Below are 212,576 nucleotides of genomic sequence, written 5' to 3' on the forward strand. Positions count from 1 at the left end.
GTGACAACAATGTATTTTAATAGGTGATCCACTGAATGTTTGTTACTTATTCCATTCCTATAACTGTTTGTAACACTGAAGATGTACTATTAGTTTTAGTATGAAATATCTGTACTTTTTTAATTAAAAATAAAATAAAAAATTTCAAAAGCTATCCAGGTGCCGACATTAGTAGTGACCATAACCTTGTCTTAATGAAAACAGAACTGAAACATAGGAAACAAATTTAAAGATACAAACCAATAAGATGGAATCTTGAAAAATTAAAGAGTAAAGAAGTAAAGAGAGGATACCAAGAGGCAACTGATCATAACATTCCAGAAAACATAAATAGTCAGAATAATATTGAAAACCAATGGAATATGATTAAAGAGTTGATTACAAATTCATCAAATCAATTATTGAAAAATGCAGAAAAAGAAAAAAGAAAACATTGGATAACAGATGAAATACTTGGCCTTATGGAATTGCATGGCCAAGTATTATGAAAGAAGAAAATATAAAAATGCTGTTAAAGAAGATATTGCCAAATACAAATATCTTAAAAATCAAATTACAAGAAAATGTAGACAAGCCAAAAAAGATTACCTGGAAGAACAGTGTAATAGCATAGATGAATTATTTAAAGAAGAAGACATAGAGAAAGCCTATAAAGAAATTAACAAACTGACTTTCAAATTTAATAAGAACAGCAAAAACAATGCCAACAAAGATGAAAATGGAAAATTACTAATAGAATCTGTGGATATGTTAATGGAATGGAAGAATTATCTTGAAAATCTCTATAATGGTGATGAACTTTATGTTATATCAGCATAGAAAATCAAAATGAAGATAATCTAGGACCCCGAATAATGCGAGAAGAATTTGATAAAGCACTGTCCGAAATGAGTAAGGGAAAAAGTCCAGGTGTAGACAATGTTCCTATAGAACTGCTACAAAATCTAGGTGATGAGACAAAAACCTTACTCTATCAATTAATAGTCCAAATCTATGATAGAGGAGAAATACCAAAGGAGTTTATGAAATCAACCATAATACCAATGCCAAAAAAGGATAATGCAAACAAATGCAGCCAATTTAGAACAATAGCTTTAATCCCACTTGTTAGCAAAATTCTGCTAAATATTATTCAAAATAGAATTTATTCAAAAATAGATTGTCGATTGGATGAAGACCAATTTGGATTCAGAAAGAATAAAGGAACAAGAGAGGCAACTCTGTTTAAGAACAATAATAGAGAGAAGATTAGACCTTAGTCAAAATACTTACAATTACTTCCTTGATTTAGAGAAAGCGTTTGATAAAGTAAACCAGCAAATACTCCTAAATTGTCTAACTAATATTGGCATAGATTTGAGGGATAGGAAAATAATTTATCAAATTTACAAAAATCAAAATGGATGGATTAAAATCAATGATAAGGAGAAAATAATAAATATCAGGAGTGGAGTAAGACAAGGATGTATACTTTCACCACTTTTATTTAATTTATATATTGAAAAGGCCATTCAGGAAACTAAAGATAAAATAAATAGTGGCATAAAGATAAATGGTGAGCAAGTCATGTGTATAAGATTTGCTGATGACGTAGTCCTTGTAGCAGAAAACAGAAGAATGTTAAAAACAATGCTAGAATTACTAAATAATAACCTTGAAAAATATAAAATGAAAATCAACACAGATAAGACTAAAATAATTGTTACAGGCAAAATCCCTATCAATACAGAGCATATAGACATCAGCGGGGAACAAATAAAACAAGTGAAAGCTTTAAATATTTAGGTAGCCTAATAACAGAAGATGGCAGAACAAGAGAAGACATAAGATCAAGAATAAACAATGCAAAAGCCCAATTCTCTGAGATGAAAAGCACTTTAATAGGAAACCTCAACCTACAATTGAAAAAAAAATTAGTAAAGACATTGATATGGAGCATTGCACTGTATGGATGCGAAACCTGGATTCAAGATGTAAGAAGATTGGAGGCTTTTTGAAATGTGGTGCTGGCATCGCATGTACAAAATAAAATGGACAGAAAAAAATCAAACCAACACGTCCTGAGAGAGATAAATGAAACAAGAACTCTAATAAAATCGATCAAAATTAGAAGGGATAGGTGGTTTGGACATATACTTCGACATGATGGACTTGTGAAAATAATAACTGAACGCAAATAGAGGGGAAAAGAAGAAGAGGCAGACCAAGGGAAAGCTTTCTTGACCAAGTCAAAAACAGCACTGGTTTGAGGAGTTACCAGGAGGTTAAGCCAATGACAGAGCGGAATGGAGGAAATTGCTGCTGAGCTACTAGTCCCAAGACTGATGTAACTGATGATGTTAATTAAAAGTTATTACTGTGATCTTACGTGTTCTTTTAATAACATATGGAAGTGAAAGTGGACTTTGATTGAAAAATTAACCAAATTGAGGATTACGAAAAGAAAAATGCAATGATCTTGCTCAGTATTACCATTCTATATAGAAATCACAATACTTAAACCAGAGTGCACACTAAGGTGACACAAAAATCATTAAAAGATCCCAATGGCAACAGGTAGGTCATTACAAGAAGTAACTCAAAAATGGACAGTTATTCTGAATGGTATCCCAGAGATGACAAGAGTTATAGCAAGATCAAAAATGGTGGGAGATTAAAGAGATGGCTGGAACTTGGTGGCATGGAAAAGATCAAGATAGAAAACTGAATGGAGGGCTTTGGTAGAGGCATTCATTCAGCATTGGATAGAAAATGTCTGAAGAATATAATTTAAATTTTATATTAAATTTTGCCTTTATATGGAAAGCAGAATAGCTTCATCATTCAAGGAACCTTATGATTTCCATTATCAGTATCTACATTCCTTAGAGCATCTAACTTATACTGCTTTTGAACAGGTGAAGAAAATTAAAGCATAGAAATGTTGGAAGTTTTTTTTCCACTTGGTCTATAAATTATATATTTAGTTTAACCCTTTATGCAAGTGTAAGCAAACAAAGTTTGCGCCTGAAGTATCTTTAGGACTGGATCAGCTCGTGGCAAAGGTGGACCGAGTTCTCATCACTTTCCTTAGTATCCCATAATGCAAAATACATTATGTGACCCTTTCCATAATGCATAGCATTATACATGCTATGCATTATGGAAAGGGTCACTACCCAGACTGGTTTTGACCTTTATTGAGGTCTCTTCAGTGGGAGCCAGACCCAGAAAAAAAACTTCCAACATCTTGCTCTAATCCAGAGTAATTTAATAATAAGGTATGATACCTTTTTTTGGCAACTGGCGTATGGAAATATGACGTCCGCATTGCTTCAACCTTGGTATCACCTCAGGGTCTGGCTCTCGCTGAAGAGAGCTCAATGGTTGAAACCAGTCTGGGTAGTGATCCTTCCTGTAATGCATAGCATTATACATCTCTGCAAGAAGATGTGCTTTGCATTATGGGATACTAAGGAAAGTGATGAGAACTCAGTTCCACCTTTGCCACGAGCTGCCCCAGTCCTGAAGATACTTCAAGATGCAAACTTTGTTTGCTTACACTTGGATAAAGGATTAAACTAAATATATAATTTAAAAGGTGAAAGAAATGATAGTCGTAGCGGGAACGAATGATTTGAAAGGAGATAAATTTGATATGGAGAGGATATAAAGGAATTATTAGAGGTAGCAAATGAAAAGAGTGACAGAGTTAGGATAGTGAGTCTGTTGCCACAGTATGACAGAGAAGAGTCATAATCGGATAATTAGGAGGGCCATAATCGCAAATGACTTTATGCGCAGGTTATGCAGACGGTGTGGAGTTTGTGGATGAGTGGAGCGAGTTTGATAGGCAAAAGGATTTGTACAACATGGATGGCTTACATTTGAATGGATTTGGTGTGCGAAGACTGAAGAAAGTGTTGCTGAGTGAAGTGAGAGTGGATGTGCAAAATCAGGGAAACTAGAACTATAAAGGAGGGGAGGAAGTGGATATGCAGACATCGGCAACACAGTTGACTGTAAGAATGTTTATAATGTGCCAGTACAAATGACAAGAAATCAGAATGGGATAGTTAGTATAACGCATCAAGACAGGGGTGGGACAAATGGACCTCTGCATTTCATGTATCCTAATGCCAGGAGTACTAGGAACAAGAAGGAAAAATTTTTGGCCTTCGTTGGCTTTTCCTGGCCACAGGTTATTGGCATTAGCGAAACATGGCTGACAGAAGATGATATAGTTAGTGGGATAGAATGTGTAGGATATAGTGTGTTCAGGAGGGACAGAGAATAAAATGTGGGGAGGAGTGTTATTGATGATAGCTGATGAACTGCAACCAAGGAGAATAGAAGTTGTATTTCAGGATAGTGAAAAGAGCTCATTTGAGGCTATTTGGTGTGAGATTCAGACTAACTGAACAAAATGTACAGTTGGGTGCTGCTAGCTATAGACTAGGTGATGGAATAGATGGTGGAGATAGTATGCATAGGCAAATTGATGAAATGAGTGGAAGGAAGGTAATTATTATGGCGGATTTCAACTATGGTTACATTGATTGGAAGGAGGAGAGGACACAAGAGGAAGGAACTGGATTTTATTTAGTTACTGAGGGATAACTATCTGAGACAGCATGTAATTGAAAATACTAAGGGTTCGAGAGTGCTTGACCTAGTAATAGCATCTGAGAATTTGACTAATGAATATAACCATGTTGCCACCTATTGGTGAGAGTGATCATAAGGTCTTGACCTGGGAGGTGGTGAAATGTGCGAAATTTTCGATTAAGACAGAGTACATGTGGAATTACCCTGGCAAGTAGGACAAGCTTAGGAGATTGCTTGGTTCAGTGCCATGGCATGTAAAACTGCAAGGGCTGGATGTTGATAGGGCATGGGAAGTGGTCAAGAAGCATTTGCAGGAGGTTATGGCTGACTGTATACCTAGAGTCAGAATAGTAAATCAAGTAGGAGTTAAATGGATGAATAACACCATTAAACTTTTTGCAAAAAAAGAAACAACTGTAGAAGGAATTTAAGGAGAAAGGTGACATGCAGGCACATGAACGGTATAAAGCCCAGACCAGAAAGGCAACGAGTGTGGTGAGAAAAGCAAAAACGGTATGCTGCTAGTAAAAGAAAAACTGTACACATCAGAATGATTTTAAGGAACAGCGACGTTAGGGAGGTCACCGAATCAGTCGATATAGTGGAATTACTGAGTGATCACTTTGCAAGAATATATCATCCAGGTGGTGACATTGAAGGAATGAAGGAACCATTAGTTTATATGGGAATTGTGGTGAATGAAGTGGAGGTGAATAGTCTATTACAGAACCTTAATGTGAATAAATCTGAGGGATTGGATGGCATATCAGCACGGGTCTTACGTGAAGTGGCTAAAGAATTGTCGGTGCCCTTGACCTTATTATTTAATCTGAGTCTCGGGTCTGGTTTAGTCCCAAAGGGGTGGAAAGAGGGGAAAATAGTTTCACTGCATAAAGGTGGATCCAAGACTACTGTTGCAAATTACCGATCGATCAGCATATCAGGAGTCGTTGTCAAGGTCTTAGAGAAAGTATTCAAGAGAAAAATACAGAAATTGATTGATGAAAATGAGATACTGTATGGGGGGACAGCATGGTTTTGTGAAGGGTAGATCATGCCTCAGTAACTTGCTCAGGTTTTATAAAACAGTGATGGCTGAACTGGATAAGGGTAATGGGTTTACAGTGATACTGCTGGACCTGGCTAAGGCCTTTGAGAAGATACCACATGGAAGTCTAATCCGTAAACTGCAATATATGGGAATGGATATAGGGTTGGTGAGATGGATAGGAGGATGGTTTACTCAGGAGTATAGTCAAAAAGACGGCTGGTGACTAGTTGTGTGCCACAGGGTTCTGTTCTTGGACCACTGCTGTTCAATTTGTTCATTAACGATATAGGAAAGGATCTGAGAGGAACGGTTCATTTGTTTGCTGATAATGCTAAGTTGGGTAGAGCAATAGCGAATGCAGAAGTTGTCAAAATTTTGCAGGATGATTTGGATAGATTGGAAGTATGGGCTAAGGAGATTGGATGTCAATTTAATGTTGCAAAATGTAAGATTATGCATTTTGGGAGTGAAAAGATAGCAGCAGTATATCACATTGGTGGAACTGTACTCTAAGAGATTGATGAGACCAGGGACTTGGGAGTGTTGGTGGATAGGGAGTTGAAGTTTGGGGGGGGGGGGCACATTGCAAAAGTGGCTAAATCAGCTCATCAAATCGCTTCAATGCTGAAGAATACTTTGACGAGCAGAGATAAGCAAGTTATTGTTCCTCTTTATCGAGCCTTGATAAGACCCCATCTTGATTACTGTGCCCAGATCTGGTCACCTAGGTTTCTTCTTGATTGGGAGGAGGTTGAGAGGATCTAGAGGCGAGTGACCAAGATGATAGCAGGTCTACGGAATGAACCTTATGAAAACAGGTTGAAGATTTGTGGGTTGCAGAAATTGGTTAATAGGCAGAAAAGGGGAGATATGATTGAGACATTCAAATTGCTGAAGGGTTTCTATAGGATTAATTCAGAGGATATTTTTGAGAACAGGACTGGTGGTGGGAGGACTACGGGACATCCATGGAAGCTGGGCAAGAGGGTGGTTAGTAAGGGTGTTAGAGTGTGTGAATGTCGAATAGTTGTGATGGACATGATGTTTAGGACCTTCCTCAATGAGTCTAAGGACTCCTTGGAGTCGCCCGTAATAATAGAAATATCCACTTATGATAGGGCATCATCTACAAATATAGTTTTAAGAACTATCACCTGGAGATAAGCATGACTTACTCTTTTGATAATAGTAGATGATTTCAAATTAAACATCTTTCCTAAGTTGGATTCTGATCTTCTTATTAACATCTGACCTCTATTAACTTATATTGAGGTTATCATTCCATTGTATAAAGCTTTGATAAGTTCTCATATGTACTGTGCCCAGATTTGATCACTGGGTTTCATGTTGACGAGGATATGTTAGAGATGGTTCAGAGAAGATTCACAAAGAGACTCATCACGGGAGGTACACACTATGATACATAAAGTTCATCCAACCATTCCTTAAACTGATTCAATGTGTCTACATTCACAACACTTGAGCAACACATTCTTACTCATTAGTCACTCTCCATGCAAAGAACCTACTTCTTGCCCCCTCTACTTACATCCTCCTTATATAGTTTCCAGGAATGGCCTCTTGTTCTAACTCTCTCCCATTCTATGAAAAATCTTTTCCATGTCAACCTGATAACTACTGACCTAAATTATGTCTCAATCATATCTCCCCCCCCCTCCTTGTATTCACGAGGCTTTTTTTCTCTCAGATAGAGAGATATTTATATTCTCTCAATCTGTCCTCGTCCTCCACATTCCATACTATTGCCAACTTTTGTGAATCTTTTCTGGACTCTTTCTAACATCTTCATAAACATGAAAACCCAGTGATAAATTTGCTGTATAGTAATCCACATGAGACTTTATCAAAGTCATATACAATAGAATCATAATCTCAGTAATTGGTAAGCTAGTATGATTTTTTGATGCTGGTACTATACAAGTAATCTCCTTATATCATGGTTTATTCATCCCACTGAACTGAATTACTTTAAGTTGGATTTGCTGTTTAAAAATTGAAAAAAAAAAAAAAGTATTTACATTAATAACTGCTTATATTTCAGGTCATGGAAGCTGTGAGACTCCAGTTACATTTTTCAACAGGGTGAGTTTTTGCCATCCTTGAGCTATAAAATATTAGTATGGAACATATGTCTTTAGATTTTACATAAGTCACAAAAGATTTGATTATAAATTTAATGGCTGCTGTGCTTATAGTTGAAGATCTTTAACTGAATCTCTTAACTAGTATTGCTTCATTTATGGTATAAACTTTTGTGTTTTGCAATGGCATGGGAACCTGAAGTCATTTCTAGAATTTCATTCAAGTAATATAAATTTTGTCCTAACTGAAATTTAAATAGTTACTATACAAGACCTTCATTAAGCTGCATATGGACTGCTGTGTTCAGATTTGGTTGCATGGTTTTGAGATAAATTTTGGAGAAAAGACGGTGTGTCTGGAATGTTGGGTGCGAGGAGGGTTGATTAGGATATTGCAATACCCTGAGCTATGGGTTTAGATATTGGCCTGTGTATTATGAAAACATGCAAGGGAAATTAAATAGCTTGGTCTTCTAACCAAATTGTTTTGTGTAAACTCTGGTAAGAGCTTACACAAAACAATTTGCAGCATAAAAAGTCCAAGGCAGAGGTAGCAAATCATACTAATGAGTATTTCAAGAGTACTGATTAAGGTACTGACGTTTGCAAACGAATTTAGAAATGGATAGCAGTAGATTTTGCTTTAGTAATTTACTCCCTTTTTATAATAATGACAATGGTATTAGATGAAGAAAATGGCTAAGATGATACTTCTAAGTTTTGCAAAGGCATTCTACTGGATACCACATCTAATTCTATTAAATTAGAAGTAGTGATGTATATGAAGCTGGTGATATGAATAAGGTGGTTGGGCACATCAGCAGTACATGGTGGAATTGAATCCAGGGTGAATGGCTGGTGTACCTTAATGATCTCCATTTAATTTTCCATCAATTGTTATAGGAAATGATATTAAGCTAACATCCACTTATTTAGTAGAAAACTGAGTTGACCAATGGTTCAGGATGATAAAAAAATGCAAGACGATTTATAACTAAGAGTTTAATATGGGGAAAGTTGTAAGGTCACATACTTTGGATTGAAGAGATCAAAACCTGTATATTGCACTGATAGAAATGGACCTCAGGCAATTGAAGCCAGGGGAATGTTTGGGGACAAATAGTTGAAATTTAGTGGGAATATTACAAAAGTGGCCAAAATTGCTCATCAGATTATCTTGAAGTTAATCACATAAGCAGGGATAAGGAAATTGTAATTATCCCTTGGTTATAATGCTACATCTGACTACTGCACACATTTGATCTGGATTCAATAGAGATGAAGTGGTGGAGAGGCAAGTGACAAAGATTGTAACATAATGCTTATGGAATGCTTCCTATAAGGATAGATTTGTAGGTCTAGTAGTTACAAAATCTAGTAGACAGATGAAAAAGTGGATATGATGGAAACATATTAATTGTTTCATAGGAATAATAGAGTACCACTCCTATGAAGTGACTTTAATTTGAAATACTTAGTAGGAAGGGAGGGAATGAAAGGTCACCTGAAAGTTGTGCAAGATTGTGGCTAGGAGTGAATTCAGAATGGATGAGCTCAAAGAAGTAGGATATGTGAATAATGGTTAGTGCAGCTTCTCATGATGAGACTTCTTGGGAGTAGCCAAGAAAATAATCAAGTTGCATATGATTTAGCAGTTTGCATATGCTCATGTCTTTAATGGTCTAGACTCTGTATAGATTTTGAAGAATTTCTTGCTATAATTCAAAGACTACATCTAAAATCCTTAGTAGGCCATGTTATATTGAGAGGATTAAGTTTTAGCATTCATGGTATGAGCAACACCAAAAGAACAAAATAAATGAATAATATAATGAGCAACATGTTAGATACCAAGCAATTTTATTAACTTGGTTTTGATCCTTTTTCCCCAAGTAAGCAAACAAGCAAGTAAGCCAATTTTACACCTGAAGTATTTTCAGATCTGAGGCAACTCATGGTAAAGGTGGAGTAAGCTCTGATCACTTGCCTTAGTATCTCCCATAATGCAAAGCACATTTCCTTGCAGACATGTATGATGCGATGCATTAAGAGAAGGGCTACTACCCAGACCTGTTTCGACCTTTATTGAGATCTCATCAGTGGGAGCCAGACCCTGAGGTGGTGATGCCAGGGTGTTGAAGTAATGCAGAACTTAGTTTTTACCTATATGAATTGCCACAAAGTGTTTTGACCTTATTAAATAAAAATCTCAGGATGAGAGAAAGATGTAGAAAAGTAAAAGATTTTTATTTAATAAGGTCAAATACTTTGTGGCAACTCGTATAGGTAAAAACTAAGTTCTGCATTACTTCAACCTTGGCATCACCACCTCAGGGTCTAGCTTCCACTGATGAGACCTCAATAAAGGTCGATACAGGTCTGGGTAGTAGCCCTTCCTTTAATGCATGGCATCATACATGTCTGCAAGGAGATGTATGATGCCGTGCATTAAGGGAAGGGCCTTATACAGTGCTTTGTATTATGGGAGATACTAAGGCAAGTGATCAGAGCAAGTGATATTACTCCACCTTTACCATGAATTGCCTCAGACCTGAAAATACTTTGGGTGCAAACTTGGCTTACTTGGAGAAAAAGGATTAAAACCAAGTTTATAAAATTGCTTGGTATCTTTGAATGTATAATATACCCAAGGTAAAAAAAAAATACTTTTCTATTTTGAGTAACAAATAGTTTGTTGGACTTCAAACCAGCATCTCTAGAACATGTAGGGTATTCAATCAAATATCTTCAGACAATATTCCTTCTAATTTTGGCCAGCACATGGAAAACATTTTGTCTGCAGTAGTTTGTATGTAGGTTAGGTGTTGTTTTAATACATTTGTCCATCCACCAAATTTAAACAAATTTGCATTTTTTTTCTTGTCTATTTTCAGTAGTAACATTTTGAGGATTTAATGCACTGAAACTGCTAATGGAATATTTCTCATATTTAGCATAGCTGCCTTTCAAGCATTTAACCTGGATTTGATTTCCAGCAATCACTTAAATTTTTTGATAAAGAGCATAGGTTTGCTGAAAGAAGATAGTGTTTTAGCAATCTGCATACTTTTTATAACAAGGTGACACATGCATTGGACTAGGGGATGCGTATACAGTAATATATTTATATGCCGCAAAATACTTTGATTAATTGCCTCATGACAATCTGGTAATTAAATTGGAAAAAAAAAATGGTTGGATGATAGATTAGTGTGTTGAACTAGAGATTGTCTGAATAGGTATCAACATGTTGTGTATGGGGAGTGATATCCCAGAAGAGGAAAGTCACTAGTGATGTGTGCCCCATGGGTCTGTTTTGGTGTCACTATTTAATTTAATTGAAAATGACACTGGAATGAGCTTGAATGGTAATATGCAGTTGTTTACAAGTGATACAAAGTTGGAGAGAGCCATGAGAAGAACATCGAAGTAACTTATTTTTTTGCATGGAGAGTGGCAAGTGATTGGAATGCATTGCCTGAATGTGTGGCGAGTGTAGAGGCAGTGAATGCATTTAAGTCAAGGTGTGATGAACTATGCAAGAGAAAGTGAGACTGAGTCTCTTGACTCTGGAGGTCTGATAATATATCAATGTTTCCCTTGTTTTCATCTGGCTATAACATGTAAAACTGCAAGCATTACATTAATTTGATTAAATCTGCATCTACAAACATGCATCGCCATTTACACAAGTTCAGGTGACTGTGCTGTCTAGACAGTATAGTCACCTGTTGACAGTAGACACTAACCAAATATTTATTTTATTTTGTCTGTAAATTGCATGTTTTCTGATATTTCATGCACATACTTTTGTTTGGTTATGCATTTTGTAACAATGATGCTGAGGTAAAATAAGGATGAAAATAAGAATTTCTTGTCAAGAATAATATAGTAATTGGTTAATCAGATAATTCTCAGATCAAGCTAGCTTAGAAACATGACTGTTTTGATGTTTCTGGATGTTAAAAAAAAATATTCACACCTATTCACTTTTTGTTTGAGAAAAGTCTTTATATTGAAATTAAAAAGTGCTAATTAAAATAAATTCAAAGAATTATTCAATACTAGGGATTCTGCTTTCTCTCTTTGCTAACTTTTGACATTGGTTTCAACCCCCCCCCCCCCCCCCCCCCCCCCACACACACTTGTCCTAGTAAGATAATATATATAGTAGCCTGTATCTTGATATATTGCTATTGGTATCTTTGTTTTTGCCAAAAGCAATTTGACTTTTTTTTTAGGTGCGTTTTGTAACAATGATGCTGAGGCTAGATGGATTTCAATCAAATCCATATTTAGAAATTTAACTAATTTTACTAATTTGTCAAACAATCGACCAACCTTTGCTGACAAAGGTTGGTCGATTGGTAGAGCCTCTGCTACTAATGGCTTGCAAAAAGTTAAGCAAGTTTGAGTGTGGTTAGTAGTTGGAAGGGTCAATCATTCGATGCTGTTGGCACCCTCTCCTTTGAGTCTTTGGACTCTCTGGAGGTGTCGCATAATAATAATAATAATAATCTCAATTTTAATAAATTGAACCAGTTTAAATGAATAAATTTTTTTTATCCAATTTTAACTTCCATAATCTTCTATTTCAGAAAAATTTCTGAAGACTAAAATAATCTAAAATAACAAAACATCAGCTTGTTTACTGGAAGAAATCTGCAATTACTATAAAACTAATTCACCAGTCTCATTAAGAAAATAACTGCACCAAAGTTGGAATATGGCTCTGCCACTTGCTGATCAGTGTCAGTTCATCCACATAAGACGAGCTAGACGTAACTAATTAGTGTATTAAGTTAGAATGGGTTAGAATAATACCGGAGAAATTACTAAATAAGTGACAAGTATGATTTATCACATGATTCAGTTTTTGTAGTACATTCAAAAATTGACTGAGTGTAAATTAAAAAATTCTGGAATCGAAAATTTTGTGCTCACATTTACTGGGCACGTGCGCTCCTTTTTTGACTTGTTGGCACACACTCACAGCTTAGTGGGAACATTGACTGTAGAAACAGCTTAAAAATTGTATGAACTGGATTTGAGGCTACATTGAGTGGTCAGTGTATTTAGTGCTCATAAAATTGATTGAGGTGCTTAAGGGTCAAAGCTGTATAACTGAGAGGAGACCTCTACATAGCCTTTAAAGGAATTCGAAGAATCGACCAGGGCTTCTGACCCAATATCAAATCCACACCTTCTCGTGGTGCACCCTGGTAGGTATCTACCTGGATACTGAACGAATGAGGATGGGCTGGCAATTTAGGATTAGCTGACCAAATTGTATTCTTATTGGCTTAAACCACAATATTAAACGATGGTGAAACATGATAGAATTTCATGCCAGCTGGGGAGTTGCCTGGTTAAACAAGGCCCCTGTTGTTTTTGCCAGGGAACCAGGGCGAACAGCGAAAAGTCAGTTACTGGAACAAATCCTAAAACACACCCAACTCAATATCACCAGAATTGAAAATGGGATTGGTACTATCAACATAAGAAGCCTGAATGGCAAAGAAATGGAGCTAACTGAGGAATTAGATAAGTACCAGATCGACATAATAGGAGTGACTGAAACAAAAAAAAAGACAAAAACTGGTGAGATCTTTCTGAGCAATAAATACAAAATGTTATATTCAGGCAATGACAATCAAGGAAAAGGAGTAGTAGCCATAGTATTCAACACTAAATACTAGGCTAATCTTCTTGAATGGCAGGCAATTTCAAGTAGTGTGATGTGGGCAAATATCAGAATTGGGAACTGGACAATGAGACTATTTGTACCTATGGTCCCACAGAAGCTTCTCCTAAGGTAGAAGTGGAGGAATTTTTTGAGGCTTTAGAAAAAGCAACTGACACAATGAAAAAAGGAAAAGTTGGTCCTTGTTGGAGATCTAAATAGTAGAGTAAGAATTGATTGTCAGATATACAAAAATATTTTGGGAAAATTTGGAGAAAAGAGCAAAGCTAATAATAATAATGGAAAATACTTCTTGGATTTCTGCTCAGGACATGGACTGAATATTACTAACACCGTGTTGCAACATAAAAATGTGCAAAACTTCACATGGAAAGAAGAGGCAAGGAATAAGAAAAGTCTCATTGACTATATTGTTGATAATGATGTTTTCTGTCTGGTGCAGGACACTAGAGTGTACAGAGAATTTGAAATTGGAAGTTATCAACATTTAGTCTTAAGCAGGATAAAATTGAATTTCATATTGAAAAGAAGAACATGTAAGAAAGTTTTAAAATGAATAAAAGTTGAGCAACTCTCAGATGTGAACTATAGGCTAAAATATACAGACATTATTCAAGAAAAAATGAAAGAGTTTGAGAACAGGAATCAAACCTTGGAGATTCAGTGGCAAGCTCTGCAGAAAACATTGATTGATTCTGCCAGAGAGGCATGTGGTGAGGTTGTCTGCAAGGATTAGAAGAGGCAGTGAAGTAAAAGAAGAAAGCATATTAAAAGTTCCTGGGCAAATAAGTCAGCTTGTGCTCTTAGAGAATACAGAGACAAATGTAAGAAAGCTAAAAACTGTATAAAACTAGTTAAAAAGTCAGGGGAAGACTTTGGTAAGAACATAGAAAATAAATATCGAGAGGGTAGCAAGATATTCTGGAGGTTGTTGAAACTCAGAAATGGAGGAAAGAGTGCCGTAAAAGGAATTAGAGATGATAAAGGTGATATGAAAACTGGTGAAAAAGATATCCTTGAAGTATGGAGTAATTACTTCAAAAAATTGCTAAATGCAACTAGCAGTGATGATAGCATAGTGATAAAAAAAAAAAAAAAACACTGATCAGGCATGCAATCAGGAATACATATCCATGCTTGAAGTAGAAAAAGCCATAAAAAGTCTGGAATGTGGAAAGGCAGCTGGAGTAGATGATATTAGACCAGAAATGCTCAGTATGGAGGTATTAAAGTTTTACAGTGGCTACACTGCATAGTTCAGAGGGCCTGGACAGAAGGACAAATTCTAGATGATTGGAGCAAAGCTTTCATAGTACCCATATATAAAAAGGGAAATAAAACTGATTGTGAGAATTAGAGGTATTTCACTGCTGAGTGTTCCTGGTAATAATGAAGACACCCAGGTGTATGAGGAGGTGGTACTAGAGCAGTTCCACAAACTAAATAAGAATTTGGCAATAGGCCTGATGGGATATTAGCATGGATGCTAAGAGTGTTCAGCTGAAGTGGCTATTTTCCTTTGACCAGGCTATATAATTTTTGTCTCAGAACACAGAAGATTCACAGGAATGAAAAGAATATATGGTAATGCCATTGCACAATGTCAGTACAAAGACTAATGTATCCAACCATCGACCTATCAGCATCATCTGGAGTTGTGAAGAGTTTGGAAAAGTTGGTTGGGGCTCACATACAGAAATGGGTTGAAGAATCTATACTTTGCAATGAAGAGCATGAGTTTACTTAAGAAATGTCATGTTTGAGCAACTTACTCATATTCTATAATGATTTTACCATTGAGTTAGATGAGAGAAATGGATACACCATGATACTTTTGGATTTGATTAAGGCTTTTGACAGAATAATGCAGAATGAAGGACTGTTGCATAAATTAAAGAATGTGGAATTGGATTATAAAATATTAGCATATGGATATGAGGATGGCTGACAGATCAAAAAGTGGTATATGGGGAGATGTGAGTCTTCAAGATTTAAGGTAACCAGTGGTATTTCACAATGATCAGTCCTTGGTCCACTGTTGTTCAGTCTGTGTACATCGATAACAATGGGAAGGATTTGACAGCTGTTTGTTGTCCAGGAATGCAGCTGATATGCAATACTTGCAGAATTGGTTGGAATTGTGGACATGAGAAAATGGATGTCATTTCAATATCAGTAAATGTAAAGTCACACTTTAGTGTGATTAGATATCTAATATCATATTATATTGGTGGGATTATGCTAGAAGAAACTGATCAGGCTAGGGATCTTAGTTTTAGTAGACAGGAAGTGGAAGTTCAAGGGCCTTATAGCAAAGATCAATGCAAATACAACTATAATTGCAATGCTGAAACAAACCTTGACATGTAAAGATAAGGGAGTCATCTCTTGCTTCTTTACATGGCCTTGATATAACTTCACTTGGACTATTATGCTGGGGGTCCTGGTTACCATAGTGATTCTAATACAGTGCAAAGGAGTTTTAAAAGTGATTTATCAGGATTGCAGAATACTAATTTTGATGACAGATGGGGAATTTGTAGACTTCAGACTCTAGCAAATAGGAGAAAGAGGGTTGATATGATTGGAACTTGCAAACTTCTGAAAGGGTCAGAGGTGTTTTGAATAGATGGAATTTTTCATTTTAAGGATGATGTATATAGGATGTAAGGGTCATCCTTGGAAATTAAGAATCTCATTCTCAATTAGCAGTCTTGATTCCAAGGGAACTGCTTGACTGAACAAGTTCTTAGTGGTGAACATAAGCATCGGATATAACTGGATAGTGGCACACATGGGTGATCCTCCTGGACCTTATGCCATATTATGTTGAATACTTTGGCAGTGAGACATCTTCTCAAGCTTATGGAAGTCATGTTCTCACTAGAACTTGTCACTTGACAACTTGCTGTCACATCTGCTTTCAGCCATTTTTGTGGTTGACATCCCATGCAGAGTTACCACCACCATTGCCTTATATGCAGATGACATGGCAATAATAGTATGCAGATAATAGCACTGCAGTGCTATTCATTAGATGAGTATCCACAGAGGGAGTGGTCATATTTGACACCCCAATTTCATGGCAATCATTAGCCAGATATTTAGGGATGCAAATAGATTCAGTGAGTGGAGGACAGGTAATTATTATGGGGCATTTCAACTATGGGAACATGGATTGGAAGGAGGAGAGGATACATGGGAGGAGAGGATACATGGGAGGAAGGAAATGGATTTTATGCAGTTACTAAGGGATACATACCTGAGACAGTATTTAATAGAATATACTAGGGTTCAAAAGTGCTGGATCTAGTAATTGCATGTGAGAATTTGCCTATAACGAATATGACCATGTTGCCACCAATTGGTGAGAGCGATCATATGGTCTTTACCTGGGAGGTGGCCAAATGTGTGGAATTTTCAGTTAAGCTGGGTCTATGTAGAATTACAGGGCTGGTAAGTATGACAAGTTTAGGAGATTACTTGGATCGGTGCATGGTATGGAAATGCAAGGGCTGGATGTTGATAGTGCATGGGAAGTGTTTGAGGGAGGTAATGGTAGACTGCATACTTAGTCAGGAGAGTGAATCAAGCAGGAGTAAAATGGATGAATATCATTACAAGCTGAAGCTGCAAAAAAAAAAAAAAAATGTGGAGGGAATTTAAGGAGAAAGGTGACCTGCAGGTACATGAAGAGTACAAGGCTCAGGCCAGAAGAGTAACTAGTGTGATAATAAAGGCAAAAGCAGATTATGAAAGGAAATTAGCAATGTAGGCTAAAGAAAATCCCAAACATTTCTTTTGATATGCTGCAAACAGGGCCGTCGCCAGATTTGATCATGCCCTGAGGCAAACGATTAATTAAATATCGCCCCTGATGGATTATAAGATGAAAATATAAGAAAATCTCCAATTGCTGTTTTGGTTACAAGAGAAACATTAATGCAAAACAATTACATAATAATATTAATTAAATGTTTGCTGTACTGGGATATCGTGCAATAAAACTGTTTATAAGCCCTTCTAAATTTAAATTATTAGCTATGTCTGCCTCTATCGATATAGTTGCTAGACCACCCAATCTTCCTTGGGTCATTGCTGTTTGCAAATAATTTTTAACCAGTTTAAGCTTGGAAACTTCTTTCCGCACTTGCTACACTAACAATTCCTGTTAGTGATGGTGCTACCGCAATATGGCTGAACGAGTGCCCTTATTAAGCCATGCCGTGTGAGGGAGGCTGCCTCTATGCTACACCTTGTTGACAATACTGGTTGCAAGCAAAAGAAAAAATTTATGTGGCAAAATGATTTTAAGGAATGCCGATGGTAGGAGGTAACTGAATCAGTCAAAATAGTAGAATTACTAAGTGAACACTTATAGCAGGGGGTCTGCAATGCATGGCCCCGCTGGCCATTTTGAAAAAGCAACCACTTAACATTAAAATGCGATTAAATAAATAATTTCAATGAAGCCCGTGGGCCACTAAGCTATACTGCGATATTTAGAATTGTAAGATGCTTTCCAGATTCACAAGGAACGCTGTGCATTTGATATTTCACATAAAATCCTATAAAAATAAATATTAAATAGAGATGCTTCTTCAGTCATCTACCAGTGCCAAGCGGTACTTAAGTACTAGTACTAACGTTGCAGGTAGATGGCTGAAGCAGTAGGTCGTTTGAGTGCACTGCCTAATGCCTTGTAGATGCATCTCGAAGATTCTCGATACTTCTTTATTTTCATATAAATACAAGAGGATCTCATCCACAGTCAGTCGTGAACAGTGTGATATTCCTGTATAAGGCGCATGCAGGTTTGTCGTGTCAGCCATAGCCTATTGTGGTTTTATGTTGCCAGACTTTTTTCATTAGTGTGAGACATATTCAGTGGATAATAACCATTACATGGCCATTTTGGATGATTTTTTTGGGTTTACCTTCCATCACTATGGCATCTACGAGTAAAAAGCGTAAATCAAGTGATTCTTGTATGGTTTTTAATGAAAAGTGGACCAATGTGTACTTTTTTGTGCCAATTGATGATAAGCCAGTGTATTTAATTTGTTGTGAGTCAGTGTCGGTATCAAAAGAGTACAATATAAATCGACACTATGAGACAAAGCACACGTCCAATTTCGATTACCTTAAAGGGCAGCTTTGTGGGAACCATCTCCAAATTGATTTAAAATGCCAGCAGGATACGTTTAAAAGGCAGAGGGAAGAGAGCGAAGCGTACATAAAAATAAGTTATGTAATAGCTGAAAAAATTGCTAAAATATCAAAAGCCTTGGACGGAGAGTTTGTGAAAGAGTGTCTCATCACTGCTGGGGAAATTCTCTGCCCAAATAAGGAGGTGTTTAAAAAACAGTTTGTCTGGAATAACTGTAGCACGATGTCTCGAAGAACTTGCTGATGACATTGAAGGAACTTAAAAAAAAAAAAAGATTTAAAAAAAAGCACAGATGTTAAGGATACAGCACAACTGGCTATCTTTGTCCATGGCATTGATCAACAATTCAGTGTGACAGAAGAAATGCTAGCGCTCATACCTATGAAGGGAACGACGGAAGGCACTGCTATTTTTATAGCCACCAAGAAAACATTCCAGCATTTCGACCTCAGCTAAACCAACATTGAGGGTGTAGTAACTGATGGTATCCCTGCTAGGGTGAGAAAGAACGAAGGGTTTGTTGCGCTGCTATGGAAAGAACTGGAACTAGATGGAAAAGATTTCGTTCATTACCACTGTTTAATTCCACCAGAAGAATTTGTGCACAAAAACTATTGGATTTGAGAATGTCATGAAAGTTATTGTGACTGTCGTCAACATTAATAGGGCAAGAGGATTGAATCATCATCATTTCCAAGAGTTTTTGACCAAAGAGTGCAAAGCGGATCATGGCAATGTGGTTTATTTTAGTGATGTGCATTGATTGAGCAGAGGGATTGTTCTTAAGAGTCTTTGACTTAAGGAGCGAAATACATCAGTTCATGCAAACCAAGGGGAATCCGATTTTGGAATTTAACAATCAGAAGTGGATGACAGACTTTGCCTTTGTGACCAACATCTCATTGCATATGAATGACCTAAATATGCAACTAGAATCCAAAGATCAACTGGTGCACACTCTGTTTGATCACATCAAAGCTTTTGTGGCCAAGATCAAACTTTGGGAGGCACAACTCGCAAAACAAGATTTAACTCATTTTCAGCTTCTTTCTGAGTCCAACTGTTCGTCTCTTGATGAATACACTACAAAATTAGCTGTGTTGCGAAGCAAGTTCGAAGAGAGATTTAGTGATTTTCGTAACCAACAGTCTTCTTTGGATTTATTTCCAATGCCATTCAGTGTCAATGCTGCCAAAATGCCAGTCTCAGTACAAATGGAGCTGCTTGAACTCCAAAACAACTCTTTTGAGAGAAAAATTATTCAATGTGCCCTTGCTTACATTTTACAAAGGCTACATTTCTGAGGATGCATTCCCTAATTTTTGCTGCATGCTTTGAAGATGTGTACTTTGTTAGGAAGCACATATTTATCTGAGCAGTTCTTCTCCAGAATGAAGCATGTGAAGTCCAAGACAAGAACTCAGATTACAGACCAACATCTTGAAAATACTCTGCACATAGCTACTTCCAACATCAACAAACTGGTCTAGGAAAAACATTGCGAAGTTTCCCATTGACATTGTAAAAATGAATGTTTTCTTCATTAAATTATTATTATTATTTTTTTTTTTTTTTTGAAGTATTGATTGTATTTACTTATCATGAACCCGAATCCTACCTACGCTCTTAAAGCTGAGTTTATTTTTATAGGATTTTATGTAAAGTATCAAATGCGCAGCGTTCCTTATGAATCTGGAAAGCATCTTGCAATTCTAAATACTGTAGTATAGCTTTGTGGCCTGCTGGTTTCATTGAAATGTTTAATGCAGCCTGCACTGTCTGAAAGGTTGAAGGTGCCTGACTTAGAGTATATCATCTAGATCAGGGGGTTGCCAAACTTCTTTGACCGTCGAACCCTTCAAGAGTTTCTTGATGTTTTATTGACCCCTTCTATTTTACTATTACGTAATTATAATAGGACAAGCGAAAAATATGCTTATGTTAGTTTTTAGATTGTTTATTTTATAGTTATAGTGTTTATTGTATGTATAATATAGTATATATTATTATATTACTATCACTAGTAATATCACAGGTATTACTAGTGATATTAATATACTGATATTAATAAACTACTGGTATTAACATCACTGGTATTACTACCAGCCCTTCTCAATTCTTTAACATAGAGAAGTTTAGTTCGTGAATGAATAACTATTGAATTATAATATGTATGTTGATGAATTTTAGAACATTAACGCTCACTTTTATGTCGATGGCAAAAATGAGACTGGATTGAATATGTGTAAGTATAAGTAAATAAGCAACCGCACGTGTTGCCAGCTGGGCGGGAACCACGGACATCCGTTTATTGGTAAATACGTCATTTTTGGCCTACTTCATTGGCCTCTGTAACCATTTTCTTGATCTTGCTCCATCTTACAGGTCTTATTCATGTCACTGTTCCTACGATTCACTCTTAATTGCGTTGTCATTCAGGATGGAGGTAATCCAAGTTAACCGAATTAAATATTACTCATACAATTATGTCTTATATTTTTCTCTCGACCCCCAATCGACCACTTTGGTGACCACTGATCTAGATGGTGATATTGCAGTGATGCGAGGGCCAAAGGCTTATAGGGGAATTGCGGTAAATGAAATGGTGGTGCATAGCATGTTACAGAACCTTAATATGAATTCAGCTGTGGGATTGGATGGTATACCAGCTCGAGTTTTATGTGAAGTGGCGAGAGAATTTTCTGTGCCCTTGAACCACATTGTTTAATCTCAATCTCAGCTCTGGGTTAGTCCAGAGAGAGTGGAAAGAGGGGAATATAGTTCCATTGAATAAAGGAGGCTCTGAGACTGATGCAGCAAATTACTGACCGATCAGCATATCAGGAGTTGTCGAAGTATTGGAGAAGTTTGGTCAAGAGCAAAATACAGGAATGGATAGATGGAAATTGGGTACTGTATGGGGCGAGCAGCAGCATCGTTTTGTGAAGGGTAGGTTATGCCTCAGTTGCTGACATTTTATAATATAGTGACAGCTGAGTTGGATAAAGGTAATGATACTTCTGGACTTTGCAAAGGCCTTTGACAGGAATACCACATGGAATTCTAATCAGCGATCTGCAGCACAAGGGGGAGAATGGATATAATATTGGTGAGATGGATAGGAGAGTGGTTGATGGAGAGATATCAGAGTAGATTATTTAGGAGTAATCCAAAAGAAAGCCTGTGGTGTTCTTCAGGGTTTTTGGATTGCTACTGCTTAATTTGTTTATTAACAATATAGGAAAGGATCTGAGAGGAACTGTTCAGTTATTTGCCGATGATGCAAAGTTGGGTAGAGCAATAGTTAATACAGATGATGTCAAAATTTTGCAGGATGATTTGAATAGACTGGGAAACGAAGAATGGACGTCAGTTTAATGTGGTAAAGTGTAAGGTTATGCATTTTGGGGCGAAAAGATTACAAGCTGTATACCACATTGGTGGAACTGTACTCCAGGAAATTGAAGCAAGAGACTTGGGAGTGTTGGTGGTTAGGGGGCACATAGCAAAAGTGACTAAAGTAGCTAATCAGATCACTTGGTTATTGAAGAATACTTTGACAAGCAGAGACCAGCAGGTTATTGTTCCTCTTTATCGAGTCTTGATAAGACCCCATCTTGACTACTGTGTGCAGATCTGGTCAGCATGGTTTCTTGGTGATGAGGATGTGGAGAGGATCTAGAGACAGATGACCAAGATAGTAGCATGTCTATAGAATGAATTTTACAAGAACAGATTGAAGATTTGTGGGTTACAAGAACTGGTGGATCAGCAGAAAAGAGGTGATATGATTGAGACATACAAATTTCTGAAAATTTTTTTACAAATTAATTCAGAGTAAATTTTTCAGAACAGGTGTTGTTGGAAGGAGAACTAGGGGGTCATCTATGAAAACGGAGTAAGAGTGTAGTTAACAAGTGTGTTAGAGCTAAGTTTTTTTGCTTGGAGAGTAGTGAATAAGTGGAATTGGTTGCTAGAATCTGTTGTGGGTGCCATTACTGGGAATGAGTTCCAAGCAAATTGTGATAGATATTGTGCAAATGTTGGATAGTTTTTGATATTGTGTTTAGGGCCTCCCTTGATGAGTCTGATTCCTTGGAGTTACCTGTAGTAGTAGTAATAATAATAATTATAATAAAATAACTAGGTAAGATTCACAATCCATGTTTGCTTAATTATACCCATTAACCAAATGACATTGCTAGTTAAAAGCACAGAATTTAACTACATCTGTACAAGACAGCAGATTCAGATGTTATCAAACTAGAGATAATCCAGACAAATGCTTAAAAATAGTATTCATTGCACTGTTTGTAAGAAATGTACAGCTTCAAAGAAGCTGTAAGGTTATCTAACTCCAGGTTTTGCGTAGGAAGGTTATTCCTGAGATGACCTTCCAGAAGGGCTGCAGAATTCTTTACAAATGCCGCCTTAATCTGTCAAGCAGTAGACTTCAGCAAACCCTATAAGACAAATGTCTCACAGCTATGCTGAACAGGTAAGTTTTAAATGACTATTAGAAACACAACAATGGGGAAGTCAAATGCTCAATAACTTAAGTCCATTACGATCTACCACCTGGTAGATTATTCCTTTAAGAATAATAAAAAATCAACAATTGCTTTTGCAACTTGACAAAGGGATGAGCCATAGGTCCAATCTGTCCATTGTGCAGTAACAGTTATCATTGTCCTAGCTGGCAGACCACAGTAGGCTTTAAATATTATTAAGCATTTATCTGCCCCACTGTGGGGTTTCTACTAGTGATTAGAACATTAATTGTTCAGTAATTTGGGACATCTATCTTCTTTATAGGGTCATGTTGCTAATCTACTGTTTGACAAATTAATTGGTTGTGCTGCGTGGTGGTGGAATTTGCAAAGAATTTTGTATCCCTTTCTCATAGGGAGGTTTAATGTTGGGGAATACCAGCCTTTTGGCGAAAAGCTGGTATCCCCAACGTGTACTTTTCTTACAAGGTATGGTGCACTTTGTAAGCATTTGTTCTGGATTATCTGTAGCTTGATGACATTTGAATCGGCCATGTTGCTTCATGCAGGTGAACCATGCATCTGGACTGACCTGAGCAGCATCTTGTATGAGTAGTTTAAGTTACATGCTTATCCTGCCATGTTGGTTGAGTAATGAGTATATTTGTCCTTATTGTCCTGTTTGCTTTTGAGCAAACGTGATCAAAATGGGTTGTGAAGCACTTTATTATTATTATTATTATTATTATTATTATTCTGACACCTCCAAGGAGTCTGAAGACTCACTTAATCTAGTTTTTTCCCCTAAATATTTGGCTAGTAGTTGCCATGGAATGGGGGTGCTATATCTAGCACCATTTTTCCCTCTCTGGAGGGAGAAGTATTAAAATTACTCTGCAAACTTTTAGTAAATTAATGCAGCCATTATTTTAAAATTATAGGAGATGCTTTATATTGATGCTAACCCTAAAAATTGTCTCTTGGACTTATAGCAACTGCTGTGTAACAGTATAGCCTTATTCCATTTAATCCTATGTGATGGGTATCTAAAGTAGTCTGCTTGTCATGTTTGCTATAAAAATGAATGCTATTTGTTTAAAGTGGATTAATGTATCTTCTGGTGTGCCAAAGTTTCTAAATTATAGGCACAGGGACTTCATTCACTATGCATCCTAGAGTAGTTTCTTTATCCATTCTTCTAAGGACAGTTAGTTGAATGTAAAATTACAGATGGTGTAGATTATTTGTTAAACATTTTGGTTACATTATTAGATGCATCTTAAATACATGGAATGGGAATAGTTTGTGATCCCATGTGGTAGTAGAAAAGCTTGAATATTGTTTTTAGGGGTTGTAGCCACTAGCTAAATGGTGTGGCAAGGAAAGTTTTTGATGTATCATTAGAACAATTAGCCTTAACTCTTGCACTTTAGTATTTTCAAGATGCTGTATTGCTTAACTGTGTGTGTGTGCAGTTTCCTATAAACCAAAAAAAACGCACATTTAAAATTTGTGTTACGAGTAATGTCTAATGTAGGTGTTAGCTGATAAAATGTTTACTCATAAAACCTGAACCATGGTTCAAATCATTTGCATAGTGTAATACCATTCCTATATAGAAAATGGTTAGCACGAGAAGAGCAGGAACCCATTGCAATCTGATCTAGTTGTTTAGCATTTGTCATGTAAAACAGCTTTTATGTACTATGAATACTTCCAAAATATCAAAGTAATGGGGAGAGGGGGATGGTGGAAGAGCAAGATCCTCTGCAATTTGTGAATTGGCTTTGCTTGACTGAGAGTGAGGAGTGGTTTCTTTGCATGGAGGGGGGGATTGAACCGTGGAATGCATTGCCTGATCGAGTGGTGAGAGCGAGAACGGTCAATGAGTTTAAGGAGTGGTATGATAGACTTTGTTTCTTAGGGGAGGATCTCCCCTCGATGAGTCTTGACAGACTTTATGTTCTTAGGAAGGACCTCCCACGATGAGTCTTTTGACTCCATGGAGGCCTGAATAATAATAATAATAATAATTTCCAGTTGGATTTTATGGTTGTTGTGACTTGACGTGTATGGAGAGATTACAGAGCGCATAAGATGAATAGTGAAGAAATGGTTAGATGGACTGAGTAATTAACCATATCAATATGGATGAAATATCAGTGGTATTACAATTTTAGTTATAGGAATATAAATTGGAAAGCAAAGTAAATTCTTGAATGATTAATACCTTGGATAATGTAATAGATGCAACATGAGGTTTTCTGTCAAATTTTATAATAGCCTCAGATGTAGTTGCAAATGAATTCATGTTTGATGATCAGAGTACTTACCGGGGAGATTGTTCAATGTAGAATTTCAGCTAAAGGTGAACAGTAGATTGCAGAGAGCTCTTCAGTCTTTTTTGTTTGACCCACATATGAAAGTTTTAAGACTTAAAGTACATTATTGCTGTGTCTGGATAAGAGGTTTTAGGAATCTGACAGGTTTTTTAGAATAGTTGAAACATATAGTTTATGGGATAGCCAGTGAAGGAGGCCATTCCAAAGAACAGAGGTAATGGTTGAAAGCATAGAAAAAGTTGGTTCTCTAAGTTTGGAACTGGACCATAAACAGATTTTGACCAGCAACTGTTCTTGTGGCTTGAAGAAATTTGAGGAAAGATGGTGGCCAGTTCAGCAGAGAGCATTGTGCATGGAAGTACCTATAGAAAAAGCATGACCCAGAAACTTTAACATCTCTTAGAAAGGGATTGCAGTGAATCTCTGAGCAAGATCATCAATTAGCTAGATTGTCCTCTTCTGAACAGCAAGCAACCTTAGAGGCTTTGAAATATTGCTCACTTTGGTGCACCATCTCAAATGTTCTCTGGTTAGATATATTTGGGATTTATCTAGTTTTTGCAGCATATGGGTTAGAAGTATCTCAAGTAGAAAATTGCAGATTTCTGCCAACTGCAGAAGCTGTGGCTGACGTGGGTTTGTGCCAAGAAAGGACAGATGCAAGTCCAACCAAGAAAGGAGATTTGATCATAAGACTATTACACTTTTTTTATATAATCTTTGTCAAGTAGCTTTATTTTATCCTCCTACATGTTTTGCCAATTTTTCTATTGGCATCCTCAGGGAATACAAACTAGTAAGCTAAAATGAAGGTTACAGACTAGTTATAACTGATGGTTCTAATTCATACCAAAAAATGGGTATTGTGCGTGACAATGTGCGTGTCTCGTTAACGATTTATTCGTTATGGCTCATGACGTAATTGTTATGAAAGTTAATTTCTTTGATGTTTAATGATCTGATAAAAGTTTTCCAAATTTCTGGTAAAATTAGACCTTGATTCTTGTTTAGGTTTTCAGTTTTATGGGCGACTGTAGCTGCTTCTTTAAAGGTTCTTGAATGGTAGTTATCTTCTATGTATGGCATAAGGCTCTTATCCCACTCAGTGTGATGGTTAGTAGAGGCAAAGTGGCATGAAAGGCCTGAAATGTCTTGTCTGTTATTTCTGACATATCCTATGTGTTCTTTCTTTCTCGTTTCAAAGCTTCTAGAGGTCTGACCTACGTAACTAATACCACATGAGCAAGGTATGTTATATACTCCAGAGTACTTGTAGAATGGGTGAGGATCTTTCAGTTATCTTAAAGATTTCCGAATAGTGTTGATTGGTTTGAATGCCACTCTGATCTTATGTGGTTTTAAAAGGTTAGCTAATTTTTTGGAAATGTTGCTGACAAAAGGAATCGTAATTGTACTGATGTATTGGACGTCATCACGTTGTTGATGTGGTATATCAGTAAAGAGAATCTTGTTATAGACTTTTTGGGTAACCATTTAAAGAAAGTTCTCTGGATATTGTGGTTAATTCCGTTAGTAGGTCATCCTTGTCTGTCGTATACTGTATAGCTCTTTTCTTGAGACTACGGATAATGCTAAGTTTCTGAGCTATGTGATGAGCTGAGTTGAAATGGAGGTAACGTCCAGTATTTGTAGGTTTTCTGTATACAGATAGGTTGATACTATTATTGGTTTGTTTCTTTATTAAAATGTCAAGGAATGGCAGTTTTTTATCTTTTTCCATTTCTAATGTGAATTTGATGGTATTGTGGAAACTATTGATTTGGTTGAGGTAATTCATTAGTTCTTCTTTCATATGATCCCAAATGATAAAGATGTCATCTACATATCTGTACCAAATTTTCGGTTTTGGAATGATCTGGGATAAGATTTTTTTCTCTAGATCTTCCATGAATAAGTCAGCACAAGGAGGGGGATACCCATAGCTAATCCAGTGAGTTGTTTGTAGATTGTTTTTTGCCAAATAAAACAGAAGTTAAACAGTGATTGAACAAAGTAGTGATGTTTCTTGGGAACAAGTTGTCTAAGATGTTGATGACTTCAACCACTGGAATGTTAGTAAACAGAGATGTAATGTCCAGGCTTGCTAGTATATCCTCTTCAAAGATAGGGATGTTTTTTATTTTATCTATAAAATGTTTTGAGTTTTTAATATAAGTATCAGAGACGTGAATGTGTTGTTGTAAAATCCACCATTGAATGGGTTAGTGTCATCTGAGTTCTGGTATAGCACCATCTAATTAGTTAGGTAACCTTTCAGTTTTTTTTTTTTATCAGAAAATTGCTCTTTTCTAGTTGTTAGAATTTAATTGAGAAATTACTGTAGTAATTTCTCAATTAAATTACTACAGTAATTTAATTGAGAGCAGGCAGGCCTCTGTGCCAGACCTGATCAACCATCTTAGAAATGTCTATCAAGTAGATGAGTTTCTCTATACTTTTCTATGACTCGAATCCAAAGGTGGATGGTATAGACTAGATTCACTATGGGATAGTGCTAAAAATTCATATTATTATTGGTCACTAATTAGCTGGTTTGTCTCCAGGTGGTGAAGTTATTATTATTATTACGGGTATCTCCATGGAGTCAGTAGACTCATCGCGGGAGACCCAAACTAGCAAAACAATATCTGTCATATCTCTTCTTGAATTCATTTACAGATGAAGAGCTCACAACAAAGTCAGGCAATGAATTCCACTCATTCACCACCCTCCAGGCAAAAAACCTTGTTCTGACACCTTTGTTAACCACACTCTTCTTTAATTTCCAGAGATGACCTCTTGTTCTTCCATCACTATCACACAGCTGAAACATTTCCCCTGCATCAATCCTATAAAAACCTTTTAGTAATTTGAATGTTTCTATCATATCCCCTCTTCTTCGCCTATCAGCCAATCTCTGCAATCCACAAGCTCTCAATCTATCAATGTAGGGAGCATTTTTTATATCACTCACCAACTTGGTCACTCTTCTCTGAACCCTCTCCACAGCCTCCTCATCTCCAAGGAATCCAGGTGACCAGACCTGAGCACAGTAATCCAAATGTGGAAGTATCAATGCTTTATAAAGGGGAATAATAACCTCTTTATCTCTGGATGTCAGTGTGTTCCTCAACAACCAAGTAATCCTATGTGCAATCTTGGACACCTTAGCAATGTGTCCTCTGAACTTCATCTCCTTATCTACCAATACCCCTAAGTCCCTAGCCTCATCAATCTCTTGGAGTACCTTTCCATCTATGTAGTACACAGCTGGTAATCTTTTAATCCCAAAATGCAAGACTTTACACTTTTCCACATTGAACTGACATCCATTTTCTTTTGCCCATTTTACCAGCTTATTTAAATCCTCCTGCAAACTTTCAACATCAGCTTGATTTTTTATTGCACTACACAACTTTGCATCATCAGCAAACAACTGAATATCTCCCTTTAAGCCATTTCCTATATCATTCATATACAAATTAAACAACATTGGCCCAAGCACAGAGCTCTGAGGCACACCACTGGTCACCTGCCTCATTCTGGACTCGGCTCCTCCATACACCACCTTATGGTATCTCTCCCTGAGCCATTCTCCTATCCATATCACCAATTTAATATCCATTCCCATCTGCTCCAATTTGCGTAACAGTGTTCTATGGGGTATCCTGTCAAAAGCCTTAGCAAAATCCAGAAGTACCACTGTGTAGCCAGTTCCTTTGTCCAACTCTGATGTTATTCTATTATGGATAGTTAATAGATTGCTAAGGCAGGATCTACCTTTAACAAAACCATGTTGGCCTCTATAGAGTATCATATCCTGATCCACCCATTCTTGAATTTTGTCTTTAACCAACTTTTCCAATACTTTTACCACTACTCCTGAGATGGTGATTGGTCTGTAATTCAATACTGCAGTTTTAGAGCCACCCTTATGCAAAGGAACCACTTTGCCTAACTTCCACTCCCTAGGGACCATACCAGAGTTCAAACTTAAATTAAATATCCAGGTAAGAGGGGTTGACAATTCATTTGCACATTCACGCAACACCCGAGCTGATATTCCATCTAAGCCTACCGCAGTGTTTGCATTTAAGTTTCGCAATATATTTAATACCTCTGATTCTTTAGCTTCAATTCTCACATTAGGTATTGCTATAGGTATAGAGATATCCTCACTTGGGTGATAGACTTTTGAGAAGTGATCACTCAGTAACTCGACTATTACATCTGATTTTGTCACCTCAATACCATCAGCACCCACTAAGGTTATCCTTCCGAAGTCATTCTTCCTCTTACTTGCCACATAGCGGAAGAACTCTTTGGAATTACCCTTGATCTCTTTGGCTAAGGTCTTCTCATAATCTGATTTAGCTTTTCTTACTATGCTGGTAACCTTCCTAGCTTGAGCCTTGTACTGCTCATGGGTGTCCTGATCGCCCTTCTCCTTGTAAAATCTCCATAACATTTTCTTTTTTTGTAGTTCAAGCTTGATACTACTGCTCATCCATCTAATGCCTGCCTTGTTTGACCTCCTGACCATGGGGACACAATCTGATATTGCTTCCCTCAGATACCCACTGATTTTATCCCAAGCACTGCTAACATCTTTCCCTTGCAATATGTTCTGCCATGGGATGGCTGCAAGCTCACTCCGAAGCTTGTTATAATTGCCTAACCTGTAGTTTCGTACATACCCCTTCTTAATAGAAAAATCCACAGATTTTGCAACCTCCCAAGTCAATACCACATGATCGCTTTCACCAACTGGAGGTAACGAGGTCACCTTACTTATGCACATAACCTCTGAACCAATAACCAGGTCCAACACTCTCACACCACGTGTCCCTTCAGTTACGTGCTGTTTCAAGTAATTATCTCGTAGCAGATGTATGAACTCCATTTCCTTTTTGCTACGTGATATTTCCTCCTTCCAATTGATATCACCATAATTAAAATCCCCCATAATAATCACTAAGCCTTCACTCATTGCACTAAGTTGCTGATGCATGAATTCAATATCTCCCCCTGTACTCCCTGGCCTATAGCAGCATCCAACTGTATATTTGGTTGCGTTGGTCACTATTTCGCACCAGACTGCCTCAAATGAACTCTCATTCACATGTCTATCATCATGATATACTACTTTCTTTGGCTGCAACACATCAGCTATCATCAACAGTACTCCTCCTCCTGTTCTATCTTCTCTATCCTCCCTGAAAATACTGTACCCATCACATTCAATTCCAGTGACCACATCTTCTGCTGACAGCCAAGTTTCACTAATGCCTACAACTTTTGGTGAGATTTCACTGACTAATGCCAAAAATTCTTCTCTCTTATTTCTAATGCTTCTAGCATTGGTATACAAAAATTGCAGATTCCCTCTAGATCTTGTACCGGCTTTAGAACTGATATATAAGTCACTAACTACCGTAGTCCTATGCCGATTTTTTCCCCCTCTCTTCTGCAATTTATTCTGCCTGTAAGGATCAATAAATACACAATCAGTGCTAAAGTTTCTCTCTCTTACACTCAACCTTTTCAATATTAGTTTCCCTGCCCAATAACTTCAACCTGTTCAGAAAACAATAACTTCTTCAATCTCTTATGTCCTTCCATGTTAAGATGCAGTCCATCTCTAGCATACAACTGCCTTTTTCCTTCAAACACACTCCAAACATCAACAAACTCCAGACCTCTTTTTCTGCACATTCTTGCAATCATATCATTCATTATCATTGCTCGTCTACTTAACTCGTAATTGTCAAAACGAGGCAGCACACACACTATTCTCCCATTGACACTTTTCCTCTTCACAATATCTAATAATGTTCTTAAATCTTTTCCTACCCGATTTATACTACCTCTCAGGTCATTCGTACCCACCATAACTATCATCTTGTCTGTTTCATGCCCTCTCTTTATTGCTAAAGCCACTCTTTCTATTGTACCATCAGCCAAGCACTCCTCATGCTGAGGCTATAATCTTCTCTATAGATTTTAAAGAGAGCTGAATAAGAGGAATTGAACAATATTTTGTTGGTAGACTTATCACCCTTTATTGGAATGGGCTTGCATGTAATCTTGTTTTTATTGAGTAGGATGGATACCAGTTGAGTAGAAAAGATTGTGGCCAAATGACTCGGCTTTGGAACACAAGTTTTTAGCACAATGGGGTTGATAGCATTAAGATGCCGTGTGTGTGTGTCCAAATGATTCAGAATTCCCGATTTCTTTCTCACTGAAGAGTAGTGGGACAGATAAGCAGCTTAGTAAAGTGTGTATGTGTGTGGGGGGACTTGCTTTGGTTGTCATTTTACTTTGTCTTTTGGGTGATGTGCCATCTGGATTTAAGAGTAGTGAAAACATGGACAGACAAATTACACCCAATGGCCTTGGTGAGGGATCAGAAGGCTTGACTACTATTTGAATAGGCGAGTTTGCAGCACTTGGCCCTTTCAGTCTGATGTGGATTATTTTATTTTTTGCATTTGCAGTATGCTAATTTCATTCACTGTTAATATGCTCATAGAATGCTGAATTGTTTTCTTGGACTCTGTTGGCACACTTGTTGGTTATCCAACAAGTGTCAATTTTTTTTTTTTTACAGTCAAGTAATTATAGTGATTGGAAAGTTTGGGCGGAATGAGGAATGGAGGTCTTCATTTCACTTAAGCTTATTTGTTATTTGATCTGATCCGGAGAATGCAAGCAGTAGTTGGACCATGGAAAAGAGAAGTAAAGATATGGAGATAATCCCATTTGACACCCTTGCCAATGGGCATCAGATTGTCAGCTCTGTTGTTTTGGCTACCAAGAGAACTGACACATTTAGTGTATCTAGAAGGGAAGTTTGTTGAGAGGTTAAAGTTGTTGGCAGGATGAGGGGTTATCTGGTAGGTAGAGAAACTGTGTTAAGGCATTGATGATTGTAAATACTTCATTATCATTCCTGCCTGCTTCATTAATAGAGCTGGAGAAGGGAAGCCAGTTTGAGTTGTGGGCATTGAAGTCCATCAGGAAGATAACCTTAATATTTTGGTATTTTAACTGCAGGAAATTGAGCTTAAGAGATAGGCAAAAAAATCAGTGGTCATCAGTATTTGGGGAGCACGTCCCCAGTAATCTTGGGCCAAAACCAATCAGAGGAAGGAATCAACATTTGCATTCTCTCACAGTTCTTAAGAATGCAACCTTTTTGGTAAAAGGAACTGCAAGGTGAAATTTGGATAGCTGAGGTGGACAGTTGTTGAGGTTACCAACTAACATTCCTTGACGAATGTCTGGTTTTGGATGAGGAGATGGTAGTGTGTGTGCACGTACACACACACACACACACACACACACACAGTGACAATTTAATTCCTGGAACGGCTGCAGAGTGTTGCCCATGTGGTGATTTGGTTGGAGTCATGTGAGTAATCTTTGTACATGTTTTAACTAATGCGTGTAAACCTCAAGCCGATAGAGCTATTTGCTAGTTGGCTATTGTAAAAATGAGAGATCTTTGTGTAAACTTTGGCATAAAAATGTGTGATTGAAATTTGGAGCAGCATTTTTAATATCAAATTTTGTGTGAAAATCAGCAAAACTGCTACCGAAATGTTGAAGCTGTTGAAAGTGGCTTATGGTGTGGATGTTCTGTAAAACTCAAGTGTCTTTGAGTGGCATAAGAGGTTCAAAGGCTGGCGAGAAAATGTGAATGACAACCTCAGGAATGGGCAGCCAAAAACAAAAGTGATAGATGCAAATGTGAACAGTGCAAGATTTAGTATAGTCTGACAGAAGATTAAGTGTGCAATTAATGGCTGATGAATTGCAAATGAATAGAGAAACAGTCAGAGTAATTTTAACTGAAGAATTGGGTATGCGAAAGATTTCTGCAAAGTTTGTGGCTGGGATCTTGACAGATGAACAGAAGCAGCAGCATCCTCAAGTTGCAACTGGTCTTTCTGTAAATAAGTGTTTCTGAGAGTAATTATGGGTAACGAAACCTGGTGCTTCCAGTATGATCCTGACGCAAAACGCCAGAGCATGCAGTGGGAAACCCTCAGTTTGCCATATCTCCCCCCCCCAAAAAAAAATTAGGGGTGGCTGTGTTGGAGCACGGTTGGAGGGGTTTTATGTGAATACGTCACGCTATATGTGAATTGGGAAGTGTAAATAAATGAAAACAAGTGTAATAATCGATTATAATTTTATTTATCATAGGTCTTTGGTAAGAGAAGTAAGATACAAACAGTAGACAAGATACATCCAAGTTTCTTGAGAAAATCAAATCAATACAAGTGTTACCTATCATGGTCACTGTGGTCTTAACGTAAGTGAGATTAAACTCTTATTCCATCCATAAAGTCCTGCAGTGATCGGTTTTGTGACATATCGAAGTCACCGGTGGTGGTGATGATGGGCGTATGGATCTGGCTGGACACTGGGGATTATTTTCTTTATGCTTTTCGAGTATTGCAGCAGGGATCGATAGATACAACCTTCTATCACTGACGATGAAGCGTTCGGATGAATGTACACATCTCCGAAGACAAATTTAGATGCACCGTTGATCGTCATGTCATCCAGGCATGTATCTCCCGCTGATGGTTCTTCGACTCTAGGTTTATGACTGACATCAATAGTAACGATATGTTAACAATCAGTGAAGCTATTGAGATTCCTGTATGTGGCGACTCCACCGGCGGTGCGTTTGGACGATGAAGTTTATGGTTGATTGCGTCACCTTTCCATGCCTGTATTGTTACATGCATTAAGTTCGAAACCAGATTCATTATCCATCCAGGTTTCACTGATGACCAAGTAGTCAGATCTGTTCATAATGGACTCAGTTTCGATATCTTTGGCGTACTCCACCAAACTCTGTGCGTTGATCGCTGAGACAAGTAAGACTCTGCCATGAGTTTTTGCCGTTGCCGTGATCATCTACGTTTAATAATTGGACTTCCTCTGTGATCGCAGCAGTCAACGATTGTTGACCACAGAAATTGTGAACTCGCTTAGCCAGCATCGGCAAGTGGTGTTTCTTCATTCTCTTGTATTCATTGCGTATCTCTCTGACAGTGGGTGCTGAATTTCTGTAACCATTATAAAATTTATAATCGTCTCTCTCATTAGTCAAATACAGTCCGTCGATAGAAATTACTCTTCTCAGTACACCAGTTGATTTTGTTGACTTTTCATACTGAAAGATTACTCGATCGAAAGTGTCTCCTTGTGAATCGTTATGGCACATGCAGGCTCGGCGACCTCTAATGCTCTTCCATTGTCACCGATCTTCCAAAATCCAATCCATCTTGTTCAATCCATCTTCCGAAGCAGTGGCATAGTCGCTTACGTTATTTACATCCATGGGTTCGTGCCCCACCACTGCTGAAGTGCTGGCGCCGTCAGCTGCGCTGTACCACTTCCAATTTCTTTCACTCCTGATACTTCCTTATTCATTCCGACCCAGACATTGGGATATTATTGGAGAGCTGATGAGCTGCTCTTTCCTGTCCTATGTGTTTGGCATTTTTCTGGCTGGCTTTCCGGCGAGTATAGATGGAGATTGTGAAATTTAAAAATTTTTCAACTTCAGTTCCCATTTTCTTCACCAACACTGTATTGAAATTTAAGAATTATGGATCTTGAGAGCTCTTGATCGACACACAAAAACGAACGTCATACCATGACAGAGTGCGAAGTTATACTGAGTGGAAGTTTCCGAGGCGTGGTGATTGTACACAAAATGGCGGAGCTGCCACCCATGGGGAGTGGCAAGCTATATGAAGATCACTGACGAATCTTTATTTCCTCAGCTATAAATTGATATAAGTTTGGTTTGGCTACCTTTAATATTTTAGAAATTATGAAACCAAACCTTATCGAATGATTTCGTTACTCAACTTTTCATCCTGTACCCCCCCCCAGTACTGTTCTGAATTTAAAGACTTATTCATATCAATAAACCATGCATGTCACATATGCAGTTCAAGACCATACTTGTGTGTTTCTTTGGTCACAAGGGGATGGTCTACTATGAATTCGTTGAACAGGAACAAACAGTCAACCAACAATGCCATTTAGATGTGCTGAAAAGATTACGAGATTCTGTTTGGATAAAAAGACCTGTGTTGTGGCTGGCAAGTGGATCATCCATCACAACAATGCACCAAGCCATATTCCACTCATTGTGAGTGAGAGTTTCTGGCCAAAAAATCAATTATCGAATTAGGTCATCCGACTTGGCTCCCTGTGATTTCTGGCTGTTTCCAAAATGGAACACTGCTTCTGACATTGCTGATATCTGGCATAATGTGATAAAGGAACTCGAGAGTATTCTGGAAAAAGAGTTCCAAGCCAGTTTCCAAAAATGGGAACACTGTCTAAACCAGTGTACAAATACACATGGGGTCTACTTCAAAGGCAGCAGTAGCCACTGATGTATAGTTCCGAACATGTTTTTTTACAGGTGCATTCCAGGTATTAAATTGTCACACCTCTTATATAATATACATCACTATTAAAAACATCCATTGGTAAAATGGATATCAAATTATTATGTAAGAATTGATACTTTTTTTTTTTAGAAGTTTGTGGGCTGCAGTAAAACTTTCAAGTTGTCCTTTATGCACAAAAGGAGAGAAAGAATAAAGGCATGCATTGTCGAGGTAAGACCATTGTACTGCCCACACAGGAAACTGTCTTTTGTCCATGCATGGCCTCTCGTTGACCCTGCATATCACTATATTTAAATTATCTCAAGGCATGAACTGGCAGAGTAAAAAGCTTTCAGATTCATTACTTACAATGCTGTGCTTGGGCCATCGTTGTTTAATTTGTATATAAATGATATAGGAAATGGCTTAATTCAGTTGTTTGCCGATGATGCAAAGTTGGGTAGAGCAATAAAAAATCAAGCTGATGTTGAAAGTTTGCAGGATGATTTAAATAAGCTGGTAGAATGGGCAAAAGGTAATGGATGTCAGTTCAATGTGGAAAAGTGTAAAGTTATGTATTTTGGAATTAAAAGATTACCAGCTGTGTACTACATTGATGGAACAGTACTCCAAGAGATTTATGAGGCTAGGGACTTAGGGGTGTTGGTAGATAGGGAGATGAAGTTCAGGGGACACATTGCTAAGGTGTCCAAGATTGCACATAGGATTACTTGGTTGTTGAGGAACACACTGACATCCAGAGAGAAAGAGGTTATTATTCCCCTTTATAAAGTGTTGATACTTCCACATTTGGATTACTGTGCTCAGGTCTGGTTACCTGGATTGCTTGGAGATGAGGAGGATGTGGAGAGGGTTCAGAGAAGAGTGACTAAGTTGGTGAGTGATGTAAAAAAATTCTCTCTACATTGATTGATTGAGAGCTTGTGGATTGAGAGATTGCAGAAGTTGGTTGATAGGTGGAGAAGAGGGGATATGATAGAAACATTTAAATTACTAAAAGGTTTTTATAGGATTGTTACAGGGGAAATGTTTCAGCTGTGTGATAGTGATGGAAGAACAAGAGGTCATTCCTGGAAATTAAAGAAGAGTATGGTTAACAAGGGTGTGAGAACAAGGTTTTTTTGCCTGGAGAGTGGTGAATGAGTGGAATTCATTGCCTGACTTAGTTGTGAGCTCTTCATCTGTAAATGAATTCAAGAAGAGATATGACAGATATTGTTTTGCTAGTTTGGGTCTCCCACAATGAGTCTACTGACTCCATGGAGATACCCGTAATAATAATGTACTGTCTGGTGATTTGCCTGGTATTACCAGCACTGCATGTGAGAAGAGAGAGAGAGATGTGATAAAATCTGAGTGCCTTGCAGTGTGGAATGGTGAAACTGTCTGCCATTCAGAGATCTGATTGGCATTACCTCCAACTAGGGAAGGTATGCCTTTGTGTAAGATCCAGATAGATAGTTACAAATATAGGACAGTATTAGTTTTTATAATTAATTATATATATTGCAGAAACTGTAAGAGATTAGCAGGGCTGAGAAGAGAAAGCAGCAGGTGGTCTGAAGTAATAAAGACTGAGTGAACAAACAAGAAAAACAAGTAGGAGAAAATCATGTACAGAGACTCATTGATCAGGAGAGTACTTAATGAAAGTGTGACAAAATCATGTTTCCTTTGTGCAAAAAGTTCACTACATTAGTCATATCATCTGGATGCAAAAGAAAGGTAAGGCAAAGGAACTAATTGTCTTGGCACAAATGATTTCACAGGCAAGAAGTATTCTATGAAGGAGGATGTAAAGGATTTGTCGGAGGCAAAACTGAAGAGTGAGAAGATTGCAAGTCATCACTATCACAGCATGGCAGGAGAACTGAGGAGGAGGACATTGCTATCTAATGAATCAATACATATAAAAAGACTTCTAATGGGACTATATTGGTGGTATTAACTTCTCAGTTTACCGCAAACCTACCAATGCAGGACGTTGTTTACATTTCACTTCCTCCCACCACATTTCTCAGAAACTTAGCATTGTGTACATGCTGAAGAACCATGCTTCTCTCCTTACAACAGAACAACAGGACCTCCAGGAAGAACTATCCCTGATATCCACCAACCTTACCATGAATGGATTTCCTCGAAGACTCATCCACAAGATACTTTTCTCTGAACCCCGACAAAGACAACAAGATGATATACGTTATATTTCTACCATTGTCATTCCATGCTTAGGGACAGTTTCCAATAAGATTGCTAGACTCCTTAGACCACATAAAATAAGAGTGGCCTTTAAACCCACAAACGATTAGACAATTCTTAAGATCTCCAAAAGATAACCATCCTTTCTCCAAATATGCTGGAGTTTATAACATACCCTGCTCGTGCGGCTTGAATTACATCAGCCAAACTTCAAGGAGCCTTGAAATTAGGCAAAAAGAACACATAGGTGACATGAATAATAACAGAGAAGAAAAATCGGGGTTAGCTTTTCATTTCTCAAGAACGAACCATACCATAGAGTGGGATAGAAGCACAATTCCTTACATGGAGGAGGACTTCTGCTCCCGAATTTTTAAGGAGGCCACAACAGTTGACCGCTGTATACAAAACCTTAACAGGAACCAAGGACTAATCTTGCCCGTGATCTGGAAGACCCTTATCAGATCCTTCAACTCGCCAGAACTGAATTATAGTGCCAACTATAGAACGTTCCTAAATAACAAGTGATATCATGCACGCTCTATGCATGTATTGTACGTGTTCTGTTCTTTGTTTAATATAACTGGAATCGATTGATTATAGTTTGTAACAGTTTTTTACTTTTTAGTGCCTTACATCAGTTATGTACCCTGAAGATGCCAACAGCCTTAGTTGTGAAACTACTTGGTATAACATAGTTGTTTATTATATGCACTTGATCAATATAATCCCATTAAAAATCTTTCCAAGTTATAGACCAGTTAGTATCTCAGGCAATGCAATAAAATTTCTGGAAAAATAGGTCAAAAAGAGAATTCAAGAATGAGTAGATAAAAATATGAAGCGCAATATGGTTTTGTGAAGGGTACATCATGCATTAGTAACTTACTGATTTTTTTTTTTTTTTTTTTTTTAATAATAGTAACAGCTTAGTTGGATAAAGGAAATAAAATATTCTGCAAGTTTTTTGCAGTGGTGAGATGGATTGGGGGACTTTATTTGAATTTATTGTTCAGTTCATTTCAGAGGTAAAGAGAAAAATAGCAATCAAATATACAGTGGGAGAAAATACAAGTTGTATTTTCTCCCACCATGATCTTATTAGCACCTCATAGATTCCACTCATTCTCCCTTCAAGCATGATTTGGTAGTGTAGATAACAATATTATGCAACTGCTAATCAGAAGTCGTAAATTCCATTTTCTGGAACTGCATTGTTGCTGTTGCCTTAAAGATTGTGGAGTTTTCTAAATCTCCACAATATGCTTAACACTTTACCTTAAAGGGTATCATCACTCACACAGCATGTTAGAAGATTTGGGGGTGGGGAGAGCTGGAACCCCTTTAATGATCAAATGCAGCCATAGTCATGCCAGTCTGTTTATATTTGAAGCTGGATTGCTCCAGTTATGTAATTTCTCATCTGTATCCAACCTTTATATTAAAGTCAATTGTGGAATAAGATAATATTATATATAATTTTATGTTAGTTAGAATGTTTGATTCATATCCATGATGGTACATTGATATATTGTAATTATATAGAAAGAAATTCTGCATGTCAAGTAATTCACTTTATCTCTAAGAAGATCTGACATTAATTCTCTTTGGAATTACAATCTGTTATTCTAGTATTTTGTATATCTTATTCTTAAATTCTAATTATACAAGATAACTATATGGTCATTCTAGAAATTGGATTATATGGGCTCAAAGAAAAATTTCTCTCAGTTGATTTAAGTAAATTCATTTCTGAGGAATGGCATTAAATAATACACAAAACAAATTGAACATAGTACTCAGCTAAAAGTTCTGTAGTTTCAGTTGCTATGTTCTCCCCAGGACCTTTTGAATGGGCAAACCCCCGGCTGGTTTTACTGACGGCCCGGCTAATTAATGTTGTGAATTGACATGACTAAATAATGAGCAAGAATGGAAAAATAATTTGACATTTTTTAATTAATAGTGATGAGAAATACGGAGAGTCTTGATACTCGTGAGACCAGCTCAGTGTCTTGCATTGCAAGCCAATCTCGAGAGCTTCGGATTTTCACTTTGATGCACACCAATCCTTAGATGGAAGACAAAAATCAGGATCTCGAATACAACAGTATCAGTTGCAAAGAAGATCTTTTACGAAAGAGACATAATTTTGATGTTTAAAAGAAATAAATTGTGAAAATTGAGCGAATTCGAATCGAAGCCAAAAATCAATGTTAAAAATCTACATTAATTTTTCTTAATAATGGTTTTTGTCCAAAGATCGTGAGTCAAGTATTTAATATTTTATTTTGTAAAAGAAAATAGGTCTGCACATCAAATATAGTTATGATCTTGGGGAATTCTCAATTCTCGAGGACTATGATGTCAGTCTCGAGTGATACCAATTCCCATTCCTAGTAATTAATACTCATAAATAGTAAAGTAATGATGTAATTTTTTCATGTAGTACTGTCATATCCTGTACACCCCTTGAGGGTACATGGCAGGAATTTGATGATGATGAAATAGTAAAATTATGACATAATGCGTTATGTGTCTCGGGTATTACTGTCAGTGCACAATTCAGTGATTTGTTCTGATTAATTTAAACAATGATATTTTGTATTTATTAAATGACCCCATAATGAGTAAAAAGTCAAGTCAGAAAACCACACTCTTAAGTTATTTTAAGAAAGATGAAACTGATAAGCATAGTGGCAAAGACACAAACCAGTTTTAAAATGTGCGTCTAAACACTGCTTATCGGGTATTAACAGTGAGTGGTTTAAAAAATTCCATTGGTTAGTGGTGAAGATAATGGAATGATGTGTTCCACATGTATGAAATAAGGAAAGAGACGACCCCCAAACAAGGAAGTGACTTGGGTAACTATGCCATGCACAAGACTTCGAAAAGAAAGCTTCGTTGACTATGAACAAAGCAAGTTACACACTGATTCTTGTTCAGAATTGAAAAAAAAAAAACGTATACTGGAAGAAACTGGAATAGGGCAAATTGAAAAATCAATTTCAATTTTGAATAACTTGCAGAGAGATCCTTTTCTAGGAGCTTTAAGATCTATGTATTGGTTACCGGAAAATGAGTTACCACATACTACATTATTTGAAATATTGCTTGAGCATTGCAAGGCTATGGGCTGTTCCTACTTAGAACGTCTTAACGTTGGTAAAAATGCACATTATACCTCAGAAAGAATAATGGATGAGTTGATTGATATTTTAGCATCAGAAATTAGATCTGAAATACTGAAAAATATACATTCTGCAGATTATTTCAGTGTTTTATGTGATGAAACTACTGACATCTTAGTTTTAAAACAGCTGATTGTGTACATTAAATATGTTTGTCAACTTAGAAAAGAGGTCAGGGTTAGTTTTGTATCAACTTGCAATATCATTGATGGCAAAGCTGAGACTATAACTAACAAAGTAATTGAAACTCTTGACAGTCTAGGCTTAAAAACTTGTAATCTGGTGAGCCTAGAATCTGATGGAGCAGCTGTCATGATTGGAAAGCAAAAGGGAGTTGTAAAACTGCTCAAAGATAAAACAGATGGACTCATGGTCAACTGTCATTGTGTAAACTACTGACTGGCTCTTGCTAGTGCCCAAGCAGCTGCTGAAGTGCCTTATTTAGTCATGTTTAATGATATCTTAAGGCAATTGTTTTTCTTCTTCCAACATTACTCAGTCAGGATGGCTAGTTTAACCCAAATCTAAAATATACTGAACAGTCCTCAGATTAAACTGAAAATGGCTAGTGGCACTAGATGGCTGTCTCATGATTCTGTAATACAGTCTCTCAGAGAATGCATGGTGAGTGTTATAGTTGCATTGGAAAGAGAGGCCACCGAATGAAATAATATCACAGCTGAAGGTTTAAGTAAATATATCAGAATATACAATTTCGTAGCTTCACTAATGATGCTTTCAGATGTGTTACTGCATTTATCGAACTTGTCTAGATCATGGCAAAGGCAAGATGTTGATGTAACTGAAATAGAGCTCTTAGAAGCCAGAAAACTATCCATCATGGAATTGGAAGACGCTCTTGGCAGTCATTTTCAAAATCTCATCAGCATCTTTCAGGTGAATGGTCAGACCTTCACATTGATTATTCAGATTCTAATGTTATTACGTTTAAGACTACAATATATGATAAATACATAGGTACAGTTATTAAACACCTAGAAGCAAGATTTCCAGATATGCCAATCATTTTGCTTTTCAAGACTCTTCAATGCAGAAAGTCACCGTGAGGCTTCTGAGATTCTTTTTGATTATTATTCTAGAAATGGAAGTCCTGAAATTTTAAACTATGAAAGTACTAAACTAGAATGTGCAGTTGCATCAAAAATGATTAATGGACAGTCATATAAAAATCTAGATCCAAGACAAATACTGCTGAAATTAGCAACAACATCTGAGCTCAGTCTTTTTCAAATTTAGCAAAACTAGCTGCTGTTGGACTGGCCATACCTGTGAGCACAGCTAAATATGAAAGGGGTTTCTCTGCATTAAGAAGGATAAAAACCTGTATGAGGAATCGCATCAGTCAGAAAACTAAATAATCTGATGCTGATTTCACTGGAGGGACCAGATCCACCAGATTTTAATTACGAAAAAAGCTGCTGACGACTGGGCTTCTAAGAAGAGAAGAATTAAGAAAATAAGAAATTTTTTCTTATTTTCTCATTAAGTAATGAGAAAATAAGAAAAATTCTAGTCTTGTTTGTTATAATTACTATATAAAATATTATCCTTGTTTGAAGTAATTTCTAATAAAATTACTATTTTAACTTGTTATGAAAAAGGGTCTTTCTTAACTCATTCAAAATTTTTGTACACCTGGCTAATGCTTCATTACCACCCGGCTGGTAAAAATTTCTGGGGAGAACACTGAATTGACTATATGGAAACTTCTTATGCAACATTTCGTCAATCTCTTTATCTTTCTTTTTGTTTGTTTCTACTCATTCATTCATTGTCTTATTTTATAAATTCCTCAATACAATAAAAGCCTCACTTGCATGTGTCTTCTTTCAGTAAGCAAGTTTCCTTAAACATATCTTTCTCCCATTTTTCTAAAGTAGGCACGAGGAATAATTGCTCTGGCAATAAAAATGTATTTTACTGGGCAGTTCCAAATGCATTTCCAATAAAAAGAACTTGACTGCAGATTCCATCTTACTCCTGGGAACACATTTGCTTTTCATTAAGCATATAACATTCCCACTAATATATAAAGGCTTGATATATAGTACCATTCTTCAATTAGTTCTTTATTGAAGAGTACTTAAAGATGTATGTAAACCTTTGCTAAGTTCATAGAACTTGACTTGGTGGTTTATTCTGCCTTCTTGGCTCTCCTTCCTACTTGTTTTCTTGCTAGTGTTCTAGTTATTCAGCAATCCTTTCCCCCAATGAGGGAATTCTAAGTATGTATTTTTGACTGTAGATCCTTGTTTGTGTTCACAGGGCTGGTTTGCCTGTTCTGAGGGACAAAAACCAGAATTTCTGGGAGAAAACCCTCTATTTCTGTATGAGACTGGCTAATTCACCTTTAGTCGAAAGAGACCAGATAAAGGTTCCTCACTTCATAGACAGGAATCGAACCCAGGTCTTTCTGACCAAAGGGCTTAGTCTATACTGATTGAGCTATAGAGGCGTAGCAGGGTAGTTTTGTGCCTTATTAATATCTAATAAGTTTGATGTTAATCAAACTTCCTTAACATTAATAGGGTGGGTCTAAAATTAATATTGCTGCTGATGCAAAACTGGGGAGAGTAACAGTTGATAAAGGTGATGTAAATATCCTGCATGATAATTTTAAATAAATCGGCATTTTGGGCAAAGGATAATGGTTGTCAATTTAATGTTGCAAATTGTATAGTTATGCACTTTGGGATAAAAAAGGGTACATGCAGTGCATCATATTGATAGTACTGGATTGTTGGAAATTGAGGCTAGGGACTTACAAATAATGCTGCACAGATTTGAAGTTCAGAAGGCATATAGCAAAAGTTGATAAAATAGCTCAAATGATTACTTAGATGCTGAAAAACATGAAGTAAAAATAGGTTATTATCCCTCTTTATAAGGTTATAATTCAGTTGCATCGTGACTATTATATGTGGATTTGGTCACCTCAGTTTTTTGGGGACCAGAAGGTAGTAGAAAAGATTCAGATGCAAATGACTAAACCGATGACAGGTATGTGGAATGCTCTCTATATGGATTGGTTGATGGCATATGTGGGTTATAAAGTTTAGTTGATAGCAGAAAAGAGGGGACATGATAGAAACATTTAAGATATTAAAGGGGTTTTATGAAATTGATGCAAAGGAAATATTTCAGTATGACAGAGAAGTAGGGGTCATCCGTGGAAGTTGTGTAAGAGTGTGGTTAGTAAGGGTGTGTCGACTAGATTTTTGCATGGAGAGTAGTGAATGAATTGCTAGAATTAGTTGCAAGTTCCCCAACAGTGAATGAGTTCAAGGAGAGATATGCTTAGTATATAAAATAGTTTGGGTCTCATGATGAGTCTCTGGACTCCATCGAGATACCATTATAATATTAAGGGAATGCCCACTGGAGTTGAAAGAGTAACTCTGTTGGCTGTTCCAATCTGTCAACAGGAAAAGAGCTTGAAAAATGGAAGAAAATTAGTGCTTTTGCAATAAGAAGTCAGCCAATTGAAGAGAACTGGGAAGTTAATGTATTGGGTGTGGGAGATAGAAGGCAAACTTGGATAGAGAATAGGAATATTTATTGTGCAGATTTATTAAGGTCTTATTTCATTAACTTATCATTTTTATGAATGTATTGTACAGGAGATAAGATTTTTTTTCTAGATTTTCTAGAAAAAAAAATTTCTCCATTTCACAGTATCTGATGTTTGTGAAAACATCAGATACTATGTGACAAGCTACTATTAAATAGAATGGGATGGGTAGTCATTTGGTTAATAGAAGCCAGCAAGTTATGTATGGAGATGCAAGATAACACAAGATTCAATTTTATTGCTTCCCTTTAATTTATGATAAAAGTTTGAGAGATTATTTACTGCAGTCAAGAGAGCAATGTTATGAAGTCTCATTGTAATGTTACAAGAGGATTTCATTAATGAGTTGGAATTTTAAATGTTATTATTATGCCAGCCTGGTTAGCTGAGTGGTTAGCTTATCTGCTCTCCAGCCAAGAGGCTGTGGGTTCGAATTCTGCCTAGACATGGATGTTTGTGATTATCTTCCACCTTAATACATTCATACAAGTGAATAAACACTCCCCAAGATGGACTGGGTAACTATGTGGATAGTAGACCCAATCCTCCCCTAGTGGGAGAGGCCTTCACCCTATAGTGGGTAGAAAGCAGGCTGAATATCATCATTATTATGTTGACACCTCCAAGGAGTCCAAGAACATTGAGGGAGGGCACCTATTCTACAACTGTCTCCACCACTCAGTCCATCAACTACAGCAAACCACATCTATATCAACACAGTCTACTGCCCACCACCAAACCTACTATTTTCATAGACAATCGCAAACATACATGCCCATGGTGGGATTCGAACCTGCAGCCTTCTGGCTGGAGCGGATACACTAACCACTCAGCCAACCAGGCCAGCACAATAGATTAAATTGGCAAATAGTTTAATTTGGAATGTCTGTTTGCCAAGTGTAAACCTATGGACTTTGACTCGAGGGGACAGAATGAAATTATTATTACATCACACCTCCAGGGAGTCCAAAGACTCATCGAGGGAGGGCATCTACTCTACAACTTGTCTCACTACTCCACCAACCTTCATCATCTAACACCAATGCCATCTACCGTTGACTACCACCACTAGTACTTTCACAGACAATCGCAAACATCCATGCCCACGGCGGGATTTGAACCCGCAGCCTTTTGGCTGGAGAGCGGATATGCTAACCACTTGGCCAACCAGGCTGGCAAAATGTATTGCATTAGTGAAATTCACTCTGGAAAGTGAGGGAGGGTCTGGGGGGGGGGAGCAGAAATTGTGAGCTTAAAGTTCTGGGACACATTAAAGCGTTAATGGTTTTCAAGAAAATTGCTGCCATAGTACAGAGGATGCTAACAGGTACTGATAAGATTGTTTCATTACATAAGGTGCTGATGAGGCCAAATTTGGTTTCTTCTGTGTATATCTAATTACCTGGATATCTGAGTAAGGAAATCTTAATAGAAGACAGTAATACTATCTCAGGACTCTGGAATGTTAAGAGGACAGATCACATGCATGTGTACTGTAGAGATTGGCACATAGAAGAGGTGAGTGAGACATTAAGTTGATCAGCACAGTTCATCAATATATAGAAAATATTGTATAGTGTAATAAGGAAAACAATTTTTTTTTTTCAAGGAGAGAGTAATAAGTGGAGTGCATTGCTAGAGTGGATGGTGAATGTCTTAACATTATCTTTCCAATGTGATGTTATTTGTTGTCTGTGGAGTTTGTCTTTTTTGTAATTATTCTTTCTTCCTATGGCCAAGAAAGAATATTAGGATAGATGAAATTATAATGCTTTGTTATTGATTTTGAAACTGATTTTTAAAATATCATGCATGTTAGTCTTTCAGAAGTGCAACATATACTGGTTTGTAGGATACTCATTTCAATAATACTGTATTATTGAAATGAGTATCCTACAGTAAGAAACAGCACAGTAAGAAAATTTTTCATAATGGACAAACAATGGGGACAGGTTTTTTACCTCCACCTCAATAAATGTTATATATCACTTTTATGATACAGTATATAGATGTTATAAATATGCAAAAATGCTTCTGTAACCTTTCCTTCAAGAAAATTTGGGAAACAATTTTAAATTACTTTTAAATTAAAAACTTAGTGTAACAAGTTTAAGTGAAAAATGTCCTTTGGAAACCTGCTCAAAAATGAAACAACATAAATGCATCATTGCATTTTAATAAAAATGTTAAATTGTTTCTTTGGCAGCCTGTTTTTCTAAAATAAAAACTCCATCCATCAAGTCATTTCATTAACTTGAACATTGTCTCATCTTTAGTGAAATTGTATGCATACTCCTTATTGTGGATCAGTCATACTACTTATTTTTGAAGTGGGAAACCACAGAAGTCACTTAAGGGTGAAAGATAATTGAGGAGAGATCACTAAATTTTTTTAAGAAATGCAGAGAACTGGAACTTCTGACTTGTTGTCCAATCCTCAACTTCTTGTGAAGTGCCCCTTTAGTAGTTGTCTCCACAGATACTAAACAAACAAGGGTTCACTCTTTCAGAATAGTGATGGTACAGGATGAAATCCATGCCAGATGGGATGTTATCCAGTTAAATAAGGGTACACTACTGTTTTTGTCAGAACTAGGAGGAACAGTGAAAATCAGCTACTAGAACAAACTTCAACTCAGCAGCAGAATTCAAACTAGGCAATATCAGTGTATGAGGTATTAGTGAAGTTGAACTGGCAAAAGAATTAGAAGTACTGCATTGACATAATTGGGATTACAGAAAAAAAAGACAAAACAGGTAAGATTTTTTTCTAAATAATAAAGGATTCAAGCCATAAGGAGAATGAGAGAGTCAACTGTAGTGTTCAACACTAAATACAAAGATATAATCTTTTATGGCAAGAAATATCAACTAGTGATATGCAAATGTCAATATGGTGAATTGGACAGTGACTTCAAACTTGGCAAGAAATTATTCTCATTTAATCCTTTAGCCAAATGTAAGCAAACCAAGTTTGCACATGAAGTATCTTCACAGCTAGGCTATTGACTTCCGATCCATTGCTTCTGTATCCCATAATGAAAGTACACTTCTCTTCAGAAGTGTGTATTACTGTGGTGCAGTATGGCACAATGACCACTATCCAGACCAGTTTAGACCTTGATCTCATCGGTGGGAGTCATACTCAGGAACTTTATGTGGTATCTCCATGCAGTCCTGAAACTCATTGTGGGAGACTAAAACTAAATATTTTGCACACAAAACCTCTTGTACCTCTCCTTAAACTCCATTCACTGTCAAGAAACTCACAACTATTCCACTTATTATCTATTAATTTCTTATCCAGTGCAATCCATTCTACTTATTCACCACTCTCCCTGCAAAAAATCTAGTCTACGCACACACCCCTACTAACCACACTCTTATACAACTTCCATGAATGATTCCTAGTTCTCTTTGTCATATATTAAAAATTTCCTTTGCATCAGTTTTATATTAAAAAAAAAAAAAAACTTTTTTATAAAACTGATGCAAAGGAACAGACCTGTCACCAGTTTGGTCAAAGGTCTCTGAATCCTCTCTACCACCTCTTGAACCCCAAGAGATCCAGGTTACCAAATCTGTGCACAGATTTGGTAACCTGGATCATAACTTCTGTCTTTACTTGTTAGCATGTTTTTAAACATTTAAGTAATCCTTCGAGCTATTTTGCAATTTGCCTTCTGCACTTCAACTCTCTCTCCACCAATATCTAAGTCCCTAGTCTCATTGATTTCCTACAATCCAGTACCATCAATATGATACACAACATGCAACCTTTTCAACCTTTTCAACTACTGCTCTCTCCCCAATTTTGCATCAGTAAACAACTGATTATCCTCCCTGAAACCTTTCCCTATATAATTGATATACAAATTGGAGTAGTGACCCAAGTACAGAACCCTGAGGTATCTTACTAGTCACCTTCATTCTTAATTCCACTGTCTGCCAGCCACCTACCTCATCCATGCTATTAGCTTCATATCCATTCTCATTTGCTCAAATTTTTGTAATAGTTTCACATGTGGTATTCTGTGAAATGTCTTTAGGAAAGCCTAAGTATCATGGTGCAGCAATTCCTTTATTCAGCTCTGTCTGCTGTCACTTCATTATAAAATGTAATAAATTACTAAGACAGGACCTTCTCTTTAGAAAGCCATGTTGCCTGCTACTTGTTTCTGGCTATGGGAAAGGTGCCCAGGGAATGGAAGGAAGGCAAGATAGTGCCATTGCATAAGGGCAGTAGCAGACTGTGTCTAATTATAGGCCAGTTTGTGTGCCATCAGTAGTTGTTACGATCTTGGGGAAATTAGTTAGGGACCATATACGACATTGGGCAGATGAGGGTAATGTTATCTGCGAGAGTCAACATGGATTTGTGAAGTTTTAGTAATACGCTCTTGTTTGAGTAATATGCTAGCCTTTTATAATAAAGTTACAAGAGCAGTAGATGAGGGAAAGGCATATACTGCCATTTTCTTAGATTTAGCAAAGGCATTTGATAGGGTGCCACATGATAAGCTGATATTTAAGTTGCTGCACATGGGTTTCAATGTCAGGTTGGTCAACTGGATTCAGGACTGGCTGTCCGATAGGTATCAGAGAGTTGTGTATGGTGGGGCAGTTTCAAGGAGGCAAATGATTGATAGAAACCTGAAATTCGAGGGGACATATTGCAAAGGTGGTGAAGGTAACACAGATGATTGCTTCAATAATGAGAAGGATGCTGACCTGCAGAGATGAGTTATCATTCTGTTGTATAAGACCCTGATCAGACCACACTTAGACTATTGTTCTCAGATTTGGTCCCCAGGATTGGAAGGGGATAAATTAACTGTGAAAAGGGTACAAAGGTGGATAACAAAGATGATTTCAGGACTGTACAATGTTAGTTATGAGGATCGGCTGAGGGAATGTGGACTGCAGAGTTTGGTGGATAGAAAGAGAAGTGATATGTTATTGAGACTTTTAAACTGTTGAGAGGCAGTTACAAGGTTGACACTAGGGAGTTCTTTTGCTTGATTGAACAGCAGGAAGGAGTGATGACAAGGGGCCATCCCTTGAAGTTAGGAAAGGAAACTGTGAGCAAGAGGATGAGGAGTGGTTTCTTTACATGAAGGGTGGTTGAACCGTGGAATGCATTGCTTGATAGAGTGGTGAGAGCGAGAAGGATCAATGAGTTTAAGGAGTGGTATGATAGACTTTGTATTCTAGGAGTGACCTCACACGATGAGTCTTGATAGACTTTGTGTTTCCTATGAAGGACCTCCCGCGATGAGTCTTTTGACTCCTTGGAGGCCTAAATAATAATAATAAAAGGAAATCTTAAACTCGCTATTGGATTTTGCCTTTAACCAACTTTTCCAATACTTTAGCGAACACACCTCGTATATTAATTAATTGGTCTGTAGTTTGTTAGGTCTGTCTTGGAGCCATATTTTTCTTGCATCTTTTGATGCTATTACTATATCCAACACTCTCAAACCCTCTAAAGTTGATCAAAAGAAATATAAAAACAGATGAAAACTGAAGTAAAATAACTCATTGAATGTGAATTTTTTTGCTTAGTGTCATGGGCATCTTTAATACAGGATCATAGAATGGCAATTAAATAATAACAGCAATTATAAAAAGTGCCACCTAAGTAAAGGTAATGCAAAATAACTAATTATGGTCAATTTCCTAACTTATATGTGTGTATATATATAAAGTTAGGAAAGATTAGCAAATTTTAAAAGTACTATCACAAAAGGGATAGACATAAATCATCAGATCTCATCTTCATCTGGATGATTCTGATATTATGATCAGTTTAGATGTTGATTCCTTGTTTACTAATATTCCTTTATTGGACACCATTGAATTACTTAAAGAAGAATTTCCTTCGGATGTTGTTTAAATTATTTGAATTTGTTATACATTCTGGTTATTTCTCCTTTAAAACCAGATTATATCAAATAAATCGAAGGAATAGCCATTGGCAATCCTTATTTCTCTTACTATAACCAACTTTTTCAGGGAACACTTTGAACAACATATCTTTAATAAATTTCACCTAGACCAACACATTGGCACAGATTTGTGGATATTTTTTTAGTTTAGAATGGCTCTTCCTCTGAGTTGCAGCACCACAGTTTCTTTCCATATTAAATGCACTTCATCCCAGGATCCAATTCACCTTAGAAATAAATAGTCGATTACCCCTTTTTAGATCTTCTAATTCTTTATTAACCAGATGAAAAGCTTAGTTTTCAGTTTTGGGAAGATTCATATAGGCTGCTCTATTCATGCTGAATCTCACCACCATCCTAGTCAAAAGATTGGAACTGTTAAGACTTTAGTATCATTGTGCTCATTCTTTATGTTCTTCAGATAAACTTTACAACACACTAAATCTACCTTTTTATCAAAAAAAAGTTTTTAACAGTTATCACATCTCTACCTCTTCCAATACAGAAAACATGACTTCTTCCCATCCCTTATATGCATGACATTTCTCAATGCATAACGAAAGTTTTTTTTAAACACCACTGAATATTTGCCTTTCGCCTCATCAGAAAAATCTCCAACTTGCTTGCATCTCCTTAGGAGAAGCTTCTACCTGTAAGTATTCCAGGTATCTACCAGATTTTTTGTGCTTGTGGGTTATCTTATTTTGGACAAACTGGAAGATCTGCTTTTATTTATCTATGTCTTGATATTAAATATCATGAACTTGAAGAGTCTGCACTAAACAGTTTATTGCGACAAGTCCTTCATGAAAGTTATTTCCTCATAGAATGTCTTTATAAAGAAACATTTGAAACTTTACTTCATTGTTCTAACTTAAACAGATCAGTCTGATGGTCTGTTTATTCCCTTTGTGAGAGAGAGTACTTTTTTAAAATTTTAATCTGCTAATCTTTCCTATTTAAGTTTCCTAACTGTAACTATAAAACTATTTGTTACAGTTAGGAAACTAACTGTAACACACAATATATATATATTTATAAGATTAAAATTTAACTGACTAGAACCTGAGAAAGTATAACAAAAACCTTTAATAAATCAAGACTAGTTTCATTGGTATTCCGACTTCTTCAGGTGAGTAAGAAATAACATAAGATTTATAAAAAAAAAAAAAAAAATAACAAGATAAAAAACATTGATATCAATATTTGATATATATACAGGGTGTTCGGGATAAATTTGACAGTTTCGTAAGGAAAAAGAAAATCTTCTTTGTATCTATTAAATTTAATGAATTGACAAAAAAACATTACAGGCAGAGTTAATTACAATACTATCAACAAGATTTACTCAAAATAACCACCATTAGCATCGATCACAGCTTCAATTCTGCTTCGGAACCTTGAACAAGCTGATGCTACAGTTTCCCTGGGAAGGGCCGCAAAAACTGTTTTAATTTTATCCATTAACTGGGCTTTTGTATTACTGGAAGTGCAATTGGTGTCTTTTTCAACTGCGCCCCATACAAAATAATCCATGGGGTTAAGGTCTGGGGAGTTTGGAGGCCAAACATTTGGACTGGTGAAGTCGTAGAAATTTTCAGACAACCATTTTTGACTTTTCCCAGAGGTGTGGCAAGGGGCCGAATCCTGCTGCCATACATACGGCCTACCATTGGCTACCCTTGTTATCCAGGGCTTGACTACAGTTAGCAACTCCACGAACAAAGCCCGAATTCCAATGCCAGGGTTCTTCAACACCTGTTCCTGCAGATTTGCGAGGAATTCTGCTGTACGAACGCAATCAGATCGTCTGCTAGGGATCTTTCTTCTTGCTACATCCTCGTAGTCACCATTGCAAGTCTCTAGTTCATGCCTGATTGTTTTTACTGTATTCAGGGAGCATTGGGCAGCAGTCGTAATATCCTTATTTTGATGGCGGGCACGAATCATCATGATACAAGTTATTCTCTTCCATGATTCAGGTGGGTTCCAGCTATCCATCCTTTGACATCTTGTATATGAATGAAGAAGGGTCCAAACTTTTAAATGAAGAGAAGTGTGTGTTAATACATGTAACTTACGGAAAAATATAATTAATTATAAATATGTCAAATTTATCCCGAACACCCTGTATATATCAATATTTGAGAAAGCCTTAATATGGAAGTATGAAAGTTTCACAGTGGTTGCATTACATGATTCACCAGATGGCTCATCTATAAAAAGGAGAAAACAATGTCAGAGGAATTTCTCTATTTAATCTTCTACTTTGTGATTCATGTGAGCAAACTGAGAAACTAAGAAAAATTGTGGAAGTGAAGCCTGAACAAAATCTGTTCTTATCCAAGCTTCATTTCCACAATTTTTCTTAGCTTCTCAGTATGCCGGATATCAGGATAATATTGTCACTTTAAGACATATATAGTTGAGAAATCAGTCACTGATTTCTCAACTATATTTTTCAACAGGTAGCATAGAATCATTAAAAATGAATATATGAAAAAGGAACTTGACATTAGTAGCATTCAAGAATGTGTGAGAATAGCTAATCTCAAGTAGTATGCTGCCATATACAGAATGGGTATGGAAAAATTAAATAGAGATGAAGTGATCTTTCACCAGAACAGAAGGGAAAAAGACCAGGAGTTAAAAAAAAAAAAAAAAAAAAAAATTACGCAGATTCAGTTAGAAGTGAATTTTAAGAGATCTGACAGCATTGAAGTCCTGACAATAAGACTGATTTGAGGAAAATGGCTAACATAAGTTAGTACTACAGGAAGTGTGTACATTACTATCATTTATTCAATTTATATCCTTTCAAGATGTGTATCAGGAATTTGAAGGTCAAAAATTTCCACATGATTGTATGTGTGATATAATTTTTTTTTGGATCCCTCATGTGGAAGGGAATATTCTTGATCTTTTTGGAGGTGAGGAGTGATAATCTTCTTGAAGAATCAAATTTTCTGTTTTGATTTTATTATCATCATCATCCCAAGACTCATTTAGGAGATCCTTTTGTTCATGTACACAGCACATCATTGCATACCTTAAACACACTCAAATTCTCTGCAGACACCACCCTCTAAGGCAAGGCATTCCAATCATTCGTAACTCATCATCATCATCATACGTATCAAGGATTTAGGCCTAGTATGGCCTGTTCCGGCCTTAGAAGTCATCGTTGAATCGTTTAAGAGGACGTCCTGGTTTTCTTTTTCCTAATGGCTTGTACTTTAAGGCTTGTTTTGGTAATCTTTCTGTTTTCATTCTTTGAACGTGTTCCATCCATTTATGCTTATATTTTTTAATTTTTTCAATTACTGGTTCTTGGTTTAATTCTTTCATAATATCTTCGTTTCTTTTGTGATCAAACAGGGTATACTTTGCAGTTTTTCTCATAAACGTCATTTCTGCTGTTGTTAATCTTTGTTTGTCTTTTTGTTTTATTGTCCAGATTTCGCTTCCATACATTAAGACCGGCAGGGCTAATGTATTGTATACTTTTAGCCTGGTTTGTTTTTGAACTAGGTTTGGTTTAAATATAGAGTTAATTACTCCTGTTATTTTTAAATATTTTGCAATTTTTATGTTTATATCTTTTTCATTTTCATAAGTGATCATACATCCTAGGTAGTTAAATGAATTCACCTGCTCTAGGATCTTGTTATCTAATACTATTTTAGTTCTTGCTGGATCTTGTCCTTTAAAGGCCATAGTTTTTGATTTTTCTGTTGATATCATACCATAATCTTTGGATATCTCATTTAGATTTAAAATAGCTTTCTGTAAGTTTATCTTCAGAATTTGTAATTATTATTTGGTCGTCTGCAAAGAGGAGAGTGTTTAAGTTAACTGTAGGTGAAAGTTTAATTCCTTGATGTAAATTTTTACTCCATTTTATTATTATTTCATTTAAGTAGATATTAAAAAGAGTTGCTGAGAGGGGGCATCCCTGTCGGACCCCTTGGTTTATCTCTCTTGTATATGATAACTCATGATTTAATCTTATTTGTATTTGATTATTTTCATATATACTTGTGACAGCTTTTAGGATATTATTTGGTATTTGTCTTTCTTTTAATATGTTAAATAATGTTTCTTTTAACTTTGTCAAATGCTTTTTCAAAGTCAATAAATGCAATATGTGTTTCTAAATTATATTCTCTTCTTTTCTCTATTATTAATTTTAGGCAGAAGGCTGGGTCTATACATGATCGTCCTTTTCTAAATCCATTTTGTACCTCTAGAATAAAGTTTTTGGAATATTTCATTAGTTTTGTTATTTAAGATTCTGCTGTATATTTTGTAACATGAATTTAGTATACTGATACCTCTATAGTTTTTAGGGTCATCTCTATTACCTTTCTTAAAGATAGGAATCACAATTGCTTTTTTCCATTCTATTGGGGGGGATACCAGTTGAGTAAATTTTATTTAAAAAGAATAAGAGTCTTCCTTTGAATCTTGTTCCTGCGTATTTATATAGTTCTGAACCTAGCAACATTTCAATGGCATCCCCATTCCTGTGCCAATTCAATCCATCTGTACAAGTCTTCTTGTAAGGCCACATCTTTACTACTCTTCATAGTTTGTCCCAACTTTGAATCATCTGCAAACAATCGAATATCCCCCCCCCCCAAATCTTTGCCGATATCATCAACATACAGGTTAAACAGCAATGGCCCTAAAACAGACCCCTGAGGCACACCACTAATGATTTTCTTCTACTGGGATATTCCCCCCCCCCCTCCATACACAACTTGCTGATACCTATCAGATAACCAGTCTCCAATCCAGTGCACTAATTTAATATCCAACCCTATCTGACTAGTTTGACTATCAACTTATGTGGTAATCTATGAAAAGCCTTTGCAAAATCTACGTATACTACTGTGTATCCCTCTCCTCTGTCCAAGGCAGCCATAATCTTATTGTATTATTTATCTACTTTCTTATTACAATAAGATTATGGCTGCCTTGGACAGAGGATAGGTAGGCCTATAAATTGATGCTAGAGTTCTGTCATCTCTCTGATGAAGTTGCACACTCTTCCTTCCATAATCATTATTTTTTTTTTTTGCTGGCTACATATCAAAAGAGCTCCATAGGATTCTTTCTCAGCTTCATTAGCTAACTGCTGCTCATACTTCACTTTGCTACCCTTACCAGCCAAGTTGCCCTCTTTGCCTGTTATTTGTAATCCTCATGGAATTGATTATTATCACTCCTTTTTTGCTGCCTCTATAATGCCTTTTTCCTCTGTATTGCATGCCTAATCTTTTCATTCATCTATTTCACACCCATCTTATTTAACCTTCTGACCCTTGGAATACATTTAGACATTGCTTCTACTAGACAGTCCTTGAATATTAACCAAGCTGCATTGATCTCCTTCCCAGCCAACTCTTCACTCCATGCTACACCTGCAAGCTGTCTCCTGACCTTCTCATAATCACCAGCCTTGTACTTCCACATATATCTCTTCCTCACAGAGGTCCTCACGCTACTGGCAACCATCCAGGTAATCATTTCATTGTCACTCACACCAACTGGAAGGTGATTTGAGACCTCATTTATAATTACGTTATTTGATGAATGATAAAATCCAAAACTCTCAATCCTTACATGCCTTCTGTTACATACTGCCTGAGGTAGTAATAGTTGTCCTTCAAAAACTCATTTTCTTTACTTCCAGTTGCTATCTCATCATCCTAGTCTATACTGCCATAATTAAAATCACTCATAATGATCACCCTTTTCTTATTTGTTTGACTAAGTTGATTATACATTTCATAGTCATTACCATCCACATTGCCAGGTCTATAACAACATCCAACTAAGCATTTCATTCTGTTCACCTCTATCTCACACCACACTGCCTCAAACCACTAGCACTTATTTCCCTCTTGCATCTCTACTTTCTATGGACATAACTCTTTCTCTGTCATCAATAGCACTCTCAATCCCTTTGTACCCTTTCTATTTTCATGAAACACATCATACCCTCCCAATCTCTATTATTGTCAGGATGTCATCTTCATCCAACCATGTCTCAGTTATTCCAACGATTCTTGGGTGAACAGACTCAATTAATGCAATCACTTCATTTTCCTTGTTTCTTACTCCTCTAGCATTTGTATACAAACAGACCTCAGTTCATTTCTGGATCTCTAGCTAGTTCTACTGATATCCCTTATTTGATATTACTTCTCCATGTTTAACTCAATCCATTTCTTCTTTTTTTCTTTATTCATCTTAGAACCTTCTTCAAATCAACGGTTTGACCTTGACCTCAGGCATCTGCCTTTTTTTTTTTGTCTATACGGTTTGCATACTCTTGGCACATCAACTTTTCTCATGCTGTGTTTTCCTGTCCAGCCTGAGCCTCCCCATTTCCCTGCCTATCTTGCACAACTGTTTTCTCATTCTCTATACTCATGCCACTCAATTCTTCATTCATAACCACCTCTTCAATCTGTCTTACTCTCCTGTTCTTCCACATCACTTCCCACTTGATCACATTTATTCTCTGCCCTCACTTCTTCTTCTTCCCAGCAGCACTCCACCAAAACCATTCAGTTTTGGTCCATATACAGTTCACTTCAAACTTGATTCCAGGAAAACAAATTAACCACACATTAACAAACTGCACTCTTTTCTCCTCACACATTTCTGCTAACATATTATTCATAATCCTTGCTCTCCACATCATCTCACTACTGTCATACTTAGGCAACAGACTTGCTACCATTCCTATTACACTGTTATCTTTTATCCATCTCAACAACCTCCTGATATCCAATCTGACATGTTCTTTCTGCCCAGTCAAGTCATTTGTCCCTATTACAACTACCAACTCTTTTGCTCACTTCTCATATCCAATGCCTCAATCTACTCATTTTACCTCCAGGAAAACAAACCTAGTGCACTTCTCGCCCAGCACACCTTTAATAATTGAATCGCCATACAATGCCACGTGTGGGTCCTTCGTTACATCTTTTATACCAATATTATTCATTTTCATCATTTTCACTCTTCAAATCATATCTTGAATCCTCAACTTCATTACGTATTCATTTCATCTCTTGCTTCATCTTAAATAACTCAACTTTTAAATCTTGCATCACATTTTCACTCTCAATTTCGCCCTTACATTTAACTGCACTTTGTTTTTTAACCTCTTCTACATTCATATCACTTTCATCCTTTTTACCATCGATTGTTAAGTTTATCAGATCACTTGTTCTGTTTTTCAAAACTTTTTTACCATTTTTTCACTATTTTTTACTCTGTTCCTCTTTTCTATCAGATTAGTACTCTTCCTTCTCATGCCATTCTCGCTACTAACACTTTCAGATATCAACACGTTAGCACTCAAGTCCTCATTCAGCTCACACTTTACATGGGTACACTCTCTCTCCTTCCTTCCATCTCCTTTAAATATCCATAATTTATCTATATAATTGAATGAATACATATAGCACACCTCACATTTTACTAATATCATTATATTGTTATTGTGAATATTTACTTTTCTTCCGATAAATTTTTAATTGGTCTTTGTATGATTCTACTTTTGACATGCAGCCTATAGCTTAAACTGTCCACATTGTTTCTTTTGATATATTATTAAATGTAAAAGAAAAGCAATGAAATGAAACTTGATTCCACTTGATTACAAATTTCTGTGCAACTGCTAATAAATTGTATTGAATTCATAAATACATAGTTTTGAAAACTGGATTCAAATTTATAATATTTTGAATAACTGAAACAATACTGTTGATGTATGACCATTGCACTTTGGTTCTTTTAAGACCTGAGAAAATTAGTAACTTTTTATTAATAAATTGTTATGCATTCTTGTGCAATATATAGTAGGATTAGTGTCTCAAGCCAGCTCTGTGAAGTATTATTCCAATTGTGGTCACCTTTGGTGTACTATTTGCAATTTCTTGAATGGACATTTTTCTGGCCATTTTAAACAAAATTCACTTTTTTCCATTTTAAGTATACTTAAAAGGAAAAATGCTTATGAAAAACCAAAACTTCAGAACAACTGAAGCATTATCTAAAATCCTTTCTTTTAGGCTTACACGGTGATCCGAATGCATTTTTGAAAATTATGGAGACAACTACCGTGTTTGAATAAAAACTTTAGTTTAATATAACTAAAATCTACATTCGACGTTTCGACCTTTATGTCAAGGTCATCTTCTGAAGCATACAACTATACACAAGAAACAAGCTACACTACAATCAAACTGGTTTGTTAAAGACACTGACCAACCACTACAACAATTGTTGGCCTGACCTCTAGTGGGAAAAAAAAACAAATTATACATCAACGCTAGAGTCCTATTATTATCTGTTGGTTGTAGCAATACATACGTTGGGCACAACAAGTATCTATCTATATACATATATAACATCATGTACACATTCCAGCCAGTTGGTATGGAATGGTTTCTAACACTAGCTGAGGATTGGCTAGAGTCCTGACTTATGCTGGATCTTACATATTAGGTAGGCTGAATGTGTGCCATCCAGATGCTTGGAATTTTCATGCCATCTTTGTTGTTGATATTTGGGTGGTTTATCAGGATTTCACAAGCTTCCTTAAATTTCCTTTCATACCAGGTTTTTGTGGGGTGTAAAGAGCAGGTGCTTTTCCGGTTGATTTGGTGTAAGGTGTTGACTGCGTGGTCTGAGAAGCCTGCTTCCCATAATGGTTATATTTAATGTGTCTAATGTGTTCTTTCTTGTCTATTGGGATTGTCCGTCCTGTTTCACCAATGTACGGTAAGTTACAGGTGCAGCGGATGCAATAGACTCCAGGATGTGCTAATGGGAGGAGAGGATCCTTAGAGGAGTTGAATATGGTTTTAAGTTTAGTGGGTGGTTTAAAGGTGGCATTGAGGTTATAATGTTGTAGGATTCTGTTGATTTTTTCCGATAACCCTTTAATGTATGGGATGGCTATGGTTTTACTGTAATCTAGATTCGTTTTTGTTGTAGTTTTATGGAGTATTTTATTAATAGTATTTATTTTTGTTATAGCCATTATTTATGAATGTGTCGCTGATGATTTTTAGTTCTTGTTTCAGGGCTTGTTGATTATAGCAAATTGTTGTAGCTCTGTTTTTAAGGTGTTAATGACTCCATATTTTTGTGATGGCTGGTGGTATGAATTAGCATGTATGTATTGGCCATTGTGTGTCGGTTTTCGGTAAACCATGAAGGATAGACTGCCTAAAGGAAGACGTGTGACTAGTGTGTCTAGGAACGGGAGCGAATTTTGGTTTTCGATGGTAAATTGTATGCGTTCGTGTTGTTTGTTCAGGTGGCTAAGGAATGTGTTTAGCGTCTGTCACCCCTTGCGGCCAGATCGTGATCTGGCCGCAAGGGGTGACAGACACTAAACTCATTCCTTAGCCACCTGAACAAACAACACGAATGCACACAATTTGCCATCGAAATCGAAAACCAAAATTCACCCCCTTTCCTAGATACACTAGTCACACTTCTTCCTTTAGGCAGTCTATCCTTCACGGTCTACCAAAAACCGACACACACACACACACACACACACACACACACACACACACACACACACACACACACACACTGCCAATACATACATGCTAATTCATACCACCACCCATCACAAAAATATGGAGTCATTAACACCCTTAAAAACAGAGCTACAACAATTTGCTATAATCAACAAGCCCTGAAACAAGAACTAAAAATCATCAGCGACACATTCATAAATAATGGCTATAACAAAAATACTGTTAATAAAATACTCCATAAAACTTCAACAAAAACGAATCTAGATTACAGTAAAACCATAGCCATCCCATACATTAAAGGGTTATTGGAAAAAATCAACAGAATCCTACAACATTATAACCTCAATGCCACCTTTAAACCACCCACTAAACTTAAAACCATATTCAACTCCTCTAAGGATCCTCTGCTCCCATTAGCACATCCTGAAGTCGATTGCATCCACTGGACAATCCCTATATGCAAGAAAGAACACATTAAATATAACCATTATGGTGAAGCAGGCCTCTGAGACCATGCACTCAACACCTTACACCAAATCGACTGGAAAAGCACCTGCTCTACACCACACAAAAACCTGGTACGAAAGGAAATTTAAGGAAGCCTATGAAATCCTGATAAACCACCCAAATATCAACAACAAAGATGGCATAAAAATTCCAAGGATCTGGATGGCACACATTCAGCCTATCTAATATGTAAAATCCAGCATAAGTCAGGACTCTAGCCAATCCTCAGCTAGTATTAGAAACCATTACATACCGACTGGCTGAAACGTGTACATGATGTTATATATGTATATAGATAGATACTTGTTGTACCCAGTGTATTTCTACAACCAACAGATAGTAATAGGACTCTAACGTTGATGTATAATTTTTTTTTTCCCACCAGAGGTCAGGCCAACAATTGTTGTAGTGGTTGGTCAGTGTCTTTAACAAACCAGTTTGATTGTAGTGTAGCTTGTTTCCTGTGTATAGTTGTATGCTCCAGAAGATGACCTTGACATAAAAGTCGAAATGTCGAATGTAGATTTTAGTTATATTAAACTAAAGTTTTTATTCAAACACGGTAGTTGTCTCCATAATTTTCAAAAATGCATTATCTAAAATATTGAAGTGTCATTAATATGTCAATATTTATGCATTATTATTTATATTGGTACTTCATGGAGTCGAGAATCATCATGTGAGACCCACTTAATCCATTAATACAATACTTATCACATATCTCCTTAAACTTATTTACTGTTGGGGTGCTCATAACTACCTCTGACAATTCATTCCACTCATTTACCACTCCAAGTAAAGAACCTACTAATACTAGCAGTACCATTATATAACTTCCAAGTGTGACCTTGTTTTCCCCTTACTCCCCATGCATTGAAACATTTCTTCTGTGTCAATCTTATAGAATCCCTTTATCATTATTTGACACCTCCAGGGAGTCCAAAGACTCATCGAGGGAGGGCACCTGCTCTACAACTTTAGTAACTGATATGTTTCTATCATATTCCCTCTACTTCACCTGTCAGCTAAACTTTGCAACCCACATATGCCTTCAATCTACCTACATAGGGAACATTCCACAAACGTGTCACTAGCTTGGTCACTTGTCTTGGATCCCCCCCTCCAACCTGCCTCACCTCACGATTCCCAAGAAATGCATGCACAATAGTCAACATGTGCCCAAATCATAGCCTTATAAAGAGGGATGATAACCTCCAATCAATTATAAAGAAGGATGATAACCACCATCTGTAAACTAATACCATCAATATGATATGAAGTATGTAATTTTATTCATCCAAAACTGCATTACCTTACATTTTGCAACACTGAATTGACAACCATTTTGTCTTTTGCATACATTACCATTTAAATTTATTTAAATTTCCCTGTGAGATATCTATACCTATTGTTACTACTATTGCCCTCCTTAGTTTTGCATCATCAGCAAGGAACTGAATATCCACCTTCAAAATCTCTATATCATTAATTTGCAAATCAAAGAGTGGTGGCCCTGGGGCACTCCATTAGTTACCCTCATTTACCTTGATTCCACTCTTCTATTACATCCTCTGTCAGCCACCATACACCCCCTTATCCATGCTGCCATCCTCATATGCATTCCCATTTGCTCCAACTTATGTAATAGTTTTCCATACAGTATTCTGTCAAATACCTCTGCAAAGGCCAGGAGTATCATGATGTAGCAATTTCCTTTATCCAGTTCTGCTGTCCCCTATAGAATATCATATTCCTATCCATCCATTCCTGAATTTTACTTTTAACCCACTTTTCTAATACTTTAACCATCACTCTAGAGATATTAATTGGTCTGTAATTTGTCACTTCTATCTTAGATCTGTCTGTGCGGTTTGCCTAGTGGCTTTGTGCTTCGCAACCATGTGCCTGGGGAAGGAGTGTCCTAGGTTCGATTCCCATCAACGACGTGAGGAGCTTAAGGATTTTCCTTAGCCAAAGCCAAGTTAGCGAGTCTTGGGTGTGGACAGCAGGTTTTTTTCTGCCAGTTAATCTGGGGATTTTCATCCTGCAAACTGGCCCTGTGAACACGCACGAATTACAGTCATGAACACTACCCTTAGGGGATGCAGCAAGGAGTGACAAACCGGCCGTGTTAATTTTGTCATGAACCCCTCATTAGGGGACTCTACCCATCCTAAAGGGATGGATGAGATCAATCAATCAGTCATCTTATTAGAGCCATCTTTAGGTAATGGAACCATCTTACCTTCTTTCCCACTCCCTTTGAACCTTGCCAAAGCTTAGATTAAGCAACTTTTTCAGAGGCACTGCCAGTTCATTTTCATATTCTTGTAGCACATGAGCTGACATACCATCCAGGTCCACAGCTGTATTAAACATTGATATTTTTCAGTATACTGAGTACATCCAGTTCATCCACCTCAATGCTGCTCATATCAGTCTGTCAACTCAGTAATTTCAAAGTCACCACCTGGATGATACACCCTTGTGAAGTGATAACTTTAACTGTACTATTTCTTCTTCTTCTGTTACTTTCCATAATCAGTATTGAGTAAAGTTATCTTTACATAATCATTCTTTTCCTTATTTGTAGCAAAAAAAACTTTTGGATTTACTTTTGCTTGCTTAGCTAATTTTCTCAAAATCTGATATAGTGTTCTTAACATACTAGTTACTCTTCTTGCCACTTCTATCTTAGAGCCACCTTTAGGTAATGGAACTATCTTACCCTCAAAGATTGGAATCAGAGAGTTTCATGCAGAATATAGTAAACTATAAAAGTATTGGCAGTTACTAGTGTGAGCTAATGCAAGTAGTCCTAGTACGTAGTACAATCTCAGGCAACTCGTTGCAAAGGCTGCGAAAGTTCTGATCACTAATCTTGGTATTTTCCATAATGTAAAAACACATTTCCTAGGAAATGTATGCTGTTATTACATTATGGTGGAAGGTCACTACCCAGACCGGTTTCAGCCTTTTTTGAGGCTTCATCAGTGAGTAGCTAGACCAAATAGATACCAAAGGATATAACGAAAAGAACTTATATACTCTGTTATACAGGTTGTCAAACAGGTGCAACCATTAAGTTACTTAAATATAATGAGCCAATAGGCTTCATTTTGGCGATATGAACATTATTCAAATTAAGGGGATATTAAATCCCACATTGTTTTAAAACCGAATAAGAAACTCAAAGATTGGAATCAGAGTTTCAAGTGCCTATTGACTCTATATTTAAGTAACTTAATGGTTGCACCCGTTTGACAACTCATATAGCAGAGTATATAAGTTCTTTTTGCTATACACTTTGGTATCTATTTGGTCTAGCTACTCACTGAAGAAGCCTCAAAAAAAGGCTGAAACCGGTCTGGGTAGTGACCTTCCACCATAATGTAATAACAGCATACATTTCCTAGGAAATGTGTTTTTTTTACATTATGGAAAATACCAAGATTAGCGATCAGAACTTTCCCCACCTTTGCAACGAGTTGCCTGAGATTGTACTACGTACTAGGACTACTTGCATTAGCTCACGCTAATAACCGCCGATACTTTTATAGTTTACTATATTAGGCATGAAACTCTCTGATTCCAATCTTTGAGTTTCTTATTCGGTTTTAAAACAATGTGGGATTTAATATCCCCTTAATTTGAATAATGTTTATATCACCGAAATGAAGCCTATTGGCTCTTTATATTTAAGCATCTTACCCTCTTTCCACTCCCTTTGAACCTTGCCAAAGCTGAGACTTGGATTAAGTAACTTTGACAGAGGCACTGCCAGTTCATTTTCACATTCTCATAGCGCATGAGCTGACATACCATCCTTTATATTGCTTACAGGCATGCCGATCACCATGTTATTTATATTCCTTCCACAATGTTTTTTATTTGCAATTCCTGCTGTACATTGCTAGTCACCCACTTAATCCTTGCCTGGTTTATCATCCTGACCCTGGGTACGCACTCTGATACCACCTCACTCAAACAATTCTTGACTGCTTTCCATGCACTAATGACATTCATTCCATGTAGCTTCTTATGCTTGCACTGCTCCAAGTTGCAATTCTGATCATTGATGTTATTTTTGTTTTACATATTAGTATGTGCTTTTAAGGATAATTTTAGTTTATGTTCAAAAGCTCATTTTTATATTCAGGTTATGGAGGAAACAAATACTGAAATTAGTTGGCCTTCCCGACTGAAGATAGGAGCAAAATCAAGGAAAGGTTTGTTCTTAGCATCAATAGTTATGTAAAATAATTTATATATATGATATGATCAAGACTGCGCAACTTAAGAATCTGAAACATTAGTAAACTTAGTGGATTGTACCTGTTCTAGGTGCAGAATTCAAGATGGGCAAAATCTCTAATTTTTGCCATTTAGGGGCCAAAATATTCCATTCTCAAAACTAAAGTCACCAATAACTTATGATTGGATTCAACTGAAGGTACACACTTCAAATTGGAAGATGTCCTCCAGGACATTATATAATGAACAAAGGTCTTGACTTGACTTTGAACAGGAAATGGGAGTCAAGTGTGCTGATAATAGTAATTTCAACTGTTGGCCTTCAGGGTGGCCACATGCAACATTATCTCAGAAACACAATGGGTGATGTGATATTTAAAAAAAGCACTGCCAACATTAGGCATGTGGCCAAAACAACTGATGTTGAGAGGCAGCAAAGAATCAAGTCCACTAGATATACTATAATTAATGAATCAAATGACTAGAATAAGCAGTGAATAGCAGAAGATACTAGCTTGAATATGGTACAACAGCAATGGCTGTTTAGGGTCTTCATGTTTCAATGAAAAACGTGCAGTTGTGGATAAAGGTATATCAACATTGGAGATCAAAGAAATAAAAGGTTTCATGGGGTCCAAGTCTTGATTGCTGTTATTTCATGCAGACAGAATGACAAGGATTTTTCATAATAATTACAGCCAAGTTAGATAAAGGTAATGGTTAAATGTGATGCTACCAGACTTTGAAGAGGCATTTAACAGATTGATTGGAGATCTTCTTCAGTTATTTGCTGATGATGCAAAGTTGGGAAGAATTATAAGTAGCACTGCTGATGTTAAATTCGTTCAGGAAGATTTGAATAGACTTTATTTGGACAAAAGAGTGGGGTTGCAGTTTTAATATCAATAAGTGCAAGGTGTTGCATTTTGGAGTGCAGAAATATAAGGCTGTGTACTACATCGATGGTGCCATACTGTAGGGAGTGGATGAGATTTGGGAGTGATAGTACACTGAAGTTTAGAGAGCATATTGCTAGGGTTTCAAAGGCTGCACATCGTAGTGCTGCTATGATAAGTACTCTAACATACAAGGATAAGGAAGTGGTTGTGCCACTGTATAAGGCACTGGTCAGACCACACTTAGACTATTGTACTCTGATCTAATCACCTGGTTTTCAATGTGATATCGAGACATTGGAGAGGGTCCAGAGATGAGTGATTAAGATAATATCAGGAGTTTGAAATGCTAGCTATGGAGAGAGGTTGAAGAAATGTGGATTGTAGAGTTTGGTGGATAGGAGGAAGAGAGGTGATATGATAGAGACATTTAATTGACATTTAAAGACAATTGATATGATAAGTTAGTGATAGGATTTTATTAGATTAATCCAGAGGGGATTATAAAAAGAATAGAAAGTGAGAAGGGAAGAACCAGAGGTATCCCTAGAAATTATGTAAAAGTGTAGTGAAAAGGGGTGGGAGGAGTACATTTTTTACATGGAGAATTGTCAATGAATGGAATGCATTACCAGAATGTGTGTTAATGCAAGGAGTGTTAATGATTTTAAGATTCTATATGATAAAAGTGTTGTCAGTTGAATGAACCTCCCACAATGAGTGGAGACTCCATGGAGGGTGTAATAATAATAAATTGCAGAAAATGAGGATGGATACAAAGTTTATGTGGATAATTGTTTAATTTGTTTATCAGTGATATAGAAAATGATTTGGATGGAAATATTCAGTTGTCTGTTGACATTGCTACACTGAGAAGAGCAATGGTAAACAAAGGTGATACAGAGATCCTGCAAGAAGGCTTCGAGACTAACAGTAGTATGGGAAAAAGTAAATGGCTGTCAGTTTAATGTGGCTAAGTGTAAGGTGATGCATTTTGGGAAGAGATGAAGCTATGTAGTATATTGATGAAAATGAACTTCAGGAACCTGAGACCAGGGCCTTGGGTGTGATTGTAACAGGGAGTTGGTCTAATTAGAGGGCATATTGTGAAGGAAACGAAAACCACACATCAAATAGAGGTTAACGTTCCCCTATGTTGTTATTATTACTTGACACCTGAAAGGAGTCCAAAGACTCATTGAGGGAGGGCACCTTTTCTACAATTCAAGCTACCAACTACAGCGAACTGCATCATTTACACCATCTACTGCCCGCAATCACCACCACTAGTATTTTCATGGAGAAAACAATATATCATAAGAATAGGCCTTAAGACGGGACCAACGGAAAATAATGTAAATGGCAGGAAAACGCAAATTGCGGGAACGTAAAAACGGGGTTTTACTGTGTGTGTGTGTGTGTATATGTATTCAAGATACCAAGTAATTTTATATGAACTTGGTTTTTAATCCTATTTCCCAAGTAAGCAAGCAGACAAGTAAGCCAAGTTTGCACCTGCACATAGTGCAAGTCTGAGGCAACTTGTGGTAAAGGTGGATTAAGTTCTGATCACTTTCCTTAGTATTTTTCCCTTAATGTAAAGCACATCCCCTTGCGGAGATGTATGATGCTATGCATTAAAGGCAGAGGTCACGACCCATACCGGTTTCAACCTTTATTGAGGTCTCATCAGTGGGAGCCAGACCTGAAAATGCTAAGGTTGAAGTAATGCAGAGCTTATGAATTTTACCTAAACAAGTTGCCACAAGGTGCTTTGACCTTATTAAATAAAATCTCAGTATGAGAGATAGATGTAGAAAGTTTTTTAACTTGGGTATAATATACCCAAGTTAAAAAAAAAAACTTTCTACATATATATGTATATATATGAGGGCAGTCTGAAAGTTCTCGGCCTCAACCATAGATGGCAACACTATTGCCATATATGGTTGAGGCCATTTTTATGCCAATAGTGTTGGCATAAAAAATGCAATTTCACATGAATTAGCATCCATGTGAAATTGCAAGTCATTTTATCAAGTAGTTAGTTTTATACAGCTGTCTGAAGCAAAAGTATTGTCTGCATCCCTTGAAATGGATAAAATTGAGTATCATTTGGTTGTAAAAGAAGATTTAATGCCAAAAGAAATTCATTCGAAGTTCATAAAAGTTTATGGGCACTCTTCTCCTTCATTTTCGACAATTAAGAAATGGGTTGCCGAGTTTAAACGTGGCTGTACCAGCCTGGAAGATGATCCACGTGAAGGACGTACAAAAAGTGTAACAACAACGCCAGAAATCATTGATCAAGTGCATGATATGATATTGGATGACCAGCTAGTTAAATTGTGTGAAATTGCTGAGACTTTAGGCATTTCAAAAGAACATGTAGGATATATATTTTGCATGGAGAATTGCAAATGAAAAAGCTTTGTGCAAGATGGGTGATGCGCTTGCTCACAGTAGATCAAAAATGCACTTGCATGAAAATCTCTGAACAGTGCTTAGACTGTTTTAACAAGAATAAAACTGATTTTGTGCATAGATTTATTACTATGGATGAGACTTAGATTCACCATTACACACCAGAATCCAAACAGCAGTCTAAACAGTGGACAGAAGCCAGTTGTTCAGCACCAAAGAAGACAGTCGGTTTCATCAGCAGGAGAGGTCATGGCATTGGTGTTTTGGGATGCTAAAGGCATTTTGTTTATTATCTTGAAAAGGGTAAAACAATAACCAGGGAATATTATTCCAATCTTTTAATTAGACTAGATGAAAAAATTCGTGAGAAAGGACCCGGTTTGCAGAAGAAAAAAATCATCTTTCATCAGGACAATGCACCTGCCCACAAAGGTGTTTTGGCAATAGGAAAATTAAGGGATCTGCACTATGAATTGTTGATATATCCACCCTATTCCCCAGATTTGGCTCCCTCTGACTTCTATCGCTTCCCAAAACTAAAACTCTTCCTTGCTGGTCAGTCTTTTTCTTCGAATCAAGAGGTGATTGCAGCTGTAGAGGGATATTTTGCAGATCTTACTGAGAACCACTACAGGGACAGGATAATGGTACTGCAGCATCGTTGGAATATATGTATTAGTCTTAAGGGAGATTATGTTGAAAAATAAAAATAATTTTGAAATTATAAATTCGGTTTTTCATTGTTAGGCTGAGAACTTTTCAGACCGCCCTCGTATATATGAGATGCTGTCCACAATTATTTTTAAATAACACTATAGAGAGCAAGCAATTTTTTTTTTAAATGTAAATTCCTCTTATGACCTTGGCAAGACTAATACTTAAGCAGGAGTTTCCACACTGTCTTAAAATGCCAAACAATTAACCTTTTAAGCTTCTTGTTAGACCACAACTCTTCAATAAGCAGTAAGATTATTATTATTACATCCTCCATGGAGTTGACAGACTCATCGTGGGATGTTCATTCAGCTGACACCATATTTATCATATAGAATCTTAAAATCCTTAACACTCATTTCCATTAACAACACACTCTGGTAATGCATTCCATTCACTGACAATTCTCCATATAAAAAAATCTACTCCTCCCACCCCTTTTCACTACACTTTTACATAATTTCCAGGGATACCTCTGGTTCTTGCCCTCTCACTTTCTACTCTTTTTATAATCCCCTCTGGATTAATCTTATAAAAACGTCACTAATTTAAATGTCACTATCATATCACCTCTCTTCCTCCTATCCATCAAACTCTGCAATCCACATTTCTTCAACCTCTCTCCATAGCCAGCATTCCAAACTCCTGATATTTTCTTAGCACTTATCTCTGGACCATCTCCAATGTCTCCACATCACATTCAAAACCAGGTGATCAGATCTGACCACAATAGTTCAAGCGTGGTTTGACCAGTGCCTTATACAGTTGCACAACCACTTTCTTATCCTTACATTTTAGAGTACTTCTTATCATAGCAGCACTTAGTGGTGCAGCCTTTGCAACACTAGCAGTATGTCCTCTAAACTTCAGTCTACTATCACTCCCAAATCTCCTAATATCATCCACTTCCTGCAGTATGGCACCATCAGTATAGTACACAGCCTTATATTACAGCACTCCAAAATGCAACATCTTGCACTTATTGATATTAAAACTGCAACTCTACTCTTTTGTCCAAGTAAAAAACTAATTCAAATCTTCAGCACTGCTGAACATCAGCAGTGCTACTTAATTCTTTCAGCTTTGCATAATTAGCAAACAACTGAAGATCCCCAGTTAGTCCATATCATTTACTAACAAGTTAAACAGCAGGGACCACTGGTTATCCTTCTATTTTGAGACACTGCTCCATCATGCACAAATTGCTAGTATCATTCAGAGAGCCAATCTCTGATTCATCTAACCAATATACTATCTATTCTCATCCTCTGTGGCTTGTACACCAACTTATGTGGTAATCTATCAAATGCTTCTGCAAAGTCTAAGAATATCACTGTCCCAAATGAGTCTTTGACTCCATGAGGTCTTGGGGTAATAATAATATGATGCTTACTTATCTAGCACACTTGTCACCTTATCATAAAATCCAAGTAAATTACTGAAACATGACCTACCCCTTACAAATCCATGCTGACCATCATAAAGAATGCTATGTCCACCAACCCAATTCTGTATTCTATTCCTTACCAATCTTGTGGAGTGGTACTATTTTGCCTTCTTTCCACTCCTTACGAACCCTACCCACTGCAAGACTTTCATTAAATAACCAGGTCAAGGGCATAGCTAACCGTGGTGCACATTCCTTAAGAATATGTGGTGATATGTCATCCATTCCCATAGCATTATTCACATCTAACCCAACCAACATGTGATACACCTCTCTTTCTTTCACTTCCAATTCTTCTAATACATGACTCTTCTATATATTGCACCAGATCATTTACACCAGTGTGATATATGCTGATAAAGTGCTCATTCAATAATTCCTCTATATCCTTTGCAGCTGTTGGTATGGTGTCATGACTATCCACCAAGGTTAATCTGCTGTGATTATTCTTCCTCTTGCTTGCCATGTAGCAGAAAAATTCCCTTAGTTAACCTTGGCCTAACCAGCCAATCTCCTCTCATACTGCACCTTTTCTTTCTTTACCATGCTTGTCACCTTTCTAGCCTGTACTTTATACTCTTCATGGACCTGAAGAATAGACCTCCTCCATAACATTTTCTTTTCCAGCACAGCTTGCTTGATTTCACTGTTCATCTATTTCACTCCTACTCTATTTACTCGCTTTACCCTTGTATGCACTCATACATTGCTTTTGTCAGATATTGCCTTGTGACTTTCCATGCATTGTCAACATTTTTTTTGCTCAGTTAATCTACCCTATGTACTAATACAACTGACTACAGAGCTTCCTATAATCACCTGCTTTATATTTCCACATGTATCCTTTTCGGCAATGACCTTTTCTTGTTTCGTCACTTCTTAAACAAGTACCTCATGATCACTCTCATGAACCAGTGGCTGTGTCAACACTTCATTAACAACTACATCTTGTGAAGTTATGATCAAATCCAACACATTAAAGCCTCTAGTTGCTTCATTCACTTGCTGCTTAAGATACTTCTCTCAGAAATTCTATAAACTCGCTCTCCTTGTTCTCATACACTATCTCTTCCTTTCAATCTATATTCCTGTAATTAAAGTCTTCCATCAGGGTCATCTTCTTTTTACATACCCAAATAATTTGCCTAAACATTTCACAATCATGCATTCCCTGGCCTATAACAGTCTTCTATCAGATATACTAACCTGTTTATTTCAACTTTACACCATACGGATTCAAAATCTGTGCATGCACTACAAACTTTCATACTTTGTAGACACAATTCCTCTACAATCAATAACCGCACTCTCCCTTCTCTTTTCACATCTCTATCCTTCTGGAAAATTATTATTATGCAACACCTCCAGGGAGTTCAAAGACTCTTCGAGGGAGGACACTTTCTCTACAACTGTTTCCACCACTCAACCTGCCAACTACAATGAACTGCAACCACCACCATCATCATCTACACCAGTGCCATCTTCCGTCCACCACCACCATTGTTTTCACAAACATCATTGCCCATGGTGTGATTCGAACCTGCAGCCTTTCTGCTGGAGAGCAGATATGCTAACCACTCAGCAAAACAGGCCGGCTATTCTAGCTGTTATGCTACACCTCTCTCTTCAGTTTCACCACTTCCCTGATCCTGACTGCAATTTTCATTCCTACCTGTCTCATCCTCACCTTTTTGCATTCCATCATCTTGCACTGCTGCAACCACATCTTCAACCTCATATCTATCCTCTTCCTGCTGTGAAATCTGATTTGTGCTATCCTGTTTCACAGGTAGACGGTGATCATTTACTACATTAACTTCTTGACTCTGTGCCTTCTCAGAAGACAATAGCCTTTCTAAATGCCCAACACCAAACCCATTCATATGTGATCCATGAGCTTTATACTATTCCAACTTCTTTTCAAATTCACTCCACAGATTTACAAATTGAACTCACTTTGCCTCACACAACTCAGCCATCTTACTATTCATCATCTCTGCTCTCCTTCTCAACTCACTATTGTCATATCTGGGCAACATGCTTAAGACTTTCCCAACAACACTATTCTTCTTTACCTGCTGCAACAATTTCCTGAAGTTTCTATCAGCATTATTTTTCTCCTCAACGAAGTCATTTGTGTCCACCTGGTTTTCCCTTTCAGTCGCTTTCAGCTGTAGGTGACTTGGTAGGCATTGCCCACAAAGTATTCCTGGTGAGATTTTTATAGGGTAGTACATGATTGCTTTCCCCAGCTCCCCAATTTTATCCAGGACTGGTATATGGTTGGGATGTATTCGTGGCTGTAATCCATGTGTGTTCTTGGGGCTGGTTTGCCTGTTCAGGGGGACGAAAAACCAGTTTCTTTGTGAAAAAAACCTCTACCTCCATATGAGACTGGCTAACTCACCATTAGTCAAGAGATTCCTTCATTATTCCACCAGGAAAGCATGTTTTGTGCACTTTATTAGCAATAACACTTCTAATAATAGTCCCCATATACTGATATACGACTATCCTTTAACTCTTTATAATATTAACTTCCTCCTTCTCGTTATCATCTGCCAATCTCTTATTTAGTTGTTTACTATCCTCTTCCAAATGTTTCATTTTCACTAAGTCCTGCCAAAGCTCTTCTACTATGGTACCAACATTTGCTCCCATTTCCAATTGCTCTAATCTCTCTAGACACTTTTCACATGTTAACGCTTTTCTTCTTCTCATTTACCCAAACACTCCACAAATCTTTCACATTTTTTGGTCTCGTATATTGTCTCGCACTGATAAATATCAAAATACAGTCTCAAAATTTTACCTCCCCCACCTTACACTGTATTTAACAACATGCCATCTTCTATATTCTTCATTTCTACCTGTATCTGATGATATCAAATGTCATCTCTCTTTGTGTTTCAAAAAAAAAAAATTTAGTGTTTCAAGTCCCCCCTCCCAAATCAGTAAAAGGGTTAAATCTGAACAACCCCTAGTTGGTCTAAATCATGTTTTTACCAATTTTCCCACAAAGTAGTAAGCAATTGTTCTTCTTAGCCATTTCTCAAATATGCTTACATAAATCTTTCCTAGAACAGTTACAACCAAAACTGTTATTATTAAGTGAAACTTTCTGGGAGTTAGGGACTTGAGAAGCCACATATCATTCAAACTAAGCATCTTGCCTTCTCTTGAATTTGTTCACACTACCTGCAGTCACTACCTACAAGGCTTTAATAAGGTGTATCTGGACTACAGTGTACAGATACACATCATCTGTACACTATAGTACAGCTACAATAAGTCTGTACATCTGTATACTGGACTCCTGCATTCCATGGGGATGATGCTGTGGAGAGAATCCACAGCTTCATCCACAGCTTTGGAATTCTCCTTATGAGGATAGATTGATGTGCAGGCTTCAGAAATTAGCTGATAGGCAAAAAACGATCAGATATGTTAACATCTAAGTTATTGAAGGAGTTTTATAGGATTGGCACTGAAGATTTTCTTTAGTACATGGTAAGAAGGGAGAGAACAAAGGGGTCACCAGTTGGAAGCTGTGTAAGAGTGGTTAGCAAGAGTGTTAGAACAATTTTTTGGTTTCAGGGTGGGGAATTGGTGGAAGGGGTTGACAGAGTTAATTGTGGTTGATTCATCAGTGAATGAGTTTAAGGCGAGGTATAATAGGTATTGTCAATAGTGGCTGATATGTGAATAATGAATCTCCCATGATTCTTCTAACTCCATAGAGATACCTATGTTATAATAATAAGAAGATGACTGATAGATATTAGACAGTAATTTTCTCTGGAATAGTCCAGGAGGGAAGTATGTAACTAACAGTGTTCCCCAGGGCTCTGTACTTTGGCACCTATTTGATTTGCATATTATATATAGGAAATGATCTGAGTGGAAATATTCAGTTTGCTGATGATGCAAAATTTAGTACAGCAGTGGTTTATAGAAATCTTGCAGGATGATATCAGTAGAATGGAAGTATTGTCAAAGGAGAACTGCAAAGTGTAAGATTATACATTTTGGAATGAAAAAAAAAAAAAATTATCAGCTGTGTGCTAAATTGATGGAACCGTATTCCAAGAAATTAATGTGGGTCTTGGTGGATAGGAAGTTAAAGTTCAGAAGACATATTGCAGAAGTGGCAAAAATAGTTCAGTAACCAGGTAATCATAAGATTACCTGGTTACTGAAGCACACCTTGACAGGCAGAGAGAGATTATTATATCTATTTATATGGTCTTGATATGGGCCATCTGGAGTACTATGCACTAATCTGATTACCTGGGTTTCTTGGTGATGAAGAATGGGAGAGATGGCAGTCCTATGGAATGCTCATGAGGATAGATTGAAGAGTTGAGTTACAGAAATTAGTTGAAAGGTGGAAAAGGGAAGATAAGATACATTATTTAAAGATTTTTATAGGATTTATAGAAGAAAATGTTTAGTACAGGATTATGTTTGTGGGGGAGGGGACATAGAGGTCATCCCTGAAAATTTAGCATTAGTGTGGTTATCATGTATGTGAGAAGTGAATTTTTGGTTGAAGTAGTGCATGAGTAGAATAAATTGATAGTAAGTTGTCTTTTGTGGGTGCCTTTTCAGCAAAGCATGACATTGTGTGAATATTGGTTAGTGCTTGGTGAAATGTTCAGGGCATACCTTAGAGTGCAGACTCCATTGTTGCCCATGCAATAATAATAATAATTTCACATCAATACCAAGACTATGCTTAGCCACAGCAATGTATGGCAGGTTAAATAATGATCTGGATCATCTTTTCCTGATTTATCCTGTATCTTTATCCAGCTAGAACACTTGTAGCTGGATAAAGATTATTTGGATGCTGAACACATTGATGAGTAAGAATAGGGAGGTTATCTCTCTTTGTACCACTGATTCTGCTACTACATCTCGACTACTGTGCACATATTTGATCACTTTTGGTTTCTTGGAAATATAGGTGGAGAGGATTTAGAGACGAGTGAGCAAGCTTAGGGATCGGTGTATAGAGTGCTCCTTGTGTGAATAGACAGTGAGTAGTGAGTGGGTCGCTGAGTTTAAAGGGACATGATAGAACCTTAAGATACTAAAGGGATTCTATAAGATTGCCATAAAGGAAAATTTTCATTTTTAGAAAAGAAATTTTAGATTTTTTGCGTGGAGTGGTGAATGAGCAGAATGTGCTGCCAGAGATGGTTGCAAGCACTCCAACAATGAATGAATTTTAGGAGAGGTATAGTATGTGTTGTGTGAATAATGGTTAGTGTAGGTCTCTCATGATAAGTCCATGGAGATACCTGTATGTTAATAATGTGCTATGTCACAGGTCATGTACTCTAGGAATAGATAAAAAAACATGGTAATGACTTAGATTAGCTGTTCTCATTCACCAACTATCACTCCAGTGAACATATTTGGAATGTTTGATATGGACCCACTGCCCAGAAATCTGGAGTTGTGGGATTCACTATCCAATGATAGAATGCCTATGGAATGTTTCTGGAGATTCTAGAAACAAATGAAATTACAAACTGATTTATTCTTTGTTACCTTATGCATAAAGTTGATTGACAGTTTCATCCTGTGGAAGCTGATGTTGATAACATTTCCATTTGTGATTGTCAAAAGTAAGTTGCATTTTTCAGAGTAAAACCATCCAGCTTTGGTTTATTTTGCTTTGTGTCTTTTTCACTTTTGTGAAAGAGATTCCATCACCTCCAATGCCTGTTACTTCGAACACTTCTCTAATATTTTTCTTCACCAATTGTGCTTATGTCCTTAATGTTTTAGATCAGTAGAGAATTTCATTTTGTGAACTTTGCCAATTGCACAGATTCTTGTTCTGCTTACAGTTTCTTTTTTTTTTAGCATTTAATATCATGGGTTTCAGCAAAGTTTTGAAACAATTAGTTCTTTTGAACTTGCTATCTTCTATAAAACGACTTTCATTGGAATTTTTGACTTAAGTTACTGTTTATCATCTAACAGCATTCTTCCTATTAGCTGTTTGGAAAACTATTAATTGCATCTTTTGTATTTGAGTGAACAGATGATTGTTGTTATTCCTTCTTCATATACATTTCTCATTATATTTTATAAAACTTCAAAACTCAGCCTAGTAGGCTGAGTTGTATTTTTGACTGACTATAAGAAAGTGTGCAAGAATGACAGTGAAACCCATAGTGCAAGTAATGGTAAGATGACAAGCATGGCTGATAGGAAAAAAAAAAGTTTGTGTGACGCAGTAAAACTAGAAAGAGAATGATACAAAAAAAAAAAAAAAAAGATGCAAGATTTGAAAGCTGAGTTTGTGAAGATGAAGCAAATGCAAAGTGAAATTAAGGGAATTGTAGATTATTATTATTCTTCAGGCCTCTATGGAGTTGAAAGACTCATCGAGGGGAGATCTCCCCTAAGAAACAGTCTATCATACCACTTCTTAAACTCATTGACCGTTCTCGCTTTCACCACTCCATCAGGCAATGCATTCCACGGTTCAACCACCCTCCATGCAAAGAAACCACTCTTCACCCTCTTGCTCACAGTTTCCTTTCGTAACTTCCAGAGATGGCCTCTTGTCATCACTCCTTCCTGCTGTTCAACCAAGCGAAAGAACTCTCCCAGTGTCAACCCTGTAACCACCTCTCAACAGTTTAAAAGTCTCAATCATATCACCTCTCCTTCTTCTATCCACCAAACTCTGCAGTCCACATTCCCTCAGCCGATCCTCGTAACTATCCTTGTACAGTCCTGAAACCATCTTTGTCATCCGTCTTTGTATCCTTTCCACAGTTAATTTATCCCCTTCAAATCCTGGAGACCAAATCTGAGAACAATAGTCCAAGTGTGGTCTGATCAGAGACTTATACAACGGAATGATAACACTCTTATCTCTGCAGGTCAGTGTCCTTCTCATAATTGCAGTAATCCTCTGTTACCTTCACCATCTTTGCAACATGTCCCCTAAACTTCAGGTTTCTATCAACCATCAACCCCAGATCTCTTGTCTCCTCTACTTCCTCCAGCATAACTCCTCCCATAGAGTATGCTGCATCCCATCGATGTTTCCCAAACCTCAAGACCTTACGTTTTGCTGCATTAAATTGAAACCCCCATTCATTTGCCCATCTATCTAGCTTATTCAAATCCTCTTGCAGGGCTACCACATTTGCACTATTACTAATAATCCTTCCTAGCTTCGCATCATCCGCAAACAACTGAATATCCCCTTGCAATCCACTGGCAATGCCATTGATATAAAGGTTAAACAATATAGGTCCTAGTACTGAGCCCTGTGGGATCCCACTTGTAACCCTCTGCCTCCTTGAAACTGCTTCACCATACACAACTCTCTGATACCTATCAGACAGCCAATCCTGAATCCAGTTGACCAATCTGAAATCCAGATCCATGTGCTACAACTTAAATATCAGCTTATCATGTGGCACCCTGTCAAATGCCTTTGCTAAGTCTAAGAAAATTGCAGTATATGCCTTTCCCTCATCTAATGTTCTTGTAACTTTATTATAAAAGGCTAGCATATTGCTAAAACAAGAGTGCCCTTTCACAAATCCATGTTGTCTCTCACAGATAACATTACCCTCATCTGCCCAATGTTGTATATGGTCCCTCACCACTTTCTCCAGGATCTTAACAACTACTGATGACACACAGACTGGCCTATAATTAGACACTTCCAGTCTGTTACCACCCTTATGCAATGGCATTATCTTACCTTCCTTCCATTCCCTGGTCACCTTTGCCGAAGCCAGACTTTCATTGAAAAGCCAGGTTAAAGGCACTGTCAGTTCCCTTGCACATTCTCTCAAAACTCGTGGTGAAATACCATCCAGTCCCAAAGCTTTACTGACATCCAGAGTACTCAGTACCTGAAACACACTCTCCTCCTGTACCTCTAAACCTCGAACCAGCCCTATCCCTCTAGCATTAAAACTGACTCCTCTAGGGTTAAATACTCCAATCAAGTGTTCATTGAACAATTCCACTATGTCCTCTGCATTAGTCACTCTATTCCCATTTTTAATCCCACAATATCATTCTTCCACAGTCATTTATCCTGCTACTGGCCACATAGCTAAAAAATTCCCTAGGATTTTCTTTGGATCTTAGGGCCAATCTCCTCTCATATTCCAGTTTCGCTTTCCTTACCACACTAGTCACTCTTCTGGCCTGTGCCTTATATTCTTCATGCATCCTCTCTTCACCTGTCTCCTTATATCTCTTCCATAGCCTCTTTTTCGCATGCAATTCCTGTTTAATATTGTTTGTCATCCACTTTACTCCAAATTGTGTCCTCTTCTTCACTCGTGGTATACAACTTACCATTGCTGCTAACAAATATTCTTTCACAATTTCCCATGCACTAATTTCCCATCTCCCCTCCATGAAACTTCCCGAAGTTGACGTCTAAGACTATTATAATCACCTGCTTTATAATTCCGCATAAGTTCCCATCTCTTTGATACTCCTGCATGTCTATTCATTTTCCAAGTCAAAACCATATGGTCACTCTCTCCAACTGGTGGGAGAGATGTCAACTCAGTTATTATCAACTCTTCGAATGCTATAACCAAATCCAAAACTCTTGAGCCTCTTGTTCCCTCTGTTACATGTTGCTTAAGACATTTGTCCCTCAAGAATTCTAGAAATTCCATTTCCCTATTGCTACATGCATCTTCCTCTCTCCAATTTAAGATGTGTTGAGAAACTCAAGGATGCATTGCATGGGGGTTTCAATTATTAAAGGTGTGATGAACAAGATGTATAGGGCAAGTTTTGTTTTCCAGAAGTTTGAATTGAATAGTGATTGGGACATTAAATATGAGGAGTAAGCAGGCAAAAGAGCTGGTAGTAGGAACAAATTATGTGTTTGGAAATAAGAATATAACATTGGGTATCAGGAGGTTAAGAAGAATAAAAATAATAGTGTGATAGGAAGTGTAATCATTGTGTTGTATTGCCTAGTTATCACAGTGATGAAATGATGCAGAGAGCAAAGATTATGAATAGTATTTTCACAGAAATGTGTGAAGAGAAAGGAATCCAGTTCATAAATGTGTGGGATGACTTTGAATAATGAATGGAATTGTATAGGAGTGATGGTCTTCATTTGAATGCTTTTGGTGTGAGTCATTTGGAGAGGCTGTCTGGAAGGGAGAGTAACAAGTATAGAATGGATATAAGCAAGTAAGAAGCAATGTGGAAGAGCAGAAGAGTGAGGTAAGCGAGATTGAAGTGGTGGCTGTGAATGGAGAAGTGGGTTGTATAAGTGTAGAGAATGAGAGAACAAGTGTGCAATAGAGGGAAACAGGGACTCAAGGTGAACAGGGGAATACAGAATGAGGAAGTGAGTAGACAAAGGACTTGGGACCTAGAGGGAACAGTTAGGTTTGAAGAGGATTCTGAGTTGGGTATTGAGAGAGAGAGAGGAATGGCTCGAGGAAGGTATGAAGAAGTTGTGTCTAATATGTAGTATCAGTGAAAGTTGTTATAGATCAAGAAATAAACTGCTATGTTGTATGCAAATGCTAAAAGAAACAAGGGGAACAAAATTATTTCATTGATTTGAGTTCATTCACCCAAAAATTGTTGGAATAAGTGAGACTTGGTTGGATTAGGATGACATCCTGACAAGAATAGAGATGGAAGGGTATGAAATTTTTAATGGAGACAAACTGTATGAAAGGTGGTGGAGTAGTGTTGTTGATGATAGAAAAGAAGTTATGCCTGTTTAAGGGAGAAATGAGCAGTTTTTTGAAGCAGGATGTTGCTGTAGACCTGGTATTGTGAAGAGTAGTGACAATGAAATGTATAAGCATATAGAAAAAGGGTGATCATTATGGAGATTTTAATTCTCATCATCCCAATCTATATTGGAATGACGAGATAGTATGAAAGTGAAGAAAATGTATTTCTCAAGTTTTTGATGGACAACTTCCTCAGTTATTAACAGTGGGTATGTGAGGATTTGAGGTCTTGGATTTGATCCTTTGATCAAAGAACCTCATAAATGAGGTGTCCAATTTCCCTCCAGTTAGTGAGAGTGACCATGAAGTGATTACCTGGTTGGTTGCCAGTCATGTGAGGATTCTGCGAGGGAATGGGTATATGTGGAACTACAAGGCTATGAAAAGCTCAGGAGGCAGCTTGCACTTTAGCATGGAATGAGTTGGGTGGAAAGAAGATCAATGATGCTTCAGTGATATTTAAGAATTATCCAGTAGAAGCAGTGTCTAAATGTATTGAGGGCTAGAAGGTTAAATAAGTTAGGTGTGAAATGGATGAATGCAGAGATTAAGCATGCAACACAGAGGAAGAAGGCATTATAGAGGGCAACATAAGATGAGTGGTAATGATCAGTTTCATGACAAATACAAAGAACAGGCAAGACGGTGACTTTGTAAGGGCAGAAAAGGTGTGATATGAGCAGCAGTTGGCTAATGAAGCCTAAACAAACTGTAATTACAATATGTAATCAGCAGAAAAAAGAATGATAATGGAAGGATGACATTGGTCAAAGAAAATGATGAAAATATAACTGCTTCAGAGGATCTAGTTGATATATTAAATGAGAAGTTCATAAATGTATTTCATCCTTGTGAATGTGATGTAGAGTTTTGAGAGAACAATGGAAGGGGAGGAGGTGAGACTGAATAAGTGAACAAGAGGTATATAGGGATTTAAGAAAACTTGATGTTAATAAGGCTGTGGGATGTGATTATATATCACGATGTTTTGAGGGAATATGCCACCAAGTTGATCTGCTTTGGCATACTTGTTTAACATAAGTCTTACACTGAATTAAGTTCCAAGATTTTAGGCAAGATTGTACCACTTCATAAGGGACGCGACAGAACACAATCTTCAAATTATAGGTCAATCTGTGTATCAGGTGTAGTGGTTAGTGAAAACCAGGATCCAGAATGGCATCTTTGCTGGATAACATGGATTTGCTAAAGGAATGTCAGGTTTTAGTAATTGCTTCATTATTACAATAAAGTGATAGGATAAAGGAGATGAATACATAGTAGTGTATTTCAGTTTTACAAAGGCTTTTGATAGACTGCTACATAAGTTGATAGTTACATAGTTGATAGAACATGACTGGGTTGAATATTATATTAGTGCATTGGATTAGAGATTAGCTGTCAGATATCAAAGTTTTGTGTGGGGGAGCAATATCCCAGAAGAGGAAAGTCACTAGTGGCATGTCTTGAGGTTCTGTTTTAGCAGGTCATAACCTGCATGTTAATGATATTGGGGATGTGTGAATAGGAACATTGAGTTGTTTGTAGATGATGCAAAGTTGGGGAGAACTATAAGTGGAACAATCTTGTGGCATTACAAGAGGACTTGAATAGACTGAGTAATTGGGTATGCTTTCCTGGTGGAACAATGAAGCAAATAACTAATGCGTTACAGAAAAGGAGACTGGGTGTCAAAATTAGTTGTGGTCATAAATGACTTAGTTGTGTGAAAAAAAAGTTGATACTGTCCGACCACAGATAAGAGATCCATCGACACTTCTGCACATGGCAGAAGAAGGCGAATCCATTCCCATAAGAGGGTAATCAATGCGTGTCGTGGGATGAGTGTTTATTATTATATGTCAGAAAATTAACTTTTCTTTTATGAAAATTCTAAAAATTGATAACTATTTTGCTTGTATAACAGTTGGAAAATTTTACGTATAAAGCACGTGATTTCGCGTGTTGGTGACGAATTCGGACATCGCCTTATTCCTTTCTCCCCTTCAACATGAATTTACTCTTCTTGGCAATCTGCCAGCCAGGGTTCTCGCATCTGTGGTCAGATAGTAGAGACTTGAAGTTGTTGCACAAAGAAAACTAGTGTTGTAAAAGTTGTGGGTGTGTTGCCCAGATATGAGAACAGCAAATTGAGAAGGAGAGCAGAGATGATGAATAGTAAAATGGCTGAGTTGTGGGAGGCAAAGGAGGTTCAATTTGTAAATCTGTGGAGTGAATTTGAAGGGAAGTTGGAGTGGTTTAAAGTTGGATTGCATTTGAATGGGTTTGGTGTTGGGCATTTAAAAAGGTGATTGTTTTCTGAAAAGGCACAGAGTCAAGAAATTAACGTAGTAATTGATCAGTCTATTTGTGAAGCAGGATAGCACAACTAAATGGATTGTATGACAGAAGGAAGATGGATATGATGTTGAAGATGTGGTTGCAGCAACAGTAGCACAAGGTGATGAAATGCATAAAGGTGAGGATGAGACACGTAGTAATGAAAATCAGTCAGAATCAGGGAAATAGGAGTAGTTAGATTGGGGGGGGAGAGAGAGAGTGAGGTGGTATAGGAGACAGAATAGAGAATGTTGGTGCTGGTAGAATGGTCTCAAGGACACAGGGATTGTTGCATTTGTACACAAATGTACAAAGTATTTGAATAAGAGATGAGTTTGTGATATAGACTCAGTATGCCCAGAGATAATTGGAATAAGTGAAACTTGGTTGTCTGAAGAGGATGTGATGTCAGAATAGAAATGAGATATATAATTTTCTGGAAGGATGGAAATGTGAAAAGAGGAGGGGGGGGTAGAGTGCTGCTAATGATTAGAGGAATTGTATGCAAAGTGTATGAAAGTTGATAGTGCATGCACAGATATTGAATCTGTTTTGGTGTGAAGTTGAAATAAACAGGTTAGTATATCTGATAGGATGCTGTTATAGGCTAGGGAATGCAGAGAATACCGATTTTGAAATGTTAAGGCAATTTAGCCAGACATGTAAAAATGTGATCCTGAATGGGAGACTTTAATTACAGGAATATAGAATGAAAGGAGGAGATAGTGTATGGGAACAAAGAGAGGGAGTTTATGAAATTTCTGAGAGATAATTATCTTAAGCAGCATGGGTTTGAAGCAACTCGAGTCTTTAATGTTTTGGATTTGGTGATAACTTCACAGGATGTAGTTAATGAAGTACTAATATTGCTGTCAGTTGGTGAGTGATCATGAGGCGCTTGTTTGGGAAGTGATGAAACAAGAAAAGGTTACTGCCGAAACCAATATGCAGAAGTATAAAGCAGTTGATTATAGAAAGCTCTGTAATCAGTTAGCATCAGTATGTTGGGTTAGTTAGCATCAGTATGAGCTAAGCGGAAAAGATGTTGACAATTCATGTCAAGTCACAAGGCAGTATCTGACAAAAGCAATGTATGACTGCATACCAAGAGTTAAGTGAGTAAATAGAGTAGGAGTGAAATGGATGAACAGTGAAATCAAGCAAGATGTGCTAGAAAAGAAAATACCATGGAGGATGTCCAAGACAGTTGGTGGTAATCAGATCCATGAAGAGTATAAAGTGCAGGCTAGGAAGGTGATGAGTAAAGAAAGGAAAGGTGCAGTATAAGAGGAGATTGGCTGGTCAGGCCAAGGTTAACTGGAATTTTTCTGCTTGGCAAGCAAGAGAGAATAATCATGGTTAACACTGGTGTATATTCATAGCAGCAGAATAAGTTGCAAAGGATATGGTGGAATCATTAAACGAGCACTTTATCAGTGCATATCACATGGTGTAAATAATGCATTCATTCTTCTCATGCAATTTCTTGGCTACCAAATCAGTGTGTTTGGATACTTTGTCCCCCACCATGATTACTCTTTTTGCACTCATATTTATTTGGTGATACATTTCTTTGTCACTGGCACTTGATCCACCTGGTTTGTAGCAATACCCCCACTGTCTGTTTAATTTTGTTAGACTCCACCTCACACCAGATTGCTTCAAACTAACTGTCACAAAAAAAAAAAAACAACGTTTCAAGTGTTGCAGTCATAGGTCGCAATTCTCCAGATTCAAGCATCTGATATAACCCCTCCTCTCCTATCTTGTCTATCCTTCCTAAAAATACTGCACCATTTACACTCAATACCAGTTAGTATGTCTGCTTCTGATAGCCAGGTTCACTAATGCCTACAATATGAGGTCCTAATATATTAACCATGGCAACAAACTACTCCTTTTTTTCTGGTACTCCTAGCATTTGTGTACAGACATAAGTTATCTACATGCTCTTTTGTATACTCTTGTCTGTGGCCTGCATGATACAGTTTGACATCTTGCAGATCTTTGTTCTTATCTAGTTCCTTATTTATGCAGAAATCTTTACATGTGCTTGATAAGTCTGAACCTGACGAACACAGAATTGTTCCCTGTTCGTAATCATTTTCATAATAATAACCATTCCATCATTAACAGTTACCTAACGTTGTCTCTCTCTCTCTCTCACACACATTCTCACAATTTCTTCCATCAGAATTCAGTTTCCCTGAATGTGTTAGGTCTCATATCAATTAATAATTTTTCAAGATTTGTGATGCCAAATGCATTCAAGTGTAGGCCATCCCTCTTATACAAATTCAATCTTCCTCAAATTCACTCCACATATCCAAATACTTGCATCCATTCCTTCTACACAGCCTACACAGAATTGTTTACCAATGCGATCCTTCATAATTCATTTCCATCATATCTAGATAATATACTAACAATTAATTTTTACTTTCTCGCTTCTTCCAACTACCTTTTTATATCCTCTCTCATGCTGAATTTGCTAGTTAACTCATTGATACATACCAGAATTATGTCTTTTGCGTTTCCTTTTCTGATTTTCAATTGCTTGCATGATCTTAATTTTTGCTCTTAGAAAACTTGACTTTATAACCTGTTCATCAATGACATGTTTTATGATATGATTCCATGCTTTGTTTTCCATTTTGCTGCTCAACTTCTTTATTATTCCCGTGTTCCTCTAAATGCTGCTCAACGTTCTGTAATTCCCTCATCACCTGTGTAATAATCTGTTTAAACCTAGCAGTTTCGGAGGTTAAAATATTTTCAATATCATCTTTAGTGGAGAAAACCTTGTGTCTGTTACCATTTTACAGCCAAATTTAATATTACATTAAATGTTATAAAGACACTAATACTCTTAAAACATAAATCTACTCTAATCAAGCTGCTCTTTTACATTGTTTCTTTTGTCTGATAGAAAAAAAATAATCAATGTAAAAGAGCAGTGGAAAAATGGTTAAGAAAAGTGTTGAGAATATAAAATAAGTGAAATGAGCAATCTGACAAACTTATCAATTGATGGAAAGAAAGATGAAAGCGATATGAATGTAACAAAAGTTGAAAAATAGAGTACAATTAAAGGTAAGGTGGCGAGCAGTGTGCTGATGGCAAACAAGCATGTATGCCTGACAATAACATTGAAAGAGTGAATAACTGCGAAAATGTGAAGCAAGATATGAAAGCTCAGTTGGTTAAGATGAGGCAAGAGATGAAACAGATGTGGAGTGAAATTGAGAGAATTCGATATATAGGAAGAGTGAACATGATAAAAATGAATGATATTGGTTTGAAAGAGGTCATGAAAGACATATAAATGGTATTGTATGGGGATTCAGTTATAAGAGGTGTGGTAAACTAGAAGATGCACAAGATTAGTTTTCCTGGAGTTAAAATGTATAGTGATTGCGGCGTTAGATATGAGGAGTAAACTTACAAAAGAGTTGGTAGTTGTGATAGGGACAAATGACTTGACTGGGAACAAGGAACTCACGATTAGATATCAGGAGTTTGTTGAGAAGGATAAAAGATAATAGTATGATAGGAAAGGTAATCAATGTGTTGTCCAGGTATGACGGTGATGAAATGAAGCTGAGAGTGAAGATTGTGCATGATATGTTAGCAGAAATATATGAGGAGAAACGGGTGCAGTTTGTTAATGTGGGGAATGAGTATGAAGGAAGAATCGAACTGTATAAGAGTGATGGACTGCATTTGGTTTTGTGTGAGTCATTTGGAGAAACTGCTGCTGGAAGGTAGAGAAATGAGTACAGAGAATGAATCTGATAAAGTACGAGGCGATGTGAAAGAGCAGGAGAATAAGAAAGGAGATATTGAAGTGGTGATTATGATTGAAGTGGGTAGCATGAGTATAGAGAATGAGAGAACAAGTGTGCAGGAGAAACAGGGAAACAAAAGGCTCAGGATAGATAGGGGAATGCAGTGTGAGAAAGGTTGATGTGCTAGTAGGATGTGTGTAGACAAACAGGGGAAAGGAGGTGACCTGGGATCAAGGGAAAATAGTTGGATTTGAAGAAGGTTCTAAGATGAATAAGGAGAAAAAGAAATGGAGAAGTTGCATCTAATAAGTGGTATCAATGAAACTTGCTATAGATCCAGGAATGAGCTGTTATGTTTGTATACAAATGCTAGAAGTATTAGAAACAAGGGAAAAGGTTGCATTCAGTGAGTTTGTTCACCCAAAAAATGTTGGAATAAGTTAGACATGGTTCGATAAAAATAACAACCTGACAGGAATGGATGGAAGATTATGATATATTTCAGGAAGATAAAAAGGCCAACTTTCTTTAAGAGTGGTAAAAAGGGAGGTGGAGTGCTACAAAAGGAATTATGTCCATACAAAGTTGGTGATTATGAGAAGGTCAGGAGAAGGCTTGCAGGTGTAGCATGGAATGAGGAGCTGGCTGGAAAGGAGATCGGTGCAGCTTGGGTGATATTCAGGAACTCTCTAGTAGAAGCAATAGCAATGTCTAAATGTATTCCAAGGGTGTCAGAAGGTTAAATAAGATAGGTGTGAAATGGATGAATGAAAAGATTTAGCATGCGATACAGAGGGAAAAGGCATTATAGAGGCAGCATAAGAGGAGTGATGATAATAAATTTCATGAGGATTACAAAGAACAGGCAAGGAGGGCAACTTGGTTGGTAAGGGTAGCAAAAGTGAAGTATGAGCAGCAGTTAGCTAATGAAGCTGAAAAAGAATCCTAGGGTGCAGAGCTGGCGCTAGGGTCTTTGCCGCCCGCATGCAATGTCTAGCTAAAACGCCCCTGTAACAATCCGGGCTTGTGTGGTTCTTTTATGATAATAAAAATTTAAATTATTTGAAATTCCTTAAATAAATTTTGACAGAACAGCCACATGTTGGTTCGCTAAATGTAACGAACAAGGGGGTGTTGACTAGGCAGGATAATTGTTAAAAACCCGAATATTCAAAAAATTCTCAAATTTAAAGCAAATTATGATAAAGCTACTTCACTTTAATCGTTGAATGTAATGATACAGGGATTATAGTCTTCTCACCGACCTGAATCGCTAACAAAATTAAAATGAATTTTAATTAAAGTTAAAATTTATTTGAACTAAAGTTTAAAAAATTCTTTCATTTTACAAGTTACTAAATTCTTAGTAACTTGTAAAAATTTTTTAATAATTTTTATAAGTGGAACTATCTTTTAGGAAAATAAAAGAAACTCAAGATAGATGAGAAAATAAGAAAAGAATTCAGAAATAATTAGAACATTTAATATAAGTATTCAAAAAATAACATCTTTACAGAATAACAGAAATTAAATTACATAAATATACTTGAAATTTTTTTTTAAAATTAAAATTTTAGGGTTTTTGATTGTATATTCATAAAATTAGAAATAATGGTCTTAACCTCTAATTCCACACATATATCATTTTCAATAGCTATTAACGTCAAACTGACAAGCCTTTTTTTGTGACATACTTGTTCTTAAGTAGGTTTTAAATTAAAACCTACTTTTAATCAATTTCAACTTGGAAAGGGAACGTACACCGCTCGCTGCACTAACAGGTAAGGTTAATAGTATTCTTAAAGCAATCGAAAAGTTAGGAAAAGATAAATTATTGGACAAAATAAAATTAAGAATATTGAAAGGGTTTTGAATATTTAAATTATCCTTCCGAAAAATATCCCGAAAAGTACATAACTTGTCATATAGTTCTATTGCATTTACGTCTTTATTGTCGCCGTCCTTCAAGAGAATCTCTAAATCGTCATAATTTTTTCGTAAATCTTTGTTATTAATTTGTAGTAATCTAGACAAGAAATTGAAATTATCATAATATGTTTTTAGTTGTTCAAAATGTTCTATTAATGAACACATTGCAACGTCTAGAAATGTATAAAACACATTCACTGTAAATTTATCTTCTGCCGATTGTGGCATTTCATCATGATGCTTGTAGTCAAATTTCCGTGTCTTCTTTTGTCGTCGGACTTCCATACCAGTTTTAAATTCTTGTTCTCCGTCCACCTCTTCACTCAGTTCTTTTGCCGTTTTAGAACTTCTTTAAAATTTGTATCTGATCGATACTTTTGTAAGAATATTTTAAAGTTTTCGATAGACTCTAAAGCAAATGTAATGTTCATATTTTTGTCTTGAAGCATTTTACTCACAGGGTTTATTCTGTTAAGTAAATCATGCCCAGTCATAAGAGAACAAATAAATTTTTAGTCCTTTATTTTAGCATATAATGTTTGTGCTTCATGCTGAGTTTCTTTATTAAAATCTTCATTATTTAAAATTTCAAAAAGTGCATCGTAAATTTCTCGTAACTGATATCATAGAGGGCAGATTGCATTAATTTTACTTTCCCATTGCGTATCTGATGGCTGTTTCAATGTTAATTTTTTTACGAACTTTAAAAGGATTGCCCAACGTTTGTAAGAGAATGAAAAGAAATTGTATATTTCTTGAATAATTGCAAAGAAACTAATCGTATCTGCATTCACTTTGGCTGAATTATTAATGATTAAATTTAGAGTATGAGCAGCACATGGCATGTAAAAAACTCGAGGATTTTTGTTTTAAAGCAAAGCATATTTTTTCCCCTTTCATATTTGCCCCATTGTCATACCCTTGACCTTGCATGTCTTCAATGGGAATGTTCCATTTTTCCAGTTGTTCCATTATTGTTGTGCATAAATCACGTCCTGTGGAATCTGATATATCTGCAAAACCTAAAGTTTTCCCTGATCTTAACATTTCCATTGTCACAGGAAACAAAGCGAATAATAATGGTAATTTGTTCTGTTTTATTTACATCAGGTGTGCAGTCTAAAATTATGGAATAATATTTAGATTTTCGAATTGATAATAAAATTATATCCTGATTGCATTACTTAAAGTTTTCAATATTTCATTTTAACTGTCTTTACTCAAATAGTGTACTCTATTGTTTCATTGTAGGGTCCTTTCAACATGATTTTCCATAACGGGATCAAACTTCGCAAACAGTTCGACTAATTTTAAAAAATTGCAGTTATTCCTTTCATATAATTTATCAGATGATCTGCGAAAAGTTAAATTTTGGCTACCAAGGAATTTTATAATTTCAATCAAGCGTTCTAAAACACTCATCCAATGTTTCTTTTCCATCGAGTCTCTCAATCAGTAGTAGTTTTGTTTTTTAAATTTTTATCAACTTCCTTCCATTTTAAGAAATTTTTCATGCGAGTTAAACTAGTCTCACGTATATGCAAAGTTGTACTTACATTTCTCCAATCGTTATAGCCTTCTACAAGACTACTTGATTCGGTAGGTGCGAAAGGTTTGCAACAAAAGCAAAAAACAGAATTTAAAGTTTCGGAATAAATGAGCCATGTTCTTGGCACGAGGTCACCGTTTTCCATTTTTCAATTATAATATGTGTTGCCAAATTTATGACCATATATATCTCTGGGATATATTATATTTTTCTTTTCAACAGGCCCCATTTCAATTAAAACAACTCGTAATTTTTCATCAATATTTCCGCATTCACCTGGATCTTCTAAATTTACAAAGACTAACAATGTGTTAGTTTTGTGGTCAACTACAACTAAATCTTCTAACTATTTTTCACTTAAATCATGCATCTTGTTATCTTGTTCAATAGTTGCAATAGTACTTTCATGCAAACTGGATGATGTACACAGTTCTTCAACTCTGATTTCTGATGTATCGAGTTAATTATAATCTGCATCAGAATATTTTAACAAATTTATTAAGAGCCCCAGTTTGTTTCTTAACATCTGCTTTCGCAGCATGATGCTTACGATTTTGGGCACCGGATAACTTTTTTAAATTTGATTCCATTTCTATTTTATACCCACAAGAAATTATTACACAACATGACACAGAGACGAAATAATAGTCTGCACTGCGCTACTGTCAGTAGCCTACTGAGATGCGTACCATATGACTGGTTAACTAGCAACAAATGTTTTGTACGAAAATTCGTTTCTGCACATAAAAACCGTTCACCATTTCAATTTAGATAGACTGCAGTAGAAACAACATTCTTTAGGCAAGCATTTAGCCTGTTTTCGCTGCAAAATTGTAAACAGCTGGCTGATCAAAGAGGCAGCAATATACAATTTTTTTAAATTTTTATTCGGTGTATCTGGCCAATATTTATTTTAATATTGATCATTCTAAGATTTTTTTGTTTTCATGATAAAAATTTTGTTTCTTAAAAATGAACTTATGAATGGTGCCCCCTTCGTAGCGGTGCCTGCATGCCTGCTTCCTCCGGCCCTGCTAGGGAGCTCTTTCGATATGTAGCCAGCAAAAAGAGATTATGGAAGGATGACACTGATTGGAAAAAATAGTATAAGAACAACTGCTGCGATAGATATATTGGAGATACCTGATGAGCAGTTCATAAAGGTGTTTCATTCTTGTGTGAATGTGACATCATGGAGAGTTTGAGAGCAGTTGATGAAGAGGAGACTGGCTATAAGGGAGCAAGAGGTATAGGGGGAATTGAGCCAACTTGATGTTAATAATATGCTAACCATTCGGCTGGCCGAGTGGTTAGCGTATCTGCTCTCCAGCCAAAAGGCTGCGGGTTCGAATCCCGCCGTGGACATGGATGTTTGTGATTGTCTGGAAAAACTAGTGGTGGTGGTGGCGGCGGTCGGCAGTAGATGGCGTTGGTGTAGTTGGTGGATTGAGTGTTGTGCAGTTTCATCAGGGAGGTGATAGAACTCGAGCATCAATTTATAGGCCTATCTGTATGCCAGTTGTGGTTAAAGTGCTGGAGATGCTGGTAAGAACTAGGATCCAGAATTGGGTTGATAACAATAGTATTATCTTTGATGGATAGCATGGATTTGCTAAAGGGAGGTCATGTATTAGTAATCTACTTACCATATTACAATATGGTGATGGCTTCATTGGACAAAGGAAATGGATACACAGTAGTATACTTAGATTTTGCAAAGGCTTTTGATAGATTACTACATAAGTTGATAGCCAAACTAGAATGGATGATGTTGGATATTAGATTAGTGCATTGGATCAGAGACTGGCTATCTGATAGGTATCAGCAAGTTGTGCATAGGGGAGCAATACCCTGTAAGAGGAAAGTCATTAATGGTATGCCTCAGGGGTCTGTTTTAGGGCCATTGATGTTTAACCTGTATGTTAATGATAATGGTGAAGATTTGGATGCGGATATTCAGTTGTTTGTAGATGATGCAAACTGCATCATCTGAAAACAGCTTGCATCATCTGATGCAAGTTGGGATGAACTATGAGGAGTAGAGCAGATCTTGTTGCCTTACAAGAGGACTTGAATAGATTGAGTGAAATGGCACAGAAGTGGGGATACCGGTACAGTATTGCAAAATGTAAGATTTTATAATTTGGAAAACAAAGATGGGATGTCGAATTTACACTTGGTGGGAATATATTGTTGGAGGTGGAGGAAATAAGAGATCTTGGGGTGATGGTGAATAAGTATCTAAAATTAAGAAGACATGTTGTCAAAATTGTGAGGACAATATAATGAATTCTGGGAATGATGCTGAAGACATGACTTGTAGAAGTAAGGAGATTCTTGTTCCATTGTATAAGGCTTTGATTAGGCTACACATACTACTGTGCACAGATTTGGTCACCTGGTTTTCAAAAGGATAAAGAGATTTTTTAAAGGGTTCAGAGGCGAATTCCGATCTCTGGAATTCTAATCTGAGGAAAGGTTGAAAAGATGCAATTTAGAGTCCAGTACATAGGAGGAAGAGTGGTGATATGATAGAGACATATAAGTTGGTAAAGGGTTGTTATAGGATCAGTGGTGAAGAGTTTTTTCATAAAATGGTGGGAGATAAGGGGAGGTTATCCCTGGAAGGTGTATAAGGACGGTGTGAACAAGGGAGTTAGAAGCAGGTTTTTTGCATGTAAAGTTGTAAATGATCGGAATGCCTTGCATGAGAGTGTGGTGTCTGCAGAGAAATTTCAGTGTATTTAAGACGCAGTATGATCTGTGTGTATGACAAAAGTATCTCATGAGTCTGGTCTGACTCCATGGGATCTTAGGGTAATAATATCCAATAGAACACTGTTTTTCCAAGGACAAACAATAAAACAGATTAAATATAACAAAGACGTGCTATGCATTATAGGATACTAGCGCAATTTGTGATATTACTTGTCATCATATGCAAATAGCCTATTATAATGCTACTTCATATGTTCATGTTTGGATAAAAGATGAAAACAGGAGTTAGGTTAACCACTTTCATATGGATTTAGAAGAGTTTCTCCCAGAAATGTTGTCTTTTTTTGAAAAAGGCAAACCACTTAGTTACCATAAAAATATTTATGGTGGATTGTGTAGCATAAAGTGATCTCCTGTGAGTGTCATTACTCCATGGAGGTACTATTATTATAAAGTAATCTGTCAATGATTCAATACTGTTGATGTAAACATAAATCATTCTCTCTTTCTAAATCTGAAATAAGTGTATTGTTCATTTTTTTTTTTTTAAATTAGTGTATTAATTTCATTTTACAGATCCCCATGTAAAAATTTGTGGTCCTTCAGAAGATGTAAATTCTGCCAAGGAACTGGTCCTGGCTGTTTTTGGTATAAAGGTAATTTTAATATAGGGTCTATTTTTATATTGCTTATTATTTCTTTGACGTCGTGTTTGCTCATTAATTTCAGTGGATGGACATCTAATAACATCTAGCGTTTTTAGTTTAAAAGTTCATTGTTAAAATGATATATATATATATATATATATATATATATATATATATATATATATATATCATAGAATATCAAATGCATGTTTCCTTATTCTAGAATGAGGATCTCCTGAACAGAAATATTCTGCTGTGCAGTATTATACTGCCATTTGAATAAGCTGTATTTTAAAGAACTTGTACAACTTCAGTTAATCCAATCTTACTATTTAATGTAATCATGAAAACTTATTTCATGTGTTTATTTTATATGGTAAATAATTAGCCACTGATATTGGTCCTTGTAGGACCAATAAACATATGACTACAGTTATTAAATAAAATTTTGTCAAAATAGGAAGAATGGATGATGGTGGTGATATTAATAGTGAATGTATGTATGTACGGGGATGATCAATATAGGAATGGAATAGATCAAGGTGTAAGTAGGGTAATTGAGACCCAGTGGATATATTTGGTAAGTGGTAATGAAGGTGATTTGGCAAGGACAGGTGTAGTGGGAAAATCAAAACCAACAAGTGGCTGGGATAGGACTGGTTATAGAACTAAAAGTGAGCTGTTGTTTGTTTACAAATGCCAGGCATATCAGAAATTAAAGAGATAATTGTTTTGCTGATTTTGTTCAGCACAAAATCATTGGAAAAAATGAAACATGGAATAGAAATGGAAAGGTACCTGTAAAAGGTACCTGGAAAGGTATCTTTAAAGGTACCTGTGGCACGATTATAAATATTAAATTACACGATAACCACAGTAATTAACTTTAATGAAATAAATGTACAGATTTTTTGTACTGAAAATAGAAACAAGCAATCCAAGGAACCGGAATACGAAGTACATACAGCAGCTGGTGGTTTACCAATTAAAAACTGTTGCTGCATGCTAGAATTAGTATTAATAAATATTAATGAAAATTTTATTAAACTATTTTTGATAGTTACATAAGATAAGAATCTCCTAACTTTTGGGAGAGAGTAATGATTGTTCAGATTCAGATTTGGCAATTGTAAAAAAGGCTTCGCAACTTTCTTTGAAAAGGCATTCATATTTAAACCTGTATCGATGGAGAAGACGAGCTTTATCCCACTGGATCTTGTGTTTAGTGTCAATACTATGCTGTGCCAGACCAAACTTTTGAGGTTTCATGTATTCAATATAATATTGATGTTCATTAAATCTTTTTTCCACAGAATGGCCTGTGTGCCCAAAGTATGTTTGATTACATTCACAAGGTATTGGTAAACGCCATCTAATGATCTGGGGTTGATCTCTTGATCAACCCCAGATCTCTTGTCTCCCCTACTTCCTCCAGTATAACTCCTCCCATAGAGTATGCAGTGTCCCATCGAAGTTTCTCAAACCTCAAGACCTTACATTTTGCTGCATTAAACTGACACCTCCCCCCATTCATTTGCCCATCTATCTAGCTTATTTAAATCCTCTTGCAGGGCTACCACATCTGCACTATTACTAATAATCCTTCCCAGCTTCGCATCATCCGCAAACAACTGAATATCCCCTTGCACTCCACTGGCAATGCCATTGATATAAAGGTTAAACAATATAGGTCCTAGTACTGAGCCCTGTGGGACCCCACTTGTAACCCTCTGCCTCCTTGAAACTACTCCACCATACACAACTCTCTGATACCTATCAGACAGCCAGTCCTGAATCCAGTTGACCAAAATGACATCCAGACCCATGTGCTGCAACTTAAATATCAGCTTATCATGGGGCACCCTGTCATGTGCCTTTGTAAAGTCTAAGAAAATTGCAGTATATGCCTTTGCCTCATCTAATTTTCTTGTAACTTTATTATAAAAGTCTAGCATATTGCTAAAACAAGAGTGCCCTTTCATAAATCCATGTTGTCTCTCACAGATAACATTACCCTCATCTGCCCAATGTTGTATATGGTCCCTCACCACTTTCTCCAGGATCTTAACAACTACTGATGACACACAGACTGGCCTATAATTAGACACTTCCAGTCTGTTACCACCCTTATGCAATGGCACTATCTTACCTTCCTTCCATTCCGTGGGCACCTTTGCCAAAGCCAGACTTTCATTGAAAAGCCAGGTTAAAGCCACTGTCAGTTCCCTAGCACATTCTCTCAAAACTCGTGGTGAAATACTATCCAGTCCCAAAGCTTTACTGACGTCCAGAGTACCCAGTATCTGAAACACACTCTCCTCCTGTACCTCTAAACCTCGAACCAGCCCTATCCCTCTAGCATTAAAACTGACTCCTCTAGGATTAAATACTCCAATCAAGTGTTCATTGAACAATTCCACTATGTCCTCTGCATTAGTCACTCTATTCCCATTTTTATCCCACAATATCATTCTTCCACAGTCATTTATCCTCCTACTGGCCACATAGCTAAAAAAATTCCCTAGGATTTTCTTTGGATCTTAGGGCCAATCTCCTCTCATATTCCAGTTTCGCTTTCCTTACCACACTAGTCACTCTTCTGGCCTGTGTCTTATATTCTTCATGCATCTGCTCTTCACCTGTCTCCTTATATCTCTTCCATAGCCTCTTTTTCGCATGCAATTCCTGTTTAATATTGTTTGTCATCCAATTTACTCCAAATTGTGTCCTCTCCTTCACTCGTGGTATACAACTTACCATTGCTGCTAACAAATATTCTTTCACAATTTCCCACACACTAATGATATCCCGGCCTTCCAATTCCTCCCTCCATGAAACTTCCTGAAGTTGACGTCTAAGACTATTATAATCACCTGCTTTATAATTCCACATAAGTTCCCGTCTCTTTGATACTCCTGCATGTTTATTCATTTTCCAAGTCAAAACCATATGGTCACTCTCTCCAACCGGTGGGAGAGATGTCAACTCAGTTATTATCAACTCTTCTGATGCTATAATCAAATCCAAAACTCTTGAACCTCTTGTTCCCTCTGTTACATGTTGCCTAAGACATTTGTCCCTCAAGAATTCTAGAAATTCCATTCCCCTATTGCTACATGCATCTTCCTCTCTCCAATTTATACTACTATAGTTAAAATCTCCCATAACAATCTTTCTTCTTGCACTTGCCAAACTTAGCTGTCTAAACATCTCCTGGTCCCCATCCTCTGTGCTCCTGGGTCTGTTGCAACACCCCACTAAATATCCTGTCTTGTCTACCTCACACCATACGCTCTCAAAATCATTTGTCTCACTTCCTTCCAAAGCCTCCACTCTTAGAGGACATAGGTCATCACTTATCATAAGCAGTACCCCATCACCACGCTTTCCCCTCCTATCCTGACGAAAAATGCTATACCCAGTGACTTCTATTCCTGTTGTTATATCCCCTTCTGTCAACCATGTCTCAGTGATCGCAATAATTTTTGGCCAGGCTGATGCTATCTGCGCAACCAATTCCTCTCCCTTATTCCCGATACTCCTGGCATTAGTATAAAGCATATAAATGCCATTATTTCTTTAAGCCCAGTGGAGTCTAGAAGGGATAATGCTGGGTATAGAAATAATACCCAGCATTATCCTTTCTAGACTCCACTGGGCTCAGTGTTACCTGACATCGTCTCCCTTCTCCCAAGTATTCATTCCCACAAGAGGCCACCCCCTGCTATCATCCTCCCTGGAACACACTGACTCGTTCAGAACAGCAATCTCTCCAGATGCCTACGTCCTTCCTCATTCAAATGTAAATGGTCTCTCGCATACAATTCCTCTCTTACCTGAAACGCACTCCAAGCATCCACATATACCAGTCCCCTCTTGTCACACATTCTCACTATTATGCCATTCAATATCACCGCTCTTCTGCCCAGCTCATCATTATCATACCTAAGCAACATGCATACTATTTTTCCTCTCTCTGTCTTCTTCCATACAGTCTCAAGCAAAAATCTCATATCTCTCACTGCCTGATTTACATTACCACTCAAGTCATTCGTTCCTACCATCACAGTCATCTCATCCACCCTTTCACTTCTCTTAATTGCCATAGCCACCGTTTCTATTGTTCCTCCTGGCAAACACTCCTCACACATCCTATCTTGAACACCACGGATCATTGAGTCGCCATACATTATACCGCTTACCATTCCTTCTCTCCTATTGTTTCCATTCTCTCCTCTTTCATTCCCATAGGTCTCTCTCATTCCCTCTCCTCTACTGCTATTCTCTCTTCTAGCATTCCCATACCTCTCTCTCCTACTGTTTCCATTCTCTCCTCTTCTAGCACTCCCATGCATCTCTCTCATTCCCTCTCTCCTACTGTTTCCATTTTCTCCACTTCTAGCACTTCCATATCGCTCTCTCATTCTGTCTCTCCTACTGTTTCCATCCTGTCGTCTTCTAGCATTCCCATACCTCTCTGTCATTCCATCTCTCCTACCGTTTCCATTCTTTCCTCTTCTAGCACTTCCATCTCTCTCTCTCATTCCGTCTCTCCTACTGTTTCCATCCTCTCGTCTGCTAGCATTCCTATTCCTCTCTCTCATTCCCTCTCTTCTACTGTTTCCATTCTCTCTTCTAACACTCCCATACCTCTCACTTATACTCCCTAAATTCTCTCTCTTGAGGGAGAGAAGCACATGTTATGTGTTCTATTAATTTTATGGATGTATCTGCCAGTAAAGGTAGGTTTTTGATAAACACTGGTTGATAGTGTTTTTTTATGAGGATAGAAAGGACAAGAAGGGAGGGGAAAGTACTGCTGAAGGTAGCAGGGAAATTATGTCTACATAAAATAGACATGAAGGAGGGCAATATGGGAATGGTTTTGAGGCAGTGTGATGTGGAGGTTGACAGGAAGTGATATTTAGTTGAATGTTGTTATAGGCCAGGGAATGTGAAGGATGATGAAGAAATGTATAAGCAACTTCATAATAAAGATACCGAGAAATTATATACTTGGTTTAATCCTCTTTCCCAAGGAAGCAAAACAGTGTTTTGTTTCCTTGGGAAAGAGATGTGAATGCATTAAATATATTCACATCTGAGCTAGTTGTATATAGAGGCTAATGCCTTAGTATCTATCCCATAATGCAAAGCACACGCTGTTTCAGATATGTATGATACTATGCATAATGGAAGGGCCACTACCCATACCGGTTTTGCCCTTTATTGAGGTCTCGTTAGTGGGAGCCATACCAGGGAGAGATACCAAGGTTAAAGTAATGGAGAAGTCATATACAGGGTGTTCGGGATAAATTTGACAGTTTCGTAAGGAAAAAGAAAATCTTCTTTGTATCTATTAAATTTAATGAATTGACAAAAAAACATTACAGGCAGAGTTAATTACAATACTATCAACAAGATTTACTCAAAATAACCACCATTAGCATCGATCACAGCTTCAATTCTGCTTCGGAACCTCGAACAAGCTGATGCTACAGTCTCCCTGGGAAGGGCCGCAAAAACTGTTTTAATTTTATCCATTAACTGGGCTTTTGTATTACTGGAAGTGCGATTGGTGTCTTTTTCAACTGCGCCCCATACAAAATAATCCATGGGGTTAAGGTCTGGGGAGTTTGGAGGCCAAACATTTGGACTGGTGAAGTCGTAGAAATTTTCAGACAACCATTTTTGACTTTTCCCAGAGGTGTGGCAAGGGGCCGAATCCTGCTGCCATACATACGGCCTATCATTGGCTACCCTTGTTATCCAGGGCTTGACTACAGTGTTTAGCAATTCCACGTAGCCATCTGAAGTCAACCTGAGGCCCTCTTGGAAAAAATGCGGAGGCATCACATTGCCTTCAGAGGATACACATCCGAAAACCATCACAGTTTGGGGAAATTTAGTCTGCATTACACGAGGAATGTCCTTTGTACTGTATGCAAGCCATCTGTTATTCTGCGTGTTGTGTTTTTGATCCTGGCAAAAGTTTTTCTCATCGGAAAAGAACCAGATTGTTTGTGGTTCCGCAGGATGTTTCACTCTGCTTAGAAGTTTCTTCGCGTTTATCAAACGTTTTTCACGGGCCTTTTCTGTAAGTAGCTGACCTTTGCGGCGCTTGTATGAGTAGTAGCGGAGGTCTTCATCGAGTGCAAGCTTCATAGTAGAGGCTGCAACATTCATTTCACGTGACAAAGCCCGAATTCCAAAGCCAGGGTTCTTCAACACCTGTTCCTGCAGATTTGCGAGGAATTCTGCTGTACGAACGCAATCAGATCGTCTGCTAGGGATCTTTCTTCTTGCTACATCCTCGTAGTCACCATTGCAAGTCTCTAGTTCATGCCTGATTGTTTTTACTGTATTCAGGGAGCATTGGGCAGCAGTCGAAATATCCTTATTTTGATGGCCGGCACGAATCATCATGATACAAGTTATTCTCTTCCATGATTCAGGTGGGTTCCAGCTATCCATCCTTTCTGACATCTTGTATATGAATGAAGAAGGGTCCAACCTTTTAAATGAAGAGAAGTGTGTGTTAATACATGTAACTTACGGAAAAATATAATTAATTATAAATATGTCAAATTTATCCCGAACACCCTGTATATTATACAAAAGTGGTTTAATTACTTACTAATAACAGTGGTATTCTTTGTGCTTGTCAGCATTGGTTTGTGAAAGGGCGGTCATGTTTTTACATTCTTATGTATAATATTATAACAAGGTGGCCAATGTATTGGACAAGGGAGATGTATATTCATCGGTATACGTAATTTTTGCAAAGGCTTTTTAATAGATTGCCACACCATAAGTTGATCACGAAATTGAAGTAAATGGGATTGTATGATTGACTGGTGAGTTGATTAGGTGAATTGCTATCAGATAGGTATCAGCAAGTTGAGTGTGGGAGAAGTCACTTGTGGTGTGCTGCAAGGGTCAATTTTGGGATCATTGTTATTTAATTTGTATATTAATGATGTTGGGATGGGTTTAACTGGTGATATACAGCTTTTTGCAGATGATGCAAAACTTAAGAGAGTGATGAGGAATCAAGCAGATGTGGCTTTACAGGACTTCAATAGATTGTGTTGAGTAGGCAACAGTATGGAACTGTCATTTCAGTGTTGTGTAGGGTTCTGAAATTTGGTAGGCAACAACAGGATGAAACTTAGTAGAGAAATTTTGGAGAAAGTTGGGGATGAGGAGACCTTGGAGTGGTAGTGGACAAAGATATGAAGTTCAGAGATCACATTGTGCAAGTTGTTTAGACATCACATCAGATTATGACAATGTTGCAGAGAACCTTAACTTGTAGAAATAATGAGGTTGTGATTCCATTGTATAAGGCCTTGAACAGGTTTCATATGGATTATTGCGTACAGATTTCATCTTCTGGTTTTCATGGTGATGAGGATATGTTGGAAGGGGTTCGGAGAAGACTGAGATTTTAACTGGCCTTTGGGATGTAGGATAAGAGGATAGATCGAGGGAATGCAGTTTGCAAAGCCTTGTGAATAGGAGGAAGAGAGGTGATATGATTGAGACATTAAAGTTAAGGGTTGTTACCAAGTTAATGTTGAAGAAATTTTTTGTCGAATGGGAGAAGGAGATAGCATGGGACATACCTCTGAAGTTTTATAAGGAGGGCATGAGCAGGGGCATAAGTAGGTTCTTTGCATGGAGTTATGACAAGGGGCCATCCTTTGACGTTACGAAAGGAAACTGTGAGAGGGTGAGGAGTGGTTTCTTTGCATAGAGGCTGGTTGAACCATGGAATGCATTGCCTGATGGAGTGGTGAAAGCGAGAACGGTCAATGCATTTAAGGAGTGGTATGATAGACTTTGTGTTTCTTAGGGGGGGACCTCCCCTTGATGAGTCTTGATAGACTTGTGTTTCTTAGAAAGGACCTCCCATGATGAGTCTTTTGATTCCATGGAGGCCTGAATAATAATAATTATTATGGTGAATGCAGATAGTAGCTGCGGTTTTAGGAAGTATGGTGTGAGATAGAGATAGACAGAATAGAAAATTGAGTTGTTGCTGCAGATCTGGCAATGTGAGGGGGCAATGAAGGAAACATGTGGGCAAATTGATCTGTCTAATAAAAGAATGATCATTATTGGTGATTTCTATTATGACAATATAGACTGGAATGAATGGATTTGATGGGCTTTGTGTGCAAATTATTTGCCTCTAGTGATGAGTCTTTTGACTCCATGGAGGTCTGGTATTAATAATAATAAAATATTCATTGTTTGGTCACCAGTTCCTTTTTTTCTAACTGTGAAAATTTGTTTTTTGCACACATTCCGGATAAGTTTACAGATCCGTTTCTCAAAAAATGAGAGGATATTTCTTTAAATTAGAAAACTTACCCTTTTTATAAGTAGGTGATCAATGGAATGATTCCCCATGAATATTTATTGCCCATAAATAATGGTAAAGATTACCATTTTTGACTATAATGTTAATAACATAAACATTTCCATTAAATTTAACATTAATTTAATTAAAAGAAGGCCTTCATAAATTATTTTTAGGCCTTCTTTCATTTTTCAATACTTTGCAGACCACACTACATTAAAATTTCATTGAAAATGATCAACATTGGAGTATTATATAAAAGATAGTACAAGTAAGGTTTCATAATTTTAAAATGGCCACTATCTGCACTTCTAAATTAGTAGCTAAATGCTCTCCAGAATTCTCAACAATTTTGAAAAGTTATGATAGTTAAATTGAACCATAACTACACCTTATGTAACTATTTTCTCAATAGTTTTTTTTTTTTAATTTCATTTTTGTTATCCTTGTATGTTTTTTGCCATAAAGTAACAAACTTGAAAAATACCATATTCAAGGAGTAAATGAATTTCTTTAAATAAAAACAGAAAAATTATTTTATATAGCTAAGCTTATTTTGAAAATAAGGAGTTCAAAATAAGGAGTTCAAGTACTAATCATTGGGTAATGCCTCCTGTGATGAGTACTTGAACTCCTTTGGAGGTGTCACATAATAAGGCAGAAAGGAAAGAGGATTGCTGATAATGGTAGCAAGAATTATGCTCATACAAGATTTAAGATGCAAAAGGAACAAATAGTAACTGTGGTTTTGAGGAAGTATGGTGTGAAATAGAGACAGACAGAATAGAAAATTGAGTTGTTGCTGCAGATCTGGTAATGTGAGGGGCAGTGAAGGAAACATATTTGCAAATTGATCTGGCTAATAAAAGAACGATCATTATTGGTGATTTCTATTATGACAACATAGATTGGAATGAAAATGTGCCCACCACCACCCTCAAGGGTTCACTTTAGTGAGTATGGGAGTGGCAAACCAGAGGTACCTGATGCTGGACCCTGCCTTACTTCATGTAATATACATCTGTTATATTATCTATAGACTGGTCCCTACCCTTTCTTTTCTTCTTGCTCCCCCCCCCTCCCTCCAGTGCTATTAGAGTATTTGAGGGCTAGGGACAAATCTATCCTATTTTACTATTTCTTTTCATCTTAAGCAATGGGAGTCTGTCTTCTCTCCCAGGCATTTACCTCACCTTAGTAGGCTAAAGTTAAACCGCACCTGGTCAGTGTGGGATGAATTGGAATCAAAGCCCCCCCCCTCCAGATATGTGGAAAGGGTCTCTGCAACCCTATCACTTTTTCTTGCAGTGACTCCAAAGTCCTAATGTTTGTGCCTTATGTTACATCTCATGCTGCATCGATTGTTGTGCAGAATAATCATAGCTGCATTCAGGGCCTAGGCAGAGGGTCCTGTTCAAGAAGTATATTTTTCTTTATAAGTTAATGGGAATGAGGCATACAGAAAGTATGGGATAAATCTCACAGGTGAACTTTATATTGGCACTGGAATGTATGGGGTTTAGATGGGTACTCTTGTATAGTCTGTAAAGAGATGGAAAGGTATAAAACTGACATCCTGTGAATTACAGAGACCAGATGGAATGGAGAAGGTCATTTCAAAAGACAGTATGGTTTTTTCCAAGTGGTTAGTGTATCCACTCTCTAGCCTGCAGGTTCAAATCTGCAGGTTCAAATCCTGCCATGGACATGGATGTTTGTGATTGTGTATGAAAATACTAGTGGTGGTAGCTGGCAGTAGATGACGTTGATGTAGTTGCGGTTCGTTGTAGTTGGTGGAGACAGAGTTGTAGAGTAGGAACCTCCCTCGATGAGTCCTTGGACTCCCTGGAGGTGTCACAATAATTTATTCAGGAGGTGACTCAAAATATTGTGAAGTATCTGTATCACTGAGTGAAGTTGAGGCAAGAGCTTTTCTTGGTTATAATCCTGTTAATGAAAGGATACTTTATATTGGACTTGAGGCTTATCTTACCAATGTGTCAATCATCATAGCTTGCATCCCACACAGATAGGCCCGATGAAGAGTGAGGAGTTGTTCTATGAAACCTACAGACTGTGTTGGACTGCCTGCCAAGAAAGGATATACTTTTCATTGTTAGAAATTTTAATGCAAAAGTGGGAAAGAGTATGAGTGAGTCCTGAGTGTGGGATGTTTGGTCTTGATGAACATAACACCAGTGGTAGAAGGCTGTTGGTATTTGCTCATGCTAACAGATTAGTTATTACCCATACCTGCTTTCAGAAACACCCACAACAGACCTATACTTGAACATCTAACATTGATAGGCCAAGACACCAGATTGATTACATCTTGACTCTCCAATGGTGGAAAACAAGTATCTTCAATGTGCATACTTGTCCAGGAGCAGACTGTGGTAATGACCATCAGCTAGTATCAGGCAAAGTAAGACTAACACTCTGAAACCTTCCAAGTCATGCCCATCCTGCAAGACTTGTCAGAGTAATCCCTAATGGGTTCACAGAAGAAACTTCAACATGGTTGGGCAATCTTTTTGAGCCTAGTGAGAACTCACCTAAAATCTAGTGGGAAGGGATCAGGGTTATAATAGAGGATAGATACAGCCAAGAAGTATCTAGGCATGATTTAGAAGACCAAGAGACTCATCAGTATAAGATCTAGCATGGGATCTGATCGAAAGGAGGCAGTTGGAGAAACAAAGAGGCATGACGACTGAAGAATTTAAAAGATTACATAGATAAGTGAGAAAAGCCATGAGGACAAGGAAAAGTTTTTATGCTAATAAGTGTGCAGAGGTAGAATTCCAGATGAAGAGGAATTATAATAGGATGTTTCATTTCGTATGACCTAAAGTACAAGTTTAAGATCAAATTGAATGTCATCAAAGACAGGAATGGAGCAATGCTAATGGAAAGAGTGCTGTGAAGAGCTGTACAGCAGAGAGAGAGAGAATAAGGGAAATTTGGAAATGCACTCTTACCAAGAAAATTTAGAGTTGGAACCTCCTTCACTTAGGCATAAGGTTGAAGGAGCAGTTAAGAAGCTTTATGGAAGTTTTTTCACTTGTCTATGCTACTAATTATATATTGGGTTTTATCCATGTTGGAGGTTTAATGGAATATTATCAGTGCTGAGAAAGGATTAAAACTAATTTTAATACTTCCAATATTTCATCTCTGTCACAGAAATATCTTCAGGGATCACAAAAAAAACTTTTTGTAACAACACAAATACAATACAGTAGTGAGTAAAACTAAAGTCCTATCTTGGTGGTGCACCCTTTATGGGCATTTATAATTAAAAGAAACACGTATTAACCACAGTGAAAATTATTTAATTGTAAATATCTCATCCTAAGTATCCTAGGACATCATCAGTACAGTAGTTTTAAACAATAATAGGAATAACATACAGTTAGGGCACATGATTACAATAGAATCTCATTAAACATGCTACAGTAGTACAAAAAAAAAAAAAAAAAATTATTTAACACAATTTTGTATGACAATTTCCCATACTTTAGGAATAGTAAGAACGTCATTGTGGTTTAAATTTAGTCTGTGTAGTAGGGCTTCAGAACTTTCCTTGTATAAATGTTCATCTTTATATAAAGATCTATGTAAAAGTTTAAACTTTTCCCAATGGATCCTATGGTTTGGGTTTTCAATTCCGTGCTGAGAGAGGCCAGATTTCTGCAGTTTAAAAAGACGAATGTGGTCTTGATGTTCCGAAATGCGTTTCTGAACAGACCTACCAGTCTGTCCAAAGTAAGATAATTTGCATGAGCATGGAATCTCATAAACGCCAGGCAACATCAAAGGTGAGAGTTTGTCCTTAGGAGAAGGTAACAAGTTGTAAATTTGGTTGATGGGTTTGTAAGTAGTGGCAAAATTGTATTTCTTCATAATTTTAGAAAGATGTTCTGAGATGCCTTTAACGTAAGGTATGGGAATCCTATGGACTTCTTGTCTGGTTTGATGTGTGGAGAAGTGACTACTGATGATTTTTTTAGTTGTTTTAGGATTATATCCATTTAAGATGGCTGTATTTTTGATTACTTCAATATTCCTGGTTTAAAGATTCTTCAGAGGAGCAGAATTTGTGTGCTCTGGAAACTAGTGATTTAATAATGCCAGATTTCTGAGATGGATGATGAGCAGAAGAATCGTGAATGTAGCGACCTGAGAACGTATGCTTGCGAAAGACAGACGTGGCGATGGAACCGTCTTCTTTTCTTTGTATGTGTAAATCCAAAAAGGAGATATCCTGTGGAGATTCTTTTTCTAACTTAAAGTTGATGCGATGATGAAGAAGGTTAATTTTATCTAGAAACAGTTGTAATTCATGTTTGGGATGATCCCAGACTGCAAATACGTCATCGACATATCTTAACCAAATTTTTGGTTTGGGTTCAAAAGTGACTATTTTTTCCTTAAGGTGTTCTAGAAACAAGTTTGCTAGGTTTGGTGATAAAGGAGCTCCCATTGCTGTTCCTTCTTCTTGCTTGCAAATTTGACCTTTCCAGGTGAAGTAACCTGATGAAATAACAAACTTGAACAATTCTACTGTATCAGACTGAAATTTTTGAGTTAGTAATTCTATTGTTTCTTTATGGGGAATGTTTGTGAAGAGGGAGACAATGTCAAAGCTGATTAACAAGTCAGTTTTTGATAGTTGAATGTCTTAATTTTTGTGTGAAACTCAGTAGAATTTTTGATTGAAGAAACTGAGTGGCCTATGTGAGGACGGAGAAGGCTAGATTAGAATCTTGATAACTTGTACGTTGGACAGCTGATACTGTCTACGACGGGTCTAAGTGGAACATTAGGTTTGTGTAGCTTAGGTAAGCCATAAATTCTAGGAGGTCTTGCATGGTATGTCTTAAGTTTTTTAAGTTTTTAAGTCTTGAGGTAGGTCTGTTCAGAAACGCATTTCGGAACATCAAGACCACATTCGTCTTTTTAAACTGCAGAAATCGTGCCTCTCTCAGCACGGAATTGAAAATCCAAACCATAGGATCCATTGGGAAAAGTAAACTTTTACATAGATCTTTATATAAACGTGAACGTTTATACAAGGAGAGTTCTGAAGCCCTACTACAAAGACCAAACTTAAACCGCAATGTCGTTCTTACTATTCCTCAAGTATGGGAAATTGTCATACAAAATTGTGTTAAATAATTTTTTTTTTTTGTAGCGCGTTATGCACTTTTAATGAGATTCTATTGTAATCACGTGCCCTAACTGTATGTTATTCCTATTATTGTTTAAAACTACTGTACTGATGATGTCCTAGGATACTTAGGATGAAATATTTACAATTAAATAATTTTCACTGTGGTTAATACGTGTGTTTCTTTTAATTATGATCTCACCACAGGTTTCGTTATTTAAAAAAGTTTTACCCTTTACGGGGAAATGACAGCGCAGAAGACAAACTTATTAGGAAAACTGCAATTAAAACTGGGTAAGCTACGAGCTAGAATATCTTTTTTAAAAAAGTGCAGACTTGATAATCTTATTTCAACATTTGCAAAACTAAAGGAAGCCATCAAATCATCTCCAGGTGCCCATAAAATCTATCAAAAAAGCAAGTCATTCCTTACTACTCAATCAGTTACGAGTGTCTAAGCATGATCTAGCAACAAACAATTTAAATATTACAGAACTAGGAACAGACTTGTCAAATACGTTAAATCAAGAATTGCTACAATTAATTATAACTGTCTCAAAGAATTCGGGGAAAAAAAGCTTTTGATAACAGCAATAGTGCTCTACATATTAAATAACTTAATCTATTAAATCGATCACTAACAAATTACCAACAGAAAAATGGATAGTCAATTTATCTAACTCTCCACTAACAAAAGATGAATTAAATGTTCTAGCAAGAGGCCATAAATTTGCGATTTCACCAAAGTGTTTCCCATATTTAGACTTCATACATAATATAGAAAGAAATGTCAAACATCTCTCCAGTATTGAAGCCAACAGACTTCGATTCGAAGTAGCTAAAGTGATCTACAATGCCAAACCTTCAGAATTAAATATCCCACCATCAGAATTGAAAGCTATTATTTCCTTAAAACGTAACAAAAATATAATCATTACTAGAGGTGATAAAGGAAATACCACTGTTCTGGTTCTTGATACCAATTCATATGATCGTAAAATGAATTACTTCTTCGAGATTGTAATACTTGCGCCAAATTTGATTATGATCCTATGAAACGTCAACTCAGAAAATTAAATAAGCTACTTAATGAAACTTCCTCCTTAGATGAAGAAACAATCAAAAAAACTTAAGACATACCATGCAAGACCTCCTAGAATTTATGGCTTACCTAAGCTACACAAAACTGATGTTCCACTTAGACCCGTTGTAGACAGTATCAGCTGTCCAACGTACAAATTATCAAGATTCTTATCTAACTTTCTCCGTCCTCACATAGGCCACTCAGTTTCTTCAATCAAAAATTCTACTGAGTTTCACACAAAAATTAAGACATTCAACTATCAAAAACTGACTTGTTAATCAGCTTCGACATTGTCTCTCTCTTCACAAACATTCCCCATAAAGAAACAATAGAATTACTAACTCAAAAATTTCAGTCTGATATAGTAGAATTGTTCAAGTTTGTTATTTCATCAGGTTACTTCACCTGGAAAGGTCAAATTTGCAAGCAAGAAGAAGGAACAGCAATGGGATCTCCTTTATCACCAAACCTAGCAAACTTGTTTCTAGAACACCTTAAGGAAAAAATAGTCACTTTTGAACCCAAACCAAAAATTTGGTTAAGATATGTCGATGACGTATTTGCAGTCTGGGATCATCCCGAACATGAATTAAAACTGTGTCTAGATAAAATTACCCTTCTACATCATCGCATCAACTTTACATTAGAAAAAAGAATCTCCACAGGGTATCTCCTTTTTGGATTCACACATACAAAGAAAAGACGGTTCCATCGCCACGTCTGTCTTTCGCAAGCATACGTTCTCAGGTCGCTACATTCACGATTCTTCTGCTCATCATCCATCTCAGAAATCTGGCATTATTAAATCACTAGTTTCCAGAGCACACAAATTCTGCTCCTCTGAAGAATCTTTAAACCAGGAATATTGAAGTAATCAAAAATACAGCCATCTTAAATGGATATAATCCTAAAACAACTAAAAAAATCATCAGTAGTCACTTCTCCACACATCAAACCAGACAAGAAGTCCATAGGATTCCCATACCTTACGTTAAAGGCATCTCAGAACATCTTTCTAAAATTATGAAGAAATACAATTTTGCCACTACTTACAAACCCATCAACCAAATTTACAACTTGTTACCTTCTCCTAAGGACAAACTCTCACCTTTGATGTTGCCTGGCGTTTATGAGATTCCATGCTCATGCAAATTATCTTACTTTGGACAGACTGGTAGGTCTGTTCAGAAACGCATTTCGGAACATCAAGACCACATTCGTCTTTTTAAACTGCAGAAATCTGGCCTCTCTCAACACGGAATTGAAAATCCAAACCATAGGATCCATTGGGAAAAGTCTAAACTTTTACATAGATCTTTATATAAACATGAACGCTTATACAAGGAGAGTTCTGAAGCCCTACTACACAGACCAAACCTAAACCGCAACGACGTTCTTACTATTCCTAAAGTATGGGAAATTGTCATACAAAATTGTGTTAAATAATTTTTTTTTATTGTACTACTGTAGCACGTTATGCACGTTTTATGAGATTCTATTGTAATCATGCGCCCTAACTGTATGTTATTCCTATTATTGTTTAAAACTACTGTACTGATGATGTCCTAGGATACTTAGGATGAGATATTTACAATTAAATAATTTTCACTGTGTGGTTAATACGTGTGTTTCTTTTAATTATGATCACACCACAGGTTTCGTTATTTAAAAAAAAAATCTATGGGCATTTGCAGGTGGCCTAGGATGTAAAGAGGGAGCTCTGATAATGTTTCCCAAATTTTGGGAAGTTTAATGCAACCGTATTTTGTTTAAATCAGGTTGATTCCTGAGTGCAGATGATTCAAAGAACAGTCTTTTTTTGAAATGCTTATAGAGGGCGCACCACCTAGATAGGACTTTTTAGTTTCACTTCCTATTGTATTGTATTTGTGTACTGCATCTGCACTCAGGAATCAGCCTAATCTAAACAAATACGGTTGCATTAAACTTCCCAAAATTTGGGAAACATTAATTATCAGAGATTCCTCTTTACATCCTAGGCCACCTGCAATGCCCATAGAGGGAGCACCACCTAGATAGGTCTTTAGTTTCACTCACTATTGTATTGTATTTGTGTGTGTGTGTGTTGTTACAAAACATTTTTTGTAATCCCTGAAGATGTCTCTGTGACGGAGACGAAATATTGGAAGTATTAAAATTAGTTTTAATCTTTTCTCAGTGCTGATAATATTCCATTAAACCTCCAACATGAATTCTTTACAGCACTTAAGCTTCAACACACGGATTGGTTTTTATCCTTTATCCAAGTGTTAGCAAACAAAGTTTGCACCTGAAGTACTTTCAGGACTGGGGCAACTCATTGTAGTTTGTTTGCTTACACTTGGATAAATGATTAAACTAAATATATAATTTATAGTCTAACCAAGTGAAAAAAACTTCCAACATCATGGTAAAGGTGGTATAAGTTCTCATCACTTGCCTTCGTATCTCCCATAATGCAAAGCACATCTCCTTGTAGACATGTATAATGCTAAGCATTAAGGGAAGGGCCACTACCCAGACTGGTTTCAACCATGAGGCTCTCATCATACTTCCAGCTTAGTATTGCCACCTCAGGGTCTGTCTCCCACTGATGAGACCTCAATAAAGGTTGAAACCGGTCTGGGTAGTGGCTCTTCCCTTAATGCTTAGCATTATACATGTCTGCAAGGAGATGTTCTTTGTATTATGGGAGATACTAAGGCAAGTGATGAGAACTTATACCACCTTTACCATGATGTTGGAAGTTTTTTTCACTTGGTTAGACTATAAATTATATATTTAGTTTAATCCTTTATCCAAGTGTAAGCAAACAAACTTTGCACCTTCAGGACTGGGGCAACTCATGGCAAAGGTGGACTTAGTTCTCATCACTTTCCTTAGTATCCCATAATGCAAAGCACATCTCCTTGCAGACATGTATAATGCTATGTAGTATGCCAGTTTCCAAAAACTTAGTCCACTTTTGCCATGAGTTGCCTGTCCTAAAGATATTTCAGGTGCAAAGTTTGTTTACTTGCATTTGGGTAAAGGATTGAGCTAAATATATAATTTATAGTCTAACCAAGTGAAAAAAACTTCCACATCTTTCTCTAATCCAGAGTAATTTAATAATAATGTGTGAGACCTTTTGCACACTTCTTCTGACTTCTTCCAATCTAGGCCATGATACTGTCTTTCATATCCTTGTAATGAAATCTAAGAAACTCTTATCCCTCCATCCCCTGTGGCCTTAACTCTGCAGGGATTCCATCTTCACCAGGGCCTTGTTAAGCTTCTTAATTACAATAATATATATTGTAATTAAGAAGTAATTGTAATTAATTATATATTGGGTTTTATCCTTTATCCAAGTGTTAGCAAATAAAGTTTGCAACCTGAAGTACTTTCAGGACTACCACTGCACAAGAAGGAAGATATGAAGGATTGAAAAACTATACAACTATTATTTTAATCTTTCATGCAAGATTTTATTTAAGATCATTATTAATGAGATTGAGTCCAAAGTTGCAGAGATGTCTGAGGAAAAAGCAGGTTTTAGGAAAGGAATGGGTACCAGACTTCAGATCGTTTGACTTAGAGAGATCATTGAAAAGTATAACGAATTTAGACATTCCTATGGTAATGTGTTTCATAGACTACTCTAAAGTTTTGACTGCATTCAGCATATGAAATTGTGGGACATAATGACATTAATAGGTTCCTTAACACATCAGGATGAAAGTTAACTTTTACAGTGAGCAGGAAGCCACTGAAAGAACAGGTGTTTGATTAATGGACTGACTTCAGGTTGCAAGTATCTCTACTTTCTCCTCAGTTATTTAGTATCTATACTGAGGATATCGTGCATGAAGTATTGGATGAGCTTAACACAGTAATTAGGATAGGTGGCAGATTGATCAGTAGTCTGAGGTATGCTGACAGTATTCCTTTGTAATGACAAGGAAGAACTGGGATGAATCCTTAAAGTTAATAAGATCAGTAAGAACAGAGGATATCATCTCATTCCTAGCAAGACAAAGATGATGGTTCTGAAAGGAAATACAAACAGGGAAGCTCCTGAGAAACAAGTGTACCTTACAGAGATAGAATTGAAGAAGTCAGCAAGTTTGAGTACCTCGGATCCATTATTAATGTGATGAATTTCTGTTCAGAAGATTAGGAATGGATAAAACAACAGATCCATCCTTCCAGATTTGAGAAGTTTTCCAACAAAGACTAATGGGTATGAAACCTGGAACCTAAAGAAATCAGATAGGAAAAGGATAGCTGGTTTTGAGATGTCGTGTTACAGAAGGCTGTTGAGGATATCTTATACTGGAAGGTAGTAAAATGGATGGATGCTAGAAAAGATTGGCAGAACTTTAAGTCTCCTTAAAGATTGACAGAAAAAAGATGAAATACGTTGAATACATTGCAAAGATGGAAGGAAGACTTCTCAGACCAGTAATAGAAGATAAAATTCCTAGAAAAAGAAGGGGTAAATCCTCAATGAGGTGGATGGATGGAGTGTCTGGAGTGACTGTCTTCAGGGAATTGATGCCTTCAGAAAGGCATATGACAGACGACCACTTGGTGAGGACTGGTGTGGAACAATACCAAGGAAAGGAGTGTCCATATAGCATTTGTTATCATACCATGGATGTTATCCATCCATTCATCAGCATCCAGTGAGCTGATGAATGGATGGATGAAAATGTGGCACCTTGGAGACGGAATGAATTTCTCAGGTTTTTTAAGAGACAGCTTTCTCACGTAGTACGTGATGGCTTAAGAGGATCTTGGATTTAACCATCTACTCACAGGAATGTTATAAATGGGATGTAGAGTTGGTCAGTGACAATGGAATTGGTCACCTCAGTAACATCCAGACTTTGAACTTCTCTTACAAAGATATCTGTGGAACTATATGGTTAGTGATTAACAGTAAGGATATACTTTGCAGATGTATCGTGGAATGAGGAATTGGAGATGAGGAGAATGCTGCTTGGTTCTACTCAAGAAATGTTTAGCAAGGCAATGACTGAATGTATTCCGAAGGTCATGAAATTACGTTAGTGTAGGAGAAGGCAGCACAGGATGAATGATGATAATCATTTGCATGAAGAATACAAAGAGCAGGCAGGGAAGGTAACTTGCTTGGTTAGGGAAGCAAAAATACAGTATTAGCAGTTATCTAATGAAGCCAAAAAAAAAAAATCCTGGAGATTCTTTTGATATGTGTCCAATAGAAGACTGATTATGAAAGTATGATATAGGTTGGCTAAAATGGTAAAATGATAACCACTTCAAAGTTGGGATGTTAAATCAGTAAGAGGTATTTCATCTTTGTGAATGTGACATGTAGAAATTGTGTGTAGTGCAAGAGGAGGAAGTGACAATGATGGTGAGTGAGGAGGCATTAAGCTTGATATATCATCACTATCCTGAAGGAATGTTCTAGGGAATTACTTGGATGTACTTTTTTTTTTTTTAACATGTCTTACACTGAGCCAAATACCAAAGGAGTGGGAAAAAAGGGGGAGGGGGATTCTACTCGGTATATTTAGAAGACCAATGAACAGCACTTTCTCCAGATACCCAAATCCATTCAAATTGAACTTGCTCCACATCTCTTCTGCATGACCTATGCACTGATTGATTTGTGATAATGGACCTTATTTTCAACTTGCCCTTTATCATACTGTGGTAGTAGACTTGCTATTTTTACTTATTTGTTGTTTACTCTTTCATGTATTCTCAATCATATCCTTCTTCACCTGTCATATCATTTGAACTTGTCAAAATCATCTTCATTCTAACAGCCACTTGAACATTCTTAATCACTTCTCCAGGAAAACCTAATTTTGTCATGCTCTCCTCAGGCATTCCTCTCATCAGTCTTTTACAAAATTTTCTCACCTTACCCACACTCTTAACATTCTGCTTTCTCTTCCCATAAATCTTACCATTCATGCTTTTTTGTCATACTCTTCACACACTTTCTCCAATTATTCTATCTCACATTTTGTCTCATGAAAGACTTCACATGATTCTAAATGCCTGGCCTGAGAATGCGGTGTCTGCAGAGAATTTGAGTGTGTTTAAGGTGCAGTACGATGAGCTATGTGTATGATAAAAGGACCTCGTAGATGAGTCCTTGACTCCATGGGATCTTGGGGTAATAATAATAATCTGCAGACAACTGAATATCCCCCTCCAATCCATTGACAATGTGATTGATAAAAAAAAAACAATACTGGTCCCTGTGGCACCTCACTTGTAACCTTCCTTCTGCCTCCTTGAGATCAGAGTTTCTGTTGTTCCTTCAGGCAAACACTCTCTGATACCTATCAGATAGCCAATCCTGAATTTAGTTGACTAACCTGACATCTAAACCTATGTGCTGCAACTTTATCAGCTTATCATGTGGCACCCTGTCAAATGCCTTTGCAAAACCCCAAAAAATGGCAGTATATGCCTTTCTTATCTTTATTATAAAAGACAAGCATATTACTAAAGCAAGAGCGCCCCTTAACAAATCCATGTTGATTCTCCCAGATAACATTACCCTCCTCTGTCCAGTGCTGTATATAGTCCCTCACTAATTTCTCCAACATCTTAACAACTGCTGATAAAACACAAACTAGTCTATAATTTGACACTTCCAGTCTGCTACTGCCCTTATGCAATGGCACTTCTCTTGCCTTCCTTCCATTCTTTGGTATCTTTCCCATAGCAAGACTTTCATTGAAAGCCAGATCAACGGAGCTGTTAGCTCTTTAGCACATTCTCTCAAAACCTGTGGTAAAATTTCATCCAGTCTCACAGTTTTATTGACATCCAGAGTACTCAGAATTTGGAACACTCTCCTCTTGCACCTCTAAACCTCAAACCTGCCCTATCCCTCTAGTATCAAAACCTACTTCTCCAGGTTGAAATACTCTAATAAAGAGTTCAATGAACAACTCACTATGTCCTCTGCATCAGTCACTATTCCCATTTTTATCCAACTATGTAATTCTTCCACAATCATTTCCCCATCCTACTGGCCACATAGCTAAAAAATTCCCTAGGATTTTCTTTGGATCTTTGGGCCAATCTCTTCTGATATTCCAGTTTTGCCTTCCTTACCATACTAGTCACACTCCTGGCCTGAGTCTTGTATTCTTCATGCATCTGCTCTCCACCTGTCTACTTATCTCTTCCATAAGTTCTTTTCCGCCTGCAGTTCCTGTTTGATATTGTTTGTTATCCATTTTACACCAAATTGTGTCCTGTTCTTTACTCGTGGAATATAGCCATAATAAGCTGTATTCCCACAAGAGGCCACCCCTATTACCATCCATCCTGGTACTTCTAGTTTCCCTGCATTGATGCATTGACTCATTCAGAGAACAGCAATCTCTCCAGATGCCTACATCCTTCCTCATTCAAATACAAACACTTGCATACAGTTGATTGCTGTCCTCAAATGCCTTCCAAGCATCCATGTATTCCAAGCCTCTCTTCTGACACATTCTGGCTATCATGCTGTTCATTATTAATGCACTTCTACTCAGCTCGTCATTATTAAACTTGGGCAACACACACACACACACTACCTTCCCTCTCTGAGTTTTCTTTGTACAACCCCAAGCATGGATCTCAATCTCTTGCCACCTGATCTACACTGCCTCTCAAGTCATTCGTGCCCACCATCACAATCATCTCATCCACCCTTTCACCTTGCTTAATTGCCATAGCCACACTTTCTATTGTTCCTCCAGGCAAACACTCCTCTGGCATCTTATCTTGCACACCACAGATTGGGTCTCCATATATCACACCTTGTAATTCCATGTAAGACATAGGATTAGTTTTTAATGCTAGGAATAAATCAATTTTTACTCATAACTTTTGTTTCTGAAAAATACCCCTGTATAGTGCAAAAACATGTTTCCCAACAGATGCCATACTATAGATTCATACAAAAACCAAGTACATAGACTTTCTGTACTGCATTCAGCAATACAATAAAAAGCTGAATGCAGTACAGAAAGTCTACATACTATATTTAGTGATAGAGTAATTAGTGCAGCTAGAATGAAAATGACCCTGTATAATGAAACACTTCCTGTCTCCCCTCCTACAGACACTACTGCATAGCCTCAAAGTAGTTTTATTGTTGCACTAAATGCAGTGTCCTAACAATGTATTTCAAATTTTCAGTTGCAGAAAATGTGGTCAACTTGTTTCTAAATCACTGGATGCAGAAACCAATTGCATGATGTAAAGCAAACTTTCAAATGCAACAACAACCAAAAAGTGTTTGTGTATAACTTGAAATTAGAATTATATTTGTTTTCTCTATCATTAAAGAGTTCAGAAATGCAAACTTTCAAGTCAAACACTACCAAAAATATTGAAACCAGAATGCTATAATATATGTTAAACTTTGTTTGGGAGGGTGGGGGGAAGAGTTTACCCAACACATTGAGTACATCAGATGAGTCTTTGACTCCATGGGGTCTTGGGTAATAATAATAATCAGGAGTTGCCACCTGATATGCATCCAAGACACCCTGGTGGGAATGAATGTTAACCTGAGTAAATATATACTTCATAACTTTGTCTGGTGAGTGTGGAAGATGTTGCACAATTGTGAAATTGAGTTATAACTAGGTTGAGTGTACAGGAGCATTCTGCATGTACAAATGCTGTTTGCTGGATATCAAATTTCTGCTTTAGATATTTCAAGGTCTTCAATTATTATTTTTTGTTTGTGTTAAAGCATGTGTTAAAGCAAAGTTATCCAGAATGGTGAACATCTCTGATATTCACCATTCTGGATAACTTGCAGATACTTCCATTTGCCTTAAAATAGAGGTGCTGTTTAAGTTATCAAAGCAAGATGTCTGAGGACATCTACATAGCCTATAAGTGGATTGGCCAGGGCTTCTAATCTAGTTTCTAGCCCTTGACTTTTGTTAATTGGTATCCATCTTAATACTGAATGAGCATAAATAAGGATAGGTCAACAATTTGATTTAGTCAGTATTGTATTTGATAACGTAAACCACTTGTGATTAGGATGGCGCAACATAATCAAATTATATTTCAAAATTATATGCTTATTTAATCCTTTATTCAAGTTTAAATAAACAGTTTATATGTGAAGTAATAATTAAGCTACTTTTGTATAGAGGCTGTTGACTTTGCATTAATTGTCCCAGTATCCTTATAATGCAAAAACATTATGGGAAGGGCTACTATTAAGGCTGGTTTTGATCTTTTTTGAGGTAAAAAAAGTAAAGGGTGTTCATTATAGGCCTAGAATAATTATCATATGCAAGTGTGCCTGATAGTATTAGGCGAAAGAAAAGCCAGATGGATAATAAAAGATATAAAAGAGCCGAGGTGTTTTTTCTATCATGTAGTCAAAGGTTATATTTTCTTCTTTTTCACCAGTCTCATGCAGATGAGCAAACAAAAGACAAATTGAAACTGAAGTGTAAGGATGACTGATACCCACATGGTTATCCTTACCTAAGTTAACTACCTTGAATTGGCATTCTCTGTCTGGGATTGCTCTCTGGTCATCCTTGCAATTGACCATAAGACCACAGTGAACTAAGAGGATGGAACCATTAAAAAGAAAAACCTCTCATAGTAAAAATAAGCAATTTTACCTCTCTGGTAAATATTGCATAATGTGTGTGGTTTGCACCACCTAGCCAAAAATTTTGTATCTACTAAAATACTTCTACGTAGGAAAATCATGTGACTGAACAATAAAATTTCCATACTACAATATTTAAACCATTTGCATGTCATATTGCTGGTTTTCAAATCCATGTTTTTCCTAACTTTCCATAAATGTATTCCCACAATTTTCATTCATTCATCCAATTCACATGGAGGGAGTACTGCAAAAAAAAACTTGTAATGGAATGCCCAACACATTACATAATTTGTTCCAAATATGTAGGTCAAGAAGGCAGTTATAGAATGAATGTTCTACTATTTCCAATCTCTAACTGATGTCACAAATTGGAAAGCACGAGGTAGGTTCTAAAAGTTTCTGACCTGACATACAAAATTTGCACCAATTTTAAAATGCCGTGCCTGACAGATAGCACCATCTATGGTGAAGTTAGTGTACCAGTTTCAACTCTGCATCATTCAGTTGGAGGTATGCATTTGACTAACACATGACATGCTAAGTGGCTGTAATGTTAAAAATTCAGTACTGCACTGTGATAAAGTTTTTCACCAAAGAAGGGCTTTTTCCAGGTGCTATCAAACAGCAATTGGATGGTGTTTATCATGGGGAATCTTCTCCTTCATATTCCACCATGAAGGAATGACTGAAACAGTTTTGCCTAGGAAGAAAGAAAGAAAGCATTGAAGATGATCCCCCATGATGGTCGGCCTGTGGAAGTGATGACTGAGAAAAATGTCTCTCTTGAGGAGGAACTGCTCAATTACAGATGGCTGAAGCTCAAAGAAATCTCAGCAGGGTTAGGACTTTCTATAGCAACTGTCTTTTACATCATTCATGAGAAGCTTCACATGATGGTCAGTGCAAGGTGGGTGCCCTGACTTCTCTCTTCAATTCAGGAGCATCATGTGACCTGCTCCTTTAAGCTTTTAGTGCTTTGCTGAGGGAATCAGAAGTGCTGGAATCAATTTTCACCAGGGATGAAACCATGGCCCTTTATTATGATCGTCTTTCAAAGGTTATCCATGGAGTGGCACAAACCAGGTGAAGCACTACCGAGAAAAGCGAGGGTCACTTAGTCCACCAAGAAGATCATGGCAACAATCTCTTGGGATTGCTGGGGAATTCTCTTGATTGACTTCAAGGAAAGGAATACCACTGTGAATGCAGAATATTATGCTTCACTACTGCACAATGCCATAAAGGAGAAGAGATGACAAATGCTGAGTCATAGTTGCAAGTTTATTTTTCACTTGGTTAGAGTATAATAAATTTAGTTTAATCCTTTATCCAAGTGTGAGCAAACAAAGTTTGCGCCTGAAAGTATCTTCAGGACTGGGGTAAGGTGGTACAACACCAGGACACTCCTTGCAAAGGTGGAGCAAGCTAACAACACTCCTATCTCAGTATCTCCCATAATGCAAAACACATCTCCTTGTGGATATGTCTAATGTTATGCATTAAGGGAAGGGCCACAACCCAGACTAGTTTCGACCTTTATTGAGGTAGAATGGGAGTTCATGTCTTTCATCATCAGCCTTTAGAGTATAAAGATTGCTGAGGGTCAGCAGGTAGTAATAGGGGAAGTTGAAGAAAGGTAGAGTAGGATAGTAGGAAGAGGCCTCAGTCAACCTGTTCAGCTGTATAACCCAGAGGGTGTGGCTAAAAGGTCTGTAAAACATAATCTCCTTACACCTGTTAGAAAAAAAAAACTTAAAATTTACATTTCATTTTACCCGAAAAACATAACTTTAGATTACATTAATCCAGGTGTCTAGAGATGTCATCTCGTAACCCCCTAAAAAAAAAAAAAAGAAAAATGTTTGTTAAAATCTTAAACTATGCCTTACAAATGAAAGAAATAAAAAAAATAATAAAAAAAACTGCGATAACGGGATCTGTATTGAGGTGGACTTTATCAACCAGAGAACTGAGAGTTGGGGGAAGAGCCCGGCCCGAGTGATGCAGCCCACAAGGAGCTGCACCGCCTCGTTGTAGGCCTTCGCCGCTCGGGTTCTCAGGTCTGCCCCCTCCTATGTGGACTAAGTGTGAATACACAGAAACAAAACCAAAAGAAAAAAACTTAGAAGAAGGGGCTTTTTTTTTAAAGTCATATTTGCCCTCCAATTTTTAATCGCTATCTCAAAGTCTTTTACCACGTTTTCCATCACTGTGAGTATGTGTACTGACTCTTCATCATTTAGTTTCCATATTCTCTTCAAGCTTTCATTCCATTTCATTCGGTGGTAATGGAAGTTATCCCATTTTATCCATATACTAAGACTATCTAGCTTGCCTTTACATTGCAAACAAGCGTCTCCTTTTTCCTGTATAGCTGTGTGGACTTTGTTCCTTATCTCGGGTTTGTCCCTAAGATTGAGTAGGATTCGTCTTGTTATATTCAAATTTTCGTATGGGGGTTTTTCTCCTTCTACCGCTTTTGTAATGGGGTCCTTTTCTGATGAGGTTTCTTCCTCATTTTCTGTGTTGTTTCACGTTATCTCATTTCCTTCCTCATCTTCCTCCGAACTCGAGGCTTCTATTTGGTTTTCAATGTCTTGTTTATTTCGTTTCATTTCTCCTTCTTCTGGCGTGATGGGTCGTTTTGTTGAACTGGTATTGATTTCCATTTCCTCTGTTTCTGTGCTGTTATTGTTGCTTTCCATTTCAATGGTGTGAGATTTCTTAGCGTTCTGTTTCTTTTTCTTCCTAGTTTTTCCTCCTGCATTGTTCCCGCTTATTGCCTGGTTTCCTAACGTAGTTGTCGTGTTAGCTGGGGGTTGTAGGGCTGGAAACTCTTCTGATTCAGTTGTTTGTGGTTCGTTTACTGTTTGGCCGGTAGCTTGAGAGTCCTGTGTTGTGAGCTTAGGACTGATTACTGGAATGGCTACTGCCGTAGGTGTTATGGCACCTCCTGCTCTTTATGCAAGGGTCCTGTTAGGACAAACGTCTATTTTGTGGGATGTGTTCCCACATTTACGGCATGGTGACTCACATTGATTCAATGTGTGTTCTGTCGATAAGCAGTTGCGGCATGTGTTGTTTTTTGGGCAGTGAGTGCTAAGGTGGCCCAAAGCAGTGCACCAAAAACATTGTTTTCTTACGCCTGGATAATTGACTATTACTCTTGCTGAGCCTAAAAAAATCGAGTTGGGGACCTCTGTTTTCATCTCGACTGAAATGCTCACTTCCCCTGATTTCCACTCTGGGATATCCGCATCTTCTCCGATTGTTATATTTTGGACAGTCCCCACTTGGAGAAAATGGTTTTAATGATTTCTTCCCCTTTCTCTAGATATTCTAGAGGAAACCTGTCAATTTTTACGGATTTTAAAATACTCCCGACTAGGAAGGGTAGGTATTTTTTCCCTTCATATTCTACGCCTTTAAGGAGCGTTTCTCTTGTCTCTATGTTCTTCGTTACTATTTGGAATCGTCTCCCCCCCCCGTAAGGGGTAAGCCCGTAAATGCTTTTGTGACGTTGAGAAGAGCTCTCACGAACGTCGCTTTCTCTATGTTTGGGTCAATTTCGATCCCGAGAGTACAAACTCTTGGTAAGAATTTAGACATTGTTTAAAAGCGAATACTTTTCCCACGGAAAAAGAAAGTTGAGTCCCCGAAAAGGGAAGACCTGAAGACAGGCCTGTACCATTTGGCACGAGGCCGCAAGAAAAACCACCAAAAGAAAAACTATAAGGTTTCTTACCAAAGGATACTGGAATAGGAGCTCTCTCGGGATCTTGTAAATGGCAACTGGAATCCAAAGCAATGGCACCTTCATTGTAACAGGACTGGAATAGAAGCTCTCTCTCTCTCGGGTTCTGGTATTGAGGTCTCTTCAGTGGGAGCCAGGCCCAAGTGGAGATACCAGGCAGAAGCATTAGCAGGTCATCTCTACCTATGGGAGTTGCCAAATGGTGTGCCACCCTTTTTTAATAAATTACTCTGGATTTAGAGAAAGATGTTGAAAGTTTTATTTTTCACTTGGTTAGAGTATAATAAATTTAGTTTAATCCTTTATCCAAGTGTGAGCAAACAAAGTTTGTGCCTGAAAGTATCTTGAAAGCAAGGAGATGTGTTTTGCTTGCTCCACCTTTGCAAGGAGTGCCCTGGTGTTGTACCACCTTACCCCAGTCCTGAAGATACTTTCAGGTGCAAACTTTGTTTGCTCACACTTGGATAAAGGATTAAACTAAATTTATTATACTCTAACCAAGTGAAAAATAAACTTTCATCATCAAAATTAGCTCATGCTAGTGGTCGCCGATACTTTATAGTTTACTATATTCGGCATGAAACACTCTGATTCCAATCTTTTGAGTTTCTTATTCGGTTTTAAAACAATGTGGGATTTAATATCCCCTTAATTTAAATAAATGAAGTAATTATTCCTAACACATTTGCATATGCCATAGTTTTATTGAAATGAATGCTGATCAGCATGTAACACTAAAGCAAAGGATAAAATTTAACTGTTACTAAAGCATGACCTCCCATGCTGCTCTCTCTTTCTCGAAAGCCTTCCATTCAATCCACATTTGTATTATCTCTATCCAGCCTCTCTAATACTTTCATCACTACAGTTGATATATACACACTGGCCCATAGTTTGACACTGACTTGAATTCTCCCTTATGCAGTGGCACTGTTTTTCCTTCTTTCCGCTCTTCTGATATTGTTACTGTTTAGCCAGACGACTTCTGTTGTGAACAACCAAGTCAAGAGTACAGCCAGCTCTTACACATTCCCTTAATATATGTGGTGATCCCATCCAATCCCACAGCATTTTTAACATCACGGTTACTTAAAATTCTAAACACTTCCCATTCTTGTACTGCCAATTGTGTGTCCTCCATCTTATTGCTATACGACACTACTCTTAGCCCCCTCCCCTTACATGAAATACATTAACAAAATACTAATTAAACACAAAGTTTCATGCCGAATATAGTAGAAACTATATAAAGTTCGGCGATTCTAAGCATAAGCAAATACCTGGATATTGCAGCAACTGACCCTAAAGGTAGTGCAAGCTGAGGCAACTCATGCCTAAGGTGGAGCAAGCTCCGATCACTATTCTTGATATTTACTCATAATGTGAACTTAGCTCCTAGGAGCTAAGTTCACATTATGAGTAAATATCAAGAATAGTGATCGGAGCTTGCTCCACCTTAGGCATGAGTTGCCTCAGCTTGCACTACCTTTAGGGTCAGTTGCTGCAATATCCAGGTATTTGCTTACGCTTGGAATTGCCGAACTTTATGTAGTTTCTACTATATTCGGCATGAAACTCAGAGTTTCTTATTCGGCTAAGAAACGATATGGGATGTAATATACCTTAACTTAAACAAGTCATATGTCGCCGAATTGAAGCCTTTGGCTCTTCATATATCTAACTAATTAAACATTTCTGCTATATCTTCAGCAGATGGGACTCTTGTTCCATCTTCAACAAACTAAAGTTAGCCTTCCATATTCACCCTTCTACTAGCAACATAACTATAGAATTCTTTAGGGCTTTGCCTTCAGCCAGTCTCTTTTCATATGTCAATTTCTCTTTCCTTACTATATTTGTCACCTTTCTATCTTGCACCTTATATTCTTCATGCAGCTGATGGGTACCCTATTCAATGCACTCTGGAATGAATGGATTACATACTTCATATCATATTGATGGTACTATGTTACAGGAAATTTAGTCTAGGGATCTGGAGATTATGGATAAAGATTTGAAATTCAGAGGACATATTGCAAGAGTTGGGAATATAGCTCGGAGGATTACGTGGATATTGAAGAACACATTGAGAAGTAAATATAGATTCTTATCCTTTCTTTTAAGCTTATACGGTGATCCGAATGTATTTTTTTTTGAAAATTATGGAGACAACTACCGTGTTTGAATAAAAACTTTAGTTTAATATAACTAAAATCTACATTCGATGTTTCGACCTTTATGTTAAGGCTTAAAAGCCAAACAAAACATAATAATAACGAAATCGGATAAAGGCAATGCCACTGTCGTTATTGACAGGTCAACATATGTACTACAGATGAATCAACTAGTAGCCGATAACAACACATATAAGCTAGTAAATTATAACCCAACAAAAAGGATAAAGGATAAAACAGAGAAACTACTCAAGTCCGTCACGTCTTGGCCACCAGACACGGTTAAAAAACTCAAACCCCACTACGCCTGCCCCCTCCTGAATATATGGGGTCCCGAAAATACACAAACAAAATGTGCCCCTTCGACCAATCGTGGAATAGACAGTCCCAATTACCACTTAGCCAAGAAATTAGCGGCAACACTCAAGGAGTTGGTAAGTCATTCCCCCTCCTACATAAAAAAAAACACACACAACCCTTTATAAACAAAATTAAAAACATAACACTCAACAAAGATGACTTATTAGTCAGTTTCGACGTTTCTGCCCTTTTCACTGATGTCCCCATCAATGACACAATTCTCCTACTATAGAACAAATTTCCGCCCAACATTACGGCCCTCTTTGCCCACGTACTACAGTCCGGTTACTTCGTGTGGCAAAACAAATTTTACCTACAAAAAGAAGGTACAGCCATGGGCTCACCACTATCTCCCCCCCTCCCCAATCACTAACTTCTACATGGAAACCTTTGAGCAAAGGGCTTTTGATTCCGCCACTAAGACCAACAGTCTGGCTTAGATACGTTGACAACGTGTTTGTGATCTGGCCGCACGGGTGACAAACGCTAAACACATTCCTTAGCCACCTGAACAACATCACAAATGCATACAATTTACCATCGAAAATCAAAATTCGCTCCCGTTCCTAGACACACTAGTCACGCGTCTTCCTTCAGGCAGTCTATCCTTCACGGTCTACCGAAAACCGACACACACACACACACACACACACACACACACACACACACACACACACTGGCCAATACATACATGCTAACTCATACCACCACCCATCACAAAAATATGGAGTCATTAACACCCTTAAAAACAGAACTACAACAATTTGCTCTAATCAACAAACCCTGAAACAAGAACTAAAAATCATCAGCGACACATTCATAAATAATGGCTATAACAAAAATACTATTAATAAAATACTCCATAAAACAACAACAAAAACGAATCTAGATTACAGTAAAACCATAGCCATCCCATACATTAAAGGGTTATCAGAAAAAATCAACAGAATCCTACAACATTATAACCTCAATGCCACCTTTAAACCACCCACTAAACTTAAAACCATATTCAACTCCTCTAAGGATCCTCTCTTCCCATTAGCACATCCTGGAGTCTATTGCATCCGCTGCACCTGTAACTTACCGTACATTGGTGAAACAGGACGGACAATCCCTATACGCAAGAAAGAACACATTAAATATAACTATTATGGTGAAGCAGGCCTCTCAGACCACACGCTCAACACCTTACACCAAATCAACTGGAAAAGCACCCACTCTTTACACCACACAAAAACCTGGTATGAAATTTAAGGAAATTTCATACCAGGAAATTTAAGGAAGTTTGCGAAATCCTGATAAACCACCCAAATATCAACAACAAAGATGGCATGAAAATTCCAAGGATCTGGATGGCACACATTCAGCCTACCTAATACATAAGATCCAGCATAAGTCAGGACTCTAACCAATCTTCAACTAGTATTAGAAACCATTCCATACGAACTGGCTGGAATGTACAAGTATAATCATGATGTTAATATATGTATATAGATAGATACTTGTTGTTACGCCCAATGTATTTCTACAACCAACAGATAACGCTAATAATAGAACTCTAGCGTTGTTATATAATTTTTTTTTTTTTTTTTTTCCACCAGAGGTCAGGCCAACAATTGTTGTAGCGGTTGGTCAGTATCTTTAACAAACCAGTTTGATTGTAGTGTAGCTTGTTTTCTGTGTATAGTTGTATGCTCCAGATGATGACCTTGACATAAAGGTCAAAACATCGAATGTAGATTTTAGTTATATTAAACTAAAGTTTTTATTCAAACACGGTAGTTGTCTCCATAATTTTCAAAAAAATGCATAGATTCTTATCACTCTTTACAAGACTATGATTTGGTCACATGTTGACTATGTGCACATATTTGGTCAGATGGATTTCTAGGGGGACTGGGAGTTGGTGGAGAGGATTCAGACTAGCGACTGCTCGTGACAGGTCTGTGGAATGTTCCTTATAAAGATAGATGGAAAGTGGTGTGTGTATTTCAGAATTTAGTTGATAGGCAGAGTAAAGGGGATATGATAGAAACTATAAGTTACTAAAGGGATTCTATAAGATTATCATGTGGTAATCTCCTAAGTAAATCTCCTAATCTACTTGGAGAGTGGTGAATGAGTGGGATGAATTGCCAGAGGTGGTTTTGAGTGCCCCAACAATGAATAAGTGTAAGGAGATGTATGATAGGTATTGAGTTCATGGATAGTGTGGGTCTTCTTTTGACTTCACTTAGTACCCATATAAATAATAAAATGCCTGAAATTTGTGCTAATTTCAACTTCATACCAAATGACTTCAAAGCCACTATCGTTATTGCTTTCTTCAAGTTTCACCTTGAGAGGACACATCTTTCTGAAATCATTAATAATACCCCCACCTTTTATCTTTTATGTCTTGTAACAAATGTTATAGCCATCTCTATTCTTGTAAACATGTCATCCTCTGTTAACCATGTTTCACTGACAATGATTTGTGTACTGACTAAGTGTAACAAGACCACAAATTTTGCATCTGAATATAGAAGATAAATATCGGGAAGGTGGCAAACTTTCCCGGAGGTTATTGATAATGCTTAAAAATTGAGGAAAGATTACTGTAAAAGGAATCAGATGGTAACGGCAACAGATCATTATCATCTGATTAGATGATAAAGGTCTGTCACAAGAGGAATCGAATCAGGAGTATGTATGAATACTTTAGATAGAAAACGCCATCAAAAACCAGAAATGTGGAAGTGACAGCTGGAGTATGATATTCAACCAGAAATTCTCAAATATGAAGGTATGGTTTTTACAGTGGCTGCATTGCACAATTTCAGTGGCCTGTTCACAGGCCATCAAAATGGTCTGCGACTCTGTTGGCCTAGGTTGAATTCTAGCCATCTATAAAAAGAAAAGGAAAATAAAACGAAATGAAAATTAAAGAGTTATTTTCTTAGTGAGGAAGAGAGTACTTCTATGGTCACTGTGCCAGTGAACCAGCAAACATCATTCCTCCACTTAATGCCAGGCCTGATAAAAACAAGTGTACCAGCTGCCCATCATCCCCCTGCTTTCTCTTCTTTATTTATCCCATTTACCTCTGTCTTCTAGAATAGCCTTCCTCCAGCTTTTTCATAACAATTTCAATCTCCAGCTCTTTCAGAATGTCAATGGATTCCTTTTTTCTCAATCCTTATTTGCGCCTCGCATGTGACACTAATGCGCTATATGTTCTTGTAGTTCTTGTGTGGGATAAGTATTAAAAAAAAAAGTGCAAGCACCCTTAAGAGGCTAAGAAAAAATTGTAGAAGGGAAACTTGGAGAAAAAGCTGGAGTTCAGAGCAAATAGTGGTTGAGATCAGATTTTCACTTTATGACAAATAGTTAGTAATGGGAATATAACAATGATATGTATTTGAGTTTTGAAGATCTGAAAAAGCATATGACAAAATATCAAGAGAAAATCTGTCCAAAATGCTCAATTATACTCCATAAATGGTACATAATATTGAGCAGTATGTAATCTACATTTTATTTTCTAAAGTTAGAATTGGAGGTAAGGAAGATGCTTTAATGCTAAAAGAAGTGAGACATTGGTGAACCTATCTCTGCTGCAGTTCATCTATATGGATTGCATCATGAAGAAAAGTGGCATTAGATCTGAATCATGTCAAAATTGTAAATATTGAACCCAGCTCTTTACTTTATGCACATAATGTATTCCCTAAGGAAATTAGTAAAATAGAAGTCTGCAGAATTTTCTAACTAAATTTAGTAGCTAAACGTTTTAATGGAATATGTAATAACATATTTATAGATACCTATATGGCTAACAAATTATTATTACATGACATCTCCAGGGTGTCCAAAGCCTCATTGAGGGAGGGCACCTACTCCAAAACTCTGCATCTCCACCACTCAATCTAACTACAATGAACTGCAAGTACTTTAATCATCTACACCAATGCCATCTACCACCACTAGTATTTTTACAGACAATCACAAACATCCATGCCCATGATTGGATTCGAACCCATAGCCTTTTGGCTGGAGAGCAGATATGCTAACTACTCGGCCAACGAGGCCAGCGAAAGTTCCTCTAGTCAGTGATTAGGCCTGAACTCAAAGCCTATCTTCAGGCAGCTTGGCACTGAGGAGTGCAAACATCACTTTGACTGAGCTACACAGGCTCTATGAACTAAAAAATACTGAATTTTATTAAAATCAGATATTTCATCAGGAAGGAAGACCAGTAACTGTATTCAAACCATGAAACATAGTTTTGTGTAGCATGTGCTTACTGGCTCATGTCTTGGTTACAGTTGAGTTGACAGGATTATGCTATTGGAATTCAAAGGAATGGTTGTCCAAGTTTTATCATCTTTATATGAACAGTTAATAGTAATCACTTTCCAAACTTGGAGATTGGCATATAGCCAGTGGTTCAGGTTTTGTAGTGTTTCTCCCGTGTATGTATAAATATAATCTGTATCTATAAATATGTATCGGATTTTTCATTAAAATGTTTAGATGGAAAATTCTGTAGACTTCTATTCTACTGGATTTGTTGAATACATCATGTGCATAAAGTAAAGAGCCAGGTTCAATATTTCCAATTTTGACATGATTCAGGAAAAGACAGAATGAAGAATCTTTATCTAGTTCCACTGAACTCTATGCCTAATGTCAGTAGCATGAGAAGTGAGGCTGGATTTGTTAGATTCCAAAAATTCAATATAGTCTTGATGTTCATAGATGCTAATCAAGAAAGAGTTTGTCAAACTACAAAGCTGGTGATTATGACAAACTTAGAAGAAAAAACTTGAAACAGTGCCATGACATAAACTTCCCATGCCCTAATGACATTCGTTCCATGATGAAAGTCATTAGTGCATGGGAAATGGTCAAGGATTGTTTGAACAAGGCAGCATCAGAATGCATACCCATGGTCAGGAGGATAAATCAGGTAGGGATTAAGTGGATGACTAGCAATATAAAGCAGTAGCTGCAAAAATAAAAAATAAAAAAATTGTGGAAGGAATATAAACAAGGTGATCAGCATGCTCATGAGCGGTATAAAGCATGAGCAAGAAGGATAACTAGGATGGTGAGGAAGGCTAAACAGATTTAGAGAGGAAAATTAGCTAAGTAAGCCAAAATAAATCCAAAAGAGTTTTCTTGCTATGTAGCAAGTAAGAGAAAGAATGATTATGGAAAGATAACTTTACTTAGTGCTGATGGCAGGAAAATGACAAAAGCAGAAGACTTAGTTTAGTTACTAAGTTCAGTTAGTTCAGAAGACTAAGTGATCACTTTGCAAGGGCATATCATCCAGGTGGTGGTGACTTTGCAGTTACTGAGGTGACAGACTGATATAAGCATTGAGGTGATGAATTGGAAGCTCTCGATATGTTGAAAAATGTCAATGTGAATATAGCAGTGGATCTGGATGGTATGTTTTTGTTTGTGTGCTATGAGAATGTACAAGTGAACTAGTAGTGCTTCTGACAAAATTGTTTAATCTAAGAATCAGCTCTGGCAAGATTCCCGGGGAGTGGAAAGAGAGTAAGATAGTTCCATTACAATAAAGGTGGCTCCAAGGCAGGAATAGCCAATTACAAATCAGTTAGTATCTCTGGAGTGGTGATCAGAGTTAGAAAAGTTGGTTAAAAGTAAAATGCAGGAATGGGTGGATAAGAATAATACTTTATAGGGAGCAACATGGCTTTGTAAAAGGTAGGCCTGCCTCCTGTAAGTAATTTATTCACATCTTATAATAATGTGAGAGCAGAATTGGATAAAGGAAAAGGCTACACCATGATACTGCTGGACTTTGCAAAGGCATTTGACAGAATGCTGCATGGAAAACAATTACATAAATCAGAGCAAATTGGAATGAATGTGAGGCTGGTTGCATGGATAAGGGAGTGGTTTGATAGACATCAGAGCATGGTATATGGAGTGGAATCAAGGCAAATGGGGATGACTAGTGGAGTGTCCCAGGGCTCTGTACTAGGACCACTACTCTTTAATTTGTATAGTAATGATATAACAGAAGATTTATATAAATCATCTTGTAAGATATCTACAACTGAATGTAGATATCTTACAAGATGATTTATATAATTTCGCACTGTAGGCAAAGCACAATGATTATCAATTATTGTTGTAAAATGTAAGGTAAGGTGATGCACTTCAGGATGAAAAGATTATGCACATCGTATCATATTGATTGTACTTGTTTACAGGAAATTGATGGGGCTAGGGATCTGAGGGTGATGGTAGATAGACTTGAAATTCAGAGGACATATTGCAAGAATTGGCAAAATAGCTCAGAGGATCACTTGGATACTGAAGAGCACATTGACAAGTAAAGCAGGGGGGTTATTATCCCTCTTTATAATGCTATATTCAGGCCACATGTCGATTGTGCACAGATTTGGTCACCTGCATTTCTTAGGGAGCAGGAGATGGTGGAGAGAATTCAGACAGGTGACGAAGCTGACAGGCCTGTAGGAATGTTCTCGGAGGTTAGATTGAGAGTGTGTGCTTTGCAAAGTTTAGCTGACAGGTGGAGGAGAGGGGATATGATAGAAACTTATAAATTACTAAAGGGACACTAAGATTGACATAGAAGAAATTTTTCAATACATGGCAGAGTAAGAGGGAAAACAATGGATCACACTTAGAAGCTGTCTAAGAATGTGGTTAGTAAGGGTGTGCAGACTAGGTTCTTTTCATGGAGAGTGGTGAATGAGTGGAATGAATTGTTAGCACTCAACAGTGAATAGGTTTAAATAGATGTATGATAGGTATTGTGTTAATGGATAGAGTGGATCTCTTGTGATGAGTCTTTTCACTTCATGGAGTGCCCATGTAAATAATAATGAAGCAGAGCGGCCAGCCAGTCTGTCCAAAGTAGCAAAGATGACATAAGCAGGGTACTTGATATGCACTTGGTAAGGAGAGAGGTGGTGCTGCAACATGCTACATGGCAGGAATGGGCGGATAAGAATGATACTTTATAGGGAGGTAACTGCATTTTGACTGTAGTTACCGGTCTTTCTCTCTCTTCATGTTACATTGAATGAAATATCACATTTTTTAAATAAATGTCTATATTTTTTATACATGTATAAGGTGTATAAGTATCTGTAAATTGAATAACTGCTGTAATAATAGGAAAACTGCATCTTGAATAGTGAATTTATAAAGCAAGTAAAACATTTTACCTATTTAGAACAAAAAAATAGTGAAAATGGAAACTAAATATTGGAAATCGATCTTGGAATAAAAAAGATAGTGTGGTTGGGAGCCAAATAAACAAATTTATATGGAATTATAGAGAAATTAGTCGATGTCTAAACTAGTTGTATGCAAGTGTTCAAATCAGTTTTAACTGATGGATTTGAGAGCTTGGTTAGAAATAAAATATTAAATCAGACCACTGATATGTTGGTTCTGAGAAAAATTACGGGGGTGAACGAATGACATTGGTTGCAGAACCATATTGAAGATGATATTCAGGAATGTGAGGGAGAGCAACATCTAGGCAGACTGATACAGTAAGAAGTTCCTCAGAAGACTGAAATATAAAATCCAGTGGTATTGGAGTCTTGACAGATAATAGATTTGGAGGAAAATTGTCATTGGGAAGTTCGAAATGTGAACTTTTCATGTTGCACTCGGCCAGCCAGGCCGGCTGGCCGAGTGGTTAGCATATCCGCTCTCCAGCCAAAAGGCTGCAGGTTCAAATCCCGTCATGAGCATGAATGTTTGTGAGTGTCTGTGTTGGTGGTGGTGGTTGGCAGTAGATGGCGTTGGTGTAGTTGCGGTCAGTTGGTGGATTGAGTAGTGGAGACAGAATTGTAAAGCAGGTGCCCTCCCTCAATAAGTCCTTTGACTCCCTGGAAGTGTCAAATAATAATATATCAATATAAATATCCTGATCATCACCCCTTCCCCCCCCCCCCCAGGTATACTTGGAATTTGTAATTTTTCAGCACATGATAGCACAAGGAATCATCCCTGGCAATTGAGCATTATTAGCAAGGGCATAAAGACTACATTTTGATCTTTGAGAATGATTAAGTAGTGAAGTGGATTCAGTCATGAGTGCTTTTTCATTTAATGAGTTCAAATTTAAAATGACAGATATTGTGTGGTGTTAGTTCTTGGTGAAATGTTTATTGGACCCCCTGTGACGAGTCTTCATACCACATTGAGAAGCCTGTGTAATTATAATAGTAATAATGAAAGTTTAATAACTTCAGTATTCATCTGTTACTGAAACATCTTTGGAGATACTATATGATAATTATTATAATAGGAATACAGCACAAAGTGAAAGGTTATACTACTGAAGTTTAAGGGGATGCCCTCTGTGGGCATTTCTAGATTGCCTTGGTTATTGGGTATGAGGTTTAAGAATTGTAAGAATTTGAGGTTTGTTTGGTGTTTTAAGATTTTCTGATTCTGAAGAAAAGTCTATGTTTGTATTTACTGTATTAAAGTGTATCAGTTTCTATGCAAGATGTCCAACACATGGTCTACTAGACTTTACTGATCATAATTGTTAGTTTCTCTGTCATTTGTGATTGGATTGCTAGCTTCCTCTATAGTCATTCATATTATTATTATCATTATTATTACCACGGGCTACTCCAGGAGTCCTTAGACTCATCGAGGGAGGCCCTGAACATCATGTTCACACAGCTGTTCAACATTCTCACAGTATCTATCATACCTTGCCTTGAACTCGCTCACTGTCATAGCACCCACAACAGACTCTGGCAGCTTATTCCACTCATTTACCACTCTAAAAGTAAAGAACCCAGCTCTAACACCCCTGCTAACCACGCTCTTGCCCAGCTTCCATGGGTGTCCCCTAGTTCTCCCACCACCAGTCCTGATCTCAAAAATATCATCTGAATTAATCCTATAGAATCCTTTTAGCAATTTGAATGTCTCAATCATATCTCCCCTTTTTCGCCTATCAACTAGTTTCTGCAACCCACAAATCTTCAACCTGTTCTCATATGGTGCATTCCATAGACCTGCTATCATCTTAGTCACTCGCCTCTGGATCCTCTCAACCTCCTCCCCATCAAGAAGGAACCGAGGTGACCAAATCTGGGCACAGTAGTCGAGATGAGGTCTTATCAGGGCTCGGTACAGAGGTACAATAACTTGTTTTTCTCTGCTCGTCAAGGTATTTTTCAACAACCAAGTGAGTTGATGAGCTGATTTAGCTACTTTCGCAATGTGCCCCCTAAACTTCATCTCCCTATCCACCAACACTCCCAAGTCCCTGGCCTCATCAATCTCTTGGAGTACAGTTCCACCAATGTGGTATACTGCTGCTAATCTTTTCACTCCGAAATGCATAACCTTACATTTTGTCACATTAAATTGACATCCATTCTCCTTAGTCCAAAACTCCAATCTATCTAAGTCATCTTGCAAGACTTTGACATCTTCTGCATTCACTATCGCCCTACCCAACTTTGCATCATCAGCGAACAAATGAACTGTCCCACTTAGACCATTCCCTATATCGTTAATGAACAGATTAAACAGCAGTGGTCCAAGAACAGAACCCTGTGGCACACCACTAGTCACAGGCCGTTTTTTGGACTCGACTCCTGAATAAACTACTCTTTGATATCTCTCCATCAACCACCCAGCTATCCATCTCACCAACCCTATATCCATTCCCATATGTTGTAGTTTACGGATTAGAATTCCATGTGGTATCCTGTCAAACGCCTTTGCCAGGTCCAGCATTATCACTGTAAACCCATTTCCCTTATCCAGTTCAGCCGTCACCCTGTTATAAAACTTGAGCAAGTTACTGAGGCATGATCTACCCTTCACAAAGCCATGCTGTCCTCTGTACAGTATCTCATTTTCATCAATCCATTCCTGTATTTTTCCCTTGACTACTTTCTCCAAGACCTTGACAACGACTCCTGATATGCTGATCGGTCGGTAATTTGCAACCATAGTCTTGGATCCTCCTTTATGCAGTGGAACTATTTTCCCCTCTTTCCACGCCTTCGAGACTAAGCCAGACCTGAGACTCAGATTAAACAACATGGTCAAGGGCACTGATAATTCATTAGCCGCTTCATGCAAGACCCGTGCCGGTATACCATCCAATCCCACAGATGTATTCACATTAAGGTTCTGTAATAGACTATTCACCTCCACTTCATTCATCACAATTCCCATATAAACTAATGGTTCCTTCATTTTTTCAACGTCACCACCTGGATGATATACTTTTGCAAAGTGCGCGCTCAGTAACTCCACTATATCGACTGGTTCAGTGAACTCTTTACCATCGTCATTCCTTACAGCTTCCATGCATCAGATTTTTGTCAGTGCTGGAGTATCCCACTGTTCTGTATTCTTGCACATGCTCCTCTGTGTATACATTAGTGAACTCTAACCTCAAATGCTATATATAGTTTTGTTGACAGCAGTACTTTTCAGTCTTCTTTCAAGAAATCCTGTAATACTCAAGTGATTCAAACTTCAAGATCTTCCGAGACCATTTTCAAATTCAGTTCTCCACACCCTTAAGTGGAGATAATGTAATGAATTTCAGTGCTATCAAAACATAGTCCTGTCTTTCTCAGAAGATCTTACTTCACTTTATTTTTGATGTTCCAATCTCCAGTCAAGATCAATTTTCTTCTCGAGTTGGGTTTACTTTCACACCTAGTCCATTCTCATATTAAAACACCACATTGATTACCTCTAAGGACATGGCATTATTTTTCTTTGAAAACACTTCTCTCCTACTCATATTGCACTGTAAATCCCACATGTGACTGACAGAATGTTGTTCTCGCATTTGTGGTGGAGCACCGAAAACTTCTGAAGAATTTTCCAGAAGTGGAGAGTCTACTTCATAAATAATACTCCCCTCTCTGGTTCCTTGCAGTTGCTTTCCTATACTGTTTTTGAATTCTGTTTTATTAGACAAATTTTTAGTGGCACTTGTGGCATAATGTTTATTAGACACATATTCACAGGAGTATAACAATTTTATAATTTTATTATTGCAAATATTTCAACCAGAAACTAACTGGTCATCATCAGTGCATCAGCATGATCACAAGGTGAAGCTATAGCAAAGAATATTAATCCTAATTATAGAACTGAGCCATGTACCAGATGCTGTCCATCCACTAGGTGGCATCCACCCAGTATGTGGCTCAGCTCTATAATTAGGATTAACATTCTTGGCTCTAGCTTCACCTTGTGATTATGCTGATGCACTGATGACCAGTTACTTTCTGTTTGAAATATCTGCAGTAATAAAAATTATAAAGTTATTATAAATTCTCTTAATACCAATAAGGAAAGATGTATTAATACCAATTAATACATCTTTCCTTGGTTCATGTAAGAGCATTCACTAGTCGACGTTCAATATGCACTTCATCTCTGAACTTATCAAGCAAATTTCTCATTTTCTTCTTTTGTTCCATCTTTCTATTATTTGAAACAGCCTTCCTCATATCATTTTTCTCTAATGAATATAATCATTAGCAGTCCAGAGAACACATAGATTCCATCTTTCATCATGTTCAGTTATCAAAATATAGCAGTTAAGTTATAGATTTTGTTACTTTTTTTTGTATATGGAGTTGATATAAAATAAACACATGCATGATTTATCCTGCTGACAATTGGATATGCAATCTAATATTGCTTTACCTTTGAACTACAATCATCCTTATGTTGATGTTTCTCATGTCTTGGCACTGTTCTAAGCTGCCTTCTGAGTTTTTTTTATAATCACCAATTTTATAGTTCCACATATAAGCCTTAATTGAAAATTCCACATGCTTGGCCACTTTGGTTAAAGGCAAAGAGATTATCTTAAACAAATTCTCTGACGCTAACACATACCGTTTTAGATAATTATTTCTAAGCTACTGCATAAATTCCATTTGCTTCTTCCCATGTGTATACTGCTTCTAGTCTATCCCATAATGATTTTCCCTTTGTAAATTGAGCTAATTTGGCAATGCAGATCATCCATATCTTCTTTTGTCCTTGTCTCCTTTATGGCTCTTATTTCACATTAAATAACTTCAAACAGGCTGCCTCGGTTTGACCTTCCTGCTCAACTTCTTTCACTAGCTATGATTTTTCTGCTATCATTAATATTACCACCTCTTCTACAGTCCTGTTCTTTCCATTCTTCCTGAAACCTGATCAATTATATTATTTCTCTGTGACAGTATCTACCTCTGTCAACCAAGTCTCACTACTGCCTATATTGTTGGATATAGGCACTAGTTCAAACTAACCTAAGAAAAGGCAAACTTCTCATTCTTGATTCTTCTCTTGTTACTATTGAACTGCAATATCACTTAGTTCAAGTATCTTTAATGAGTGTCCTATTCTGCATTCTTTAATATTCTCATTCTTACTCATCTGCATTTAATAACTTTAGTTTTCCTGATTTTGTATTCATTTTGTTACTGAAAATAACTTTTCAGACACCTAACTCCATTACCATCTATACTCCATGTTCACATATTCTCTTTAAATATGTTTAAAACTGCATGCCAATCTTCCTACCCATACTATGGATTAATTCATTTGCTATATGGTTCTCATTTCATTCATGTTACACCTTGATGAGAGACTTGCAAACTTTACTTTTTGTTTCTTCTGATAACTTTACTCTCATATGCATTCTTTCCACCTTTTTAAACCATTTGTTTGGCCAAAACGAACTTTTCTTTCCCATTTTGAAATCTTAATATTTAAACTAGGTTAGGGATTTGAATCAGGAGATAGCCTTATGCATCATTTAAGCTTGCTGATCATATTTAGATTTGTTACAGATTATCTGATATTCTCATATAACAAATTGGTATACTGGATTAGAGAAGTGTATTATATCTAATATGGAAATGTCTTGTTTGCTTGATTAGGATTTTTATTTGTAGGATAATAGAGTAACTATGAAAATGGATGTCTCTTTTACTGATCATTCATACATCATTGGAAGAGGTGGTGGAAAAATTCAAGAAATTATGAAAGAAACAAAATGCCATATTCATTTTCCAGATTCAAATCGTACAAGTTCAGAAAAGAGTAATCAGGCAAGATTTTTTTTCAAGGATGTTGGTTTGATTTATTGAATATAATTATTCATGGCAGATTACTCATGAATCTTACTCAGCCCTAAGTTCTTGCATTTGATATTTAAAAATTTTCCCTTATATTAACCTATTTTAAGAGAGCTGCTTGTTTTATATAAATATTAATTCTTTATGCATTATGGAAGCAGTAATATTAAAGTAGCCTACATTAAGTATGATGCTGGCTACATAAGGCAAGGTAAGTGTTTGAGAGATATTAGAAAATGTAAATGAAATTGTGAGGAGTGTATTCTCCTAGTATGAGGTTCATAAGTTTGAGCGCGGTTAGTAGTTGGAAGGGGACAATCGTTCGATGCTGTTGGCACACTCTCCCTCGATGAGTCTTTGGACTCCCTGGAGGTGTCAAATAATAATAATAATAATAATAATTAGTGACAGTGAGTTTGAATATAGTTTGATCTCTGGGACTTGATCATCAATAATCTTTGTTTAGTTCATTATATGATTTTAATTCAGTGTGAAATGTTTTTTTTTTTTACTTTGTTTTTAATTTAAGATATATATGAATGAGTCAAAAGTGAAATTAACAATAGACCTCCATAGTCAGTACTCATTGCAGGAGGTACCCAATGTTGTTATACACAAAGCTCATCAAACTGCTGTGCTTAAACTCACTGAATGTCTGCATTTGCTACTCTCAGGCAGCTCATTCCACTTTCCATGCATAGAATCTGCTCCTTGCTCACACAGCGTGTCTGGCTGGAAGAGTGGCTGTAAACACAAGGACTACATCAGATTCCACCAATATAGCCACTTAAGACTTGCTGACCATGCTTTCGACACCCACCACAAGATATGCTGCAAGTACTCTATTATGCTGCAGCAAATATAAACATGAAAGGCTGTTCTTTGAGTCTGCCTCATCCCTGAAAAACTTTCCAAACCTCAAGAAATTTGGGTGCATGAGACTGCCCCGAATTTGGGAAGCATTAATACTTAGATCTTCAGCCCAACAGCCAAGACTACAATTGAGCACAATAGGGGGTGTCATTTAGGGCTCTAGACTCAACTTCGGTTGCCTTTCTTACACCTCATTTGCCCAGTGTTAGTGCCTCCATGCACATATCATTATTTTTTGTGATCTCTGATGATGGCAATGTACCAAAATATAGGAGAGCATTGACATTTTTATAATTAGTATTTTAGTATACGTTATTTCGGATTAAATTAAAAAAAAGTTACTTATACATCGGTTACTCATACCTACCAGAATCATTGTTTAAAACTCAATTTTGGATTATTATCTCAAGACCCCATGGAGTCGAAGACTCATCTAGGAGGTCCAGGTCATACACTGAGTTCATCATACCGTGCTTTCAACACACTCTCAGACAAAGCATTCTAATCATTCACAACTCTGCATGCAAAAAAACCTGCTTCTCACTTCCCTGCTCACACCCTCCTTATATAGCTTCCAGTGATGTCCTCCAGTTCTCCCCTGATCTCCCACTTTTTGCTGTAAAATCTCTCCAACAATGATCCTATAACAACCCCCTTACTAACTTGTAGGTCTCTATCCTATCATTCCTCTTCCTTCTATCCACTACACTCTGTAAATTGCATCTTCTCAACCTTTCCTCATATTCAGCATTCCAGAGATCAGAAATTAGCTTAGTCAGTTGCCTCTGGACCCTTTCCAACATCTCTTTGTCCTTTTGAAAACTAGGTGCACAGTAGTCCATGTATGACCTAATCAGCTTTATACAATGGAACAAGAATCTCCTTACTTCTACAAGTCAGTGTTCTTCACATAATACCCAGAATTAATTGTTGTCCTCACAATTTTGGCAATGTGTCCTCTAAAATTTTAGATCCCTATCCATTGTCACCCCCAAGATCTCTTATTTCCTTCACTTCTAACAATATTCCCAAGAAGTGTAAATTTTACCCCTCCAATCTTTGTTTCCTAAATTTTAAAACCTTAGATTTTGCAACATTTCACTGGCATCCCCATTCCTGTGCAAATTCATTCAATCTATACAAGTCTTCTTTTAAGGCCACATCTTCTCTACTCTTCATAGTTCGTCCCAACTTTGCATCATCTGCAAATAACTGAATATGATTTGCATATCCCCATCCAAATCTTTGCCAGTATCATTAACATACAGCAATGGTCTTGAAACAGGACCCCAAGGCACACCACTAGTGATTTTCCTCTTCCTGGATATTGCTCCCAAATACACAAATTGCTGATACTGATCAGATAGCCAGTCTCTGATTCAATGCACTAATCTAATATCCAACTCCAACTGCTCTAGTTTGACTATCAACTTATGTGGTAATCTATGAAAAGCCTTTGCAAAATCTAAGTACAGTAAAACCTCGCTTAACGTGAATTCGATATGCGTGATAATTAGTTAGTGCGATTGAGTAAAATGATACTATTTCCTGATTTAAGCAAGTAATTAATCAGTCAACCCAATTTTTTTACATTATGTGAAATTTTACGTCGCATGAAATTTTTTTTGTTGCCAATCTGCAGTGAGCGGAAAAGCTGGAAGCCATCAAGAAACATGAAATAACACTAGTAATACATAGATTGTGTGATACCTGGGATACAGTGAGTCTACAGTTTGGACTATACTAAATAAGAGCAAAGAATACAAAGAACAAGGAGAAGTTGCTACTGCTTCTTTAAGCATACAGATCACCTGAAATAGAAGCCATGTAATGATTGAGATGGAGTGTCTTCTATCACTCTAGACCGAGGATTATAACCAAAAAAGAATACTCTTAGTAAAGGGAATATTCAGGCAAAAGCTCTCAATATTTTTACCTCATTGAAAGAGACCAAGTTTCAAGAGGAATGTGAAAGCTTTATTGGGAGTTTAGGATGGTTTGACAGTTTCAAAAATCGAACTTGACTACATAACATAAGAATAACCTGGAATCTGCTAGTGCTGATAAAGATTCTGCAGCCAAGTTTCCTGAAGAATCACAAAGGATAATTCAGGAAAGTGATTGACTATCGGCAAATACTTAACGTCGACGAAATTGGTCTCTTTTGGAAGTGTATGCCAACAAAAAGTTTCCTAGCTAAAACTGAAGCATCTCACCCAGGATACAAAGTATCTAAAGATCGTCTTATGCTTTTATTATTAGGCAGTGCAGAAGGTGACTTTAAACTGAAGCCTATGTTAAATTATCATGTTCAAAATCCAAGATCTAACATTATTGAAGAAATCAGCACAATTGGAAAAGAACTTGGATTTAATGAACTGGATAATGAAGATGTGAGAAACTTGCTCGATTCCCATTCAGAACAGTTAAGCGAGAATGATCTTCAACTAGAAGAACAGTGTGCATATGAAGAAGAAAATAAGGAGTGCAAACAAAAAGAGAATGGCACAAGTCCACCGCAAATTGCATGACAAGATGAAAAAGTCGAGCACGATTCAAACACCTTTACTTAAATTTTATTGTTAAAAAGTAGCTAAATTAAATGTTTAGACATTAAATAAAAATTTAAGCAATTGATTGATTTATTAGCTTTGATTTTATCCTCTAATAAAGCTTGTGCTGTAAGTTTTTTTTCAAAATTTGTTATTGATGGATGAATTATAATTATTTCTATTGTTTATTGTATTCGCTTAATGCGATTTCACTTAGCATGCAATAATTGATGGATTAATTAATCCCATTAAGCAAGGTTTATTTGTATACTACTCTGTCTCTCCTCTGTACAAGGAAGCAGTCACCTTATTGTAATAAGTAAATAGATTACTAAAACATGAACTATCTTTAGCAAATCCATGATGTCCATCAAAGATAATACTATTGTTGTCAACCCACAGAAGTGGTCTATAATTGGTATCCGGAGAGTTTACCGAAAAACAGTTAACCGAAAGACAATTCATCGAACTCAATTCATCGAAAAAGCAATTCACCAAATAATCAATTCATCGAAAATCATTTCATCAAACAACAATTAATTGAAAAAGCAATTCCTCGAAAGGCAATTCTCCCAAAAAGCAATTCACCGATTAGCAGTTAATCGAAAACACAATTCATCGAAACGCAATTGATCGAAAAACAGCAATTCGTCGAAAAATCACAATTCATCGAAAATGCAGTTCACTGAAAAATTAATTATAAGGTATGTGGGATGAAGATGTGTGTGGAATTTTTTTTTTAAATTGTTTTGTGAGAGATATATCTTTCAGGTAACTTATATACAGTAAACTAGTATTTATCCGACTTCGTTCAGAAAGCGATTTTTTTTGTGGGGCATACTGGTTGCAGTGAATGATATCCACCAAGGCGGATATAGTTGAGATGTTAAATGAACATTTCATAAAGGATTTCATCCTCGTGAAAATAACGTCCTACAGAACTTGAGGTCAGTGGGAGGGAAGAGGAGGAACACTTATGGTAAGTGAGTTGGAAGTATGAATGAGGAATTCAGTAAACTGGATATCCACGCAGTTAGCCTAGTGGCTTTGCGCTTCGCAACCATATGCCTGGGGAAGAAGTGTCCTAGGTTCGATTCCCGTCGTCGATGTGAGGAGCTTAAGGATCTTCCTCAGCCATAGCCAAGTTAGCCGGTCTTAGGCGTGGACAGCAGGGTATTTTCTGCCAGTTTATCTGGGGTTTTTCATCCCGCAAGCAGACAAACTGGACCCCTGAACACACAGGGATACAGTCAGGAATACTTAGAGGTATAGGGCTGACTATCTTATCCTCGTATTTTGGTTACGAAATCGAAGCATGCCTGGAAGGTTGTGGGCCTTAAAGGCCTGTTAAAAGCCATTGGGATAGTAAACTGGATATCAATCAGCATGTAGGACTTGTTGATATATCAACATGTGTCTTTGCGATATCTCAGAAGAGGAAGTCACTGGTGGTGTGGTGAAAGGACCAGTTGAAAGTAACAAGTTGTACGAAGGAGAGGGGACTGAAAAGTTCTGATAAACACCTAGAAGAAAATTATGTTAAAGCATTCTGATATAAATCACAAGGAAGACCATGTCTTAAAAACCCTTCAACACCTATGTTTCCTGAAAATGTAATAATTATTGTTTTTCATTTAGGATATGTAAGGAAACATGTTAGTGGTTTTGAAGAAATCCTAAATGATATTAGCAATTCCGCTCTGGTTGGATGAAATTTTTAATTTCAATCGGACTAGATTTATTGTGACAAAATTTGGTAGAAAGAAATGCCTTCTTCAGAGATAAATCGCTATCTGCACAAAGAAGCAGGATGTACACTTACATTAAATGTTCTAAAATGTAAAAAAATAATTATTACGTTTTAATGACCCCCTTCCATCTGTTGACTGTATCATGAGTAACGTTCAGTATTGTAATTGAATATTCTAAACAATAGTTTGCAAGAAAAATGACTTTTCGATGAATTATGAAAGAATTCATCGAAAAATTTTCGGTGAATTGTTTTTTTTGGATGAATTGCATTTTCAACGAATTGTCGTTCGATGAATTGCCGTTCAAGGAATTTCCATTCGTTAAATTGTCGTTCAATGAATTGTTAATTCGGCGAATTGCTTTTTCGATGAATTGCATTCGATGAATTGTCTTTCGATTAACTGTTTTTTGATGAATTTGCCTGTAACCCTATAATTTGCTGTCTGTAATTTGCTGCCTGAGTTCTATCACCTCCCTTATGAAGTGACACAATCCTGCCCTCCTTCCACTCCTTTGGAACTTGGCCCAGTGCAAGACTCATTAAAAAAATGTGCCAATGTAGATGTCAACTCCCTGGCACATTCCTTTAGAATATGTGATTATATGTATTATCAAGTCCTACAGCCTTATTAACATTAAGTTTGTTTGTTCAATTCCCCATACACTTCTTGCTCGCTTAGTCAGTCTCCCCTCCCCATCATCATCAACTGCTCTCATTCTCTACATAATCATTCTTTTTTTTTTCTCTCTCTCTTTTCTCGCTACATATTGAAAGAACTCCTTAGTATTCTTTTTGGCTTCATTAGCTAACTACTGCTCACACCTCACTTTTGCTACCTTTTATCAACCAAGTTCCTTCTTTGCCTGGTTTTTGTAATCTGCATGGAATTGGTTATTACCACTTCTCTTATGCTGCCTCCATAATGTCCTTTTTTCTCTGTATTGCATACTTAATCTCTTCATTCATCCCTTTCACACCTACCTTATTTAACCTTCTGACCCTTAAAATACATTTAAACATTGCTTTTACTAGATAGTCCTTGAATCCCCAAAGTTGCATTGATCTCTTTTCCAGCTAACTCCTTATTCTATGCTACACCTGCAAGCTGCCTCCTGAACAACTCATAATCACAAACCTTGTAGTTCCACATGTACCCATTTCTCACACTGCTGGCAACCACCCAGGTAATCACTTCATGGTCACTCTCACCATCTGGAGAGTGATAATTACATATTTCTGATGAGATGATCAAACCCAAGACCCTTAATCCTCATTTGTCCTCTGTTACATACTGTCTGAGGTAGTTGTCCAAGAAACTCATTTTCTTTACTTCCAGTCACTATCTCATCATCCCAGTCTATATTGCCATAAATAAAATTGCCCATAATGAGCATCCTTTTCTTATTTACTTAGCTAATTTGATTATACATTTCATAGTCACTACCATCCATATTTCAAAGTCTATAACAACACCCAACTAAGTATTTCATTCTGTTCACCTCTATCTCACACTATAGTGCCAGTGGTTTTGAGGCAGTATTTCAAGGATTTGGGGTATTAAGGATTTAAAATAAGTGGATTTTTTTTATAAGAAATTTGGCCAGTAAGTGGAATTAAAGATTTAAACAACTGTTTGGCTAAATTAAAAGAGAAGTCAGTGTTTACAATGGGGTGGAGAGGGTCATTGGGTTTATGAATTTTATATATTACCTCTGCTTTGAAGAAGCATGATTCCTCTATCAGTAGCTTTCCACTTTTTCTGCTTATTTCAAAAGATTCTGGCCTTCCATTTCTAGTTTAGCCATCATCCATTTTCTGATATGTACCTGTAAGAGATGTTCAGGTTACTTTGACAGCATTACATTAACTGTGTTTCGTGAGGATAGAAGGGGTAAAAAGGGAGGGGGAGTGCTATTGATGATAAAGAGTTATGTCCATAGAAGGTAGAGATGCAAGAGGTAAATGGGGCCAGTGGTTTTGAGGCACTATGGTGTGAGATAGAGGTGAATAGAATCAAATACTTGGTGGGATGTTGTTATAGACCTGGTAATGTGGATGGTGGTGATAGTGAAATGTATAATCAACTAAGCCAAGCAAATAAGAAAAGGGTGATCATTATGGGTGATTTTAATTATGGCAATATAGACTGGAATGAAGAGATAGCAACTGGAAGTAAAGAAAATGAGTTTCTTGAGTTTTTGAGGGATAACTACCTCAGACAGTATGTAACAGAGGGCACAAGAGGATTAAGGGTCTTGGATTTGGTCATCTCATCGGAGGATGTAATTATCAATGAGGTATCAAATCATCCACCAATTGGTGAAAGTGACCATGAGGTGATTACTTGGGTGGTTGCCAGCAGTGCAAGGACCCCTGTGAAAAAAGGGTATATGTGGAACTACAAGGGGGGGGGTGATTATGAAGAGCTCAGGAGACAGCTTGCAGGTGTAGCATGGAATGAGGAGTTAGCTGGAAAAGAGATCAATGCAGCTTGGGGGATTTTCAAAAAATATTTAGTGGATGCAATGTCTAAATGTATACCACGGGTGAGAAGGTTAAATAAGGTAGGTGTGAGATGGATGAATAAAGAGATTAAGCATGCAATACAGAGAAAAAGGGCATTGTGGAGGCAGCATAAGAGAAGTGGAAGTAACCACTTCTCTTATGCTGTAAAAAGTAAAAAAGTAAAAAGAATTCTTTCGATATGTAGCCAGCAAAAGAAAGAATGATTATGGAAGGATGACATTGATTGGAGGAAATGGTATAAAGACAGCTGTTGCAGAATGTGTGGTGGAGATACTTAATGAGCAGTTCATAAAGATCTTTCAATCTTGTGAATGTGACTTCATGGAGAGATTAAGAGCAGTTGATGATGGGGAGGAGAGACTGACTGTAAGTGAGCAAGAGGTGTTTGGGGAGTTGAGTAAACTAGATGTAAATAAGGCTGTGGGACTTGATAATATATCACCGTGTATTCTGAAGGAATGTGCCAGAGAGTTGACACCTGCCTTGACATATTTTTTTAATACAAGTCTTGCACTTGGTCAAGTCCCTAAAGAGTGGAAGGAGGGCAAGATTGTGCCACTTCATAAAGGAGGTGATCGAACTCAAGCATCAAACTATAGGCCTATCTGTGTGTCAGGTGTTGTGGTTAAATTGTTGGAGAAGCTTGTGAGAACTAGGATCCAGAGTTGGGTTGACAACAATGGCATAATCTTTGATGGACAGCATGGATTTGCTAAAGAGAAGTCGTGTTTTAGTAATCTACTTACTTATTACAATAAAGTGACTGCTTCCTTGGATAGAGGAGAAGGATACAGTAATATACTTGAATTTTGCAAAAGCTTTTGATAGAGTACCTCATAGTTTGACAGTCAAACTAGAGCAGATGGGGTTGGATATTAGATTAGTGCATTGGATTGGAGACTGGCTATCTGATAGGTATCAAGAAGTTGTGTATGGGGGTGCAATATCCAGGAAAAGGAAAGTCACTAGTGGACTGCCTCAGGGATCTGTTTTAGGGCCATTACTATTTAACTTGTATATTAATGATATTGGCAAAGATTTGGATGGAGATATTCAGTAGTTTGCAGATGATGCAAAGTTGGGACGAACCATAAAGAGTAGTGAAGATATTGTGGCCTTGCAAGAAGACTTGAATAAATTGAGTGATTGGGCAAGAAAATGGGGATGCGAGTTCAATGTTGCAAAATGTAAGGTTTTAAAATTTGGAAAACAGATGGGATGCAGAATTTATGCTTGGTGAGAATATATTGTTGGAAGTAGAGGAAATAAGAGATCTGGGAGTGATAGTGGATAAGAATCTAAAATTTAGGGGTCACATCGCCAAAATTGTGAAGACAACACAAAGACTTCTGGGAATGATGAGGAGGACACTGACGTGTAGAAGTAGGGAGATTCTTGTTCCATTGTATAAGGCTTTGATTAGGCCACACATGGACTGTTGTGCCCAGATTTGGTCACCTGGTTTTCAGAAGGATGAAGAGATGTTGGAAAGGGTCCAAAGGCGACTGACTAAGGTAGTTTCTGACCTCTGGAATGTCGAGTATGAGGAAAGATTGAAAAGATGTAATTTGCAGAGACTAGTGGAGAGAAGGAAGAGGGGAGATATGATAGAGACCTACAAGTTGGTAAGGGGTTGCTATAGGATCAATGGTGGAGAAGTTCTACAGCGAATAGTGGGAGATCAGGGGAGAACCAGAGGTCATCCCTGGAAACTGTATAAAGAGGTGAGTAGTGGAGTGAGAGGCAGTTTTTTTCGTGCAGAGTTGTGAATGATTGGAATGCCTTGCCTGAGAGTGTGGTTTCTGCAAGGAGTTTGAATGTGTTTAAGACCCAGTATGATGAGATGAGTGTGAGATAAAAGGACCTCCTAGATGAGTCTTTGACTCCATGAGGTCTTGTTTAATAATAATAATTACATGATTAAATTTAGATTGTTATTAATCTAATATCAACAATTTTTCTCCAAATCAATCTTTTACTTGTGAGCACTCCAGTATTGTCATGTCTAGCACTTTGTGCTTCTAAAGCAGCGCTTCCCAAACTGGGGGCTGCAAGTTTTGTTGAGGGGCCATGAAATAATGAAAAAAATTTTGAATGTATTAAGACCAAGTATTTTTTTTTTATAATCTTAAAAGAAACATATTTAATTTCTATTATTTATTATTTCTTTTTTGTTATTTTTTATATTTTAATGGAAAAAAAATCGCACATTGGTGTTGGTTCACAAATTTTGCTTCCTGCATATTTCTGCACTTAATGAATATTAGTAAATATATGCTTATTCATATATAGATAAAAAGCACAAAAAAGCTTGCAAACGCAAAATCTTGAATATAAATTGTATTGAATATAAATGCAATAAATATTATAATAATATGTCTGTATTAAGATTTTTTTTCAGTGGGGGGGGAGGGGCATGAAATATTTTAATTTTTCCAAAAGGTGGCCTTTACATCCATAAGTTTGGGAAGCACTGTTCTAAAGCACATTTGACTGAATCAATCCACTGTCTGGGTCTCTTTCCTGTCATCTTGGCATCAAATGCCTTTCTTTTGCTAACCTTTCTTCACCCATTATATTTAAGGCCATGCTACCTTAGATTATCTCTGTTGGCACATTCTTGAATTTTAATGTATAGTTCCTTCCTTAATGTCTTCATTTCATGATATGATTGTGCCATTGGTTCACTCCCCTGATTTTTCTGGGAACCCTCATATCTGTGTTCTTTAGTCTTTTATTAAGTGATTTATTTCTAACCCAACTTTCAGATCCTCAACTTAAAACTGGTTTGAACAATATCTTGAATACTGATAATTTGGTGTTTTGGCTAATTTCTCTCTTACTCCATAAAATTTATTCAGCTGACTGCCTGCCATACAATCTTTGCTTGTTCTGTTGTCTATTTCCAGATTTAACTTGCCATATTCACCAAAAACTGAACTTAAATAGCTGAAATATTTTACTTGTTCTATGGGATTTTTATTCATAATGTAGCTGAAGTTTTCTATGCTCCTGCTTATTTTCATAGTTTTGGTCTTTTTAAATGCTGATTTTCATCCCAAATTTGTTACAGATGTTATTTAGTTAGTGAATCCTGGAGACTTACAATAGATATGTTTAGGAATACAACATCTGCATAAAGCAAAGAGCTAAGTTTGGCATCTCCAAATCTAATATCAGGCTTGATGCGACTTTCTTTCATAACATGATTCATATGGATGATGAATAAGAGTGGAAATAATGTGCATCCTTGTCTTGCACCTGATTTTACATCAAACTATTTTTCTGGATTTCCTTCAGTTCTAACTACAAACTATGTATTGTTCTGTATAATGGTCCAATCACCCCATGTAATTGCAGTGTTTTGAAAAGCTTTTCTCTGGGCACCTTTTGTATGCTTTTTCCTGATCTACAAAATTTAAGTACAGATCTTTGTCATATTCCCACGATTTCTCAACTATTTGTCTTAAAGTGAAAATCTGATCTTGACAACATCTATTTGACCTGAACCCAGCTTGTTCTGAGTTTAGGCCAAACAGATTCTCTTCCACAATCTTTCTCAACCTCTTTTCAAGTATGCTTGCATAAATCTTACCTGGAACACTTAGTAGAGAGGATCTTCTGTAATTCTCAGTGAGAATTATAGCTGAGCCTGTAAACTGAATGAGAATTTCTCAGAATCAGTTATATTCCCTTTTTTATAGATGGGTACTATGAGAACTCTGCTCCAATCATTGGGAATTTGACCTTCTGACCAGGCCCTCTGAATTATGTTGTGTAGCCACTGCAAAACTTATATACCTCCATACTTAAACATTTCTGGTTGAATATCATTTACTTCAGCTACCTTTCCACATTTCATGTTTTTGACAGCATTCTCTACCTCAAGTATTGATATTTACTCCTCTTTGCATTCCTCTTGAAAATTTCCTAGTACAGTTCTGTCACTGCTTGGTTCATTTAAGTCTTTCCGAGTAATTACTCCAGACATCTAGGATATCTTATTTTCAGTTTTCATGTTACCTTTATCATCTTTGATTTCTTTTACAGTACTCTTTCCCCTAGGCTTCCTCAATAGCCTCCAGAACATTTTGCCACCTTCTTGATATTTATTTTCTATATTTTTACCAGTCTTCCCATGACTTGTTTAGCCACTTTTACACATGCCTTAGCTCTTACATTTTTCTCTATATTCTTTTAAGGCATGTGCCAACTTATTTGCTAGGAACTTTTGGTATGCTTTCTTCTTTTTCAGGACTGATTCTTTAACTTCTTGTGTCCACCATGGTGTTCTTATTTTTCTATCCTCACAGACAATTTCATCACATAGCTCTCTAGTTGAATGAATCAATGATTTCTTTAGTGTGCCACTGAGACTCCAAGGTTTGGTTTTCAATTTATTTCATTTTTTCTTCAATAACGTTTTAGTCGAGTCTACAATTTACTTGTAAAAGCTGCTCAACTTTAATTCTTTTTAAAACTTTCTTATATACTGTTCTTCTCAATGTGATATCCATTTTTATCCTACTTACTGCAAAGTAATGGTCACTTCCAATTTCAAATTTTCTGTACACTCTTGAATGAGCATCAAGATATCACTATCAACTACGACATAATCAATGAGTCTTTTCTTATTTCTTGTCTTCTCTCCATGTGAACTTGTGCACATCTTGAAACATGGTGTTATTAGTGACATGTCCTGAGCAGAAATCCAGTAAATACTTGCCATTATTATTATTTTTACCCTTTTCTCCAAATCTTCCGAAAATGTTCTTATATGCCTGGTGGGATTCATTTCTTGCTCTGCAGTTCTGATCTCCAACAAGGACAACTTTTTCCATTTTCTTCAGCTGCCTATTCTAATGACTCAAATTCCTCCTCTTTTTCCTTGGAAAAACCTTTTGTGGAACAAATTAGTTTCATTGTCCATGTCCTTATTTTGAAGTTTGCCCACATAACTACTTGAAACTGCCCTCCAATCAATAAGTTTATCTCCATGTTTGGTGTTGAAAATGCTATCACTACTTCTTCCTATCCTTGATCATTATAACATCCTATTATTATCATTTAGTAAGATCTCTGGTCCTCTACGTTCATACAGATGGAAAAATAAAAAGAGGTAGACTCCAAACTCAATATTGGAAATACATCAGTAATATTTTCCCCGTTTTCCCCCCAACTCTCTGTATCAGAGATCTGTCAGTTAGCATATAACAGAGAAGCCTGGTTTTCCTTCACAGCATAAGAACCTCTAAGTCCTATCTTAGTGTACACAGACTACTTATTTATTTTGATTGGTTTCTCTATTTATAATTTTAAAATTATAAATAGGGAAATGTCTGTCTCAGTTTTTTGTCTCAGTAATGCCAATTGTGTCCACATGGTACTCTTCCAATTCTTCTGCAAGTTCTGTTTCCTTTCCATTAGTACTCCTTATGTTGATGGTTCCTGTCTTTAATTCTTCTGATGTTGGGTTTATTTTTCTTCTAGATGTTGAGTTGGAGCTTGTTTCAGTAGCTGACTTTTCACTATTCGCCCTAGTTCCATGATGAAAACAGTGCGGGCCTTGTTTAACTAGGCAACATCCCAGCTGGCATGAAATCTCATTGTTTTATCATCATATGCATTTGTGGTTTAACCTAATAGAGTACAATTTGCTTGGCCGAGTCCCAAATTGCCAGCCCATCCTTGTTTGTTTAGTATCCAGTATATACCTACTAACAGGGTACATGATGGTGAGGATTGGACATTAGGTCAGAGGCCCAGTCATTTCTCTGTATTCCTGAAAGATGATGTGGAGATCTCCTCCCAGGTATTTGGCTTTGGCGCTATGCTGGTTTATATCTAGTTTAGCCTATGATAATTGTACAAACGGAATTGCTGAGTATCACTGCCTCATCATCTTAATGATGAGATTGTTGTGATAGTGAGTGTTGAACTTAGTTTCACTATTTATCTGTTTTTGTCATCGTTGTCTTTTCATAATTAGTTTCTCATTGCTATAACTATATTCCAGTATTTTCAACAAAATGGAAGAAGTTAGATATAGTGACTTTCCATTTCTTGTAAATTCTTTCTCATAATTATTACTTCAAATGTTCTATAACACATGCATTCAAATGCAGCTTGCCTTTACTCCTTGGCTTGCTGCTGTCATATCTAGCAACAGTTTTAGATGTTAGATTAATTCACTTGAAAAAAAGAGAATACCATATTAGTTTTTGCAGCAGGGTTCCCAGACTGTAATCCTTGGGACACTTGTGATACCAATATGCCACAGGTTTTGAAGCCTTCATAAGGGGAATTCTATTTTTTAAAAATGCAGTAATAAAATTTTTACCATCTTCCTAACTATACACTGTCTTTCACCTGCCATAACAGGCTCTTTAGATCTAACATTTTTCATGTTTCCTAGGTCATCTGGGCCCTTCATATCTGTGCATTCCTTTAACATGGTGCACATGTACTGCTTTAGAAAGCATTTTTTTTTTTAATTGAAACCTGCCTTTGATCAGTTCTCATATAATGTTGGTCTTGCATCCTTTAATATTTCCTATTGTAGAATTTCTACTTTCCTACTTTCAACCACTAGTTGCTTTAATGTCCCAGTTTTTTTTTCACCACACTTGATTTTGCTTTTTATTTGGCTACTTATTTGTTCTAAACCATATTCATTACTGCCACACCCTCTTTGTTCATGCCAAGTTGCATTCTTTTCTATTTTCTCTTTACCATTCAGTGATCATACTTCCTACATATCCTAATACTTTTATTCTCCTCATTCATCCTAATAGTCCAAAGTTCCTTTATGCTTTTGAATGCATACATTATAGCAAATTTTCTGAATGAAATCTGGCCTAATACCTGTTATTTCTCATGTTGGCAACTTACTTAAAGCCAATATCTTGTATCATGACATGTGCAGCTAGTAATAAGACTGAATCCAAATTATGGAAATTACTAAAAGCATTTGCAAAACATGCTTTTAGTAATCTTTAGTAGATCTTTATAATTTGGTGAGACTTAAACATTTGTCTCATCATGTCTGATAGAAAACTTAGTGGAACTTCCAATTGCCACTGCTGCACACTGAATGTTTAGCACCATAACACAGGTGCTCTGGCTGGGCTTTTTAACTTTAGTATTTGGAAATAATTAATATTTCTCTGTTCTGAAAGTTCTTTAAACAAATTGGAATCATTCTTTTTTGAATTATTGGCATCTGTTTTAAAGTATTGCAGCTTATGAAACTTAAATTTTAACAATTTCTGAATGATAAGTTAGGAAGTGATTTTTAAATTTTTTTCTGTTTATTAATATGAACTTTTTGATTATTTAACTGCAGGTATCAATTGTAGGAGAAGCTTGTGATGTTGAGAAAGCACGTTGCAGAATTAGAGTAAGTTCATACAGAAATATTCGTACTTTTTAAAAATTTATTTAATAGTTTCTATATTTAGTGGTTAGCTGATTAAACCTTGAATAACATTCTGAAGGAATTTTTATAGCAGCCAGATCAAATCCTGCCGTGGGCATGGATGTTTGTGATTGTCTGTGGAAATACCAGTGGTGGTGGTCAGCGGTAGATGGCATTGGTGTAGTTGCGGTCAGTTGGTGGATTGAGTGGTGGCGACAGCTGTAGAGTAGGTACCCTCCCTCGATGAGTCCTTGGACTTCCTGGAGGTGTCAGATAATAATAATAACACTTTAGTCGGCTAAATACAATGCATGACTTTAACAGAAGTTCTAAATAACTTATGCTATGAAATGTAAATGACTTGCTACTGAAAAAAAAGAAATCATTTGGATATCACAAACCATGGGGATTCGAGATTGAAAATTACTAAATTAGTACTTCAAATAAAAACTCTTTGCAGCAGACATCAAGCTCAAGCATCTCATTAACTTGGATTTTATTTTCCCGAGTTCAGTTCGATTTATGTTTTATGATATACAAAGTGTAATATAAAATTTATATTCATTGAAGAAAGTCAAATTAAAAACAGTTTTACCTATGTTCCTTTTTTATTTAAAGTATATATATTTATATTATACTTTTTCAGAACTTGGCTGACTATTATGCTAGAGGTGGGGGCATCAAAATCTTTGAGGCGTTGAGGTGGAGCATGATCCAAAAAACGGGAAATGCTGTGTTGGACTATGAGTTATTGGCAAATGAAAAACTGACTGGTGGGAAAAGAGCATAATTGCAGGAGCAAATGACTATGAATCGCAGAATGGAATCAAGTGAGGAATGAGGAAATGAATGACAGATAATGTAATTGTCAGGATGCAAGATTTAAAAAATGCATTGATCAGAATGGGAAGTGAGATTTGATTTAGTGTATAGTTAAAAATACAAGAAATGAATGAGCAAAACTATATATAGATTGACAGTTCAGTTAATCAATGGTTATCTGGGAGTAAATGCAAGTTCCTGAGGCCTTCAGAGAAAGAGTTTGTTGAGTAGTCATCAGTGATATGATGCATTGTAAAGTACTACTCATGCAAAAGAGTGAGTGAAATTTCCCATAGATGTAATAAGCAGGCACAACAGACTTGTCCAGTCCTGAATCTGTTAAGCTGGCTCCAGAGGTGTAAGTAGATTTGAATTCTGGAGGTTTCAATGCTATAAGGCAGTAGTTATCACGATCATCAGTTGACTTTTTGGGTTTTGGCAAGGCTGTATCTTTGATTCATGCCTATGTTTTGGGAATGGTTCATTTATTATTCTTCATTGCATAGTCCATGAAGGACAATACATGGATATTAAGAAATGTTCCTTATACTAATCCTACGCTCAATCTTTGATTGACACTTTGCTTTTAGCTCTTTAAGTGAAGCTCTGGTAAAACTTTGTGTTGTCTATCCAGTTTATTCTAGTTCTCCCTCTTTTTTAGAGTTCCTGGAATAAGTCCTTCAATAACTTGCATTGGTAGACCATTTGATTTTCTGATATGACCATCACACAAGTTTCCTTCACATCTTACTTATGATATCTCTTGGAATAGCAAAATAACTGATTCTTTTTACTAAAATAAAGAGCCAAAAGGCTTCAGTTTGGTGATGCAAAATTATATAAATCAAGTGGATATTAAATCCAGCATTATACAGGGTGGCCATAAAATAACTTTCCCTCTTTAGAGGCGTCTGTAGCTAAAACCAATAAACGAAATGAGACCAAATTTTATATTGAGTCTTTTGAAGGCATGGGGAGATGATATCCTCAAAAAAGATTTAGTATCAAAAGTCGTTGATAGGGGAAATTTTGGCACTGGCAGAGCCAAAAACAAGCGGATAATTACATTAAAGGCAAATAAAATAATATAATAATAACATTTCGATGGTGTAAGCAACAGCCGTGTCACTCATTCCAGCTGGATATGTGGTGCATTACATGATAATAAGAATAATAATAATTAAACTAAAATGACAACTTGCGAGAGACATAGAAATTAATGTAGTGATTGAACTCACAGGAAATAATGTTTTATTCATCAGAATCAGGGTCCCCTGGACCATATACACGATTTTCAATGTGCTGACCTTTCTTTTGTACAACAAATTGCATCCGGTGTGCAACATGCTCTACAGCTGAGCGTAAGGAGTTGGATTGGATGTTCATAACAGCCTGTTTTATGTTCTCTTTCAAAACATGCAAGTTGGGAACAGCACCAATATACACAACGGATTTCAAGTACCTCCACAGCCAAACGTCACATGGAGTGATGTCCAGGTATCGAGGCGGCCATTTCGTCAGAAAGAACTGACTGATAACCCTCTCATTACTGAAATGCTGGCATAAAAGGTGCTGTACTGAACATTCAGTGTGTGGCCATGCTCTATCCTGCATAAAAATTATGGAGTCCAAACATTGTCTTTGCTGCAATACAGGAATGACAAAATTTTCCAGCATTCGTCGATAAATCTCTCCAGTAATGGAGCAGGTTACAGGACCCATAGGGGTAATATGCTCAAAAAAGTATGGTCCAATTATGAAATTGGCTGCGAATGGAGAATGCAGTGGTACTTGCTGGATCGCTCGGAGATGTTCAGATGCCCAAATTCTGCAGTGAGTGTTGACTGACCCATTCAGATAAAAATGAGCCTTATCACCCCACAATATTCTCCAAGGCCAGTCATTGTCGACCTCCATTTAGGCAAGAAACGTTAGCACGAAGGTCATGCGCTTATCATAATCTGCGGTAGTTAGTGCTTGCACATGACTGAACTTATACGGATAGAAGTGAAGCATTTTCTGTAAGATTTTCCAGACTGTACCATAAACCATATCAAGTTTGCGAGCTATGGTACGAGCGCTTGAACCAGTACTGGTCCCTGTGTCATCGAACACCGCAGTAGCAATGTCTGTTACTGTCTCTGCTTTCCGTCCTCTGCCAGGTCTAACTCTAGTGATCCAGTTTCTTCAAACTTCTTAATCATAGCTCTCAGTGCTACAGATGACATAGGACATGTACGCAGGTTATGAAGCCTTCTAAATTCCCAAAGGGCCACTATGGCATTTGACTGTTTAAGGTAAAACAACTTAACAAGTAAAGCACTCTGAGGCAAGGTAGGATGCATATTGAGCACATTTGTCAGTCATTCGAATAACTGCCTGAATGTTCCCAATCCCTTTTTTAAGTGGAATTGGTGGCACTGCTGTCACTTACGCACAGTAAAATTTGCATAATCCTTTTTACCTGCATTTACTGCAAATATTTGACTGCTTTTGGCTCTGCCAGTGCCAAAATTTCCCCTATTCGTGACTTTTGATACTAAATCTTTTTTTTGCGGAATTCATCTCCCCGTACCTTCGAAAGTCTCAAATTCCGTATATTTGTTTTAGATACAGATACCTCCAAAGAGGGAAAGTTAATTTATGGCCACCCTGTATAATGCTGGCTTTAATATCCACTTGATTTATATAATAACTGATTCTTTGTCTTACTTCAAAATTTGTAATGTGATTAGTGTATCATATCTTTAGTTGGCATTTTAAATGCCAACAGCCTCTTCTCATCTTCTTTTAGGATGGTCCAAGTTTCACTTCCATATAGAAGTACTTAATTAAACAACCAGTATATTAGTAAGGCATAATCTGTTGGTAATTGTGAGCTTGTTATCTGTCCATAGTGGTTAAAGTACTTGGAGTGTTGTTGTTGCTTTTGCAAATTTTGTTCTAATATCTTGTCTTGATTTGCCATCATTATTAAAGATATTGCCCAAGTATTTAAACTGATCTTCTATGGATGAGATTTTTTTTTTTTTCAATTTCTGCCACAGCACTTGCTTCTTGGTCAATAGTTCAGATTATTGTCATTGTTTGATTTTTGCTGAAGCATTGATTTTTGCTGAAGCATTTCAGCTGCAGTTTTACTCAAAAGAAAGCAATTTCATGCACACTCTGTTCCTTGTGGTCAGCCATCACAAAATCACCACACTTGCTTATAAGCACTAACAAAAAAAGCAGCCAGGACAGTGAACCAGTTCACACAGGATGACTACTTGCCAGACTGGCACAGAAAACTTCACACTCATAATGCCTAGCTGCATCATCCATAACTAGAAATTGTGCTCGTAGCAAGGACAGATTTCGGTCATTTTTGGATTTCCTCTCATATGTACCAAAAGGCTTAGGTATTATTCATTATTCCATAATAAAGCTTAATGGTATATACTGACACCTAGAGGGAAAAATACATTAAGCTCACTAATGTTTCACTGGTTTTCTACCTAGCATCATCATCAGAACACAATAATTGATAGGCACATACACAGTATGAAACCAAGTAATTGTAGAAACAGTTTAAATTGTAACTGACACCATGTCCTTACATCGGCCCCCTCCAGGTCAGATTACTGCAGAGTTAATTTAGAGAAGTCTGGCAATTACTGTATTTGCCGGTGTATAAGACGTACCCCCTTTTTTGTACACATTTTTTAGGAAAAAAAACTTTATCACTGAATATTATAATGAATTTACACTATTTCAAATATAAAGTAATAAGTAGGTCCACTTTCAACAAATACCTAATCTAACTAGGAAAGAATATCCACTTTTTAATCTTCTTTGTCAAAACCCAAAAATTCATCTCCAGAGCTAAAGAAGAGACACTTGAAACCTCTTCTAAATCAGAATTTGAGTCCTCATACAACAAATTGTCCTCTGTACCATCGAGTGCATTAGTAATGCCACACTTCTTAAATGATTTAACCACTGTCTCAGTTTTCACAGCATCCCATGAAGTTTTGACCCACTCACAAACTTACGAAATGCTAGGCTTCTTCCTGATGGCGTAACCTCAAAATCTGAAGACTGCATCCAGCTGTTCCACTTCTCCTTCATAAATCCCTTAATTGGTTATTAATACAAACATCTAAAGGTTGAAGCTAACTAGTTAGACCTCCTGGAATTATAGCTAACTGAGTTTTCAAATCCTTGAGTTTATTTTTAATATCTTCTGTTCTGTGAGAATGAAACTGATCCCATACTAGCAGGGCAGGCTTCAACAGTCTGCCAGGGTGCCAGTTTTTTTCCATAACTTCATTCCTCCTCCATCTATCCAGCCTTTTGCGTGAACATGTACAAACACTCCTTTAAGCAGTTTTTCTTTGAGTAGAGTCTTCCTTTTAAAAATCAATAGTGGCAGCAATTTTGTTCCATCAGCACAGCAGGATAAAAAAAACCATGTAGTGAGTTTTTTCATGCCCCGAAGTTCTAACAGTAACACCTTTTGTGCCCTTGGAATCTACAGTTTTGTTTGAGGGTACATCAAAAGTCAGTGGAACCTCGTCCATGTTTCCTATTTGCGCAAGTTCAAAATTTTCTCATTTCCTTGCGTTAATGACGAATCGATGAAATTCAATAATTTCTTCTTCATATTCAGCTGGCATTTTTTGTGATATTTTTGTTTTAGTCTGCATACATAGCTGGTTTCTCTTCATGAATCTTGATGTTGATCCAGTAAAGTTGGCAATCACTCTGTTAGTGGCTATCGCTTTCGCTTGATGAATAATCATTTTTGTAGACACTGAAAGTCCTGCTTTTCTGTGTTCTAAAATCCAAGTATTCAGTTCTGCCTCAAGTTCTGGCCATTTTGCAGTTTCACTTTGCAGGTTGCTTATGAGTTGCTTTTTTTAGATCCTCTTCCTGATTCTGCCAAGTTCTTATAATTTTCTCAGTTGGGGGTGGCCCGAAATGCCTCTCTGCAGCCCTGTTTCCATGTTCTTTAGCATATGCAATCACACGTAGCTTGTATGCAATATTGTAGCAATGCTGACGTTTTTCAGCCATAATTTGCCAAGAAATTTAGAGAAAATTTAACGCCAGAAAATTATCACCGTTCACAACAACCGCGGCAACATGTGCATCCACTGAACTCTATGTAACTGGAATGCTCTCACACATCCCAAGGAAACAAGAAAGAAATTGCTTAACTTGGAACAGAGAAAATTTCCAGAAATGAAAGTAATAAAAAACTGAGTATCGGCGTATGAGACGCACCCTGTTTTTCAGACCTATTTTCAAAGAAAAAAAGTACATCTTATACGCTGGCAAATACGGTAGGTCTTAAAATGTTAGTCTCCCAGATCTTTGGTAAATTAATGCAACCATACTTGCTGAAGTTGGGAGAGTGCTTCATAGCTGATGCTAATAATAGTCTCTCAGACCCACAATGACTTATGTAATAAAGATGTTTTTCTCCATCTGATCCTGTGTGAAGGAGTATCCAGAGCATGATATTACAGTCTCTTAACTGATTTTCCATCTGTGCAAAGTACTCTAATTTGCAGACATAAGGAACTTTATGCACTTCTGGATGTTAAAGAGGATATAGTAAACATTTATCTAAATCACTTTCCTTCCTTACAGGCAACTCTCCTTCATCTATTAAAAATTCTTTACATTTTAAAACATTAATAGAAAATTTAACTTGGATTCTGACATTATGGTCAGTTTTGGTATCACCTCATTTTTCACAAATGTATCTTTTAACAAAGACCCTTGACCTTATCAAGCCACATTTCCCTCTCTCCTGACATATCTGAATTATTCAGATTCACCATATATGCAGGTTATTTCCTATGGAAAGGAAAAATATACAAGCAGCTAGATGGGACTGCTATGGGTCCCCCCCCCCCCCCCCAGGCAAACTTCTCTGTGGAACATTTTGAAAGCTAAGCTCTCAACACAAAAATCAGTAGTTTGGCTACACCATGTTGGTGGTGTGTTTGCTGTTTGGCCTCATGGTCCAGACACATTAGATATATTTTTGATGCATCCTAAAATTAACTTCACCGTAGAAAAAGAAATTAGTAACAGTCTCCCTTTTTTGGATACATTAGTGACATGATTTCCTAATGGCTCATTATCTTTCTCCATTCATCTACAGAAAACACACTTACACTGGCAGGTATTTACATAAGCAATCACACCAGCACCCTTCCCAGCAGTACAGCATCCTCAAAACACTTGTTCACCAAGCCAGGGCTTTTTGTTCGAATTACACAGCAATTAAAACGGAGTTCAGAGACCTATTCAACATCTTTCTAGCCAATAGCTACAGCCCATCAAAATAGATAAAATATTACATGCACCCCTCATTCCTTCTACACACACAGGATCACAGTAAAACCATTCCTATTCCATTTGTTTAAAGGTACATCAGAAAAAAAAATAGTCAAAGTTTTTTGCAAACATGATCTCCATACCACTTTCAAACCTTTCATTCAACTAGCTACTTTTATACGTTCTTCTAAAAAAACTACGTCCTTTTTAACATCTAGGTGTGTATGAAGTTCTTTGTGCATGAAATTAGTCTACTTTGGACAGACTGGTAGATCAGTTAACATGCCTTCAAGAACATAAAAATTACACCCGAGATCATCTTTATTACATAGAAGTTATTATAGGTCTGAGAGGCTATTGTTTGCATCAGCTATGGAGCACTCTCCCAACCTCAATAAGTATGGTTACATTAATTTATCAAAGATCTGGAAGACTTATTTCAAGACCTAATAGCAAGACTTCTCTAAATTAATTTTGTAATTATCAGACCCATAGATGGTACCATGTAAGGATATTAGCTGTCAGTTACAATTTAAATTGTTCCTACAATTACTTGGTTTAGTGTTGTATACCTGTTACATTATCATTGTGCTGTAATGCTGGGTAGAAAACTGCAAAATATTAGTGAGTTTAATAAATGTAATTTTTCCTCTTGGTGTTAGTCATACTGTTAGGTTTTATTACAGATTGATGTAGGAGGAATTATTCATAAGAGTGAGAGGGAAAGAACTAAATCATCTCTGTAAGTCATAGAAGTGCATTGTGTAGGATTGTTCATATTACATATGGATGATATATTGCCAGAAAGTACTTGTGTAAATCAATAAGTGTAAAGACTCGGGCGAAGTGAATTTTTTGGCAGCTTGGCTGGCCGAGTGGTTGGCTTATCTATTCTCCAGTCAAGAGGCTGCGGGTTTGAATCTCGCCGTGGGCATGGATGTTTGTGATTGTCTGTGGAAATACTAGTGGTGGAGGTCAGTGGTAGATGGTGTTGGTGTAGTTGCGGTCATTTGGTGGATTGTGATTGGTGGAAGCAGAGCTGTAGAGTAGATGCCCTCCCTCGATGAGTCTTCGGACTCCCTGGAGGTGACAAATAATAATAAGACTTGTCAGTTCACTTCCTGCATGGATTTTGGTGGAAGTTTTGAATTATTGCTGAAGCAACTGAGACTATGATATTAGCCAGTGTATTATGTCTGTTAACTTTGTTCTCTGACCAGTTCGCCTGGTCTGTAGAATGAAAAACCTAGTTTCTGTGAGAATTTCTATTTCCATATTACCATGGCACTCCTTTAATATTAGTCACAATGAAGGTAATAATGTAATGGAGGAGAAACATTTAAAAAAAATTAATACTTGAAAATTTAATTTGGGCTATCTTATGTTTTTATTTAATGAAAATGACCACTCTGCCTGTTTCATGAATATGAAACAGCTGTTGCGACAATGGTGGCCAGTTGTTGCTTAAGAAGGAAAATACCTTTGCAAAATGAGGTATGTGGACATTGTTAATGTACTCGGTACATTTCTTCATATGACTAATTTCATTAGAATGAAATATCCTAATTAGATGAACATTAAATATCTATGTCAATTCCATCAGTAGCTTGACTAGCTTCTCTATACAAGCCTATTCTTTGACATTTTGCCTTCTGCTGGGCACGTAACAAAAGTGCTCTTCAGCATTTTTCTTTTATCATAGTGCTAGTTGATTATAAACTACTGCTACAAACAGTCCATCTTAACTGTTGATTATTTCGAAGGCCTTTATGTGATCCAGTATTTCTTTCCAGAGTATGCATAATTATTGCCTAGTCTTCTTGACCATCTGCAGCTTACGATTCCCTTTGCCTCATGTATCTTTCTTTGCTATGTCAACTGTTCTCCTAATTTTGAAATTAAGGGATCAGTTGACCTCTTCATTCTCCAAGCCATGGATTTTCAAGAAGTGTCAGGACCTTTTGGTATTACACTTCCTATTCAACTTTTGCATAGATGATCAAGGCAAATAGCAGACGAGAGGATGGAAACAGTAGAAGAGAGGGAATGAGAGAGAGGTATAGGAATGCTAGCAGACGAGAGGATGGAAACAGTAGAAGAGAGGGAATGAGAGAGAGGTATAGGAATGCTAGCAGACGAGAGGATGGAAACAGTAGAAGAGAGGGAATGAGAGAGAGGTATAGGAATGCTAGCAGACGAGAGGATGGAAACAGTAGGAGAGACGGAATGAGAGAGAGGTATGGGAATGCTAGAAGACGAGAGGATGGAAACAGTAGGAGAAACAGAATGAGAGAGGGATATGGAAGTGCTAGAAGTGGAGAAAATGGAAACAGTAGGAGAGAGGGAATGAGAGAGATGTATGGGAGTGCTAGAAGAGGAGAGAATGGAAACAGTAGGAGAGAGAGGTATGGGAATGCTAGAAGAGAGAATAGCAGTAGAGGAGAGGGAATGAGAGAGACCTATGGGAATGAAAGAAGAGGAGAGAATGGAAACAATAGGAGAGAGGGAATGGTAAGAGGTATAATGTATGGCGACTCAATGATCCGTGGTGTTCAAGATAGGATGCGTGAGGAGTGTTTGCCAGGAGGAACAATAGAAATGGTTGTTATGGCAATTAAGAGAGGTGAAAGGGTGGATGAGATGATTGTCATGGTAGGAATGAATGACTTGAGTGGTAATGTAAGTTGGGCAGCGAGAGATATGAGATTTTTGCTCGCGGCTGTATGGAAGAAGACAGAGAGAGGAAAAATAGTGTGCGTGTTGCCTAGGTATGATAAGCTGATCAGAAGAGCGGTGATATTGAATGTGATAATAGCGAAAATGTGTGACAAGAGAGGACTGGTATATGTGGATGCTTGGAGTGCGTTTGAGGAAAGAGAGGAATTGTATGTGAGAAACCGTTTACATTTGAATGAGGAAGGACGTATTCATCTGGAGAGATTGCTGTTCTGAACGAGTCAATGTGTCCCAGGGAGGATGATAGCATGGGTGACCTCTTCTGGGAATGGATACTTGGGAGACGATGTCAGGTAACACTGAGCCCAGTGGAGTCTAGAAGGGATAATGCTGGGTATAGAAACAATGGCATTTATATGCTTTATACTAATGCCAGGAGTATCCGGAATAAGGGAGAGGAATTGGTGGCACAGATAGCATCAGCCTGGCCAAAAATTATTGCGATCACTGAGACGTAGTTCACAGAAGGGGATATAACAACAAGAATAGAAGTCGCTGGGTACAGCATTTTTCATCAGGATATGAGGGGAAAGCGTGGTGGTGGTGGGGTACTGCTTATGATAAGTGATGACCTATGTCCTCTAAGAGTGGAGGCTTTGGAAGGAAGTGAAACAAATGATTTTGAGAACGTATGGTGTGAGATAGAGGTAGGCAAGACAGGATATTTAGTGGGGTGTTGCTACAGACCCAGGAGCAAAGAGGATGGGGACCAGGAGATGTTTAGACAGCTAAGTTTGGCAAGTGCAAGAAGAATGATTGTTATGGGAGATTTTAACTACAGTAGTATAAATTGGAGAGAGGAAGATGCGTATAGCAATAGGGGAATGGAATTTTTAGAATTCTTGAGGGACAAATGTCTTAGGCAACATGTCACAGAGGGAACAAGAGGTTCAAGAGTTTTGGATTTGGTTATAGCATCAGAAGAGTTTATAATAACTGAGTTGACATCTCTCCCACCAGTTGGAGAGAGTGACCATATGGTTTTGACTTGGAAAATGAATAGACATGCAGGAGTATCAAAGAGATGGGAACTTATGTAGAATTATAAAGCAGGTGATTATAATAGTCTTAGACGTCAACTTCAGGAAGTTTCATGGAGGGAGGAATTGGAAGGCCGGGATATCATTAGTGCGTGGGGAAATTGTGAAAGAATATTTGTTAGCAGCAATGGTAAGTTGTATGCCACGAGTGAAAAAGAGGACACAATTTGGAGTAAAGTGGATGACAAACAATATTAAACAGGAATTGCATGCAAAAAACAGGCTATGGAAGAGATATAAGGAGACAGGTGAAGAGAAGATGCATGAAGAATATAAGACACAGGCCAGAAGAGTGACTAGTGTGGTAAGGAAAGCAAAACTGGAATATGAGAGGAGATTGGCCCTAAGAGCCAAAGAAAATCCTAGGGAATTTTTTAGCTATGTGGCCAGTAGGAGGATAAATGACTGTGGAAGAATGATATTTTGGGTTAAAAATGGGAATAGAGTGACTGATGCAGAGGACATAGTGGAATTGTTCAATGAACACTTGATTGGAGTATTTCATCCTAGAGGAGTCAGTTTTAATGCAAGAGGGATAGGGCTGGTTCGAGGTTTAGAGGTACAGGAGAGTGTGTTTAAGATACTGAGTACTCTGGATGTCAGTAAAGCTTTGGGACTGGTATGGTATTTCACCACGAGTTTTGAGAGAATGTGCTAGGGAACTGACAGTGCCTTTAACCTGGCTTTTCAATGAAAGTCTGGCTTTGGCAAAGGTGCCCAGGGAATGGAAGGAAGGTAAGATAGTGCCATTGCATAAGGGTGGTAACAGACTGGAAGTGTCTAATTATAGGCCAGTCTGTATGTCATCAGTAGTTAAGATCTTGGAGAAAGTAGTGAGGGAACGTATACAGCATTGGGCAGATGAGGGTAATGTTATCTGTGAGAGTCACCATGGATTTGTGGAAGGGTGCTCTTGTTTTAGCAATATGCTAGCCTTTTATAATAAAGTTATACAAGAACATTAGATGAGGGAAAGGCATATACTGCAATTTTCTTAGACTTAGCAAAGGCATTTGACAGGGTGCCACATGATAAGCTGATATTTAAGTTGCAGCACATGGATCTGAATGTCAGATTGGTCAACTGGATTCAGGATTGGCTGTCTGATAGGTATCAGAGTTGTGTATGGTGGAGCAGTTTCAAGGAGGCAGAGGGTTACAAGTGGGGTCCCACAGGGCTCAGTACTAGGACCTATATTGTTTAACCTTTATATCAATGACATTGCCAGTGGATTGCAAGGGGATATTCAGTTGTTTACGGATGATGCGAAGCTGGGAAGGATTATTAGTAATAGTGCAGATGTGGTATCCCTGCAAGAGGATTTAAATAAGCTAGATAGATAGGCAAATGAATGGGGGGTGTCAGTTTAATGCAGTAAAATGTAAGGTCTTGAGGTTTGGGAAACATCGATGGGATGCTGCATACCCTATGGGAAGAGTTATGCTGGAGGAAGTAGGGGAGACAAGAGATCTGGGGTTGATGGTTGATAGCAACCTGAAGTTTAGGGGACATATTGCAAAGGTGGTGAAAGTAACACAGAGGATTGCTGCAATTATGAGAAGGACACTGACCTGCAGAGATAAGAGGGTTATCATTCTGTTGTATAAGTCTCTGATCAGACCACACTTGGACTATTGTTCTCAGATTTGGTCCCCAGGATTTGAAGGGGATAAATTAACTGTGGAAAGGATACAAAGGTGGATGACAAAGATGGTTTCAGGACTGTACAAGGATAGTTATGGGGATCGGCTGAGGGAATGTGGACTGCAGAGTTTGGTAGATAAGAGGAGAGATGATGTGATTGAGACTTTTAAACTCACTGGGGAGTTCTTTCGCTTGGTTGAACAGCGGGAAGGAGTGATGACAAGAGGCCATCCCTGGAAGTTACGAAAGGAAACTGTGAGCAAGAGGGTAAGGAGTGGTTTCTTTGCATGGAGGGTGGTTGAACCGTGGAATGCATTGCCTGATAGAGTGGTGGGAGCGAGAATGGTCAATGAGTTTAAAGAGTGGTATGATAGACTTTGTGTTTCTTAGGGGGGACCTCTCCTCGATGAGTCTTGACAGACTTTGTTTTTAGAAAGGACCTCCCACGATGAGTCTTTTGACTCCATAGAGGCCTGAATAATAATAATAATAATAATCACTTTCTGCTTTACTCAGAATATTGTATTGCTTGTTTCCTATAGCTCTTCTGCAAGAAGAGCATCAGAAGGCTGAACAGCCTTGATAGCAATAAGGCTTTTGCTCCTGATATCCCATCAACCATACTCAAGAGATATGCTCCTGAACTCTTATTCAGGAGAACCTGTTTATCATCTGTACAATTATTTTTTTTGGATTCCATGGATTTGCAAGACTCATCATTCAAGGTCAGTTTTAATCAGTAAAAAGTCTATTGTACCACTTTTTAAACTTATCCACTGTTTGCACTTTCACAACCTGCTCAGGCAGCTCATCCCATACTCCTAACTTCTCTGTATGTTTAAAAAAAACCTCCTTACCCTCATATTCACTATCTCCTTTTGTAATATTAAGGGTTGCCCCTTGTCCTTTTCTCCCCTTGTTCTACCATATGAAATATCTCTTCAGTTTTTAATCCAGTAATAACTCGAATTCAAATGCCTCAATAATACTCTCCCCTATCTTCTATCCACAAAACAACATCGCATGACTGCAGTTTATCCTTATAATCAAAGTTGTACAGTCCTGATATAATTTTTGGTGTCTCTGTACTTCTTCCAAGTTACTTTATCCCATTCAAATCCCGGTGACCATATCTAAACACAGAAATCAATGTGGTCTGTTCAGTGCTTATACAATAAGACTGCTGCCCTTTTATCTCTCATGGTGTGTATCCTCCTTAATATTGCAGCAGTTGTATGAGATGTCTTCATGACCTTTGCAATATATCCTCTTAACTTAAATGTCTATCTACAAACATCCTGAGATCCCTTGGTTCCTCCACTGCTTCCAGTATAACTCCATCAAGTGAGTATGAAGTATGATCCATCTATAGATTCCAAATTTCAAAACCTTACAACTAGTTGCATTAATCTGATATCCCCATTCATTTTGCTTACTTTTCCAGCTTATTCAAATCCTTTTGAACAGTCAAAACATTAACACTATTTATAATAACGCTGCCAAGCTTCACATCTGCAAACAATTGAATATTTTCTTAGTCTCATGACAATATCATTAACATAAGGATTGAACACAGTACTGAACCCTGTTGAACTCCACTTGCAACATTCCAATAGTAGTATGCCCACAGATACGAGACCCTTCAACACTTCTGCACATGTCAAAAGAAGGAGAATCCATTCCAATAATAAGGCAATCAATCCGTATTGTGGGATGAGTGTTTATTATTACACGTCGGAAAATTAACTTCTCTTTTATGATCATTGTAGTTTTTAAAATGGTAACTATTTTGCTTGTATTACAGTTGGAAAATTTTACATATAAAGCACATGATTTCATGACTTGGTGAACAATTCGTGATCTCCTTATTTCTTTCTCCCCTTCAACATGAATCGACTCTTCTTGGCAGTCTGCCAACGACACCTCTCACTTATGTGGTCGGACTATACTTCCTGATACTGCTCTGCCATATACAACTATATCAGAAAGCCAATTACTAATTCGCTAACCTGATATCTAAACCCATATGTTGTAACTTAAAAACAATGTCATGTGACATTCTGTTGAATGCCTTTTGTGAAATTTAAAAAAAAAACCATAGACAGCATATTCCTTAGTCTCATCTATTGCTCTTTTTACTCAATTGCAAAAGGTAACCAGATTGCTAAAATGCCACTTAAATTCATGCTGGCCTGCCTAAATATTGTCCTCATTTGCCCAATTTTATGAGTTCTTACCTATTTTTTTCAAAATCTTAACTACAGAAGAAATACAAACAGGCCTGTAGTCTAACATCCCAATTCTATCACCACTTTTATGCAGCAGTGCTATGTTACGTTGATTCCACTTTTCAGGAATCTGTCCTGTTTTAAGACTTTCATTAAACTGCCAACTTGATGGCATGGTCAGTTTCATAGCACATTTACTTAATTGTTATTATCCAGGCCTCCATGGAGTCAAAAGAATCATCGTGGGAGGTCATTTTTAGGAAACACAAAGTTTATCATACCACTCCTTGAACCCACTGACTGTTCCTACTCCAACCATTCTCTGCTCTCTCAGGCAATGCATTCCAAGGTTCAACCACCCTCCATGCAAAGAAACCACTCCTCACCCTCTTGCGCACAGCCTACTTTCGTAACTTTTAGGGATGGGCCCCCTTGTCATCGCTCCTTCCCGCCGTTTCACCAAATGAAAGAACTCTCCAATGTCTACCCTGTAACTGCCTCTCAACAGTTTAAAAGTCTTGCTCATATCACCTCTCCTTCTTCTATCCACCAAACTCTGCAGTCCATGTTCCCTCAGTCGATCCTCATAACTCATATTGTACAGTCCTGAAACCATCTTTGTTATTCGCCTCTGTACCCTTTTTTACAGTCAATTTATCCCCTTCAAATCCTGGGGACCAAATTTGAGAACAATAGTCTAAGTGTGGTCTGATCAGGGTCTTATACAACGGAATGATAACTCTTTTATCTCTGCTGGTCAGCATCCTTCTCAATATTGCAGCAATCCTCTGAGTTACCCTCACCACCTTTGTGATATGCTCCCTGAATTTCAGTTTTCTATCAATCATCACCCCCTCCAATCGAGTATGCATCCTCCCATCGATGGATCCCCAACCTCAAGACTTTACATTTTGCTGCATTGAACCGAAACCCATTCATTTGCCCATCTGTTTAGTTTATTCAAATTCTCTTGCAGGGCTGCTACATCTGCATTATTACTGATAACCCTTCCCAACTTCACATCATCTGCAAACAACTAAATGTCCCCTTGCAATCCATTGACAATATGGTTGATATAAAGGTTGAACAATACAGGTCCCAGTACTGAGCCCTGTGGAACCCCACTTGTAACCTTCTGCTTCCTTGATATTGCCCCACCATACACAACTCTCTGATACCTCTCAGTCAGCCAATCCTGAATCGATTTGACTAACCTGACATTTAAACCCATGTGCTGCAACTTAAATATCAGCTTATTATGTGGCACTCTGTTAAAATGCCTTTGCAAAATCCAAAAAAATGGCAGTATATGCCTTTCCTTCATCAACTGCTCTTGTCACTTTATTATAAAAGGCAATCATATTACTAAAGCAAGAATGCCCCTTAACAAATCTATGTTGATTCTCACAGATAACATTACCCTCATCTGCCCAACGCTGTATATAGTCCCTCACTAATTTCTCCAAGACCTTAACTACTGATGACACACAAACAGGCCTATAATTAGACCCTTCCAGTCTGCTACTGCCCTTATGCAGCGGCACTATCTTACCTTCCTTCTATTCTCTGGGTACTTTCCCTGCAGCCAGACTTTTATTGAAAAGCCAGGTCAACAGAGATGTCAGTTCTTTAGCACATTCTCTCAAAACCCGTGGTGAAATACCATCCAGTCCAACAGCTTTACTGGTATCCATAGTACTCAGTATTTGGAACACGCTCACCTGTAAACCATGAACCTGCCCTAAAATAAATCCTCCCCAGTGAGGAATCGAACCTCGGTCTCCTGCATGACAGCCGGGTTGTGAAATTCCATTTAGTCCCCATGCATTATTGGTATCTAGCACATTCATTTTGAATATAATCTTCTTCATTCACTTCTGATGCTTCATCTCCTCATTATTCCTCTAGGAATAATGCCTGCTGTACCAGGATAAAACACTAATAAACTGATCATTAAATAGCTCAACTATGTCACCTGCATTGGTCACTATTATTGTATTACTCACCAATGTATTATATTCAGCTGGCATCCACCTCAACGTGGATTCAAGCTCATATAGTGCCATTTCCAGGGCTCAAAAAATTTTGTGCAGGCCCACCTGTCAAGCAAATACTTCACTTATCATGTTGAAGTTTATTTTTCACTTTGTTAGACTATAATAAATTTAGTTTAATCCTTTATCCAAGTGTGAGCAAACAAAGTTTGCACCCGAAAGTATCTTCAGGACTGGAGCAAGGTGGTACAACACCGGGAAACTTGCAAAGGTGGAGCAAGCTCACAAGACTCCTATCTCAGTATCTCCCATAATGCAAAACACATCTCCTTGCGGATATGTATAATGTTATGCATTAAGGGGAGGGCCACTACCCAGACTAGTTTTGACCTTTATAGTCTAACCAAGTGAAAAATAAACTTTCAACATCTTTCTCTAAATCCAGAGTAATTTAATAAAAAGGTTGCACACTGTTTGGCAACTCCTATAGGTAGAGATGACCTTGCCAATGCTTCTGCCTGGTATCTTCACTCAGGCCTGTCTCCCACTGAAGAGACCTCAATGAAGGTCTGTCTAAAGTAATGGAAAAGTTCAGCATTTGCCTTCTTAGAAATCTGGATAACTGCTAATAAATGACTGCCAATATGGATTCCACCCATCAAAATCCATAGCATAGCTTCTTGCCTACATCATCACCCACCTCTGAATGGTTTAGAGAAACCTGTACTGTTGCACTTATCATTTGCAAGGCATTTTATAAAGCTTAGCATCAAGGACTTATTAGCAAATTTCCATCTCATTCTCTGTCTTCCACCTTTTGTAATCATCATTTACTCGACAACCCCACATGGGCCAAGGCGTTCTTCTGAAGATTTCGCCAGCTACCTTTATTTCAGGCTTTGACATGCCAGTTTTTTTCATTTATGGCTTGAAAATCCTTTTCAATGACATCTTCCAATTGTAATCTTGGTCTTCCTCATTTTTGCCTTGCTTGGGTTTTTGCAAGAAATAATTTCTTTACAGGATTGTTATCATTCATTCTTGTATGTGCAGTCCAGTTAAAACAATTAATTTTAAGAAATTCGATTATGTCTGGTTCTTTAAAATATCTCTAGAGTTCAAAGTTGAAGCTTCTTTTCCTTAATATCACCAAGGTTGCTCCTGAGTATTTTTCTTTAAGAAAAACAGCAATTTGCTTTTACTCATTCTTTGTCAATATCCAGGTTTCTGAATCAGATGTCAACACAGGGCAAATCAAAATTTTATAGAGCAGGAATTTATTATTTCTGGATATAAACTGCGATTTCATTATTTTCCTAAGACCATAGAAACTTTTATTAGCAGCAATAATTCTTTTCTGTATTTCTGATGAAATTTTACTTTTGCAGTTCAATTCAGATCCCAAGGCAGATAAAGCTATGGACACTTAAATGTATATGATCCTATTTCAATAAAGGGCAGATTTTTCTGGTATTTGTTTCTGGTGCAATGCATATATTTAGTATTATCTTGATTTATTTTCAGATGCATGTCAGAGTATACAAAAGAACATATAGGTAAATTATTATATCTGTACATGAATGCTAGGAGTATCAGAAACAAAGGGGTAAAGTTTGTTGCCTTAGTCAATGTGTTGGGACCTCAGATTGTAGGCATTAGTGAGACCTAGCTGCCAGAATCAGACATACTAACTAGTATCGAGTTTAAATGGTACACTATTTTTAGGAAGTATGGATAGGAGAGGAGGGGGCATGCTGCTAATGATATCGGATGACTTGAATCGTTAGAGTTGAGACCTATGATTATAGTACTACTAACAGTATTTCATGTAGCAGAGTTTGAAGCCATCTGGTGTGAGGTGGAGTCGAACAAGATCAATTACAAAGTGGGATGTTGTTACAGACCTAGTGAATCATAAAAATGCATCACCAAATAGACAAGATGAGTGTAAAAAGAGTAATCATACTGAGAGACTTTAATTATTCAAATATTGATTAGGTAGCAGTAGAATTTTATGAGAAGAATGAAAATGCATTTACTGAGCTGTTGCAGGACAACTTCCTCAAACAGCATGTGACAGAAGGAACTCTAGGTCAAAGAGTGTTAGATTTGATTATAGTGTCAGAGGGTGTTTCAGTTAATGATGTAACTATTCTGCTTCTGGTTGGTGACAATGATCATTTGGTACTCACTTTGGAAGTGAATAAGTTTATGAATGTTCCATTCAGAAAAGGTTACATGTTGAACTACAAAGCAGGAAATTATGACTGAGGAGTATACTGAGTTCAGTGGAATGGAATCGGTTGATGGATGGGAAGAATATCGACAGTGCATGAGATGCGTTTAAATAATACTCAAATGATGCAATATCAGAGTCTGTCCTGAGAGTTCAAAGAATAAATAGGGCAGGAGTCAAATGGATGTGTAATCTTAGTAAGCATGAGATTTGTAAGAAAAGGATGATGTGGAAGGATACCATGTGCATAAGAATGATGTGCATTATGAAAATTATAAGTAGCAGGCTAGAATAGTCAACTGTTGTACCAAAAGCTGAGTATGAAAAACTGGTCTGCATGCTAAAGACAACCCACAAGAATTCTATTGATATGCTGCAAGTAAAAGAAAGAATGAATCTGAAAGAATAACTTCTAAATGCAGAGGATGTGTGGGTTTCAAATGCAGAAGAGGTTGTTCAACTAATGAGTGCCCATTTTTTAAAAATCTATCAACCTGGTGTATGTGACATTGAGCTCGTTGCTACGTCTTCACTGGATGAAGAAACTCGGGTATATGAGGATGAAGTTTCAGAGCTGTTGCACAAACTGAATAAGAATTCAGCAGTAGGGACTGATGCGATATCAGCTGAAAGAGTGTTCAGCTGAACTGGCTATTCCTTTGACCAGGTTGTTTAACATGGAAGATTCTGTAGGAATATAAAGAATGTCTATTGCACAAGAGTGGTGCAAAGACTGATGTATCCAACTATCGACCAGTTAGTATTTCAGGAGTGGTGAAGATTTTGGAAAAATTGGTAGGGCTCACATTCAGAAATGGGTTGAGAGTGAATCTCTACTTTGCAATGAGTAACATGCGTTTACTACTAAGGGAAGGTCATGTTTTAGCAACTTGAACACATTCTATAACAATGTTACCATTGAATTAAATAAAGGGAATTGATACACCATTATACTTTTGGATTTTATTAAGTCTTTTGACAGAATACAGCATGGTGGACTGTTGCATAAATTGGAGAATATGGGTTTGGATTATAGAACATTAGCATGGATAAGAAGATTGCTGACTGACATATCAAAAAGTGGTATATGGGGAATGTGAGTCTGCAAGATTTGTGGTAAAAGTGGTGTATCATGAGGTTTAACATGAGTCTCAGAACATGGTCTCAAAATCTCAAGAATCTGCAGGAATGGAAAGAATATATGGTAATTCCAGTGCACAAGGGTGGTGCAAAGACCGATGTATCCAACTGTCATTAGCATCTCAGGACCAATTAGCATCTCAGGAGTGGTGGTGAAGATTTTGGAAAAATCGGTTAGGGCTTGCATTCAGAAATGGGTTGACAGTGAATCTCTACTTTGCAACAAGCAACATGTATATACTAGGCACACATTAGTAAATGCATATTGCTTATTCATGTTTCAGCAACTTGCTCACATTCTGTAACAATTTTACCATTGAACTAGACAAGGGGAATGAATACATCATGATACTTTTGGATTTTGCTGAGGCTTTTGACAGAATACAGCATTGTAGATTGTTGCATAAATTGGAGAATGTGGGTTTGGAATTATTAGACATATATTTGACAGATGACAAATATAGCTTATTCCTATTGATGCTGTCAAAGGTTGCTCTGAAGTCTACAAATAAAGGATGAATATCAATACCATATTCAATAGTCTTTTGAAGTTATCTGTCTTAAACTAAATATTCGATCAACTGTAGATTTTTCTTTATGAAAGCGACATTGGTAATCCCTAATTTGTTCATCAACATATGGCAATAGCCTTTCAAAAAGTATATTTCAAAAAATTTTATGTGATGTGAGGTGAGCGGCATGAGTATAGAAAATGAGAGAATGGGTGCGCAAGACAGACAGGGAAACACGGAGGCTCAGGGTGGACAGGGTAAAACACCATGAGAAAGATGGATGCTCCAAAAGGATGTGAATGCAAGTGTAGACAGGAAAGGAAGGGGGATGCCATGGGATCAAGAGAAAACAGTTGGATTTGAAGAGGGTTCTAAAATGAATAAGGAGAAAGGGTTGAGTTGAGCATGGAGAAATCATGTCGAATGGGTGGCATCAGTGGAACTAGCTACAGATATAGGAATGAGCTGCTGTGTTTATATAGAAATGCTAGAAGTGTAAGAAACAAGGCAGAAGAAATGGTTGCATTAATTGAGTTTGTTCACCCAAAAATTTTTGGAATAAGTGAGACATGGTTGGATGAGGATGACATCCTGACAGGAATGGAGATGGAATGGTATAATGTATTTCATGAAGATAGAAAGGGGAAGAAGGGAAATGGAGTGCTATTGCAATATGATAGAAAAAAAGTTATGTCTATACAAGGGGGAAATAATGGTGGTTGTGTTGTGTTTCGTAAGGATAAAAGGGAGGGCGACTGCTATTCATAGAGAAAGAGTTATGTCCATACAAAGTAGAGATGCAAAAGGGAAATAGTGCCAATGGCTTCGAGGCAGTATGGTGTGAGATAGAGGTGAATAGAAGGAAATGCTTGGTTGGATATTGTTATTGATCTGGTAATGTGGAGGGTAGTGACTATGAAATGTATAATCAAATTAGTCAAGCAAATAAGAAAAGGGTAATCATTATGGGTGATTTTAATTATGGCAGTAGAGACTGGGATGATGAGATAGCAACTGGAAGTAAAAAAAATGAGTTTATTGAGTTTTTAGGGGGCTACTACCTCAGACAGTATGTAACAGAGGATACACGAATATTGAGGGTTTTGGATTTGATCATCAGAAGATGTGATTATAAATGAGGTGGTTGGTTGCTAGCAGTGTGAGGACCTCTGTGAGAAAAGGGTATATGTGGAACTACAAGGGTAGTGATTATGAAGAGCTCAGGAGACAGCTTACTTGCAGGTGTATCATGGAATGAGGAGTCAGCTGGAAAAGAGATCAATGCCGCTTGGGGGGGGGGATGTTCACAAACTATCTAGTAGAAACAATGTCTAAATGTATTCCAAGGTTCAGAAGGTAAAATAAGGTAGGTGCGAAATGGATGAATGAAGAGATTAAGCATGCGAAAAAAAGGACATTATGGAGGCAGCATAAGAGAAGTGGTAGTAACCAATTCCATGAGGATTACAAAAAAGCAGGAAAGGCAGGTGACTTGGTTGGTAAGAGTAGCAAAAGTGAGGTATGAGCAGAAGTTAGCTAATGAAGCCAAAAAGAATCCTAGGGAGTTATTTCGATATGTAGCCAGTAAAAAAAAAAAAAAGAAACTGGAAGGGTGACATTGATTGGAGAAAATGGTATAAGGAGAATTATTGCAGAAGATATAGTGGAGATACTTAATGAGCAGTTCATAAAGGTCTTTCATTCTTGTGAATGTGACTTCATGGAGAGATTGAGCGCAGTTGATGATGGGGAATAAAGTAAGACTGACTGTAAGTGAGCAAGAGGTGTATGGGGAGCAGAACAAACTTGATGTTAATAAGGCTGTGGGACTTGATAATGTATTGCCACGTATTCTGAAGGAATGTGCCAGGGAGTTGACATCTGCCTTGACATATTTTTTTAATGTGAGTCTTGCACTGGGTCAAGTTCCTAAGGAGGGCAAAATTGTGCTGTTTCATAAAGGAGGTGATAGAACTGAAGCATCAAATTATAGGCCTATTTGTGTTGTCAGGTGTTGTGGCTAAGTTATTGGAGACTCTTGTGAGAACTAGGATCCAGAATTGAGTTGACAACAATGGTATTATATTTGATAGACAGCATGGGTTTGCTAAAGGAAGGTGATGTTTTAGTAATCTACTTGCTTATTACAATAAGGTGACTGCTTCCTTGGAGAGGCAGAGAGTCATTAGTGGTGTGCCTCAGGGTTCTGTTTTAGGGCCATTACTGTTTAACTTGTATGTTAATGATATTGGCAAAGATTTGGATTCAGATATTCAATTCTTTACAGATGATGCAAAGTTTGGATGAACTATGAAAAATAGAGAAGATATTGTGGCCTTACAAGAATTGAATAAATTGAGTGATGGTAATACATGGTAATACACAGTGCTCCAGTTCCTAAGGAGAGCAAGATTGTGCTGCTTCATAAGGGAGGTAATAGAACTGAAACATCAAATTATAGGCCTATCTGTTTGTCAGGTGTTGTGGCTAAGTTGTTGGAGAAGCTTGTGAGAACTTAGATTTTGCAAAGGCTTTTGATAGATTACTGCATGATAAGTTAATTGTCAAATTAGAGCAGATGGAGTTGGATATTAGATTAGTGCATTGGATCAGAGACTGGCTATCTGATAGGTATCAACAAGTTGTGTATGGGAGAGCAATAGGAAGAGGAAAGTCACTAGTGGTGTGCCTCAAGGTTCTGTTTTAGGGCCATTATTGTTTAACTTGTATATTAATGATATTGGCAAAAATTTGGATTCAGATATTCAGTTCTTTACAGATGATGCAAAGTTGGGACGAACTATGAAGAATAGAGAAGATGTTGTGGCCTTACAAGATTTGAATAAATTGAGTGAATGTGCACGGAAATGGGGGATGCAAGTTCAATGTTGCCAAATGTAAGGTTTTAAAATTTGGGAGACAAAGATGGGATGCAGAATTTATGCTTGGTAGGGGTATATTGTCAGAGATGGAGGAAATGAGAGATCTTGGGGTGATAGCGGATAAGGATCTGAAATTTAGGGGACACGTTGCCAAAATTGTGAAGACAACACACACATTCTGGGAATGATGGAGAGGACAGTGACTTGTAGAAGTAGGGAGGTTTTTGTTCCATTGTATAAGGCTTTGATTAGGCCACACACATTGGACTACTGTGCCCAGATTTGGTCACCTGCTTTTCAAAAGGATGAAGAGTTGGAAAGTGTCCTGAGGTGACTGACTAAGGTAGTTTCTGACCACCGGAGTGTCGAATATGAGGAAAGATTTAGTAATTTAGTCTAGTGGATAGGAGTAAAAGGGGAGATATGATACAGTTAGTAAAGGGTTGTTATAGGATCAATGTTGAAGAGGCTCTACAGAAAACAGTAGGAGATCAGAGGAGAACCGGGGGGGGGGGGGGTAAATAGTATAATTTAAAGTTTAAACAAGAGAATTAATAAATACAAATCATAACCGTCTGGCTATTCATAAAACTCAAATAACAGAATTTATTTATTTACCCCCTGAAGATGTAAATCCTACGATTTACGAAACTTGTTGGGAACTATTATTTCAGTGTTTTATATAACTGAATAATAAAAAAAATGTGGTGTAATCACCGAAATATATCTTTTGAGCCAATTAGCCATAGAAGTCTACGCCTGCAATTTTGTTTTTATTTTTTTTTGGGTATCCCCTCGTATAGAGACTGACTTTACATCAATCACTTTAACATAATATTAAGCACACTACTTTTGGGATACTAAGGCAATCGATATGAAGTCAGCCTCTATATGCAAGTACCCTAGTTGTGAAGATACTTCATGTAGAAGTGTCATTTGCTTACATTTGGATAAGGAATTGAACAAGAACATAATTTCTTAGCAGGCCTAATTTAATGAATTTTTTTTTAAAAGAATTCTTCTGATGGATTGGCATTAAATTTGACTTATGTATAAAAATGGACTTATTATTCCCCCCCCCCCCCCCAATAGCATTTTTATTGAATATCTGGATATTGAGTTTAAATTGCTGCATTGCATTTATAGGACCTTCTCCCTATATTATTCATGTTCGAGCTACCATCTAGTCTCAGTGTTCCACATACTGTAGAGTCCCATCCAGCAGTCTCATACATACAAAGTAAATATGGCTTTTCAATTGTCATTCATCATTCCAATTCTTCAGGTCCTGCTTTAGTATCAGTGAGAGGGTGCAACAAAGATTATCCTAAACTACGGCAAGGGATTTTGCTTTTGATGGAATATTTAGCTGGATGGAATTCGGTAAGTAAAATCACTTTTTTTTCCTCCTCATAGTAATCCCACTTGCCTTCCTAAGCAAAAAAATGTTGTGTTCATACATTGTAGTATGTGTTCATTGTTGTTATAAATGAATGAATACTTGTTGCAGGCACTTTCATTCCTTAGTAATAGGAAAATAGAAAATTAATCCACTAGAAGGAATGATATATGTTAATTCAATTCAGAATGTATGTTAATTCAATATTAGTGTATGGTGAACAAATAGAGAAACTGAATTAGCAGTGAAAAATCATCACTGAGTCATTGCATGTCCTTGGTCAATAATATAAGTAGTTCCAAAGTGACTTGGGAGATGTCTAGGCATGTGCAAGTCTTAGAGAAAGGAAGTGATGTGGAATTACAAAGCAGAAGATTTTAAATGGTCCTAGAAAACTAACTTGAAGCAATGCTATGGTTGGTGAAGGCATAGAGAGTAGTAGTGCATGGAAACTAGTTAAGGACAAGATGTTAATAATAGTGGCAAAGTGTATAGCACAAATGAAAAAAAAAATTGGTGGGTAAAACGAATGACCACTGATATCGAACAGTAACAATGAAAAAGAGATTATGAAAACAGTATACATTGTAAGGTGGTGAGCAGTGGCATGAGGAATATAAAATTCAAGCAACAAAGATGATTAGTAAGAAGAGGAAATTAGAATGAGAGGAGAGTAAGGATTTTTTTTTAAATGATCAGCAAGAGAAAGAATGATTGTGGATGAATGATCTTGCTAGACAGAATAGGTGGTCAAGTGACCAAAGCACCTGATATGGTAGAGTTGTTAAATGAGTACTTTATTAGTGTTTCATTCTGGCGAGGTGAGTTTTATTCCAAAGTGGGAATTATAATTAGGAATTATAGACACGTTAACACAAGAATATTTTAATATTTGCCAAATATTTCAGTCTGAAACTAACGGACTATCTCCAGTGGCTACATTGGAACCATTTTTAACAAGGTGGAATACCAACAATTGATCATTCAAAAGTAGAATGAGCCGCGTGATGTTACATTGCTAAGTATTAAAGAGTAAAAATTTCATCACAGTGATGATTACATTGTAGGTATTAATTTACAATTTCAACCTTAATTCATAAATAATATTAGACTAATGTAGGAATTAAGTCTTAATTAAAAAAAAATTAATGTGTTATCCTGATTAAACTTTCCCATATTTTTGATAAGAATATATAGTCATTTCGATTCAAGTTATGGCGTTGAAGTAATGCCTCAGCACTCTCTTTGAATAGGTGTTCAAATTTATAGCGACTTCTGTGTAGAAGTCCAGTCTCGGACCAGAGGATGTTGTGGTTTGTTTCTATCCCATGCTGAGCCAATCCAGACTTATCGGATTTGTTGTGCAGAATGTATGATTGATGTTCTTGAATTCTTTTTTTCTATAGAGCATCCTGTTTGTCCAAAGTAGGACAGATTGCAGTTACAAGGAACTTGATACACACCAGGCAGAGACATAGTTGAGCGTTTATCTTTAGAAGAGGGTGAAATAGGTCGCTATTTTGTTAATAGGTATATAAGTGACTGTTAAATCATATTTCTTCAGAATTCTTGAAATTGGTTCTGAAATTCCAGAAATATATGGAATTGGAACTGGCCATATTGATTCTTTTGTTGTTTTGGATTGGATTGTAGGAATCAAGCAGATGTTGTGTACTTTTTTCGGAGAAGCCATTTAATTTCATGTGATGTTTGATAGTTGAAAGTTCTTTCTGTAATTCATGAGGAGTTGGACAATTGGTTCTAGCTCGTCGGATTAAACATTTTATGATTCCTGTTTTTTGATAAGGATGATGAGCAGATTGTTTGAGAATATAACATCCAGTGAAAGTGGGGTTTTCTGTAAACAGTTGTTAGAATACCTGAAGGTGAACAGATGAGGAGGATGTCTAAAAAGGATAACTAGTTGTCTTTTTTCAATCTCCATGGTAAACTTAATACGAGGATGTAAGGAATCGATTCTGGCTAAAAAGGACGGTAAGAAATCTCTGTTATGAGGACACACTGAAAAGATGTCTATATATCTCGCCCAAAAGGATGGTTGAGGGAATATAGATGAAAACAGGACGTCTTCTAGATATTCCAAATAAAAGTTGGCTAGAGCAGGTGAAAGTGGACTTCCCATGGCTGTTTCTTCTACTTGGTTGTACAATTTGCTTTGACACAAGAAATATCCAGAATGCATCACGAAATCAAATAATTTCATATCTTGTAGGAAGATATCAGCAAGTAATTGTAAAGTCTCTTTGAGAGATACATTAGTATACAGAGATTCTACATCGAAGCTCACCAAAACATCAGTAGGTTGTAATGAGATATTTTTTAATTTATTTAGGAAATCTGAAGAGTTTATCAAAAAAGAGTGTGATTTGCCTATATGTGATTTCAATAATTTTGCTAAATATTTGGCTATGCAATAAGTAGGTGAATCAATACAGTCCACTATAGGACAAAGAGGAATATCTGTCTTCTGGATTTTAGGTAGACCATAAAATCTAGGAGGTCTTGCAAAATGTGTTTTTAACCTTTCTATCGTGTCTGCATCCAAATTTATCACCTCATCTAGAAAGGAATTTAATTTCTTCAGTTGCCTGTTGGTGGTATCATGATCAAGTTCTTGGTATGTTGAGCAATCTTGAAGTGAAAGAGAAATTTTTCTTCTATAGTTTGAAGAATTCATAATTACTGTCACTTTTCCTTTGTCTGCTTTAGTGATAACAAGTTAACTGTTGCTTCTTAAGGAATGTAGTGCTTTCTTTTCAGAAGGAGATATGTTGGAAGGAGGAAGCTTGCCTTTAAGTAGCATAGAAGCAACTTCTAGGCAGAGAGAATTAGCCTTTTCACTGGAGAGATGACTAAGGTTCTGTTCGATATTAACCAGGAAATCTAGATATGGAATATTTTTAAGGAAATTTTTAACATTCATCAAGTTTCTGATCTCCGTACCTTTATCTCCGCAAACTTAGACCCACATCTTTTTGACATAGTTGTTAATGTGGCTAAATGCTCTATACCAGCGCTTCCCAAACTGTGGGCTGCGGCCCCCTTTTCAAGGCCCCCCCTCAACAAGGCCATAGGTTTTGTTGAGGGGGGGGCCTTGAAATAATGAAAACAAATTTAAAATGTTTTAAGACTAAGTAGATTTTTTTATTTTAAAAGAAACGTATTTAACTTTTATTATTTATTATTTCTTTTTTGTTATTTTTATATTTTAATGGAAAAATTCACACATTGGTGTTGGTTCACAAACTTTGCTTCCTGCGTATTTCGGCGCTTAATGAATATTAGTAAATATTGCTTATTCACATGTTTCATTTCAAAGCAGTGATTAATTGTACTGTATTTACTTCGAATGCTCTCCAGGGAAGCTCCAAATCTTCCTGTCCCCTTTCATCATGCGTTCGTAATCAGGGACTGTTGATATTGATTTTATATACATATCAAAACTCGTTTTATATTATCACTGTCATCCGAGCTAGTTTTCTGTTACCAATAAAAGTTTTGCATATACTTCACACATGAAAAAAAAGCTTAAACAAGTTCATGTGGGGGAGATGAGTCGCTTGCAGTTGTAAACAACACGCCCTCCCTAACAGCCACTATACTGCAAAGGCAATAAAAACAATTCTTTTATTATGCCAGTGAATAAGGTATGAGGAGTCTGTGTAATATATTTCTCAACAAATAGTGCAATTAGAGACAACTGGGATAAAAACACACTAATTAATGAATCACATGTCCCCCTCATAGAAACTATGCTGTATAGACTGAAACAAAACCATACGTTGCATGGGCAAACACAGTATCTAACTAAAAACTATTGTTATTAATTAGATATGTGTGAGTTCGATTTCCCAAGGCAGCAATAAAATTCAACCAAACGTGTTAAAATTCATAAATGTGTTAAAACTGAGTAATATATATATATATATATATATATATATATATATATATATATATAATGAATGTTATGGCAGTTTCACATATGGAATTCGGTTGAAGAGAGTTAGCATTTCAACTCAATTGTCAGCTATGCTTTTATCTTTCGGGTGCGCGATCTTTTATTAATACCGCACCAATCATATGCACGTTTTAATAACCTGCGTTTGCTGTCTGTTTCGCGTTAGGCTTAATTACTGTAAAGGGAGAAAAGTCACAAAAGAGAAAAATGTTCCTGGTCCGGGGATTCCCTTATTCAGGTAATATTCACTAATTTCATGTTATCAGTCTGTGGTGTGCCAGTATCGGTAAGTGATATTATTTGATCTATTCTACGTTAAAAAATTTAACCCTAAGATGGATAAGTGGCTGATAAAAAATTAAGAAAATTCCTGCGAACAATCAGAAGAAGCAGAAAGAGACTCAAAAAAAAAAAAAGACAGTATTTCGTATTTTACCAGACCAGCCCGCATAGTCTTCAGAACCCAAACGGTAAGAGGCAAAAAATGTAATATATGCATTTCATTTTTACAATATTCACTGTGTATGTTTTGTATTGAATATAAATACAATAAATATTATAATAATATATCTCTCTATTACGATTTTTTTTCGAGGGGGCCGTGAAATATTTTAATTTTTGCAAAGGGGGCCTTGACATCCAGAAGTTTGGGAAGCACTGCTCTATACAATGTTCATATAAAAAACAAAATCAACATCTAACCACAAATTTGATTTTCTTGTTTCTAGACAAATCGAGCCTTTCCAAGTTTCAGATAATTGGATCGTCAACGTGTCCAGTCACCCTTTAACAAGTAGTGAAACACTCATCCTCTCAAAAAGGACATGATTTTGCTATATTTCCTTAAAAATATTCCGTATCTAGATTTCCTGGTTAACATCGAACAAAACTTTTATTCATCTCTCCAGTGAAAAGGCTAATTCTCTCCACCTAGAAGTTGCTTCTACAATACTTAAAGCTAAGCTTCCTCCTTCCAACATATCTCCTTCTGAAAAGAAAGCGCTACATTCCTTAAGAAGCAACAGTTACCTTATTATCACTAAAGCAGACAAACGAAAAGCACAGTAATTATGGATTCTTGAAACTATAGAAGAAAAATTTCTCTTTTACTTCGAGATTGCTCAACATACCAAGAACTTGATCACGATCGCACCAACAGGCAACTGAAGAAATTAAATTCCTTTCTAGATGAGGTGATAAATTTGGATGCAGACACGATAGAAAGGTTAAAAACACATTTCGCAAGACCTCGTAGATTTTATGGTCTACATAAAATCCACAAGACAGATATTCCTCTTTGTCCTATAGTGGACTATATTGATTCACCTACTTATCGCATAGGCAAATCATGCTCTTTTTTGAAAAACTCATCAGATTTCCTAAATAAATTAAAAAAAATCTCATTACAACCTACTGATGTTATGGTGAGCTTCGATGTAGAATCTCTGTATACTAATGTACCTCTCAAAGAGACTTTACAATTACTTGCTGACTTCTTCCTACAAGATATGAAATTATTTGATTTCGTGATGCATTCTGGATATTTCTTGTGTCAAAACAAATTGTACAAACAAGTAGAAGAAACAGCCATGGGGAGTCCACTTTCACCTGCTCTAGCCAACTTTTATTTGGAATATCTAGAAGACGTCCTTTTTTCATCTATATTCCCTCAACCATCCTTTTGGGTGAGATATATAGACATCTTTTCAGTGTGGCCTCATAACAGATTTCTTACTGTCCTTTTTAGCCAGAATCAATTCCTTACATCCTCGTATTAAGTTTACCATGGAGATTGAAAAAAGACAAGTTATCCTTTTTAGACATCCTCCTCATCTGTTCGCCTTCAGGTATTCTAACAACTGTTTACAGAAAACCAACTTTCACTGGACGTTATATTCTCAAACATTCTGCTCATCATCCTTATCAAAAAAACAGGAATCATAAAATGTTTAATCCGACGAGCTAGAACCAATTGTTCAACTCCTCATGAATTACAGAAAGAACTTTCAACTATCAAACATCACATGAAATTAAATGGCTTCTCCGAAAAGAGTACACAACATCTGTTTGATTCTTACAATCCAATCCAAAACAACAAAAGAATCAATATGGCCAGTTCCAATTCCATATATTTCTGGAATTTCAGAACCAATTTCAAGAATTCTGAAGAAATATGATTTAACAGTCACTTACCTATTAACAAAATAGCCACCTATTTCACTCTCTTCTAAAGATAAATGTTCAACCATGTCTCTGCCTGGTGTGTATCAAGTTCCTTGTAACTGCAATCTGTCCTACTTTGGACAAACAGGATGCTCTATAGAAAAAAAGAATTCAAGAACATCAATCATACATTCTGCACAACAAATCCGATAAGTCTGGATTGGCTCAGCATGGGATAGAAACAAACCACAACATCCTCTGGTCCAAGACTGGCCTTCTACACAAATGTCGCTATAAATTTGAACACCTATTCAAAGAGAGCGCTGAGGCCTTACTTCAATGCCATAACTTGAATCAAAATGACTATATATTCTTATCAAAAATATGGGAAAGTTTAATCAGGATAACACATTAATTTTTTTTTAATTAAGACTTTTAATTCCTACATTAGTCTAATATTATTTATGAATTAAGATTGAAATTGTAAATTAATACCTATAATGTAATCATCACTGTGATGAAATTTTTACTCTTTAATACTTAGTGTTAAATTGTGAATGAAACTATGTTGTGTAATTTAATTTTTTTCATTCTCATTTAACATTGCTTATTATGTATTAATCATGATTTGTATAAAAATTATTTATTATTCCTTAATTTAGGATTACTATTTAAATATTTATTCTAAACTTAACCTACTATTAATTTATTAAACAATAATATCTGTATAATTTATGATAACTAAAATATATATATATATGATGTAACGAAAAGTATTATTATAATTAATTCTATACGTAATGAAAAAGCTGATTAAGTAGCTCAAATATTCTGTTTATTCTTATTTGTGAAAATTTAACGTTATGTAATCACTTATGTAGTAGTAGAGCATTGTATTACATTAGCGAAATGTTTGCGTTCATTTGTTGTCGTGGAGACGCATGAAATAAACAAGCACGAGTCGAAGAGAACGTGACCTTCGGACTGAAAAGAGAGGAAAAGAAATAGAAGATTTTTAATTAGAGAGAAGAGAGGAAGTTTTTGCGGAGCAGGAAGGAAGGTAGGATACAAGCAAAGGAAGTGGAAGAAAATTATAAGTTCTCTAGGGCAGAAATTCATGAGAATAGTGTTAGAAGTGAGCCAAAACATAGTGAATCATATACTTAGCTGCAAGTGAGGTCAGCTGTGTTATAAAGGAAAATTAATGCCGTAACCGGATAAATAAAGAACTGGACATTCAATGGAAAATTCTGATTAGTTCCAGTTAGTCTAGGATTACGTCTTAATTCTATGTTGCCCTGAGAAGAATTATATTGAAATTAACTAGTTTGAGAAAAGTAAACAAGGAAAGATATCAGTGCCTTATTGATGTGTTTTTTAGAGTAGTGAAGCGCGATTAACAGTAGTTCAGTTAAATCGTTGGAGAATTTTTATTAATGTGTTCCACTAACGTAAATAAGTTAATTCATAAGTGTGCTCACAATTGATGTATTGAAGATTGTGTCTGGTAAGAGTAGTCATACTTGTTTGTTTATTCTAACATTAACATATCTTCGAAGTTCAAAGTCCGAAATAAGATTGCTTGGAATATTGTCTACCTTGATTAGTGCTTCCTGTGAATTTAAACATTAAGTACAGCTGATAGATATGTGGAGACTGATTAAATAAGAAGTTTCGTTTTATTAACTTGAGTTAAGAAAGCTTGTGATTTTGAAACTGTGAATTGTATGTGAAAGTTTAGAACATTGAATTGGCATGAGTGACTTAGCAAGATGTATTAAGTTAATTGTGTTGTTTCATTTTAAAGCAGAATTCTTGTATTTGTTATATATATCATATATTAAATGTTTTATTTTGTTAATCTAAATATTGTATTTGCCTGAATTCCTTTTTATTGCACCGTTCATAAATATTCGAATCTTGCAGGAACCCCAAGTGGAATAGTAAATAATTCGGCCTAAATAAATGAGGAGACTGCTAACTTAAATTAAGAATTGATCCTACTATTTTATATAGACTAATCTAAAAATAGGGTGGCGCAGTATAATTATAAATTTCCCTACTTTTGGATCGGTGATCAATTTGTAATTAGTTCTTATATTGATAAGAGTGACTTGAACCAAGATGGCGGATTTAGAACATAACATGAAAATAGAACGTCACGACAAATGGCGCAGTCGGCAGGATGTGATTTAATCGATAGGAATTAAATTTAACAACTATAAGTTAAGAAATTGAATTTAGTTTTGGTGATAACAATCATAGAAATGCTCCCTGAAATTTTAGAAAGTAAATTAAATAAATCACAATGAACTGGTTATAATCTGGAGTCAGGCAAAGATAAAAGTTTATTTTAAAGTAGAAAGATTGTATTAATTGAATTAGTAATTTATTAATCACTATGGCTGTTACATCAAGCTCTGAGATGAATGATAGTGAATTCTTTCATACGGTAAACCCGCAACAGGTTTTTCCCCAATTTTCAGGTGAAGAATCGGATGATGTACTATTTTTCTTTACCTATGTTGAAAAACTTAGAGAAATAGCAAGTTGGACTGATTTTCAATTGCTAGTTTTGATTAGAAGTAAATTAAGAGGAGTTATGCTGGAGGAAGTAGAGGAGACGAGATCTGGGGTTGATGGTTGATAGAAACCTGAAGTTTAGGGGACATATTGCAAAGATGGTGAAGGTAACAGAGGATTGCTGCAATTATGAGAAGGACACTGACCTGCAGAGATAAGAGGATTATCATTCCGTTGTATAAGTCTCACTTGGACTATTGTTCTGAGATTTGGGCCACAGGATTTGAAGGGGATAAATTAACTGTGGAAAGGATACAAAGACGGATGACAAAGATGGTTTCAGGACTGTACAAGCATAGTTATGAAGATCGGCTGAGGGAATGTGGACTGCAGAGTTTGGTGGATAGAAGAAAGAGAGGTAATATGATTGAGACTTTTAAACTGTTGAGCAGTGGTTACAGGGTTGACACCGGGGAGTTCTTTCGCTTGGTTGAACAGCAGGAAGGAGTGGTGACAAGATGCCATCCCTGGAAGTTACGAAAGGAAACTGTGAGCAAGAGGGTGAGGAGTGGTTTCTTTGTGTGGAGGGTGGTTGAACCGTGGAATGCATTGCCTGATGGAGTGGTGGGAGCAAGAACGGTCAATGAGTTTAAGTAGTGGTATGATAGACTTTGTGTTTCTTAGGGGGGACTTCCCCTCGATGAGTCTTGACAGACTTTATGTTCTTAGGAAGGACCTCCGACGATGAGTCTTTTGACTCCATGGAGGCCTGAATAATAATAATAATATAAAGTATTCTGCAGAGAATTTGAATGTATATTGCAAGGTATGAGGAGCTGTGTGTTTGACAAAGGGACCTTCTAGAGGGCTCTTTGACTCAATGGGGGTCTTAGGATGATAATAAAACTTAAACTTTATTTATGAAATTTCCACTGTGTGTGTGTGTGTGTGTGATGTGTATTTAAAATAGTGTAAATAAACATAATCTGCTTAATGAGTGATGCAAATGAACAGGCCAGTGGACCAGGTGATACTTATGTAAATAGATCTGAGAACAGAAATGCCAAGTTGAACAGGGAAATGAAGGTGAGCCAGGGAGGTCAGGGATCCATAGTGTGAGGTGAATGGATTCTGAAAGTAGTGATGAAATATGTGGATAGCCAGCATCAGAATGGAATGGCCTGGAGGGTCTGAGAGATATGAGACGGAAGGTGAGCAGACAGGAGCAAATATGGAGTAGTCACAATTGGTGGAGGGGGTCAGCATGAGTAGGACTGGATACACAAAGAAATTAAGTATGCTTATTTCTGATACACCTGGCACTCATCAATAAGGGTGATGAAATTGTTGCATTGATTGAGTTTATTATGCAAAAATACTTGGAATAAGTGAGACATGGTTGGATAAAAATGACATCTTGAGGGAATAAAAATGGAGCAGTAAGATTTTTTTGTGAAGATAGGAAAGTCAAGAAGAAAGGGAGACTGCTGCTGATAACAGCAGTGGAATCATGTCTGCATAAGATTGAGATACAAAGGGTGAAAAAGGTGGCAGTGGTTTTGAAGCAGCATGTTGTGAAGTGGAGGTTGATGGTCTCTGCTTTTGTCTGCCTTTTACAGGATGCAGAAGGCAGAGACAAAAATATATAGGAACTTTACTTACGAAAAGTGATTATGGGCGATTTCAATTATGGCAGTATAGAGGGCACACGAGGGTTAGTCTTAGATCCGGGTATATTATCAAAGGATGTGATAGTGAATATGGTGTCTGATCTTCCCCTGGTTTGTGAGTGACCATGAAGTGATCACCTAGGTCATAGCCAGTCATGTGGAACTATAAGGCTGATGATTATGAAAAGCTTAGAGACAACTTGGAGCTATAGCATAAAAAGAGGAATTGATTGGAGATGGGGAACAGACTGATTGAGGGGCATTGATCAAGAATTGTTTAACAGCAGTGCAATGTCTGAGTTTATTCCAAAGATGAAAATGCTAAACAAGGTAGATGTAAAATGGATGAAGAGATTAAGCACGGAATCTGGAAGAAGGCACTGTGGAGGCAACATAAGATGAAAGTTGGTAATGATCAGATGCATGAAGAGGACAAAGAATAAGCCAGTAAAGGTGACTTGGTTGGGAAAGACATCAAGAGTGCAGTATGAACAGGATTAGCTATTCAAGCTAAGAAAAATCCTAGTGAGTTTTTTTCAAACTCACTAGGATTTTTTTCAATATGTATCAAGTAGAATAAAAAATGACTATGGGAGAATGATGTTAGTTGATGACACTGGCATATTTGTTAACTAATGTGGAGGATATAGTTGAAGTATTATATTAGGAGGACAGCTTATCAGCATATTTCATCCTCATGAATGTTGGTTGGTTTATGGTCTATTGGCACAAAAACAGCAAAGGTCATACTGTTCCATAGTAAAGGTTACAGTAATACCTAAACAGCCAAAGAAGAATTGTAAACAATATGCATGAAAGTTGCATCATAAGAAGCTGGAGTGCAGAGGGGTATAGTGGAGAAGGGATTAAGTAAACTTGATGTTAATAAAGCAGTTGGACTTGAAATTATATTGCCATGTGTTTTGAAGGAATGCTGTGTGGAATTAATGGCTCTTTAGGCACAGATCTTTAACAAGAGTCTTTCAATGTCGCAAGTTCCAAAGGTGAGAAAAATTGTTCCACCTCGCAGTTGTGGGGGGGGAAGAGGGGGAGAAGACTGAGGCTACAAATTATAAGGCAATCTGTGTCTGGGGTTGTTAAGATGCTAGAGAAGTTGGCAAAGACTAGTATTCAGAAATGGGTTGATAATAGCAATATTCTTTGATGGTCAGTATGGGTTTGTTAGTGGAAGGTCGTGTTTTAGCAATCTGTTTATGTATTACAAAACTGATAAATTCATTGGATAAAGGATATGCATATACCCTATGTGGAAAAAAAGTGTCCAGTCACCAATGCTGTTTAGACATTACTGCATTTATAGCAAAATCAATAAGGAGTTGGCCCACCTTTGGCCACAATTACATTATACACTCTCCTTGGGACACTTTCAATTAGATGCTGGTAAGTAGTTGCAGGTATAATTTTCTATAGCTCCTGTAAAGTAGTGGTCAGTTCTGACACAGAAGTTGGAAGTGTCCTAACCCAAATCTTCTAGTTCATCCCAAAGGGCCTCTACAGGATTGAAGTCGTGGCTTTGAGCTGACCAATCCAAATTCTGTACACCCATATCCTCAAATCAGGTTGAAAGTATGCACCATTCCATGGTGCATGCTTCATGGCATGGTGCATTGCTGTGCTGAAACAATTATTACTTAACACCTCCAGAGAGTCCAAAGACTCATCGAGGGCACCTACTCTACAACTCTGTCTCTGCCACTCAATCCACCAACTACAATGAAACGTAACTACCATCATCTACACCAACGCCATCTGCCACACATCATCACCACTAGTATTTTCACAGACAATCGCAAACATCCATGCCCATGGTGGGATTTGAACCAGCAGCCTTTCCGTTGGAGAGCGGATATACTGACCCAGGGCAGTTCCTTGTGGGTTTGCACCACCTGGGTGCAAAATATTTGTGCTCCATCTTCCACAAATAGTTCAGTGTATTATTTATTCCCTATTTTTTATGAATGTTGTTGATTATACCACCCCTAAATCGTGCAGCCCGAGTTCATTGCACCTCGGTACGGAACAGGCATGCACTGACCACTTAACCAACTAGGCCAACACAACAAGAATTGCCAGTCTCCATAAAACTGGTAAAGCGTAGGCAGTGCAACATTGTCTAGGATGTACTGGTACTTTGTGCCGTTCATTTCCATCCACAAGTCGGTCCATTCCATGAGAAACATCCCCAGACCATGACACTGCCACCACCAAATTTAATAGTTGAGATGACATGTTGACAAATACTGTTCACCTGGCATATTCCACACCCAGCAGTGATCATCAGATTTAATCTTTAATTAGTCACATGGGGTCTATTTTACTCCAGCGTCATTCAAGTTTGATTTCTGACAAAACCAATGATGGATTTTTGTTGCTATTTTGAGTAGCTGAGTTTCTTGTTGTCCCTATGCTGATCATTGGTGCAATAATTTGTGGAGTAAGGAGTGATTTATGGCATACTGTGACCCCATGCACCTAATTATGTAACAAAAGAAAATGGTGCAACTAATTAAGGGTTGAAAACAGTGTAGTGTGATTTGTCACTCCATACCACTTAATTCCATCGATGATGTTCTTTGCACCAAGTAAGTCGCTTGCATTCATATGAGTTATTAACAGCTTGTATGCAGTGGCTCAGCCATGGAAATTTAACTTGTGCAATTCCTTAGTCTTCATGCACACACTCATCCTTGTTACGTCCTGCAGTTCCTTGGTGATAACTTGTGCAGAGGAATGACTGCACTGGTGGATGACATGTTTCAAAGCTCTTGTCCCTTTCCATCAATTTATGCAGCTTTCCTGAAGAATGTTTCTTGGTAGTTGTTAGTTCCCTCACATTGCCATTTACTAATATCTTGAACAGTTGACTGTGGGTGTTGCAATTGCATGCATTGGAGAGGTTGCTGATACACCCTATAACACCTCTTTGGAAATAAGTAAGCTCAACATGCATGGCCATGTCTTGCAAGTAGTCAATATACAGTACTGTGTGACATCTGAGAAGCTCACCCATGGAGGTTTTAAAGTAATTCTGTCACATGCGATCTATTGTTATGTTCCATTTTTGCCGTGGAATGGGTGTCCAGACACTTTTTTTCCACATAGGGTATAGTGGTGTACCTGGATTTTTCAGACCTCTGATAGACTGTCACATGACAAGATACTAGCTAAACTGAAACAGAAAGGATTAGATAACAAACCAGAGTTGGACTGCTAATCAGCTGTCAGGTATCAGCAGGTTGTGTGTGGAGGAGTGGTGCACCAAGAATCTGCTTTGAGACCATTATTGTTTAACTTGTACGTGTCCTTATATGGATCCTTATGTGTGTCATTGTGAACTAAGATAGCTTTTCCTCAAAAACTTAAAATATTTCTCCATAATAAAGCTTAACAGTATAACATCAAGAGGAAAAAATACATTTATTAAACAGTAATATTTTGCTGTTTTTCTGCCCAACCTCATCAGGTTGGGTAGAAAAACAGTGATAGGTACACAGCAATAAACCAAGTAGCTGTTGTAAACCAACAAGGACCTTAGGTGTCAGTTACGATTTAAATTGTTTCTACAATTACTTGGTTTAGTGCTGTGTGCCTGTCACAGTTTCATTGAGTTTTGATGCTGGTTCTGTAGAAAACCAATGAAATATTAGTGTTTTAATAAATGTTTTTTTTCCCCTCTTGGTTTTAGTTATCATGATTGCCATTCTCCTTGATAGGGGATGACATATTAAGAAAGGAAGGGTGTTAGTTATACTATCGAGCTTTTTTATGGATAATGAATAACACCTAAGCCTTCCTGTAAGAATTCAATTTCTTTCTCTTGTCCAAAGATGTGCTTTCTTTTCATTCCAATCTGCGTTAGTATAATTGAGTAAAATATTCAATAATGATTACCCATTTCTTATTTGTTAGGCTAATTTATTTCCTTGTTATTTCTCTCCCTCCCTATTGCTACATCTATAGCAACACCTGTCCCCCTCCACCTGTCTCAAAACCACTGCCACTATTTCACCCTTGCATCTCCGCCTAGCTTGGGTAACCTCTTAGTCAAAAGCACTCCTATCCCTTCTTTCATGACATTTCTTTCTATCTTTTTGAAAAAGCATATCCTTCCATCTCTATTCCTACCAAGAAGTCATCCTCATCCAACTATGTCTTATTTATTCCAGTAATTTCTGGACAAATAGATTCTATCAGTGCACCAATTTTATTCCTCATATTTCTGGTACCACTGGCATTCATAAATAGTTTAAACAACAAATTACACAATAACCACAGTAATTAACTTTAATGAAATGAAAATATAGATATTTCATACTAAAATAATAGTAAATCATCATCAGTGCATGCATAGAAACAAACAAATCAAAGAAATGGGAATACAAGGTACATACAACTAGCAGTCGTTTACCAATTAAAAACTGTTGCTGCATGCTAGAAATTAATATTAATAAATAATATTAAAACTATTTTTGATGGTTACATAAAATGAGAATCTCCCAAACTTTTGGGGGAGAGAGACAATCATTCCGAATCAGATTTGGCCAATGTGAAAGGACTTTGCAAAGCCCTTTTACGTTGGCCAAATCTGAAGAAATAAATAGCCCAACAATTTAAGATAGTCATATCACACCTTTGTCTCCTATCTATCAAACTGCAGTTTACATGCCCTCAGTCTCTCCTCATAACCACCATTCCACACTCCTGATATCATTTGTATTCTATCCAAGGTTACTTATTACCCTTCAAATCCTGATAACCAAATAGATGTGATCTAGTCAGGAATTATACAAAAGAACTATCACCCTCTTATCTCTGCTCATCACTGTCTTCAGTATTGCAGCAATCCTCTGAGTTGTCTTTACTACCTATCTTTGCAGTGAACTTCAAATATCTATGAACCATCATTATGATCTATTATCTCCATCATAGATCCACCAGTAGAGTATGCAGCCTTCCATCTAAAGATCTCAGATATCAATATTACATCTAGGTGCATTAAACTGAATCTCTATTCATTTGCCTTCATAACTTATTCAAATACTCCTGAACAGCCACAAAATCAGCACTATTATGAGTATCTCTCTCTCTCGCTGCACAATATTCTGCAATCAAGTGATAATTTCATAAAGGCTGACCAATAAAGTCTTAATATTGAGTCCTATGGAACCTCACTAGTAACCTTCCTTCCTGATACTGCTCCTTTTTACAGAACTCCCTTATTCTTGGATTTGAATTGCAAGTCTTGTAAATGGGATGTTAAATCTCCCTCTAGTTGATCGAGTGATCATGAGATGGTCACTTGGGTGGTTGCCAGCCGTATGAGGACTTCTGTGAAGAAATATGTGGAACTACAACTGGCGATTATGAAAAAACAGCCTAGAGCTGTATCATAGAATGAGGAATTGGATGGAAAGAAGATCACTGCTGCTTGGACACTATTCAGAAACTATCAGAAACAATGTCCGAATGTATTATAAGGGTCAAGAGGTTAGTAGGTGTGAAATGAATGAAGAGATGAGGCATGCATTCTGAGAGAAGGCAATATGGAGGTAGCATAAGACTGAGTGAGAGATGATGATCATTTGCATGAGTACAAAGAGTAAGCCAGGAAAATGAATTTTGTGGTAAGGTTAGGGAGTGCAGTATGAGCAGCAGTTGGCTGATCAGGCTAAAAAAATAAATACTTTGTTCAGATATGTAGCCAGTTGAAAAATGAATGACTAATGAAAAATATTGTCTGGTGAAAAGTAGGATAACCACTAGAAGATATAGTTAAGATATTAAATGAGAAATTCATAAAGGTATTTCACCCTCATGGACATGATATAATGTATAGCTTGAGTGCAGTGGGAAAGGAGGAAGAGGAATATGTGCAAGCAGGGGATATATGAAGGATTGAGTAAATTTGATGTTGATGAAGAAGTTGAACATCATCAGTACCACCATGTTTTGAGGAAATGTTCCAGTGAGATAATAGCCTTGACATATTTAACCTGAATCTTACAATGGCTGGCTTCTGAAGGTATGGATAGAGCAGAAATTGTTTTCCTTCATAAAGACTTTGTGAGACTGGTTTCAAATTGTAAGCCAATCTTGTCTGAAATAGTGGTTAGTGTTAAAGAGTTAGTAGTAAAAAAATTTTGAGATAAAAAAAAATATTAGTCAAGATCTAGAAGTGATCTAGAATAGCACTTTTTACATTTTATCTTATGATTGATGAGATAAAATCTAATCAATCATAAGATCTTATCCAGCATTTAACATACATTCTAACATGTACTACATTTGGTTCTCACTGTGGCAAACTTGTAGTGACCACAGGAATAGTTTATAGATATTTTTTTTTTTTAACATAGCATGTGTGGTGGAAGTTTTTCCACTTGGTTATATTATAAAGATGCCAGAAATGATATTCTTGGTTTAATCCTTTATCAAAGTGTAAGCAAACCAAGTTTGATACTAGGGCAGGTGATGTCAAGTCATTAGCCTCTATATACAAGTTGCACAGTTCTGAAATTACTTCGGGCACAAACTTGCTTGCTTATACTTCGATAAAGAGTTAAACCAAGAATATAATTTCTTGGCATCTTTAATTTATAGCATTTATGGAATTTGATCAGATCTTTTCAGTTGTGTGAGTTTATAGCAGATTTTGCTATATTGAGTCAACTGTATTAGTATTTAATTGTTATTCTGTTTTATTTTCTCTTTAACTATTTCTAAGCATGGAAAATGGTCATGTGTGACTGGAAAATATAAAAATTTTGTATTAAACATATTATTCTCTATGTTAAATGAATATCATCTCTTTTTTATTATCTTGTTTACTGCTGCTTTCTTATTTTTGTATGACCAGGACTCATGGTTTACACTGAGAAAGTGTATAACATTTTTAGTGAGTTGATTGTATTGTTTTTGTAATCTGTCAAGTGTTTCATAACCAAGGTTTGAATTGTATCCAACCCACCATTCATTTGACCTCAAGTGAATGGAAAAGCATTATATACCACTACTTTCTGGATAAGTTTAAGAAAATAACAATTTAGTATATAGTAAGTCTATTCAGTTAATAATTTTAATCTGATTTTACAAATCTGCTACTTTCTGTTCTAGTTATCATCAGGTTAACTTTAAAAGTCTGAAGACCTCAAATGTGTATTACTAGTTAAAGAATTAGAAAGTTTGTCCTCTGGCTTTGTATAGTCGGTTGAATTTTCAAATTAAATTTATTTATAGGCTCAATTTACTGGTTATCTAAAAATGGAAATTGCACCACAGAATCAAGCCTTTGTTTTGGGACTTGGTGGAGTTAATGTTCAACAAATAATGCAAAAATCTGAAGCTGTTATTGTATTTCCTGGTGCAAATCTTTCTCAGGTTAATTCTGCCTGTCTTGGACATGAAGTGCCACTTTCCAAATCAACTGTAATAATTGCAGGTCTCTTTGATAACGTATATCTAGCTTGGCAAGAACTACAGGTAAGTTTTGTCTCTTAATAACGTATCATTTTTTTGCCACTTTTCAACTTGCTTGTGTTAGAAGGTAGGCACTCTTTGGGAATGAATATTGAATAAAATATATAGTATTAAATAAATTTTATAAAATTTATTTAAAATTAGTGTACAAATTAATAGGAGTTCGTGTTTAACATGTTCTGAACAATATTATTTGATATGCATTTGATTCATTGTTAAATGTCATGACTTGCCATTTGTGACACTCACTAGTATAAATGTAAGTTCAGTCATATTGCAACTAAAAGGGTGCTTTTAACTACTGTTTTAGATATGTTAATAGTTACAGAATTGAAAGATATAGATAATCTTTAAGTAGACACAAATTATGGTGAGATAACCATCATTTATTGAAAGTGACTGTTGCATTAAAGTTCATAGGTACTAACATGTTCGTGCTAGGCACTGGGCACACTGTATTGTGTACTTGCCCATGATGCAGGACATGACAGATTGTTTCATCCTTCCTGTTAGCATATCAGCTAGATATATGACAAATCATGACATGTGATTGTCACATATATTATTATTATTACCCATGGAGTCAGACTCATCTAGGAGTATAATAAATTTAGTTTAATCCTTTATCGAAGTGTAAGCAAACAAAGTTTACGCCTGAGGTATCTTCAGGATGGAGGCAAATCGTGGTAAAAGTGGACCAAGCTGTCATCACTCCTTGTCCCAGTATCTTCCATAATCCCAAAGCACATCTCCTTGCAGACATGTATAATGCTATGCATTAAGGGAAGGGCCACTACCCAGACTGGTTTCAACCTTTATTGAGGTCTATTGACCCAGAAGTGGTGATACTAAGGCAGAAGCAATGGAGAAGTCATATTTACCTATATGAAAGTTTATTTTTTCACTTGGTTAGAGTATAATGAAATTAGTTTAATCCTTTATCCAAGTGTGAGCAAACAAAGTTTGCGCCTGAAGTATCTTCAGGACTAGGGTAAAGTGATACAACACCAGGGCAACTCGTTGTAAAGGTGGAGAAAGCTACCAACACTCCTAACTCAGTATCTCCTATAATGCAAAACACATCTCCTTGCGGATATGTCTAATGTTATGCATTAAAGGAAGGGCCACTACCCAGACTAGTTTCGACCTTTATTGAGGTCTCTTCAGTGGGAGCCAGGCCCTAGTGGAAATACCAGGCAGAAGCATTAGCAGGTCATCTCTACCTATAGGAGTTGCCAAATGGTGTGCCACCCTTTTTTAATAAATTACTCTGGATTTAGAGAAAGATGTTGAAAGTTTATTTTTTCACTTGGTTAGAGTATAATGAAATTAGTTTAATCCTTTATCCAAGTGTGAGCAAACAAAGTTTGCGCCTGAAGTATCTTCAGGACTAGGGTAAAGTGATACAACACCAGGGCAACTCGTTGTAAAGGTGGAGAAAGCTACCAACACTCCTAACTCAGTATCTCCTATAATGCAAAACACATCTCCTTGCGGATATGTCTAATGTTATGCATTAAAGGAAGGGCCACTACCCAGACTAGTTTCGACCTTTATTGAGGTCTCTTCAGTGGGAGCCAGGCCCTAGTGGAAATACCAGGCAGAAGCATTAGCAGGTCATCTCTACCTATAGGAGTTGCCAATTAGTGTGCCACCTTTTTAATAAATTACTCTGGATTTAGAGAAAGATGTTGAAAGTTTATTTTTCACTTGGTTAGAATATAATAAATTTAGTTTAATCCTTTATCCAAGTGTGAGCAAACAAAGTTTGCACCTGAAAGTATCTTCAGGACTGGGGGTAAGGTGATGACCTGCTAATGCTTCTTGCTGGTATCTCCACTTGGGCCTGGCTCCCACTGAAGAGACCTCAATAAAGGTCGAAACTAGTCTGAGTAGTGGCCCTTCCCTTAATGCATAACATTAGACATATCCGCAAGGAGATGTGTTTTGCATTATAGGAGATACTGAGTTAGGAGTGTTGGTAGCTTTCTCCACCTTTACAACGAGTTGCCCTGGTGTTGTATCACTTTACCCTAGTCCTGAAGATACTTCAGGCGCAAACTTTGTTTGCTCACACTTGGATAAAGGATTAAACTAATTTCATTATACTCTAACCAAGTGAAAAAATAAACTTTCAACATCTTTCTCTAAATCCAGAGTAATTTATTAAAAAAGGGTGGCACACCATTTGGCAACTCCTATAGGTAGAGATGACCTGCTAATGCTTCTGCCTGGTATTTCCACTAGGGCCTGGCTCCCACTGAAGAGACCTCAATAAAGGTCGAAACTAGTCTGGGTAGTGGCCCTTCCTTTAATGCATAACATTAGACATATCCGCAAGGAGATGTGTTTTGCATTATAGGAGATACTGAGTTAGGAGTGTTGGTAGCTTTCTCCACCTTTACAACGAGTTGCCCTGGTGTTGTATCACTTTACCCTAGTCCTGAAGATACTTCAGGCGCAAACTTTGTTTGCTCACACTTGGATAAAGGATTAAACTAATTTCATTATTACCTATATGAGTTGCCAAAAGGTGTACCACCTTATTATTAAATTACTCTGGAAACTTACAACATTTTTCTCTAAATCCAGAGTAATTTAATAATAAGGTGGTACACCTTTTGGCAACTCATATAGGTAAATATGACTTCTCCATTGCTTCTGCTTTATTATCACCACTTTTGGGTCTGGCTCCCACTGACAAGACCTCAATAAAGGTTGAAACCGGTATAGCATTATACATGTCTGCAAGGAGATGTGCTTTGCATTATGGGAGATACTGTAAAAGGAGTGATGAGAGCTTGGTCCACCTTTACAACGAGTTGCCTTAGTCCTGAAGATACTTTAGGCGCAAACTTTGTTTGCTTACACTTGGATAAATGATTAAACTAAATTTATTATAGTCTAGCCAACTGCAAAAAATTTCCAGCTCATCTAGGAGGTCCTTTTATCAAACACACAGCTCATCATACTGTGCTTTAAACACACTCAAATTCTCTGCAGAAACCATACTCTCAGGCAAGGCATTCCAATCATTCACAACTCTGCATGGAAAAAACCTTCTTCTCACTTCCCTACTCACACCCTTCTTATACAGTTTCCAGGGATGACCTCTAGTTCTCCCGTGATCTCCCACTATTTTCTGTAGAACCTTTCCAGCATCGATTCAATAACAATCCCTTAATACTTTGTAGGTCTCTATCATATCTCCTCTTCCTCCTCCTGTCCACCAGACTCACAAGTTGCATTTTCTCAATCTTTCCTAATACTTGACATTCTAAAGGTCAGAAACTACCTTAGTTGGTCACATCTGGACCCTTTCCAACATCTCTTCATCCTTCTGAAAACCAGGTGACCAAATCTGGGCACAATAGTACATGTGTGGCCTAATCAAAGCCTTATACAATGGAACAAGAATCTCTCTACTTCTACAAGTCAGTGTCCTCTGCATCATTCCCAGAAGCCTTTGTGTTGTCTTCACAATTTTGGTTATGTGTCCTCTAAATTTCAGATCCTTATCCACTATCACCCACAGAGCTCTTATTTCCTCTACCTCCAACAATATATTCTCACCAAGCATAAATTCTGCATCCCATCTTTGTTTTCCAAATTTTAAAACCTTGCATTTTGCAACATTGAACTTGCAACTCCATTCCCGTGCCCAATCACTCGATTTAATCGAGTCTTCCTGTAAGGCCACAACATCCTCTCTCTACTCTTCATGGTTTGTCCCAACTTTGTGTCATCTGTAAACAACTGAATATCTCCATCCAAATCTTCACCGATATCATTAATATACTAGTTAAACAGCAATGGCCCTAAAACAGATCCCTGAGGCACACCACTAGTAACTTTCCTTTTCCTGGATATCGCTCTCCCATACACAACTTGTTGATACCTATCAGATAGCCAGTCTCAAATCCAATGCACCAATCTAATCTAATATCCAACCCCATCTACTCCAGTTTGACTATCAACTTATCATGCGGTAATCTATCAAAAGCCTTTGCAAAATCCAAGTATATTACTGTATATCCTTCTCCTCTGTCCATGGAAGCAGTCACCCTATTGTAATAAGTAGATTACTAAAATATGACCTCCCTTTAGCAAATCCATGCTATCCATGAAAGATAATACCATTGTTGTCAACCCAATTCTGGATCCTAGTTCTCACAAGCTTCTCCAACAACTTAACTACAACACCTGACACATAGATAGGTCTATAATTTGATGGTTGAGTTCTATCACCTCCTGTATGAAGTGGCACAATCTTGCACTCTTTAGGAACTTAACAGTGCAAGACTCGTATTTAAAAAATATGTCAAGGCTAGTGTCGACTCCCTGGCACATTCCTTCAGAGTACATGGTGATATATAGTCCTACAGCCTTATTTACATCTAGTTTACTCATCTCCCCCAAACATGTTGCTCACTTACAGTCAGTCTCTCCTCTCAATCTCTCCATGAAGTCACATTCACAAGATTGAAAGATCTTTATGAACTGCTCATTAAGTATCTCCACCACACATTTTGCAACAGCTGTCTTTATACCATTTTCTCCAATCAATGTCATCTTTCCATAATCATTCTTTCTTTTGCTGGCTACATATCGAAAGAACTCCCTAGGATTCTTTTTTGGCTTCATTAGCTAACTGCTGTTCATACCTCTCTCTTTAGCTACCATCACCAACGAAGTAGCCTGCCTTGCCTGGTCTTTGTAGACCTCATGGAATTGGTTATTTCCACTTTTCTTATGCTCCCCTCCACACTGCCCTTTTTCTCTGTATCGCATGCTTAATCTCTTTATTCGTGCATTTCACACCTACCTTATTTAACCTTCTCACCCTTGGAATAAATTTAGACATTGCATCTAGTAGATAGTTTTTGAAAACCCCCCAAGCTGCATTGATCTCTTTTCCAGCTAACTCCTCATTCCATGTTACACCTGCATGCTAAATCCTGAGCTCTTCCTAATCATCCCCCCCTCCCCTTGTAGTTCCACATATATCATTTGCTCACACTGCTGGCAATCACCCAGGTAATCACCTCATGGTCACTGTCACCAATTGGTGGGTGATTTGACACTTCATTTATAATTGCATCCTCTGATGAGATGACGAAATCCAAGACCCTCAATCCTCGTGTGTCCTCAGTTACATACCATCTGAGGTAGTTATCCCTCAAAAACTCGCTCATTTTCTTTACTTCCCATTGCTATTTCATCATTCCAGTCTATATTGCCATAATTAAAATCGCCCATAATGATCACTCTTTTCTTATTTGCTTGGCTAATTTGATTATACATTTCATAGTCACTACCTTCCACATTTCCTGGTCTATAACAACATCCAACCAAGTACTTCATTCCATTCAGCTCTATCTCTCATCATACTGCTTCAAAACCAATGGCACTCTTTCCCTCTTGCATCTCTACTTTGTATGGACATGATTCTTTCTCTATCATCAATAACACTCCCAATCCTTTTTTACCCATGCTATCCTCATGAAGTACATCATATCCTTCCATCTGTATTCCTGTCAGAATGTTGTCCTCATGTAACCATGTGTCACTTATTCCAACAATTTTTGGGTGAACAGACTCATTTAGTGCAACCATCTCATCTGCCTTTTTCTTACACTTCTAGGATTTGTATGTAAACACAACAGCTCATTCCTGGATCTACAGCTAGTTCCACTGATAACACTCATTCGATGTGATCTCTCCATGTTCGACTGTGGCCATTTCCCTTTCTGCTTATTCAATTTAGAACCCTTTCCAATTCAGTTTCCACTTGATCCCAAGTCATCCCATTCCTTTCCTGTCTACACATGCTCTCACATCCTCTTGGAGCATCCACTTTTCTAATGCTGTATACTCCTGTCCACCCTGAGCCTCCCCATTTCCCTGTTCATCTCGCACACCCATTCTCTCATTTTCCATACTCATGCCACTTACTTCCTCATTCATAACCACCTCTTCAATCTCTCCTGTCATACTCTCCTGCTCTTCCACATTGCTTCCCACTTGATCTGATCCATTCTTTATACTCACTTCTCTACCTTCCAGAAACAGTCTCTAACGACTCAAATGCAGTCCATCGCTCCCATACAGTTGACTTCATCCTTCAAACTCATTCCACACATTAACAAACTGTACTCCCATCTCCTCACACATTTCAGCTAGCATATCATTCATAATCCTTGCTCTCTCCCTCATTTCACTACAGTCATACCTAGGCAACATGCTTACTACCCTTCCTGTCACACTATTCTCTTTTATCTGTCTAAGCAGCCTCCTGATATCCATTCTGGCATGCTCTTTGTCCTCTGTCAAGTCATTTGTACCTATTAAAACCATCAACTACTTCGCTCACTCCCTCCTCATATCCAATGCCTCAATCACTCTACTCATTTTACCACCTGGAAAACATACCTTATGCATCCTCTCATTCAGCACACCTTTAATAATGGAGTCGCCATAACGCCAAAATATTTTCATGTATTTTTCAGTTTTCTAAAAATACTGAATTATACTATGTCTGTATAGTATTATTCACTATTCAATAATACTAAAACATGTACAAATTTCATTGTAACATTAAGGTCCGATGACCCTTGAACAACATGGGAATTAGGGGTGCTAATCCCCCCTGTGTTGTTCGAAAATCTGCATATAAATTTTGACTGCCCAAAAACTTAACTACTAACAGCCTACGGTTGACTGGAAGTCTTACCGATAACATACAGTCAATTGACAGATATCTTGTATGGTATGTTTGTATTATATACTATATTCTTACAATAAAGTAAGCTAGAGAAAATAAAATGTTGTTATTAAAGAAAATCATAAGGAAGTGAAAATCCATTTACAGTATTGTACTGTATTTATCGATACTATAAGTTTAGGTCATTTGTTTACAAGATGAATCATATGTCTGTCAGTAAGTACATCAACATTATCTTATATGATACAAAACGTTGTAGATGCTATATGTATTACTAACACTGGCCATCAAAAATGAAAAGATAATGTGAAAAAGAACTTCATATTATCTAGTGCAGTCAGCACAGTTGAACTATCAGAGGCGAAATAAAGTTCAATTCTATTGTGAAAGGAAATGAAATTTTGATATACATATTTTGAATGATAAAAATAAGCAAATATATCGCTTACTTTAAAAATTGGAGAATAAAATATCTGAATTATGCAGAAAATATAAATTTAAATCATAACTGTTAATTTCATTTTGTAATGACCAATTATACAAGGAAACCAAGAAAGTGAAAGTACAGTAGATTACTATACAACATGAAGAAAAAATTTAGTAATATGATTAAAGAATTTCATGTTATTCTCTATAAAACAAAGTTGCTCAAGCATGTCCTAAAGGAAATCTGTGAAGTATTATTCGATTTCGAAGGTTTTATACAAAAATAAAAATAATATAAACTGGAAGGTCGGCAGCCGGTTTTCTTTTCTTTTTTGAAAAGAATATTTCAAATAATTATCGCGAATTAATTTCTTCGAGAACAAAGAAAAATCTTTCGTCTAGTAAGCAATTAGAAAAAAATTAGCGCAAAAAAAAAAATAATAAATTAAATTGGTTCTCCAAGGTAAGGCATGGTTCACTTAAATATTTTTAAGTGAACAAATTATACAAGATCTTTATTTTGTCCAGACATTAAAATTGTATTGTACAATAAAAAGAGAACACAAAAATATAAATAATTTCTCTATTTTTAGTGTATCCTATATAACTAAAATCCAGTTGACCAGCATGAAACAAGGAAGTGCGTTTCTTGTTATAGGCAACTGAGAGGTAGCTACAAATGCGAGATAATCCGATTAACCGTTCTCTTCAGCGTGAGGGTTTATCACACTTTCTAATGGACATGACAGTCAAATTGCACTACTTATCCTGGTTCTTTAAACAGGTGGGCTGAAACATATATCCAGGTTTAGTTGGACGTCTATAGACGTCCTAGCCGTTTGGGAGGTTAAAGGTGTTCTAGAGGATAAAATGCACAAGGTATGTTTTCCAGGTGGTAAAATGAGTAGTGATTGAGGCATTGGATATGAGGCGGGAGCGAGCAAAAGAGTTAATAGTATTAATTGGTACAAATGATTTGAGAGAGAACAAAGAGCATGTCAGAATGAATATCAGGAGGCTGCTTGGAAAGATAAAAGAGAATAGTGTGACAGGAAGGGTAGTCAGTGTGTTGCCTAGGTATGACTGTGGTGAAATGAGGCAGAGAGCAAGGATTATGAATGATATTCTGGCTGAAATGTGTGAAGAGATGGGAGTACAGTTTGTTAATGTGGGGAATAAGTTTGAGGGATGAAGTGAGCTGTATGGGAGCGATGGACTGCATTTGAGTGGTTATGATGTGAGTCGCTTGGAGAGACTGCTGCTGGAAGGTAGAGAAGTGAATAGAGAGAATGAATCAGATTGAGAGGGGAGTGATTTGGAAGAGCAGGAGATTAAGATGGGAGAGATTGAAAAGGTGGATATGAATGGGGAAGTGAGTGGCATGAGCATAGAAAATGACAGAATGGGTGTGCAAGAGGAGCAGGGAAATGGGGAGGCTCAGGGTGGACAGGGGGTACAGAGCGTGAGAAAGGTGGATGCTCCAAGAGAAGGTGAGAGCATGTGTAGGCAGGAAAGAAATGGGATGACCAGGGATCAAGAGGAAACAGATGGAATTGAAAAGGGTTCTAAAATGAAGAAGCAGAAAGGGAAATGGCCCCAGTCCAGCATGGAGAGATCACATCGAGTGAGTGGTATCAGTGGAACTAGCTGTAGATCCAGAAATGAGTTGTGTTTGTATACCAATGCTAGAAGTATAAATATAAGAAACGAGGCGGATGAAATGGTTGCACTAATTGCATCTCTTCACTCAAAGATTGTCAAAATAAGTGAGACACGGTTAGATGAGGACAACATCCTGACAGGAATAGAGATGGAAGGGTATGATATTTTTTGTGAGGATAGACGGGGTAAAAAGGGAGGGGGAGTGCTATTGATGATAGAGAAAGAGTTATGTCCATACAAGGTAGAGATGCAAGAGGGAAATATGGCCAGTGGTTTTGAGGCAGTATGGTGTGAGATAGAGGTGAATAGAATCAAATATTTGGTGGGATGTTGTTATAGACCTGGTAATGTGGATGGTGGTGATAGTGAAATGTATAGTCAAATTAGCCAAGCAAATAAGGTAAGGGTGATTGTTATGGGTGATTTTAATTATGGCAATATAGACTGGAATGAAGAGATAGCAACTGGAAGTAAAGAAAACGAGTTTCTCGAGTTTTTGAGGGATAACTATCTCAGACAGTGTGTAACAGAGGGCACACGAGGATTAAGGGTCTTGGATTTGGTCATCTCATCAGAGGATGTAATTATAAATGAGGTGTCAAATCATCCACCAATTGGTGGAAGTGACCATGAGGTGATTACCTGAGTGGTTGCCAGCAGTGCAAGGATCCTTGTGAGAAAAGGGTATATGTGGAACTACAACGGGGGGGGTGATTATGAAGAGCTGAGGAGACAGCTTGCGGGTGTAGTACGGAATGAGGAGTTAGATGGAAAAGAGATCAATGCAGCTTGGGGGATTTTCAAAAACTATTTAGTAGATGCAATGCCTAATGTATTCCAAGGGGGAGAAGGTTAAATAAGGTAGGTGTGAGATGGATGAATAATGAGATTAAGCATGTGATACAGAGAAAAAGGGCATTGTGGAGGCAGCATAAGAGAAGTGGAAGTAACCAATTTCATGAGGTTTACAAAGACCAGGCAAGGAGGGTGACTTGGTTGGTGAGAGTAGCTAAAGAGAGGTATGAACAGCAGTTAGCTAATGAAACCAAAAAGAATCCTAGGGGGTTCTTTCGATATTTAGCCAGCAAGAGAAAGAATGATTATGGAAGGATGACAATGACTGGAGGAAATAGTATAAAGACAGCTGTTACAGAATGTGTGGTGGAGATACTTAATGAGCAGTTCATAAAGATCTTTCAATCTTGTGAATGTGACTTCATGGAGAGATTGAGAGCAGTTGATGATGGGGAGGAGAGACTTTCTGTAAGTGAGCAAGAGGTGTTTGGGGAGTTGAGTAAACTAGATGTAAATAAGGCTGTGGGACTTGATAATACATCACCGCGTATTATGAAAGAATGTGCCAGAGAGTTGACACCTGCCTTGACATATTTTTTTAATACGAGTCTTGCACTTGGTCATGTTCCTAAAGAGTGGAAGGAGGACAAGATTGTGCCACTTCATAAAGGAGGTGATCGAACTCAAGCATCAAACTATAGGCCTATCTCTGTGTCAGATGTTGTGGTTAAGTTGTTGGAGAAGCTTGTGAGAACTAGGATCAGATTTGGGTTGACAACAATGATATAATCTTTCATGGACAGCATGGATTTGCTAAAGGGAGGTCATGTTTTCGTAATCTACTTACTTATTACAATAAAGTGACTGCTTCCTTGGACAGAGCAGAAGGATACACAGTAATATACTTGGATTTTGCAAAAGCTTTTGATAGAGTACCTCATGATAAGTTGACAGTCAAACTAGAGCAGATGGGGGTTGGATATTAGATTAGTGCATTGGATTGGAGATTGCCTATCGGATAGGTATTAGCAAGTTGTGTATGGGGGTGCGATATCCAGGAAAATGAGTCACTAAATATTTTATGTACTAATGGCCCTAAAACAGACCCTCAGGGGTCTGTTTTAGGGCCATTACTATTTAACTTGTATATTAATGATATTGACGAAGATTTGGATGGAGATATTCAGTTGCTTGCGGATGATGCAAAGTTGGGATGAACCATGAAGAGTAGAGAAGATCTTGTGGCCTTGCAAGAAGACTTGAATAAATTGAGTGATTGGGCAAGAAAATGGGGATGTGAGTTCAATGTTGCAAAATGTAAGGTTTTAAAATTTGGAAAACAAAGATGGGATGCAGAATTTATACTTGCTTAAGTATATTGTTGGAGGTAGAAGAAATAAGAGATCTGGGGTTGATAGTGGATTAGGATCTAAAATTTAGCGGGCACATCGCCAAAATTGTGAAGACAACACAAAGACTTCTGGGAATGATGCAGAGGACACTGACATGTAGAAGTAGGGAGATTCTTGTTCCATTGTATAAAACTTTGATTAGACCACACATGGACTATTGTGCCCAGATTTGGTCATCGGGTTTTCAGAAGGATGAAGAGATGTTGGAAAGTGTCCAAAGGCGACTGACTAAGGTAGTTTCTGACCTCTGGAATGTTGAGTATGAGTAAACATTGAGAAGATGTAATTTGCAGAGTCTGGTGGAGAGAAGAAAGAGGGGTGATATGATAGACACCTACAAGTTGGTAAGGGGTTATAAGATTAATGGTGGAGAAGTTCTACAGAGAAAAGTGGGAGATCAGGGGAGAACCGGAGGTCATTCCTGGAAATTGTATAAAGAGGGTGTGAGTAGGGGAGTGAGAGGCAGGTTTTTTTGTGCAGAGTTGTGAATGATTGGAATGCCTTGCCTAAGAGTGTGGTGTCTGCAAGGAGTTTGAGAGTGTTTAAGACACGGTATGATGAGATGTGTGTGTGTGTGATAGAAGGAACTTATATTATATTATCATCATCATCATACGTATCAAGGATTTAGGCCTAGTATGGCCTGTTCCGGCCTTAGAAGTCATCGTTTAAGAGGACATCCTGGTTTTCTTTTTCCTAATGGCTTGTACTTTAAGGCTTGTTTTGGTAATCTTTCTGTTTTCATTATTTGAACATGTTCCATCCATCTATGTTTATATTTTTTAATTTTTTCAATTACTGGTTCTTGGTTTAATTCCTTCATAATATCTTCGTTTCTTTTGTGATCAAATAGGGTATACTTTGCAGTTTTTCTCATAAACTTCATTTCTGCTGTTGTTAATCTTTGTTTGTCTTTTTTGTTTTATTGTCCAGATTTCGCTTCCATACATTAAGACCGGTAGGGCTAATGTATTGTATACTTTTAGTCTGGTTTGTTTTTGAACTAGGTTTGGTTTAAATATAGAGTTAATTACTCCTGTTATTTTTAAATATTTTGCAATTTTTATGTTTATATCTTTTTCATTTTCATAAGTAATCATACATCCTAGGTAGTTAAATGAATTCACCTGTTCTAAGATCTTGTTATCTAATATTATTTTAGTTCTTGCTGGATCTTGTCCTTTAAAGGCCATAGTTTTTGATTTTTCCGTTGATATTATCATACCATAATCTTTGGATATCTCATTTTGATTTAAAATAGCTTTCTGTAAGTTATCTTCAGAATTTGTAATTATTATTTGGTCGTCTGCAAAGAGGAGAGTGTTTAAGTTAACTGTAGGTGAAAGTTTAATTCCTTGATGTAAATTTTTACTCCATTTTATTATTATTTCATTTAAGTAGATATTAAAAAGAGTTGCTGAGAGGGGACATCCCTGTTGGACCCCTTGGTTTATCTCTCTTGTATATGATAGCTCATGATTTAATCTTATTTGTATTTGATTATTTTCATATATACTTGTGACAGCTTTTAGGATATTATTTGGTATTTGTCTTTCTTTTAATATGTTAAATAATATGTTTCTTTTAACTTTGTCAAATGCTTTTTCAAAGTCAATAATTGCAATATGTGTTTCTAAATTATATTCTCTTCTTTTCTCTATTATTAATTTTAGGCAGAAGGCTGGGTCTATACATGATCGTCCTTTTCTAAATCCATTTTGTACCTCTAGAATAAAGTTTTCGGAATATTTCATTAGTTTTGTTATTTAAGATTCTGCTGTATATTTTGTAACATGAGTTTAGTATACTGATACCTCTATAGTTTTTAGGGTCATCTCTATTACCTTTCTTAAAGTGACCCTTGTGCTATTAGAGTACTCGAGGGCCATGGGGTCTTTTCATTTCTGGCCTTACAACTATGTCCTCTCTATAAACCTTACTACATTTCTTTTATAATCTAACCTTTCCCCTTCAATATACCCTATTCCTCCTATGGGTTTAAATTCAGAAGAAGGCGAGTTCAGAAGCCTTAAGGTAGCAGCCCTACCACTGAACTATTCCATCGTCAGGCTAGTCCCCTGACATGGAGAACATAACCATATTATATTATAAATTAAGAATTATTATTATTATCCCAAGACCTCATGGAGTCAAAAACTCATCTGGGAGGTCCTTTTATCACACACACATCTCATCATACAGTGTATTAAACACACTCAAACTCCTTGCAGACACGACACACTCAAGCAAGGCATTCCAGTCATCCACAACTCTGCATGAAAAAAAACCTGCCTCTCACTCTCCTACTCACACCCTCTTAATACAGTTTCCAGGGATGACCTCTGGTTCTCCCCCTCATCTCCCGCTATTCTCTGTAAAACTTCTCCAGCATTGATCCTATAACAACCCCTTACCAACTTGTAGGTCTCTATCATATCTCCCATCTTCCTCCTGTCTACCAGACTCTGCAAATTACATTTTCTCAATCTTTCCTCATACTCAACATTCCAGAGGTCAGAAACTACCTTAGTCAGTCGCCTTTGAACCCCTTTCAACATCTCTATCCTTCTGAAAACCAAATCTGGGTACAATAGTCCATGTGTTGCCTAATCAAAGCTTTATATAACGGAACAAGAATCTCCCTACTTCTACAAGTCAATGTCCTCTGCATCATTCCCAGAAGCCTTTGTGTTGTCTTCACAATTTTGGTGATGTGTCCCCTAAATTTTAGATCCTTATCCGCTATCACTCCCAGATCTCTTATTTCCTCTACCTCCAACAATATATTCTCACCAAGCATAAATTCTGCATCCCATCTTTGTTTTCCAAATTTTAAAATCTTACATTTTGCAACATTGAACTCGCATCCCCATTTCCATGCCCAATCACTCAATTTATTCAAGTCTTCTTGTAAGGCCACAAGATCTTCACTACTCTTTATGGTTCATCCTAACTTTGCATCATCTGCAGACAACTGAATATCTCCATCCAAATCTTTGCCAATATCATTAATATACAAGTTAAACAGCAATGGACCTAAAACAGACCCCTGAAGTACTCAACTAGTGACTTTCCTTTTCCTGGATATCGCTCCTCCATACACAACTTAGTCCATGTTGTGTATGGTTACTGGCTATCTGACAGGTATCTATTTGATACCTGTCAGATAGCCAGTCTCCAATCCAATGCACTATCCAACCACATCTGCTCTAGTTTGACTGTCAACTTATCATGAGGTACTCTATCAAAAGCTTTTGGGAAATCCAAGTATATTACTGTGTATCCTTCTCCTCTGTCCAAGGAAGCAGTCACTTTATTGTAATAATTAAGTAGATTACTAAAACATGACCTCCCTTTAGCAAATTTATGCTGTCCATCAAAGATTATACCATTGTTGTCAACCCAACTCTGGATCCTTGTTCTCACAAGCTTCTCCAACAACTTAACCACAACACCTGACACAGAGATAGGCCTATAGTTTGATGCTTGAGTTCGATCACTCCTTTATGAAGTGGCACAATCTTGCCCTCATTCCACTCTTTAGGAACTTGACCAAGTGCAAGACTCATATTAAAAAAATATGTCAAGGCAGGTGTCAACTCACTGGCACATTTCTTCAGAATACGCGGTGATATATTACCAAGTCCCACAGCCTTATTTACATCTAGTTTACTCAATTCCCCAAACACCTCTTGCTCACTTACAGTCAGTCTCTCCTCCCCATCATCAACTGCTCTCAATCTCTCCATGAAGTCACATTCACAAGATTGAAAGATCTTTATGAACTGCTCATTAAGTATCTCCACCACACATCTTGCAACAGCTGTCTTTATACCATTTTCTCCAATCAATGTCATCCTTCCATAATCATTCTTTCTTTTGCTGGCTACATATCGAAAGAACTCCTTAGGGTTCTTTTTGGCTTTATTAGCTAACTGCTGTTCATTGTTCTCTTTAGCTACTCTCACCAACCAAGTCACCCTCCTTGCCTGGTCTTTGTAGACCTCATGGAATTGGTTATTTCCACTTTTCTTATGCTGCCTCCACAATGCCCTTTTTCTCTGTATCGCATGCTTAATCTCTTTATTCTTGTATTTCACACCTACCTTATTTAACCTTCTCACCCTTGGAATAAATTTAGACATTGCATCTAGTAGATAGTTTTTGAAAACCCCCCCAAGCTGCATTGATCTCTTTTCCAGCTAACTCCTCATTCCATGCTACACCTGCAAGCTGTCAGCTGAGCTCTTCATAATCACCCCCCCCCCCTTGTAGTTCCACATATACTCTTTTCTCACAGGGGTCCTTGCACTGCTGGCAACCACCCAGGCAATCACCTCATTTATAATTACATCCTCTGATGAGATGACCAAATCCAGAACCCTTAATCTTCGTGTGCCCTCTGTTACGTACTGTCTGAGGTAGTTATCCCTCAAAAACTCAAGAAACTCATTTTCTTTACATCCAGTTGCTATATCATCCTTCCAGTCTATATTGCCATAATTAAAATCACCCATAACGATCACTCTTTCCTTATTTGCTTGGCTAATTTGACTATACATTTCACTATCACCACCATCCACATTACCAGGTCTATAACTACACCCCACTAAGTATTTGATTCTATTCACCTCTATCTCACACCATACTGCCTCAAAGCCACTGGCCCTATTTCTCTCTTGCATCTCTACTTTGTATGGACATAACTCTTTCTCTATCATCAATAGCACTCCCCCCCTCCCTTTTTACCCCTTCTATCTTCACGAAACATATCATACCCTTCCATCTCTTCCTGTCAGGATGTCGTCCTCATCTAACCATGTCTCACTTATTCCGACAATCTTTGGGTGAACAGACGCAATTAGTGCAACCATTTCATCTGCCTTGTTTCTTATACTTCTATCATTGGTATCCAAACACAACAGCTCATTTCTGGATCTACAGCTAGTTCCTCTGATATCCTCCCTCGATATGATCTCTCCATGCTAGACTGGGGCCATTTCCCTTTCTTCTTCTTCATTTTAGAACCCTTTTCAATTCCAACTGTTTCCTCTTGATCCCTGGTCATCCCATTCCTTTCCTGCCTACACATGCTCTAACCTCCTCTTGCAGCATCCACCTTTCTCACGCTGTGTACCCCTGTTCACACTGAGCCTTCCTGTTTCCCTGCTCCTCTTGCACACCCATTCTGTCATTTTCTATGCTCGTACCACTCACTTCCCCATTCATATCCACTTCTTCAATCTCTCCTGTCTTACTCTTCTGCTCTTCCACATCACTCCCGTCTCGATCTGATTCATTCTCTCTATTCACTTCTCTACCTTCTAGCAGCAGTCTCTCCAAGTGACTCGCACTATAACCACTCAAATGCAGTCCATCGCTCCCATACAGCTCACTTCATCCCTCAAACTCATTCCACACATTAACAAACTACTCCCATCTCTTCACACATTTCAGCTAGCATATCATTCATAATCCTTGCTCTCTCCCTCATTTCACCACAGTCATACCTAGGCAACACACTGACTACCCTTCCTGTCACACTATTCTCTTTTATCCTTCCAAGCAGCCTCCTGATATACATTTTGACATGCTCTTTGTTCTCTCTCAAATCATTTGTACCAATTAATACTATTAACTCTTTTGCTCACTCCTGCCGCATATCCAATTATACAAACTTATGCTCCACACTCAGACTACACAGAGGAAGAAATAGATCAATTTTATGAAACACTAGACCAACTGGTAAATAGCAATGATGCATTTTTTATGATCTTGATGGGAGACTTCGATGGTAAAGTAGGTGTAAGTAAATGCACAGCTAGCAGCAATGGGAAAATATGGACTGGGACACAGGAATGAAAATGGAGAAAGATTGATAGAATTTTGCGAGTAGTGGTAGAAAGAACCTGAAATTCAGCGGCCACATTTTACAAGTTGTGAAGATGTCACGTCAGATAATGGTAATGATACAGGGAGGACCCTGACAATCAGAAATAAAGGTTATGATAAAGAGATTAAGAGGAAACTGCATAAGGAGGATGTGAGAGGTTCAGGAGCAGTTTATTTGCATGGAGTGGTTGAATGGAATGTAGACTGAGTATGTGTGTGAATGTAAACACATTGAATCAGATCAGTTTAAGGCACAGTTGGATGAGCATTGTACTACAATGTGTACCTCTCATGAAGAGTCTCTGACTCCATCGATGTCAGATGAAAGTAGAAGTCTTCATATAATGAATCCTTTCTTTTAAAAAAGGAAGTATCAGAAATGGAGATGGCAAAGTCCAAATGGAGAGGTGTTTAATGAAAGATTATATTTTAACCAACAGAAAATATTGTCCAAGATATAGATGTAATAAATAGTTTCAATAAAGGTAGTGACCACAGATTAGTGAGATGAAAAATAGTCAACAACAAAAGATGGGAGAAGCAAACTTGTCAGAAGCTAAAAATACAGAGCTCTTCTGGAAAGAGATAGAAGAAGAGTTTTATAATATTAATTTGAATAAAGATCTGAAAAAAAAATTATAA

At 37.1% G+C, this 212,576-nt stretch overlaps 1 protein-coding gene across 1 annotated transcript; it reads left to right on the top strand.

Annotated features, from left to right (window-relative positions):
- The first annotated feature begins 23,088 nt into the window (after positions 1-23,088).
- LOC150109076 (protein bicaudal C homolog 1-like) lies at positions 23,089-195,179 on the top strand. Its single transcript, XM_090401556.1, has 8 exons — positions 23,089-23,112; positions 65,081-65,150; positions 93,333-93,412; positions 136,922-137,077; positions 152,154-152,207; positions 176,939-177,175; positions 194,784-195,026; positions 195,168-195,179. Exons 1-8 carry the CDS (start codon positions 23,089-23,091, stop codon positions 195,177-195,179), a joined length of 876 nt encoding a protein of 291 aa, XP_090257682.1.
- Positions 195,180-212,576: the final 17,397 nt, after the last annotated feature.

This window comes from Typopeltis vanoorti, chromosome 2 (assembly GCF_054136105.1).
Source record: "Typopeltis vanoorti isolate ZY-2024b chromosome 2, IOZ_Tvanoo_1.0, whole genome shotgun sequence".
Lineage (NCBI taxonomy): Eukaryota > Metazoa > Arthropoda > Arachnida > Uropygi > Thelyphonidae > Typopeltis > Typopeltis vanoorti.

What these genes read in the sequence shown, in the direction of transcription:
- LOC150109076 (XM_090401556.1), top strand. Translation starts at nt 23,089, where the DNA reads ATGTCTCACAGCTATGCTGAACAG. An exon ending in AGGAGCAAAATCAAGGAAAG is followed by an intron (nt 65,151 to 93,332) that starts GTTTGTTCTTAG and finishes TTCATTTTACAG; the next exon opens with ATCCCCATGTAAAAATTTGT. An exon ending in GTTCAGAAAAGAGTAATCAG is followed by an intron (nt 137,078 to 152,153) that starts GCAAGATTTTTT and finishes ATTTAACTGCAG; the next exon opens with GTATCAATTGTAGGAGAAGC.